The following is a 283880-nucleotide window of genomic DNA, read 5'->3' on the forward strand; positions in this document are numbered from 1 at the left end:
CGGACGGACAGACAGACTAACAGATCGATCAGAGATAGACGGTTCGAAGAATTATGCATCTTTGTTATCTTCAGTAAAATATGTTGTGGTCACATTATGTTTAGTTTGTTGTTTTTTTATTATTAAGCTCAGAAGAACAGTATGTAAGTGTGCTAACGCCTATATGCTACACAAGCTGTGACATGACACGTGATCACGTGATCGTCAGGCTGGCCTCAGCCAACTGCTATTCTCGCTAATTCAAGGCTGCATCAATAAAGTACAAAAACTCTTCAATTTTCTTCTCTATACCCTTTGTGTGCAGCGTGTGGGGACCGCTTATGGGGTCGATAGCTTTGTGATGAGGTCGGTACAGGTATTCACTCACCCTCCAAATCTCGCACTTTGCACGTGCCGGTCCCGTCACGCGAAGGTCCGCCACGTGGCTGGTCCACCACGTGACTGGTCCACCACGTGACTGACAGAGGGCAACGAGAATGGCCGACCCTTGCTTGGCTGTACTGTTTCATTCAAAATAGCTTCTTCTTAACTTCTTAGCAAATTATTAATTATCTTCTCTGCCGGACACAGCGAATGTTTGACCAATGTTTGCACGTGCGACCTGTACAACCTTGTCTTAGTCTCCCGTTCGACAGTCTGTCTATTTAAGACAGGTGTTTTTTTATTTCTTTTTTTTTTGGCCTTCTTCGTAAAATTGCACCAGTCTGGGATGTGTGTCATAAAAGATTTTCTATTTTATCTTTAGCAAAAATAGCGAGGCAAAGAAAGGCCAAGGTGACGACGAGTCTTGATGAGTTGTGGAATTGTGTCTCGTGCAACTTCTTATCCTGTTCTTGGACAATGTGTTTTTCATTTCTGCATGGATTTTACTTGCACTGGCTTTTGTTTTGCTGATAAATCCTTATTTAGAGTCCTCGTGTGCCACTTTGCATGCTTTTTTTTTTTTTTTTTTTGCAAATGCCGCCTTCTTTATACCTCTTGTATGGGACTGCGTGCTGCTTGCATACACAGCCTTATATAAACCGTGAATGCCGCGTTGCATGTTCTGTTTTGCAAATACAGCCTTATTTACTCCGCATGCAATTATCACGTGCCTCCTCCTGTAATCGTATCCTTATTTGCACCATCATTATGGTAATTGTATATGTCTCTTCCTGCAAAAGTATCCTCAAAAGACGGTGTAGCAGACAGTCGAGTAGTTATTTATACGGTCGAGGGATGAAGGCTCGCCATTGGCCCATTCAAATTCCACGTGACGCAGCGTGCTTTATTAGTGACAAAGATGGACTGTACTTGGCCTCTTACAAAGAATTGTGAAAGGAAACTGAGCAAAACAGATGAGACAAGCACCACCCTCAAAACTCTTATCGCGATATATCACCAACCCCATCACGGTACACAAACCATGGTCGTCAACACACCTCACTACCAAAGATCCTGAGACAACATATATATACATAGATATATGTTACACTGCCCTGTGGCTGTTATGTATGTTTGTTCCTGTAGACACATTCTTATTTACACTTCATGTTTCTTCCTGCAGGTAGCACATTATTTCCACTGTGAGCATGTCTTTCTTCCTTCTGTCTTTCTGTCCTTCTGTCTTTCTTCCTTCTGTCCTTGCTTCATTGTCTCCACTACAGCAGGGTGTGCCCGTCACGAAACCAAAATGTCACATTTCTTCCTGATTCGCTGTACAGCACTTTTTTAACTGTCTTTTGTTTTCTGTGTCTGTTAGCAAGAAAATCTGTTACCTGTTCTGGTGTTTCGCTGTTTTCTGTTCAGCAAATGTCTGACGATTATCACCTCACTGCTTATGGATTTATTTTGACACCCACGTGAGTTGTCTTCAGTCTCTACAAGCTTTTGTTCTTTCTACTTTCTCCTCTGTGTGATCTTCACATCTCAGAACTGTGTTCTATATATGTGATCTGGAGACAAGGGGAAACCATACATATTATCTCACATAGTGCCAATGAACTTTTCTGTAAAACTGTTTCAAAAATATGTTACTAGCGTTTTCATCCTAGCAGGACAGTTTCTATAGACTTCAATCTCTCTCTCTCTTTCTCTTTCTTTCTCTCTCAATATATTACAGAAATATCTAAAAATGCATATCATTATTTTTTTCCACATCTCACCATAATTCTTTCTCCTTTTTGTCTGTTTTCTGTTTTATCTGTCTTGTCTGTCTGATTGTGTGCATGTGTCATCATTGTTCTTTGTCAGAAGACTATTGTCTTTTTCTTTGGTTCTCCTATCATCTTTATCCATCTGCAGCTTTCTCCCGGCACAGTTTATATTTTCTTTATTTCCTCTCCTTCTCTTATCTTTTCTTTTTTGTAAACATTATTGTTTGTTCGTGCGCTGTTGTAGATGGCTTCCTTGTAAATGTGAGTGGAAACCTGTGACTGGAACATTCTAGCCTCGCACACAACATGTGAGTGTGTTTACTACTGAGTACACACAGACTGTCACAGAGGTGTAGATGTCCAATTGTCATCACAAGTAAACTGTGTTTCCATCAGTCAGTCAGTCTGCGACACAGGTGATCAGCCCTACACGACCTTGCCCTTGTGGCCGCTGGTCCTGGTGCCGGTTGCGACAGACAGACAGACAGGCAGGCAGACAGACAGACAGACAGACAGACAGGCAGGCAGGCAGGCATGGACGAGAGGGAGGCTGCCTGACCTACAGACGACTTCGTACTGAAGTCTCTCCTGTCAATCATGCCACCTACTTACCTGTACCAGCAACACGCACCTGTCGAGCTTTCGACTGACATTGAACAGAAATATTCACAGAATAGGAGGAGTTGTCTGCAGCAGTTCTTCTTTACAGAAGGTTACAGTCTTTACACGAGTATACAGTCAGCCTTTCCTTCACTCCAGTCCTACTATCTTCCCAGTCCCAACCATGTCCTCCCTGAAGTTTCATTCTCTCCATTCGTCCATTTTTCACTTCTTTTTATTCGTCCATTTTTTTCCATGACTACTTCACTAACTTCCTTTCTTCTTTTTTTATACTTCGTACAGTATCTTAATTTCATCTCTTCTCTAAGAATTCTCATCTGTCTTAATGTATGAGACAATAGTCTTAAGTTCTTCTTGATCTCAAACAAAAATAAATTATTTTCATGGACTGTTTAAAATGACAGACGTGTCATATATTAAGAGTGTCTGCACTTACGCATCATTCTTTGAATGTTCTCTTTTAAATTAAAACTTTGTTTTGAAAAATGATCCAAGTAATCTTATATTTTATTTTATGTTGATTTGTTTCATTTTTTCTTTTATTTTTGTATGTAATAAAAGATATTTTTTCATTGCTGATCTTGTTTTTTTACCGTGCCATCTTTTATCGATGATCTTGTTTTGTTTAAGTTGTCTTTCATTGAGAATGTTTTTTTATTTAACATGAGTCGTCTTTCGTTGCTGATGTTTTATTTAATATGTATTTTATTGATGATCGTGTGCTCAGTGTGTTTTCCAAGCACGCTTAAATAAATGTACAAATGTGTGATTGTGCGAGCATTGAGGGGTGGAAGGAAAGAGTTTAAACGATTCACCCACACATAGGTTCAAAAATAAACAAACCATTAGAAAGACAAGAATTCAGACACATGGAGGTATAGTCAAGCGCACACACACACACTTTGGTACAAACATTCATTTCACCGCTATCGTGGAAAAGTCTCTCCTCCCGGCAAGCACCGCGACATGTGAGTTTCGCCCGGAGCCTGTCTCTGCAGCCGTTAGTACATCTCACATCCTCCAGGAGTCAGAGACAGATGTGCAATAAGGGCAAGATGTCGGAGACAATGCAACATCGGGGTCCCAATCAATGTAGCGAGTATACTCTACAGTTAAAGTACAGTAACATGACGACGGGTGTTGGGGTGTGAGTGTCAGAGGTCACACTTTTTTAAAGCCAAATGTTGTGTAACAACCCTCTTAGACACCAGGAACCCGTTCAGCAGCTGGCTCGACTGGAGGAAAGTGCGTTGTGGGAAATGGGTATCGAACCAGGACTTTAAATCCCAGCATTCTAATAACCACACCTGATCCTACCAATAGGCAAACCTGGCAAGTGCTTAGGACGCAAGCACTTGACATAGTGCAGGAGTAGTCTGTGGTTGTAGTTTGTTTGTTTGTTTGTTTGTTTGTTTGTTTGTTTGTTTGTTTGTTTGTTTGTTTGTTTGTTTGTTTGTTTGTTTGTTTGTTTAATTAGTTCGTTGGGGTGGTTGGGTTGGGTTGGGGTGGTGGGTTGGTTGGGTTGAGTTGGGTTTGGGTTGGTTTGGTTTGGTTCATTTGTTTGTTTGTTTGTTTGGTTGTTTGTTTTAAGCGTCAAATAATCTTTGGACATTGAGCACATAATTGTTCAGGACGAGATAACCCAATGGTTAGAATTATGTCCGCACCTGGCGACGCGCGAATGCAATACCCTCGTTATGGACATGATGGACAGGATGAACAGGATGAACAGGATGAACAGGACTTTCCCTAATCAACTTGCTTGTCGGAAACGGGTACCTGGCTCCATAGAGGGGTTGGGGAAAGGTGAAGAAGCGAGAGAAAAGGAGAGGTTCACCACTCACTCACACAGAAGCTTGATCTTAGAAAGGTTGTGACCTCTGACACCTCATCCCACGAGGACCTAAACAAAGGTTTTATTAGGAGACGAGCCTAATGTTCCACAATGTCTGTTGTTAATTTTCACGCTTCTAAACAAAGATACTTTAATTAAATCATACTTTCAGACAGCCTACATCATGTCGGAAATATATCAGTCAACAGTACGGTACTGAAACACTTTCCTATCAATCTGCGATTTTTAATGAAAGCCTGTTCTTTATTTGAATGACTGCTGTAAAAAATAGTATCATGAAAGATGGAAGCTGCAGTCATCGTCTTTGCCCCTTAGAACCACTCGTGTACTGACATCTGGTGCCATCAAAACAAAAACAAGCCTGATCAAACATGGAGCAATAACCAATGCAGCTTTCGAAATCGTAACTAAAAAAAGAACAAACCAAAAACAGACGAGATCACTACCAAAACTGTCGTCCTTAAATGCCAAAACAAGTTCTTACCACAGACCTATGTAACCTTCAATCAAAGTCAGAGCCAACTGTCATACAGTCAGTCCCGTCCTATTGCAACACACCAGACAAAGAACAGCCATCAGACCAGCAAGAACAATTGAAGGGGAAATGATCACAATTCAAGAAAGGTCACGTGTGAGGAAGCAAAGACAAAAACTCTAATAAAAGGAAGACTAAAGTCAATAGGTCCAACAGTCTCCTGGTCTTGCAGCTGTGACAAGGAACTGACTGGAGACGAACAGGTCATCACAAGATATACTCGCATCCTAACAACATGCTGATGGTTCAAAAATTCCCTATTAGAGATTATTCAGTGTTTCTCATGTCACAACTAAGCATTAAGAGCATCCATCGCCATCGAGGAACAGAAGCCTGACCTGCCAACACCCGAGTCAGAAGAAAGCTCTTTGTCCTGCTGGATCTTTTGTCCGAGGCTTTTGGAGCCAACGTTTGAGGGATCGAAGAACTTTTCTAAATGTCTCCCTCCAAAGTCTAGGAACAGCCTCCATGACAAATGACATTTCCCACAAATTTCACTTGGTACCATCACCCAACACCGTGATGACAAATGTTATTTGATTTTCTACCTTCCCCACGATGACCTTTCAAGGCTCTCGGCTACATTTTGAGGCGTATACAACCTTCTCTCGCTCTTACCCACTCCTTCCCGGCTCTCCTCTTCCTGTCGACATTATCGGCGTCTGTGTCTTTCCTGCAAGTCGGAGGATAAGAAACGTTTGCTGCCAGACTCTCATTGATTTACATAATCAATCCTCTTTCGTGCTGGCATTTCCGTCTTTCTCTCAACGACCTGCGAATGATTACGTGACTTATAAGCTTCTAACCCTGACAAGGAATAATTTCAATTAACCAATCGTAATTCACCTGCACGGGATCTGTACCGCGGCCGAAATTAGGTTTGAGAATTTTTCTGAGCGAGGAACTAAGAGAGTAGAAAGGTTAATCTTTATTATTAGTATGGTGGAGAAGGTTAAAGAGTGATTCTGGTTGGTTGGTTGGTTGGTTGGTTGGTTGGTTGGTTGGTTGGTTGGTTGGTTGGTTAGTTGGTTGGTTGGTTAGTTGGTTGGTTCCTTTCTTCCTTCCTTCCTTGCTTCGTTTGTTTGTTTTCTTGCTTGCTTGTTTGTTTGTTTGTTTGTTTGTTTGTTTGAGTGAGTGACTGATTGTCACTATTTTTCTCTTTTGGAAACGTATTGCACAGAATAACCTTTAACCTTTATTTTAACGTCTGACATCGTTGAGGGCTGCATCTTATACGACAGCCTCGTGTACATGCTGATAAGGCGTTGCCATGACAGCGAGAGCCTACTGTGTGGTGTCGCGGAAACTGAATTCTGCCCGTTTTTCAAAAACCCATTCGGGAACTGCATCGTTTAAAACTTTGCATTTCTCGAACAAAATTTGTCATGATTTTCGTCTTGTAATGAATTACTGACTTATCAGCCATTTGCAAAAAAAGTTCTCGGGGTTAGACTTTAAATCAGCGGTTCTCAACCTGTGGGGCGCGACCCCCTGGGGGGTCGCGACGTGCCTACAAGGGGGTCGCGAAGGTGGTCATTTTTTTTTAAAAGTTTCTTATACCGGTATTAGTGAAATTAGTTTACATTGTGTAACCGAGTGGTGCGGGGGCTCAAACTCCAAATCTCTTCTCCCTATTCAAGTACACTGTCTCGGCATGCAGTGACTTCTCACTTCCAAAACTCAAAACACAATCCCCCTCTCAACAATAAGCCTCCAATCTCCCTCCTCTCGCCTTTTGCCCTCTCTCCACAATCTCTCATCGCTGACTCCCCTCTCCCTCTCCAGTCACACCTCTCTTTTTTTTTTAAACATCTAAAAGGCGCGCATTCAGGAAACGTCCATCATTCACACCCTTTCATTCGCACGTGCTCAGTCCTAGTACTCTATAGGTCCCTGACAGAAGGCCATGACCAGACAAGGGAAAGACACCACCATATTACAAACAACTGACAAGATGAATGCTTTCGTCCGAAAAATTTCGTTTTGGACGCAAAAGATACTCCAAGAAAATATTTTTGATATGTTTCCGTGCTTGTGTAAGTGCAAGGCTGACAACTTGAATCTTGATCAGGTGAAGAATGTAATTATTGCCCATCTAAACAGACTGCAAGAAAGGTTTCAGCATTATTTCGCTGAAATTGATGTGACTAAATACGATTGGATTCGTAATCCATTTCTGGCTGATCCTAGCACAAGCGGGTTGTCGACAGAAGAAGAGAAGCTCATCGACCTTTCGAGTGACCAATCCCTGAAAATGGTCTTCCAAACAACACCAGTGCCAACATTCTGGATTAGCATCAACGGTGAATATCCTCTCCTTTCTGAGAAAGCAATGAAAGTTCTGCTGCCATTTTCAACTTCGTATGTGTGTGAGCAAGGATTTTCAGCATTAGCAGCACTGAAGTCTCAATACAGAAATCGTGTGGACGCAGAGGCTGAGCTGCGAATAGCAGTGGGTACGAACATCGCACACAGGTTCGCTTCTCTATGCAACAGCAAGCAGGCTCAACCTTCTCATTAATCAAAGTGAGTGTCCAATAAAATAATATTTATTAGCACCACAGAATTTGCTTTAGTAAAATTTCATTAACAGTTATACTTCTTGCAGATACGAACTTTGTTCTTCCGTTGTTGATTTCCTCGACGCGGCGTTCGAGGTTAGCTAAGGCTCTTCCCCCCCCCCCCCCGCTCTTCCACCGACCTAGCTGGCTAAGGGGGTCGCGGACGTACCGGTGTTCGTCAGGGGGGTCGTCACATGTAAAAGGTTGAGAACCGCTGCTTTAAATGATTGGTAGGGTGTAAAATATTTTTCGTATGAATAGGTAAAGCTCATTGCATGATGCTTTCTCCTAAATCTGTGATAAAACACTCGTTTACAAACTAGGAACAGAAAGAAATGAACGACACATACGTAGGGACTGTATAAGGATACAGTTACACTGCAAAAACCCTCAGCTACTGGGAGAGGGGAGACCCGATGTTAATAAGGTGTATCTATTTCATACCTGTCCTCACAATTTACCCCTCTTTCTGTTCTTGGATGTGTTTGTATGTGTGTATCTCGAGGATGTAAGGAGGTATATTGTATGATTTCAATGAGGTTTACCCAGTCAGAAGAAAAATATTTTGCGCCCCTATTGTTTTGTATCTCCCCAGATATAAGAAAATAGCAACTTAGTCACCCAGTTATTAGAAAAATATTGTACCCTACTAGTCCTTTAACATATACTTGAGTCCAGCAGGTCGGCGTCAACGAAGACGTTAGTTCTCCGGCTCCGAGATAATGATCGTTGGTTCCTGGCTGATGGCAAGTCAGGGGTCAGACACACAGGGGTCGCCTGGCGCTAACCGCTCGGCTAACAGCAGCCAGCTAAACAGCTTTTATTTCTCAAGGATTGTAGCTGACTGCTTTGTTCTAACCTTCCAGCTTGCGCCTAGCGGGCTGCTGTGCATCTGGCTCCCTCCTCCCTGGCAGACCGACAGTTGGGCTTCGCAGACGAAATTACAGAGAAGCGGAAGACGTTAGCGACAGCGGCTGTAGGAAAACGGGAGGATAGGTAATCAGGCTTACTATCCAATATGGGGGATACATCAGGGAAATGAAAAGGGGAGAATGTTTTAAGGAGACACGCGTGTTGTGAGAGAGAGAGAAGCTGTAGACGAAAGCTTAACCAGGGTTTTGTTAGCCTGGCCAAGTTCTTAGATACATGTCGGGTGGTATCCTCGGTTTGCCAAATTATGTTTCTCAGAGTATCTTGATATTTATTCCCTCTCTCCAGGTAATAAGAATATTTTGTATATGGTCTCTCTCTCTCTCTCTCTCTCTCTCTCTCTCTCTCTCTCTCTCTCTCTCTCTCTCTCCCAGATAATCAGGTAACAGATGTTCCAAGTCTGTCGCACGAGAAAATCATCCATTATTGCAATCTCTGCATTGTCTCCGTTATCAATTAATTACAAACACCTTTCTCAGATGTACTGGGACCAATGTAGGATAATTGTGAAGTAGGGAATCAGTCGATTGGCATGACTTGTGCCAGACACTGACTGCTAGGAGCCGGGTGGATGTGTCGCCACGTGAGATCGAAGGCCCAGAGACCTACTGCCCTGTGCGCGATTTGGGACACGACAGATTAAATGTTCGATGGCACTTTCATTCTGATTACCTTTCCTGGGTGTCCCAGATTCCTCAGACAAAGTAAGCTTGGTGCACGTGTCTGCCTCCACACCAGTTCATCTGTCTGTGCGTTCATGGAGTAATCAACCGATTGTTGATGTTTGTATTAGTTTCCACTTGTATTGTTCACGCCTTACTAATAGCTAGCAACCCAGGGATATCAGGGTGGCATCATGACCAAGAATATCACGAGAAAAGCACAAAAAAAGAAACACATAGGCAGGTATTCATTTCTGTTAACTTTTCATAATACTGTAAAGTTTCTCTGAACTCGAACTAATACGATCAAGTTATTAATTGCTGTAAAATTAAGAACTGGGTAGGGGATGGTCTTCGTAGTCTTGAGTAGCTTTGCTCACCACTTTCATCAAATATCTCCTTTGGAACCCCGAGATGGGCTACACCTTCCAGACATCTATATATAATTATACATGAACACACATACAGACACACTTTAATATATACATACAGGAGAATACACACATCATGCCCTAGCCACAGTGAACCACTTACAATTCCCTGTCCTTGTAGCCTCTAGAATATAGAAACCTTTATCTTTAGCTTTAAGTAACATATATCTCTCCCAGAAGGACTTTCTTCACAGCCAGGAATCCGCTTCATCAGCAGTGACATTTCTTTGTCTTAAATGAAGTTACAGGTAATCGAAGTCACAGGCGGGCTTCGCCAAGCATCGCACGTGCGCGTGTACACACTCCCTACCACCACCAGCGCCACCCGGCGACAAAGGAGGAGATGGAGAAGGAATGTTATCGAGCCTGACCTTAAGAACACGCAGACCGCGAAAGTTCACGTGTCACGAGGCTAATGACAGAATTAGTTGCCCCTGTGTGTCAAGATCTTGGAGAAGAAAGTAAGTTTGGCTTCATCCTGTCTCTGGAGATGAACAATCAGGTCGGGTTCCTTCTCCGTCCTTTACTCCTTCTCTCCTTGTTTATCGCATATTTCTGTTGTATCGTGTTTACGGGTAGATTTTTTTTTCTCCTGTTTGAAAGTCAATTTCCCTATTTTTATCTTTGCTCATATAACTGGGGTTCTATATTTTGTATACAAATCTCGTCATTTAGAACTCGATGACTGAAAACAGACATCGAACAACAACTTAGGCATTGTGGTGGAGACATGGTGTCTGTGTGTGTGTGAGTGCGTGTGTGTCTGTGTGTGTGTGAGTATGTGGGTGTGTGTGCATGTGTGTGTTCACTCTAGTGTGTGCGTCTGTGCGCCTGCTTCCTTGTTGGACTGGACACATACTCCGTCATGCATCATTTCATGCATCAAATCGCCGCACGTGCCTCCAGGTGAGACAGGTGCCACCAGCTGCGGTAAGTACAATGTCTGCCATGTTTGTTTTTCACGCTGCAGAAAGTCTGGTGAAAAAAATACGGTAGTGCAAGACGATTATTTTTTTCTTTTCTATCCTTTCTTCTCTTCCTTCTCATCTTCTCATTTCGGAGACTCCACTCCACGGAAGCGAAACTATCGACACATTGCAGGCAAGACTCTTTTCCTCCTGGTGACATTACTCTTTCAGGGGACTTAATCACCCGCACGCGCTCCGATCACCGCGCTATAAAGGTCATCAACGAGTGAAAATAAGACCGACGACAGAAACCTAAACGAGAATAACGGCTCCCCGAGATGGAGCCGAGTGGGGGAGAGGACTCCACGAAGCATCCGCCAGCCGCTGCCTCGTCCGCGTCAAGAAAATAGTTCCACAAGTAAGGCTAGCAGAAGGCTCGTGTCTTTAGCAAGGAGCTGGGGATGAAGCTTGCAAGATTTTGGGTGAAGTGTATGTTTTTAAGGCATCAGGAAAAGAAGTTTCAAAGAAAAAACAAACAAACAAACAAAATCGTAATCGTGATAGAAGGTTCATAGAAAGACAAATAGACAAACTTGTAGATGTCATTTTCTAACTTGTTTTTTAGTTTGTTTGTTTTTTGTTTTGTTTTGTTTTTTGGGTTTTTTTGCGGTGGGAGCAAGGATGGTGCAGCCAGTTGGTGAGTTTCCCCACGGCAAAAAAAAAAAAAAAAAAAAAAAACAGTGAAAGAGATGGGCGATGAGATCAACGGTCTGAGCACCACCCTATCCGACCTAAGTACCAATTTTTTTCAAGTGACTGCACTTGGATGATCAAGCCCTCGGCAGAGAATCTCATAAAAGCGTCAGTTGAAATCAGATGGTTGTATTTACATTCAATCAGCATTCAACAGATGAAACATGCGCAAACAAACACAGGTGGGTGGATGCGCTAGTCTCGGGTGGTGGGGGGAAGTCAGTTGGTGGTTCTAGTCTCTCCCTCTCTCCCGCTCAGTGTCTTCATCTGAACTTCATCCGACTGACGGAGTCGGGTAGAAGGGATGACGCACTCAAGCTGCAGTCGCTGAGGGTCAAGTATGTACCCCTCACACTTGACACTAATGAAAATTTGTTGTACCGCTAGAAGTGTCCGTGCACACCTAGCGAACCAGTGAACCAGCGAACCACTCGGTAAACTACTTTGCCGTGTTCCGACCCTCGTCCACGGCTCTGAGAAGCTGTCCGCGTCACTCCTATTGGAGGGTAAGGGGGGTGAAAATGCACTTCATACATCCCCCCATCTTTTAGCCAGTCGCGGTGATTGACAAATAATTCAGTCTATCTATCCGAGCTCACACAAGAACGCTATGTGATTGGTTGCATAAAAGGCGTATGCATTATGCAACACCCAACGGCTTATATTTCGCGCCGGAAATTTGATTTTTAAGGAACCAACCCTTTACCCTCTCATCCACCCATTTGAGCAATCATAAATAAAATGTGGCGAAGTGTGTGTGTGAGAGAGAGAGAGAGAGTGTGTGTGTATGCGCACGTGTGTGCGTGTGTGTGTGTGTATCACCGGGGGGGGGGGTGGTTCCAGATTAATGCATTTGTGCAAATTCATTCTATTTGTCCTCTTCTAACCAACTTTTGCAAGACAAATCCTTTCGTCTACTTAAAGTTCATAAATTGTGTTAAGATCTGTGTATTTTTCTCCAAACATGCTTATTATATATTTGTTATTTTGTCGATTGTAAGATTTGTACCCTGACATCCAATTTTTTAAAATCCTGCTGAAGGTTTCGTATGTGTATATGACAGAAAATGAGAGAGTGAAACAATCTAGAGAAAGAGCCAAAGAACAGACACATAGCAGCAACACAGCTTAGTGTATCCCCTTCACTAAAAACGATTGGCAGCGTCACTACTGCCCTTTGGTCCGTCAGGCTAAAGACCCATTGGGGCTGTGTCCTTACCCTTCCATATTTCTATTTAATACTTATATCCATTATTTTATATATGATCAAGTTTTGGCATTTGATTAGCGATTTTGGTACCGATTCCTTACATTGTCTGCTCTGCTCTCTCGACACTTCATATTCCAAAGCATTTGACCGTAAATGGTCTCCCAGCAGCCAACTGCTGTACTGATGATTTTCCGTCACGTGACGGCTCATAAACAACGGTTCTTGTGCCAAATGAATTCTTCTCCGTCCTGTCTCTTTGTGTCCCACGAAATGTCAAGCAGTAGTTGGAAAAAAACAGACATTCGAATCACTTGTCATCTCCTCTAGCGGAGGAGAACGAGGCAGAAATTAAGTATGACGAATTATTGTCGGAAATTGGAATCAGACTGTAGTCCTGCTGCATATTCCTCCGCGGGTTTAACTTGCTAATGTGGGTGGTATGTGTGCTCGGGCTAAAGCAATGAACCTTCCGCCATTTAACTTCAGGCGCTGACGTCAGCCACAAGAGCGTTGCCCACCATATTCCAGACTGAATGGGCATTGCTTTGTAGGCCGCGGTGCCGGTGGTGATCAATGTCTTATCGACGGACACACTGGCACACTCCGGAAAAATGTTTTCGATCTACGTTGAATGATGAATCTGGAGGTTGTATTGTTTACCTTCATAAAATTACAGCTAGCGACTTCCAGAAAACTCTATGCGAGCTGGGGGAGATGGTCAATGCAGCCGAAGACAAGCACGTGCTTGATAAACTGGGGCCGGCAGCACGACGCCACGCTAACCGATTCCTAAACCTATCTGTCAACTACTCCCCTGATATTTTATATTACTTTTAGCTGGATGCTTACTCGTTATTCCTCCAGCGAAGTACTGTGCAACCAGTCCCAGGACCTTGTCACTGGTCTCGCGATGAAAATCTTTGTGTTCACGTGGAAGACTAGTGCCTCTCAAAGGGCAACCATTTTTAGAAGAAGAAAACTGAAGTCTGATTTACTTGAAGAGTGCAAGGTGAAAGGCTATTTTCAATGGAGGTCGGTTGTAGCTGGGTCATTGCACTGCTGATCCACGCAAGACGACACAGGGATGTCACGTGGCAAGCCATGAACAATGCCTTGTAGTGAATCACGTGATAAGTCACTTGGCTTTCCATAACGAGGCTGGCCTATCCTTATCAGGTGGGACAGACGTTGCGATTTTATATCAATAGGCAGGAAGATAATTCACATCAAAAGAAGAGAATATAAATAAAGGTTGGGGGTTTTGGGGGGTTTTTTGGGGGTTTTTTGTTGTTGTTGCTGTTGTTGTTTTGGGGGGTTTTTTTTTGGTTTTGTTTTGTTTTTGTTTTTTGTTTGTTGTTGTTTTTTGTTTTTTTGTTTTTTTTTGTTTTTTTTTTGAAATGTCAAGAGAAAATAAGATGTGGAAGGTCTTTGTTAACTTTGTGAGCAAAGAGAAGCTTCACTTGCTCTCTATGGGGTATGCCTGGCTCAGAAAATCTCCAGCGTAAACAGTTTAAAAATAGAATATTAAAATTAATTTACAAAGACTAAACTCTATAGATTTCAGTTTCCAGCTGCTTAACTTACTTCAGGCAGTGACAGTATATTCACAGCCGCACTCTCTCAGGGGGAAGGTAAAATACAATAAGATGTCAACTGTCATAGTGGAAAACGTTTTGAATATTTTCATCACGAAAGTAAAGACTGACCATAACTCTGTGCCACATACGTAATCAAACACATTAAGAAATAAATGGTGATGGGGAGTTGCTCTGAGTGCAAAGCACGCCAGTCTCTTCCCTAATTGGTGTACCACGCATGCGCAGTGAAGCTCACCATCACGCAACGCGAGGAGACTGGAGCCGCGGCACGAAGCGGGGAGCGATTAAAGGGAAGGAATCTCTACCGAAATTACAGTTTTCACGACACCGTCGTGGAATGGATTTATGTCCCTTGGAATGCCATTAATGAACCTGACTTGATGATCAGTCTCTGCAGGCGGCAATTGTGGCCCCTCTGGCTACAAGGATGGCAGTCGGTGAATGTTGATGTTGTTCATCTTGTGGAGACTTGTGGAGACTGCTCCACACAGAAAGCCAAGCGCAAAGATTTTTTTCTTTAATATAGCTTTGCTTCTGTCATTCCTGTAAGGTTATATGATACCCTAGAACGGTACCAATACCTTCTCGCAATCATCGTCGTCGTCGTCGTCGTCATCGTCATCACTGCATGATAATTTGTGGAAAGGAAGCCAGAATATATGTTTTAAACTACTCAGGGAGGATAAATTGCAGGAATTTCTTTACTAGAGATCAATATAGTTTTCAAGTAGAATTTCTTCAAGCCTGTTCACGTCTTAGCAGAAGGTTATTCCTGCTTAAAATCAGCATTGTAATAAAGAAAAAACAGAATAGTTCAGCGAGCATGTTTGTTATATCACTAATAGTTACTCCTTGTTACTACTGTGTATATATATATAATATGGAGTTACTTTCTACCAGCGTCTAGCATGCTTGCGTGCTTGAATTCGTTCGTTCTCCTAATTTTTATATTTTTGATTTTATTTATTTATTTATTTATTTATTTATTTATTTATTTATTTATTTATTTATTTATTTATTTCCTCCAGTGTTTAGCTCAGATCTTGCAGCAGCTCTTTTCTCTCTACTGCGCTCTGTACAACTGTCCATTGACACCAACTCCATACTCAACTATCAGACACTGGTTGGTAAGCCGATGTATTGACTGCCAATGTCCCCTGTGGAGATACTACTCCAGGCAGAAGTAGAAGAAAACATGGAACAGCATGTTTAGCTCTGTTTACACCTCGTAAGCTCTCTAAAGGTAAACACATGCAAACGGCTTTTGAATAGTAATACTCAGAACGGACACTGTAATGTGAAAACGGACATCGATAAAATAAACGCAATTTTCATGTTCTCGTCCGTTGTCGACTCCAGCTCGTTACTCACAACAGAAGAAAAGAGAGCTGTGAAAACAATGATGCTTCTTAAGGTCATTCACAATTGGCAAAACTGTTAAAGGCTTACCCAAGAACAATTTATTTTTAATTTTTGGGGTTTAATTCCTTATAAGGTATTAATTCCTAAAAATAAAAATTCCTAACAGATATTAATTTAAAAACCTCTTCGTAACAACACAATCCTTCAACCCACATAGTTATTACTTGGATCTTGAGACAGATTAAGACAACATTTTCTGTGAGTTTATTAGCAGTCAGTGACATTTTATGATGATGATGATGATGATGATGATGATAATCTTAAGAAATTTTTCTGATGCAAATTAAAAGTACAAAAGTGAGTTTGGTGTGTATCGTCCATTTAACTCTGAGCTTTATTTGAAACTGTTTGTGGCGGGTTGGCCTTTAATCGACAGACTTCGCTCACAAACAGCAGCGCACCCTTGTGTTGTTTTGCAAATGATGTCCATGAGGGGGACAGGAGTCGATTTGACAATTTCATCCCGGTATTGTGCAGCGAAATCGTGTAAACCATTTCCAGTTTTCCCAAATCAAAAAAATGTTTCTGTAAGTTTCCATTTAAATATTCTTCACATTCTTTCTTCTATACTTGTAATGTGTTTCCCCTTGCACCAGCCTGAAACGCTCTTAAAATTGACTTTACTAAGTTGACTATGCTAAACCTGATTCCATTGATCAATCCTTTTCAAACTGGAGCCAATGGGAAATGACGCGAGAGAGCAAGAGAGAGAGGTGATAATAAAGAGCAAAGAAAAAATGTAGATTAAAAAATGGATCGCGAGAAATGAATGTTCCAGTGGGAGCAATTCTTTATCAACGGTCGACATCCATTCCTCGCCTGACTTTTGCTGAAGCACCTGCAGACAGGAAACGGACCGCAGAGACATGCAAACTGAATCTTTTTCATCGCATGGTCCCGCAAACTGTCGATGGATCAGGAACCTTCCGAAGTATGGCCAAGGAAAAAAAATCCACCTCAATGGCAGTTTGATTTACTGCATATTTTCCTGCGTGTCTTCTAGTTCATTACACACTAGTACCACTATACGAGCTGTTTAATATTTAATCTCATAAATATTAAATATACCCACAAAGAAGGTCATCTTCTCAATATTCATTAATTATTCTATCACATTATTCCCAACTTACTACCTTAGTGTTGGTACTGCTCATCACTATCACGAATATAGGTTGGTGGGGGAGGCTAAGGAATTAATTTGTCAACTAATTGTAAACTCATAATTAACTCCCGCATACAAACGGAAGCTGTCTTTTGAACATTTGTCGTTCTTGTTCATTGTGGACTATACTGCTGTGAACAGTATTCAACTGGTATGGTCCACTGTGGTTCAGTATAGTCGAGTACAGTGGGTGCACCGTGCATAAAATTGTTAATGGATTTGTAACATTTTCTGCAAATGCTAATGTAATTCTTATCACGGTGGAATGTTCATGAATAAATTTGCCGAATGAATAATTTTGTTTTGTTACTGAATCGTTCACGGAGAGTGAATGAATAAAAGTCTCTAATGCGGACATGTCGAATTTCTCACAAATTTTCTGAAATAAATGTTAATGACTAAAAGACCGACGGGTAAATTTAACCCGACAAACTACATCCGAATCATGAGCCAGTAAGAAGGTAAAGTTAACTAACCAGCTTAATATTCACTTTGATCAAATGTTGTCCTTATACCAATATCAGATAGCACCAGTATTTGTCTCTATTCTTAAAAAAAATGACTGAAATATTCACACCCTAATTTGTTTTAATTGACGCCTGTTGGTCTTTAATTATGAATACAACAAAAACAATTCTGCTCCATCATATTTGTCCAGTTTATTTCTATTGTCGTGAATATCCTTTGCTCGGTTTTGCTGAATGACATCCAGCGCGATATTCTGATGCTATCTGGGGAAAAACCTTTTCAACAGGGGCCTACACCAATAAATTATGGGATAGACAAAATGTAGGTCTTTCCAAAGGTGACTAATAGGGAATTCTAATCTCTATCTGGTAGCAGATTTACCCAGCCAGGTAAGCTGACCCTCTGGGGAAAAGTTCTTTAGGTATATGAGTCGTGGTGCCAGACCTTCTGTGGTCACTATTTCCATGTTTTTTCTCAGTATTTGTTGACCCTGTATGATGGAGATGAGGCACGGAAATCTCCATGTCCGGGTGTCTAAATTTTACTGTTCATGGCTTTGTTCTGTTTGTCTTGAATGTTAATCAGGAAATCAAGTCGAACGCTTGGGAAATATCAGATTTCCAATTATAAAATGCTTCCTCCGCGTCTGATTACTTAGTGTGCGCCATTTTCTCTCTATCCAACACCACATTTCACTTATTTTTGAAAAAGAAAACTCTGACAGTAAAATTGGCATGTGTCAATAAAAATAAATTTTCACACACACACACAACTACACTGAGATAGGACATTATATTTCCTCTTCTTCTCCTTCATGTTTGTTGTATCCTTCACCTGCTTCACTCACTCGCTTTCATCGGCTAATTTTTAAAAACATTTCCTCCAAATCCGTCTTCATTATTCTTATCCTCTCCTGCACTCGCTGAAGAGAGGAAGTACAACAAAAAATGTTTTGTTTGTCGCCTTGACGACGCCAAACCTCAAGCCATTAAGCTTCTGTCCGTGGAGAAGGCAGAGGCTGTCTGGAGAGACACAAGGGTCAAACACTGAAGTTGTAAACAGCAGGCAATAAATAGGATGGCGATTTCCTGGACACGTCAAGAACATCAGAATCCAAAGTGAATGACAATCAATAGACGACTACGTGCTGAAATCATCCGTGTCGAGTTGGAAGAGAAAAGAAGACACTTCGACACACTCTTCTTTTAAGTCCTTTCTGGAGAACGTCGACCTGGACAAGTGACCTCTCAACCAGGCGCCATCCAATTCAGGGCTCTTCGACCTCTTGTCATCTTAAGAAGCTTCAATCATCTTTTTTCACGATTTTGCGGATTACAATCCACCCGGGGTTTTCTCGGGATGGTTACATACGATTTATGTTAGAGAACACTGATTCTAACTCCCAAACCTAGTTAGGATATTCTGAATTCGTTAACTATTTAACAGAGATTTAACTAATCACTCCATGATTCCACCCGACCTTCTCTCTCTCACACACACACACAGAGAAAACCTGGGAAATGTTTTAGCATTTGAAGACTCCAAACGTGCAGGTAGGTGACAAAGCGTGTGCCGGGTATTGTTATCCCGGGTATGTGGGTGGTAGGCGGGGCTTACATTTGGCGGGGTAGGATGTTGCTGGCGCTGCTACCCAGGGTACTGTACATTATGTCACGTCCAACGTGTGCCGACCAGCTGCGGGCTGACTTTCACCCTGGCAGGTAAGACACTCTTCGATGAAAGCAAGTTCAGGCATTAGTTTATTCTCCGCAGATTGATCGACTTGGAAACTTAAGAGTTGGGGATGAACGATAACAGTATTGACTACGATGAAAGAAGTGGCTGCTTTTAGGTTTTACTGCCTTTGTTTTCACATCGTCATCAGATCTTTCCCCCGTTCTCATTGTCTCCGTCGACATTTCCTTTATACTGAGTACTTTATTTATTTTTGGACATTTTTATAGCGAGATATTTTTATATACTGAGATATAATTTATACTGAGGTACTATGATGAGACATATTTTACTTATGCTGATATATATATATATTGATATATAGAAGTATTTTTATACTGATATATTCTTTAGACTGAGTATTTTATACTGGGGAATTTATTTTATACTGAAATAATTTTATACAGAGATATACTTTATAATGAGGTAGTGTACGTTGATATATATTTTACTTATATTAATACTATATACTTACACTAGTGAGGTATTTTAATACTGAGATATTCTGATATGAGATACTACTGCATTGTTTTTTATGCTGGTATAAACAGTATCCTGAGATATTTTTAAGTATTATAGGATATAGTAGTATTATAGGACTATCTGTATCATAGCATCTGTGTACAAGCGTGACGTAGTTTAGACCTTTTACTATGTATGGTGATGTTTGTAGGAATCGATCTCGAAACGGAAGAGATGTATTCAAGCAGATTTTAGAAATATGTTTTTGCACTGAGATATACCCAATCATTATCACAAAACGTGCACTCCACTAGTCCTTAAAAGCAATCGAAGTTGTTGAATGTAGGGTTCAATGTTGTCTGTTGAGTATACAAAACGTAGAGCGATGCAATGATTGTGCATTGATTTGTCTGAAAGTGTGCACTACCTGTAAATGAAGTATCAGCAACGCGAGGTCCTCACCGATGATGGCTGCACTTATCGTACATTGCTCCAAAAAAAAATTTTAAAAGGGTTTTCTATAGTCACGTGTGTATCACAGCTCACTAACACTGCTCCAGTCATAATCAAAAGACCGGAAGTTAAATTCTCCACGTGATTTATCACAGCAATACACTACATGAACAAAAAAGTAAATTATTTTCCATTCTTTTAAAGACATATTGCCTGAATCCACTTCAATTCTGAAATGTACTGCCGTGTTCACGTCCTGCATCGGAGATCGAAGCCTCGCATGTGATAAAGAAAGTGGAAGTGTTTCTCGAAAACAAATGCCAGCAGCTTAGTAACACACTGTCATGCGCGAGCTTTGGAACACAAACTTGTTCAGAGGCGACTGAACACACTGAACGCAGGACCACACTCAGTGCCGGGAATGAAAACAGTCTTCAGATGCTGATGCCTCGGGCGGGGAAGGTTTCCTGACTAGAATTTCTGTAAAGTATACTACACAGCTTATTCAGCTGGATGGTTGCTTGGATATATTGGGTCCTCATTGGTTCTTTTCTTTATCATCTCTCATCACATCTATGGTCTGCTTATGTCCTTCCCTGTCAATAGTGTGAACATGTCTGCTGGAAAGCTCGGATCTCATCGAAGTAACTCGCTGTCGGACGATTTTTCATTGATGCCTCTATCTGTTGTGAAACCAGTCGTTTTTCAACGGTTTATTTCAGTGGGATTCGAACTCAGTACTTCGAGTGCAGACGGAAGAAAGCGAAAAGTGTGGAATAGGCATGTCTGTGGAAATCGGGTATTTTCTTACAGATGGATTTCCGCAAACAAGCAGAACTATCTCACTGGCATTGACAAATGGTTTCTTTCCTGCAGGAAGATTGTGTGTCTCTCGATTTTTGGTGCATGGCTATGATCGTTTGTCTGGCCTTCATTTACGAGGATTACTCTACGCACATAAATACAGTCGCCACCTTTTGATGGTATTAACGGGTGTGACACCAATGGGTACGAACAAACCTTCGGGGGGTTTGCATAGATGGTTGACCAACTTCTTGACTGCTTGCAGAATCTTGTTACTCACGGCCGGTTGCCATCATGGACGATAGTTCTTTGACCCCGATCGTCTGCTGATATGTCGAAAAAACAAGGAATTGGACCTCACTTATGCCCTTTGCTCGCTCATCAGAAAATAAAGTTTCACCCTCTGAAGGAAATGTTGGTTCTGCTGAGTCATCTAACTCTTATTTCAGGTAAGTGTATTTGTCCTCCTTCCTATATCTTCCAAACATTACCATTATCATCATTATTATTGCCATCATAGTCGTTGTCATCAAAATTACCCTCATCCTCCTCGTTGTTATCATTGTCGTCACCAAAACTCCTTCATAACTTCCGCCGCAATTATTCGTGAAAAAATTAAGGAAATATCGCCATAATTATTTCACGTGGTTGGATTGCTCAGCGGAATGTTTTTGTTTAGTAAGCTCAGCGGGATTCCAGAACTCGGTATGCCTGGAACCTTTGCCGGTACCCCACGCCTTCCGAAAGTGGATTCCAGACGCAGACCCCAGGTACGGCAACGTGCGCTACGACTGTATGGATGGTTACCAGGCATCCACCAGATCCACCACGCGAACGTGTGAGATGCTGAGCCAAACCGTCTATGGATATTCGGATGTACACCCTGTGTGTGAATGTAAGTTGGTTGGGAATATTATGGGCTTACAGAAGTACAGCTGCAGACTTGTGCGAGTACTTATAGGGATCGAACACAGCAGGTGTGGAGCCATATACCTCATACAGTAGGTGTGGGGCCATATACCTTAAACAGCAAGTGTGGGGCCATATACCTTAAACAGCAGGTGTGGGGCCACATACCTCATACAGTAGGTGTGGGGCCATATATATCATACACAGGTGTGGGGCCATATACCTCATACACAGGTGTGGGGCCACATACCTCATACAGCAGGTGTGGGGCCATATACCTCATACACAGGTGTGGGGCCATATACCTCATACAGCAGGTGTGGGGCCATATATATCATACACAGGTGTGGGGCCATATACCTCATACACAGGTGTGGGGCCATATACCTCATACAGCAGGTGTGGGGCCATATATATCATACACAGGTGTGGGGCCATATACCTCATACACAGGTGTGGGGCCACATACCTCATACAGCAGGTGTGGGGAGATATACATGAGAAAGTTTTACGGACTTGTGGATACATGGAGCGCTGTACTTCGTCGGCTCGTCTTCCGTTTCGTCTGCTTGTTCAAATCTGGTGGAATTTTGAAGGGGTGCTGGGGCTTAATCCGACCCAAATCCAAAGTTTAATTTCTAAATTTATGTACAGTTAGAGGTACACCTAGAAGTACCATGTGTGTACACCTCCAACTCACGAAATGCACACGCACGCGCAATCTCTCTCTATCTCTATCTCTCTCTCTGTCATGCATAAATCAGGTGTAGAAAATCGATATATCAATACATACATATGGAATCAGGTAAAAGATGAGCAGTTTAAAAACTCCTTTGAAGGTCGAAGTGCACAAGCTTTACAACCAATTTATCAGGATTCTGAAAAGACTTTAAAATATTTAATGACTGTGTGAAATAAGCTGCGGTGTGTGTGTGGACAAAGAAGACAAGACTGACGGCGACACAAGGACTACATGAGACTAGTTCGTAAAACACTGCACCACACGTTGAATGTGACATAATGTACACTACCCTGGGTAGCAACGCCATCAACATCTCCCCTCCCGCCTCCCTACCCCGCCTCCCACCCACACACACCCTGTATAACCAAAGACTGTTCAAAAAGGATTAATGATGATTAACCTCGACTTTAAGGGCTAAGTTAATCTAGTCACAAATGATCGAATAGCAATATTGATTTGGGTTTGTTTGTCAGAAGCACAGTATGAGAACGAACGAATGTTTGCATGCTTTTAATGAGAGATGTTCAGATTGTAACTAACAAAATAATAATGAACACTTGAACAACAGCGAGCGTTTTATGGAATATTGAGTTTGTATGGAATATTCGGCAATTCTAATCATTTGTCATCATCTACCTGCAATTAGACAGGCAATTAAAAGTTGTGATGACAAAGTTTTGATTGGGCATCACGTGTGCAAATACAGGAAAGGATGGAATATGTTATCTGTCCATTATGTGTAAATGTTGGAGAAAATGAAATCCTCTTTGTACTTCTCTGCCCGTTCCTGGGTAGCCTGAGAATAAAATTTACTGATTGCAAATATTTTAGAAAAACAAATCTCTTTCGCTTTGTGTTGCTCTTGCTTATAAATAATGAAGAAAATTTCGTATTTTTCTTTATTGTGGATTTAAGAACAGATAAAAATCAGTATCCTAAATAGTAAGACTTGTATTGAGTAGGCTGTACAGATTGAAAGACCCCGACATTTTGCTTTGTCACGATCTTAAAATGTCCCGTTGTTACCTTACACACCCTTCCCAAGGTGACTAAAGACCTACTAAAGAAAGAAAGAAAGAAAGAAAGAAAGAAAGAAAGAAAGAAAGAAAGAAAGAAAAAAGACAAGAAAGACAAGAAAGAAAGACAGAAAAGAAAGACAGAAAGAAAGAAAGAAAAGAAAGAAAGAAAAGAAAGACAGACAGAAAGACAAGACAGAAAGACAAGAAAGAAAGAAAGAAAGAAAGAAAGAAAGAAGAAAGAAAGAAGAAAGAAAGAAAGAAAGAAAGAAAGAAAGAAAGAAAGAAAGAAAGAAAGAAAGAAAGAAAGAAAGATTTCCAGATCAAAGGATAAAATAAAAAGAAATACACATACATCAGTTACCAACGACCAAAAATTATAACTTCAACAAAACTAGAATATACGCCTTCCATGAAGAGCGCCACACTCTCTTAACTACTCGAAAGCGAACGGAAGACGAAAAGATGAATTTCAGCGCATGCGCGTGCAGATGTAATGTGCTCCGCGTGTTTCACGGTGTTACGCATTACTAATCATAAACATCATGGGTGCGATGTTCTCGGACTGTTTCCCATTTTCGGGAAATGTGTGTGTGTCTCAGTCCGAGAACACGACAGGGCCAGTTAGAAATATCACACGATGATCAGAGATGTAGTCTCGAGCCATTCCTTGCAGTGAACTGTATGGAGGCCAGAAATATTTCCGCCGCCAGCAAGGTCTGGAACACCACCCTCGAGGGCGGCCGCACGTCGTACGCGTGTCTGGAGGACTACGGAACTGATGCAGGAACTGTAGACTGCCTCCCGACTCTCTCTGGCTGGAGCCACATCTTGCTGTACTGTAAAGGTGAGACCACCTCACTTCTTTTGAAAAGATCAGTGTCAAATAACGGAATGATATCTGTTTATTTGCATGTGTTTCATTTTTCTTATAATTAGCATTCTTTGTTTTTATTTGTTTGTGAAACGACATTAGTTCTTTGCTTTACACTGTTGAGCTTTAGTGTGCTTTGTTTGGTTGATTTGCTGTTATTTTAATTATTATTTGATATTGGTTTATGTTTAGAGAACTTAAAAACTTTTTGTTTTGATTTTGGTTTATGTTTTTGTTTTTTGTTGTTGTTTTGTTTTGGTTTCGGTTTTTTGGTTTCTTTTGTTTTGTTTTGTTGTTTTTTTTTTGTTTTTTTTTTTTTGTTTTGTTTTTTTGTATTTTGTGTCTTGCTTTGGGGTCGTTTCAGTATTTGGTTAGTTCACCTCATGAACACCCACCGCAGTCTGAGTTCCGGGTATGTTTCTGGTTGAACAGCATCGCTGGACCTACGGACCGCATCTGCGGTGCAAGACGTTGGTGCGAAGGACACCGCCCCCGCCTCTTTGGCCATCGACGGTGACCCCGCGACCTGCAGCGCCACCAGAACCGCCTTCCGCCCGCAGCTTAACATTACACTGGCCGGCTATCAGGTGGACGTCATGGCCGTCAGGCTGACACTCAGGCTGGACGCCACAGGTCTGCCAATGTCATCAGCATTTTTATGATGTCGATGTGGAGAAGAGAGTCTGAATAGTCAAAGAGTCGATGTGGGGAAAAGACCATGCATACCCCGGGTGTCGATGACATAAAAAGACTTTGTAGTATGGCAACCAGCCTATGTCAAAGGCGATCCGGGTGATTTTATTATTATATTATCATCATCGTCGTTGTCGTCGTCATCATCATCATAAAGGTCATAGTGAAGGCACGCCTATGTCATAGCGTACGAAACTACAACCGATATTTGTGCTGGTATCTGTGAAAATGAATTAAATTTAATTATGCCGGAAATAACTCTCACAAATAAAAGATAAATGTGGGCAATAAAACGTTGTGACAGCCATTTTATTCAGTCTCATGGAAAAAAAAAACCACCTTCTCATACTTGCAGATCAGCAGATCTTAGTTCGAGCGGAGGTCAGTGGCGGAAAGTTAAGCAAGTGCGATGCGGTCAACGTCAGTCGAGCGGATGTCGTGAACGGTACGACGCAGGTAAGGTTGCAGTGCTCGCAGTTTCCCAACAAGCCATTCGGAAACCTCCTGGTCCTCACTGCCACCTTTGGGGACGCTCAAGGCCGCCTGCAGGTCTGTGACGTCGATGTCAAAGGTCGTCATCATTTAGGTAAACAAAAATCCTAAAGGAGTTTGTTTGATACTAAGATTTGGGGATTTTATAGTATTAAAGTATAGAAAGGAAAACAAATTTGTTAACAGTTACAATTCGCTCCATGCTGGGTTGATTAACCAACAGAACGTCATCAGCCAGGTCGTGAGCGATCTCTCGTGACTTGCTGGATCACGTGACTTTAGTCAGCAGTCCATTAGGCTCGTGCAAAGACAGAACGAAATAGTCTTTGTGGTTCAGAAAACAGTAGATAGTAGTCAGGTCTGTTATTGCTGTCTGTTATACCGCTTGTGTTAAATGTAATTATCATATGTGTGTGTCTGTGAGTAGTTGAGATTGCATGCATACTCACGCTTCAGTGGTGCATCTATTTTTAGGCACCTGTGACTTCCCATCACGCATTTATCCCCTCCGATTGGTCAGCAACAGTCTGACGTCATTCATGATCGACAACTTTGTCTCCTACGCGTGTCAAGATGGCTTCACGCCCATCAGCGGCTCCGGAAACATAAGCTGTGGCGTGGACTCACAATGGACTTCGCCCACGCTTCGATGCACAGGTGGTGGACCAATCTGTACACAGGACTGGCAGCTGAAGGATTGTTTGTCACGATGGATGACAGGATTGACAGAGTGATTGATGAACCGCAGGAGAAGGAGCGACAGAATATATTTGCCAAAGTCATTGCTTTTAAAATATTTTTTTTAAATAACCTCTATCGCCGAAAGTTTTTTACAGTGACGATGTCGTGAATGAATTCATTGCCTATTGACTTTTTTTTTAAGCGTTCGATTAACTGATTGATTTTGAATATCTGCAGACGAAATTGACAGAGCAAGCACGGCAATACTCAACATAACGAATACAAGCACTGGGTGGCGTGCGTTTCTTACCTTCGAGCCACAACTCGAAGTCTTCGGTGTGTACGTCACAAAGAAAGGTGGGGAGTTGTTTTTTTGTTTGTTTGGTTGTTGTTGGTTTTTTTTTTTTTTTTTTTGGTTTGTTTTGTTTTTTTTTTTTGTTTGTTTGGGGGTTGTTTTTTTTTTTTTTTTGTTGATTTTGTTTTTTGTCTTGTTTACTTCCTTTAAAATTTTCCGTTTGCTCACGTTGTCATACCATATCATATTTTGTTCCTTCACCTCCACCAGGTAACACGACAGTCACCGTGAAGTCACGTGAGGGCGCCACCAGGACCTGCACCGTGACCCAGGATAGTGACTACAGTAGCTACACTCAGTGCACCCAACGTCCACTTGCAATGACGGTGGAAGTGCTAGTAAAAGCTAACAGGTTTCAAAAATCAGACATCAAGGTCTTCGGCCGGCCTTTTCAAGGAGGCATGTCTCATTCAATCTAGGAAGAATGTTTTGTACGGGGCAATGCATCTAAAAATGGGATAGCTTGTCATAAACAAGTATTCACCTATCAAGGAATATCCTGACTCTGGCTTTCTTTTCTAAAATTTCTTATAAAGCAAATGCTGGCTTTTTACCAGGTTATAACTCCCTACTTCAACTGGCTTCTTAATTATAAAAATATAAATTAAAACCTTTGTCCTCATTTTTATTGGATTTGATTTTCGTGTTCGTTCATCAACGGTATATGGTAAATCAAGATATATATATATTCTACCTATTGATCCCAAAGTCAAATTATTTTCAGCAAAATAGTTTTATTGTAGAGTGTAATATTTTTGTGGCAATTGCAATCCTCTTTGTCCACCCTCCTTTCTGCTGCTTTGTGTTTCAGTACAGCCTCAATTATTTCTTCTGTTCACAATTGGGGATTGTTTCAGCCTTGGAGTGCCTACAAACACCAACTGGTACAGAGTACAAAGGACAGTTAAACGTGACTAAATCCGGGCTCAGCTGTCTCCCGTGGGCAGCAGTCGATGACTCGCCATACACAGAAAACATGTTCCCTGACGACATTTTCAGCAGACGAGACAACTTTTGCCGCAACCCTAGAGGCGACCGAGCTGCACCATGGTGCTATGTCAACCAGAAAAACCTCAGTTTGGAAGAGTGTGACCTACTTAGCTGCGGTAAGTCTGTGTGATGTGCTCATTACTTCCATCAGATGAAGCTGTGTGCTGATGTCTAGGTTCACCCCGAGAATCCAGCAGTCAAATAACTGGTATAACACTTCATCGTTGTTCTCTTCTTGCACTAGTAGTGGAAATCACGAGATACCTCTTAATCTTCTGTTCTTTCTTGGGCTTATATTCACGGATAGCAATATAACTATGGGTAACTACAACTAGCAGGTTGTTAACCTGACAGGCAAACGAACTTCATGAGCTACCCAGGAGATAAAGTTAAGTTACTGAACGGCATAGCAGGAGTTCTCGATACAGCTATTCCACGTGAGTTTTGGGGTCAGAGGGTGAGGCGTGAAACATTTAAAACGAGAAACATTTTTAAACAATCGAAAGCAGGCAAGAAAAGTCAAATTTATTCATTCTGATCAAATGGTGATCCTCGAGCAAGTATTAGACGACAGCTATTTATTTCTGTGAGCTTTGCCTTAGGGTAAGGGGAAGTCGCCGTACAAGCAACCTATTATTATTATTATTATTATTATTATTATTATTATTATTATTATTATTATTATTATTATTATTATTCAAAAACAAATGAACGGTGGACAAAATCGAAGGGTACAAAGTCGATTGTAAAGGTCGGTTTCATTTTCTATAGCATCTGCTACTGTTAGATTATGAAGTAAGTGAAAACGCGCATCAGTGAGCTCAGTATTTACCGTTTTCAGTACTGTCCCATTATATCTGTTCACTTTACTTGTTAGAATAATTCAGTGTTCGCTTTGGTTTCGGTTGAGCTGTATCAATCACGACCTCCGCCATATTTACCCTTGGTGGGGGAGAGTTTTTGCAGGTCCGATCACGGACGTGTGAAGCAAGTCCGTGCGTTTGATAAAATACAGACTGGTACAATGATCTGAGTATACTTACTCCGAGTTCATGAAGACAAAGTTTGAGCTACTATTTCCAGTTAGCCGGGTAGTTAGTTTGGATAGGATAACAGGCGGGGTAAATTAATGTGCTTCATGAATACGAGTCCTCTAAAAATAACATATGCGTGGCTATCGTTCCCTTTTTTCTTTTCTTTTTTTACCTGTTGTAAATGGTCACAAGAGGGGCATTCACTCAGATTTAGGAAAATAATATCATCCACTGAGTTTTACCCGATCATTAGGAGAAAAAAACCGCTAGCCTTTTTTTAACATTTCTGTTGCCAGATGAATTCTGCAAGGTGAGAGAAGACGGAACAGACTATAGCGGCAACCTGACTTTGATGTCCAGCGGCAAGACCTGCATGAACTGGTCGGACCCACAGTTACCCTTCCGCAGAGGGAACTACTTTCCCGATCTCGTCTTCAATCATCGATATTGTCGCAACCCGGCGGCGTCTCAGTCTGCTCCGTGGTGCTACACCACAAGCAGAGCTGGCATCGTCAGCGAGATCGAGGCTGTTAATACAACCGTGACCCTCCCTTACGACCATTGTGACATAGCTAGTTGTCGTAAGTGTCGTCAGTTTTAACAGTAAAAGAAGTCATAATTTAAATGTTCGCGGCCATCCTAGCTCGATTCGAATTCATGAATGTATTATTATATGATTGTATCTCATTCATGCTATAATGACCATAAGTCACTGACATGTAAGAGAGTGTGTCCTTTTGGTAACAGAAGTGTGTTCAGAAATGGAACACCTTAGTTTAGAGTGGATGTTGCTACTTTACCTTCACTCCGCGCTTGTTACCTGTACCTGTATTAACAAATGTGTGTCTTAATGACCAATAAAACGCCAACTCCAAACTTTTCAGCTACCAATGTCAGTTTTATCTACCTTGCCCAAGACAACGTTGACAACTCTCCATATGCTTCTGTTACTAAAGAATGTAACGGTGGAGACTTGCGTCACTTCCGGTCAAGCCTGGCCAGTTTTGTACGTCAAATATGTTTAAACGCCAGCAACAGGATTGCAACAACTTTATGCCTTTTCAAAGACAAAACAAAACATACGTTTTGGGCTTTCGTTCTCATTTCATGTCAAGGTATGCACCATATCTTTAACAAAAATTCTGTTTTGTTGTTGTTGATGGAATTGTAGCAGTGATGATGTTAATGATATTGGTTATAGTGGTCTTGGTCATGTAAAGATCGCAGATTACTGACAACAACAACAAAAAGTTCATGCTCTCCTGTACATCACTTCTCTACTTTTCGCAACAACAAACAAAAAAACAAAAAAAAAAACCCGCTCCGTAACTCGTCCCTTGAAAAAAATGATTTGCATGGTTGTCGTGAGGCGAAAGATCTGAAATAAAAAATAGACAAAATCAGTAAGTCATTATGCTATTACAATTCCACGCCTCACATTTTTGTTTTCAGATTCTCCGACTGTAACAATGTCTTCGCTGGAGTCTGAGCCGGAAGCTACGTTATTCCCGTCACAAGCTTTCAATTTCTCCCATCTCGAGCAAGGGACAACGTCATCCATGTCATCTAATGTGGATTTGCCTGCTTCACCTGTTATTCAAACCGGGATGACATCAATTCTAACTGTTAACCTGATTTCGCCACCTCCGTCTGTTGTGTTTAGCACAGAGAATGTGGAAGCAGGACAAACGCGTTCTATGCTCCCTTTCTCTGTCTTGACGTTGAGCGACAGCTTCGATCCAAATTCTTTTCTCGCCAACATGGCAACGTCACTCGCTACTCCTCCTCTGTCTCCACCCTCCGAACGCTCCCTCGCCGTGGGAAGTGATGTGGCGGCTAACCTTTACAGCGTGAAAGTGTTGCAAAGTCCTGACGACTTTCAAACATACATAACTAATACCCTTGAACCCTTCGTAACGGACACAGTTATCACAACCCTACCTGTGCCAACCACTGCATCGACTAGCAACTCTCGGACAAGTATCATCACCATTGTGCCGAGCACGACGTCGGTAGGTGGAGCATCAGTTGACTCTCCCGCCACCGTCTTGCCCACTCGTGCGTGCGATGGCACACAACCTTGCCGCTGCAGCTTTTTACACATCGCTTCATCGGAAAGATTGAGCGACCTCGAGTCCTTCACAAGATCGGTTCAGGAAAGTCTCAGACTGAACACGACGACTCTGTCAAAGAGAAGAAGAAAGCTAACGAGTGCTCAGGACTCGAGACTTTCGTCCATTGCAGTTGGTTCGTTCGCAGCCGGAGTGCTAGTTTTTACATGTCTCCTGGTCAGCGCCGGTGACATCATAATCTTAGCTGAATATATTCTCAATAAACCCCATCCAAAACAGGATGAGCATGAACTGGTAACTTTGGGTTCCAAACGAACTAAATGAGAGCTTATGTGTGTTTCTGAAATATATCGATAAGCCAAGTGTTCATTAATTTGCTGTTGCTTGTCTTGAATTGTGGTTTCGTTGTGTTAAAGAGACAGTAGTTCTGTGAGGACAGCCCATTAAACTCTCCTTTACACGGGGAAATGCTCTTTAAAAATTCGTTATTGTTTGCTACTGTGACTGCTGATTTCGTCCCAGCTCCAGAAAGTTGTGTTATCTCTCTCTCTCGGGCGGTCCAGAGGCGTAACGGTGATCTAATACAATGAGGATTGGCTGTCCTGGGTTCAGCTTTCGTCTCGGGCAGGCCGTCCAATCACTCTGCATGTGGCATCTGTTTACAGGGCTGGCTGCCTCGTAATATAGCCTTAGTTGCTGGCTCGGCGTAAAACACCAGTCCCAACTCTCTCTCTCACACACAATTATATACAGTGATACCTCGGTTCTCGAACATAATTCGTTCCGGGAAGACGGTCGAGAACCAAATTGTTCGAGAACCGAAGCAATGAAACCCATAGGAAATAATGGAAACTGGATTAATTCGTTCCAAGCCCCAGAAAATGCCTATTTACTGTCCTAATTTGTATATAATATGTAGAAAAACATGAGTCTCAACAAGAAATAAGAAATAAAAATGTATTTATTAAAAAAAATACTAAAATAAAATAAAATGTACAGTACAGTACAGTACATTGTGTTTCATTTACTGTACCTGTACCAAACTTTATGGCAGGAGGGAATGAATGTGGAGGGAGGAGGGAAGGGGGATGGTTATTGTTTTGAAGGGGAGTCCTCTTCAATAAAAACAGAGGATAACTGCTCTTCGGGTGTTTCTGTTCTCTGTATCTTCTGCTGAGGAGAATCAGAATCTTGCTCTGCAGTTGCTGGTCTGATTTCTTTACGGAAGAATTTATCAATTGTTTGCTGTTTTTTTTCTCTTTTGCAAAATTTTGAGGAAAGTGGACATAACATTGTCATTAAAAATGTTAACTGCTCTATTTGCTACCACTTTATCAGGGTGATGTTGTTCAACAAAATTTGCGATTTCTGCCCATTTTGCACACATTTCGTGACTCTTTCCACAAAAACGTGACTCTCTCTCTCTGCACTCACACTGATGACGCAAGCAAGGCGCGCTGGGCAGAATGAACGCCATTCGGCTCAACTCGACTCAACTCGGCTCATCTCGGACGTTCGGATGTTCGAGTTCCAAATATTTGTTCGGATTCCAAGACAAAATTTTCTCGAATTTCCTGGTCGAATACCGATTTGGTCGAAAGTCAAGGCGTTCGAGAACCGAGGTATCACTGTATATATAATCTTCAAACTAGCTTTGTAAGCGAAGCCTGAAAATAGAAGTATATCGATGCCATCCTGTAAACAGATTTCCTGTGCTGAGAAAGTATGCCCGAAATGAGACCTGAATGCAATGCACTAGATCCTGAGTTGGTGACAAGCGTTTTCACCGTTACTACAGTGGAAACCCTTCCCCCTGTCTCATTCTCTCTCTCTCACAGACAGAGGATAATTTCTGTTTTACGCAGAACCAGCAACTAAGGCTATATATCAAGGCAAGGCACAAATGCCACCTGCAGAGAAAGATTAGCGTGTCCGAGATGAGAGCAGAACCCAGGACAGCCAACCCTCACTGTATTGGTGACAATCGCCAAGCGGTACACTACCGGAAAGGGAAAGAAAGAGTTGGTGGATTTTACGAAATTCCTTTTCTGTGAGGTCCAGTGAAACCACATTCCTTGCCTCTTCAACAACCCTTCCCCGCGACTGAAGGAAAACGCTAGTCGTTGTAACCACCAAACAAAAGGCTAAAATTCTCTCTCTTACTCTGTAGCTAACGCCGTTTTTCATGACTTCATGCTAACTTATTCTCCAACTCGCGTATGAGAATGATACACGAAAGCGCATGTACAGATTCTCGCCAGAAAGAATCAATCTGCATCTCACTGCTTCGATTTCTCTCCAGAACCCCGCACTGTCACAAAAACATCTGGTTTTAGAGAAAACTGAAAGGGTCTTTATTGCATGCAGTCTCAAAAACGTTTTGCTGGGACTATGTTACATTGTTTATTTAATCTTGATGCTTTAAACCGGAAAAAAAGTTAAAACAACTAAAAATAAAAGTACTACGTTTACTATTTTAAATCTGAGTCTTAATTCCAAAACAATGCAACGGGAAATATACTGGGAGAACGATAAAAGTTGACACTAAAAAGAGTTGTGTAAAAGAAGAAATCGCAAAGAGAACTCTTATTTTCGTTGTCTTCAGCTCATTACCTTATTAGTAGCAAATAAGCACTACTTGTAATTAACCTTGTGGACTAATAAAGTTGTGTTGTATTGTATGACACTTGTAATTAGCGAATTTCTGCATGGTATTAATAAGTCTTTGAGATAGTTTGGCCTTGGTGTGAGTAACCACAGACTTCAAAGTCTGCCAAAGGGAGTTAACAAATAAGGACCGCAGCAAGCAATCATCTGCAGTTATTTCTTTCCGACGGCTCGCTCATAATTGTTTTCCTTACATATGCCCAAACAAATGCCCTATTGATATATATAAAGATTTTTGTCTCGAATTTTTAAGATTTTGATAAATTCTTCTAAAGCTGCATAAAAAGAATAGTAAATCTACAGAAACTAATTATTCGCCATTCTAGTGACTTTATCTGATCGCGAAAATGTAAATTTGATCTGATCGGATCATGCAAAACTAGTCAGTATGTATGAATATTCAGTTCAATACCTCTTCTGCATCAATATGACAATAGTATTGGTCATCACGAGCATCGTAGTGTTAATTCATCCATAAACACTGTATTTACATAGTCTACCTTCGTGGTGGTCGCAGACGACAGTTGACGCGCATGAGCAATAAGACGAATGACAACTTCCGGAAGTGTATCAGGCTCGCCGACATCCAAGTACCAAAACAAAAGACGTTTCTAATGCAGCCATCGGTTTGTTACTTTTTTTTCCCCATCTTAACTTTTCATTATTTTTTTCTGTTTTCAAGTCACGTGCATTTTTTGCCGTTTTTTATTGCATTTTTCTCGTGTCGCATAAATAACTTAATATTCGTGCTAGTACATTGTTCACTTGTGTGTGATTTCCTTCTGTAGTTTACTTATTAAGAGGCCTAAAGTGGGTGCAAGGAAAAAAAAATTCTTAGCGTTAGTGAAAAAAATCGTTTGTGAAGCGGTTTAAAAACAGAAAATACATTATCAACATTCATTCATTGCACTCTCAAATAGAAAACTCGATTGTTGTAATAGGTTATTGGTTACTCTGATTATTCTGTGTTGATATTTAGCGATAAACGCTTGTCCAACTGTGAACCCTGTGGTTTTTATTTTACTGCATGCGTTTCATAGTTCCAGTTTCAGTGATATTAACTAAATCACTTGGTTGGCTTTGTTTTCAGGCCACATTAGCAAGTAAAATGCCGACAACTCCAGAATTTCCGAAAATGCAGGTGAAACTTTCAAATGTCTGCTGTGTGTGTCTGACAAGCATCAAAATCAAACATAATGTGCCGAGGACATCTAAAGTAAAGCCTGCTGTTGTTTGTTCATCTCACTGTGTTCAATATTTTGAATGTGTACAGAGTTTTTTACAAGGTTTTATGCTGTGTGAACTCCTGCACATTCTTGAAGGAAGGCCTCTACCTTTCAGAATACAATCGACCCTTAACTCAAGAGACATACAAAAAGAGTACAGGGATAACTTGGGACCTGATCCAAAGCCTGATGAGAATCAATCAAAGGCAAATGATTTTGCAGCAGCATCTACATGTGATATAACAGACTCTAGCAGAAATTATTCAAAAAGCCATATGTTATTGAAGAAAAAAAGGCCATGGCCAAGTAACTTGAAGCATTCAGTAAAAACACTTCATGAAGCAGACCATTTGTCAAAAACGCATTTCAAACCTCCCTTAAAAAAGAGAAAAATAGATCAAACAAATGTGTCTAAAAACATAGGGGAACACAAACAAAAAAGAATGAAGATTGCCAGAAAGAACATGAGACAAAGAAAGTCAGTCAAAGAGAACCATAACAGGACAAAAAAAACGAGACAGAAAGATCTACCAGTTCCTGAAAGTGTTGTAGTTGAAAGCACAGACAGTGAAGGAAATCCTTGTACAAGGAAACTGTACAAGTGTCAAATGTGTCCCAAAACATTTATTCATAAATGCAACTTAAGGTATCACATCAAGAGAATGCATTCAGGAGAAGACCCTGTCAAATGTGAGAGCTGCGGGCTTATGCTACAAGGATCGTATGATTTACTTCAACATACAAGAAGAGTGCATGAAAGTTACTTGGTATGTGACATTTGTGGAGCTCAGTTTACAACAAGCTGTGGACTTAAAAGTCATCTGGAGGCCCATGCAGGTGTCAAAAGTAATTTTTGTGATATCTGTGGCAAAGGATTTGTGAGAAAAACTTCCCTCACCCAACACAGACTTCTTCACGTGGAAGGGAAGTCTTTTCTTTGTGATGTTTGCTCTCAGGCTTTCAAAACTCGATCCAGTCTGAGTGGTCACCTTTTGAATGTACATACTTGTGGGCCATACTTTGAAAACCGAGTCAAGAGTCTAGAGAAGATGGGTTTTGTAATTGATAGAAACATAGTTGCTAGACATACCAGGCAGCTGTGTCTTAACTGTGGAGAGAAGTTGGAAGATGGTAAATGCCAGATGCATCCTGAAGTCGTGCAAGATTCCCTGTTCAAGTGTAGCAAGTGTGGTCCAGCTGAAAGAGATTTCAAAGACATTGTTGCCTTTGACATTCACATGAAGTGGCATTATGAGAAGGTGTCCCATAGTGGAAGGAAGGCTGACTGTGGTTGGAAAACAGGTAGTGGTATGAAAGAAAAGCCTCTCGTATCTGGTGAGTTCAAATGTGATGTGTGCAGCAAGATCTTCAAGAGCAGGACATACCTTTGGGCTCACATGAACCAGCACAAAGACAAGAGATTCTCCTGTGATATTTGTGGGAGAAAGTTTACATACAAATGCAACCTTAAGTCACACCTTATCACACACCAAGAATCTCGACCGTTTGAATGTGATGTGTGCAACAAAGCTTTTAAAATGAAATCCCTCTTAGCATCTCATAAGATTCTCCATGGTGCACCTAGTCCTTTCAAGTGTGAAATCTGTGGCAAGGGTCTTACCAGAAAACAGAATTTAAAGAGTCACTACAAAATTATGCATCCTGAAACACAGCAGAGGGCTTTCTTAGTGACAGCACAAAGTCGTAGTGAGGTCGACAGTTAAGCTTTCAACAGATCAACTTTCCTTCTGACAGTTAATTTATGCAGAAAATTTATTCTTTTTATATGAGGACATAAAACAGTCCTACAGGACAACTGGTACTGGTACTTATTTTTAACATACAAAAAACATGCATTCTTCATGCTTTTCAAAACCACAAAATAAGTATATCGGTGCATCAATCATCATTGTGTAGAGTGCATGTAGGAAGTATGTAGCAGATCAGTTATGACCTTTATCACAACTGGGCACCTGGAGTGTCACAGTTGCGAACATTCCTTGTCAAAGATTTCATATTATTAAAATAGTACAATGGCATTGTTCTTCGCACTTTTGTGCTAGTTTTTATTAATTAGATCATGACTTTGTTAATAATACTGTGAGGGATACTGTTGATGTATAACCCCACTTATTAGCAGGTTCTATACACTTAGCAACTACTTTGCAATGCAAATTAAGGTTCAGCAAATGAATATCAAGAGAAGTTCTACTTGCTGTCAGCAAGCAGATTATCACTTTAAATTTAATGCTAGTTTTCTTTTGAGGAGAATCAACCAAATATTCTTACCTAAAATTTGATAAAGCAACTGCCCGACTGTAGTTACTCTGTTGATTTCCCTGATTGCCAACTTGACAAGCTCCAGAGAGCGTTGTATTCTGCAAGCATGTCTGATTGTGTCATACTACTTGTGCATGACCTGCACTGTCAGTTCAGGCTTGCATCTAATTCAAGATTGTCATACTCTGTTATCGTGGTATTCACAGCCTTAATCTACTTGTCTGGCAAGTCAGTTTGCCCTGCCAGTTTTTTCACTGTCCCACATATTGGACTGAAGAGCTTCGGCATTGCTTACTCTTTCTGGCCCCAGCATTTGGAATGCACTACCTCTGTCTCCCCATACAGTAGAGACATTACATTCTTTCTTACATCTCATTCGCAAACACTTTATCAGTATACCCTTTTATTTTCTCCTTCTCTTCCTCTCTTTTCTTTCGTGTTCCTGGCAATGTTTCTTCTTCTTCTTCTTGTTCCTATCCGCCCCCAGTGGAGCATAGGGCTGCAACCACACCCCACAATCGGACCCGATTCTGGGCGTCCTTTTCTAGTTGGTACCTTGTCATGCCAGCTGTCTCCATCTCTCTTTGGACTGATCTCCTCCATGTCTGTCTGGGTCTCCCAACCCTGTGCCTCCTGTGGGTTCCAGCCCAAAGCTTGTCTTGTTATATTGTTGGCTGGCTTTCACAAGGTGTGACCAGTCCAGACCCACTTCCGCTTCTTGATGTCTTGGCTGGCAGGTTTTTGGTTGGTTCTCTCCCACAGGACTGTATTGGAGATCTTCTTGGGCCATCTAATGTTGAGGATGTGGCGCAGACATCTGTTGACGAATGTCTGTATCTTGTTGGTGATGGCATTTGTCACACGCCATCTCAGATCCACGTTTACAGTGCATATCTATTCGTATCATTGCTGATTGTGATGCCCTTTGTCATACATCACTACTTACTGCACTTTATAGCTTGTAAAGTGCATCGAGCTTGCCTCCATGTGGGAAAATGTGCAATATAAATATTATTATTATATCTTGAACCAACAGAACTGTTCTTTATCCTCCAGTTTGCAAAATCACATCTACATGGATCTTATGCAAAGTCTGATGAAGACAAAATGTAGCTCTAGTATGGTTTAATATTTGTTTGGGTGTGTGTAGTGGGGAGAGGGGGAGTCAGAAGGGCATTTTCTCTCTCTCTTAGTAGATGTGTATCCAATGTAGCATCAGGAAAAAACAAGGTTTCTAGAACTTTACTTACACAGAATTTTCACTGAAAAGTTGTACTCAGTCAGACGTCTTCACTCATAAATTCCTTGGCAACTAATGAGAGTATGTTGAGTAAGAGGCATTAAACCATATGTAATTTAGCTTGTTTTGTATTTTGTCTAATATCTATTGTATTTATAAATGTACTTAAAGGCTTTCAGACTCTCCCTTTTTCACTCTTTTCAGTGACAATACATTCCTAACATTGCAGTGGAAATGATTGCATTTGTTTCATCTCAATAACATTTAAAGGCAAGTTCTATGCTAAAGATTAAATTCGTTGATCATTAATATCAAAAATATTTTTGATATGTTTTTCATTCAAACTTTAATGTATTCTTCACCTGCAACAAACATCCTAACATAAAGAAAAAGGAAAATCTTTCAAATTTATTGTTCATCAATTAAACTGCCATCAAAGGTCAATATGAAACTGTGGTAAATGGTGTTCACTGTCTTTTTGTCCTTGCTGACATGTAAAGAATACACATACAGTTTAGACCATAACGGATCATGAAATCAACTAATAGTGAGAACATCATTTTGAATCTCAATGCTGAGATTTGTTTGCAGATCACTCAATTTCTTTTTCAAGACACTAAGTGCTGAGAATATAATACTTTCAGGTTTAAGAGATCCACAAGATTCAATGTTGAAGAAAAATTTGTTTGGTTTCCCATTAGGATCATACGGCGCCTCATCTGCAACATACACCAAAAAGGGGTGGTTTTTTTTTTTGTTAATTATGCATAATGACACTGTCAAACAGACAAAAAATATTTTTTCGAGTGGTCCTTTATCTAAAATCAAAAACAACATAATCTTTACATTTTCCCATCTGTAACCAGAGGAATTTGTAACCCAAAACTTTCAAAGTAAAATAAATCTATAAGTGCCAAGATGTCTGTTAACATACATTGATCACTTTCCGGATCAAGCTCAGAGAATTCACTTCTTGGCCTGCAAAAAAAATAACATTAGACTTATTTAATGACATAAAAAATGCAGTTTTGCTTCAGAAAGTCTATAAAAAGTGCAAATCATACACCATTTTATATCTGTAGTAAAAATCTACTATTATATTAGAAATCACCACTCAAGGAAATTATACATTTTGTAATAATCAAAGTTTTAAAGTATCAACGGCATAAAGCTAAATTCCTACAAATCAAACTTTTCTTGCAAAGTCTAATTAATACACAACTGGCACTCACCACTCCTCTGGTTTGGGATATGTGGTGTGTCGAAAAGCATTGTCTGGATCATACTCAAATGGGACACCAGTTGTTGGATTCCATTTAGCATGCTCTTTAGCAAAACCTTTCCTGGCAAAAGCTCGAATTTTCAGCTCTTGACCTTTTCTCAATTTGCATATAAGGATATCTGTGCATGACAATTAAAAAACAGCAAGTGAATTTCCTTTGAATGTCAAAATACACTTACACCTAAATAAAGATGAAAAAAAGTTTATAAAAAGCGGGGAGGTGAGAATCCAAAAGCAAGGCATAACTGCTTCTTTATGTGAGTTCTGCATGTCATCTTGAATTCAGATCAGGTGCCACCACTTTTTGTTTAGACTGTTCCTGTACTCAAGCATTATCCTCAACAAAGTCCTCAGTATCTTCTGCTCAAAGCAGTAGAAAAAGGAAGTAGGGAGAAGTTCACACCACCAACTAAAATAAAATAATCCCAAAGTGGCAGTCAACTGTAACTGAGACTCACTATGTCTTAAGGCACAGAATATAAAAGACCCCAACCCTTACTTTCTGCCAATCCTTCACTCAGACTGCACTTACTAACCACATGCATGCAGAATTCATCTCTTACCACCAAACTATTAAAAAGCTTAGGACATGGCACCCATTTGAAAGACGATACATGTCAGCATATAAATTACACTACAATGTTCTTACCATCTGCATCTTCATATTCACTGGCTTCTTGGTGCCTTCGTGATGTAACCTGTTGTTGAACATCAGAATTTACTCACTGGATTAAAGGCTAAAATGGCATCTTTTACTATAGACCATCCCCGAAGATAATAGCATAAAATTACATACCCTTCTTTGAATGTATACTACACAATGTAAACATTTTATAACAAGAGTGTTAGCTCCTCCACACAAAACTACTATTTCCAATTCCTACATTATAACCAAACCTGATGAAGTGCAAACATAAAAAGAATAATTACTGGAATGACTTTGGGATTACTTGAGATGAGGTCTGCACTTGTGACATGACGGGTCTGGTCATCTGAGCATCTCACATCAAGTGTGAACTCAACTGAACACTCTGCACAGAACTCCTCACAAGTGCAATCCTAGAACAAAAACATGTTCAAACAATTTGCTACATTACCTGTAATGTACATAAATGATGAAAAGTGATTTTATATAGAAAGTAATATCATATGCAAGATGATTATATTGATCCTTCAAAAGTTAAATACAGCTTAAATGCCAAGACTTTTATTAACAATGAAAAGCACCAACAGTTTTCAAAGAATAATAGACATATTCTATATACTGAATGACTTGCTAAAGTGATTTTTAAAGCTTAAATGCTTTAAATGTTACTAATAAATCACAGATTAATTTTTCTCAGCAGGGAAGTACACATGTTTTCCATAAACACAAACATGAAAAATATCTCCATACTCTTGCATACTGCATTTTGTCAACAACTTCATCACTTGTCAATGGGATAAGTCCAAGTCGATGAGAAATAAACTCATCAAACAGCACAGAAGAGTTTGCTTCAAACTGTACCCAGTCAATAGCTGCACAATAAGGAATACTTGGAATGTTAAACCAATTCAAAGAAAATAACATCAATGTGAGGGATAATTGTTAAGTGTCAGTAATATACCAAACAGTTTGTTTGCAATGCCGACTCAAATCGCCATATAAAATAAGGATTAACTGAATCAGTCTATCTATCTATTCCTCTTCGTGCATCAGGTTGCACATAAGGCCTCAACCAGAGTCCGCCACCGATGTCGATCGGCTGAAACCCGCTCTAGGTGACCCCATGTCCAGCCCTTTCCCTTCATCTCCCTTTCCACTGTTCTTCTCCAAGTTTCCTTTGGGCGGCCTCGTTTTCTTCGGCCGTCTGGAGTCCATCGTAGGGCGACTCTGGAAAGGTCTGCTGTCTGCTGGCGGAGCACATGTCCAATCCATCGCCAACGCCTTCGTTGAACCTGCGTGGTGATGGACTCGGTTTCAGTTCTTCGGTGGAGTTCTTCGTTGGTGATGGTGTTTGGCCAAAAGATGTTAAGTATGCGCCTGAGGCATCTGTTTTGGAAGACGTCAAGCTTGTTACTGATGGTTTTGGTCATCTTCCAAGATTCTGATCCGTAAAGGAGGGTGCTGATCACATTTGACTTGAAGATTCTCAGCTTGATCTTCTGGCTGATGTTTTTTGCCTTCCATGTGCTCCTGAGTGAGGCGAAGGCCTGGCTGGCTTTCGCCAGTCGGGCTCGAATCTCCACCTCCGCATCCCCGGTGTTTGACATTTTGGACCCAAGATAGGTGAAACTGTCAACTTCCTCAATCTCTTCTCCATTTAGTTTGATGCTGTCTTGGATTCTGGCGTTCACTCTCATACTTTTCGTTTTCTTTGTGCTGACCTTCAAGCCAAGGTTTCCAGCTGTTTCTGAGAAGGCCTTTGTTTTTTCCTGCATGTCTTGGTGGCGGTGTGACAGCAGGGCAATGTCATCAGCAAAGTCTAAGTCTTCTAGCGCTGTTGTTGCTGTCATAGTCATGGTCCATCTGATCCCTCTCCTCTCACTGTCGGTGGAAGTCTTCATGATCCAGTCCATGGCCAGGATGAAGAGGAACGGCGACAGAATGCAGCCCTGCTTCACCCCGGTACCGACGTTGAAGGGGTCTGTGAGCTCCGTGTCACAGACAACCTGGGATTTGAAATCGCTGTACAGCATTGCAATGACCTGAACAAGTTTTGCAGGGACTCCGTAATGTCTCAGGATCTTCCATAAGGACTCGCGGTGGATGCTGTCAAAAGCCTTCTCCAGGTCGATGAAATTGATGTACAGCGGTGTGTTCCATTCGTTGCTCTGCTCCAGAATCTGTCGCAGAATGAAGATGTGTTCAGAGCAGGATCGCCCAGGGCGAAATCCTGCTTGCTGTGGTCGGAGGTCTTTCTCAAGAGTTGCCGTCAGTCTTGACAAAACAATCTTGCTGAAGACCTTGCTGGTGAGGGAAAGAAGTGTTATGCCCCTCCAATTATTGCAGTCTCCAAGATCTCCTTTCTTGGGTAACTTGAAGATGAGCCCTGTCTTCCACGCAACAGGGACCTGCCCTGATTCCCAAATTTGCCTGAAGATTTCAGTCAGCTTGGGAGCTGTCACATTTATATCTGCTTTCAACATCTCTGCTGTTATTCCATCTGCCCCTGGTGCTTTGCCGCTCTTCATTGTCTTGACTGCTGCTGTCACTTCTTCCAGGCTTGGTGGGTCTGTGCAGATGTCAAGGTCTATAGCTGCTGGCTGGATGTCTGCAAGCTGAGGGGGATCTGGTCTGTTCAGAACCGACTCAAAATGTTCCCTCCAGCGCTGTAGTTTTCCTGCCTCTCCCTCTATAACATTACCGCTCATGTCTTTCACTGGAACATCACTGTTCTTAAACCTGTTGTTTAGCTGTTTGTTTATCTTGTACAGTGTCTTCAGGTCATTTTTACTTGCTGCATTTTCTGCTTCATCTGCCAGTTTCTCTATATGGTCTCTTTTGTTGGTTCTTGCCATTCTCTTTACCTCTTTGTTTAGTTTTGTATACCTTTGTCTGAGTTGTTCCTTCAGGCGTTCAGATCTGGTGCTGTTGATTCTTTGTTTGGCTGACTTTCTCTCTTCTATCTTCTTCCATGTCTCTTCTCTGATCCACTGTTCTTTCTTTTTCCGTTGGAAGCCCAGTATTTTCTCTCCTGATTCCTGTAAGACTCGATTGAAGTCGTCTAAGGTCATCTCTTGTTGGTCTCCTAGTGCCTGGAACCTGTTCTTTACTTCCATAGCAAAGGCCCTTTCGGTGGCTGGACTTTTCAGTTTGCCAGAGTCCACTCTCTGCTGACGTGCCTGTTTTCCTCGTGATCGACGCAGCTTCAGAGAAACTGTGGCTATCACAAGAGTGTGGTCACTGGCAATGTCTGCTCCTCTGTAGGCTCTAACATCTTGAAGTGAGCTCCTCCATTTTCGGTTGATGATGACATGGTCTATCTGGTTCTTTGTGATCCCATCTGGTGATGTCCATGTTGCCTTGTGGATGTCTTTGTGTGGGAAGAGTGTGCCTCCAATCAGTAGGTTGTTTTCTTCACAAAAGTCTGCCAGTCTCTCTCCGTTGTCATTGATGGTTCCGATTCCATGTTTGCCCATGACATGCTCCCTGTAGGTGTTGTCACTTCCCACCTTGGCATTGAGATCACCGATGATGAGCAACATGTCATGGGCTGGAACGCTTTCTGAGGCTGCCTGGAGCTGATCGTAAAAAGCATCCTTGTCTTCTGCCTCAGAGTCATTTGTTGGTGCATAGCAGGCTAGCACTGTCAGCTTGGTGTACTTTGAATGGAATCTTGCTCTCAAAAGCCTGGGTCCATAAGGCTTCCATTCCAGCAGTGCCTTTTCCGTTTTCTTGTTGAGGAGTAGAGCTACTCCTTCAGAGTGCTGAGCGTCTGATCTTCCTGAGAACAAGATGGTATGTCCTGACGCTAGTCTCCTCTTTCCCGTGCCGGTCCATCTGACCTCACTGACTCCCAGGATGTCCAAGTTGTAGTTGTCAAACTCCTTAACTAATTGGAGCATCCTGCCAGTCTGGTACAAGGTCTGGACGTTCCAGCACCCCACCCTCAACTTTTGCCTCGGCTTCAGTAAATCCGCTGTCGGGGCGCCAGCTCCCTTTCGGGTTTGGCTGTCGTCCATCATTAGTCCAGTCTCCTGGTGTGCTTCATTACCTTCGCCATCTGTGACGAGTTCTCTGGTTTTAGTTTCTGTAACATGATTTTTTTTTACATGGTGGGGTTGTTAGCCCTACCACAACCTATTTTACCTCTAGGTGAGGTGTCCACCTTAGTCGCCTCTTACGACATGCCTGGCTGGATGGCAGGGACCCTATTCTTACAATGCTTGCTAGGCAAGCATACCCCGGGGTCCCACAGGGGAACTGAATCAGTAGAGCAGCAAAATTTTTCATTTCCATTTGCATGACAATAATTGTAACAATAATAGAAAAATGTAATCTCTATCATTAATCACTTTGCATTTCTCATAAAGCATATGCTAAAAAAGTATCATGTAGTTGTTTAGAACTCTAAACAGCTATTACAGCTAGACTTGTTTGTCAGCCCTTTATAATTATTATTTTGCAAAATTATTAGTTTTGTATTTAATAAGAGTGAATAGCAGATAATCAAATTTTTATTCTAATTATGCACATTTTTATAATTATTATTCCAAACACCCTTTACCATATCACAAAATCATTATTTGTTCAATTTTAATAAGTATATATAGCACAGGATCAAATTTTTATCCAAGTGCTCAGGCAAACAGAAGAATATAAAGACATATGTGAACAAGAATCAGGAAATATAAGAAACAGGACTTACATAGCATTTATGCATTATAAATGGTGCTAATTAATTCAGTCTTTAATTTAAATGTTTAATAGCCTATATTATTTAAATATGTGAACTTTCCAAACTGCAAAAAACACACACACACACTGACATAGAGTTGTCATTAACTGCACATTTCTCTTAAGTACCAAATAAATGAGAGTTGCATAAAATGTCTCATTACACACCTATTGTAGGGACTTCTGCAATGCATACTCTTCGTACAGCATTTGCAACACTGAAATGATCAACAAATAAATAGTACAAGTTTTTTTCATCGACTCAGCTTATTGAAACGGTGACTATTGATACTGTATGAGCTATCACCGTAGCTTTAAGTGCATGCCTAATGAACTTAACTTGCTTTCCTATAATAACAATAATAATAAATGCAAAATTTGTAAAGCGTGTACTCACACTCCTAAAGAGTATGCTCTTAACGAAACATAGCATAAGAGGAACAGGAAAACAAACAAATAACATATAAGCTATGAAAGAATAAATAAATGAAGAATAAAATCAAATACAGAAAAACACAAAGAGCAACCAAATAACAAGAACAATAGCTGAGAGTAACATGATATTACAAAAGGAAAGTGTGTGAAAAACTACTAGCATTATGGGAAAGGTTGTTAGGAGTAATGTTTACTGAAGAGGTGCATTTTCAGTGCACGTTTAAAGGATTCAATAGTAGGTAGGTGGCTGATATGGAAAGGGAGAGAGTTCCATTGTTTTGCTGCACAATAACTAGAAATCCTGTGGCCATATGTTGCTATTTTGGTGACAGGTAGAGTAAGAAGACGACGTGCGGAGTTGTCTAGCTGGGACGTAAGGGAAGAGCAGTTCAGAGAAATAATCAGTGCAGGTGCCAGCAAAGAAATTAAAACACAGTACGGACAGTTTGTACTGGATGCGAGAACGGATGGGAAACCAGTCTAGAAAACGAATGAGAGGGGTGGCGTGGTCCCGCTTCCTAGCTCTAACCACCAGACGTGCAGCAGAGTTCGGTACTTTCTGTAATTTGTGAAAGAAGGTATTGCAAGGAGTTGCAGTAATCAAGTCTGGATAAGCAATTGGTTGCATATTACATTACAAAACTAGTACACTGAAACTATGCATAACAATATCACATCACTTCAAAAGTACCAAGATCACTGCATCTTAAGCAAGTCTTTATCCCCATCAGTTATATACCTTTAGACCTCCTCAGAGCAATACCAACATTAATGGACAGAACGCATTTTATATAACACATAAGAAGCAACTGCAGACTTACCTAAGATCTGTATCTTCAATAATATACTTTATATTTTCTTCTGTAAGCTCAGTAATAGTTACAGTAGGCTGATTTGCATACGGCATTTTACCAGTGTAGGTTTTGAAAAATGTAAATAAAGTGCGATGTGTACAAGTTCGCGTTCTTCTGCCGGAAGTAAGGGGATCACCTCTTAATCGGAAATCAGTTTTGTGATACAAAATGGTTATGTTTGTAATTTAAACTCTTAAATTAAGTTTTATATATCATAACATAATTTTCAACTGTAAAATGCTTAGATATGGGAATAACAATAGAATTTATAAACTATTTTCCTTTCGTTGCATCAAGCGCCTAATTTTTTTTTAAGGGAGAAATCATTAATCTAACACAACACAAAATGTCTTCGTTTTCGGATCCAAACCTTGTGAAAAAGCTGGGAGAATTGAACAATACACAGCAAAGCATCCAGACTTTGTCATTGTGGTTGATTCATCACCGAAAGCATGCTCCATCAATCGTTAAAATATGGCACCGTGAACTGATCAAAGGTGAGTGCATCGGCTGTTTTGGGTTTCTATGCCAACTTTGCGATGCATCTTTCTACAGCGGGCACACAAGCATTGCAATTTAATTGTAATCACTTTATCATAAAAACACAATAGATGTATTGACAGATTAATGACCAGTATAAAGACTGGTAAAAATTCCAAATTTAGGGAGTTTGTAACTGAGCCGCTACGTTCCAGTTGTTTTTTTTTTTTTTTACATGCCAGTGTAATCAGCATAGCATGGTAGTTCTTGTTTAATTCTATACTTTTTCACCAGTATTAATTGTATAGTGATAATGAGAAATTTTCTTCACATTGTAAGAAAATATAACTACTCAGCTTCAACATTATTATTCAAAATAAGCACTATATCATTAAACACATGTTTATTAACATTAGTGAAGTTATCCAGTTGCACAAAAATCTGGATCTTCGGGATTAAGAAGTTGCTGGAAAAGTTTCCCTACTTTCAAAAGAGGGTTTTTGTTTGTTTGATTGTTGGAAATGTCTAAAGGGAACAAGACTAAAAGTTTGTTGGTAAGAGCTGGGAAATATGCATCTGTGATATCTAATTAAAACATTTTTTTTCAAGGTTGTTCTTGCCATATTTGACTAGGCTTTCTCCAGTACAAGAGTGGAACCTTTTATTATTGACCAGTGTTGTTTGTCATTTCCAGTGGCCCACATTCAGTGCCATTTACAGATTAATAAAGTTATACAGTGCTGTAGTAACATTCACTTAAGGTCTGTAGCCGGACTGACCCTCGCCAAAGGCTAACACCGCACGACCCTACATTAGCACCTAATCAGTCTGTTCCTCTTTGGTGTTCCAGGGAAGAGGATGGAAGTTCCCAAGGAGAATTTTCCACTAAAAATTCTAGCTCTCTGGTACATCGGGTGCGTTGTCTAGTCTCTACCTCACGTTGTGTTCTTTTTTCCTATCCACCCACTACGCATCCGCACTCAGCCGACCTTGGAGTCCACAAAAGACCCTGCTTTACTTGCTCAGACTAAAGTGTCTTTTCTATCGGTGCATCAGTTCCCATGATCTTCAGGTGTGTTCTCTCTGCTGTTGGGTCACGACTACACGGACAACATCAATCTCACTCGCACTAGTGATACACATTCATCTCATTCACACGACGAGGACACATGTACAACACACTAGCATTTGTTCAGACTAACGCTCACACTGATAAATAGGTTCAAAGACATATATTTAATTGCATAATTTACACATACAACTACTATATCTATTCTAATCTACCTAGCCTACCAAAACCTAGCACCTAACTCCCTGGGGTGGGGAAAGAGGTGGTTGAGTGAGGTGAGCCGCTTCTCAGCGGACTAAAACACCTTGCAGCAAAATGGTACTTCTCGCTCGCTCAGGACCCAATGTTTTACTGCTTTTCCAAGTAGGAACGGTTCCCATGCCGGGAAAACAGGTGCAAGCGCTTTTCCCCACCATTAAAGGCAGGCTCAAAGTGCTTTACTAAAAAGAAAAACTCACAAAGATAATAATAATGAATGCTGGTCTGAAAAACAGTAATGTTCAGTGTTCTTATCATTATTTACGCTTGCTCCCTTCCTGCCAGCACCAGAATTTGAAGTTGATCTTCACAAAGCAAGGATTGGTAAAAGCAGTGTCTTGAATTTCAAATGTAGACCAGTAAAAGAAAGATTTATCGAAATACTGAATTGGAAGTTTTAGGGCAAAAAAGTTGAGAACAGAGCACAGTCCTGGCACTGAAGAAGCAAAGGAGACAGCAGGCCAGTGACACACAGGGAACAAGATGGAGGATAAAACAAACACATCTTATCACCAGATGGCATTGCTGAAACACATACATCCAGAATTTAATCTACAAAACATGTAGCAATATACGTGGTCTGCAAATGTAAATGAGTACCTTTGAAAACCTCTAACTACTCATTGATAGAAGACAACAGCAAGAAAGCCAATCTCTGCTCCAGATTGGCTACCTGTGCTTGCTATATTTTGTCTCTATTTCATTGTTTGTTGAATGTCTTGTCAGTGACAATTTTGCTTTCTATCACCAAATTTGTTAATAACAGTCTATCAGGCAGCTTATTTCCACTCCTCTCCAGAATCTTAGAAAAAATGTTTCTCAAACACTTCAATGATCACTCTTTGCTTGCCTCTCAGCAATCAGCCAAATGTCCATCACACATCACTGAGACTGCAGTGCAAAGTTATACATTTCATCTTGCTAGATCTTGATCATGGAGATCTGTCTGTTTTGACTCTGCTTGATGTCAGTCAAGTTTTGACCACACCATAGTTGCACCATAGAGGCATTACGGAGTCCCTGCAAAACTTGTTCAGGTCATTGCAATGCTGTACAGCGATTTCAAATCCCAGGTTGTCTGTGACACAGAGCTCACAGACCCCTTCAACGTCAGTACTGGGGTGAAGCAGGGCTGCATTCTGTCCCCGTTCCTCTTCATCCTGGCCATGGACTGGATCATGAAGACTTCCACCGACAGCGAGAGGAGAGGGATCAGATGGACCATGACTATGACAGCAACAACAGCACTGGAAGACTTGGACTTTGCTGATGACATTGCCCTGCTGTCACACCGCCACCAAGACATGCAGGAAAAAACAAAGGCCTTCTCAGAAACAGCTGGAAACCTTGGCTTGAAGGTCAGCACAAAAAAGACTAACAGTATGAGAGTGAACGCCAGAGTCCAAGACAGCATCAAACTAAATGGAGAAGAGATTGAGGAAGTTGACAGTTTCACCTATCTTGGGTCCAAAATGTCAAACACCGGGGATGCGGAGGTGGAGATTCGAGCCCGACTGGCGAAAGCCAGTCAGGCCTTTGCCTCACTCAGGAGCACATGGAAGGCAAAAAACATCAGCCAGAAGATCAAGCTGAGAATCTTCAAGTCAAATGTGATCAGCACCCTCCTTTAGGGATCAGAATCTTGGAAGATGACCAAAACCATCAGTAACAAGCTTGACGTCTTCCAAAACAGATGCCTCAGGCGCATACTTAACATCTTTTGGCCAAACACCATCACCAACGAAGAACTCCACCGAAGAAGTGAAACCGAGTCCATCACCACGCAGGTTCAACGAAGGCGTTGGCGATGGATTGGACATGTGCTCCGCCAGCAGACAGCAGACCTTCCCAGAGTCGCCCTACGATGGACTCCAGACGGCCGAAGAAAACGAGGCCGCCCAAAGGAAACTTGGAGAAGAACAGTGGAAAGGGAGATGAAAGGAAAGGGCTGGACATGGGGTCACCTAGAACGTGTTTCAGCCGATCGACATCGGTGGCGGACTCTGGTTGAGGCCTTATGTGCAACCTGATGCACAAAGAGGGATAGATAGATAGATAGATAGTTGCGATTTCCTCAGTTGCCACTAGTCTCTGCTCTGGAACCATTCTTTGCTTGTCTGGTCGCTATGTGATTAGTCGAACTCAGTTTTTATCAGCAATGTTTTATCTGATCCATCTGTTCTTTCTTTTAAAAGGATCTGTTTCTTCAACTAGTCCTACTCATCGTGTGTACCTAATCACTCTGTTTCCTTCTTGACACTCATATCATTTTTTCCAGTCATTTACTGATGACACACAGCTTTGTACCTTATGACATAACTTTGACATTAACAACTATCAATAGACTGGAATGGTGTATCACAGACGTGAAGTCTTGAATAATCAGCAGCAAACTGAAATCAGATGACATGCCTCCACCATATCATTCATCTGTGTCATTTGGCTTATGCAGCTGTGCCTTCATCCTGTACCTTGATGTTTAAGCAACAAAGATACTGGTTTCTTCTGGTTCTTTCCTCTGCTTTCTGTCTGTCCATGCCACATGATTGACAAACTACAGAGTGCTCAAAACTGGATAGCATACCTTTTTTCGCAAGTCCAGAAAGTCTTATCACATCACATCTCTTCTCTTCATTATCCACTGGCTGCCTGTTCAAGCCCAAGTTGATGACAAGCTAGCTGTGATATGACATAACTTTATCTGTGGTTCCTCACCTCCATGTGCCACTTCCTCTGTTATATTCATTGTTTACTCTCCATCGAGGCACCTTTATTTCTCAGCAAACCACATTACTCTCCATCGAGACACCTTTATTTCTCAGCAAACCACATTATCTTACACCTGCCAAAAATTTCACCGTTTAGCGAACAATCCTTCTCTTACACTGTATGTAACTATGGAACTTGCTGGGACTAGCCTCTATTAGTTTTCTCAAATCATCTAAAGAGTTTATAGGCAGTCCTTATTATATGGGACATCCTAAATGTTTGTATCTCCTGACCCAAACGTTGTAAACCATTTTTACACTCTTTTTTTCTTCAGCGTACAGCATCACCAAAGATGTTTGTATATTGCAAGCTGCCTCCATTGCTCAATTGCACAAATTGAACAGTACTATATAAATATAATTCTGATGTAAACCACAATGCTGGTATTGCTTGCTGAAGTTCACATTTTTTTTTTTTTTTTTTTTTTGTTTCAGCACGACCGAGCAAGAAGTTGACATTTATTTACCTTGCCAATGATGTCATTCAAAACAGCAAAAAGAAGGGACCAGAGTTTGCCAAAAACTTTGAAACTGTCTTACCAGATGCTTTCACTAATGCCTCAAGGTATAAGTAGTAATAAATTGTTAGCATAAAAAATCAAATTATGAAAAGAAGAGAAATGTGACTAAATTTAGCTAAGCCACATGACAGAAATCAATTTTGAGAAAAAGATGGGTGTTTTTTAATCCTTTTTGGAACAAAGGGCTGCTTGCTATCTTAGGATCAACACTGTCAAGCAGTTATTGAACACATTTTGATGTATACCACCAAAAGCAACAGTGATAAAAAGAGGTGTCCTTCAAAAAGTCATTGGCTACTGTCCACCCAACTTTTCATCAGTACACCAGATTGTTCAGTGGTGTGTAAGAGCCTAATGATGACTCCATCTTATTTCACCCAGCCATTGTTGTTTAAACTTCATCCCCCCCCCCCTCCAATGAGGCAGGCATTTAAGACCTTGTAAGCTGGGACTTATTTTACAACACTGTTCCCTAAACACTGATATTAGCAGATAACTTTACATGTTAGTTTTGTATCTTTTCTCCTATTTTGTGTCCAGATTAGCATCTGGAAAGATAAAACATTTTGCTCATTAATTGATTGTATGTTTCTAGGTGTGTAAGAGGTCTCAGAAGTCCAAGCATATGAGATAAATATGAACGATATCTTGCTATTCCAGTACCATTATTTTATTTTCTTGTTACCTTGTCTAGGGGTTCAGAGGAGAAGACAAAGCAGTCTCTAGAGAGAGTGCTAAGTATCTGGCAAGAGCGTGGTGTCTACGACAAGCATTTTATCCAGAAGCTGAGACATTCATTAGGTAAATGGGAAACAGTTTTCTATCCATTATTTGTAATATGTAGCATAAAATAGTACGTTAAACTGAATGTTTTTGTGACATTCTTTGTACTCAAATAAAAATAAATTGATAAAACTGTTTATTATGTTTCAGATGGAAAACCAGATGTGCCTAAAGTTGAAAAATTTGAAGAAAAACCTATTTTGTCTGAAAAACCAGGCAAGAAGAGTAAAAGACAGATAGAGCCAGAATTATCTTTGCTTGAGGAGGTGGAATCCATGCAAGCACATATAAATGCTGAAGCTGTTGATGTAAGTCATTCTGTTAAAGTACTTTCATATTTACAGTGCCCTAGTTAGTAGTAAAAGGGGTGTTGTGTGATTTTTATTTGCTTTTATTTATAGTATAACTTGCATTTTGTTGATCTTGCTTTTTATTTCTGTCAGAAAATTAGCAAATAAAATCTCACCTTTTTTCCAATCCTTAAGCTTATCAAATATATATAGAAGAAAAATTGTGTAAAACTTCACTGTCGCTATTGAGTTTTCAGATGTTTCAATCCGTTTCCTACAGACAGAAGAACTGGTTAAGCGTCTCTCTGATCTTGAGCACTCAGCGTCTTGTGATGCAATTGTGCGTGAAAAAATTGCTGCCCTTCCCCCAGAAGTGTCTGATATCGGCCACGTAGACAAAATTCAAGGTAAATATTTTCATGTTGCTCATTGAGCATTTTGAAATATTAGATAATGTCATTGAAAAGTCTGATGATTGCAGCTCTTGCTGTCAATCTTGCCTGACTACCCAAAACAGCTTCGGAAACTAGCAGTTATTTAGGCTCTAGAGTTGGAACTATAAAATGTTAAACAAAGAACATGTACTGATGTTTACTGTGCCTTTAAAGAGCTTGAAATGAGATAAAACCTTTAGTTAAAACTGACTGACAGTTTAAGTAATATCTTTGTACGCAAATAAAATTGGGGTACCATACAAAATTTGAGAAAGCTCATGATTACTTCTGTATTTATATTCTAGTATATACTTTTATTACTTTTCATCATATTTTCGTAGGTGGGTAGCAGTAAAAGAAAGAGAACAGACTTATCATAGCTGAAAATGATTTATGTGTCTTGAAAGAATTAACATTAGGGAAAAATATGCTATCATGCATGTGTGCAGACAGAAAAGCAGCAGAGCATTTATCACGCCAGGTCGATGAGGCATGCGTTTTACTGGCAGAATACAATACACGGCTTTCAGCAGAGCTTGAAGAGCGGCGGAAAGTGGCATTGATGCTGAGGGGTTTTATAAACCAGGTCAAAGGTCAGATGCAAGATACAGAGAAACAGTTACTGGTATGATATTAAACACTGTTTTGTAGGTTGATTTTTTTTTTCGAGGGGAAAGAATGTTATTTTGGCCACTTTAGTCATTTCTTTCTACACTCGGCACAGTGTATGTGTACGTGCATGCATGTTGAAGAAGGGATGTATGTGTACAAAAAGAAAAATTGACTCTAAGAACAGAAAAAATGTTTTTAGAAAATTAGAACATTAGAATATCAAGTAACTTATTAGATGCTGATGGTCACTGTACTTGCATAAATTCTACCAGAACAGTTATCCACATTTACACACTGTATGCATTGCTGTCATAAAGTATTTCCATTGCAGCAGTATTTTTCATACTTTATGAATATGACATGGACAATAAAGTATTATGATCATTATTGAAATTGTTAATTTTTTATTTTTGAATTATCCACATATTATTTGTGCTCATTTCATCATTTGATGCCATCTTTTTTTTTTTCTCTTTTTTTTTAATATTGGACACTGTTATCTATAAATTTAGAAAAAGTCTGGTAAAATTTTAATATTTTCCCCCACCAGGACTACAGGTCAAAACTTGCTCGAGTATCTACTGTGAGGCAAGAGCTAATGTCTCACATACAGAATCTACCTGACCTTACCAAACTACCTGATGTGACAGGGGGGCTAGCACCACTTCCTTCAGCTGGTGACCTCTTCTCCTATTCCACGTAGATAGCATGGTGATTATATGAGTTTATGAGTGGAACAAGTACAAGCCAAGAACTATCTCAGATACTAGATGCCATAAGAAGTGATTATTATGGAAGTTTTTGTGCTTGTGTCACTGTCTAGAAGACTGCTATTTGAGAGCTGTAAGCTGGATGGAGTGTGATATCAGATGCAAATTCAGTCTTATAACTTCCACAAAATTGTTGTGCTTGCTTTTATGTTTTTATAGATAAGGTCTTGAAGATTCTCACATTTCCTCTCAGGCATAATTTTCTTTTGTGTGTATGTTTTCAAGTGTTTACTATTCTGTTAAAAGCTATTCTGACCCTAGTCCAATAGATGTATAAAACAAACACGCCTTTTTAATCAGATGGTGATTTTGGTCTTCGGGTAACATGTTTCTAAAACCTATTTTTGTATAAGTTTGTGGATGACTTAGTTTTTCATGCTATATTTTAAGGAATGGCTAATTCATGTTTTTCTCTAGACCTTGTAAACATAAACAACATTAAGCTGTATTCACAAGTATGGTCACTGCCAAAAATATATATACTTTTGAATACATCACAGTTATGCATTTTGAATAACCTTGTTAGATTACAAAAATCTGTACAGATTGTTCATCAAAATGCAATCTTTCTTCTTCGGTTTAAAGTTAAAAAAAATCTTCACATTATGCATTAGTAAATTTTAAGTGGTAAATTGGTAATAATTATGTGTAGTACACATAACTAGAGCAGACAGGAACTCTCAAGTCTCAGAATAAGTAGCATCTTGACATTGAATTGTCATGTGCAGGAAAAACAAGCAGAAACTTGTTTCCTAATCATTTTTAGCTTTGGAGAATATATGCACATTGAAAGTGTCCCACATAACATAAAATACCTGTTTTACACTAATCCTGAAATCATTTTGGTTTGCCAGCGAATTACTTGGTTATTTAATTAAATGCATTTAAAAGGCATGGAGCAAACAAAAAGTTTATCCTCTATTTCTCTCATTTACCTTCTCTATTCCTTGCTGTCTAGACGGAAGTTTTTATACTGTCAAGTTACTAAATGATTCTCAGTCCATGCAAACTCACAATTTTGTATATATGTGTGTGTGTGCATAGGTGCATGTCAGAGACAGTGGATGGGTTGTATTCATGAGTCTTTGTACATTTCTTTTAATCATTAGTTGATATTGGACAATGAAGGAATTTTCTCCCTTCCACCCAGTAAAACAAAAAAACTGGCAAGAATTATAAATAACTAGATGGATTTGAGATTTCACACCTAATTTTTTTTTTTTTCACTTTAGAAAGTTAAACATTTGACAGTTTGCCGTAAATTTCAGACTATAAGCCACAGTTTTTTTCCCCACCTTTAAACCCTGCAGTTTAAACAGTGATGCAGCTTGAGTATCTTTCAGATTCTGATTAATTTTTCTATGAGCTCCATGTTAAAGTGTCAACTGTTAACGTTGTTACAGTGTTAACTATGCATTTTAATTGAAGCATTCAGATCAGTTGCACCCTCATCATGCCAAAAACAAGACTAAATGCCTACAATGCAGCTTTTAAGTTGTATTTATTTATGGAAAAAAGCAGGATTTTTTTATTATTATTTATTGAGTGTAGCTTGTATACAGGTGCACTTAATAGACCAAAATTTACGGTAATGCAGTTTGCTTCTCTGCCCACCTAGTTTCTTGCCTGGGGTCGGGTATCTGTCATTTTGTGAAAATGAAGAGTACAAGAAAATGGGTTTTCAGAAAAAAATTTCTTTCATTATAGATGCTTTGGGATAGTTATGTTTTAGCACTAACCACCAGTATCATTTTGACATAAACTTTGATTCATGCATGCACTTTGCATCCATGCATGTGTGCAGACTGGTGTGAGAGATTTTTGTGTGCATGCGTTGTATTGTATTGTTTTGTGTTAACAGTCCTGTCACTTAAAAATTACTCGAAAATATATATAAATGCAAAAATAATTATGTTGATCACCATAAAGAGAATTCACACCTTATCAAGTGAACAACTTGCTTTCCATTACTGATTGTTGTGAGTTTGCTTGGGTGTGTTTATAATGCAGTTAATCAGAAAAGTTAGAAAGTTACAATGTTGGAAGCACTGAACATAAAAAAGGTGCTGGACTAAGAAATAAAAACAAGTGACGTGCTGTCCATTTTAAATAGGAGTCAATGCAGTAGAGCAGAAAGGAATGCAAAGAGTCTTATAGATGTGCTCTTCCCCCAACAGCTGAACATCAGTGAAATACAAAGATTCCTTCCTGCTTGTCTGAACCTTGGTTACCACACATGTATTGTTAGACAGCATGAGGAAGTTATTCCGGAGAGGTGCAAACTTTCACCTTTATGGGATGATTTGTTCTATGGTGCTCCCTATACCTTTTGCAGCTGGATACAGTGCTAAGGCAAATAATAACACTCTTCATTCTTTGAATAATTTTGTCTGTTTTTCTGCTGATGCCATTTATTCCAAACCTCTTCACGATTATTTATACACAGCAGTTGGTCTTTCAATATGACTTTGTTCATTTCTTCTGTACAGGCAAAGACTATGGGAAAATCCCATAACCAACAAAAGAAATTTCCTAATACAAGTTTTATATTTATATAGCAGTACAACAATTACTGTTGCTAAATGTCTGTATGTCACAAGTGAGAAACAAAAAGCATAAATGTTATTTAAAAACTGTACATGTATTTGATTTACAGCAATTATTCAGAAACAACAGTATCAAAATATGTTGGGATGGTCAAATTATTTGTACATATAAATAATGCTAAAATTATAATATCAGTTTTGTATCAGCACATTTCTGAGAAACATGAGCTAGCTACTCTGTCACAATATAATATTCTCATGCCTAAATAACAAAAGAGGAAGGATATGGGTGAGAGTCAACAGTATGCTGTGACCACACAAACTTGTATTTAATATACAGATTTGTGGTGACCATGATTCTTACTAGTCATGTTGGTAACCTTAGCAACCATTTTTCCCTCTCCCCTTATTATTTAACACCGGCTTACAAAGACAACAGCAAGTGAAGCATGAATGCTGTACTATCATACAGCTGGTGATCCTCAAATACAAAATGGATTTAACTGGCGTCTTAAGGGAGATAACCACTGGTAGCCAGAACGCCTATACCTACATTCTACACAAGTGAACTGAAATCTATCAAGTTCTCCCTGCCTTAGACTCCAAGAAATAATCTGATCAGAATGTAAATATCTTCAATGACCCCACAAAACATGTAAATGCTTCAATTTCTTGAAGTTAGCTCAAATGCTTTTCAGCGGGGGTCCTAATCAATCCAGCATGAAAGATCTTGAATAAAAACTATATTGATTTGATGCAATTTTAACCCATACTGCCATAAGTCAACATTTTACCATTTTCTTTCTTTAAGATTAACTCCTTTAACTCAAACCAATTGTCACATTATTTTATCAAGCATTTACAACCACTATTAAAGTGACAACACAGCAACCACCTGTTTCATTTCTTCAGCAGTCTGCAATCTCCACCCAGTCATCACAAGTACCCACAGTGTATTTTGCACTAGACATTTCTTAAAATTATAAATATTGACAAATCCGTACATACTGTTTTAAAGGAAAAGCTTGCATTGGTGAGAGTAACAAAAACAATACAATGCTGGTGCTGCACAAGATTATGGGTAGCATAAAGACTCCATTTGTATATTTTAAAATAAATATTTTACAAACTCAGCACCACCTTTTCCACACATATCTGGCACTCAAGAGTTCCTGATCAACCTCCCATTCAAAACAAACTCCAAGCAGCCAAGTCTATTTGGAAAAAACAAATCTCAAATTCAAACCATTAGTAAACTAGAGATTGGCAGGATGTACTAGCAGGTGCCAACAAAGCAAAACCACTCAGAACCAAGTGAAAACTTAAGCAGAAACTTTACAAGCAAAATCAAAACAAGAAACTGACCATCAAGATCTGCTTTTAATTAAATCACTGTAAAATGAATGACAATTTGCATGGTTTATATCTTCATGAATCGTTAATAAGGATCAAGCAGTAAAAGCAGCACAAAAAATATAGCAGATGATGTGGACAATGGGACAACCTCGTGATGCTCACATCATACATGGGGCTACTTTCTTCTGATGAATGGTAACAGGACAAACATTTTGACACAGTGAAACCTGTCTCCAGCAGAAAAGTGAATGTCATTCCTACTGAATTGGATGAAACTTACAAATGTCAAGCAGCATTACCTGATGCATCATACAAAGTATTGTACTGCAAAGTCTACAAAAACAAGTTGCCAGCATTTGTAAAGTATGCTTCCCTGTGAACTGAGGAAAAAGCGCAAGTGCAATCAATAGGAATTTCTGAGAGTAAAAGCTTTACTATTAACTTCTAACAAATAAATGACATGAAGAACTATCAAGGGATCACTTCCTCGACTATGGCCAAGATACTTTACATCCCCTTTCCTCCCCTAATAAAGGACTCTGATATTTAAAATCTGTATAATTATACTGGGGAAAATAATAAAGACAAAACACAAGCCAAATATTTGTGTCTGAAATTAGGCATCTAAAGATATCTTAACAGATCTTTCCCCAAAACATGTTAGCTAGAAATGATCTTGGGAAAGAAACAACAGCAAAAATACCTGCTAGCAATCTTAAAGGACAAAGTTTATTGACCAAGAAAATGAAATGAGGAGAGGGGCCTGCATATTGTGAGTGGTGAGGCTTGGCTCTGAGCCTGCTTAAAGTGATGGATCCACATTGCTAGGCGTGGATGCTTGGTACTTGATACCAATATACATTCCAAACACCCATAACAAGTCACTCAAAAACCATTCACTTTTACATTTCTTTCATGACAAGCACCTCGGTATTTAAAATAGCAGATCCTGAGTGACAAATTTAAAGTGGGAAATGTGTGAGCATGCATGCACAGATGCTTGCATGTGCTGACTATACACATTAGAGCTTTGCTTAGAAAAATATCTGTTCCAAGCTCATGTAATGTGGGCACTTTCTTCGTCATCCTAGAAACTTTTATTCTTCTGTTGAATCTTCAAAAATTCCATAATAGCTTTCCTTGATCTAATTTTCTCCCATACTAATGTCCTATACATAAAGAGACCAAACAAAGACAAAAAAAAAAAAAAAAACTCAAAAATTTCTCCTGCTGCCTCAAAAATCATGAAAGAAGTTTTTATGAATCTTGGCCAAGGTTTACTAATTCTTCTTTTTCACACTACAAACCCTGGAATTTTTTTTAATGAAAATATATAGATCAGTTCAAAACAAAAAATTAGAAGCCTGTTGTAGACAGGTTTCATCGCGAACACTTAAATGCTGATGATGCTATTTTAAAACTGCTACTGGTGAGCGCACTGCACTCGGGGGCCTGCTCCACTGCCATCATCTTCGTCTTCATGGTATGCCTCAAATGGACGTCCTCCTGTAGCAGACCGAGTCTCCTCATAATCCACTAGATTCACCTCCTCTACATGCTCTCCCTCAGGAATCTCCACAACTGGACGGTCCGGCAGAATAGTCTCCAGAGTCTGGACACAGATTGTAAAGGTTAATAAACTCTGCAAATAAGCTGTTATGCATTTTTTAGTTGAGAGAGTAGAGAGTAGAGTTACAGGGGGAAAAAAAGTTCAGTTACTCATACTTCTCTACTTAGAGAATTGAGAAAGGTTATTTGTTTACTGTCTGGAAAATCTCCCTGGCCACCCAAAAGTAAATGACACCTGCTCTTCCTAAGATCATTAAATGTAAGAAAAATTTGGGCTCTTCGGCAAGCTATACTTCAGATACGGTGAACCATTTACAGTTCACTATCTATTCCCACTAAGCTAACGGTATCTTTATTCTCACTTTAAGCAAAACTTAGCTTACTCTGCTGTAACTACGTGCTTCTATAACGTTAACCCATTTGTCACAATACCAACCTTAAGGTGTGCTTCATCTACAAAATTGTTGGGAGGAAAAGCGACCTCAAATTTGATGTAAAGGTTACCCCTTTCAAAGGGGTTTCTGTATATTGGCATGCCTTCTCCCAGGACTGTCTTCATCATGCCTGCAATTAAACCATACAGCAATTGTTACTAACAGAAAATTTCATGTAGTGAAAGAACAAGACACTGTGGACTTATTAAACCCCTGGCAAACAGCTGCTTTATAATAACAAGATCTCTGTGACTTTTTTCAATTGTAAAACTAAACTTGTTGTCTACAAAATGGCAGACCAAGAGAAAGCTCTGATACACTGATGTGTGGGACTGAAAAAGGCGGAAGAACATCTATTGACTTGCAGACTTGAACTCTTCCTCAGCTTGTAGGATGGTCTAAGGTGTACATTTAAGTCAGGAAAACAGCACATGATCTATTTACCTGGATGAACCACTTCACCAGGAGGGTTGGAAACCACAAGGTCACGACCATCAAGGTGCTTGATAACGAACTGGAAGCCACAAAGGGCCTCAGCCAGACCAATGGAGTGGGTCATGTACAGGTCATTATGGCTGCGTGTAAACAGGTCATGTTCTTTTTGCTGTAGTACTATTATGACATCACCAGGCTCCATGTCAGGCTGCAATGGAAGGTCACATGTATTAGACAACAAGTGCACAACCCATAGGTAGAACACAAAATACATCTTCCTCCATGCCAGGCGTTGGGGGTTTTTCTCTGGTTTCTTCACCCTCCCTCCCAGTGCGAAATCACCTCAAGGTTGAAGCACTTTTCCTGCTAAATAAACCAACCAACCCCCCCACCCATGCTGGGCCCAATATAATGTAAAATCCTACAGCATGAACAAGTAACATTTATACAATAAACACTGTACCAAACAGAGCAACCAGCAATCAAGCTACCTTAAGATAATAAGACTATATTAAAGCAAAAAAAGATAGAGACATTCTCTTTCTGCCCAAATCCTCAGTTACATGTATAATTTGATTATGAGTAAGATCTATCTAGGATATTCACATTTTTCCTGCAAACTTACTAACTGATCTCCCTCGCCACGAAAAGGTATCTTCTGTTCATTTGTCATCCCTTTGTCCACATGTACTTCCAAGATTTTGGTTTCACTGACAGTCTTTTTCCCCTTGCATTCCTTGCACCTGTCTTTCTCATTGATAGTCTCACCTGTACACACAAAAAAACTTGACTATTAAGACTGTTGCCACTCATACTAGCTCCTGACCGATGAAGTATTCATGGTGTAGTATGTAATGTGCAGGTCTCTATCACAAAGATGCTCTTTGTGCACGGAGACAAACTGGATAAACCAAACTCGCATTGTGCAAAATGACTGGTGGATTTGACACCAGCTAATAAATAATGAGATATACGTTGAGTGCAATATCACACTTTTCTGCAGCCATCCAGTACTCTAACAGCCTACCCTCTCCATGGCAGTCAGGACATATAGACTGCATCTGCTGCACCATACCAGGTCCCAGCTGTCGTAGAGTGACTTTTACACCTCTGCCATTGCAGACCCGACATCTTACAGTTGCTCCTGGCCTACCGCCAGCTCTGTTTTGGAAAAATACCAAATGGCTGTATTATATACATCAGAAACTACCTTTCCACTATTTTGTTTTGCCTACATTTCTTGGAGTTATGCATTAGTCTTTTGAAACTTATTTTTTGCAATGAATTTCTAAAAACTGAAGCTTTGTATTCTTTGCATGGTTATTTCAAAATCTGCAAAAAGTTACATTTAAATCTATTTTTATTTTTAATGAATTGAAAGTCAAATTATTTCACTGTTAGAAGAAAAAATATGGTGGTCTAACTAAGTACCACAGTCACTGAAGTTTAACAAGGTTTTTTTTTAATTTTATATCCATCAAAAAGCTTTTTTATTTCATCAATAATGTAATGATACGGTAATTTATATATTTAACATTCTAAGGAAAAAATGCTGTCAAATATTTAGTTTCCTTACCCACTACATTTTTTGCAGATCACAGTTTTGCTCAGCTGAAGTTTCGAGGTTTTGCCATTGTATAAATCTTCCAAAGATACCCTGCAAAATATATATGGAGAAACATAAATAAAATTATGATATTACCAATACTTTACTACGGTATGTAAAATTTCAACCACGACTAGCTTTTCTACTTACCGTAAAGGATGAAAGGTGTCCTCTCCTCTTCGTCTACGATTGCGCCCACTGCCACCCATTCCAGGAAAACCAAAAAAGCCTCCAAATATATCCTCAAACATGCTAGCCCCGCCGAAACCCCCACCTGCACATTTTGAACAGATATTTAAAAAATTATTATACATACCACAATAAAGATTCTAGACATTACCTGACCTGTGAATCTGGAAAGCTACTGAATAATCCTTGCACAGAAACAAAACACACAAATCTCAAAACAAGTATAAAATGTTCTCAGAGCATACCATGGCTGCCTCCTTCTTTTATTCCTTCCAGACCATATCGGTCATAGAGATCTTTTTTTTCTGGGTCGGATAACACTTCATAAGCATAGCTTATCTCTTTAAACTGCAACAATAAAAAGTAGCACATATACATTATGATACATCAACACGTATTCCCATAATACAAAATAACCTCAAAATATAAAACAAGACCAAAAAAAGTGCCCTTTACCTTTTCTCCTGCTGCTGGATTCTTGTCTGGATGAAATTCCTTGGCAAGCTTTCGATAGGCCTTAAAATAAGAACCACAAAAGTATTAATTTCTTTGGTACATAAAAAGCACAGAGAAAAATATCATTCTGTTTGGATCTATTGGCTGGATTCTATCCCACCATATTTCACTCACTTCAGCATCAACAATGAGCTGCAGTGAATAAACTGATGTTATGATCACACATTTGCAGTTGAGGTAATCGCTGGACCAAGGGCTGGGGAATGTCCAGCCCATGGGCCATATAAAACCTGTGAAATCCTTTGGTTTGGCCCAGCCAAGGCAGCAGCAGCGGGACTTGAAAGTCAATAAATCTAGGAGGATTTATCCCCAAGCAACAAATTACAGTCAATCATAACAATGATGTTAATTTTTAAGCACAAGCAAGAAACATACATTATGGGAGAGGCAGGATAAACAGTACACGACAGGACAAGCATATGCTTCTGCCTTAAAGGAAAGTCAATGTCAGGCAGGCTGGAAGTGTACATGTTACAAAAGTGTTAACACATTATGATAAAATTATGGATTGACCAAATATAGGAGGCTAATTTTTCAGTGGATAATTTTGTATGTCCCTTGAATGATGTTATAAATATCCAATAAACAAATAAACTGCAAACAGGAAAACATATGGAGGGGATTGTAGAAAATGTATTTTCTACTTTTAGCAAAACTTAGTTCGAGTTTAGACCACCAACCGTGAAATGGTGGATTTGCCAACCCTCTGGCTAATGACCGAGCAGGATGCTCAAGGCAGGGCCCATAAAAACATGGCAGCTGGGTAAAATAGTTTTAGTACCTGCGAACTTCCCTGAATCAGTCCAAGATCAAAGAGTGACCAGGGATACCCACGTGTAAAAAGAGACAACAGCCTTGGACTACCAGAGAATCATCACTTTCCTAATCTGCGCGATAGAGACTGGAAGTCCGCCTCGAGGAGATGTAAGGAAGTTGTTTGCTGGACTTAGTATATGTATAGTTGGAAGTTTACGGCAGCGCAAAGTTAAAATTATAGTACCGAGGTAAGTAAAGAAATGAACTGTGAACACTGAACTGAATATTGGATTACGAACTGTAAACATTTATGAGACGAGCGAAATCGAGGAGAGATAAGTTTTAAAATTACGTTCGGGCCTAAATGTAAACTATTTCTGAATATATTCACGGTTTTATTACATTCTTTTGTTGCATATAAATATAGATCTATTTGGTTAATGTAATGAGTGTTGCAATTAGGTGTGGTCGAATGCTTGTCAAAAGAGTTATCCATTGCACAACAGAGCACTCCACCGTTACAACTGGCTAGCACACCCAACCTTTACAGGGATGCAGATTGAGCACTTTATCTTAATAACAAATAATTAAGTATTAAAAGAATTTTTTTATAAAGATGTAATATTACATTACAAAAGGATCTGACGTTGTATATCATGGCAGATTTTAAAAGGAGTATATTAATGGTGCTCTCAACAATTCATCATGCCAGAAAAATGTGGGGTAGTGGTGTGATCAATGTATCTGTTTAGAAATTACAAGTACTGTTTGATGATGACAGACGAAGAATACTGTCAAATACGGAAAGAGTTTGGCTTATGACGAAGCAACTTCCGCTATCGAATGAATAGAATTTGGGGACATGTCGCTTATGACACCAGTGAAACTGTTAAGTTTAAGATTTTACAGCTACGTCTAGTGTTCACAATAATTAAAAAACTATTACCCAACAGTCTAAGATTAATAGTATAGGTCAATTATAGGTGAAACACTGGCTGAATGAGGTTTATGCATCAGCATAACGAAAATATACCAAGGATTTCACACAAAATCTATCACACGGTTACTTCATCAATAGAGGTAAGCTAAAATGGTAAAACTGATACAACAAGAAGTTCTAAATTCTTTCCAAATAATTCTGATCCTAACTTCGATCAAAATTTCGGTTCAAGTTTCCTTTTGTCCAGCACTCTAATCGAGTGAAAGATTAATCGTGTATCAAAACTAGGAACGTTAGCTCCATATATTATATTTTACAATCATTCTATATCAATACAATAAGTTGTAATATTAAGTATTACCTTTTTGATTTCACCGTCAGAAGCCCCTCTGTTAACGCCTAGTAAATCGTATAATTTAGTGTCGGCCATCTTACACGAGGTTGTTCTGGATGTCTTATGACGTCAGCCTCAAGGGTTCGCAGCGCCAGGAGTTGCAAAGAGTTACCTCGCTTGTTTGCGGTCAATGCGCGAGCCACCCTTTTATATGAGCAAGGTGGACTGCTGTCTGTCTGCCGATACCAACTATTGTGAACTTCTCCACTGTCTCGGTGAGCCTAAAGAAAGAATGTTAGTAAACCGGAAGCATTGCACAAACATGCCTCGTTTTAGTAGTTAATCTGAAATGTGAAGAAAGAGGAATCTTTGTAGTCTCATGCCTCGTTTTAGTAGTTGACTGGAAAAAAAAAATCATCTGCCAGCAGTCTAGTAATAAAAGTTCCTGATGAGAGTGCGCAATTTACAGTTCAGAAAAAACCACGATTGCCACACAATCAATATTTGTCGCTCTAAGCACTGAAGTGTTAAAACCAAGGTACTTTTTTCCCCAAAATAGTGAACGAAAAAAATCCTCACCACACAAATGATAAGATTTCAGTTTGTCATATCTTCTTATCGACTTATGTGAGGTAGAAATGTTTTATGCGTCATGAGATGAATGCTAAAGACGATCGATCAGTCCACAGAACGAATCAGGAAAGGACAATTCATTGGCACGAAAGAATTAATAGATATTATAAAAGTTACAACAGAAAATAAGCAGCACCCAAACTTTTCAAGATTCGTGAAGCCATATTTGGCATAAAAAAAAAACTTCTATCTACATCAGGGGTGGGCAATTAATTTTCCCAAGGGGCCGCATGAGAAATTGGGATGGTTTTAGAGGGCCGGACTAATATAGTTAACTCAGTTTTACCCAATACTGTATATATATATACAGGCGGGCGGGCCAGCGGGCGGGCCGGTCAGAGACAGGAGCCGGGCCGGCCTTTGCCCAGGTCTGATCTACATGAAGCTCGATCTAGCCTATGTCTAGTTTGTTCCGCAGCGGCTTATCATATTTGTTTTACCCTTTAAAGGATTTAACCGGTGGCTCTAAACTTTTTTTTTTAACTGCGAGGTAGAGCAAATTTCAGAGAGTACTGAATGAGAACAACACAGAGATAAAAAAAAAAAAAAATCCGAGAGCGTCATCGCGGTTGACAACACACTACTGCAGTGTCCATCTCCCTTCACCTGGACTCGATAATCTCTTCCCCAATACCCTGACTGTTCGAGCGCACCTTTCAAACTATAGGTTCAAGTGCTAGTTGTTTATATATCTGATCAGTTATTAGAACTTCCATCAATCGCCGATCTTAATCTTAATTAAAATCCGTTTATCACAGACCAGCTGTAACGACAGGTTTTTTAAAATACTTATCCATATTACTAGCTGAGGTTACAAAAAGCAACTGTGGAATATATGGAGAAGCAGCAATATATCCGGTTCCTGACCAATCTAAAACTTCTTAAAAGTGCGTACGTTCACCTCCATTTCTTATTTCTGGAATGAAAACTTCCACAAGAATGAAACATATGTATAACGCGCGGGACCTCGATCGGCACTCGACCACAATTCCGTTCTGGAAGGCTGGTCCAGTGCCGAGCACTTTTATATAGCGTATAATAATAATAATGCAAAATTTGTAAGGAATATGCTCTTAGTGCTTAAGAACAAGAACAAGAACAAAACATGGACAGCATACGATGGACAGGAAAATAAACAAATAACATATAAGCTATAAAAGAACCAACAACTACACTAATCGAAGAATAAAATAAAATACAGAAAAAGCAAAGAGGAACCAAATAACAAGAGCTGAGAGTAACATAATATTGCAAACGGAAGGATATGAAAAAGGACTAGCATTATGGGAAAGGGTGTTAGATCGAGTAACGTTTACGAAAGAGATACGTTTTCAGTGCACGTGTTTAAAGGATTCAATAATGGGTATAGGTGGCTGATAAGGAAAGGAAGAGAGTTCCATTGTTTCCCTGCACAATAACTAAAAATCCTGTGGCCACATGTTGTTGTTTTGATGATATATATATATGTAATGTAAATGAATTTAACTGGCTCCGGCACCCACTGTTTAGTTCTTTTAACTGCTTGAAGTCGACGTGCAAAGTGACCTTTCTCCTTTGTTTCACCAGAATTGTCACGGGTATGCGAACGAGGCGCCTCATGCAGGTTTTAGCAGGATGGTCGAATGCCGAGCAAGTGGACGAGCACCAAAATAGAATTCTCTCGAAAATATTGACCGAGGACCAAATATTCGAGTTCCGAACAGTTCGAGTGCCGACCAATGCACACACACGTACACACTTTCATTTTCTTTCATTTTGTTAATACGAGAATCTCAAGGGAGAGATATTTGCTTTTCAAAAGTCAGCCAGCAAGTAATATATATATATACACCTTTGTGTGAGATTATCAGTTTTTCCTAAGCATTAAAAAAAAAATCGTCTTGAAATAATAGATCGAGAGGTGTTTCAATAGCATGTTCTCCTCGAGTGCTACTGATTGCCTTGTGCTCTAGTCATCAATTGTTGATTTCCTACAGGATTATACTATCACGCAGCAGATCATCGATCGTTTCTCTTGTTATCTGTTTCACGCATCTCGATCATTAAACAGAAGAATATACATTATGGCGTCCTGTTGGGATTTGTCTTCCAGTTCATTTTTATGCGGTGCAGTATCTTGGAAAACACAACTCAGTCGCTGTATACTTTCAATCAGTCTCGCAGCCGGTCGATTACTGTCTAATTATCCATAAGAACCGTCCGTTATCTCTTCGTCCTTCTTCCTATTCTTGCTCGCCAAATTATGTCCTCATTGGCGTCCAGACAGTACACCATCACTTACTGATGTTCTAATTAGAACCGGAAATTGGATACACAACAAAACACACACACAGGCCTCATCACGAATAAAAAAGCACCGCTAAGCAAACACACATTAAGAAAATTAATAATTAATGGTCTTTAATTTCGACAAACTTATATAGAAATATCTTGAAGTTTGGCACGTAATAATAACACACACACAAAACCTGAGACAGATGTCACCATTGTGATAAGGAGTGGCAGTTAATGAAATTACTCCCCTACCCTTCCCCAGATTTCACTGCAGTCACTGAACGAGTTCTAGTGAGCAAGGGGTCAATTGTTGGTTTGTATTAATAAATACACTCAAAGTGGGTTGTCAGCTAATATATGTCTATTTTGGTATTGACCAGTAGATTCCACTTGCAGGCAAGGGGACGAGGATCGAAAGACCCACGGGATTCCCCTTATCCGTCAGTAGGGAGACTGCTATGCCAGTACAATGACCCTTTTGGGGTCTCAGCAAACTTGTCCTTGGAGATTACATATGTCTTCCTTTTTTAGACTGCAGATAGGTTTATTATCATCATTGTTTGTTAATATGGTGGTAGAGTTCCATCTTGCAATCTACTATTTCTATGACCGTGTAAAAAGTAGTTTTTTTGTGCCGCAACCAAAGAGAAGGACGCCAACATGACTGTCACGCTATCCTGATCAAGCAGACAGCATTTGCATTCGATTTTGTTTCGTGTTAACCAATACTCACGTTGTCATAACGACTGACTTTGTGAGGTCCATATAAATATTTCACCCCCACGGGATAACTGCAACAATTAGATGGATCTCGAGTGCGTATTTGACTGCTTAATGGCGACTACAAAAAGCTTTAAAGATTAAAAAACAAATTAATCAGCAATTCCCACTTTCGAGGTTGATGCCTATATACAGTCTTTCTAACACCGTTCCTGAGCTCTGTGAACAAGCTTAATTTATATATAGTTAATGGCTTTGTATGTGTGTGTGTAAGAACTGCATGAGTTGTGACTGGTTCTGAATTGATGACGTACCATTGTCATTAAATTGAGCTGTAAGTTCACTTTACTGTTAACTCAAGTACCCATCAGTCGCTGACATGTATATGTGTATCCAACGCGAAATCAATCTTAACGCCTGAAGCTTGTATATAAGTGCCGAAGTGGCTGCCGAGCTGGGCGTGGCTCAGATCCCGCCGGCGGACACCGCCGCACCAGATTCCATCAGTCTATGAGTAGCAGAAACTGCTTTTCAAAGCCTTCCTCATCACCCATTTTCTCAACCATCTTATTAACTCCACCGCGAGTTACAAGTATTTATACTATTGTTTCCGAGACAATCAGATGTATCCTGATAACGTTTGTGTCATGTGACCGACGAAAAACGGCAATGGCAGATCTGGCTAAAGTGTGGCGAAGTATGCGGATGTTACACCCACGAAACATACGAAGTAAATAACCGAGGTCGGTAATAAAACGACAGTTGGGGATTACTGGTGAAGAGTTTTTTTGCGGAAACATCTGTTTTAGGGTCCATGCAACACGGTGAATGTGCACGTGTGACACAGACGCGTGGCAGTACAGTCAGCATCGGATTGCCTTCACTTCAGCCGCTTGTAGCGTAACCTATTTTTTTCGGTTACAAACATTTTCCGACATCAATGAAGGCTGATGCACCTAACCAGACACCAAAGTGACATTTTTTCAAATGAACATGTCAGCTAATAAGTGCACAAGCAGCTGTTTGTGAGGCAGTCCAACTTAAAGGAACAAAGGGGTAAACCTCATGAATATTGAATAGATTCGGTTGACTAACCCAGTTTTCCATCGCGCAGCGAGCCGATTACTGCGGCAGCGAAGGCGAGGACCCAAGGTCTAGACTGGTGAGTCTCGGTTGCCTTTTCCAAGGTGTACGCGATTTGTTTTTTCTACTTTATGACAACTGACATGATAGGTCCTTTACGTGGGTGGAATCTGAAGGAAATATAAGTTAGTTTTACGTGTTTTAGTGGCTGTTTGGCTTCTAAACGGTCTTGGGATGTTTTTGTAATGTCGTTGTGGGCAACTGGGAAGTACTTCACGAACAGCCGAACATGGCCACTGCCTTTCTTGGATAATCTTGTCGTACGTCCCATAACAGTACAACTCTTTTATGCAGCAATAAAATATAACCTTAAAAGCTCGTAGTCGTTTTAAGTTTAATACGAGATGTTCTTAAAACACTGTTAACCTTGGCTAAGTAATGTAAGATGAGCAGAGTACGCGATTGTGTCTCGCGTACCATCGAGCGCAGACGAGAAGGCGGCCATGCTTATATTCCGTGTGTGGAAGCCTTGATCTTTGTACAGTTAGGTTGTCGCATTTATAGTCAATACGCATTTTCAAGAGGATCGAATGAATCATGCATTTAAGATAGCCGATCGCGTTTATTTCTGAATATTTTTGACATACGTGGATGTGTTATATTGCCAAGCATAGACACAAACCCATTCACTGTCGAAAAGCGGTACTTCTTGAATAAGCGGTATTCCAAAACCCATCGTATAATAAACAATCGAGCAAACAAAATACAAAAACAGTCTAAGTTCACCAGTTGATGACATTAGAGATCATATAAAATAAGTAGACGTCTGTGCTTACCAAAAAAAAGTTATGGCTTCCTATATCAGCCAATGGCCAAAATGTTTAGAAGTCATTTCATTTGTAGATAATTTTGTTTTTGGAAACATTATTGAAATACGAAAATTTTGAGATTAGAATTGGTCAATAAAGTAGATACACAGTTCAAGAATAGGTGGTGTTATAACTGAACACCAATACTGGGGTAAGTTGTTGAGATAATATGAAATTAAAAGCTTGTTAAAATTAGATCCTCACTGGCTTGCAACATCATCAGAGCATGGTCATATTTATATCAAGCCACACCATAAAGAAATAATTATTTGAATACAAAATACTTACAGTTTTGCTTGTGTATATAAATATATTAAATTACTTTGCAAACAGAAAATATCATTTTGACCTAAGAAAGTTTTGCTTCTTTTACAGCATTTGTCCTTAATAAGCCAGACATTAAGGTTTAAAGTGGAAAGCATCACGAAAATATTTGTGGTTATGCGATTAATAGGATGCATGCATCTGACCAGCTGTAAAATAGATGCATTGGCTATCTTTGATTTGAACCTTTCTGTGATTGTTGCATAAGGATAAGATGATTTAACTGTGAGCAAGTAAACTAAGTAAACCTGTTGTTTTAATTTTATTTGTTGATGACAGTAATCTTCATTTTTTTTAAATTTCTCTTCGGGAATGACAGAGAGTCTTAAGTGACAAATTCACTTTACTAAATCATGACATAGCTATTTTGGCTATTATTGGCTTAACTTTATGCCTGCCAAGTATTTTAAAATTAAGTAGTTTTCCTCATTTAAGAGTTCAGAATACTCTATGAGGAAAAATTATCACTTAGACAGTCCATAATATTATTACAGAGGTATGATAATTGTTGATCACTTAATGAATCTGGGAATGGTGCCATGAGAGAAAAGTGTATTGTTATACTCATGGTTGGCTCATAACCCATTTTGGAAAAAAAAATGTCAAGATCTACAGTAAGGAGATACTTGTTTATATGCTTATTGTATTTTTTTCCCAACAGGTTTTATTTTCGAATACTGTGACAAGCCACTATGCCACAGAATCCTAATCTGCCACTTCTTAAGTGTGACATTTGTGGCTTTTCCACCAAAAATCACTTCATCTTCAGTCGTCATCGCATGAGATGTCTGCGTGTAAATGGAGGAGTAGAGACAGATCAGGCTTCTGACAAGTTTGCTGATACTCATGCTCTGGAGAAACACTTAGATCTTAAAGCAGTTCTTACCAGCAGCTCATCTGATGGAGAAACATCAACTTCCAAATCTGACTTGGCACTGGAATCAGCTGTTCTTATTGATTCCAAGGTGTCATCCAGAGGCAAAAGCATTTTAGCTAATAGCAAGAAAATGTCTGAAGAAAAATCATTTGATGTAATAAATCTCTCTTCAAGTAGTAAAGTTTCTTCTAAGGTTAAAAATGAAACTCAGTCTAAACAGGTCTTGAGATTAAAAACATCATTGGAAGAACATAGCTCACAAAAAACAAAATCCACAGGTGATAAAGCAAACTTAGAAGACGTTGAAGATGATGTCCCAATATCAGAACTTAAGAAATCACTAAAAGATACATCAGAAGGTGTAGAAAGAGAATCAGAACCCAGCGAATCCTCAACTACCAATCTTCCTCCACCTAATGTGAGCCGAAACTATCGATGTAACCAGTGCAGTTTTGCCACCACAAAATCCAAGGTTTACTTGTACCATCTAATTGAGCAGCATAGAGCTCGAATCAGTGTTTTCCCTTGCAATTTCTGTGAATATGCCTCGCGTTACAAGCACAAGTTAGCTCGTCACGTCACCTTTGCACACAAGCAGCATGTGGCCATGAACAAAATGGTTGCTGAAAATCTCCAGCCTGGGACTGCTTCATCAGCCTCCAAAAGAGTGGGAGTGGTCAGTCATAAACTTGTGAAAATGAGAAAGACTGCAAGTGGTCTTGGTTCGGGAAAATCAAGAACGCTTGATAGTTTTCTTGTCAAACTAAGAGGAAAAGCAAAGGTGAGTTAAGCTGAAATGCTGTACCTAAATCTCAATGCACTTTCAGAAAAAAAATGTTGGTCAGATTTTTTTTTTTTATTGCTCTTAAGATCTAGGTAGCAGTAGAAGTTCTACTAGATGCTGATGTTTTAAAATAGTTGCAGACAATCATCCAGGAATCCATCACTTTGTTTAAAGCAGTGTTTTGGTTTGCAAAAAAAGCTAGGACTGCAAGTCATCATTTTGTAAGTTAGGAGGAGAGCAAGGCCAGCTGGTTATAATGAGTTAGATGAATATAAATGTCAAGTTAATAAATATTGAGCCTTTCACTCATGAACAAATCTGTGATTGTTTCAGATTACAGATTCTTCACTTGCTGCTTTTTATACAGATTTCTCAATTCAGCAGAAACAAGATGGCTCATCGGAGGTCTTAGGAAACCAAAATGGAGACCTATTTAAATGTAACCTCTGCCTATTTACAGGCAAAAGTAAAAACCATGTGATTAGGCATATCTATGCTTGCCATATTAATGCAAGGCTCTTTAGGTGTAACCTTTGCAACTTTAAAACCTACAGTCAAGCTGAATTCTACACACATAAGAATAAACACTCAACTAAAAATGCCACAGTGCATAAGTGCACAGAATGCTTTTATGCCACAGATTTCAAGCCCAACTTTGAGCGGCATTGTGCCAACCATGGATCCAACAGACCCAACAAGTAAGAACAAGTAATGGTTACTGTGACTAAGACGTTTTTAATGAGATGGAGGAAGTGGCATATTACATGCATTGAAAAAAGGAGTGTCTTTAATATTAAAAAATCATTTTAGAATGTTATAGGTCTTTTGCATGCTAAATGTATAAAAGATCTGTTCATGATCTGATCCATTAAAAGTATATATTTTTGTTTGCAGGTGTTCACTGTGTAACTATGCAACAGACCATGAAGGTGCTTTGAAGCGACATTTATCATGCCACCATGCCAATACAACTGCGAACGTATCTATAGTGTCAGGTGACCATGATGCTGAAGAACATGAAGGATCTGGAGAGATAAAGAAAGAACCCGGTGATCCTGACATAGAAGAAGGACAAGATGAGCTTCAGAGTGATGGATTCAAGTGAGACTATTTGCATTGTATTAACTACAAGGTTTAATATAATGATTTTGCAGTGGCCTCTTGGAGATATTGCAGGGGAAGTTTTCATTTACTTGCAGAGTTATATTTAACAAGATGCTCCTCTTCATACTTAAGGCAGTACATAAGGCATCCATTAGAGACGTTCATTTTTGTCTATTAACAAGATACCTGTCCAAAATATTCCATAACTAAATTTATGAAAAGATTTATTGAAACAAAGGGTGTTTCCTTTTAAGTTGATCCATTACCTACCCACATTTATAGGAGAATATTTTTCAAGTTTGCATTGGTGCTTGTGTGTTGTCAGGTAGTAAAGGAATTTATAAAAAAGAAAAAAAAAACTTTGGGTGTATACAAATATACAAGGGACAGAACTATTATAAATAGGGGGATAACCTTTACTTGACGTCTTGTAAGAAGACATTAAAAATAATAAAATTCATCATATAATGTTAAAACAGTGTTTTGTCAGAAGTTTCATAATAGGTTGCTTTTTTTATATATATATTTTTTTGTCCTACCTCTGAATGCAGAGCAAGCTTTTATTTAATCACCTAAGGATGTTGATAAGGAGTTTTCTAAAAAGTCAGCTAGGTTACAATGGAGTAAGTGCTTCTTATTGCAGATGCCCCATTTGTGCCTTGGTGTATCGCAGGTGTGCAGATCTGAACAGACATATGAAATCAAAACACAATGTGAGGCGCAAGGACTTCTATGAGGATGAGGATGAAGAAGACAGTGAAGAGGAAGGACCTGTGGTTTTGAATGACCATGAAGGCATAGCATTTGAAGACCTTGCTGGTGGGAATGATGATGATGATGAAAGCCGACCATTGTCGGAATTATTAGGCAAGCAAAAAGTAAAAAGTTTGAAGTGCTCATACTGTTCCTACATTGCAAAATGGCCAAGTGATCTGCGACGACACTTAAGGGTTCACTCTGTAGAAAAACGGTTCAAATGCTCAATGTGTTGGAAGAAGTACAAGTATCTGGGTGACCTGAATGTCCACATGCGACGAGATCATGAGGTGAGCACGTTTAGAACCAAAATGCGGTGCAGGTTAATGGACGTTTATCACAGAAAGAGAAGTGATCATTATTTTTGGTGTAAGTAATTATACTTTTTAAACAAAAGTATTTAGCCGTTGATTGTGAAAGTTATGTCTTGTTGATGTGTTCCTATTTAGCTGTAGCGAAGAAGCATTACATATTTATTATTTTTTGCTTTGGTGATTTTTTTTGGGGGGAGGGTTGAGGTTTAACAGCATTACTGAATTATTATGTACAATATATTTCTAAGTAGAAGATCCTGCTTTATGTAGGTAGACCCAGAAAGCTGTAGTGTGGCACCAGAAAAAGTGGTGACAATACCTGTCAAGAAAAGTTCGCCATCTATCTTCCGCTGCCCTGCTTGTCCTTTCACCACAAGATGGAAAGCTCACATGGAACCCCACTCACAGCTACATAAAGACCACAAAGCATATGAATGTAAATTGTGTGACTACCAAACCTACTGGCGTGGAGATATGGGGCGCCACCTTTACCGCCATCATCCAGATTTTGTGTCAAAGGAAGTTGAACTTAGTAACTTTTTCAACTTCTACCCAGATCGTAAAGTGAAAGTCAATAAAGCTGTTTGCAAGGTCCCAGAAGAGATTCCTCTACCAGATAATATGGAATGTAAGTGGAGTTTCTTAATGTTTGTAATGTTATGATTGCTTCTCAACGTCTGCAAGTTTTGGTTTTTTTTATTCTCTTGCTTTGTTTATTTTTATTCTCTTGCTTTGTTTATTTTTACTCATTATGTTCATTATTAGCCACTGTCAAAGTTGCATGGAAACAATTTCTTTTTAGTTGAATAAGAACAGTTGTAAGCGTGACAAATAAGATTGATTTTTAAGAAAGTATTATCTCTTTCAGATACATTTCTGATTTGTCAATTATTTATTTTATATATTTTATGCCAATGTGCATATATATATATGTGTGTGCATTCCTTTAGCAACAGATACCAAGGATTCCAAGCAAAATGAGAATGAAAGCCAGGTTGATGACAGTGTGTCTGACACAATGAGTCTGCCAGATTCTGTTAGCTCATCTTCAGGAATCATTACCAGCAAAGATGGTGCCAAAATGTTCCAGTGTGATCATTGTGCATTCACACACATTGCTCCATCTAAAATGCGTGCTCACATTGAAACCCATCTGAATCTAAAACAGTATAAGTGTCCAGTATGTGGTCGACGAGCCAACTGGAAATATGATATTCGCAAACATATGAAAGTAGAACATTCAGAGTGTAAAGAAGATGTAATAACCCTGTCTTTGGAAGAAGCCAAGGCTACCATAAAAGAATACATGGACACGATGCCTAACATTCGTAGAGAGCATCACCTCAACCTTACTTCAGAAAAAGAGATAACTCTCAGAAAGGTCAGAAGGCCTTATAAATGCTCTTTGTGTGGATTTAGGTCACAGTTTCGGTGGAGTGTAAGCAAACACCAACGTACCACTCATCCTGGTCAAGCAGGGATCAGTATTGTGGTGTTATCAAGAGGGGAAGATGATTTAGCAGATGGAGAAAAAAAAAACCATGGGCCTAGTCACACGCATGAGACTCGACAATCAAATCAGTCCACAGAGCAGAAACTGCAGCAAGGCGATGTTGACATGAAGGAAATTTTAAAGGCTGGAGTTGAGGAAGAAAAGCGAGACATGATGTATCAGTGTGCAGAATGCGGCAAGCTGGGTTCATCAAAGGGATCAATCAAAAAGCACTACAACTATATCCACCCAACTTGTGAAGTGAGAATTGTTTATCTTGGAGATGGTGTAGAGTTTAACTACTACACTGGGATGCCTGTTGATAAATCACCAAAAATTTCAAGTCCGCCATCACCATCTTTGTCTGATACTTCTTCAGTAGGAGTGGTAGGATTACCAGACCCTAAAATACTTAACAACCCTAAAGAACATGGCTATGTCAAACCTTTCAAGTGTTCTGTCTGTGGCCAGCGCTCTAACTGGAAGTGGGATCTCAAAAAGCACCTACGTGTGAAACATCCAGGCACTGATGGATTTGTAATAGTGATGCGCCTTGATGAAGCTAGGGCTACATATATTAAGTACCAACGTTCGTTTGCAAAGACTGAAAAATCAGACCCCATGAACACTGAGTCACCTACCAAAGTCGAAGAGATTATTCGAGAAGTAAATGTTTCCACATCCACCCCTTCCAGTAAATTTGGCACTTCCATGCAGGATATGCCCTTCAAATCTCAGGAGATGATGCTTGGGCGGTATAGGCGCTACAAATGCTCAAACTGTGGCTACAGGTCAAATTGGCGTACAGACATAATGCGTCACATTGAACGTCGACACAAGAATGTTAGTGCAAGATGTATCTTCATGGATATAGAAACCGCGAAGGAAACATTCATGGATTATGACTATATTCCTGCCAATGCAAGTGTAAGGTTTGCGTCTAAAAAGAACCCTCATCCATTGCCCACGACATTCCAGTCAGACAAGTCCCATCTCAATGTTGCCAAGAAAGGAGGGCCAGGACACAACAAACTTTGGCAGTGTCATAAATGCAGTTTTCGATCTTCCACGCGATCTCACATTGTGCAGCATATGCAGGGCCATGGGTTAAAGCCATACCACTGTTCCCTGTGTGGTTATGTTGCTCGGTTTCGCAGTCCTTTGTACAGGCACATTCGCTCTCAGCACAAAACATCCAACTACTCGGCTTATGCTAAAGTTGTTATCAAGTACTCCAAGCAACCTCACGAACAGATTGTTCAGCAAGGACCACCTGCAGTTTACATTGATGCCTATCTTTGTCGCCTTTGCAACGAAGAGTCAGACTGCAAGGATAAGTTGCTGCAACATTTGCAAACAAAACATGGCTGTGAGGATTCTAATCAGGTAAGACTGTTTAAGTTTGCACGTTATTGTTTATGATTTATATATAGTTCACCACATAAATCTTGACAAAAGAGCAGTTCATCAATAAATGCAATGGTTTTGCAGGGTTTTAAAAAAATTTTTTGCTATTGTCATTGTTGCTATAGGCACTTGTTAGAAAGAAAGCTGAAACAGCATAGGTCTTTCAAAAACCATGATTGTAAAACTAAATGAAAAATATTCTAATTAGAAGTGAAAATATTTTACTTAATTTCTTACAACCCTTTATATATGTGTGTGTCTTATGGGGAGTTCACTTGCTATGCATTTTTTAATGCAGATTAAGAGAGAATTTGCTACTAGTCTATTTCTGTTGAGAAGAAATTAAAAGCAATTTTCCTTTTTCTTTTTCTTTTTTTTTTTTCCCAGGCACTGAAAGTTAGAAAACGTGTTGGGCTAGAGGAGGGCAACACAAGTAACAACACTAATATTGCAGCAGAGAATGGTAAAGCCCTTTCAAAAAATGGAAGGGAGAAGCAGTACTTCTGTTCCATTTGTCCATACCGGACAGACAAGCGTGGAATGCTGACTTTCCACCATACATATCACCAACCAAGTGCACAAAATAAATACAAGTGTAGGTTTTGTCCATATTTTGTGTGCGCTCCTCGTCTCCTGCACCAGCACATGAGATGGCATGCAGAGTATGTCGATGCAAAGGCTGCTCAGAATGACCTGACCAAAGAAACCAGCACCTGGCAGCAAAGTGAGCAAAATTTGTCCCTGATTTCTCCCAAGAAGCAAAAAAAAGTATTGGTGGAGAATTCAACAAAAAGACACAACTGCGAGAAGTGTCCATACACAACTAATAGCAATAATGATTTCATATACCATCAGCAGTTCCACAGGCCCAAAGCCGGTAATGGATACAACTGTCAGTACTGTGACTATTGGGTTGCTCATCGTAGGCTTTTGAAACAGCACTTACGACTCCATGATTGCGATTCTGTTACTGATACTGGAGAGGGAAATTCCATTGCTTCTTCCCCTGCAAAATCTTTAGCATCTGATGCCAGCTCAGTATATGATGCAGTAGAATTGGCAGCTCTCAAACAAAAGATGATATCCACAAGAATAACTGCTAGCCTTTCAACAAGCCCATCTGTTTCACCAATGAAAATTGCAACCCAGTGTTCTATTGGTAGTCGGCCAGGATTTGTATTACGGAATGGTTCATACCACAAGCTTCATCAGTGCCGCAAATGCCCCTATACCAACATAAGAGCTCGCAATCTTCGCCTGCATGAATTAATGCACGGTTATCGCAGATCTGAGCACCCATTGATGAAGTGTCCTTACTGTGATTATTATGTTGGATCAAAAGGTCTGCTTTCACATCACATGAAAGTTCACCTTCATCAGTATGTTCCTGACCCAACTGACTCCACTACCTTTGATCTAGAAAAACGAGAGGGTATAGGAAATCTCTGGACGGCTGATGATATAGAAGAAGACATGCCTGTCACAATAAATTCTTCTGATATTCCACAAAAGCAGAAGGTATGAGACATTTTTAAATTAAAATTTTTTATGTTTAATTAGTTGATCTGTTTTAGTGATGCTTAAACTGAAGGAACCTTATTGTCCAAATATCAAGAAAGTGGTTTTAGATTTAGCTATTATTATTGATAAATTTAGAAATGATACTTAATACTGATATGTAACTGATTTACTGACATGTTAATAGCACAATTTGTGCTCAACTATAGAAAAACTGGTTGGTATCAAACTCATTCGCAGTATTTCAACAACTATTTATAATTTGTATTTGTGATCTTATCTAATAGAGAGATGGTAAAATTATTTAATAGCAAAGAGTTACAGAAACTTCAAAACTTATAAACTGTTTTCCTATATCTTTTTATACATTCTACAAATTCTTTAATTTTATGAATAGTGCAGGTGGACCAGGGTAAAATAATAATATTTAGATTTAAATATCTAAAATGTAATTAATTTGGGGCAAAACTGCAGTTGTGAGAGTTTATAAACTTAAAAACTGATTACTATAAATTATTGAAGTGTGTGTTGAACAATATTTAAAGCACGTTTTATAGGTTTCTAATGTCAAAATTGATCTTGATTTCTTTAGGTAGATACCTTGCTAGAAATTTCAAGATTCAAGAAATACAGTTGTGAAAAGTGTCCTTATGCAAGCTCAAAGCGATCTCACTTCACACGGCACATGGAATTACATGGCAGCAGGCAGAGGCACACATGTGAATATTGTGACTATTCTGTGCCTTCAGCAAGCCTCTTGAGTCAGCATTACAAAATTCATCTCATGCCTAACCAGAACTTGCTAGCCACACAGACCTTCTCTAACCTCCAGTTCATGAAGGAAGTTAGTAATTTCCTGAATGACTTGATGATTTTCTCAGATATGCACTTTTGAGACATTTATGTTTTATGATAGTAAAGTAAGAGAACATTTAATAACAGAAAGAAATTGAATATTACTAAATTGTTGATATATCACTGGCTTTAAGCTTTAATATAATTGAGTATTTACAATGAAACAACTTATTAAATATCATTTTTAAATGCTTTTGTCATAGGTTCCAGCTGATGTGGCATTAGCCAGTGCTCTGCCACCCACTGATTCAGCAGAACCAGTGACTATCAGTGTTGTTCATGACCATCTAGAATTGTATGAGAATGATGAGACTGCCACCATAGACACAGAGCCTAGGAAGCTGTACCGCTGTGACCGTTGTCCATATGCTAATGTGAGACGAGATCATCTGCTTACCCATATGCGATTTCACCTACATCGCAGCAGTTTCCATTGTCCATACTGTGATTACAGGTCTGCCTTTATAAATCTTATATATTTCAATAAGAATATTGTGATAGTAGAGCCTTTTTTATTATTATCAGCCAGTGCAGTGTTTGCTAATAGGCAACAAAATGCATAAATGAAATTTAATTCTGATCCTAATGCTTAGTTCTATATTATGACTCATTTTCATAAGCATTGCTCCTTGTAAATCAACATAGTTGTCAATGTGTGATTATAGTCAGTTGACTTGTCCACCTGCTCGTCTTTCTCTTAAGATTTATGACTCTCCATCCTTATTGTTTTGTTCCCTAATTCCTCTTTGCTCCTTCTGTGTTTGTCTTTTATTATTTGCCTGTATGATTGTTTCTCCTTTTGTCTTTCATATTCTGTCCATGTCTCCTACTTGTTGTAAGCGCTGAAAGTATGCTGCGTCATGAGCATGAGTATGCGCTATATAAATTCTATTTGTTTGCTCATTAATCTCTAAATTGATTTAAACCAATTGTTGTTAGCTGCATGCTCATGCTTCTTTGTGTTTTTAAGTTGAAAAAAATCTAGCACCTCTAGAATTCAAACTTATTTTGAAAGAGTTATAGGTGAGCAATTAGAAATTTTAAAAATAAAGGATGGCTATTGAGGCTTCTTTCTATTTAGGTATTATTCTATTGCAGTAAATCAGTTTTTTTTAAATCAAATTTTGTTTTAATATGTATAATGTGCTTGTTTTTTCAGTGCCCCAAAACAGCAGTTGCTGACACAGCACATCCGTGTTCATTTCTGCCCCTTGCCAGAGCTCTCAGACTGGCTTGTAGAGAATGGTCAAGCTGAACGTGCTCAGGAAGCTAGTGATATTGATCTGACTCAGGCCTTGGAGATAGCAGAAAAATTTCAGTCTTCACCAAAACGAAAGTTTCATGATCTTAAATCAGTTGGTGAGGAGACACTTTATGATTGTTTGCAGGGTAAAATTTTTTTTAAATTCTGTTTATTTCCCTTCAAACACCTTTGTACACGAGCTGTATGCAGCACCATGCAATCCCTGGATCTAAATATATATATGACAGATATCTGGAATAATTTGGATAGAGCATTTTGTGTACGAAGAACAAGAAAGGTAGCCAGGACAATTTGGGTTTTTTTCTTAGGTCAAAAATACAAACAGTATGTCTTTTACTTTGTTAATTATGTAAGGTCATTAGAAAGTCAGGAGCAGAAAACAAGGTTATAGAAGATAATATTCATCCACTTTGGGGCTGAATATCCTAGAATAATGCTTTAGATATCTGGCAGTAGTACTTTCCATTTAACAGCTGTTTTCTTGCATTGTGGCTGTGAAAATGGGTTGGCTGTTGTGGATTGTTAGGTACCTGGCAGGAGGAAATGAACTAAAAAAATGTAAATCTCTTCTGTGCAGATAAACATGCTAGCAATGAGAGACCAGCAAAAAAGGCCAAGACATCTACAGAATTTAAGAATCCTGACAATAATGTTGAAGACATGCCTCAACCATCCAGTGGCAGAACTTCATCTAATTCAGCTCTTTCGGATAACACAGATTTGAAAGATGAAGCAGGTGCAAAGGCTAGCTCCTCCACAGCACCTGATAGAACTTCAGAAGACAGTGTGCAAGACAGCAGCGTATATATATGTCAGTACTGTGATAGAGAATTCATCACTTCCAAGCAGCTTATCGGTCATGAAATGCAACATCTCATCGGCAATCATTTTGAGGTAAGGATAGCTGAATCACTTCTGTAATTATAATGACAATGAGCAACTTTATTAATCCCAGTTATACCCAGGAAGCATGCTCAGTTACAAAAGTAAAGCAAGTATTTATTTAACAATAGCATTTGAGTGTGGAGGAATTGTGCTTCTTTCTTAATGCTAGGGCAGTTTGGTGGGGCAATGGTTAGCACCTGTCACCAATACAGTGAGGATTGGCTGTCCTGGGTTCAGCTCTTGTCTCGGGCATGCTGTTCTTTTTCTGCATGTGGCATCTTTACAGGGCTGGCTGCCTTGCCATGATATAGTTTTAGTTGCTGGCTCAGCTTAAAACACCATTTTCCCCCCATGTTGGTAGACCATGGTCATGAAACAGTACATAGCTCTGGCATTAAGATGAGCTGTAAATCATTTATTTAGAAAACTTATGAAGGATTATGAACTAGTTGTTCTAAGGTGAGAAAAACTATATACATTGTTTAAAATTTTCTGCAACAAATAGACCAATATTCGCAATTATCAATGTTATATAATTGTAAACCCAGTACAAAAGGGGACTGGAATGTTAATGTGTGATCACATGTATGATGCATATTAAAAAAGATTTTAAAAAAGCAATGAGAAATTTTAAAATGAATAATTTAAAATTTTGAAAATACATGTGTTCTTAAACTACATGGAGTTAACTGCATTAACAGTCATGCTGGCTGTGAATAGTAGAGTCGTTATATTTGGGGTTTTGTTCATACCCCTGCATGTCTCATTGTTGCATAATATTTTGGAAAACAGTCGTATCAGTAACTGCAAGGAATTGATCTGTTAAAAATCCTCTTTGAAAATGCAGCATTTTACATATCTCAAAAAGGTAAGGCATGTTTTTACTGCATTGTGATGGTGTTAGTGATAGTTTCTTAGCCCTTTTATACAACACAACATTGATGTAATCATTTTTATTTATTTGCACTTCATTATCAAACTGGACACAACTTTAAGAATCTTCTTTTCAAAATTACCATATGCTTTGCTGACTTTTTATTTGACATCTTATTGCTTGCTTAATATTTGGAAAGTGAGTTAAGAACAATGCCATTGCAGGAAAACATCAGTTTTGTATCGCATAAACTTTGATGGGAAAGGTGGGGGTAATAAGGGTATTGTCGTGATGTTTCAAAATCATATTTGTAAATGACAGCGATTTCTTTTGTTTCCATCTAAGAATGATAATATTTGACACTTATTCCGATGGAGGTGCTCATGGCATTTAGAAAAATGCACACACACACACACAAACAGAAAATACATATTACACCCAAACACTATAAACACCCATTCAACTTCTCAGCCGAATAAAAAAATTTGCCCCATACCATCAAATGTAAACAGATGGGAAGCTTTAATTATATTTAAAATATATTATTATATATATATTTAAAATATATTATTTAAAATAATGCTAAAACAGTAATGGAAAGTGCACATAGTATCTACTGAAAAGATTGTCATTGTACATTTGATTCAGTTATGATGAGGTACACAGAATGAGAATGATAAACACATTTAATCTTTACATGTGTCATTTGCTAAGCAAGGAGAGACGGGGAAAATTCTGAATTTATCTTCCAATCTCCTTGAAGCCCAAAGGAAACGTTTTCTTTTGCTTACCTTCTCTGTTGCCTGACATTTTGTGTGCTGCAGACTTTATCAGAAAGTCCCACAGATCCTCTGGTAACCTCTGCTGAGACTAACACTGTATCCATAGACAGGTGACTTGCCGTGGCCACGAAAGTGTGAATTCAGAGACAAAAGAAAGACTAGGTTGGGGGTATAACTAACAAATGTCCTTTAGAGCTTTTGCAGTATATCAGCGGCTACAAAATCAGCTAGAATTTACTGTTTTTCTCCACATTCACTTGGAAGAAGACTTAAATCAGTAGTGTGGGTCATTTTTTAGTTAAATGCAGTTTACTGTGGAGTCAGCCTCAGAGCATAAAACATAGTTTACTCAAGAGGCTGCCTTTTTTGATGTTACTTAGGTGTTCTCTGTTTAGATCTTCACCTGTTCATAATAAATTTCACAAATGCAAGATAAACCTAAGCATCAGCACAGCTTTTTTTCACCTCCTTGTCTCTGGATTCACTAATATTTATATTGTCAAGAGTTGCACCAAGAGATGTGTTGTTTGGTGATTTTGCAGTCATAATTGACCTTATGCTATTTCATAGGTTTCTGAGCAAAAAAACAAAATAAAAAGATTGCATGTTGGTTAAACATACTTTTTATTTCTTGTTTATTGATACACATGGAGTTACAATATAGCATGCTTAAATGTGATATGGTGCAGTGAGCAATTATTGTTGTAAAGGATTTATTGTTGCCATTTTGTTTTGTTGTGTTTTGAAACAAGCAAGCATTATTGCTGTATATTATTCCATCGCAGGGTCTCTAGTATCCTATTCCTTGTAGATGCACCCACATAGCTTTTTTTATTTGTTTCCAGTTCTTCCCCCCCCCCCTCCTATTTTTTTTTTTTAAAGAGGGGTGTGAAGGATTCCCTTAGCATGCAGTCTACAGGGGCAGTGAACACAATCCATCAGGTCGTGCTCACAATACATGGAAAATGGAGCCCAACTCTCTCCTGCCACTCTTCTTTACCCTCACGGTTATATCAGATACCCATTCATACAACTGTTGGAAATACAGGAAGGAGTTTTCCAGCTATGGGTCCATTGGCCTCAAACCAGCAACCTTCTGGTCCACAAACAAGTGCACTAAATACCACGTTACATGTTAGCCATCACAGGAAAGGGAGCAGAGAAAACAGCCTAAGGGCAGAACTTCCCTCATATATCAGATATACTTTTATTAATTCTTTTTTTTGTACAGAATAAGAATAAATTTCAGTGCATGTTTGCATTGGATGTAGTATATTGAAGCTGTTTGCAGCTAAAGTCAAGAACACAGACCTTCTGCATATTCTGTTTGTGAAAGATGTATATGAAGAAACAGAATCATCAAATAGTCTGCATGGCAATTGCACTGTTATTATTAGTACAGCGTGATATTAGAAAGGACTGAATTGTTTTGTTTAAGGTCTCAGGAAATGTGGCTTTCTGCAGAACATTCAGTCTTGCTTTCCAGTTTCTATTCTTTTTGTTTTTTGTTTTTGTTTGTTTGTTTGTTGTTGTTTTTTTTTTCTCTGACACCTCTGTGTTGTGGGGGTGAAAAAGACTACTTAATACCTGAAACTTATCATCCGATTTAGATATTCATTAGAAAAAGAACAGAAATATGCCTTCATGCTGTTTTTTTGTACTTGTTGTCTGTCCTGCTCCTATAAGAAGCCTTAGGGTTCTGGGGCTACTAGTCCAAAACTGCTTAAACCAGACTTTTGTTGCCATCAGCACGTTTTTCGGGTGCACTTGTGCAAGGCATCTAAACTTTTTTAACTTTGCTTCTTCAGAACAGTTTTAGTTTTAGAAATGTGCAACTAGCCCCAAGTGACCTAGTCCGTATCTATAATTGTTCCCCTTTCAATGCAGCCCAGTTTAATGATGTGTGTGTGCTCTAAACTGTTTCAGCTAAACTGCCAAGATTTATTACTTCTTGCCTTTAAAACTTATCACTGAATGAAGTTTTAACGTCATAAAAACAATTGAATTGAATGTGTATAAAGCCTATTACAGCCTAAGCTTAATTCATTTTTTGTATTTTTATGACTGAATCCTTGAAGCTGAATTTGCCTTATTGTCATTAAAAGTTGTTTAACGCTTTATTTGTTGTTTGGATCCTATGGGATTATTAATATGGCAATTCTAATGTGGTGAATAACAAGAATGTTATTGCAAACTATCAATCTTCAATCTAGAAAATACACTTTTCTTTAAATCTGCAAATATTATGACAAGTATATAATCCATTTGTTTTTTACTTGAAAGTTTTAATTACCGTATCAGGAGAAAGAAATGAATTTTGTTCTAAACTTGTGCATTAATAAAACATTTTTAAGACATAAATATTATTAGGATCTTTTCTCAGATTAGCCTGCTAGGTACTATAAGTGATATTTTTACAATTTAAAGAATGAATAAAGTGCTTTTAGAATGCTGATGACATGAAGAATGCTGCTGCATGAATCTGTGCATGTTGTATTGTAAATAGCATTTTGTTCATAATTTTTCTTGAAACATAATCTAGAGAGAGAAATCTTCCCATTCTGACAACCAGTTATCACTTGGCTCAAAGAACAGCAGCTGATGCAAAAGTGTTTTAAAGAAATAAGGTCCTGTTGTTTACCTTTTACTAAAAAAAAAAGTGAAAAAAATATGTGTACATAAGGCAGGGCTATTTTTATCATCGTCTTCTTTTGTTTAGTTTTCAGAAGGATCAACCCCAAAAGACAGATCGCCCCAAGAGACAGCCCAAGCTCAAGAAAATACTCAGTCTCTAGTCTCCAGTATGGACAAAGCTGTATTTCCAACCAAACTGGAAGTAGAGGAGGATTGTGTAAACCACCTTGGTATCACTGTAAGGGATAATGGGAGCATTGATGCTAATTTACCAGAAGCAGCAGCTGCTAAAGACAACGATGGGCAAATTAGTAAGGATATCAAGAAAGAGCCGAACGAGATAAATGTTGATTCAGAGTCCAAAGAAAATACTACCTCTGAAGAGGATGCTAAGGACAAAGTCATTGAAAACCATGAATAACACACTGTTGAAGATTTACTCAATTTATTTCCTTAGATGTAGCAAAAAAAGTTACAAAGAATATGAGTTTAATAAGGAGTTATAATTTGTTCTTGATTTAATGTAAAATGTTTTTAACCACACTGAAAAGTATAATCTGCACATCTACATAGAGAGGTGACTTTCTGACTCTTCATAGTCTCTTTGAGAGGGTGTTAATTTTTTTTTCTGTAGAAATGCATATAATAATCATAGAAATATTTTCTTTAGCTTCATTGCACATTATTTAAAGTTAATCACCATGGACCTGTAGTTCTCTATAATTTTTAATCAACACAGTACTTGGAAAACCTTTGGGTAAAATGTGAAACTCTTTCATTGAAATAAACACATCTCATCTGTGTTGATTTGAGAAAGTTATTTTCCATTTGAGGTTTATTGCCTTGATTTTCTCTCTTGCTGTCATTTTTTTTGGGGGGGAAGGAGGGGTTTCCACCTTATGAAGATTTTAAAAATTTTTCACTAATTTCATTTTTGGTGTAAGAAATGAAATAATGATCTTTGTTTTAAAATGGAAATTTTCACTCTTTGTCTTCTTGTTCATGTTTTCTTCTGTACAGTTTATATTGTTTGAGAATTTTCAAGCCAATGCTATGTCTATGCATAATACTATGCAATTTTTGTTTTAATATTTTTAATCTATCATTAATATAATTTATTGTTAATTTTGTTTCTTTTGAAAGTAACCCTGATGTATTTTCTAGTTAATTGGGTTGTGATTTTCACTTGTGCCTTGACAGAATCTTAAGTTCTATTACTATAAAAAGTTCGGAAGCCCATCATGATGAAAATTGGACGTTTTCATGATTATTATTAGTTGGGGTCGTTGCAGATATACACATTTATACAGACTTAGAATGCTTTGTAATTGTCCTAGTCAACAGCTAATTTTTTTTTAAGTTGATATTTTGCTATGTTGGGATGTACATAGTGAAAGAAATACAATTTTCTTTTTTTAATAATATTTGTTTGTTGTATTTTATGTTTTGCAGTATACTTGGAATCTCCAGTTTGCGATAGTGGGCAGCCTTATGCTCACAGCCCACTGAGGCTACAGCAGTCTAAGAAACAAACCATAAGCTCTAGTGTTGTTACTCTAATTCTTTATATATGCTACTATATGCTAAATATTACCTTGAGCTGCAATACGATGTAACTCGGAAAGCTCTTCTCATAATTTTGTTTAAGGAATATCTATATATTTTGCAGAAATGTTGATGTGGTCATGAAGATAAGCTTCCTCATTTTAATGTTAAATTTGCTATAAATATCAGTAGAGCGTGCTGTCCCTCTATCTCAAGTTGTCTTTGTTCTTAGAGTATAAGGAGTTAGATTTCTGTGCTGTCCATCATGTTTATTTGCTGTGTGCAATTAGTTGCATGTAGAGGCCCAATCTTTTCAGTATTATGCAGCAGATACCTACATGATATGACTCCCAATATATATTTTTGAGGGAGTGTTATCATGTTATTACCAAAGCAGTAGACAAGTTCTTGAATTACTATTCAATTGTACTTTAAATATTATCCTTGATTCATTTTTCGCAGTGGGCTATGGGAGAAAAACAAGAAAAATGCATCTAATTAAATTCAGCTTTAATATTTATCACTGTATTACAAGGAACAGATGACTAAGGTAAAATTAACAGTCATGACAATTTCCCTTATAATCTTGAGTTAAACATTTGTTTTTGCTGGCAATCATTTCGTCAAAAGACAACCATTTCTTAATTCAATCATTGTGCAGCTTAATCCAAGCCAGCAGCTTTCTCTTCCTTTTGCAATTAAACATGTGTACATTTTTTATGACTACACAAACTATGTTTGTATGAATTTTATACCTTAAATTTGTTGAAAGAGGTCAGGAGAGGACACTTGAAATTTTTTTAAGTAGTTATCAGTAAAATTTCTAACTGCTTATAAACTTTGCGTACATAGGCATCTCAACCATGTGACACAAAGTGTAAAATTTCTATTAAAAATGCTACAGGCACTGTTTAAGCAAAACAACCCAAACTCTGCACAGATATAAAAGAAAGTTTAAAATTTAACTTGGCTGCCACAGATACGGTTAAAAGAAGAAAGCTATTTATGCATTTGTCGACATATACTTTTTTCTAACAAATATATGCACATAATAGGCTCAGGTATCTGTGATCTTTGTTATCACTCTGAATTTATAAATGTGATGTTAAAAAAGATGTATGTCATCAATAATACTGGTCCCATTCTGTACTAAGTCACACCACATTGTCAATCTGCCACATAAAAGTATAAACAATTAAAAAAAAAAGTTGAATTTGTCTAAAGGTTGTCATAATGTACAAAAGTCTAGTTTCCTTACAAATTACATTTTAAACAGCATCAAACCCCTTTACATTTTATTGACCCAAAAGAATTTTGGTTCCTTTCAGAACTTGCCAACTCATAATTTATAACCACATGAATAAGTTTAAGCATAATTGATTACATTGTGCATTTGGCCTAATCATTATGCTTGTTGCTTTTCTTTTAATTTCCTGGAGCACGTCTGAAACAGCAGACCATTACTTGACCACCTCAGCCCTGTATGATCTGAGGTCCTGAAAAAAGGCTGTATGTTTGCATCATATCAGACTGAAAGAACAACATAAAAGGTTCTTCAAATTAATGAACATACATGTATGCAAAATAAAAACATTTCATTTTGTTTTGACCACATGCTGTGCAAGGTCTTTGCTTTAGACTTCTCATCATCTATCCATCCAAAACTGGAATTGAAATGGCCAGTCAATAAAGGAATCAGGAATCGCATGTGAGGAAACAAAACACTACCTTTCAGTCATACTGTGGCCAAATACTTCTTGCAGATTTAGCTCTGCTACACATCGTAGGCATGTGTTTCAAAATGTGGTCCACTGAAGCAACAGTACACTAAAGGGTCGGCAAATCTCTTTAACCCTCTTCTCTCAACTCTGTGTTAAAAAACTTTAAAAAATGGACTGTCATCAGCAGAGATTCTCTTATCACTCAAGTTGCTCTCCATAAAGGGTTATTCACAAGACATCCTATGGCACAGTTTTATCTTCTACAGTATTAGCTTCAACTTCCTTAATGTACAAGTTCCTGACAGTACAGGAGAAAATGTTTGCTTCTCTGGTCAGTTTAACACAAACCAAAGGCATTAACAATGTGGTACAATGCGCTAGACCTCACAAAGGTGGTAATTTGAAACAACTGTGCAAACCAGTCAAATATAAACATAACAAAGAATAACACAAGTATATTCATTTATGTGCATTTGTAAAGTTGTTCTAGAACTATTGCTTTCTATTGTCAAACTATTGTATATATTTGAAAAGTAGGAGGGATATTTTTATATCCCAGAGATACACATTTAACATTCTTCCAGCATGGGAATCTAGTGAAAGTTTTTACAACTTTGTAAAAGTTTTAACAAGCAAAAAAAAAAAAAATACAAAAATCAGTTAAAACAACATATTTGATCAAAAGATTTGAACAAACCAAAACATTTTATGGCCTAAGCCTTTAAATGTAGGTATATAATCCTAAAATTGATAAAAGCTGCATCCATAACAAGAGTTTAACACCACCCCCACCCCCCAAAAACAAATCTTGCAGTTCTTCAAACAAAACATATACTTCCATGTCTCATAATCAAATGCTCCTAGTCCATTTGCTACTTGCGGTAAAAGATATGAAAAAATAAGTATATTTCATAATCTTCTGGTCTGTTTCCACATGCAATGCTTGCTGGAACTTATGGTAACAATAGTCCTTTTCTAGGCTATGATGGACAGCAAGGCTTCTCTATAATTTTCCTTGACATCTATATCTTTGGAGAAAAGATTTTCTAGAGCTGTCATAAACTCATGTTTATGTTTCTCATGCTCATGCTCATGCTGTCATGTTTATAACCCCACAGTACAACATTACGAAACTTTTCTTTTTACGTAAATAAAACTTTTTCTGAAGATGTAGCTAGGTACTATGTACTGATAAACCAGATTCCCTAGCATCCCAACCTCCCATTCTGCGTAGGCAAAAATGTCTTGTGGTATTTCACATAGTATGGTGGTACTATTAGGTATAGTAAATGAGTGTACCTCAAACATGTGAGTAATTGAACATAAAAGCTGTATCCAAGTGAACTATGCTGATATGTAATTATAACCGAGCAAGGAATACAAATTAATAATAATGTGGATATGATGCTTCAGTAACCAATGACATCTCCTATCCTCTTTATCGTCTAAATATGGACTTTAACTTCTAATTGTAGCTTTTCATTTCTTTGTACTGTGAGAGATCAGCTCTATCTTATTAAATTATAAAATATAACCAAAAAAAAGACCCACCTAAATTTACCAACTCTATTTTCATGACAAAGAAAATCTTTTGATGACAGGTTTGAACATGTGAAGTTCATTATCTTTTTCTTGACTATTTCATAGCACGAAAGAATTCAAATCATGACACCTTTGTAACTGAAAGACAATAAGTGTGATCATTTCACATCTTAAAAACATGCATTTCTAAACTGGTAAAAAAAATCATTTCTTATCTTTAATTATTCTTAAGATGTTCATTATTAATTGACTGATATCAACAAAAACCAAAGCAATGTGAAAAACCAAAGAATAATGATAATTTGTTTCAACCTCTAACAATTAAATCAAAATAAACAGTACAGGGTCAAATCCAATGTATGCAAATTTTCTGATCATAAATAAGTATTAAAAAATTGAATATTTCAAAAGGCAACCTGCTACAACCATTTTTGTCAAAAAATGGATCAATACTCCCCCACCAAGGAGGATTTCAATCATTGCAAAATATTTTGTACAACCTTCTCAAAAACAAAGAGAAGGTGCTAATCAAAAATACTAAACATGTAGAAAATCAACTTCCATCACTTAAAAAATGGATTCTTCTTAAAGCAGACCCCAGTATCTGTAAAGTACTTATTATAACATACTTATTCACCACAACTTTTAATGGTCCAGATCAGAGTTTCTCTCTAGGAAAATAAGGATCTTTTCATCTGCAACTATACATGTATCTCAGTGTTAAACACAGTGCTGCTTAGCAGCAACTTCTCTTCTTGCCAGTGGAGCCTTCGTTTAGCTCTGGGGTTTCCCCTGGTCGTATCAAATCCCTTCGGATGGTCATTCGATTCAAGGAATCTGTGTGCAGCACTTTTGCCATGTCTTCAAACATTTCATCTAAGCCCAAGTTGTCTTTGCATGAGACACTGTACACTCCAGAAAGCACATCCTCACATTCTGTCATAAAGCTTTCAAGGTCACCATCGTCTACTTTCTCCTTGTCTTCGCTACCATCTGCCATATTGCCACACAGGAAGATTTTGGCACCCTCTGCATTCATGACAATGTCTAAGATGTACTGAGAAAGGATAGTGAAAGTTTCTTTGTTGTTAGAGTTGTAGCAAAGAAGAGCTGCATGAGCACCACGGTAGTAGGAGGACCCAATAAAGCTCATTCGCTCCATTCCACCTGTATCCCACAGGGTCAGCTGAAACAATCAAAAGTAAGGCTCAAACTTCTACACTCTACAGGTATAACTCATGTAAAGTCTGAACTATGACAGAACCAGAGCCTGTGGAAGAAAAACACTACTCCCACTACCCTCTGCCATTTGCTATGTGAAGCATCTATTCCACGGAACATCTAGTTTAATTTTTTGAAGCTGATACAGAGAGTTTCTAAAACTCAGGAATTACGATCCATATATAGATGTGTGTTCACGCTGATAAGCCATGCTTTGCACATTTAACTGAAACCTAAGAATAAGATGTGTAAATTTAGAAAAATGGTACTTAGAAAACATTGATATGCAGCTATTTAAGGACTGTAAAATGGTTATAAAGTACAATTACTATATTCCTCAGTTTTTGCAGTTGAAAGAAAAAAGAGAAGTTCTACCCTTTTGAAAAAAAAGCACCTACATATTGTTCCACTAATTGTGTAGACAAACAAAATGAAGTTCCAAACCAGTAGTGACTATTTTATGCCTTACTTATCAGAAAACACTTGAACAATCAAGGGTACTGGAACGTGACAACAAAGCACACCACAGAGGATTTGTTAATATCAGAGTTGTGGCCAACCAATAATGTATGAAGAGGAGGCATTTTAATTTTGTATTTCTAGGTAAACTTGCAACAGGCAACTGCCCAAGCATTCTGGGATGAACTCCATTAAAAATATGGCTCTGATTTCAGGCTGTATATTATTTACAATGATATAGAACTCCCAATACTATGATACAGCAGAGACTGCAAAAGAAATGGATGCCAGCATGACAGAAGACTGATCAATTAATATATGATTGGCCTAAGGAAGCGTTTTGGTGAGGGAGAAAAAAATATACAACACACATCTCAGTGCACAAGTGACATTTAGCAGTCCTGACAGCTACCAGAGACACTTGTTACAAGCCTCTTTGATTAGGCTGCATTTATGCATTTACACTAGCATGAACACAGGAAATCACGACACCGACCAGCATCCCTTATACCGCTCTCCACAAGGAAAATCTCAACAGCACACAATAGGGAGTTTGGTTCCTGGTCCACAGTTCTGTGTCAGAACCCTAAGTAGTTTTAAAATCCTACCAATATTTTATGATACTACATTAAATTAAAAGTGTTGTTACATCTTTACATACACATCTACAATGTATCTATATCTAAATATGTGTCTACAGCACTACATATACATGTGCAAGCACACTACAATTATATCTTGCATCTAGTACAAGCTGCCCGTGCTGTGTTTTAATTTCTTTGCAGTCTCCTGCCCTGACTATTTATCTGAACTTCTCTTTCCCTTCATCACAGCCAGTCCACTCTGCTCTTCGTTTGATGAATGTATCCAAACTATTCCTGTCACCATACAGTCACAGGATTTTTAGTGACTGTGCAGCACAACAATGGAACTTACTCCCTTTCCATGTCCGCCACCTACCCACCACTGAATCTTTTAAACATACACTCAAGACACACCTCTTTCTTCAGCATTACACCTTACACCAGTCCATAATCAACCTTCCCTTATCATCTTCCTCTGCAGAATCACCATATCCTCAGTCCTTGTTACCTGATTCCTCTTTGTTTTCTATATCTGTCTTTTAGTAGTCATCTTTAATTAGTCATCAGTACTATTGTTTATGCTTCCATTCTTTGTATGTTGTTCATGTCTTGTTCTTATCTCAGGCACTAAGAGCACGCTCCTTAATAGGGTATGTGCTCTATAAACCACAAATTTATTATTATAAAATCCAGGATTTTTGTGAATTTTCCTAATAAAGCAGAAAGATCTACTCCACAAATGAATTTGTCAAAGTACAAAGCTGTACAAAGCTCTCACTCTGAATAATGTATCTATACATTCTTCTCTTCAAAGCTAATGCGTATCAATGCAAGAGAAATTTATTGTCTCAAGAGAAAAGTTAATGTACATATTTTGCTGCCAAGAAAGAAAAATGTGAAAAATTAAAAATGCACATGACATAAAGAAAGCGTTCATGCTCATTTACTATGTATAACATTTAACTCCAACAAGCTCACAAAAATAGATCAATATAAACCATTGCCCACACTCACCTCTGCAAACCCTTACACACTAGACCAGTCTATCTCTCCCCCCCTCCTCACACACACACCTCCCCTAATTAAGCTTTCTTCAGCAAAATTATGGGCAAAAGAATGAAGTTATGGAAACCATAATATTGCTGCAATTATTTATAAAATAGGACGTAAACATTAATTCAACTCTATCATTTCTTCTCCAGTTTGTAGACAATGCACTTTAACAATTATTTACAACTTCATAAAAATGACTGTTCCCTCTGACAATAAGTGGTGAAGATGAAAATTTTCTCTGCCACTTAAACATTTACACCGGCAACTATTGTACTTCAAAATAGCCACACTTTTGGGTGATGCTGTACCACACTGATAACAGATACTTCTAACAGATGATCAAGGACAAGGGAATGTGAGGCATGTATATGGTGCTGCTACATCCAGTGATCAGGCTTTATCTCAAACAGGGTCAAGTTCATCTGAAATGGTGGATGCTTGCCCACAAAGTATGGACACTGGACATTAGATACCTGCCATCCCAACACAGTGGATGCTGGCTGTTGGTGATAGGCTTGTTTTCATAAACTCTTTGCATACTGTTTACCCTTCCTTTGCATTTCTTTTATACCAGTAAGAATATTGGCGTGTTATCTCTACCTTTATAGCTTATCAATTTTATTTTTTTTTTGGTCATAGGATAGGTGTGGGTATGAATATAAATATAATGGTAATGTACTATTTAAAGAAGCTAACAATGGTCATGACATTTTCAAGCAGATACAAATTTAAAAGCAGCTCAAGTTTTTAAATACATTTGATACATGGTTAAAAAGTAAAACTCACCTTAACTTCAGTACCCCCAATGTCAACAGAGCGAGTGCACTGATCCAAGCCAATTGTGGTCTTTTTGGTGTCCGCCACAACAAAAGTGTTGTTGAGAAATCGGCGGAAAATAGAACTTTTGCCCACACCATACTCCCCACAGAGAATTACTTTGTAGTTTGGTACTCCTGATGCCATCCTTAGTGATCTGTAATGAAAACATTTCTCTTTATATTTTCAACATGAGTCTCAAAGAATTGCTAATGAATTTTTTTTTCTGTCTCGAACAGATTGATGTCAGGATGTCACTGATGCACAATCTAATTAGTACAAATGTAATAATAATAATGTAATAGATGTCTGGAACAGTTTGGCCTCTCAGTATAACTCGTCAGAAAACTATGCTTCCCAGGAGTTACTGACTATTCGTGCTATCTTACCCTTTAAATAAATATGGACCCTATCTCTTGCAATGTCAGCCCTATTCAGTCTACACATCTACCGCTGTACCAGTCTGGGATCAATAATCGGTCTGTCAGTCATGCCTTGACTGATATGAGTCGTTGGGAGAGTACAAGGATAGACGTAGTAGCTGACCTGACCCGCCACTCACGTCTGTCTTGGGCGATAATCAGCAGGTCCTACACAAGACGACTAGTTCACTCCTTCACGTTCGTAAACCAGTTCTGGTCTCCGTGGTGTCGACCACCGTCCAAGGTACCTTGAAAGACAGTCTTCGACAAAGTGCCGTGCCGGATCACATGGCTCTACCAGACCAACTTTACCCCTTGACTGTTGTAAGTACAGGGTTTTCTGGTGTCATACGAGTGTAGAGTTCAAAGTGATTTGTTCCCTTAGGAAATGCGGAGCATCCTCCTCAGGCACTTGCTCTCGGATGCCTAGGTTCTCCTCTCCGTATTAACGAGTCGAGTCTACTTTCCATATCCGTAAAGCAGGGTCGGTACTACAAGATATTTGTACAGATTATACTACGTAATAAACCTGATGTTATGGCTGTGACTGACCCTGTCCAAGCTTGCCATTGCCGCTGTTACGATGCGGATGTCTGTCGTTTGCTTCCGTCTTTGGAGAGACAGGCTCCCAAGTACGTAAAGCTGTTTACCTCTTCGAGCCGTACTCCGCTCATGTAGACATCTGCTTTGCCGTTGCCAATGACCATGACTCTGTGTCAGTGCTGGTCTCCATTCTACATGCGTTCAAACTGTCAGACCGTTTGTAAGGTCTTGCAGTTCTGTCGGTTATCAGACCGATGCCGTTTGCAAAGCGTAGGTTGCAACTCAGCCTGTCACTGATGGACAAAGATGTGGGACATTCGTGGAGAGCTTCACGCATGATGTTCTCCAAAAATATGTTAAGCATGTAACAGGTAATAAGGGGCACCCTTGATAGATGCTTACTGTCGTATGAAATAAAGCTCCCATGACTGCATGACTGCTTACCTCTTTCTGTCACGCACACACACGTACATGGCCTAGCTCATGTAGGTCTTTCTCGCACACACATACCATGTCCTCCTACATTCTCTCTCTCACAAGCGTCCCCGTGCATGTAGGTTTCCCTCACACTAATTATATATGATGTCCTATAAGGTGTCTCATATATATATATTATGTTCAGTATATGTAGGTCTCTCTAATATTTTCCTTATCTACAAGCAGACACAGAAAAAGCAGCTATATGAAATTAATTTTAGCTACATTGCCAGGTTCAAGCCGGTTCTCATGCCACAGTCCGATTCGCAGGGTAGCGCCTGAGCAAAACTATTTCATCGTGTAGTTTTTCGATCGTCTTCAAATGAACCTAGTGCAGTTTAAGAAATGCCATGGCTCGTGGCAGTCGTCGGTACACGAGTCAATGCCATCTCCTGACAGGACTTTCCAAATCGTTACATTGTGCGCGCGCGCACACACACACTGACATCCTGATAAGAAGCAAAGAGGATCAACTTTGATAGGAAGTTGCAGAAAGGACTGGACAACCATGCACAGCACTGACAGTCCTGCAAGCTTGGCCGAATCCGTACACGCGCAGCTGACGGATGCTGCAGCTGGTGCTGTCGCGGCAACCACGCAACGTCCCAGCATGTCAGCACTGTCACCAGACTGGTGTTTTATCATTCATGTTCATACCAAACTTGACTCAGACAACTGGTTGCATTCGATATCACACACACACACGCACAGTTCAACTCTGGACAAATATGTTGCTTTATCTCGTCACAGACACAGCAGGTTGACCTGCCGACACATCCAAAGTAAAAGCCTTGTGAGCTATGTTCTGAAGTGGTAATCTAGGTTCAGGAAACTCGTTAACTGTGCTCCAGTCTGTTTTCTTTAATGTGTGTTTCTAACCCTGTCTTTTAACCTCTGCTCACGCACAACGTCCTCTTGACATCAACTGATAAGACAATAGGAAATAATTTATAAAATCTAAACGAAGCGTTCTTTGCATGCGTTTTTTTTTAAATTGTAGTTTTTAACTAGTGCTTCCTACTGCTATAAGCACTAATCAATGATTCGATATAAATACAATAAAATTGTTGTACTTTTAATAGATTTGCGCGAGGATCCAAATCTAAAAGGTCACAAAGTGCAAAGAAACTGCAGCAACTTTTTTTCAAGTTAAAGTGTCTTTGATGAATGATGTTGAAAACCCAGAAGAATGTCGGTTTTTTTCTAATTTTAAACACAATTCTATTTTTTTAAAATTAAATAGAAGTGTTTACACAGTAAACCCCGAATAGTATCTCCTCTCCCCTCCTTGCAGACAACAGATCTACAGTACTTCATACTTACGGCGCCATTAGTACTTCCCCCGAATCCTGGTTTTCAAGCTTGGCTGTTTTGGGCCTTTTCTTCAATTTCAGCTTAAACCTTGGCATGGTGATCTAGTATTTATAGGCTATTCGAGTCTTCGACTGCGTGTAAAGTTGTTCCTTTTGTCCTTGTTGACAGCTGACTAGTGCAGCACAAAGTGATTCAGGGACCAGGGCTGCAAAACATGGCCTTGTTGCCTAACCTTACGTACACCAACACCAGCAGTAGTGATGAGTCGCGGAAACCAACATAGTTTCACTTTTCGGGGACGGGAGTGGGTGTGAACTGTATGTTCACTGTTTACAACTACTCTGCTAGCGGAATGGGATGCGAAACCCCATTTCGCAGCAACAGATGCGATGACTGAAAATGCACAGCCCGTCTTAAAGCAGAATGATTCACGGCGAAGGCGACAGTCTGTACACATTACAGTGCTAAGAAGTTGCGGAAGTTAGGATGAACAAGTGGGATTCGGCATGTTCACACGCTGGTACACTCCCAATAAACAACACGACTGGCAACAAAAGACAGACTGTTGCGATGTGCAGACCCTACCCACCGCTAGCACTTGCGTGAAGGAAACATAAAGAAGGTCTCACGGGGCTTGTCGGTGTACATTTAGTCGCCAGTCCGTTCGGTCCTAGGCTCCTCCCTAGTTCACACTAAGCATGCAACGAAACCTGACACTTGTAACAAGCTAGTGCCCTCCTAAGTTCTTAGCTAAACGACTGTCACAGGTCACTTTACTTTTGTTAGGGGAGGTCAGAATGCCTTCCCTGTAAGCATACATTAGTTTTACTGCTACAGCTAGAAGGAATGTTTCCTTGGCAAAGCTGCCAGAACTATGACTACCTATAATATTCTCTGATGTGCAAAACACTGAATATGGTTTGTAGCTAAGTCATTGTCGTACTGTTGGTCATGTACCTGATAATTAATAAATTTTGTAAATCTAATGTAAAGTATTTTACAAAATAATATGCAACAATCTGATTAATTTCTAGAGTTGGATGTAGACATAAGCTATAGGTTTACCAGATCATTTTTTTCAAGCAGAAATTTTGATGGTCTATCAAACCTATCAAATTAAAAATGTGAAGTGCCTATTTGAGTTACTTATTAGTCTGCCTTTTTTTGTGACGTGTGGTGGGGGGAAGGGGAGATAGTGAATTGCTTAAATGCAAATGTCACCAAGAGTAGTTTTAATTTGAAACTACATTTTTCAAAGTAAATACTTAAATTTATTTTAAAATCAATAATGATAAATAAACAGTTGCATTTTTAAAATCACTTCAGTTGATCTACTAGGTGAATAGATCATGTATTCTCATTTAAACCTCCTGTCAACAGATTATCTAAAAAGGAAGCCCTCTTTCTTTAAATTTCATGACATGCAGAAAGCTTTGGGCAAAGTGTGATAAGGAAAAACCATGTCAGTTAATAATGTGTTTCAAGATTAACAGCCAACTGAGCACAGGGGATAGAGAAAAAGTGTGTGTGTGTGAGAGAGAGAGAGAAACAGACATGTTTGTAAAATAGTAAAATTCATGAAAATCTGTATGCACATTAACACTTATGCTATGTTTGCACACTGCATGTAAAATTTTCAAAACTATCTTTGGCATGCATGTATATGTATGCACATATAAGAAACTGGATTATCTGCGTGGTGCACTTCCAGTATTAAGGTATACAGTTTTAATGTTGATATTTCTTTGCATTTGCATTGTAACAGCCTCTCTGTAAATGCTAAAGGGCTGAAGTGCTAAAGGAATTTCAGTTTTACAATATCCAGATCGGCTACAAATCGTGATAAAATGCCTTTTGAAGTAGATCACATACCACAGATAACGATGTCATGGATGGTGACTGAGAGTACTCTTAATATACAGATAGTCTCGTATATAAAATCCTTACCCTTGTTGGTTCTGCCGCTGAATGCAGCCAAAAGTTGCAAATCATTTACGTGTACAAGGCTTCAATGGCAACTTAGTCCACACGTAACAAAAAGCTCCAGTAAGACTGGTGATTCGTCGTAGCCTCATTCAAGCGTTAAACCTCAACTGACACAAAAGACGTCGTCTGCTACATCGGCACCTTGACGTCGAAAAGAATCGGCACACCACGTCCGTGTCAACATACTAAGTGAAAGGTTTCTTAATTAATCCGAATGTGACATCTTCTAAAGAAAGACATGTGATCATATACTTAATGTCTTTAACTCCATTTACTTCTTGGTGCTGAGAACTTCTATCGACAGATTCTCAAGAGTTTGTGGCCTGAGGAAGTGAGAATAGCACGTGACAGCTAAACTTCCGGTACTTCTAGAGACTTGAGTTAAGCGGATTTACTCTAATTAAAATGAGGCAAGACTAGAATATCTACAATGTTAGAATAATGTTTCAGTTTGAAATTAGGTTTCATGCCATAAATTATAACAGACTTGTTTTTATTTGTCTACCTCATCCTGGCGTATCTCCCCTACAATGCCGTAAATATAGACGAGTAATCACCTATTATTAGACTAGAGTCATGACAAATAAAGATAACACCTGATGTTAGTGAGATAAACTAAAAAGTATTTTTATGTATGCATCACATGGTAGTCAGCATTGGCCTTGTTTAAAATCACATGGCCGCATAATCTGCAGATGTCAAGAATGTCCTAGAAAAGATAGATTTGTCATTGTCAACTAAGACAAGTGATAAAAGTATTTCGATTGATGTTGGATTCCAAACAGTTTTAAATCAAATCAAAAATCAAATCAAATCAAAACAGACTTTATTGTCTGTCCAGGAGACCCAGGACAGAAATTTGTCTTCGCTCACAAGGGCAGGCATACATTCTCATACAGACATTTAACACACAGTTAGGAGTAAACGTTAGGAGTAAAAAAGTGTAGATTGCACCAGTCCATCAAAGCAGTTTATGTTTATCTTAACAACAAACCTTGAGTGACCAAGGGCCTAAAAGCAGTGCGTAACAAAAAGAACCATGTGATCTTCACGGGTTCTGCCCACGACAGACATCTGCCTTCTAGGTGAGATGGTAGCAAAAATGGTAATGTGATCCTTTTTTTTCTGGTAAAGTGAGGTGGAGAATGATAGTATCTATTTGACATGCTCACATTGGAATACCATTTTAAAAAATCTATCCATTCATCCCTCATTTTCTCCAGAACTACAACTATTATGATTGCTTCCATGTTCTAAAATCTCTTAAATACTCTTTCAATTGACAATTCCACATCCTCTGTGTCATCTCATTATGCCATTTTCTGTTAAAGATGGTTCCTCTGAGACTGAAAAAATTGTGATACATTGGATACAAATAAATGATGTATTTTTTCTCATCTTTTTTGTCGATTTTGATGTCACCAGTTTTTATCTGTACATTTTACTTCCTCCTATTTATAATTGTTTTATGTCTGTGACAGCTTGTTTTCTTCTTTGTTGACTAATGATCTCTACAGCCATATCTGTGCCATCCTCTCCACTTCACTGCAAAGTTTACACTTTCTCATATCCAGACCACTTAGTTGCTTACTGCATTTTCTACCTCGTTAGAATCTGGATCTGTGTATCTCAACAGTGTAAACTGTAACCCTTTAATTTAGTTTTGAACTGATGTAATGTCTATACTAGCAATTTGTGCACAACCCAAAAATAAATAATTATATGCATAGATGTCTTCTTATCTCTGTCACCATTTGGACTTGCATTTTCACTTGCCCTAGGTGGTTTGATTTGCGTGCACTATAACTGTGTCTGCTAAAACATTAAATCATTTAACACATTGCTGTTAACTCTGCCTCACCACAAGTTGTTAACCTTTTGCTACTGTGTTTTGGTGATATGCTTATGCTGACGTTGATTTGCTCTTTAATTTTTTTTACTGTGATGTATTTTTTTATTAATTACTATTCACACAGATGCTGTGATATGTTAAGTACAGAGAGTTTGCCCAAAGGGCTAGGATATGGCACCAGATAGGTGAATTAAAATACTCCATCATTCATAAGTTATTTCAACCTATTAAAATTACTTGTGTTGACTTACGCTATTTCCCTTTAAGATTTTCAGACCACATTAAGAGTATTGAAATGCTTTAAGCAGGAAAATTTATTCTATATAACTGATTTCAAGCTAAGGAAAAAGGATGGGACAAAGTTTGGGAAATCCACAGTTTATTAGCAATGGTAGTAATTCTTTTTATTCCTCTCTTGGGCAGGAAACCACTGCTAAGATGATAGCCTGTTATCTCTCAAGTCTTAAGACAATTTGCTTCTGTCCAACACTTCATCAGTTTTCAATAGTCAAAGAATCTTACAGGTGTAGAAATCACTGATCTGTGGTTATTTATAGTCTTCAGAAGCTTATATCCAAGTTAATTTCTGTCCATCAAAAATCAAAATGCTTGCTCAAAATTGTGAGAAATGATGTGCTTAATGTATGTATACCATGGTTAGAAAAAAGTGTCATTTTAGATGTTTGACTTGCCATCACATTATTAGTAAAGGCTGTTTTTAAAAAAAAATGAAACTAATGAATTTAATTTTCCAATTTCAATACTAATTTGACACTTGTAACATGAAAAATTACTGCTAATTACTTACGGTTTTCTTCGTTCTTGACATATGCCATTTGTAAGAATAGTCACATGTCCCTCTGTGGAATCCATCACCAGCTCTCACTAGAGTTGAATGTGTTTTGAATCAATACGTTGTAATTGAAGAGATTATTCTGGAAAACAAAACAATTTTAAACACAATAAGTAAGAACCTTTCAGTGGCACCTTCTGAACAAATTTCCTGGTTAAGTGCAATTTCTTGACAATTAGTTGTCAAACTGAGATTTTTCAAATGTGACTACTTCACTTTTCCATGGCTTGCAGGTCATCACAATCAAAACGTATCTTGATTCATTAGTATCATTATGCTTGTGATCTTTCCATTTCTTGCTAGATAATTTGTTAAGCTTCTAGCAGCAATAAGTTCTGTTGCCATTTTTAAATGAGATACAATGCCTTACCCCATCACTTATGAAATGAAGTGTACACATTCTAATTGAACTGATTATCACATTCTTCGTATTTCTGTCATATCAATCATTACAGTATATTAACACAGATAATGTTTTATTCTAAAAAAAACAACTACCGTGTAATGACACATCTGTTTTTAGAAGGATGTGATGCAGAAGTGTGAATTATACATTTTCACGCCCTTCACAGAGCAGAACTGAGTCCAGATGCAGTGCTAATGGTATCGCTAATCTTTGGTATTAATAGCTTACAGCTTGCACATAAACATCCACACACAGTTCCGCTTGTATCTTCCTCCACAGCAATAGGCCTCAAGTTATCAGGTTTTTCACACATGTTCATATTCCTCAAACGATAAAAAAGGTAAATAATTTATGTGCTGTCTACATATTTCACTGCCAGCCTTTAATATATGGGTGTGGCTAAGCTGGTGATCTTCCTGCCTTAGTAAACTTTCTTTATCTACTCAAAGGTTTGAACCATAAAGATGTAAAAACATTAAGGGAATGAACACAAAGAATAAATAATTATTTTTAAAGTTTTGAAGATTGCTCCTCTTTATAGTCTGCTGACCAAATATTATCCCCACACAAAATAAGTATTTTTTTCAGAATAAAGAGATTAAAAAAAATGCCTGGAATGTGACATTCTAAATGTAAGGCTGTTTCAAAAGTTCGCACCGGGTTATAGCACGCTGCTGAACGCTGCAGTGAAATATGATCTACACACTTCTATTGTTTGGTAAAAGTCTCTCTCCCTCTCTCTTACACACACAGACAAATGTCATGTGTACACAATTATCCCCTCGCTTTTCAGCCGTAAATGTGATAAATTTGACACAGCAGGTGGTGTGCACATGGACCAGAACATGAGCAGAGAGTACTCTTAATACTATTATAATGAGGCATTTATGCGTGAAATAAGAACGCTTACCGCTCACATAAGGGTTCTTCCGTTTTCTCTCAAAAGACAAGGGATCACTACAGACAGAAAATACTGTTTACTGTAGACAGATGCGCCTCACCCAAAGCTCAACACTCCTCTGCAACAGTTTTCACCAACAATAATGTCCATGGTTCCCACTCCCAGCTATTAGCGCTAAAACGTTTTCTGCACTAGGGATGGGTAGAAAACGCAGAAAGAAATGTTGAACTTGCAGGCTGTCAAGCTCTTGTCAAAGCACTTAAACTAAACTGATGAGAAGCAACGGATGATTAACCGTAACTTCTCTGACATGCGACAATTGCTTACAGATGATGGTGTGCGCAAAGTGCTAGCAAATATTTTTTATGGTATAACCTTTTCAAGAAAGTAATCCTGAGTTTTAATCACCCACGGAAGCTTTAAATTCAGCTAGAATTTTTAAAAGTTTTCATACCAGTTATAAGCTTGCTGCCATCTCGCCAACCCATTTGAAAGGGTGGAGTGCACAGGTTCATAGGTCGTCATTAAGTGCACATTGCAGCTGTTCCACGGGACGGCGTACAGCTAAGAATCCTTTCAAGAATTTATAGCATTCTCTTAGATGGAGGGAATTACATACCTTCCTCCCTCTCTCTCTTTGTGAATGACTGGCTTAATTCCAGCAAGCACGGATGGGAGAACAAACACAATCTCAATCACTCCGTGTGGAGTAATCCACTTGTCGCTTGTAATATTGTTCATGAAATGCTTAGCTTTCCATCCGCTCTGATGTGGAGCTAAGATATTCACCAGCAGAATCAAGGAATGATCATGATTAGTCTGTGTCAACAAAACAGGTCAGAAACATTAAATTACTTCCTTTCGTCATTCCCTGCAAGCAGCATATATTATAGTCCCACCGACACAAACAGCCACACGGAAATCCAACTTCCTGTCTTCTACTGGAAGAATTTTAGTAGCTTGTACTTCCCTTCTTGTGTTATCCAGCGTTGGAACATAGTCCACTGGAAATCGTATCAGAGTCTGCAAGAGCGCCGAAGTTTCAAAGTCGATGCCAGATTTTTTTTGTTTTCAACCAAGTGTATCTTCACTAAGCATGGTGGCGTGCCCTGTGCTGAAGGTGCCATTCGTGGCTCAACACGAACCGCTGATAATATACGAGAAAGATGCATGCCACAAAGACGCTCACTTCCCCCGGCGTTCCCTTCAGCATCTGGCGAGCGCTTTGCAGTGCCTTTCAACTTCCCCTCCACCGCCCCTGCCTCCCACCATGGCATCACCACCCGCTTGGCGTCTTATCACTCTCCAGCTCCTGGCAGAGCCAGCTGATCACCGAATCTTCGCCACAAGCTCGTGATAAGCTTCGGTAGCACTCAGTAATCGGAGCAGCAATACAAATTTAGAGCGCATTTTCTGTATCTTGAAGCGAAAGATTGTTATTGTTAAATTTAGGCAGCGTCTTCATTTCGTGTCTTATGTCAATCAACGATAGCCAACACCAAGAGCATAACTTTTTTTTTCAAAGGTACCAAGTTGAGTAATCTCCGTCAAACACAGCTGGCGGGAATATTTTCTTTTCATGAGGAGAATGGGTGGATTGGGGAAATATTGAGAAAAAAAAAACAAACTTGCTCAACATGGTTATCCGAAAATTAACTGACGCGGTTAATGAACTCAAAGATGATCCATAATTACACACAAGCGCGCACACAATCTCTCTCTTCGATTCCCCCCTCCATTTCTCACCTCCGCCTCTTCCTTTCTAAAACAACCTTGCTATAATTAGACAGCGGATTAAATTTAGATGCCTCCAAATCAACTGTAGGTAGATTATCATTTCAACACATGAATGATGTCAAAAGGGCATAGTAATTGTAGAACTTTAACACTCTTTCTCCCCTCTCTCTCTCATCTTCAAAAAATTCATTCCAAGCATTTTAAATTACCAAACTACTGGTTTCATTACTGCCGTCACTAATTTAATGTGCGAGAGGCGGTCATACAACACTCAGTTCATGTACAGGTCAAGTAGCAGTGGACTGCCGTGAGAGATAAGGCTACGGAGCCGCCCGTTGCCTCCTTTCCCTGCGATGCCATTGTGGCGACCTCCGCTTTGCCATTTGTGCAACAATTGTGTAATGGGCAGGGATGGAGGAGTCAATCTCTCTTTGCCATTCACTCTTCCACAGCTCATGATCGTTTGTCGCGCACATTAAAAACCACTCGACGTCCACTAGTGTTTTAGACTCTTCAATGTAGACATGCACTTACTAATTTATTTTTGTGCCTTTTAGAAACTTTCATAGTAAATTTATTTTTAAATGAACTTTTATATTCATATAGTTGTAAAACAACGCGTAACCTAGATTTAAAATAAAGATAATAGGTGAAGAATCCTATGGTATATATATATCCAGTACGGGCAGTGAACGTAAATGGTTCACCGTGCCTAACACAATTTTCCAGTTTGCGGACATTTGAAACAGTCCGTTACCAAATCATTACTTTTAACCTCTTATCTTGCTTTAAAGTCAGTGAGCCGATAATCAAAAGCAAAATTAACCCTATGGATGTGGAAGACATTACCCAGAATGGATGTGATTCACCCGTGTGTAGGTCGCGGAGTGCGGAAAGCTGAGCCCAGCCATGTTTTTTCGCTGCCTTTACCATCCTCAATAAATCAGTTCCCATTTCTGCCTCGTTCGTCGGAGGTGGAGAAGCTTTCGTACGAAATATATAACAGCAAGATTAAGTGCATTTTTCGCATGTCTACGTCACAAAAAAAAAAAAAAAAAAACTACTCTTGAGAACAGCTCACCGAAAGGTGTTACACATATACTGTCACGGTCAGACAAAGGAACGGAATATCAGAGCTTATATATATATGTTAGGGACTTTTTTTATGCGTCTGCGTTTTCGTGGATTCACAGACCGTGAGCCAGAACCTGGACCCGCGTGTATGCTGGACCGTCTCTTTCGTTATTTGTTTTCTCTTCCTGCTATACGGGAAGTACAAATGGAACGGAAATATGAATGTCACACATGTGGGTCAATCAGCGGACAGGCGGGGTGGAAAGCCTGTTTAGTTATTCGAGAGGGGGCAAAAGTTTGAGAGAGGGTACGAAGGGCGTGGGGCATCTTTCCTGGCGTTAACACTCGCTCTTTAAACAGCATTTGTCTTTGTTAAAAGAATATTTAGGGGTGGGCCCATTAAACAAAGAAGACAGCTTTAATAGTTCTCTCGAGAACAGCTTCGTGCATTTCCCTGAAACAACGAACAATCCATTTCTCTTCCAGCATCCATTTATTCGTATGTTTGTTTTAGATTATTTGGAGAAGATCCATTGCCTGGTTGTTATAGAGGGGAAAGTCCAAGGTTCGGTACCTGCTCAGTCCTATCGTTCGCTACCCATTACCCGTGATTATTGCCTTATGGGTATCTCTGCCTCTTGATTTCTGACGACGCTCCGAGATAACGCACCATCCGTTGAGTCTGCACACCTCTTTATAACTATGGAGAGAAGATGCTTTCCTTTGTTTTGTCCGGGACGACGACTACTTTAATACAGCCCGGCAGTCCTGTTCCGAGCTGATGGTGGTTTTGCATTACTTTCCCATTTAATTATTCGCAGAAAAAAGGATTACTTTATGTAGCTTGAGACCCGCAAGTTCATCTATACTCAGACATGTGCGAGTATAGTTCCTTTGTCGTTATGAGCGAAATAATGAAATCCACAAAAGCTGCAGCCACGTGCAGTTGGGAGTATGTATGTGTGTATGTAAATGCTTAAATGAGTATCAGAAAATTAAAGAAACGCTTCATGAGACTGAGGAGACATAGGTATTATGTTAAAACTCAATCCATAGCGCAGAGTCGAGACCTTGTAGTCTATTCTAGCTTTAACTGGTAGCCAATGAAGAGAGCGAAGAGGTGGTGTGACATTCAGATTTGCGAGTCTGGAAAATGAGACGAGAAGCTGAGTTATGGACTTTCTGAAGCTTATCAATGAAGTACTTGTCTGTCCACCTCTGCTCGAAACCTTCGCTCTTCATCAGACTCCCGCATTCTATCCATCCCTCCCATAAGGCCACAAAGACAGTCGCATATATGAACAACAGACGTTCTCTGTAATGCTAAGCAGTGGAACTCTCTTCCACATCATATTCGCCACTCTGACTCCAAGGCTACATTCAAACGATCTCTGAAAACATATCTGTTTACTAATTACTATCCTGAAATACTATCTGTAACTCCCTTGTAATGGTGTCTGTCAGTACGTAGGGCTCCAACTGTTACAGTAGCCTTCATACTTTCATTCATTCTTTACGTTCTGTGCCTGTACGTATTTCATCGTCCACTCTGTTCATTTATCATTGCATGCTGGTCTGCTAATTGTGTACGATGACTACGATCTATCTTGGTCATGGTGCTGCACATTATAAATGCCCATTATTATTATTGCAGTAGAGTTTTTTCCTTTCTTTGGATCAATTATAAGGCAAGGGCTAGATGTAAAAAAAAAAAAAAGCATAACTTTTGCTTGTTCTGTTACCATCGTACATATTTTTCATTTCCTCTCTCTCTCTCGGCTCCTCAACCTTTTTCTACTTTATGAAGAATCACATCTCAAGCATTGGGCCGGGGGCAAGAATATCTTCTCGGTATCTTTTCGGAGGGTAGCAGCAACCCCCCCACCTCCACCACACACACACACCTCCTATACTATACATTGTAACTGACTTTTTGCACCTTCGATTCATATTAGAGCTCTCGCCTCTTCTGCTCTTACACCGTGTTGACCGTCTGCTGCTCTTTACGCTGATGTGATGAACTGCCATCCTGCGCAGCTCTTCTCGTGCGCGTTTATGGCTTCTTGCGGGGGTGGGGGTTAAAGTGTGTGTGGGAGGAAATCTAGGGAGGAAACAACACCGGGCGAAACCGATACGGTTCTATCTAGGACACTGCGACTTAAAAGCGAAACGACGTATAACGAAACCACTTTCACAATAAGTTAACTGATACACATGCATATTTCTGATCAGGAAATTATCATCAAATTTCTTAAATACCAAAAGCATGTGGGGAGGAAACCTAAGCAAGCGGAGAAAAGCTTCGCGCAGACATAGAACATGTAAACTGTCGTGTAGGTCCGTGTCAGCTCACACGGACAGTAGCTGGAGTCCTGAAGATAAGTTTTTTCTTCCGTCAACTTTATAACAAAACGACGTCAAATGAGGAAACTGAACATGTTTTACTATCTTTGATTCTCATGAAACGAAAGCTCTCGTATTTGTGTGTGCAATATAGAGAACGTTTAGTTCGCACATCTCTGCAGTCTGCAAGGGACGTAACTTTTATGCTTAATACCGAACTTGAGAGTAGTCCTTCGTTGGTTAATGGTGTGATGCTTTCTGCGCTGGACGGTTAGAAGGTTTTTGGGAGGATTGTATTTTTCCGTTGTATGCATTCTCGCATAAATATAGTAACTGCTTCAGTTCTAAGACTTTTGTGCACTATCAGTCAGCATTCCTCTACAAGTATTGTTTTGGACTGACATATCGGATGACCTTCACACTCCAACTATAATAGATCAGAAAATATTTAGCGCTCATCTTTTAACGATCGAGTAACTTTTTATCGCAGTTTACTTATGTCGTGTGCTAACTTTAGTGATTCGTGTTAAGTGAAAACATCGACACCTTAACCACGAAGGCTCCAGAAAGTAATGAAAATGTATCGATTAGTGAAACTAAGCTCCCTCGATGCAAAAGTTTTCGGAACATCGGTGACAAGCAGTCGTGGGATCTCATTTTCTCACCTCAAATGTACTCGAAGTGTTGTGAATCCTTTTCCTGTCAGATTACGGATTTCGCAGGCTCCCGATGCCGTACAGTCGCCACGACTTGCTCCTCAAATGGTTACCTCTATCCTCCGCCTGAACGAAGTCACATTGGAGGAATGTAACGGAGCGGTTAAAGGGCTCGAAGTTAACCAACTTCAGGTAACTTCGTTTATACGTTTTGTGTAATATATGGCAATTGACCATAAGAAATTTTAAGAAAAATCACTTCAGTTACAGTTTCCAACAGATTGATTGCAAAATGTGAAGTTGTCATTGTTATCATCACTTGTTATGAGAAATGGCAGGTTTAATTTAAAGAGTGACCACGGACGTGTATCATGATATGATGAAAACACAACTTCTCACCATTAAAGTAATGTGTCTCTTTCACTCAGCCTTTCTCTGAAAGTAACCCTAAACCCAAACCCTAAGCTCTGTTATCCGTGTCATTCAGGTTTATAACACCATTTAGTAACTTCATCCAGGGGTTCACAAATTTACCTGTTCTTTGGCTGAGAGAGTCATGGAATTAAGAATTTGTTTTAGTTATTCATCATAAGTGACAGAAGACATATTTTGTAAAGTGCATTGAGCTTTCCTCAGTGTGGAAAAATGTGCTATTTAAATTCCATTATTATTCATGTGCCTGCTGATTGAAGTGGTTAAGATAAGAGATACCTACATGACTTGAGCTGTTCTAAATGTCTACTGTATATAATACTTTCTATTACCTAAGAAAAATTTTGCATGCAGTTGTAAAATGTAATCTTTATATAAAGATAAAGATAAAGAGTAATAATTTTTTTCCAGGCAAACAAACCTATTGAAGATCGCTATGCCTATGGAAAGCTTGTTCATGGAAGAGGGATGCTGTTTGGAGTATTTGATGGTCATGCTGGTAGTGCGTGTGCTCAAGCTGTAAGTGATCGTCTCTTCAACTACATTGCTGTTGCGATGGCAGACCACGATGTGCTTCATAATATTCGGGAAGGCAAAATTGACCCTACCACAGACCTCCTGCAAAGAGGAAAGCAAGCATTTCTTTCAGTCAACTCACATTTGGCAGGTCTTCACAGAAAGAGACTAGTGCACTTTGCTGTTGAATCAATGGCCATTGATAGTTCTGATAATTTGAGCAAGGACAGCCTTGTGAGTGCTTTTCTAAGGCTTGATAAAGACATAATCACAGAAGCAATGCCAAGCATGCAAAAACAAGATGGGCTAGACAACATCTGTTACAATGAGGCTCTTTCCATTGCATTTTCTGGGGCTGTAGCATGTGTAGGATTTGTTGATGGTAAAGACTTATTTGTGGCCAATGTAGGAGATTCCCGTGCAGTGCTTGGTGTTCACAATGACAATCGCTGGGAAGCAGTTCCTCTTTCTAAAACTCATGATGCTGGTAACACTGCTGAGTTAGAGCGTTTGTTTAGGTCCCATCCAAATGAATCTTCCAACATCATACGTAACCATCGTTTGTTGGGTGAGCTGATCCCTCTGCGTTCTTTTGGAGACTGTAGATATAAATGGTCCAAATCAGACCTCAAACACCTTCTTAACACAAGACAGTTTAACAGTTCCATTTTTCAGATGTATGGGGATAATCTGATTCCCAAAAATTCCCAAACACCACCATATTTGGATGCTGAGCCTGAAGTAGTCCATCATCATCTTACACCTAAAGACAAGTTTCTGGTCCTTGCAACAGATGGACTGTGGGACTGTCTTAGTCCAGAAAAAGTTGTGCAACTTGTAGCTGGCCATATGGATGGCAAACAGGTGCTTGTCAACTACGACCCTCCAAAGAATGCCAAGTTAAAAGCAATAAACCAGGTCCTTGCTCAACGAAAGAGCAGCCTGCTAAATCGAACTCTTGATGCCAATGTAGCAACGCATTTGCTTCGTAGTGCCCTTGGGCCAGAACATGGATTAGTGTCAGCACAGCTGACACTGCCGGACTCTTTGGCACGATTCTACCGTGATGACATAACTGTTATAGTCGTCTACTTTGACTCTGATTATTTGAAAGATCATGCAGTGATGTGACTTGGGTTTTGCAGCAGGAAGAGTGATTTAAAATGAAATTCTAAAAGTTTACTTTTACTGGTACTACATTTGCAATCATTTTCGTTGCAAACCTAGACATTCTGAGGAATGCAAATTTATCAAGTACTTACTTCGACAGAAAGATGGAGGTTCTGCAGGTTTTCTTTTCCTTGCATACCTTTTTAATTTCAGTATGCAGAAAGCAGACATTCAGTAAAATTACTTAAATAGTCTACTATTTTCAGAGTTGTGGAAGTATTATTGCTTTATCAGCAGATAGAGAAAAAGAGAGATCTTGGCAGAAAGATCATGAACACTCAAAAGGCTAACCATTTTTTTTTTCAATTTTCAAGTTTTCAAATCTTCATGAACATTGGTTCTATTCATGAGAACAATGCAGTTCTCGCCTGAATTTTGAAAAGAGGTGGTAACATTTCAAAGGCAATCTTGTTTTATGCTTATACTTTCCACATTAGCTGCAGGCTTTAGTGATGTTAAAAATAGTAGTTTGGTGTGCTTTTCTCTAAAAAAGCAAAAAGTCACTACCCATTTTTTAAAAACAATTATCAATTACTGTTACGGTGTTAAATTCCCAGAGATTTTGAGCTTAATTTCATTTTTGACTCAGGCTAAAATTGTAAGATGTTAGCTTCAGATCAGTTTAGCTACAAGAAAGTTGTATGAAAGAGACTGGTAATAAAAAAATGCATATAGCTCATTGTAACATGGTTCCTACACTCCTACAGCTGGAGATCCTACAGGATAAAAAAAAGTCTATATGTATGAGAAGAGTTCTACATAAATCAACATGCATATACAAGAATGTGTGAAATGGCACTTTACCAAATCCAACATGCAAGAAAAAGTGATTAGTGATTAGTATTCAGTAAACTAATAAAATCTGTTTGATGCTGTCAGCAGAAGTAAGGTCATTGTCCCTGGTAAGCTATAGGATGATTGCAAAAGCACAATGGTACATTGGTATAGGCTGCAAAATGTAAGCAATCTAAAGTTATGTTGCTTAAATATTGTTATATTTGCTTTGGTCTGGTAAACTCAAATTGATGAAAAGTATAAAATAAAAAGTTTGTTCAAAGTTAAAATTGCAAAAAATGGTAATACCTTTATCTCACTCATTTGTAACTGCTGTTGTTCCTTGAATGTGTGGAGAATAGTAAAAAGATTGGAATGTACTTCCATGGTATAACTTGCATTTCCTAATTAATCCATTTTCCATAGATTTTTCAGTTTGCTCAACTTGCTTGGTTTTTTGTTTGGTTTCAGATATTGATTTTATACGTAAACATCCAGTTTCCCACTCTTATTTCCTTTTTCTTGATTCTAATGTTACATGCGGTGTGAGCACAGGGATATCACACTGTACAACAGACTGCTGCTAATATTACTGCTGTTACTATGGTTAGAGCTTGGTTAATAAAATTTAAATAATATAATAGATATCAAGAACATGAAAAGTAAATGTCAGACAAACAAGCAGGCAACTTGAGCAACAAAGCAGTGTGCGGCAGTATCAAACCACTCAGCCAAACATGGACAAATATAAGACAATTTTGGAGCTTATCAGAATATTGGGTCAATACATTTGTAATTCTGTAACAATATTTGAAAAATAAACTCAGACAAAAAAGGGTTTTTGTCTATTTTGCCTGATTACCTCAGAATCACCACATAAAATTGTAATCCAAAGGGATATATTTTGTGACAAGCAAAGCACAAACATTGGCATTGTTTTCTACAACCAACCAGGTATGGTGGGGGTGCTGGCATTATAAGAATATCAATAGGCCAACTAAAGTACTTTACATCTTTGTCACAAGATCTTGTAAAACTAATATATATTTCTTGGTGTTATTGTAAAATGCACATGGCCTAAAATTATTTTCTGGAACATTTTGAAATGAAAAAATGAAAAGCATACAATATCGTGCGTTTAGTAGCACCATTTATAAGAAGTGACTTTGGTCTTTATTTTGCATTGTTAAAGATGCCCTTTAAAAAAAAGATCAACAATGTCAATTCATGATCGCCTTTTTTGATAAAAATAATCCATAAATTATTACAGCTTTATGTTAGGGATGTAATTTTGTTCAATAGACAAATGCTACTCCCCTTGCCTTTCCTTAAACCTGTAACATTGCCAACATCTTATTGATGTTTAAATACAAATGCCACACCAGATATGAAGCTTATTTTTTAAAACTGTAGACACTGTGTATTGTATTTCTGAAAAGCAATGCATCTTTGAATTTAAGAGGAATAAGGAATATGTAGCTTTGTTATTAAAAGTTTTACCAAACGAAGATGGAAGTGAGCAATATAAATCATTATTTTTGAAAAATCAGAGCATTTTGGAGGCAATAAGACTAATACAGTGTTAATTAAAAATACATGTCCTAAATTATATGCAAATCACAATATGAACCTCTGATTTTTCATATGGAAAAAAAAAAATGTAAACATTGAAGTTATTGCAATATTTTTCTACATTTCTGTCTGAGCTAATGCTAACAATGAACCGTGTCTCAAAGGATGAAAAGCTGTTGTCTATTGACTATCGTAATCCAAATTTTTTGGGTCCAACTGAGGGGGTGGGGGCTGTCCAAAACTGGGTCTGCTGGCAAGATGTTGCGGCCCTATGGAATAAACAAAGCAAAGCAATCCAAATTTTGCCATGAAGAAATAAATTTAACTGCTCATTTGGTAACTATTTTATACACAGAAACTATTGATTATTTACTAGCCTCTCTCTCTCTCTCCTATTTCAAATAGTATCATCCTGACTAGTTATTATGAAAGTGTCATTTTTGTTTCCTCCATATAATTTGGTAGATGAGTGCTTGTGACCTAGAGTCCTACTTTCTTCTGTGCTAATAAATTATAATTTTTCTATGGTGCCATATCCTTTTTTAAATGTAAAATTGACCCCAAAACTAAGTGCTTAACTGGAACGCTTTAAGATGTTATTTCTAATATATGTGATAATATCAATAGATTTAAAAATGGTAATACAAATACTAATTTTTTTTAATACATGTATGTAAATAAAATCCTTTATTTGAAAATTGTATGTACTGACTTGTTTAAATTAAGTCACTGCATATAAATGTGTTATTTGCTTATCTGTGCAGTCTTTCGGGAAAACAACTTCAAATATCCCACTAATTACTACATAATTAATGGTAAGTACAACTTGTTTCTAATAAAAAATGGTATCTGCTCTATTTTTTTTTTTTTGTATTTTTGCGGTGAAGTGGCCCGCGACACGGCTGTCCCAAATCACAAATGGATATGGCCCGCAGGCCGAAAAAGGTTGGGCATCACTGATATAGAGTACCCCAACACCTTAAATAAATTGCCTCTTCTAGGTTTCTAGGACAATTAAACCATGCATGATAAGGAACCCTGAATAAGATATAATTTAAATGGCTCTGCTCATGACCACTTAATGTCTAAGGAAAGACACTGGACAATCGTATTTTGCCGATTGCTGATCTTGATTTTGCTGCTGAGTAGGATTGTTATTCGTTCATAGCTTTTTAAGAGGGTGAATCGAATTTACTGGGGATTCTTTTCAAAAGCTGTCTTGTATCAGTAAGTTGGTAAGTGTTAACACACGCATGGATAAATAGTGGGAGTTCAATGACCATTTCTTCTTTATTCAAGTTTTATGAATACTAGAATTTTCGCTTACGATAAGCCGAAGAATCGTTCGGAAAAAGCAACACAGCATAGCGTTTTTAAAGTCTAAATCTTCCACTATGTTAGGATAGACTGAGAATAGTGAAACTATGACGACACAGACTCATAAATTAGGTGTGATGATAAGTCGTTAGGGCAAAACTGACAGACTTTCAATCGAAAAGTTTGTACATTTCCTACCCATGAGAAAAAGGGCTAAGTTTGTGACACACACGACGTGTATTTTGACATTCCGTACCCCGATACTTAGTTCCCTTGCAGTGATCGCTGTAGTCCTCGGCGAGCCGTAACAAACAATGTAAACAAAGTGGAAGCTTACTGGTATGGAGCCTCGTTTTAGCAGTTAAGTGTGTGTGTGAGAGAGAAAGAGAAAAAAAAAAATCGTCTGCCTGCTGTCCAGGGGATTTAAGTTCGTGGTGCAAATCGGGAAAGCGGAGCATTAGGTCAAAGGAACTATATATATATAACATTTTTGACATGGTGATTTTAGATAGAAGTCTTAATAACCGATTTATAATATTTTTCCAGTACTATATGGTATTTGCAATATGGCGTTAATGGTATTATTGTTTTTAATTGCATGCCCCTTTTCTAACATCGATGTCTTTTTTACAGGTGTTGATTGATCATGGCCGAGGAGTTTGACATTGAAGCAAGGAGACTATATGTTGGTGCCCTACACTTCAACATCACAGAATTAGATCTGAAGGGGATTTTTGAACCATTTGGCAAGGTAAGATTGATTTAGGTAGAATAGGGAGAGACATATTATTTGTGTTTAAAATGTACCAAAATTGAATATACACCTGTAATTTGCAGGTCACGCCAGCAAATAGTCGCTGCATGCTTTGGGGATTTTTGCATTTTGTTTTTAATCTAAGATTATTTAAGCTCCGTTTGAAAATGTTTATGATGTATAAGTGGACTGATGCTGATTAGCTCCAGATGAATTGGCTTTTGATAGATTTGATTGACATTAAGACTGATTCGAGATCATGAAAGTGGAAGATCACAGGGATGTGGCTTTATCACAGTAAGTAAATAAAGGAAATAATTGCATCATGGAAAGTGGATTTTTTTTTTCTCGTCTTCTGTACATTGTTTTGTTATAATATTTGTTAAATAATAATTGGATGTCTTTTAACTTTTTCAGTTTCATAACACAGACGATGCTAAAACAGCTCTAGAACAGCTAAATAGATTTGACTAGCTGGAAGACCATCAAGAGGCCATAGTTACCCGAACGGCTGATGCTGAAGGTGGTGGTTCTTCAGCACTAGACACAGATGAAATGGACAGAGCTGGCCCCATATGCATGTAGACCGGAGAAGGGATTTAAACGGGTGTAGCACTTATCAGAGTGGATAGCAGCAAAAACATTTGTATGCACGGGAGACCAGAGAAACTCTCCAGCCTGGCGGCTCACTTTTAAAGTTATTGGTGGTCTTGGGGCTGAATAACTCGCTACTGGCCAGGAAATATGGCAGTCATCACCGTGTTCAATGACAACAACAAAATCGGGTGTTTGGTCACAGATCGCACCCGTCTGAAGTGTTGGATAACTTAAAACAGTATTGCAAAATTCATTTTAGACGAGAGAACATTCTAGCACTGACCACTGAAGCATGCGAGATCGCTGTCACCAGTCGGGCAGGTACACTAACATCTTTACTGCAAGTGCTCATCACTCTACAATATTTTGCCACATCAAACTTTACAGAAGTGTGTGGAGATTCACTTGATGTAGACAAAATCGACTGGTAGTAGTTACTGTGGTCGAGAGGTCACCGATGTTTTCGCATTGGGTGAGCAGCCTAACGAAATTTCATTGCCGGAATCAAGGTTGTTGCTGAGAGACAAAAGATATGCAGATACATCAGGCTTGTGAATTTCCAAAAGTAGTTTGATTTATTGACAGCAACATTGAGACTCCAATGGAAAATAAACTTATGTATAAAATATTAATAATTTAATTTGTAAGGCACTTGTACATGTGTAAGTGTTTCCTCAATGCACCACACACGAAAGGATTGCAAAACAAACCTACAGTCAAATACATATATACAAGAAACATGTTGACAAAATGAAACCCTAGAAATGAAAGGCTCTACATACTTTGTAATTTCATTATCTCTTCAACTCTAAAAAAATTTGTGACCAAACATACAAATTAATTTTATCACCCTACTTTACTCACAAGTTCCTAATGTCTAAAGTTCCATTCCTTTATGAGCATTCAAACAAAATAAAAAGGACCCTTATTAGATGAGCTACTTTGTTAATTACTTAGGATGGTATTCAGAAGAATTAAGAGAATGTGTATATGTGTGTGGAGGGGGGAGGTTTCCATATAATATTATAAGCAAATATGGGTATATGCCTGTGTAGGTGGGGATAGTATATCTATAAGCAAATATGTGTATGTGGGGAGAATTGCATATATAAGCAGGTATGTGTGTGTTGGGGCTATTAAAAATATATATAAGTAGATATGAGTGTTTGGGGGGAGGGGGCTACATGTGCACATAAGCAGATACGTGTGCATTATATATATGCAAAAATGAGTAGGGGTGTGAGTGTGTCAGGGGGTATTATATATACAGTGGAACCTCGGTTAGCGAACGCCTCGGATAGCGAATATTTCGGTTAACGAACAAAAATTTCGTGAAAAGTTTTGTCTCACGGATTAGCGAACAAAATTTCGGATAACGAACAGCCACGTGAACCACACGTGACCGACCAGCATGTCATCATCTATTCGCCTCGAGACCACAGTTACGATCAGTCCGTTCCTTATCTATGCGCATCTTCTTATTAGTGATTGTTGTGCTTTATTTAATAAGAATAATCTCATCATGGCTCCAAAGAAGATTAAGAGCAATCAATAGTAGTTGAGTAAATGACAAGAAGCGGCCAACAAATGAATTGAAAAAGGAAATGATTTCAAAGTATGAGGTGGCATGCGTCTGTCGGATATGTGATGTCGTATTACTAAAGAGTTTTATATAAAAAAAAAACGCAGAAGGAACAGACACTGGACAAGTTTTTTTTCCTTTAACCTCAAAGCTACAGAAAAAGGAAGTTACCCCCGATTTTATAATGTCACGTGTTCATGGAGGGGGAATCAAAGCAGTAATTCCACCCCTTCCTCCCCACACCCGCTTCCAACCACGCCGTCAAAATGGCGAGTTTTCTGATGTTTAAATGCTTTCGTTAATGTTTTTATGTTTATTTAACTCCATTTATACTGCATTATAACTGTTGTCATTAAAACAAATACCTATACATGTATAGCCTGTAACTTTCAAATATTAGCGAGTCAACAGGGGCTGGGAACCAATTAAATGTATTTCCTTTATTTCTTATGGAAAAAATTGTTTCGGATAACGAACATTTCGGATAACGAACAACTCCCCAGAACGGATTAAGTTCGTTAACCGAGGTTCCACTGTACAGGTAGTCCTCGACTTACGACGGGGATCCGTTCTTAACGCGGCGTCGTAAACCGAATTTCGACGCAAGTCGGATCCTACGTTCATACAGTACTGTACCATAATAACAGTACAGTACTGCAAACACTTAACTTATCCAAACACATATCCTAACACAGTACCCTACATAATTATCAATAAACATAAGTACAGTAAAATATTGTGCAGTACAGTACGCTTTGTTATCACTGTCGCTGTCATAGGAGCAGATCCTGTCACGTGTTCAAGGATGCGATCTTCATCCTTGATAATCATAGCGACAGTCGAACGACTAAGTCCTAATGACCTGCCAATTTCTGTTGCTGTTTTCCCCTTCTCAGATTGCCTTATGACTTCCACTTTCACAGTACTGTACTGGACTCTATTTCTTCCGCCGCACATGGAATGAGGCGCACGTACAGTTCGACTTACGCCGCTAAACCTCGCAACTCGGAATGAGCTTCATTTACAGCGTCGTAACCACGAAACGACGTAACTCGAGACCGTCGTAACCCGAGGACTACCTGTATATGACATTTATATCTTTCTCTTGCATTCTTTTGTTGTTGTTGATTTTTGGAAGGGAAAGTGCTTCCACCTGTAGCGGTGATTTCGCGCTTTTGTCTCTATGCATGCTGCGTAGCAACTGTGAGAATTACGCAACTCGAGTACACAACACGGGTGATAAGAGCTATCGGACTGCAAGCTCTAATTACGAACTTATTTACTTAGTGATGTAACGAAATGTATCCAATTTAATTTAATCTATAAATAAAAACACAATCATTATTTCAGTACCTGTAGGTTTTTGTTGCGGCCCTACGCTCCTCGAGGAGTAACAAGGACTTAATTAACTAGTAAGTTTAATAATAGGAAGAAAAACTTCGCTTGCTTTGGATTACGTACCTTGAAGATATTACGAATCCGACTGATACCCCTTGCCCGTGCAAGGGAAATTTAGACCCCGTAGAAGGACGACGCCATCTTAATTCGTTGAGAAACGTTGCTGCTGTGTAGGATAGTTGTTCGTTCATAGCCTTTTAAGAAGGTGAATCGAATTTATTGGTGATTCTTTTCAAAAGCTGCCTTGTGTCAGTAAGTTTGTAAGTTTGTTATTTGCTTTGCCCTTGATTTTTGTGTTTGTTTATTACATCGGAGTACCCCATGCTCACTAGCCGTGACGATGCACATTGACAAAAGGTATTCCTATACACATTTATCTTATGCAGTCGCAAGGACAACTTGTGTTAACACACGCATATATAAATAGTGGGAGTTCAAGACCATTTATTCTTTATTAAAGTTTGATGAATACTAGAATTTTCGCCTTACGAAAGCCGGAAGCAAAAGTTAGTTTCCGAAAGGCAACACACGGCATACAGGATCTAGAATCTTCCACGTATTGGTTGGGATGAGAGGATAATAGAGATTATAAGACACAAAGTTTTACAAAATTTAGGTGGTAATAAGAAATAAGTCCTTGATGGGGTATAATTGACAATCGAAAAGTTTGTATATTCCGTGCCCATGAGAAGAAAAGTGGGCTAAGGTTGTGTGCAAATCGGGAAATGGGAACATTAGGGCAAAGGAATTATATATTACATTGTTGACATGGCGATTTAAGATAGAAGTCTTAATAACCGATTGCTAAGATTTTTCCAGTACTATATTATATTCGCAAGATGGCATTAACGCTATTGAAATGTTTTTAATTGCATTCCTCTTTTCAAACATCGATGTCGTTTTTTCAGGTGTCGATTGATCATGGCCGAGGAATTTGACATCGAAGCTATGCTGGAAGCTCCTTATAAGAAAGAGGTTTGTGCTGAAAATTATTTTTTTTATTTGGATTATCTTAGGACAAGCTGTAAGGAAAATACAAGTGGAAACACAGAGTACTGCTCATAATTTATTTATATTGAAAACTAAACACAAGTATAATAGTGGTATAGCAATGAAAAGGCCTTTTTCGCGAAAAATGCAGGACTGGTTTTCCACTTGTATGTTCCTATTATTCTAAAGCTTCAAACCATCTTCTGCAAGTAGGTATTGACACTTCTTTCATTCAGTTTAGTAACATACCTTTTACCGACTGCAAACACCCCCCTTCCAAAAGAAAAAAAGTACTTTGGCCTTTGCATAAAAATCTTCAATTTTGGGTAAACTTGTGAAATCTGAAATGTCTTATGTCGATTTTGTTTTTGTCATAGATGTCCACTGTAACATGTACAGATAGTCTACAGCTGGGCACACGCCATCCTGGAAGGTACCTCATCAAACTGAATAAAACTTACCGGGAAAAACCCTGTGCTGTACCTGATTTTTCTTTTTAGCCTTTTTTGGGGGGGGAAACAGTTTGGAAAGTTTGCACAATTAAGATTATAACAAACAAAAATCAGTAAAACGAGGCAGTGTGTATTTAAAGCTTGTAAATTCGGTAACAGATGTGAAATGCATGGCTATACCTGTTTTCGTGGAAGAGCGTTGCATGGGTAGGACTTGAAAGCAAAAGCGAACATTGCAGAAATGAAAAACACATGCACACAAAATTCAGAAAGAAAAACAGACATGGGTTGTGGGAGGTGATTTCTGGTAAAGGATTTTTTTTTTTTTTTTTTTGATAAATCTCAGAGAAACATTTGGTGGAAGACTGAAATGTAGCCCTCCGTTTCATCTCAGGGTGACACAGCTTGGCTGGGCGAAGACTAAAGCACGAGGCTGTGACAGCTGCATCTGCGACTGGCCTGGATCCCATATGACTTGACATTGCTAATTCCGTTCTTGCCACAGGCACCTGTTCTCAGGGTGCTCTGTCTGCTCTTTATTGATTTGCTAGATTTTGAATTGTTGGCATTAATCATATTATTCTTTTTCAGGAAAGGTTGTCTTCAAATCGCCACTTAAGGTTATGCGAATCTGTCATTATAGACAGAACAGTTATTTTTTAATAATATTTGAAGCTGAAAAACAGCAGTTAAGCATGGATCTCATATGTTTTCTTTTAAGTGCTAAAGGATCGTCTTCAAGATGCAAGCCCTTTTTCATAAAACGTTACATAGCTCTTGTGGTATTTGCCAGAGATGCTTTGTTGCAGATAACAAGAAATTTGTTTGGTAAGTGGTAAATTTTTAAGCCAGTAAAACTGTCAACAGAAAGTGAATGTGGGTTTTTTGCTATAACATTATTCCCTGAATACTTGCAAGACCTGGCTATCACTGGTGTGTGTGCTTGTACACAAATTCTTTTCTTTGTTACAGTATTTCTAAAGTTTATCTGTAGGCTTTCTAAAGTGTTGAGCTCTTTCGGTGTTTTCAGAAGTATGTTATGAAACATAGTAGCTTTAAAGGTGGTAGAAGTTCTTTGCTGTGATCAGTATTTTTCCTCCTTGTAAATGATTTTTTTTTTAAAATATAAAGACGTCGGTTTCTTTAAAAATTTCATATCGTCACCTGAACAGCTAGATGTCTGTGCTTGTCAGTGTGGCAACCGTTCTATCAACTTAAATGCACATCAGGCATTAGCCTTTAGGATCGTAATATTGCTTGGAAAGTACAGAATTTTTTATTAGGCCCTTGCTAGTTTTGTTTTAAGAAAAAGGGCTAAACTATTCAGAAAAGTGATGACCGTTATATGCTCGTAACACATAAGCTACATAATTTTTTGGAAATGGTAAAAAACAACAGAACAAAGCCAAAAATAAAGAAAAGCCTGTGCTGCTTGATTACATCTTGAAGAGGATCCTGATGACTAATACTATCTATATTTAAATTAGTTTTGTTTTCTAGAATATGTTTTCTAACTGTAGCAATTTATGTTTTTTTTTTCTTTCCTTCCTAACCTGCTGTTCCTGATTTCACCATGTCCTGTTTTGGCTATAGGATGAGGGGCAAGTGGAACGAACATCTTCATCCAAAGACAAGAAAAAGTAAGTGGTTGGATTTTTTATAAGGATATTCATTAATATGTGAGCGTTTCAGTGGTTTAAAAATGCTTTATTAATTTGACTCGTGGTCTTTTTGTTGGAACACTAAGTGAATTCAAGCAGCTTTTTTATTCTTAAGGGGCCGAAGTTTCATCGCGCCACAAGGCCACCTAGGGGCAGCCCAGGCTTTATGAGCAGCAAAGGTCGAGTCGCGTGTCAGGCTTCAGCTGCTCTAGCTGGCCATTGCAAGTGTGTCTTGCCCTTCATTTTTATGCAATGGGTGCCTGTGAAACAGAATATTTTGCGATCAAGCTAATCCCATTATTCATAGGATGACAGAATTCTATCAACGATTAAGATTTCATCATAGTGACATACAAGTGAACTTACTAATTACATATCGAGAGATCAGTGTTACACTTACATTGCAAGTGTCTTGCCCTTCGTTTTTATGCTACGGGTGCCTTTCAGAATGTGTGTGTGCCTATCTAGCAAATGTCTCCCAAAGAACAGCTGGCTGCAGTACCAATGTTGTCATTTTCTGTACAGACCAGATTTACGACCATTTCTCACAAACACTTGGTTCTTTTGGTCAGTTTCAGACACTTGCTAGTAACTCTCATCAACACCTATTTTGCTGCTTTCTCAAATGCTATTTGCCAAAACACTGAAATACTTTTTAATAGAACATAATACTTTATATACCAAACACCCAAAATGCAGCGTATTTTGGCTTTTCTTTAAGAGTGCGATGTAGATGTTAAATTGTCCTACTCCGATTCTTGGGGAAAACCAGCACGTACTACAAGTTGGTTTGCACATGCATGGATTTTCCTATGTGTTACACCAGTGTCGTATGCCACATATGCAAATTTCGACGGCCCAGGAGCTGCCTTGCAGTGAAACAGGTTACAGCTCTCACGCATAGCACTTACTTCGTTGACCGGTCACTCTCAGGAGGTTAGATGCTTAACGACGTGGAAAATGCTCGCGGGATGAAGCAATGAAACTTCGGCCTCTTATGAGCAAATCCTGTACATATCAAAAGGAGAACAGCTGGTGGTGAGGGGGAGGGAACAAATATCTAACAGTCATTGGTGAGCTACACATATCCTTCCCTGAGGGAGGGGGTCCATCTTAACATGCTACTGTTAAAAGAGTATTACTAATAAAGAGGAGAACTAGTTAGAAGTGCACAACTTACTGGTCTCATCCATTCTATTCTGGATTCTTTAAATTGTAAAACACGTAAATCATCGACTGCATGTTTGGCAGCTAATAAATTTTGTTATGTTCAGGATAGCAGCCAAACGCTTTATAAAAAGTAATAAGGCTTCCTTGTGTGCTGGAATCTGCAATTTATGTATAGCATGCTGACTTATTAGCCCTGTTAAACTAGTGGCAAGCCTTAAAGGTTAATAGAGTCAGCTGTATGCTAATAGTAGTGACAAACACCATCTACAGATTGATCAAATACAGTTATGTTTAACGTACTTTTGACCTTAGAATGCGTTAAACTCTAAAAGGTGAAGAAGAATCCAGCCAATTCCATTTCTTTTTTATTCCAGTGGCCTGTCGCCTTCATTTTTTAAAGTGTCTTCAACCATTGTGTCGTGAATTTCACAACCTTTCGGTTTTCTCTTCAGGCGCAGTCTGTGACTAGAGACACAAAGGGGATGTAAAAGAAATAATTATTTAAAATTTTCTAATGGTTTCTATTTTGTTAAATTGTAGGTTTCAATAATCGGTGTCATAAAGGGACAGAACAATGAAATATGTCCAAACCACATTCTCTTGGGAGGCAGGTATGTGCTTGAAATCTCAAAAGTCTGATTATTTGAGATGGTTCATATACTCTGCTTTAAAGGCTGCTGTTCATGGACAATCATTTTGGGTCCAGCAGGCGTACCTGGAAGAAAAGGTGTAATTATGGTAATCTAGATTTATGCCAAATGCACTTTCATTTTCAGGGGCACACTATAGAGATTTTTTTAAACACGCAAAGTTAATAGCTCTTTGTTGCTTCCTAAAGTCCTGAATTGGGGTTTTCAAGAGGGCAATCTATGTCCTACTTTGCCATAAAGATGTGAAACTGGTATTCAGTATTTAAGCTTTGGAATAGTTACATATGGACACTGCTGTATATTGGATGTTGATATACGCAGAAACCAGGACAGTGCTTTTTCTTTAGATACACATCTTATTAAGATTGACTTTTGGAGATGTCACCATGCCTTATGCCATTCTGCTGGTGGTATATCACTATTCCTATTCAAAAGGAAAACTTTAGATGTATAAACAAGTAATTTTTTTTATTTTTCTTGAGGTTTTCTTTAAGTTAACTTAATGCATTGTTAGATTTAGGGTCATGCATGGCAATTAATATTTGTGTCAAATGATTTTTTTTACAGGAAAAAGAGAAGTCGAAGCAGAAGCCGTGACAGAAGGTAATTCTTTTTCTTTTTGGAAGAATAGCTGTGGTTGTAAAGATCTGATTTCAGTGTTCTAAGTTGATACTAATATCGGTAGCTGATTTCAAATACACCAATATTTAGGTCAGTGGTGCTTTGGTTTTTATATTTCAATTTACATTTTTGTAACAGTCGCCATGAGAATGGGAGGGACAAACGGTCCAAAAGCAGAGATCGTGACAGGCGCTCAAAAAGCAAAGATAAAGAACACGACAGGCATTCTAAAAACCATGATAGGGAAAGGCGCTCCAGAAGCCGTGATCGTGACAGACGAGACAGGGATAGGAGACGTAGCAGAAGTGGTGATCGAAGAAGACGAGATGATAGAGAACGACCCGTCTTTCGCCCTCGGTCACCTGCAGGACCACCACGAAGACGCAGTCGTTCCAAAGAAAAATTTGGAGCCAGGCGTGGTTTTAGCAAAAGCCCCTTAAGGTAAGAAAAACCCGTTTAGTGTGTAATGCCTTAGCTCTGCTAGAGTTCTAACAAAACTTGAGGTAATTTAGCATTTGAATATGTTAAGATCAAGCATATGCTCCAAAAATTATAAGCAATATTTTAAATATCTTTAAGGGTGTTTTAAAATACAGATTAACAAGAAAAAAAATATAAATCCCACTTGAAAACTGATTTTGAGTACCTAGAATTAAAACTGTTACTTAAACCAACGTTTTTATTCCAAAACCATATACCAAATCTTTTGTAAACTACATAAACTACAGACAGTAATGTTAATGATGATGGTCTATCGTTTTGATATCTTCTAGGAGATATAAGAAATAAAACATACCCCCCCCCCCCCTTCAGTGTGAATGTGGCAGTTAAAGATTTTGAAAAGTGTTAGTTTCATCAAAAGCCATGTTTATACCATAATCTCTATCCATCATCATATAGCTTATGTATTTCTAAATAAAAATTCCAAATTTTAAGCCCTCACATTGAAAATGTTGATGTGAGAAATTCAAGTTAAGAGATTTAAAATGAATATTTCTTGCATCAGATTATTTTTGAAAAAATATACATCATTGTTTATATGCTTCACTTGACATCCTACTTTATAATTTAATTCCATCCTAGTATGCCTAGAGTATACAGCTTTCTTGCTTGGAAACCATTAGCTTTTATTTTTCCTCAGTGTCTGTGTTTTAAAAAATGCCTTATGAATAGCTTGCCAGCATTAGATTAAGCAGTTTTATTTACATTCCATGCAAACTCACTTATTTTAATTATCTGTTGTTCGTCGTCACAGTATTAATAAAAGGTTGGCATTTTTCATCACTGCATCATTTCTGTGTAATCTGAAACAAATAGTTATAGAAACAAATGTCCCATCGGAAAACTTTTATGGCATAAAATGTTTTTGAAACTGCCCTACTTGCATGAAGTAAAGTGGTATTCAGTGAAAAGTTGTCTATATCAAGCATCGTATTGTCTCATCTTAGGCAGTCAATGCCTGAGATTACACCTGAGGAACGTGATGCTAGAACAGTGATCTGTATGCAGCTTTCAGCACGAATAAGAGCAAGGGATCTAGAAGAATTTTTCTCTTCTGTTGGAAAGGTATGGGCTTCTTAGTGCAGAAAAATTGTTTTGTTTATAAGGATGTACTTTATTAAGTATTTTCCTCTATTACTGGTTGGGAAAAAAGTCTTTTTGGGTGGAGAAAAGTGATAAAAATTGAGTAAACCATCGTAAAACAGCACTTTCTTGTGAATGCAGAGGAAATTAAGCTAATCCTTGTGCACTTTTAAAAATTATTTGGATACTGTTTTACATAGTATAATCACAACTTTATTGGCAGTGAATGTTAACAGTCACATTTCTTGTTTTCGATTGCACAGCATATAATTTTTGGTTCCTTTCTTAGAAATATTGACAATATCCTTTAATAGTATTTAATTCTTTCTGTTTATCTGAAAGACTCTTCATGTTTCATTAAACGACGTCTGCATTCAGTCTTAGTTTGTTAACCTTGTTTTCCAGGTCAGCGATGTTCGTCTTATCACAGACAACAAAACACGTAGATCCAAAGGAATTGCTTACGTTGAGTTTACAGACATGCAGTGTGTTCCCTTAGCCATGGGGCTTTCTGGGCAAAAACTCCTGGGAGTGCCAATCCTTGTGCAACATTCCCAGGCTGAGAAAAATCGTCTGTCTTCTGCTCCAGCCTTGATGCATAGTAAAGGACCTACTAGTTCAGGTCCAATGAGACTATATGTTGGTTCCCTACACTTCAACATCACAGAAGACATGCTGAAGGGGATTTTTGAACCATTTGGCAAGGTAAGATTGATTTGGTAGAAAAGGGAGAGAGATTATTTGTAGATTTATTTGTATTTAAAATATGCCAAATTTGAATATACACCAGTAATTTGCAGGTCACGCCAGCAAATAGTTGCTGGCTGCATGCTTTGGGGATTTTTGCATTTTCTTTTTAATCTAAGATTATTTAAGCTACATTTGAAAATGTTTAGAATGTATAAGTGGACTGGTGCTATTAACTCCAGATGAATTGCTTTTGCAGATTGATGACATTAAACTGATTCGAGATCATGAAACTGGAAGATCACAGGGATATGGCTTTATCACAGTAAGTAAATAATTGCATCTGAATTAAGTTTGTGTATGGAAAGTGGATTATTTTTCTCGTTTTCTAACCATTATTTTGTTAAACATATGTTAAATAATAATTGGATATCTTTTAACTTTTCAGTTTCATAACACAGACGATGCTAAAAAAGCTCTGGAACAGCTAAATGGATTTGAACTAGCTGGAAGACCAATGAAGGTTGGCCATGTTACCGAACGCACTGGTGCTGAAGGTGGTGGTTCTTCAGCGCTAGACACAGATGAAATGGACAGAGCTGGAATAGACCTTGGTGCAACTGGCAGACTGCAGCTTATGGCCAAATTGGCAGAAGGTTTGTTTTTTTTTTTTTTTGTATTTTTTTTTTTTATTTTCAAACTATGAATATATAATGAAGTTTTTTCCTTGCATGCTAATAAACTTGAAGTTGCAACGCCTTTTTAATGGAATTAGCACATACACATGCTTTATTTGCTCTTTTAAGATGAGGAGCGACATGAAAAAACAGTTTTTCTTTTATGTACACAATTAAGCTTTATATGTATTATTTTTCACTATTATAAAAAGATGTTCAAAACTCTACCAGTACTTGCATTTATTTTTAATAGGAGACGATTTTTCAGGTACCGGTTTCCAGATCCCACACTATGCAGCCACTGCTTTGTCACAAGCTGGAACCCATGCACTGATGGGAGGCATTCCTGGCACTTTGCCCAATGGGCAGATGGTTCCTGCAAATCCATTGGCATCAACCACAGCACCACCAATTGCAACTCAGTGTTTTATGCTGTCCAACATGTTTGATTCCTCAAGGTAAATATTTTGTAGGTGGTTTCGTTCTTTAAAATGTGGTTTTAGGGGTTTTGTTTTTGAAAAAAAAAACAACTACCGAACCACTAAAGTATGAATTTATTATCCTTAATGAAAGTAACAGATAGTGAAGGCAATGAAAGGTAAATGTTTTTTCTTGTTACAGATTTAGTTTTGAAACAATTCATTTGTGGGCCTAAGTCACTGATGTATGGATTGTTTGTGTTACAGTGAGTCTCGAGCAAACTGGGATCAGGAGATAAGAGATGATGTAATAGATGAATGCAACAAACATGGTGGTGTGCTTCACATCTATGTGGACAAAAGTTCTCCTCAGGGCAATGTGTATGTTAAATGCCCAAGCATAGCTGCTGCTGTTGCCTCTGTCAACTCCTTACATGGCAGATACTTTGCTGGTAAGTAAAATATGGATTAAATAGAGAAAGACATCAGTTTGTTAATAGTAGTTCTGTGGTTTTCATAGTAATACTATAACCCCACTACACATGATTATATTGACAGCCACCTGTTAGTTTAAAAAGAAGTAGGTGCATACCCATCAAAGGTTAGCATTTTTATCTCTGTAACATTGATATGGCAGGTGTCCTGAGATTGACGATATTGAGACGGTTGTGGGTGCATCAGTCTTTATTCATTCTTTGCATGTGATGGTTTAATCTGTTTCAGGTCGAGTTATCACAGCTGCTTATGTGCCCTTGCCCAATTACTCCACCTTATTCCCAGATTCTGTTAGAGCAAGTCAGCCTCTTATGTCCTCTCATGCTTTACAAGTTGGCTTCAGTAACTTCCTTCCAGTGACAGCACCAATTAGATGATTGACAAACCCATGTTTTGGTTTTTTCCACTACTTGAATCGCTGTTGAAATTAATGAAAGCAGTGCATCTACATTAAATGCCATCTGCCAAGAATGGACTTTTTTTTTTACTGTGCAGATTACTTTGTTTTAACTTGTTCAGCTTTTTTTTTAAAACATCACTCAATATATGTGGTACTAAATTTATAGACTAAAAATGTTTAGACATGGTTTACACATTTGTCCAGTTACAAATAGTTCCAACTAAAGTACACACCACTGTTTAAAAACATTTTCGTAAAAACCAAGTTTCTAAAAGAAATACTATAAAAATAACGACTGATTTCTATCAGTTTTTGATAAACACATTCTTGAACCTTATTTGCACATTTATGAATTGATTGTTTGTGCTTCTGTATGACATTTATGTGTATGGTCACTGGGCACAGAAGTGTCTTTTGCAGTGAATGTACATAACTCGCTGTCGGGTTCAGCTTATGTAATTTCTTGTTCATACTTCAGGCTTTTTAAATGCGATAATTTGAATGAAAGTTTTATGCAAGTAAGCCAGGTCCTGAATGTAAGTGTGCAAGGTTTTTGTTTTTCACTTGTTAATTAAAAAGTCATGGGTATTTAGGTACTTTGTATGTTGACATTGTACAATGTATTAAAAAAAAGGATTTTTATAAAGTGGTGCTTGTTTTTGATCCGGTTCTTCGCTTACCATTGCTTGTGCACAAGAAAGATCCTACATTTGTTCCCCACTTGCTGCCTTCTAGAAAGGAAATGAATAGCTTAACGTTATGTCCAGTGAGTTTTCTCTCAATATACTTTACAATTTAGACCGATTCCATACTTTAAAAATGGGATGATTTTGTTGTCCTGGCTGATGATGATACGAATTCATGCTGGTGTAGTTTTTGTTTGTTTATTAAAATGCAGGCCTCACCTTAGCTGCCTTGAACAGGTGTCATTCTATCACCTACACATCCTGTAACAGAAAAACTTTTGTCATTATAAGAGTTTTTATATCGTCACTTGTATGTTAAAACAGCAGATAAATGCACTAACCCAGAAAAGTATTCAAGGTTGGGCCGTTGATGCAGTCACTGGTATCTGAATCTTCAAGGTATACTGGACCATCATCCCAGAACAGGTCAAACAAGCCTACATGTTTCTCTTTACCTGTTAACCTTAAAAAAATAAAATCACTGTTAATCTTTCTGTACACTCCACAAAAATGGCAGAACTCATCACAGGTATACTATATGTATACCTAAGCATGAAGCCCTGAATTTCTTTCAGCCTTTAATGAAAAAGCTTTTTTCAGATTCTATAAAATCTCCTTTTTAGATGCAGTGCAGTACGGCTTTAGTTTCAGGGCTTCTGAATGGTTATTTTTTACTTGAGTCTCTTACAAATTTAGTGAACAATCTGCATGCACACTTGCCTATTTTCCATGTCTACAATGTTGAGGACATCATCGAGAAGACCAAACTTGAGCTTATAATCTGCATAATTGGTGGCTTTCAACGATGGTGAAAGATTGATCTCGATCAACCATCTGCAACAAAACTTATTAAGCAGTCGATAAAAACGAGATGTAGAGTGTACTTTGCAACTCTACAAATTTACATGAAAAAGACATAGGCATATGGGGGAAATGGTAGGTAGACGTTTGATAACTGAGTAATGCAGCAAATTTTCCCTAATCTACCCAGCAGGAGGTAATGAGTCTCTGACTCCATATATGGAGTATACTGTGCCCCACAGGTGCAGAACCATATTGTATGGGATTGAGCACTACTGCTGTGACCAATAGGCTATCTACTTTCCCATAGAGAATCAGAGTTAATACATTTTTTTAAGTTAACTATAATGACTTACGGTTTAAAGTTAGCATCAATGAGAATGTCATATCCATAAAGGGCAAAGCAACGTTTGTCATGGATGATGATATTCTGGCAGCTCTGAAGGCTGTAGGTGAAGATATCATTAATCTGCCTAAACAGCTCCTCAACCTTGCAACAAAAGGAAGGGAAAACAATTTCATTAGAAGTACAGTGAATAAACAATTTAAAAATAGATGAATGCATATAATGTCTGCTATTTCAACATGGAAATAAGCCAACCTCTAATATTACACAATAAAAATGAATCTCAAGACTTAAGGTACTTTCATTTCCATGCTACACGCAACTTAAATTTTAGCATATTTTTCATTTAACAAACACATGACGTGAAGATGTAGAAAGATTGCAGATTTTCTAAGCAAACATCTACCATGTTTCCTCGAAAATAAAGCCTAACTCGAAAATAAGCCCTAGAATGAATTTTTGAGATGCTCATGATATAATAAACCCTACCCCAAATATAAACCCTAGCCCTAGTAGCATTGAAAGAGGAACCCATATGGGACTCACATGGGACCCATATGGGATTTACCCGGTTACCCGGGATTCATCTGCCAAAACCCATATGGGTCCCAGGCCGAAAATGAAAGCTGGCAAAGCATGGGACCCATATGTGTTTTTCCGTGTAAAAACCGGGTAGATCCCAGATAAATCCCAGTTGAATTCTTGAGGATATTATTGGTATTTTTAGGTATTTTGACATATCCTGATTGACAACAATGTAAATCATGATATGCCAAAATTCCTAAAAATACCAATAATATCAAATACATCAAAATAACCTTATAAATGCCAAACAAATGGATTAATAAGGAGTGTTTTGACATGATTACATTAATTAAGCAGCAAAAAAGTGCACAAAAAATGCAAAATGTTACACACAAAAAAACAAAAACATGATTTGTCTTTTACTGACGTTTATTGAAGTTAAAATGTCTGTGAAAATAAGGATAAAAAGCAAGGTCATTAAAAAAATAATTTTAAATATACAACAATTGTGAAGCATTGTCCCATTTAAATGCATAAAAAAATGTTTCCTCATGACATGTTAATGCAACACTCGTTATTTGATTATGAGTTGTAGAAGAAGCAAAAACAAGAATCCACTGACAAAACCATTAAAATTAAATTGCAGTTTTACATTAATTAGATTTTTCCCAAAGAAAAGGTTCAAAGATCTATTACAATATATCAAATGATGAGCATGAACTGAATTGCTTTCAAAAGGGAGTGATTAAAGCTTCAACAGACATTTCTTATAATAAATAAAATCCACGAGATTAAATATAAACGGTTCCAGGCTGGATTGCAGCTTCTGGTATTAACTACAACCATTTAAAAAAAATATGCAAATTTAAAACTTGTACTTTTATAAATAGCTGATAAAAAAAAATCTCGTTAAAAACCTAACAGTCTTTTTTTCTGCAGGTAAAGTTGTACAGCTTTACTCGTCGTCCACCCCATAACAATTTACTGACTTGTACAGGCTGTGCTCAGGCCCTTCCCTTCTGCTATTTTCTCGATCCCGAGCACCAGCTAACCAAATTGATGTATACACATGCAGGTCAGCATCTGTAGCTTCAGGATAACTTTTTCTTGCAGCATCTAAAAATAGAACAAATATAAGAATATGAGGTTCGCATAAAAAGTAATCACTTAATTGCAGGTCACCGACCCTAAAATCCAGAATATAATGAGAAAAAATAGGAAGGTACAAGCAAATCATATAGATATGTAAAGTGCCATAACAATTTTAAGTGTTATAATCAGAAAGATACAAGTGGAACTGCATTAGAATTTCTTTAGGCACACAAACTCTGGACATATACTGATTTTTTTAAAATCCCAATACATGCGAAACGTAAAGATGTCTATCAATTATTGTGTTCATTCCTTTCTACACAGCGTTAACCAGCTGATTAAAGGACTAGACACTGCATAAACATGTGTCCATATTTTTAATTTTCCAATGTAATTGGATCACAATGAAATGAGGTAGGAAAAGTTCGCCAGGCTAGAGTTGTTTCCCTGTAATGTTTTTTTTTAATCTCATGAAAATACAGTCAAATATTTAAATCCTTACCCTGAACTGTTTGTAAAATAAAGGAGTGGTTCTTGAGTCCCTTCTTCTCTTTCAGACCATTGAAGTTGTAACACCGGGCTGAGTCAGTTGACAATAGCACAGATAGTATGCTCCTCACCACATGCTTTAAAGTGAATATTCCACCCATCGTCAAATGGCATTCCTGGAAACAGACAATAAGCATACATCATTTTTTAAAATAAAAGTTGCTGTGGGCAGTATCATGATACATGTTATGAGAACTAGTATTATAAAACCAAAATATGGATGAAAACCATTAAGGAAATTTCCCATTTTTCTCTGTAACCAAGCTGAAGTTGTTACAGAAAATTTATTATCAGCTGTAATCCATGCCAACATAACAATGCCTTTGTTACTTTTTAGTACTGCAGACATGTCATTTGTTCTATAAAATAAAATGCTATAAAAACCTTCAAAAGCAGAAATAGATTTGACTCCTCCTACTAACAAATCAGAATACAGCACATACCAAGTGTGTCCATTTTCCAGGGTCAGTCTTCCAATCCCACTCCAGATGGTCAACATCCTCTGAAGATTGTAAGGGAAACTGGAACCCCTCTGGCAGTTTTCCTCCTGTCACCTCCTTTTCCTGGTGTTGTTTCTCCATCCTTGAAGCCTCCTTTTCACATCTTTTATATCATCTCTCATCTCTTCCAGAAAAGACAGTTGCTGCTGTCCCAAGTTTCTCTAGTTGAGCTGAAACTAACGAACACAATAGCAGAAAACATATAAGATGTCATCTTTGCTGGCTTCGCTATAATTCACAATGCTTGGAAAATATAACTACTCTTGGTTGCTTTTCCTATTTGTCATATATCTATTTGATATCTGATCCATATTTATTTCCATTTTTTTTTCACTATGCCAAAAGAAGGCTGGGATTTTCCACTTCTGGCTATATTTCACAAAAACACTTAATAAGTCTTGGCCGAGAGTAAGAAAAAACAAACTTTTAAAATGATTATAAACAAAATGACTTCAAATTACCTTCCAAGGGGTTGGGTCCCTATGCTGGCAGGATGAAAACCTGAGAATGAGTGTTGGAGATGTGAAGGCAAAGGTGAAATAGTACTTTGGCGATAGCTGCTACTTGGGGACACCCTAGGGCTGACAACTACTGGCGGCAGAGAGTATGGAAATGGTAGTGGACACTGCTGCATTGAATGGTCATCACATAGTGATTCCTCGGCATTCTTTTCTCCTTCGCTGTCTGTTAGCTGTGCATCCCTGTGTCAAATGAATATATTTGCATAAACTTATTTAGCTCACTAAATTTAAAACTATAAGCTGTTGATATGTTGTTTAAAAACTTTATTACATTTCACCAATCCAGACCAAAAGTATATCATAAATTTCCCTTTAACAATACTACACTTTTATAGTGCAGCATAATAACCAAAGTTACAGTACCTGTTACTTGTTCCAACAGTCCAGATATCATCTTTTTATCTCCTTCCTTTGTCCTGCAGTACATAATGGTATAGCAGTCATTTTGACAATTAATGCTCACATGCTTCATAAATTTTCTTTCTGGTATAAATTAATTATGAATTAAAAAATTGCACTTACTTAATGACTTGTGCAAGCGAACTGGATGTATGGGCCATGAGGAATCTGGTGTTTAATAATGAAGCTTGAAGATTTTGATGGCCAGTTGCACATCCTGCGACCACTGGAATCTTTAAAAATGCTAGCAGCCAGCTGTCTGGAATTACAGCTACTGGCCCCTTTAAACCTTCTGCTTCTTCCAAAAACTCACCATGGAATAGGCCATCTGCTGAAACAACATGCAGTTTGTAGGCATTTTATCCTAAATATGCAAAGCCTATCTCTTTGTAAACATCACTGTTAAATGTGTAAAGCAAGCATAAATAAAATATGTATGTATACAGCATATTTGCACTGATAGTTCAAATGCAGGTGTTAAACACAACACAGCCCAGTACATTTCTTTCCCTCCTAAAGGCCCCCCCCCCCCCTGTACCCATGAATTTACCCCCTTTTCAAGAAATTATTAAAAAGTAACTAAACAAGACAGAAGAACAATTCAAATTGATAATGACAGATCAAAATGTGTTGAAGTGGAACAGTCTTACCTTAATCTTTCTTAAGAACGTACTTTTCTGATAATCCAACCAGACTAGATTTAGACAGAGATTCTTTAAGTCCAAAGTGAAAATAATATTCAGAACTATTTTCTACAGATCTAATGTTTAACGTTTGGGGGGTTTTCAACAGTGTTCTGGGATGCTTGGGGAGAGATGGATGGTAATTACGTAGAATACTCAGTAAACGAGACAAAGAACTAAGTGTAATGTTACATTGGCTTGCCCAGTGCTAAATCCTGATACAAATCGTTTTCTGATATGCGCTTGGTATTCTGTAATAATTCAGTGTCGCTGTCTGTTTCACTTTGATCTTCCTGATCTAAATAATCAAGAAAAGAATCCCTTTCCATTACATCTGTTTCGTTTTGATCCTGATCTAGGTATTGCGAAGCTGAAACCGATCGCGAGTGGATGCTATAACAGCTGATGAAATATCGCCAGATAAATCGTTATCACAAGTTATTGGAGGAAATTCTGACAGCTCCGAATTCTCTGCATCATTAATTACGACTAAATAATTATCAAATTGCTAGGGTTCAGAACTGCTGAGCCTGCCTTTACTTCTTTCTGGAAAACTTCTGCATTTATTGCTTTCGTGTATTTCTGAACGTGTGCTCTAATTCTTCTTCTCTGAGCGTGGTATTCTGCATTGAATTTGGACATTATTGGAATGAATAAATAGCTAATATATTTACCTTAGAGTATGTATAAGTTAGAAAAACGTACTGTATTGTCGAACAGTCGAATGCTGCTTGCAATTGATCCTGGAGAACACTTAAATTTCCGCTCAGCTGCTGGAGAACAAAATGGCGAATTGAAACAAAAATTTAAAAATGGCGGCCGCGGTGGCTGTGCACGTCTGCCATTGGCTAAAAGTAGTTGCTTGTATTAGGAGATCCAGTCAGAACCGCATTTTCGAGATCATATGGGACAATCTTTATGGGACCCATATGGGACCTATTTGCCATGCTGCTAGGGAGTTAAGATCATACATCGATGTATAAAGTGATGATATAAGTAAACATTATTATATAATGTATAAAATAAATAATATGAATCATTTATAAATGCCTAAGCAGGCACCTTTGGACGAGAAGTATATGCATATTTATATGCAGGTACAAGAAATCAGGGCTTGGGAAAGGTATGATGATCCAGAAGAGACATTACTGTTTGAAAATATAGATTTTTGTACCTGAATAAATATAGATTTCTGTACTAGAATGAATGTAGATTTTTGTATCTAAAAAAATAACACATCCCTTGAAAAGAAGCCATAATACCTCTTTTGGAGAAAAAAAAAAATTCATGTAAGACCCAGTCTTATTTTCAGGGAAATATGGTATATGTCACAGCTAGATGGCTATCCACCGTTGCACTCACATTACTCAGATCTGTGATTAGAGCTATCCTTTTCATACCCTGATTGTTATTCCAGGCTTAGAGGCTACTATGTTGTGTTTGCCAAAAAAAGATGATCATAGAAGAACTACTACTTAATCACCATTCCTCTACTGTGCAGAGAATTCAGTATGCATGACACACGCAAAACAGTCATATAAACATATAAAATACACAATGATTTTGCAACGGGCCCATAAATTGACTAAGAATGTGTAGCATAGTGTACAAATAATTCACATTAGAAAATTGTGGATTAAAGATATGACCTATCACATTCATTTTGCTCTATCTTTAAAAAAACCCACAATCCCCATCCCCAAACTCTTTACAGATATCATCATACTACCGCAAAGACAAATAAATGTTAGAGAAAAAAGTTGTAAAGACTTAATATGAATTTCAAAAAGTACAATAAATACAACAAACAGCTTCGATTCCATGTTTGGCTGTGAGGTACTTCCTCAATTGTTGTAATGACCATTTGCATCCTTTTTCTGGATCATAGTCTGGCGCTGTCCTTTGGATAGCAACATTTGTCAGATGAACATATTGACAATGTCAAGGTCAGATACTCCAAGAACAACAGTTGTTCTGCTTCATTACTGTAGAATGCAATTAACTGGTGCTTGAATATTATAACATCTTCAATGCCTGTTGAACAATAAGTACGTTACATACAAAGTAAGCAATAGTATTAAGTAGTACTAGTAAGCAATTCAAAAGAATTTCCACTTCCAGATTAATGTAAAAAATAAACAGCTATTAACAGAAATTATGGTTGTTTCAGAGTTTCCTGATGTAATTTTTGATGAATAACGTGCCAGTGTACACACTAGCCTTATGCTGAACATTATTATCATATGCTCAAAATAGTAAGCGACCATGCATAAAAATGGTAGCCTTGCAAGGGAACTGTGATGTGACAAAAATAGGCCATATTCTAACCTTGCCAAGTAATAAAAAAAGTGACTCTCCATAACATAAAAATGGGATAAAACTAATGCATACATATATGTAATAACTAAACATAAACACAATTTAAGGATACAGCTGTCATGTATAGATTTCATTGAAAACCTGGTATTGGAAAATCGAGCAAATCCACTGCGATAAAGCCATGCTTTTAAAGGGATATACTGTAAAAAGGAAAGTATTTTGTGATAAGATTTAGACTGCGATTGAGATATGTTGTCTCAAATGAATCTGAACCTAATTCTCTTTCATTTAATGACTTAAATTGTGGCTGTACAGCATACACATTAAGGTATGCTAGCTTAAGCATCAGACACAAAACTCCTTGTGAGAGATAAATAACTCTAGTAAACAGCCACTGACGGAAAATTTTCACTGTCAAATACTGAACACTAATAACATAATGACAGTTTAATATTATGAAAATTAAATATATCAGTATCACACAACATCCAATTAATGTTGCTATCCCATTATCATGCCTGATTTAAAAGAATACAAAAAAGACTGTCCAATGACTAAAGCTTGTACATGAAACTTTCAGTTTGATGGCAGCAAACATTAAACATCAAGATTTGAATTATTGCAAAATCTTATATTTCTGTAAGTTTAGTAACCCTCATGTAGTTCAGTAACTTGAGATAAGCCAAAAAACTATTGAGATATCACTTACAGAGGTAACAAGAACATATATCCTGAGATCAAACTTCCTTCCCCCAATGAGATAAGGATTTTCAATGTAGCGTTGTACAACATAAGTTTCAGGAGTCTCCTTTGTTTGATCACTAAGGCGCTGAGAATCTGTGCCCTAAAGAAAAGAATATGGAGATACGCAACAGTTTCAGGTGCCAGGTCCTCTTTCAATAGGCATGCTAACAAATTTATTTCCTAGGACATAAAGAACCAGCAAAACTAAGCATGGTCGGAATTTTCAAGTCATAAAGAAACTATCACTATATCTGGACTGGACTGATGAATGGATAGCAAACCTTTAGATATAAACATCTATTCAGCTAAAAAAATATAGCCACTGAACATCATTAAAAGAAAAAAGTGTTAAAAACTAATACAAAATCTTGACTTAATCCTACATTAAATCTTTAAAATCTGGAGAAAAGAAAATATTGAAAGGTTTGGTAAGAACTGTATGAACTGATTTGTGGAATATATACTTGTTTCATTTTTGTTTTCTTTTTACAGCAGATTCACCTTTCTCCAGACTGTGATGTCCTTAAGACGCTTAAAGAGAAAAATACCTTTGCCTTGTGATTTAGCTACAGGTTTCATAATCCAGAACCCGGGGTTGCATTTTTTATATGTTTCCACAAAGATGTGATATTCAGACTGCAAGATGATCTCAGAAAAAAAGCCAATACTTTAAACAAGTTTAGTTGCATTTACTGGTAAAATGATTAAATAGGCCTGCCATTTCCTTTATTAACTTTTTTTGTTAAAAGTAATCTATATTTTAATCTGAATTTTTATAAATGTTACAAATGAGAACTAGCTGTAAAAAATATACTGTAGTCTGATATGCAAAAAAGGTTTGCATTTATTGTAAAGTATTTACCTGTATTCCCATACAGTCAGAATAAGTCTATACATTTAACAAACTTAAATTGCTAAATGTAGTACAAGGGGAAAAACAAGAGATAACAGTAATTATCAGAATATCAACAGAATTCATTTATAAAGGAATAAGTGCTATAAAAAAAAAGAGATTTAATCTGTAAATAAATATAAAAGTACCAATAGAACAGTTTTGATTTAATTTAACCTGCAAAGGTAATGCAGAAAATGGTTGAAAGAAAATGTGTCAATATTTTTTTTAAAATGCAAAACTGCAAGGTGCTTCCTAATGCTAAAGCAATATTTTCCTGTGAAAAATAATGCTTTTCTAGGCTTAGTTTAAATTTGTGTTCACTCCTCAGAATGTTCATTCATTCAAAATCAGCACAAATGGAGAAAATATAGCTTTGTAAAATGAAGATTTTTTGTTTAAAACTTACAGGTAGTTCATATGTTGATGGAAAGAAGTTGCATCTTTGGACAGTTCAGGAACTTTCAAAAACAATCATTGCTCTCATCACATTTTATTAATTAGTAAATTAAGAAAAACATATCACAAGAAGGATACTTTTGAGCTTCAGTTTTTCCATACTTTTGTGCGATGCTTCGTCGAAGACGTTTTAAGTTTCTTGCCATCAGATTCTTCCGTGTAAGCTGAAAGTATAAAGATGATAAAAAAAGCAGAGTTTGTTTGAAAAAAGTATGAGAATCATATGATGTTTCAAAAAAATGAAAATCGTGTACTTGCATGCACACACACACATTCTGTGTGATGAAGAACAAATATTGATTCAGATAGAACCATTACTATATGGTGACCAGACGTCCCGCTTTCTTTAGGCGGGACAGTCCCGCTTTTGACTTCGTGTCCCGCCTGCTCATCAGGCGGGACGCCCAATGTCCCGCTTTCTGGCTTTCTGGCAAGTCCATCAAATGTCCCAGTTGTCTTTAAAAATCACTTTTTTCGGCGTTCTTTGACGGTGACGACACCATCATCGGCACGTGTCCCGCTTTCGCCCCCGAAACGTCTGGTCACTTTAATTACTACGAAGATAACTTTAGCATTTGCAGATGCAACAAATAGAAGGAATAAAAGAGATGCATTTACCTCACAATGATTTCTAAAATGGTTAACACGGACATGCTCTTCTAAATAGGTATGGTCAAATAGCTCCTTCCAATAACTGACTTCAAACCAGTAGAAATCCCAATCTAAATCACTGAAAAAGACAGAATGTAATATTTTAAAGACTAAGGACAAGCTGTAAATGAATCTTAAAAGCACTCTTAGAAATATAGATGGTGATAATGGCACTATAATCTGAACTCAAATTTTGCTGTAAAAATTATCATTCATTTTATGTACTATACCTTTCATCATCATATTTTTAAGTTAATCATAAAATATAATATTCACATTTTTATTGGGTTTTTAATAAATCTACTTTTAATTCTTATTTCCATCAGTTATTGCCTGACTTACAATGCATGTATTATCATTCCTTGTTACTCCATGAGGAGCATACAGCGCCACATTACATTGTATACAATTTTTAAAAATCCAGTAGGTGTAACACATTCCTCCACACAAAATGTTTGGACACTTAAATGCATGCTTAAAATTACTTAAACACCAACATATGGACATTCAAAAGAAAAATGCAAATGCATCAACACATCTCACCCACTATATGTCGATACAATAGCAAAAAATAATTTATTCGAAATAAGCATTTGTATCACAATGGATCAAAGCAGTGGACTGCATGGTAGCATGCATGCACAGACGCAATATCTTTAGTTACATGTCAAAACAAACCCAAAGCATCAAGCCCCTTTCACTTTCTCTCTTTCACACACACGTTTACTTGCTTTTTACAGGTGGGAAAAAAAACAACACACAAAACATGGATATGGACAACACATGAAGAGATGTACTTATGAACATCTGCAGAAACATCTGTTAAAATTGATCACCATTCTAAGAGGCAGTTTTGACAAAACAAACCCTGATGCTTCTTTCCATCCAGGACGAGCTTTTAGGACATCTAAAATAGTATTTTGCAATGTGCACTTGAAACGGATTACCTGATTCCTGTGGAAAGATATAAAAGTTGTCCAGAGCAGACATTAATATTTGTATTTTTTTACAACCAGTTCAAAGATTTTTTTGCAAAACAATCTTGTCTATATTTTGCATTTTATATTTTGGAAAGTACTGAATTGATAAAAGAAAATGTTTCTCTTTCTGCATGAAAAAAATTAGCTTAGCTTACATTATCAAAGCAATTTTGAAGATGACAGTCAATTGCAATAATTCATCACTATTTCTAACCCTGATATTTATTGTTATATCTATTTTTAAAATTTACAAACAAAATAAATTAATGCCAAAAAAAATTAACAAATATTTTTGTGGGCTTAGCCTATATAAATCCTCTTTCTGCTTACCCCGTTCCTTTACTGTTTCTTGCAATAGGTGTTCTTGACATTTTCAACTGAAACTAAAATTTTACAAATAATAATAAAATGTATGTAGCGCAATACTTTAACTATTACAATACCTTTAGGGAACTTTAACTTGCATTAATATTTTCTTTTCTAACTGCTGATTTAAACGCTGTAGTGAATCGCTATTTAATATACTTGAAAAAAAATTATCGGACTGTAAACTATTCTTTTTCACATGCCTGCCAGTATGTCTGGTAGTCTACAAAAAAAAAAAATAAAAAAAAAATACTGATGGGTAAAGGTGTCTTACGGATCTCTGAAATGAGTCTGCCACGCTGTTTAATTTCCTCTCTTAATCAACAAGTACCACAATGGGAGGGAGCTGTAGCAGTCGACAGTCGGTTGGTCTCCCTACAAAACATCAACCTGGCCTACCTCAGAAACAATTTCTGTTATTTTTTCTTGGGCTATATCATTCATAGAGCGAGCAAACATCTGTAATTGGACGTGCTTTAAAAGATTGTGCACATTCTGTTAGTCTGCATTTTAATTTTTTTTTCTTCCACAGTATTTCTTTTTGCCTTGAATCATTTTTTAGCCGGACCATTCCGCTTTTTATATATATGGCTAAACACTATGGCGGGACCATCGGCTAATCGCGGTTTATAGATCCCCAGAGCTTTGTTGTTCCAGGGTATAGGATGGATGTTCATCAGAAGAATTTTCCACTAAAATTGTAGCGTTTACTTGTCGGGTGCGCTACTTAATCTAGTCCCTCGAGTTGTGTTCTTTTTGCCGTCTACTTCACAATCGCACCTATCCAGCCGACTTTGGATCCCACGTAACACTATTTTTTTTTTCTTCTTCTTCAAGCCTGCATTCTATACGATGCGTCGATCGTTTAGTTTAGAACAGAGTGCCTGAGATGAGATCTGAACTCAGGTCAGCCCATCCTCGTAGTATTAGTGACAGGCGGTAACCGTTGTGCCACAAAACTGCTATAGTTCTTTGTGATTATTACCACTTTGCCAAGCAGGACCTCGCTAGCTGTCACCTTTGGAGAAAAGAGATGGGGAAAAAACCCAGTCACCTTGAGACAACCCAGCTTTCTACTGCTGGTAGGATGTCACGTGTAAGCAGGTTGCTTTGGTGTGAAAGTGCTTCCACTAAGTGGTGATTCTTCGCATTAGGAGGGGAGATGGCGGAAACCGGACTACAGTACCTGGAGAAAACTCCCGACACGACCCTGCAAACAGGTATATAAGATCCCGACATATAAAGATCTGAGATCCCAGGGCCTCTTTCTGCAGTGGTGAATATGCGGCTGTTTTAACTACTTCACTTTTGTTGTTGTTTTGAAAAGTTTGATTTCTGTCCGCTATTTATTCTTAATTTTGGACTTTATGTCACCTGCTCGGTGGCTATATATATGCCTCACGCTGCGCCGCTCGCGCGACCAGCAGATCGAGGTACCTAACAAAGGACACGCGCCCCTGCTACAATATTAAAGACTAACCTGATCCAATGGCTTGCGTTTTTTGCAGATATAGGCGATATAAACGTAACCTGTAAATTTCAACCTCTAAAACCGATCAATTAATTATCCGCAACCAAAGTACGCGATTCGCACCTGCGATCAACAAGCGCCGCTAACGGTGTATTACGTCACGTTGCCGACGTTGGGACAACATTCACAACGTTGCCAATCGTCAACACCAAACAGAGAGACAGTTCGGTTCTTCGGACGTTGAAAGTCTGCATTTCTCGTGCTAAAGTAGTAGTTTTTAAAAATCAGTATAAATACAGACTGCCAGCGTCAAAATAATCCGAACTGTCGCTCATTCTCACTCTGAGTGGTGTCGACTGCTGGCAGCCTTGTGAATGGTGCACTAGCGTGACGATTGCAGGTGCGGATCGTAGCGGATAATTAACGGATGGATTTTGGAGGATAAAATTTACATGTTAGTTTTATATCGCATATATCTACTGATATCTGAAAACAATTGACCAAGTCCATTGAACTGTAGCCCTCAGAAGTCAACAACCATTGATCACAGAGTTATAGTCACTATTCAAATTATTTGTCTGCAGACACGCAAGCTCAAAATGAAACTGTAGAAGACAGAGAGGGTCGCGAGCAGAGTATTATATACAATATGTCTCTCCACAATCAAAGATACTAACCACAATTGCATTCAGTATATTTGCCACAATGTTGAATTATCTTGAAAGCGATAAAGAGAGGTCCGCAGACCAACAAAAGGTGTTCGAAATTTTTATCGAGTTCGGGTCAACGACTGATCATAGACGTCTATACAAGTTTGTGACCTGATAACACTGGTGTCACATTGCGCTTCAGCCTATACTTTCTGATGGCACGCTTTCAAATTTAAACTTGGAACAATCTTCAGATATCCGTATTTTTTTAAATAAAAAAGTCAAGCAAATATTTGAAAATAAAACAACTCAACACTTAAAAAAAATTAAGCTGCAAACATTTGAAAAAGTGAGCTGCAAAGAACCGTGGTTTGTGAATGGATCCACATGCACACGATAAATTAACCTGCTACCTTTATGGAGTGTGGATGGAGGAGGGTCAAATGGTGTTTCTGCTTCGCTTGTGTACCAGCCTAAACACAAACCTATAGTGCGTTGTTCACATCTTACACAAATAATAGGCATACCGTTTATTGATCTTACAATATAATTTTTAATCAAAATGACTTGTAAAATCTTAAAAATTAAAAACGACAAACCCCCGAAGAAACAGCGAAAGCGTTAAAGATTGACGTGTGAAAAGCCGAAGTCGATAAAGAAGAATCAAGATTCATTTATTACGTTGTCAAAACCGGTAAAAGTAAAGGTCATATCCTAACCTTTTCAGGTCGCTGGGGAGTAAGGTGTTATAGAAACCCAACTTTTCTCGAGAGGTCTCCTCTCTCTCCCGCTGCCTTACCTTCTTCCCCAACCCTCTGTGGTATCGGTAGCCATTCCCGCCAGTTGGGTCGACTGGGGGAAGTTTGCTGCGCGTTAATCGGGAATCGAACCAGCGCTCTGTCTGTTCGGAAGCAATTGGCTATCGATCCGTTTCTCCCTAACACCGGTGTTCCCACGGAAATACACGTCCGTCGGCGTTCCCATTCCTTCCCCCCACCCTGGGTACTCCCCGTTGATAACGTACTAAGCATGCGCAGAAAGGTAGGTTTTTTTTTTTTGCTCCATGAAGTCACATGACAGTTCTGTCACATGATTTACAGTGCGAGAATAGCAGCAAACAGAAGCATGGAGGCACCTCGGTCTGTTTGGTTTAAGGTACTCCTGCTGTGCACACTAATAAAATGTGCGATTTCACAGTCAAAACCAAACTTTATCATCATGCTGATGGATGACGTAAGTAAATAATATATCTTCGAGTTTGCCGCTGCCTCCTTTTTACTTGTATTCCTTATAGTTATTTCTCGACCAAATGTATATCGTACTGTAACCGAACTGATCGATTCGCTTTCCCGCTTAGGCGAGCGCTAAATATATATATACTTTGTCCGCCCAGACTTTTTTGTTTTAAAAGTGTTTTCAGAGATATTTGCTTATTTGTCTTGTCTGAACTAGCAGACTGTTGCAACTCTCTTTATTCTTGCAGCCCATATACATGTCCACAACATCGATTGATCAGTCATTCACAAACTTCAGGAAGTCCAGAACTCATAAAGCTGCTATCGCCTCGCTTTCTCGCAAATCTGAACATGTCACACAACTTCTTCACTCTCTTCATTGGCTACCAGTTAAAGCTAGAATATATAAACTACAATTAAAGTTCTCAACTCGATCTATATGCTGTAGACTCCTCTCCTCTCTATACTTTACTGAAATCTTATTGTCTGTCCTCATTCCTTAATTCGCTCCTCATCAGATTCCCGAATTGTATTCCACCCTCCCACAAAGACAGTCACATACGGACAACGGACGTTCACCATCTGTGATTCTAATTGCAGGTGGAACTCGATCTCTTCCACATTACATTTGCCACTCGGACTATATAAGGCTACATTATTTCATTCTCTTAAAGCATATTTGTTCACTATAAGTACTATCCATGAATTATTATTGCAGTATTCTGTGTTTTGTATCATTATATAATGACTCCATCTCTACACTGTTATACAATCCCTATATATCCCTTATACTTTTATCTATTCTAGCAAGCAGTCACCATGGATCAAAAACAAATCATCAGTTTGAAGATCTAAGTGGAGGTTGTCCACTATTTGAAAATCTTGGCTTGCATTTTAATGTTTATTCAATTTGTTTGTCTGCATATAATCTTTATTCCTGGTAAATGATGATACCATCTATTTATTTAAGCTATGATCAAGTTCTTCATTACAGATGGGATGGGGTGACCTAGGCATCTATGGACAACCGAGCAAAGAAACCCCCAATTTGGACTGGATGGCATCAAAAGGCATGCTGTTACCCGACTTCTACTCAGCAAATCCTTTGTGCTCTCCATGTGAGTAGAATATGTTGTTGTAGCATTTTTTCCTAATTTATATATATTTAAAAGCTTAACAAGACTTTTATCTTACATGTACATCAGTTGATATGCATAAATGAAATTCAATACATTCTTATTGCCTCTTTTTCTGATTATAGGATATTATATAAGCAACTACTAAATAGAAAACTTGTTTTGCTGATTAAAAATGCATGAAGTCCTTACTTGATGACCTAGATGTATTAAAAACAATAAAATTAAAAGAATGTAAATATTATCTTGATTTCATCTGTTATAAAAATGGTATGCTCTTCACAAATATAAATGTTATATTCAAACCTTTTTTTATTTAAACAGCAAGAGCAGCTCTTCTATCAGGTCGCCTGCCTATAAGAAATGGTTTCTACACAACCAATGAACATGCTCGCAATGGTAAATATTAAAAGTGGCTACACACATCAAAGAGATCTGTCACAATTTTAATTTGGTACTGTCACTTTAAAATCTTCCTCCAATAATTTTTTTCTTGCTATTGAACATTTTATAATTTGCGTTTTTGATGTGAAATGTGCAAGTCTGTTTAAATTTTCATTATAGCTACTATAGTGATACATCAGACCAAAAGAAGATCAGCACCACAGACCAAGTATCCTGCTTATTTCTTTGTGCAACCATATTATAGTCAGCTTCACTCATTATTGTTATTATTATCACCTGATAAAAAAAGTTCTGGATCACTTTTCCAAGTTAAGAGAGCTTTTTTGTTTTTTTGCACTAGTCGACAAGTTATTGATTTTGGCTCTTTAAATATACTGTAGCATACACGCCACAAGACATTGTGGGTGGTATTCCAGACACAGAGATTCTTCTTCCAGAAATTCTTCAAAGGTTGGGTTACAGAAGCAAAATAATTGGTAAATGGTAAGTAAACATTGCATCACTTTGAGGAAGATCTTAAATAAGCACCAGAGAGGGAAATAATATTTGTTTATAAAAATGAGTGCTTGCCTAAAGGGACCACCTATTTTTTATTTTTAAAGGAAATGTTTATTTTTTTTTAAGAGTGTGGGTATTTTTGTTTGACTTCTGAATGTCAATGAACATGCTTTAATTATTTTGTGTATTTACATATGTACATATAAACATATTTGACATGTTAGATATTCTTTCTTGATTTGAGTCCTGTTTAGTCAGTTCTTTATGTTGAAGGCATCTTGGCCAACAGCCAAAGTATCACCCTCTAATTCACGGCTTTGATGAGTGGTTTGGTTCACCAAACTGCCATTTTGGACCATATGATAATAAAGAGACTCCAAACATTCCTGTTTATCGAGACACAGATATGATAGGAAGGTAGGGGGAAAATCGACAAAAAGCAGTGTTTTATTTAGGCATGTTTTCACCTGCACAGGTGTGTGTGTGTGTGCAAGTGTGCCTGTTCATATGCATATAGTCTTTTGCATTTATTTGCACCCTGAATATACCATATAATCATTTATTTCAAACAATACCAGAAAAAATTGTTCAGCTGAATTTATTCTGCACCTTCTAACATTGACATTGACCCCTTCCATCTTTGTCAGTAAGGTAGAAGAGAAATAAAAAACCTATATTGCAGTGTGTTCGTGTGTTCATAACCTGAAACAAGATTTAGTGAGAGCTTAAAAATAATGGTTAGTGATTTTTATCAGGATTTTATTTTATGGTTCTTTTCAGATACTTTGAAGATTTCCTTATAGATACGAAAACTGGAGAATCCAATCTGACACAGATATATATACAGGTAATACAAAAGGAAATTTTTAATTATGATAGTTTTAATGGCATTAATGGTGGCAAATATTCAAAATATGGGACATTATGTTGCAGAATGTAAAATAGTGTCATATATAGGTATGGATGAATAAATTTATGCATACAAATAATCACTTCACAGTTAATATTAACATTCTCGTACTTTTTAATTTATGTACCAAATTATTTTCCGTTCGCCTATCTCTTTGCATGTTCATTTGCTAAGTTTCATGTGCCACTCAAATAGTTATATTGTTTAGTTCCTCAAAAGTGCTATTTGTAAATTAATTCCTTTTATTAGTGTTCCTACCCTTCATGGGGGTCGCATTCCAAAAAAAAAAAGTCTCATGAAGCAAAATGGCACTTTTAATCTATGGCAATAAAAAAAATAGCCTAGGGTAAACAGTATGGGGTTTTTAAAGTTTTCATATTAACCTCTGAAGAGCTATTGGTTGTATTTTTGTCACCTATGAAAGCAGTTTCATCAGCAGCTGTAATTAGAGATGTGTTTAAGTGTTGCTGTTTAAAGTTTCCCAGTTACTTTTACTTCAACTTGCAGGAAGCCCTTTCATTTATTGATACTCAAAGCAAGAAGAACCAGTCATTTTTCCTTTACTGGGCTGTAGATGCCACACATGAGCCTGTGTATGCCTCCAAAGCTTTTCTCGGGACAAGTGCACGTGGTCTGTAAGTGGCTTATTAATACTGAAATGAATGTCAATCATAAAAAATGTGAACCCATATTATGTCAAAACAAGTGTTTCATGCATTTTTATGCAAAACTATTTAAATTGTGCAAAGTTTAATTGATTTCGTGTTTATCTTTGATTTTTTTTCAATTCATTACCTTTTCTTCATTCTTGTTTACCTTTTTCTTATTGCCCCCATCTTTTTATCTGTCAATATTTTAAAGTTAGTACATTATTCTCATTAGCCTTTTTACGCAGATCATGGTGACAGTAGATCAATGACAGTCCCCTGTAGACAGTACATGCTAAGTACATGTTTTTCAAAGATGAGCACTAAGGAAATAGTGAACTGTTTTATACAAAGCTGAAAATAGAATTTGAATATCACTCATAATAATGAGAACCATGAAAATTACAAATGCAGCATCACAGTTCTTGATCAAGCTCACATGATTCTTTTTACAAGATGGCATCTTACAATAATTACTTTAAACTTTATTCAAGGGGTGTACTCTATAAAGAACAGTGTGAAAACATATGAGTACTTTTAAAAAACAGTGCTCTAGCCCCATGTATGTTAAAAGCACTCAAAAATTCCAACATTTCTGAAATGAGGCATTATAGAGGTGTACTGGTTCAGGTGTTTGTCACTGATACAGAGAAGATCAGGCGTGTTTTGGGTTCAAATCTCATCTTGGCTCTGCATGTGGCTCTTGTTTGTGGGCCTGGCTAAAATTGCTGTAATGTAGCCTTAGTTGCTGGCTTGGTGTAAAACACTTAGTAAACAAAATTATTCCTGAAATGAAGCATAATGTTAATCACACCATGCTGAAACTTTGGAAAGAAATGATTGAGGAATGTAAATGATTGAATAATATGCAGAATTTTAAAAGTGCAAAACTTTAACGATATTTTTACGGTAGATATGGTGATGCTGTGAGAGAGCTTGACTCAGGTGTGGGACAGATTTTACAGAAGTTAAATGATATGGGAGTTGCCAACAACACGCTTGTCATTTTCTCATCTGACAATGGTGCAGCCACCTATGCACAAGAAATGGGTAAGTAGAACTGTTTTCATTGATCTACAAAACTAGATTATTATTGTAGATGTGCTTTCAGATAATCATTTACTGAAAGATAAGTTTGTCTAATTTATCCATGGTCTGGTAAGATTGATACTGCAAGTGAGAAAACTGGTTTGACACATTTTGCATTACTTTAAACATAGCTGTGGAAGTTATTGTAAGATTAAAAAAATTAAGAGAGAAGTTGCTAAAAAAATTATTGTATACAATATTGTTTATTCCTTGTTACTCCTTGAGGAGTATAGGGCCACAACAATACCTCGCCAGTGGACGTCGTTTTAGGCAGTCCAATTCAGTTGGGCTCATGTGGTTCTGTGGTTCTTTGCCTTGCTCTCTGCTGTTCTTTTCCAAGTCTGCTTTGGCCTTCCAACTCTTCTCTGTCCCTGAGGGTTCCAGTCAAGTGCCTGCCTGGCAATGGTGTCTGCTGGTTTGCACAGGGTGTGTCTTATCCAGCCCCATTTGCGCTTTTTGATGGCTAGTGACATTCTGGTTGGTTCTTTTCCACAGGCTGCTGTTGGAAATCTTTTCAGGCCATCTTATTTCCAGAATATGGCATAGGCATTGGTTGGTAAAGGTCTGGAGCTTGTTGTTGATGGTGTTTGTCACTCTCCAAGTTTCAGAACTATTCAGTAGGAATGCCTTCACACTGGTGTTGAAGATGCAGGTCTTACTTTTGAAGGATAATGTTCAGGAGTTCCAGCTGTTGAAAGCATGCCTGACCTTGTTGATGCTGCTTTTGATGTCATCATCAACTCCACTGCCCTTGTTGACAATGCTCCCCAGCTACACGAAGCGATCTGTTTCCAGGATGTTCTCTCCTAGAAGTGGGAGTTCCTGCTTGTTGTTGAATCTCGTCACTTTAGTCTTCTTTCTGTTGACCTTTAAGCCAGTCTTCTCTGCTTCCTCTGTTAGCTTACTCAGTTGACTTCACAGTTATAAATTTCCCTTGTTTCCTTGTTCCTGAGATAAAAAATATAGCTCCTGTCTATTTGTTTCTTAGGAAATGTATGAGATAGAAGACCTTAAAATGTTCATATTTTGAAGTATATGACATGAAAGGGTAGGAAAACACATGAACCGCATAAAAATAAGGAAATACAAATAATAATAATGGTTCATAGCACTTTACACAAAAAATAGCTAGGACACACAGTCTCCACAGAAACATGAAAGAGGCTTGCCTGACATGCACTTTGCCAACATGTTCTTCATAACAATTGTAATGCCACCACCAGGCAATGCAACATGAGGAAAGGAGGGAAAGACATAACCAGCAGGCCTCAGTTCAGCAATGCATGCATCATCACCATGAGCATATAGTCAGGTCTCCATCATCACTGGAATAATATCTATGGCATGATCTAAAATCAGTTCATAAATGTCATAGACTTTCTGATTACAAAGGGTGGTCTGGTGGCACAACAGTTAGCTCATGTTACCAATACAGTGAAGATAAGCTGTCCTAGGTTCAGATCTTGTCTCGAGTATGCTATTCTTTCTCTGCATGTGGCAGCTGTTTACAGGGATGGCTGCTTTGCCTTAGTTGTAGGCTTGGCATTAAACACCAATTCTGAAGACAAGACTGAATGTTGAAGTACAGAATCTTAACATGCATTGACAAACTGGTGATGATATGTCAGCATGGTTGAAATAAAGAACTATTTGTACAAAGTTAGCAAAATTGCCCCCTTCCCCCCACCCACCCCAAAAAAAAAGCCAATCCCTCCCCCTGAAGACGATGTAACTGAGTCTGTAACATACAGGAGGGAACCACAACATACCACACAAATCCTCCACTACATGCGTTGATTTCCCCTGCATAATCAGATTTTTGAGTCGTGATATTTAATACTCAGGTGCTGAAGGTGGGTAATGATCATGGGACGAAGGATTTCTGGTTGACACAGGAGCAGTTCACTCCTTGAGCAGTGTCAGTCACATGGAGCAGGTGATGTGCAGATAGACCCCCACCACTGGACACAGGTATTAATACACACACTAGCAGTGGTTCAGCAGTCAACAGAAGTTGGAGTTATCATCAGCACAAGCAAGAGGAATTGAGGATGCCACAGTAGTGGATATTCAGCGAAAGAATTCAGTCAGAGAAAACAGTCAAAAATGTCATGATGCCCCATAACCACACATCACTAAAAAATAATGTATCGGTCTAGGATTTTCAAAAGTAAATGGTGGGCATGGTCCATACTTGATTAGATTACTTCTGTATTTGGTGGTGTGTTCACATGAAGCAAAGGGGAGCACAGCCTAGTGGTTAGTGTGCTCAGCTGTGGAACAGGTTGGAGGCCTGCTTGGACTTATGACTGGATCAACTCCCTCTGCCCACTCAGCAGCTGCTTTGCAAGAATTCTATCTATTCCTCTTCGTGCATCAGGTTGCACATAAGGCCTCAGCCAGAGTCCGCTCCAAGTGACCCCATGTCCAGTCCTTTCCTTTCATCTCCCTTTCTTTCAGTAACTCCACTGTCGGGGCACCAGCTCCCTTTTTGATTTGGCTGTCGTCGTCATAAGTCCAGTCTCCTAGTGTGTTTCATTACCTATGTCATCCGGGACAAATACTCTGATGTTGGTTTCTGTATTGGGCTTTTTTTTTACATGGTGGGGTTGTTAGCCCTACCACAACCTACTTTACCTAAGGTGACGAGACGTTTCGGGAGCGAAAGCGGGACACGTGCCGAAGATGGTGTCGTCACCGAAAAAAAAACGCCGAAAAAAAGTTGGGGGGAAGGGGCGTATCAGCGTACGGTATTCAGATTTTTAAAGACAACCGGAACATTTGATGGACTTCCAGAAAGCCAGAAAGCGGGACATTGGGCGTCCCGCCCGATATTCAGGTGGGACACGAGGTCAAAAGCGGGACTGTCCCGCCTAATGCGGGACGTCTGGTCACCTTACTTTACCTCTAGGTGAGTTGTCCACCTTAGTTACCTCATACGACATGCCTGGCTGGATGGCAGGGACCCTATTCTTACAATGCTTGCTAGGCAAGCATACCCCGGGGTCCCACAGGGGTCTGCAGGAATTTGGAACCTGATTTAACAGGGTAGGTAAAGAAAGCAGAAGAAGGGAGTTGGGCTCCACGTTCCACATACTATGTCCTAAATATAGTGAACCCATTTTACTGCCTCTGTTGCCTGTAGGCTGTGGGACGCTTTATCTTCAAATAAAAATGTTGCTTGTCCCCATTTCAGGCTCTAAATACTTGTGACTTCCAGTTTTGTTCCCAAGTTTCAGTTTCACTGTATTTTGTAATTTGTTTGAATGTCTCACTTCAGGTGGTAGTAATGGTCCTTTCTTATGCGGAAAACAGACAACATTTGAAGGTGGTATGAGGGAACCCACAATTGCCTTTTGGCCAGGAAAAATTCAAGCAGGAGTGGTAATAAACTTGTTTACAGATTGCAGGAAAACTCTTGAACAAATGGCAAATTTATGCATAAGATTGTTATGTGCATATGTGTGTGTGTGTGCATGCGTGTACATGTGCATGCATGAGATACATCTTTCAATAAGTTAATTTTCACATTAAAAATGTTTTGGGATTTCATATATACAGGTATCTGTAATTTAATCTGTGGATTTTTGTATAAGTTCATACTTCTCTGTGTTTCTATCACGGGACAGTCACTCATTCATTTATTCCTTTGAGTTGTACTAGCAGACTGGTCATCTGGGGTAGAGGATATCAATAGACACAGCTGCTACTAAGGCTCGTCAGGTTTATTTGAGAGGTAGTAAGCAAGTCTTGCATGGTGTAGTCCATCCATTCCTTTGTGTTGGCCAGCCAGGTTTTATTTTTCTGTCCACCTCAGCATTGGCCTTTCACCTAGGTATCCTGGAAGACAGTTTTAGGAGTGTTGCACTGGGTCACAAAGCCAAACCAAGCAAACTTGTACCATCTTAGCATTGATGTGGCAAATATGACAGTGCTGACAGACATGTGCTTGCAATGAAGCTTTTGTGATTTGAAAATTCTTAAGGTATGTTAATAGGACAAAGTTCTTCATCTCCACTTGGCTTATTTATATGTCTCTGCCTTCAGGCATTGATTGGTTACTGCATAAACATTTGCAGGTGTCTTATCAGGTGGGCAGTTTGATGGACCTGTTTACAACTTTTGTGAATCTTGCCGGTGGTAGTATACCAGATGACCGTGTCATTGATGGCATTGACCTAACCTCCTCTTTCTTTTCAAACACTGTCCAGGAAAGGTATGTATATTTGAATATAAACTCCCTAAAAGGGTCTATTTTAATAGGTTTACCATGTGCTATGCATCATTAGCTTTTGTGGTTTTACCTACAACAGTATCAGCTAACCTAGCAGGCAGCCTCAGTTGTTTTAATGCAAGTTTATATTGTTTTGAAAAATGTGCACAGACTGCTTGTAAAGTTTGGAAATCTGTAAACTTTATGCAAATGTGCTTGGTATGTGAGGAAGGAATCTATTCTTAAAATCCAGTATACTTGGTATATTCAAGAGATAAAGCAATTTAGCACAAATTTTTATTGGATGATGGTATTTGTTGCGGTATTTGAGATTAGTTGTTGATCAGGCTGCTTAACATAAGTTATATAAGATATGAATTTGCTTTGTCAATATATAAAACAAAAGCTACATAATAAAACAAATTATTCCTTGTTAGAGTATTATATAATGTCTTTTATATTACATCCAGACCCATATTTTATTACCGTGGTAATGAGATGATGGCAGTGCGATGGGAGCAGTACAAAGCACATTACTGGACATGGACAAACAGCATCAAAGAGTTTGAAGAAGTGAGTGTGCAAGACATTAACTTCAATTCACTTCACCATGTCAAGCAACAATTTTGTCTTTGAAGACAAAAATAAAAAAATAGAAAAATAATAGTCACTACAGATACAGCATATGTACACAGGTATGTACAGGCATGTTCATGCACACCCACACATCTAACTCTCCTTCCCATCCTCTTACCCACACCAAGACAGACATCACAACTTGTTGAAAGAATGCTTCAGAGATGACAAATGACTTGCTTATGAAATATACAAAATATCCCCTTAATAGTTATTTTCTTTTCATGAATTTAATGGTTTAAGGGTTTAAACCCAAATAGTTTTTTGTCTATAGGAGGATGGAGCACACTGCCTTGTTCAGATTTCCAGTATTATTCAGCACAGACAATGAGGCACTGAAGGGTTCTGAATATTCAACCAATGGCTACATACTATATCCTTTCTTTTTTTCCCTCTCTCTCTCTCTCTCTCTCACACACACACACACAGTTTTTAAGATATTGATGGGAAGATCTGTAGGCACTGTTGGGAAATAATATTCATCAAGGTAGGTTTTTAGTTAAATGAGTGAGATCACTGTAACATCTTAAAAGCAAACTGCTCATGTTGCTTAATTCCATAAAGAATCTGATTTTTATTTTTTAATTGTGGGTTCTAATGTACTTACATATTTTAATGCTGTTTATTTTTTACCCTACAAGGGAATAAATTTTTGTCCTGGTGAGGAAATTTCTGGAGTTACCACCCATGAACAAGTGAATCACACATCAAACCCTCTTTTATTTCATCTTGGACGAGATCCCGGTGAAAAATATCCTATTGGGTGAGTGATTTGTTTGTATTTTGGGGAATATTCCTGCCTCAAATTGTGTATGTGTGTCTGTAGAAGTGCAGACTTCATGCAGCCACATGCATGTACACAAAAATCTGAATTAATGAAATTCCAAAATGAAACTTTTCATTATTGATTGCACTTATTGATTCTAAACAAAATATACTCATAAAGTGCATAGATGTGTTGCTGTATATTCACTTGATTTAGTTGATTTCTGCTTCAGACTGAATTCTGAAGAATACATAACAGTGATGCCTATAATTCAGAAGCTTGTGGACACACACAAGAATAATCTGATGCCTGGAGAACCCCAGTTAAATGTTTGTGACAGAAGTGTCATGAACTGGGCGCCACCTGGGTGTGAAAAGCTTGGAAGATGCTTACCTGTACCCAGCCCTGCACCACATAATTGTACTTGGCCACACTAATGTTGAGTGTTCCAAGTTGGCAGATTTACTTAGGGATTATATATATACACTAACGCACAAAAGGTATAAATTTATTCATATGAACTCTTGTCAATCAGATGGTTATGGGACAATCTTGTACACAGTCATGCACATGTGTGTGTGTGAGAAAGAAACTGAGTGAAAGTTTGTGTACCAGCATGCACAGACATTTATACATGCATATATTCATTTGTTATTTTTTCAGTGTTAATAATAGATAGGAATTGATTTTGAAACCAAAATTTTTACAAAATTTCAGCCTTAATTTGATGACAAAAATATAATGAAAGCAACTTTCTTAAGTTCTGTTTTTCAGACAAGGTGTTACAAATTGTGTTTCATTGACTTCAGTCTTTCAGACAACATATATTGGCATTTATCCTTCCTGAGAAAATGAACAAATCTTACTTCATTTAATGAAGTCCTTCAGTCTTTGGTATGCTAATAGCCATTTTTTCATTTCTATTCATGAATTACGCGTATTTTTATATGTCTCATCAGTGAAGCAATGTATTGAATTACAAATATACAGCAGATAAGTTTAATAAAGACATATTGTGTGTATAAATGTTCAAGTGATGTGCAATGCATGCAGCAGTATTATCAATAAGGTAGTGCTTGTATTCAGTAGATATTCTGGTCAAATTGTGTTGACTGCTATCATTTTTGTTTGTTGCCTCCTGTCTCCCACAATTTTTTGTTTCTTGCAGAAGTTTTAGTTGAGTTTCACTTTAAGTCTTCTATCATCTTTGGTCATGGTCTTACAAAGCAAATAAATGTTTAAGAAAACACTGGTACAAGTTATTATACTCTGCGGGTGATAAATTATGCACAATATTGATAGAAAGTTTTGATATTCCAGTTGGTTGCTTGGTTGTTGAGTTTTTTTTAATGCATAATCTGAGATTGAAGCAGAAAGCCTATGTGTTGATTAATATTATCATAAATGCATTAAAATGAATAATAGCTACTTTCAGTTCTGTTTTCTTGGGTGCGTGTCTCTGTACGCGGTTTACAGCTAAAGACAGTGTATATGTATGCGTGTGTGTTTATGATAAAATTGACAAATAGAAGTATACAAACAGGAAAAAAAACAAAAAACGAAAATGGTCCAAAATCATTGTTTTCATTGCCATACTTGCCTTGATATATGTCCACATAGGTTTATTTTCTGTGAAGATTGCCTTGGAAGTGAGTAAATTTTGCTGCAAGTTTTACAAGTAAACCAGGCAATACACCACCAGTTTTTTGCTCAGCCTAGGCTGGTTTGCCAAAATTCTCTGCTACCTTTTGTTATGCCCGGTGGCGCAACGGTTAGCGCCGTTCACAGTGAAGGTTGGCTTCAGCTCTCTTCGTCTTGGGCATGATGTTCATTCTCTGCATGTGGCATCTGTTTACAGGTCTGGCTGTCTTGCTGTGATAGTCTTAGTTACTGGCTCTGAATAAAACACCAATTCCTTCCCCCTCTACCCTTGACCATACTACACCACTCTTGTTGTCAGTAAGTGGCACCTTGACTATAAGACGCCAGGCTGTGCTATCTTTGACATCATGGTGTAGCCCCTTGATACTTGTGTGAATTTGATGTCCAACTATACTACAAAGTTGATCGAAGTTTACCATTAAAATTGTTCATTTATTAAGAGATGAAAATTAACATGTCTTGCTATTTTGAACATACATATATAAATATTCAATTATATTTGTAATGTTGGGACAATGCATGTTCACAACTATACACAAAGTATTTTTCTCCATCCACATGATAATACAACTATACTGCTCTCTTTGGTTCCCTAAGTCTTTCTCTTAAATGATCTCATCTTTTTTCATATTAAAAAAATGAGTGTAAGAAACGACAGGCGACGCTTTGGACAGACACCAGAGGCAAAGATGAAGGTGACAACATTAATTCCTATGGATTATTACCAAGGGTGCCCGGTATTGCCAAAGGAACGTCTCCTCTCCTGACAGGCCGTCAGAATCTCGAGTAAAGGAGAGAGAAAAATTGCGGTGCCAGCCACCTAACTCCCTCTCTCTCCCCCTCCAAGTGTCAGTTTGTCTTTCTCTCTCAACCAGTGAAATGACACATTGTGAAAATTTGTTTTAATTAGTCATTTAAAAAAATTAAGAACTAGGTTAGTTTTTGGTTTGATATTGAGAGGGAGGGGATGTCATACGGACATATATGTGTGCAAGCGTGTGAGTGTAGAGAAATAAGAGAAATATGTGCTGTGATTGGTCCTGTTGGTGGAGCATCCACTGTCCATTCAGTCATTACCTGATCTCTGATACTCGCTCTCTTTTCCGTCTTCAGCTAACTCGGTAATGGTAGTGTAACAGTCATTCCGTTAAGATGTATGATTGAATGTGACACTTAGTTCGGCTATCTGAGACCTTGTGAGAGTACTTAGACCATGTACTTATCCAGCATCTTATCTCCAACTCTTTTTCATTTAATATGGTTTTTGTCTTCATATTGAGGCACACACACATATATACACACACACTTCAACATATACCCATGACGTTTTGTCAAAGACTGCACAGGCAGGAACCTCGGACATAACTGCCATTCGTGCTGGTTCTACGCAAGTTGGTTAAGGGTAATTGTGGGTGAATTCCCCCCACTTCCATGTTCTCGAGATCCACGCCGACAAACATCACTATGCACACAACACCGGATTGTAGAAGGATGCAATTGGACCGTATACCAAACGTGTTTGTAGGCGTGTTTCTTGAAAACAAAAGCGTGGGGGTGGGCAATTAATCCAGATTTTGAGAAATAATACTGTGCACGGAGCTTTATACTGCCATTAAAAGCAGAAAATTGCTCCTCACTAAATGTTTAATATCCCAAACATCAAGAAACGCTTGCCCTCAACTTGCGCGACTTTTTGCTAGCAGTTCTTTCTGACGAGTTCATTTTATAGTCAATGCCGAGCAAACAGAACAGCTGCTTAGACTACCTACTATTCTTATTCTTCTGTGTTGTATGTACAGGTGGACGCATTAGCTCAGCATCTATGGATCGTTCTAGCATGGCATAGGCTTTTCCTGACAGGTGCACAGGTGCCTCGCCCTTCTAGAGCCATCCTGGTACTCACGAGATAGAGTGTCAACAGGGAGTGTTGCCACGGACACTGACGGCACTCAGGTGTGCTGATTCTCTTCCAGCATTTGCTCATCAATGACAATAGAAGATGGCCATGTAGATATGTTTGTAAAAAAACAGAAACCAGTCATTACTTTAAATATATGCTGCTTATCTACACTCCACCCCTTGCTTTTTATGGAAAATTTCTTCTCAGAAAGTTGTCCTTTTGTTAAATTTCAGTTCACTGAAGGACGATTTCTGGAAAATAAAAACCATGGTGTGGACGACACTTAAACAATTCCTTTCTTGTTCAGCTTTCCGTTCTTTGAAGGCGCAGACGTGGCATTGTCGAGGTCTCAAGTACATTAACGTCGTCTGCTAAGTCAGCAGCGTAGTTGCAAGAGGTTCAGAGGCGCTCCCTTCAGGTTTTAGGGTTTGTTTAGCTAGGGCTGAACCACCTCAGAGACCTCAACAAAGGGAAGATTAGAAAGGACAGAAAGAGGAAGAAATCGATGAGGCGCAAGAGAGGGAGGGTGTAAATGAAGTTAGAGGAAGGAAGAGTTACAGTGTACTCAATACCGAGCGTGCTGATTATTTGATCCATACAACTCACGAGACGGTTTGCACCCGCCATATAAAAACAGTGCTCTTCACCCTCTGTTTTCAGTGCTAAATGTAGGAGTTTAAAGACCCACTGAAGTGCATGTTTTCCAAATGATTGCATTTAGCTAATCCCTGAACGTAGGTCCTCCCTTTTTTTTTTTTTTCGGTCGTTGGGGAGTTAGGTGCTAGAGACGTCTTGCTGATGTCTTACCATGCAACAACTTGCCAAGTAAATTTTTTGTAAGAAACACACTTTGAAGAAAACGTTTTGTGTCCGATCAGCTTTTGCACTGACCTTCTCACAGACAAATTCAAGAAAGTTTTCGACAAAAAGAACATGCAAATCGAAATCGGTTAGAAAAAAAAAAAAGCAAAACTACCAGACGTTTAAAGCTGCCAGCTCAATGGCAACACTTGAAAGGATGTGTAGATGCATTTGCGCCACAACAGTGTCTGCACTGGTGAGCTACAACTATACTGTCTGGCCAGCAAACACGAGCAGACAAAATATATACTTATCTTTTTCCGTTATCTCACTCTTCTAATTTTCATGCATGTCTGTCAGTTTGTCTGCTTGGCTGTCTACCTTTCTCTTTTTTTATTTATTCCTCCCCTTCCCCGTGACTGAAAAGAACCACGTTCGGGGAGTAAGTTTTATAGTTTGTTTTTGCTCTTTGTTGTTATTGTTTTGCTATTTTAACAAACGCTTTTAATGCTCTACACTATGTTCTGAAATAGCACAAACCTTCTCGTCTTTGGCTTTGGAAAGAAGTGCTTGTCTGAGGTTGTTAGTAGCTTTATTTTTATTTCTTATGCTGTCTCAGAAATGTAACACATTACACCTTGTCCAGTGTAATGAAATGTAATACCGGCCGGTGCCTTAAGTCTTATTTAAAAGTATTTACTTACTTATTTACTAGCGGGGGTACCCTTCTTTGCCCAGGTTGATTTCAGTTGTGGTTGTACTGTCAGCTTTTGATCTTTCGCTTCACTGGGGTCAAGATAATTCATGTGCAGGATAGTGTAATGAAACTTATATTGTTGATGTCCCTTCTTTAACCTGACTGCTCATGTTTCAGGTGCACAACGTTTCAAGTGAAACCACCATGAGAAGCTCTATCATAGGTTTCGTCTCAAATTCCGTTATCCATATTTGTTCTGAATCGTAAAGGTATGTTGCAATTTCTTATGCATAGTATTGTCATATTTTAAGCCACAGGTAACATCTTATAATGGTGAACATAGACATGAAAAACCAGCACGCTCCAGCAAACAGCGCCTTCTGACCGAGCCCTAATTAAAAGGAGTATTCCTGCCAAATTTGGTGAAGATCTGACAAAGGATGTCGGTTTGATGGCTTCAACAACCACGCCAACCGCACACACACCGTCTCACTCTACCTTATTTACGAGAGCTCTTAAGAACTTATAAAAAGAATGCATACAAAGCGCAGAGCTAATATTTATCTTCCACAACAACCGATTTTCCAGCTTTAGTGTCACTGCGCAGGAAAGGAATATCCTGTGTACAGTATCTGGTTACATCGCGTCGATAAAAACAGATGTTATTGTTAAAAAGCGACTGAGATACATATGCCTATTCAGTTTCACTGTTGACACGGAAAATATTCGGGTTACAGAAATCACGTAACTATCATAAGCACGGACATAACATCTGGCTTCTCAATCAAGCTTCTCACTGTTATCATTATCTCTGTGGGACATTCGTGCAGCTCCGAGGAACACCCTTCCATATAAAGCGATTACTGGAAGAAGCGGTTTAGTCTGTGACAGGCAAACGGCAGCAGCAACCATGTTTCGTCTCGCAGTGTTGGCGGCCATGTTGTCGCTGGTCTACGGTAAGCATTTGGTCATGTTACCTGTTATACCACGAACTAATATCCCCGATATACCTCCATGATTATACGTACTTTTCCTCCCCGTGAAAACTACGTCCTTGTGCCGAAGCTGTCACACAGACATGTATATACCAGTTTCAATACTACTCAAAACTGCAGAGAAATCGATCACTACAGACGGTAGAGATCAAAATATGTTGAAATGTTCAAACCTGTGGATTTCTGGAAAACTTCGATATTAAAGTGTCGTATGTGACTCAGTGGGCTTGTAGTTTAGTACATTCAATTATAGGAATTAAACAGGTCACGGGTTTGAGACTTACTTTGATCACGAACTTGTATTATTGGACTGCTGGCAGACGATTTTTTTTTTCCAGTTTACTAAAACGAGGCAGTTGTGTACAAAGCTTCCGGTTTATTCACATTTCAAATTAATAAAACGAGGCATGTTTGTAAAAAGCTTCCGGTTTAGTCACATTCTTTGTTTAGGTTCGCCGAGACTAACAGCAGAGAACTGCGCAATAGGCTAAGCCTTGGTCTCGGCAGACAGACAGCAGTCCACCTAGACACATCCATACAGGGAAGGATCGATACCGGCTTTACCCGTAAAAAGTAAAAGGGATGGGCAGGAAAATATTAGGCTGCACCCGTCAAATTTTACACCTGCTAAATCAAGAATACCAGTTTACTTCTACAGTCATCCACTAAGTTATTGAACCTTTTCCTGAAGTGTTCTTGTTTTAGCTTTACTCGATCACTAACGGTCCAAAAACCAGATCCACTAAGTGCATCAATTCAAGCCAACTCGATCGGAACTGGAAAGAGTTTTAATATAATTATTTACTTTCATTTATTGTCGTCATCTTCTCCTCATCTGCTCTCTTTTCTGTCTCTGCTTTTGTGACCTCGTTCACTCAACCCTCGTAGCAAACTGTCCACAGTTAAATGAAGATCTGGGGAAACATTTACTTTTTAATTTTACATTTTTTTCCTCTAACTGTTATCGGTTGAAACCTCAGCAAGGTTGAAACCGTGATCGTGTAGGTGACCTCCCTTGTATTACTACATGTAGGTCCGTGGTTCGCCCCTCACCGTCATAATAAAAAAAATTATTTTTTTGCGAGCCCACGATTAAATAATAATCAGTCACTCAGAGTCTTGACGACTTTTCTTATCTTTCGTTGTGAGATATACACCTAACAGCTCTTCATTTGACAACCAGACCTACGTATATCACTTGACTAATTTGCATAGAAAAAGGTATTTTCCTTTTCTATACTTCCCTTTTCTATACCTGCAACGAGTAACAAATGTGTCATTACACTGGCTAGTTACTTTTGTCCTCGGTGGTCGAATCAACTGAGGGCTGCGGTCGAACTATGGCAACGACCGAATCGATTCAGCGTCGTGGTCGAATTGGTAAATGGTCGAATCGATTGATAGCCTGCTGGGCTGGGCTGTAAAATATATCTCTTGTGGTCTGAAATGATAAGTAGTCTATACTGATTCGAGTATCTGTGTGGTTAAAAATATTTAAACAATCACAGGAAGCACATGTGATCAAGAAGAAAATAAACACTAATAAAATTGTTTACAGTATCTAAACGTTTCACCTATCGTATAGGAGCGTAATAATCACTAAAGGTAAAATTAATAGCCCCATTACCTGCTGGTCTCTAGGATAATGACTGAAATAGCTTTAATGGTTTGAGGGCACAGTGGGTGAAAATTCCGCTGCTTTGCTTTCTCTGAATACCCATTTCTGCTGGGTGGGTAGGAGGTCCTCGCCACAGAAGCTGCCCTAGCCACAAGCCTGAGCAAGAATCGATTCCTTCTGCTCCACAGTCGAGCAAACTGACCATCACACTAGCACCCATGTCATATCATGGATTCCTTTAGTTGAAACTACCGTCACTAAAATACATGTAGTTCCATTGACATGATTTTGTTGGTGAATAATCACTGATTGAACATTATTCCAGTATCAGAAACAATCAGAAAAATAACAGGCCTGAAAATCATGTCATGGCACCACAGAAAAAAAAAAAAAAACCGCAGGGAACAAGATGGAGGATGTCGCAAACACATGTCATCACCAGACGACAGCGTGAATAAAGGAGGCGCAGAATCCTGTACAGTCGAAAATCGAAAGCAAGATAGCAAAGACGAAGAACGGGAGACGGAAGCTGTTAGTGGCAGATGTCTATTTTAAGAACTGACTCAGCGCAAGCAGTGAAAAACAATCCACAACAGGGGTGAACGGCGTAATAAACAAATTGTATTAATGGACTGCTTGCAGATGATTTTTTTTTCAGCTTAACTACTAGAAATAGGTTGATATGTACAAAGCTTCCGGTTTAGTTAGATGAATGTGACTAAACCGGAAGCGTTTTACACATCAGCCTCGCTTTAAGCTCGCAGAGACTAACTTCTGAGAACTTTGCAAGAGGATAAACATTGGTCTCGGCAGACAGACACCAGTCCATCTATACACGTCCGTGAAGAAACCAAAACTCGACATAGATCCATGGAGGAGACAAAACGACAGAGAGCTATATATAGTCCACTCCAGCCTGTTAGGGGAAATGACATCACTCTTCTGGTCTAACAGGACTTCTTTAGTGCTGTGCTAAACGATCATTCCTTTATTGACGATATACGATAGGGGAGTGTAGAGGGTTGAAGAATGTTATCCACAAGGTCCTGTGTTCATGAGAACTTGAAAAACCTTTTATCTGAGGAGAGGACAAAAGGTAAACTGCTTCCTGGTTGTAATTTTATCAACATTCTTTCCATGTAGTCACTACATGCACGCGCGCACTCACACACATATGCGTTTGCATTTTTATACTCATATACTCGCATTTCACGCAGTTGCAGACTGAAGTTGTTGTGAGTGGGAAAATGTGTTAAGTGGAATTAAAATGTCTGGCAATGCTGTTCATCTATAAAGGCTGGGGGAGGGGGAGCAGTGATTTTAGCTGGTTTATTATGTTCGTCATGACGACCGCCTGTCCCTTGTCGTTGCAGGTCAGTGCCCACACATCGTGTCGCGTGCGGAATGGGGTGCGCGTGCGGCGCACAGTGGTATCGGCACCATGCCGGGCCCCGCCCAATATGTCTTCATCCACCACGGAGCCAGCGCCGCCTGCCACGACGAGGCCGCCTGCAAGGCTACGGTCAGGTCCTACCAGAACTACCACATGGATGGGCACGGTGAGTGGCGGATATGGTGAATGCCTTGACGGGTGTGGTTAGTGGCGGACCGAGTGCATGAGGGCAAGGTGAGTGATGGGCTGAGAGTTTTGTTTATGTGAGTGGCGTACACGGTGAGAGTATGACGGACATTGTGAGTAACGGGCTCAGGGGTAACTGGTGTGAGTGGTGGATATGGTGAAGTCTCGGGCATGGTGAGTGACGGGTCCCAGGGTCATCAATTAGTTCACAGCACAATTGTTTTTTTACTGCTTCATTTGCTTTGTGGAATACATAAGTATTCTTCAAATGAAGAGGATTAAAAGGTTCCTTTTTCACTCGTTCTCTCTTCACTTGTTTGTTGCATTCAATTGTATTAATAAAACATTAAATTAAAAAGTGTAAAAAAACAGGATAACTTATTGCTAGCAATTTGGGATAATGTGTGGGGATTGGTTGATGGTGCACTATCTGATCGAGAATAGTGTATATTAAATGAGCAGAACTGTCATTATTTTCATTTGTAAGTATCCGTCATACCTTCAGGATGACTGCCTGTCCGTTCGCCTGCGAAGTGACGAAACTTTTGTTGTCATCTGTGTGCAGGCTGGTCTGACATCGGCTACAGCTTCATCGTCGGTGAGGACGGCAACGTGTACATGGGAAGGGGGTGGACGGAGATCGGAGCTCATACACTCAACTTCAACTCCGTCGGCATTGGTAAGTCTGACCATCTCGTAATTTCACGCTGTGAACCACTTTGCAAAAAGAGATCAAGGTCTCCCTGTAAGAAAGGTAGATAAGTAGGTGCGGGAACTAATAGATAAGCCAGAGGCCTAAATACCACCTCTCTGTTCTTTGTATTGAGATTATTACTCAGGTCAGGTGGGCTGAGGACATTTAAGTGAATCTTCATCATCAGTCAGCCAGTCGTCCCTTGACTGGTACATGTCATTCGGGAATCACATTAAGAGATTTTGCAGTTGACAGGACCCTCCACTCCCCGCCTATTTTTAGCGATAATGAGCAGGTCATGCACAGGACGACTAATCCGGTCTTTGACGTTTGTAAACCAGTTCTTCCTTTGACCACAACGACTACTCTCCAAGGTACCTTGAAGGAGAGTCTTCGACAATGTGTCCTGCAGGATCATGTGGCCAGACCAGACCAGCTTATGTCAGCAGAGGTTTCTGTTGTTTTACGAGTGTGGCAACCGTGCTTCGTACAAAGCCATTGGTTTTATATTCTCCCTATGAGATCCGAGCACTTGCTTTCGAATGTCTGTTACAACCGTAGCGGTAACTTGGCTCGTTTAAAGATCTGAAAATCTGCGGTGTCACACTTTCCTGTACAAAGTCACTTCAGTCATCCGTTGAACAGAAGATAGAACACGTATACAGCGGCTCACACTGTAATATTTCTCAGTATTATTTCAATGTTCAACAACTCAACGTTATAACCACATAATCAGCGGACTGCCACACAGGCTACTTATCCTCTTATTTTCAACTCACACAGAGTACTACTTCCAACTCACACAGAGTACTACTAACAACTCAGAAAAATCGAATACCGACACCTAGGTCTACCCCAGCCCTTTTTATAGATCCCTTCAAAAATGCTAAAAATGCAAAATAAAAAAAAAAATATTAAAAAATTAAGACGCAGTACGCCCTGGCCTTGACATCGCCACTTCCGCCAAGGCCTCGTCAAACTAAAAATACTCAATTTCGTAACATACCCTCCCACTTCAAGAAGAAACTCCGCAGGACTTTCTTCTACAAACATACGAAATGAAACAAACTTTTTTTAAGGTATCATCCATCTTCTCAACCAAAAACCAAATTAAAGCATGATCTCTCCTCACATCAAAACTAACCAGTCTCTTAACAATAAAGCTACTTAACAAAACTTCACACATGTAATTGCTAATCACAGTATCCTTCATCGGATTGTAGTTATATTCAGCTCAGTTCAGTTCTTTGAGCCAACCCGGCTCAAGAAATCAGCACCAACATTGTCCGATCCCTTTACAGAGTCAAAATGCACGTCAAAGTTCTGCAAAAACAGGGTCCACCTCATCACCCTATTGTTCTCAAATCGTGCAGTGTTCAAATAGGTGAGAGGGTTGTGGTCTGTCCGTATGGTAAACCTAACTCCTTCTAGGTATAACCGGAATTTCCTCACCGCCCATACGATGGCTAAACACTCTTTCTCGATAGTAGAGTATCTTCTCTCAGCCCCATTCAGCTTTCTGCTTGCGTAGCAAACAGGGAATAACTTTCCTTCGTGTTCCTGCATCAGAACCGCCCCAATCCCTGTATCTGATGCATCTGTGCTTAAAACGTACATCTTAGAAGGATCTGGGAGCTGCAGCACCGGGTCACTGGTCAGGAATGTTTTGACTGTAACAAATGCCCGCTCTTGCGCTTCACCCCACTCGAGTGAATTTGGCTGTCCTTTCTTTAGAAGATCCGTGAGAGGTGCCGTCACGGCTGCGAAGTGAGGCATGTACTCCCGATAAAAGGATGCCAGGCCAAGGAAAGAACGTAACTGCTTCTTATTTTGTGGCCTTGGTGCATCTCTCACCTTCTTGACATTGTCCTCGTGCACTCCTTTCACTCCGCTCTTAAGACGATGCCCTATGAAGTCTACGTCCTCAGTGCCGAGTATACACTTACTAGGCCTGGCAGTCAGGTTGTTCTCGACGATGCGATCAAGCAGCACGCGGATCACGCGGAGATGATCTTCCCAAGTCTGAGTGTGAACCAGTATATCGTCGGAGTAGTGCACGATACCCTCCAAGTCGTCTAATATCTTCTTTAAACCTCTCCTCAATGTTGCACCTGAATTTTTCATTCCAAACGGCATTCTCAAAAATTCGTATACACCATCGGGTGTCACGAACGCTGTTTTCTGGATGTCCTCTTCGGGTATGGTCACTTGCCAATAACCCTTGCTCAAATCGATTTTCGTAAAGAATCTGTCACCGCTCAGCTGTCGGAACAGATCAGCCGGCGTCGGCATGGGCTCTGGGTCCAAGTGGGTAAGTTTATTAAGTTTCCTGAAGTCGACGCACACCCTGTTGCTTCCATCTTTCTTTCTCACTACCACAACTGGCGACGCGTAGGGTGACTTGGACTCCCGAATAATTCCCAAACGCAGCATTTCCTCGATATCCTTCTTCAAAGACTCCCTGGTAGCATATGGTATCGGGTAAGGCTTACATCTGACCGGCACGTCTGACGTTAATCGTATCTCGTGCTGGATGAGGTTAGTTTTTCCCGGTACGTCCGTAAAGATACAGCTATGTTGTCTCACTAGTTCTTGTAGCTCTGCCCGTTGTTGGTTGGACAGATTGAGCCCGTAAACCAGGTTGTCCACCGACTCACCATGGTGTATGTCTCCCAGTTCGAGGAGGTCCTCACCCCGTCCTCGACACACCCATCTTCATCACTCGTGATGGTGGCCACTTGACATGATGCCGAGTTGCTCAAGCTTGGCGGCCCATTAGCAATCGAAGCAATTGCTATCTCGGTAATGTTTTCAGCCGCTCTATCTGGATCTCTCTCTATGTACCGCTTGAGCAGATTGGCGTGGAACACCTTCTCCTTTCCTTTTATAAACACGACATAGTCGTTCAGACCCTTGACGTCTCGCACTGCAAACGGACCTTTCCAGTGCATTAACAGTTTATTGTGGTCTGAAGGTAGTAGCACTAGGACTCTGTCGCCGGGCTTGAACGTTCTGTTCTTCGTCTTCCGATCATAGAAATGCTTGGCCTTTCCTTGAGCCTTCTCTAGTTCAGTCATTGCAAGCTGTAAGGTTTCTTCCAACCTTTCCCGCAGCTCGAATACATACTGATAGCTGTTCCGAATTTCGGGTTCGTTGACCTCCTTGGTCCATAGCTCCTTCAAAATGTGCATAGGACCTCGTATGGTTCGTCCAAATAACAGTTCAAAAGGTGAAAAACCTGTAGCCTCTTGGGTGACCTCCCGATAAGCGAACAGCAGTGCGTTGACGTATCGGTCCCACTGTCTAGGCTGGTCGCGGCACAGTTTTCTTAGCATGGCCTTAAGGGTACCGTTGAATCTCTCGACAAGTCCATTACACATCGGGTGGTATGGGGTAGTGGTAATCTGGCGAATGCTGAGGAGCCTGGAGACCTCTTTCATGCATTCAGACACAAACTGCGGTCCCAAATCGCTAAGTATTTCTTCTGGCACTCCAAGGCGGCTGAATATTCCAATCAAGGCTTCAGCGACGGTCTCAGTATCGATCTTCTTCAGAGGGACCGCTTCTGGGTACCTGGTTGCGTAGTCAACTAGCGTCAGGATATACCTATGTCCTGACTCGCTGGCGGGCTTAATCTCACCTATGAGGTCTACCGCTACCCGCTTAAAAGGCACATCAATCAGCGGCATCTTCTGTAAAGGTACCTTAGCCACCTTGCCTTTATGCACCGTTTTCTGACAGGCATCGCAAGACTGGCAAAAGCGGGTTACATCCCCGGAGATGCCAGGCCAGTAAAAGGCTGCAGTGACTTTGTCCAAAGTCTTCCTGACACCTAAATGACCACCCATGATGGATGAATGTGCGACGTCCATCACTGACCGCCGTAAGGGAGCTGGGACTAGCACTTGGCGGACCGGCTGCCCATTATGGAAGTTTCGCTGGCGGAATATGCGGTACAACACCCCTCCTTTCTCCTCAAACCTGATCTTTTCGTCATCTTCTGTGTACTTGGCGACCTGCTTGCGACATTGGTCCAGTGTCGGGTCATCTCGCTGCATCCGAATGAGTTCTTCTTTATCAATGTCAGGCATTCTCACGTTCGGTATGACAGCTAAAGCTTGGGTTTTTACTTTTTCTTGGGCCGCCTGTGCTCTAGTCATTACAGCACATGTGTGTTCCCACTCTGGGTCGGGGTCATCAGCGGCTCTAGCGCCTTCAATGTTGCCGATGATCAGATCATATGGCGGGTTATCGAGGCATACTGCATTCACCTGGCCACTGAAATACGGCGATGATATTTCAACATCAGCAGTCGGCACATCCTGACTATGCCCGTGGCAGCATCTGAGCCTCGAGCTGTTACCCGTGAACTGGCCTTCTAACACAAGGTCTTTCCGGATGACGACTCCAGAACACCCAGTGTCCCTCAGCACGGTGACGTTGTTACCTCCCACCTGTCCGCGTGACACCGGCATATTACCAATGTCGCCGGTCGTTCTCATGGTAAACGCGCAGTCTACCACTGGAGTGTGCCGCTCGTTCTGGGTCGTGCTGTCAGTAGCGATCGTGTGTTGTCGTCGGCCTTCATAGCTTGGCCCTTGGCTATCTCGCTCACAAATGGCCACGTTTGCTGACATTACAGGACGACGATTCGACGGTTGCGGAGTCCGTCGTGTGTTTCCCTCCAATGTTTGGCGGCTGGTTGAATGTCTCATCGAGTTGCTCGGGCACGCCATGGCTTTGTGACCCTTTCCACCGCAGGAATAACACCGCAGCTCGTTGCCTTGATGCCGATCGTAACCTTGGCTGCGCTGGGCAGATGTGGTGTTCTGGGCCGTGTCGGCTGCAGACAGGGACCCTCTTAACCTGGCTGTGAACTCTCTGCCTTGCGACTGCAGGTATCTTGTCGCAGCATTCGACAATGCTTTCAGGCTTTGGTCTTCTTGCTGCTGTAAGAAGACTGCCAAGTCTTTGGGGCAGGCTTCGATGAACTGCTCTTTGAGTACTATATACAACAGACCGTCGAAGTCCGTCTTTTGCCCCGCTGCCTCAATCCATCTATAAAGGTATGCTCTTAACCTTTCTGTAAACTGCTCGGGGCTCTCCCCTTTCTCTGGTTTACTTGCACGGAAACGTCGCCTAAAGCCGTTCTCCGTGAAGTCATATCCACTCAACAACGCTTGCTTCAACTGATAATAGTCTTGAACTGCTTCTGTCGGCATGCGTGAATAAATGTCCAGTGCATGCCCCGACAGTAACGCACTGAGCGACACCGCCCACTCACCTCGTGGCCAACTAGACAGCTCAGCATGGCGCTCGAACCTTTGTAAATAACTGTCCATACTGTCTTTACCGTCTACAAATTTCGGCAACTTTGGCCTCTCACACTTCACAGACACCTCCGACATGGTGACTGCTGGCCTCAGACGCGCCATCTCTAATTCATGCACGCGTTGTCTTTCTCTCTCTTCATGTTCTAGTTGTAATTTCCGCAGTTCTCGCTCTGCAGCTCTTTCTTCTCTCTCCCTCTCTCTTTGTTCTCTCTCCATCTGTTTTACAAACACTTTTAACTCTTCTCTCTCCAGGCCTAATTCTTTGCCTAACTTCACTAGCTCCTTCGTAACTTCCATGGCTGTACACTCAACTCAAAAAGATTCACTCACAGTTCTCTTGTCCTTTCTACAGCAGCTTCTTTGCAACGGAAACGATGACGGTGCAGATCCCGGACAGGCCCCCAGATGTTACAACCGTAGCGGTAACTTGGCTCGTTTAAAGATCTGAAAATCTGCGGTGTCACACTTTCCTGTACAAAGTCACTTCAGTCATCCGTTGAACAGAAGATAGAACACGTATACAGCGGCTCACACTGTAATATTTCTCAGTATTATTTCAATGTTCAACAACTCAACGTTATAACCACATAATCAGCGGACTGACACACAGGCTACTTATCCTCTTATTTTCAACTCACACAGAGTACTACTTCCAACTCACACAGAGTACTACTAACAACTCAGAAAAATCGAATACCGACACCTAGGTCTACCCCAGCCCTTTTTATAGATCCCTTCAAAAATGCTAAAAATGCAAAATAAAAAAAAAAATATTAAAAAATTAAGACGCAGTACGCCCTGGCCTTGACATCGCCACTTCCGCCAAGGCCTCGTCAAACTAAAAATACTCAATTTCGTAACAATGTCTGGATTCTCATTTCGATGTATCCGAGAAGAGTCGTTGAGCTATTGTACAGCGCTTCGATTACTTCAACTAGGCCTTCTTCGATGTCAAATTTTCGCATTACTTACCATTTTCCCTCGTGCCAGACTGTCGAATGCCTCTTTAAAGTCTTCTGAAGTTCTGATAAAGGTCCCGCTGATGTGACAGATGATCTGCTCTACTGTGCTTCTATCTGGTCTGAAGCCAGACTTTTTTTAAAATTTCACTAACAGTACCTCCGCGTTGATGCCGATGCGGTTCTGTGCATGACTTGGGTGGCTAAGGCTTGTGGTTCTGTAGTTCTGGCACTGTTTGCTGTTTCCTTTTTCCCTTTATTTTCTCTGATAAACACTCTGGAAATGAAATTGTTCAGTATATTAGTTTTCTCCTCATCTGCTACAGTGTCTTGAATATACTAATGCCCAGTATGGTTCCTGTCTTATTTTAAACATATTTTTCAAACATTTTAGGGTTTGATTTAATTTCATATATTCTTTTTGGCTTGTTGATTGCTCTTGTAGTTATTCATCCAGTGGTGTGGGAGGAAAAAGTGTTTTGCGAAAAGGAAACAGGTTCTGTCTTACCTTTTCTCCACAAACAACTGCAAGCTTATTCTTCAATATCATAAATAATTTGTAGCAGTTTTTTGTCGAGGATCCATATATATAAATTTCGGAAGACTGGAATCTTCGATCTGCATGAAAGATGTCTAAAGATTTGAGACAAGGTGATGATAACACGAGTAAATGTCTAATTTGTAGCTTGTAGGGTGTTTCCTGAAATAACACAAAATGTCATCAACTATGTATACTGATAATACATTTGGCTTTTAACCGCTCGAGTTGCAACATCAGAATCAGCTTGTCCTTGCTGTGTTCAAATCGTGATTTTGTGCGGAACAGAATTGATTTATGCATTAAATTTGGAAGAGACGCCGTGAAAACATATGTTGTATAACTCGTCGATCGATTACCCTACAATCTCACCAGCGGTATGGTTCATAATAACAAATTCAGAGCATTCCAAAACAAAAATTAATAAAGAAAAACTGAGACAAACAATACACAAAACACAACCAAACTAACAAAGATAATGCTACGATCCATTTTAATAAATGATAACGCCTTCCATCTCGAAGGTCTGGCATAGACCGCGGTCTTCAGTGACTAGAAATAAGAACTAAAGCTCACTAGTTCTACCCCACCCTCCACCTCCTCTCTAAAAATCGGAAAATATTGGGAGTTTTTTTTTTTTTTTTGCAGCTCAACGCTCTGTCAATAATGCGGCCCTATGCTTCTCGATGAGTAACAAGGAATAAACGAACTAAACTAAAACTTAACGTTTCCCTCCAGGATGAAGTTTTTCATTTTTGTCTTGTCTTTACCGTCTTATGTACGCAGGCATCTGCATCATCGGCGATTTCACCAGCCGCGTGCCAAATGACGCGGCTCTGAACGCAGTCAAGCATCTCATCTCGTGTGGCCTGAGCAACGGTCACATCCGCGCCTCCTACACCCTCAAGGGGCACCGCGACGTGGGGCAGACGGAGTGCCCGGGCACAAAACTCTACGAGCTCATCCATTCCTGGCCGCACTACGCGTCGGGAACCGCGCACTATTCCGGCTGATCGCCCTGTGGGTAGTGAAGCAGTTAGCTTGCTGCTAATTTCATATTGTTCTTATGAATAAAACAAACGTTCTGAAAGTTCCAAGGCTGTCTTGTTCGTATATTCCATCAATGTACATTTCTTCCTAGCAATCTTTTAAACAAATTTTCTATATATATATATACACACACCCCGCTCTCTCTATATATATAGATATAAATTTAGTTATCAAATATAACTTTTATTTTATAAATTGCACAATTAAAGTAAAATGTTTGCTCTCGGTGCTGGCACTGAAAACATCATATATATATATACACACAGAGGAAGATGCAATGCAAATGTACAGTTTTCATCTAAGTAGAGGTACTAAATGTTGAATACTATATGACTTCTGGTCACTAGTGCAGACACTGAGGTTAAAAAGTTGAAAATCTGATTCAGACTTCTTTTGTTCTCATGTATTTTCATTCATAACAATCTTCGCATAACCTGAGCGAGCATTCAGAACACGAAGTTTGCTATAGGCAGGGCCGAGAGCCCACGTTTGTCTCAACACGCATAAGCAATATGATGTATTAAATACTTACGTGTATAATTATATTTGCCATGTTATCTACACTGTCGTGTATGAAGAAGACAACTGCCCACAAGTAGTCTGACAGCAGATTAAAAACGATCAGCGAACAAAAGCTCCAAACTCTGGCACTGGCCTTCGCTTTAAGAAAATATCTAAAGTAAAGTAAAGGTCGTCCCATAACCTTTGAAGGTCGTTTTGGGGAGTGAGGTGTTAGAGACCCCACTTTTCTCGGGGCCAGCTTTTTACATGAGGGTGGTGCCCATCTCCTCTCCCTCGCTGCCTTACCTTCCCCGACCCTCTATGGAGTCAGGTACCCATTCCCTTCAGCTGGGTCGACTGGGGAAAGTTTGCTGCGCTTATCGGGAATTGAACCAGCGCGCTCTCGGTTCGGACGCCAGCGCTCTAACCACTCGGCCGTCCGCTTAGAACATATCTACATTTCACAATAATGTCACTAATTTGTCTCCTAATTATCGGAGTTATATATATCGATATTAGATAATATATCTCTCAACAACATAAACGGGTTCTTTCCTCAGTTGTAACAGCGATTGAAACACTTTTACTAGCGAAAAACGTTTTATTTACATTTAAAATCCACGCTTCTTAATTTCTGAGAAATGTCCTCGGGTGGGGAAGTGATAGGGAAACTTGTGAACTAAATGCACGGAAAGTTATTTCCTTTATGATCTCCATCTAATGTATTTTTATTACGGAATTAAGGAATATTTGTAGCTCATTTTGTCATTATATCTTCGTCATCAAGAAAAGAAGCACACACCTTAGGGTGGGGCTGACATCAATATATCTTCACGCAGTCTCTGGTAGCAGGTGCAATAACTTATATGGAAATGAAAATAGCGCGCATCGTGCTGTGGAAGTCACTTAATGACAGTACAAATAAAAAGTTATTCTTGTTTCCTGTCGAAATTTCACCGATTACCTTTTACTAATTCCTACATTTTTATTTCCCTGCAGACTGTTTAATAGTTTATGTCTATATTTCTAGTCAGAATTCTCTGCACGTATATACTATAAAGCCATTGAAATTTAAATGATTCTTCTTATCCCTGTATCGTCTACCTTTCTGCTTACTGACTTAAAAGAAAATGTGATGTAGTAGCTGCTCTTTCGTCCTGCCTGGCAAGTAAGCTGTGACGGGGCAACAGCTTTAATGGGACGGCATAGTTTCCTTTGATGTTTGTTATAACCAGGGAAGAATTCCTGTTGCACCATCCCAACACACACATGGTTGGTGAACACATACTTTCATTTTTTGCTGTTGTTTATCGTCTTAAGTAATCGTTCCTTCCCTCATCTTGCTGGCTTCATTTTTCCTTTCATTGTGCCACATGCTTTACTTTTATGTAAATTTGGGGGGGGGTGGGGGTGGGAACGTGTTAGAAGATCGCACACAAATGCTGCATAGGTGTTTATATATTTTCTACTGTTGGAATTTTTTGCTATTTCTGCAAGATATGCAATGAGTGCGTGTTATCACATTATCGAAGGATCCGTACCAGGTACCAAAGCAAATCGATCATAATGGGAACAACATATAGACGCGAAATTCCGATATTTGTATCTAATATAATAATAGAGTGATTTATATAGCAAATCAGGCTCACGAAGGAGCATAATTATGCTCTCAGCGGTTAGGAGACATGGACAAAATGCGAATGACGGAAGAAGCAATTATGCAGACAAGTAATAAAGATATATATATATAGAAGACACGATTAATAATAATAATGGGAACTTATAATGCGCACCATCACGACCAAGATATATCGATAAAAGATAACAGCCAGTGGCCAGTGAAGTACTTATAGGCACACCGAAAAACATAAAGTTTAGCTACAAGAGTAGAACATAAAGCAACGGATGAAGGGGATGTATAGATACTGTAAACAGTGTAAGATGGGGGTCGTTACATGATGGTTAGCATGACAGTATTTTGCCAGGGAGTTAAGAATAGTGATTCAGTTATAGTACTTTGTGAACAGATATGTTTTCAGAGAGCGACTGAATGTAGCCTTGGAATCAGAGTGGCGAATGTGGAGCATGTAGTCTATTCTAGCTTTAACTGGTAGCTAGCGAAGAAAGAGAAGAGGTGGTGTGACATGTTCAGAATTGCGAGTCTGGAAAATGAGACGAGTAGCTGTAGAGTTCTGGACTTTCTAAAGCTTATCAATGAGATACTGTGGACAGCCAGCAAGAAGAGAGTTGCAGTAGTCTAGTTTAGACAGAACAAATAAGCAGATAAGAATTTTGGTGGTTGAGGTGGGCAGAGTATGACGAATGGAGCTGATCTCCCGAAGTTCACAGTATTCAGAACGATCAGGGAATAAACAGTAAATATTTGCAGAGCGACTGTTGCGGCCCTATTCTCCTCAAAAGAGCAACAAGGAATAAACTACGATCGAGAGCGACATGCATGTGTAGCAAATAATGTATTAAAAAATTGACTTAAAATTGCTAATTGTGCGTGGAGGATAAATGTAACAGAATTATCTACGCTTGATTGATTTAAGGAAATTTTTCCACCAACGATGATTCAGCAGAGAGGCGGTAAACATATTCCTGCACGATTGCTTAAAATGTGCTGTGGATCAAACAGTTTTTCGAGTAACTGAATAATTTTAGACAATAAATACCTACTTAAAACTGCTTGCTTGCAAACATTGTCTCGTCATCGTAACCCCCGACCCTTACATTCATTTTGAGCCATTTTCGTGTGACAGTCACGGTCATATAGTTGCTGAACCTGTATCGACCGCAATGCAATCTGCTTAATTATTTTTATATTCAAGTAGATCCACCCTCTTAAAGCAACTTAAACATTTTTGTTAGAGTTGTGAATGTTGAAAGATTTACTTAATAACGTTGTGACTCAAGGTCACATTCCCTTCGTTGTTAAAAGGCAAAACGCACCAATGAACGAAATCATCCAATCACAAGCATGCCTTGTATTATCTGCGTACCAGATGCAGTAGGTCGCCATTGTTGAAGCCGAAATCAAGCTCACAGAACATTCGATATCGTAAGTATCGTCGATTACATAAATGTATTACTTGTGATATTTATGTGTACCTTAATCAATATTCTTTCACGCATTTTTTGTACTAGCAGGTTGTAAGCTATCTCATTGACGGTATTCACATTTGTATTTATAGTTTTCCTCCGTCGCTCGACACAGTTGGCGATTACAGTTAAAGCTTAGCACTGGTGTCAGTTTTCATCTTTGGGAAGAGTATTGAATGCCATTTCAAAAATTACAAATTCTTAGTGAATGGACCTTTGTTGCACTCATGCTTCCGTTCTTTATTTAGGATTTCGATAATAATACGCATTTTTTCCCGTTTCTCCCATAAAAGATCTACAGAAATGTTAAAAATAAGTTGTTTTGTTGCTGCTACAATTGGCCTCATTCATCACATTGTAAACGCCGACGAATATTGCCCTGACACAAAGACATGAAAGTAAAAGTAGGATATTAATTGTAGAGAGGAGTTTTAACCATTGTCTTTTCTTTTCAGAACCATATTTTGTGGAAGACTGATGCGAGAAACAGGTATGTAACGTTCCATTTTTTAGTTCATAAGCAGGACACCATTAAAACAGCGAATCAGCTTTGGCTAGGCTTCTATTTTCTATTTTAATGCTCAGCTGAGCTTTGTGCTCAATCACGTTTTTGCTTTTTTTTTTTTTTTTTTTTTTTGGCTTGAAATTTCCAGATTCTTATGAAAGAAAAGCTTCAATTCTTGAAGTTGACATTCAAGTCAGTGTTGGGAAAACAAACCCCAAGTAAATGCAGTGATGTTGATGTAGGAAGTTATCAAAAAGGTTTAACAGTATGATGGGCGTGGGAACCACTAACTCAGTATAAAATGTTAAAGAGAATGGAGCTTGAATCTGACACGTGAATGTATTGATTCCATTGCCGATTGTTGCCTGTTTGGTGAGAATGTAACAGCAAATACAGCAACATTTGATGTGTTCCAGTGTCTACATTTTACAGAAATTTATCCCACAAGCCACTAGGATTTTTTGTAATGTATTCAATGCTTGATAGAGTTATTAAGTAAACGTAGCATTTTTATCTATTGTCAACAAAGAGTGAAAACATGATTGTAAATATGTAGGTAAGAATAACAACTAAATATTCTGTGCACTGTAAGTGGCTCACTATGTCTAAAACCTAACTTGAGGAAGGCATCATCTAATTTTCCCCATTTGCCACATTTTATCTTACCTGGTTAATCAGCATTTTCTGCTTTGTAGACGTTGTCTAGGGACTGATCCAAGCAAAACTTAATTAATTTAATACATTTTTGCTCTTCACCCAAACACTCTTAACCACAATGATTTTCAGCAAGAGAGTTAAACACAACTTTTAAGTAACATATGCAGGGCCATCACTGTAATGCAATTATATATATAAAGGTCATACTTTCCCCTTTAGTTATGTCATATTCGGGCAATATTTTTATAATTATATTGTTCATGTATGTTGTGCACCGCAAATGAAAATTTGGTACCTTATGCAATCAGTCTGTTGATATAGTGTTAGATATTTAAATCCTTGTGATAAACAGGTAATTTAGTCATATAGCTTTAATTTTCAGTATTTCTATAAGCAAAAAAGAAACCTTTTACATTTTGCGATGCATTGATACCCAAGGCAAGATGGGTCTATTTAGTCTTTTGATTTCATAAAATCTTTTGTTTAAACATGTAATCATCATCATTGAATTACACGATTAAATGTTTCATTGGTAGCATTAGAGATTTTATGAAATATGCATATAAATAAATTATGTACAGAAAATTGTGTGAATACTGAAAATTTTGTTTAATAATGGTGTTGGTATAGTGTGGAAGTAATTTATGCCTACTTGTTATAACCACATTCATTATCTTTTGACAAGCATGCCATTATGATTAATAAACCAAAGCTTTTTTAAAAAGAACCTTTTTAAACAGCACATTAAGCTTGCTGTTAAACAGGGTGATATATCAAATGTTTATTATTTTTATTAAATTACCACATCCTACAAAGGACATGATTTTTGACACAATAATGCTATAGGGACCATTGTTTCAGAGTATTTTGTGATCATTATAATCCATATAATTCTAATTAAAGATAGCAGTAGTGAAGGGAAAAAAGTCTTCTGTCATTATAATAGAAGACTAATCATTATTTTCATTGGAACAAACCAAAGTATATGCTTTATCATTGACTGTGACCTGCACCACACGGGCATACTCTGTTGATGCAGTGATTTTCACCTTTTTTAGTGCACAGGGGAAAATTGATATTCATAAACTTGTATTATAAGAAAGAAATGGGAGTTTTCTTCTAAGCTTAGAGATGTAAGATCATGCTGAAGACTAACTAAAGATGTCTGAAAGAAAATTGTACTTCAGTAATTCTTTGTGACATTGCTGTTTTAACCACAAAGGAAGTAGCAACATAGAAGATCAAGGACAGTGACAGTTTCAATATTCCATTTGGAAATAACAGCACCAAAAGCCAGCAGAGAGTTGCTTTATATTATTTTAAAATGTTGAGTCTTTTGGACTAGACCTAGGATGTTAAGACATGAAATTTGACATGTATTTTGTTAGAAGAACGCTTTCATCGGGGAATTAAAGGACTGTTCAGTAGTCTATAATTCCTTCACTTAATATATTTTAAACAGCATGAGGTCATTATGCTTAATAGGTGAATGTTAATTACCTTCTCTTCAAAAGGAAGATCACAAAAATGTCACATGTTTGGCTCATTTTTATGATTGTGGCCAGAGGCCACAATACACCACCTCTGCTGCTTAACTGTTTTTTTTTTTTTTTGGTTTTTTTTTACAGATGATTTGCAAAGACTAGTGTTGATTCAGAATTTGCAGATGATCAGATTAGTTGTAAAATATCTTTGGGGAGGGAAGGGAAAGCCAACTGATTAAATTTTTAAGCACAAGCAGTTGGCATTAGTTTTCAAAGTGATTTTTTTTGTTTTAGATAAAAGTAATAATAAAGATGTCTTCTAAGGGATATTTCTCCATCCATGAACAGGCTTAAGTATATAACTTCAAACTATATAAACACAAGTACATAATATACTCCTGTGCTTATACAGCATTTTCCGTTCTAAAACACGGTAAAAGCATACATTAATGGTCGATGTAGTGGGGTTTTTGTTTTGTTTTGTTTTGTTTTTTGTTTTTTGGGTTTTTTTTTTTTTTTGGTTAGACCTGCAACTGCTATTTCATTGTTTTGCAAATTTAAAGCAACTGCTATTGAATGAAATCTCCATGTGGCTTTAATGTTGAGACGTTCATTACAGACAACACAATGAGGCCAGTAAAGTTTACTTTGGTCACTTTTCAAATAATTTATGATATACTCATTTTTTTAAAAAAAAGAAAGCAAGGACCAGTCAGATTATGTAGGACTGCTTTATCTACATTAACATTTATTTCATTTGTGCCTGATTAGACTCCTAACAAAAATGTCTCTTTCTTTCAGGTTGATAGAGAATTTTTTCCCATCAGCACCAGCAGGTATGAACAGAAAGCAGATGACAGGTAACCTAAGCATGCATTTGTGTAACAGTATATATGATCACACATTCGTCTGACCTTTGGCATACTGACACCTGGTAGCTTTTGAGCTGAGTGTAAAAATCTTAGTTTTTTGTGTGGTTACTTTGTTGCTTGGATCCTTGTAATCACTGCACATAGGAATACTTTTCTTGAAGGAATTTGAGTGCCATAAGATCCCAGTCTTAGAGTACTTATATCTACTCATATGTCTAAATAAGAGTGGGGTGCATTTTGTTCTACCAAACTCACATCATACAGGGCATCAAAGAAATTTCTTCGTTGTAATTTGGAATAAAAAAGAAGAAACATAAATAGAGCTAGGTCACTGATAAATAACAAATATCAACTGCTGGATGTGCAATGCAGTCCATAGATGTAAAATAAATCATTTTATAATCATTTAATCTGAATTTGTGCATTTAAATACTTAATTTTATTAAGCATTTGGTTTGGTTTGTTTTTTTTTGTTTTTTTTAGCATCTCGTATTTTAAAACCTGCTGATACTTCCATAGAATGTTCAGCTCCTGATATCAGTTGGCTATTTCTTATTGATGTCTGCTCAGTTTCGGCTGCAAAATGCTTTAAAGTTGCCATCTCTTCTGCATGCAGGAAGCAAACATTTGTGGCTTTTCTGTAAATTGAGCAGAAAATCATTTTGATTAGAAACTAAACTATGTACAACTTTAAAATCTGTCACTCAGTAATTACCATTGTGGAAATTGCTGTTAGGACCAAAGAAAGAACATTAATTTTTTGCCAGAGAAAGCTAAGATTGTCCTAGAAAAAGTGAAATGCATTTATTTTGTGAAGACAAAAACTTATTTACTCTTAGAATTTATGACCCTGGCAGGTCAGGTAGGTAAAAGGGGGAAAATATTTCAGCAACTGCGAGCTCATTTCAAAGTTTAGAAAAATTATAATGTAGGCAGAGTCAAGGCCTTTGTGTTTGGCAATATTTTTCCCTCCCTGCATTAATGCTAATGACGCTTTACTGTTTTCGTTTTCTCAGAAAATTTGGCCAGCCAAGACTTCAAGTTTGGCACATATGTAAATGTCAGTGAAGGGCTTTCTGAAGAGTCGGAGTTGTTGACCTTAATTCAAGGTCAGATTCGCTTGCTTTCTCATTACTTTTTATTAACCGCCGTAGCAAGCCTTAATTTGGGGAGGTGCCAATGTTGTATTCAGACCTATCTGATAGGCTGGAGCATATATTTTGGTTATCATTTTAAGATTTGTGTGCAAGTTCGTTGCTGATGAATGTCCGTAAGGATTCCGTGTAAATGTAAGAGGATGTCGGGGTCATTTAGTGCTTTTGTTTTGTGAAAATTTTGTCGACATCTTCACATTAACTGCAGCTTAGACCTCCCATCATTGATTGTCAAATGTATAGACAGGGAGGATAGATTTCTGTTGTTTTCTCAAAGTTAACAAAAACCTATGTCTAAACTTCACACTACTTCATAAAATTGAGTTTATGTTGAAATTTGTTTCTGTTTTGTTAAGAAACAGTGTACAAAACAAATGCAAAGATCCTTTGCTTAAAATATTAATTTAGAGTTAAAAGTCTTAAAAGAAAAGGACTGGTGTGAAAGCGGTGGGTTATTCTTTCTCAGCAATGACAGATCAACTGTTAAAGGTGTTTCTTTTTTGTGTCGCTGTAAAAAATCATAACATGGTACATCGCCATAACTAATTTATTATCTTGTATCACATCAACTTTTCATGGAACTCAAGGGTTGTTTTTTTTTTACAGAACAGAATGTTTATAGTTTAAAGTGATGTTAGTTATGTAATTATGTAACATTCTGTGGTGAGTATATTTTGCATTTAAAGCTTTTTGTGAAGTTTAACTGCTTTATTCATTAAATTGTGATGTGCAGCATTACTATACATCGTTCTAATGCAGCTGTAGATAATGGCGTCATGGTTGTTGTAAATTGGTACATACTAATAACTTCAATTGTTCAGTCTTTGGAAAACGTAAAGAGATCTATATATAACTTATGGTTTATACTTGCATCAAGGGTTTACTAATGCTGTACTTTTATCTGTATAATTTTATCTGTTTGGATGTCCTGGCTTTAATTTGTTGTATTTAATATATTAATAAGATTATTAAAATCGGAAAGCTACAACTAATGGGTGGTTAAGTTGGGTTAGATCTCTTTAATTCCTGGGTAATTTATATAAGGGTAGATAGTATAGTTCTATAAACTGGGTAAATATAGCATAATTTTCTTACTATTTGAACAAATAAATGAAAAATTGTACATTTATTCATCATTGGATCTAATGTTGAAATGAAGTTAATTTTATGGTGGGGAAAGCCTTAGGACTAGGAAATAATTCTGGAAGTTTTTTTGCTTCCACCATTTCTTGATAGGTTTAGTGCTGTATAATCTGGGTACTGATTGTGATTCTTATAAACCATTAGTAAGTTAAATTATTATGAGGTAATAGTTTGGTTTTTTCTTTTAATGGCAAACATATTCAAGAAAGAAAATGTAAATACAAAACATGCTAGTGTTCTGCTACTGACCGAAGCAGATAACATTCTTAACCTGCTTGTGCTTGGTAATGGGTGGGATAGAAGTGAGTTGTAGAGTGTTCTTGTAAAATATTTACCACAAAAAAAAAAAAGGATGTTAGTTGGTCACACTTAGAACCATTTTTGCTTTGTTGTAAATGCTACTAGTTACTCCTGCTGTTTGTTCTTTTTCCTGATAGGTAGTTGTGGCTTACAAAAATTGTTGTCATTGTTACTGTGTTTAAAACACAGTTTCCACCTGAATATCATCAGCAAATTGCCTTTTGTTATGATATATGTAGTAAGGCAGTTTTTGTTTGGATAACAGAAAGCCTATAATCAGTGATTATCATGGTTTCATTTTGTTATAGGGAGGAAGGGGTTATATTGTTTTTGTTTTCGCTAGGAGAATTTAGCCTCTTAGTGCAATAAAGAGTGGCAAAAAGTAAAATTTTTTAAGCTTTGGCTTGCAGGATGTTAGTGACAATTTTACAGAACAAGTAGCTGCTAAATTTGAGATTTTTTTTTTCTACCATTCCCTTGTGCATGTGTGTAGGGGTATAGAAAAGGTGCTGGTGTATTTGAAGAGTCTTTTGGCATTTCAAGTGCTTGCTTTTGGGAGTTAAGTTAAATAGCTATAGTTTTGACTACATTTTTCTCAGCCTTGCATGTTCATACTTTCTTTTTGCGTCTGTTTTTGTTTAATAACACTTATATGCGAGATTTCTGGACCTAATGCTACCAGACTTGACAAGAAACCTGGATCTTGTGGTAAACTTCACCTTAATAACCATGAAAACTTGGTGTTCAAATAAGCATTATCTTCCAGCTTGTGCACGGCTCTTTTTTTCTCCATCCTGTTACATAAGAATAGAAAGATTTGTTAGCTGTTAATTCGTGTCAATTTTTGGCAAAGAAAGACTGCACCAGTGTCAGAAGTTGTGCCTTCTTGAAGTTGGACACAAAACTTCCCTGATTTTAATAAGAAAATTTAACATTTTTTAGGTTTTATAATCACGCTGCCCTTTAACCCTTTGGATGGGCTTTGTTAAAATGTCTTTGAATGTGCTGCTATCTGTTGGAATGCATGTCCATATTGCCCGAGTTATTGGTCTGTTGGATTTTTTTTTTGTGCAATGGTGTTTCTTTTCACTTGAAGTAAATGAGCTCACCATGCTCTTAATGGATTGAATTAAGTGAAAAGAAACAGAAATTTCTTGATAGTTAATCAGTCTTGGTGTAGCGGTCAGTGTCTGGCAGATTGTGTGGTAACTGTTTTGCTGTATATATATATACAGAAAACAATGTCCTGTTTCGTTGACCATTAGCGCATGTCGTGTGACTAAGTTCCTGTGAAAATAGACTGGCCTCAGATTGGGTGGTTGGAGCATTTATGCCACAATGTAAAATGAAGGAATGGGAGATATGAAGAACACAGAGGTGTTTTTCGTACTTTGTGTTGCGGGTGTGCATGTGTGTTTCTTTCTTGAGCAATTGCACCTCTTTTCCTGTCTTGCCATCATCTGTGTTTGGATTCATGATGCCAGTACATGCAATGTAATGTATGTACATAAACATTTGACTACTGCTTATCAGGTGCTTGAATGAGTGTTGTTGACTATTGCTATGAAAGAACATAATAATCTTCTAGTGCAAATTTACTTGCTTTCTTTGACTTTTGGTTCTGTCTGCTTATAAAGCACACAAGAAGATATTGTTTTAAGAAAAAGTTCTTCTATTCTTTATAATCTTTTTTGAAAACTTAAAAAAAAACCCCCAAAAATCACAGAATTTTGGTTTGTAGACCATAAATTATCAATACTGGCATTAGGTGGAAGTTAGTTTAAATTAGCCTTTCTGTCTATTTAGGTTTAAAGTTGTGCTCCAAAAACTTTTGTTAGCGTTGTATATAGGCAGTATATCTTGTGTTTCCTTCTTGCTGAATGATATCAGGTCATTGGAATCTTGCAAATTTTATAAAACAGGAAAATTGATGAGAGTGAGCTGTCTCGAATCTTTTTATTGTTTTCATTGATGTTTTGCTGAAACACAACTATGTATGGGTGTTGCAGATCAGCAGCAGCAACAGTACAGGATGAATTACTACCCAGGAGGCCTGGCGCCTACTGGCTATGTAGCAGCTACAGACAAGCCAGGATTGTATGCAGCCTCCCCGTATGCCACTATGCCAACAGCCTATGCAGCTGCCCAGCCTGGCATCCCAGCAGGCATGCAACGTTATGCTTCCACACAGCACTATGCCATGGTGTCACAGCCCTCACCCTACACCTCCCCACAAGCTGCTGCTGCTTACTATGCTTCCGCCGGCGCCTATCCCACGATGCCACTGTCTTCGCTACAAACGATATCGTCATCTTCAGCCCAAGGAGCGTATCTGTCGGGCCAGTACCCCACAGCCGTGAGTTTCCAGGCCGGCCAGCTGTGCCCGACGTCAGTGGCAGCGGCAGGCTATGGGGGCAGTCCTCTGTATGCTGCTAGCACCTACACAGGACTGCCTGCCATGCCTGGCCAGCCAAGCAGAGCATATGGAGTGGCTCCAATGGGATACACAACCACTAATATTCCCTCAGCTTCCTCCCCAACCTACCCAGGCGTCACCTCTTTTGGGCCGCCTTACTGAGCTGGCTTGTACATGTCTTTTGCACTTCTAGCCCATCCCCTCCTTTCCCCCAAACTCCCCACCCCACCCCCCAAAAAAAAAATTGTTGTTACCAAGTTTTGAGGATGGTTAGTGGTGTGTGTTTGGTTAGCACATTATTGTCAGGATGTGTAAGGGAAGGGTACAGTTGATTCAGTTTTGAAGATTTCTTTTAAAAGGGGGACAGAAACCACTGGGGTGTCATTGAAATTATGGTGAGCCAAGTGACCATTCTGTATGTACCTGAGTATTTGGTAGTTGGTTGCTTCCTCCTCACAGCCTTAGCTGTGAATGTGAGAGAGAAAAAAAGCAAAACTATGACACTTGATACGTCCCCTCCCACCCCCAGCCATTTGCCACCATCCTCCTAACTATGAGATGACAACGTTTGTATACATTTGCTTTGTGGTGGAAAAGGAATATTGTATCATACTTATGCAAACAGTCTGTTAGCCCAATTCCTTTTTATTGTATTACAGATGCTGGTTTATTTTTATTTGTATTTTTTCCTGTTTACTATTGAGCAATGCCGTGTTCATTGATCTGAGACTGTTTGCATAGGATATCGACACTGTGACACTCGACATACATGTATGCATAATTTTGTATTGTCTCCCACTTCTTTCCACTTCCACCCTTCTTTAAATCTGCTAATCCCTCATTTTATTTTTCTCTCAAGATAGAGGGCAGAGTAGATATTACATATATTTTTCTATTTTATTCCCCTTTCTCTATTGCATTCAGATCAGACTATTCATATTGCAGACATTTTGAGTTTCTAAGTGAATTTTTTTTCCAGCAAGTTTTTTTTTTTTAAATCGAGACTTTACACAAATGGGAGATCTGTATTTTGCGAGTGTAGATTCTGTATTTTTGTTTGTAAATGCTGAAGTGTTTTTGAGTCAAGGTTTAAGTGGTAAGAGAAAAATCACAAATGAATCAAGCTTTGTACACTATTGTGGTGCCTTTGTCAGCCTGTGAACTAGGAGCTGATGGGAGCAGAAGTTCAGTGTGGCTCAGTAACATTTTTGTTTGCTTGCAAGGGCGAATCTGAAAAATGTTCAGACAGAACGTGTGTAGAAAGATGGAATTGTTTGATTGATTCAAAAAGAGGTTTTAAGATTATCTTGACAAGGAGTCTGGAAGGCTTGGTAGCATCTCCTTGTTCTGCCTTAGCCGATGTTTTCCAGTACCCCTTCTGCCACTTCCAAACTTTAAAAGTATAAATCAATCCAAGGGTGAAGTGAACTGTGACATGAACATGAATTTAGCTAAACTTTTTTTTTTTTAACTAAGTGCTTAAAACATCCATAAGGTGAGAGACAGGTACAGTATGTTTTGGGCTTGTATTCAAGATAGCGTATTGCATTCAGTTTTGTTCTTCGGTTTATAATTATCCTAGTGTTAGATGCTTCACTAACTAATAATTTAATCTGTATATTCTTTTTTTAGGTCACTTTTAACTGAATTTTTAAGATGGATGATAACTTTTGTACTTCAGTAGGCTAGGTTTGTTAAATTGATTGGCTGAATACATTTTCAACAAACACCGGCTTGAGTACCAAGGGAGGTCATAGCTAATTTCGGTAGTGATTTGGTGAAGGATACGTGGTGCAATGCTTTAAAGGCTGTGTGACATCGACAAGTACATAGTTTTGTGCATAAATATTTCCTTTTGTGACAAACCTAGCCATGCTGGGGAATATGCGTTTCATCCAGATAGCAGGGTCGTACACATTTTGAGGTTGATAAAAACATAAAGAAATATTGAATCAGGGGCAGTTTTCAAGAATTTTTTTCAATTGTGATATTTAGATCATGTCTGACTTCCTGTGCTAGCAAACAGTGTCTGCAAAGTTCTCTTTTAACCCAAGGTTGCAAGGGTAGAGCTGCTATTCTGTAGATGTTTGTATTTGTGTGTTAAAGTGAGTTTCCAAGGGTTACTTCTATGCTAGCTAATAATTTCTTAATTTTTGTGCAAAGAAAAAAATCCATTTGTAATTAAATGAATCAAAGCTAGATACAGCTTTTGAGGGATCTGCAAAAGTAAATCATTTGATAACTACAATCATTCAGCATGGGGAGGGGTAAATTATCGACAGCCCTTTAAATTTCCTTTGTCTTAGAGTCCAAATTTAGTAGGCAACATCAGCCCACTCTGACCAAGACATGATCTTTCCATTTAAGGAAATTTGTAGCATTTTTCATGCAAGTACATTTTGGATTGTGCACAAGGATATTTTTTACTTTGGGTTCTTTTCAAATTGGATGAATTGCCAAGAATTGCTCCAGAAAAAAAGTTTTTATGGTTGCTCAGATGCATTGGCATCACAGTGCAAATGATCTTTGTCAGAAACTATTTTGGATAAAATTTCTGACCATTTACAATGTTTGAAGACAGTGATGTAAGGCTACAAAATTGGCAACAGGTTTACAAATCAATGTAACATAGTTGAATATTCTATAAGAGCATTTGCGTCACAAAAATGAATAGTGGTGGTCTGTAAAAGTTTTAAAATGTGGATATATGGGTGTATGCTTGAGAAGGGGAGCCTGATTTGCTAATTTCTTGTTAAATACTTGCTGGCAAAGTAATGGGGATGAAGAAAGAATATTGTTGCTTTTCTGATGGACCGCTCTGGTACTTGACAACAATGCACTGCCTTAGCTTGCAGTACCTCATTCCTCTTCATTTAGAGCATCCATTGAGCTGGCAAGATTGCTCACTTGATCTTAGTTGCAAAGCAAGAGGGGAATACATTCTCTTCCAAAAGAACGTAAAATATGGCAGTGTGTTCATTTGGGTAGAAGCCCAACTTGACATATCTGATTTTTAAAATTTTTGTCCCCATGAATGTCTGCTGTTCTTGACCATGTCTTATGCAATCCCTCTGGCTAGAATCCTTTGAAAATGGTATTTGGGAGATGAAGTGTGAAATGTGTGCCCTCGATCTATTTTTTTTTTCTTTTTTTAAAAGAACCCTCATTTGCTTGACAGGAATGCCTGTTCCCATGGCCAGGGTGTTACCAATGAACGAGCCAACTTTTGTTACTGTTCTTTTAAAACTTACTATTGTTTCAACTTGGGAACAAGAAGTTTTGTCTCTTGCTTTTTGTCATTTGAAAGAGGGGGAATGGAATTTGTTAGAGCTTCTTGTAGAACTGAAATCTGCAGAAATAAATGCCCTTGCATACAGAAAAATGTGTTTGAATTGTCTGTTCACAAAGTTAACAGCACTGGAAGCAGTTTTTATTGCACAAAACATTGTGTCCTTCAAGATTTCACAATTTCCTTATTCATCCCCATTTCCCCATACTTTTAGATGCATTTTATATATATAATCTGCATTTTTTTCTAGATTTCTTCAGATCTTAAGCCTAAAAGAGAAAGCAACTTCACCACACAAACTTAGTCCCTACAAGCAATGAGACTGTATGTCAGCTTATTGTAACCTTGTGCTGCATACCTCTTTAGTGCTGCCTAAGGAGTAAGAAAATCCTGAGGCACAGCTGGATGGTCTTGCATGTCACCACAGAAATGAATGGGTATTTGCTTCTAAAATTCTATCCACATTCCCACCTCTGCACCATCTCATGAAGTTGTATTTCCATGTCTTTAGTGTGCTCTTGCACTTCCTGTACAGCAAACGTTTTCACAACTACTGCTCAGTTGCACCAATTTCATTGAACAAGGAAAAAAAAAGCCCTACTTATAGGAAACAAAAATTGTGCCTGCAAACTTAGAAATGTTATGGGTTTACCAGAGCAGCACAAAAGTATCAGCAAACCTGCATACTGCACAGAACTTCTGCAACTTGGTTGTTATTTTGTGAAACTGATGTATTCTTATAACGAAAACCAAGGAATGTACAAATGAAGTTATCCTCACTACCAGTAAAGGTATTAAAAATTACATGGATAACACTATAGATACACTGCACAAGAAATAATGTCAGAAGGGTTATACAAAAGGGCACTCTGGAAGTATGAACATTAATGTGGACTGGCATGAACAGTTGCATTGACAAAGAAAGTATTATCTACATTAACACAGCAACACTGATGAAATATAAATATTATTACAATTATTTTACCGTGTTAATTTTACAGTAATGGGATTAAAAAGTGTCCTCTTCTTCCTCAAAACGCCTCTTGCATAATGTAGCAAAAATATGATCTAACATTTTAGGTATGTGGGAAGGAAATAAAAAGCACCCAAAATATAACCTCCATGGGAACAAAACCTGGGGAGTTTCTGAAAGGAAAGGGGGGCAGGGTTGACTGTTAAAGCATTGTTTCTGCTGTAAGCTGCACCAGACATTTGACAGTTCTCTTAACAGCCACTGGAAGACTGCTGTCTCATGGTGTGAGTTTAGAGTACACTGGAGGAGAAAACTTCTTGCGAAGATACTTCAGAATGTACAGTGGGATGCAGCTGATGGATGTTATAACCAGCACCTTCCAGTAGAAATCCCATGTCTGTAGAAATGCTGAATCTGGAAATAAAGCAAGTACCCATGAACTCAGCAATATTCTTAATGACAGAAGCAAGAACATATGTGTGTGTATAAGTGAGAACATGCTCATAAAAATGAATATACCTAAAGATGGGTAAAAATGTGATTGGTGACCACACATCAAGCTTTGAAATGATCTGGTTTGTTTATGAGTGAATCATTTCATCAAAACCTTTAACCTTATTATACAAAAACCACCATTTTTTTGGTCTGCATATTGTAAAAGAACAAGGACTTTTTACAAATACGTCTAAACTGAAAGATAAAAAATGAGGGAAATTTGTGTAGGTGGGTTTTTCCATCTTTTCTTCAGGCAGTGAATACTTAACATTTGGACAAAAAAACCATATAAATGATAGCATTGGCATTCTCACCAAAGTAGTCCTTAAAAAATGCAAGTGAAACAATGTAGATGGACAATGAGAGGAGCATGGAGAAGACCATCAACCAGTGCCAGGTGCGCACAGTCAGCCCCACCATCAGCAGTTCGGTCAATATCAGCGCCGTGAATGTGATGGACACTACATGGATAAACTCCTCCTCAAACAGCAGGAGTGCTCCATACATAATGATACCACCTGTAGAATACATGAAAGTTTTCCAGTGGTCTTTGGAGATCATACAACTACTGTAGTTTAATTATAGTCAAATTCCAAGGATGAGGCTGGTTATAGGAAAATATAATTAATAAGTCATTGACACAGCTATTAAAATAATTTAGTTATAGTTCCGTTGATTGACTAACCAGCGCAGTTTATTCCAAAGGTTGTCGCAAAAATGACAAAGTTCTGGCTTTCAAAACTCTATAATGCCTGATTCATCTTACAACCAGTTGGGGTAATGAGACAAGTTCCATATAATCATTGCAGATTTCTTGTCTGAAAGTATCCTGAAGAACAAGATGGATCCAGACAGCATCTGACAGTCCTTTTTAACATTATCTATATAGTATGGCACTGTGTTCCCAGTATTAAAAAAGAATGTTTGCCATCTTACCTTGGTATATGCTGATGAGAACCCAGATGAAGAAAGTTTTAAAAGACAGGGAGCGACCCTAAAACAACAAAACCATCAATCGTTAGAATTTCCAGTCATGAATCTGGCTTGAAGTGAGGTTTCTGATCTTTTAGCAACATTGCAATAAAGGTCTTCTCTCACACATGCTGAGCAAACAATTTACCTTCACCACTCACCTACGAACATTTAACAGTTATAAAGTTTGTTAAAACCTGCAAATTATTTACTAAATATGGCAATGCAGGAAAGTGTGTCTTCTCACAGACATCTTATGTTTTGAGAATTATGTTTGATTAATTCTCCTGTGTTCAGGAAGTTTTATTCCTTTCAGCTCAACTTGTAGCAAACTAGCAGTAAAATTAAAAAAAAAACAGGCCTAAAGAGGTGTGAATTTATAGAAAATCTATTGTTCTGCACTCTGGAAGAAAAAAAAGATGTGTTCCAGACAAGAGTATTTTGTAATCATTATAATGCTATTTATACAGCACATTTGCAGCTAAGATTAAAGTGCTTAAACTATAACCTGGGGGAGGGTGGATTGTAGCATATGTAGCACATGTGCGTGCACACATACAGTTAACAAAGACAAGACAACTGATCTGTTAAAGCACACGAAGTATTTTTAAAATTAGATTGAAACTGCAAGAGATCTTTACCTTTGTGAGGTCCTTGTATAGTTCTGGATAAGTCATGGCAATGTCTGCAGACACATCCTTGTCCAGCACCAGGGAGAACACCGGAAACATGTGTACACTGTGGCGTAGCCCACCACAAGGAAGCCCGGAAAGATATTGATGGAAGCAAAGTAGAAGACAGAACAAAAAACTACCTGCATGGTAGTGATGATAAGGCCACGATGGATGACAAACTGACTCAAGGCAGCAGACCTCTTGTAGCTAGTAACAGAGGAAATACCAAATTATACTTTGCTTCTGACTTAAAAAAGACATGCAAACTACAGTACTCTATTCTGGTTGACTCGATGGACTACATCGAATTTTCCTTAACCTCCACATCTTATTCTGTCAGGACATTTATGATAGTCTGTGTAGAGAAAACTGCTATGAAAATCCATGTCGGTTTGTTGCTATCTTCAATAAGGAAAAGCCTTAAATGAAACTCTGAGAGGAAAGACAACATGGCACAAATGACACACCTGTTTCTGCCATGAACCAGCAGCAGACGTCCAATGTGGCTGAACTGTGTGATGGAGAAATCTGCAGCCAGAGAAGCTTGTTTCCCCTCCTGTATCATCATAACATTAACATTAAATTAAATTCAACAACAGCCAAAGAGATCAACAGGAATCATCATGCTACCATGAACAGTTATGTCAAATACAATCATAGATTAAAACAAAATTAAACATAAATAAGCTTCCAGCTCAAATAACCAACCAAACATCAGAAGGACAATTAGACCAGTTAAATACAAGCTAGGATGCATCTTACCTTGCCTACAATACCAACGCCTGCATCAGCAGCCTGGATCATGCTCACATCATTGCCACCATCGCCTGGCACAGAGTACAAAAACAACTTTGACATTTTAAAATGCTCCTGTACAAATATTGTGCCTGCTTCAACATACAGGAGCAGCTTAACTCAACTTCTCAGATGACAACTTATTGTCCATTAAAATTCAACCATCTTTCTTGTGCACATTCACAGGTAATAATTATAATAATTTATAAAGCCTTGTTACAGCAGTTCATGACACACACATAAAAAAGAACTCATAAACACATGCACATATATATCTACACACACAGACACACACTATGGGAGGAAAAAAGGTAAGTTTTAAGAGAATTCTGATGGAAGAGAGAGTAGGTTTCCAGCAAAGATGGAGTGACAGTTTACTCCAGATAAGAGGAGCAGATGAGCAGTGCATAAAGAAGAAGAGTGGTGTGATCACTTTTATTTTTAGGGAAAATGAGACAACAGCATTATTTTGAACATGCTGGAGAATTTACACCGTACAGTGAAGAAGATCAACAAATAGAGCATTATAATAGATGGCGTTGGAAATGATAGTGACATGACTTAGCAGTAATAACCCTAATCCAAACTGATGCATGGACAGAGTGTTGTTGAATACAACACCAGATCATCAGGCAGAAGATGAAAGGATTTGAAATAAGAACATAATAAGAATAGGGCACTTTTATCATGCAAGACTGGTTGCATTCTCTGCACTGATGAGCAATAATAAAGAAATGATGTTAAAAACACTGGAACATGGAGATAAAGAGAAAACAGCTAAATACTGGAAATTAATTCTGAGAAACGTACAAAAATAACAGGTAACAAGGAAAAAAAAAACAACTGAACAAGCAAATAGGCTTTTGGTTTGAAAGCTAATAGCATATATTTGTTTAAAAAACAACGAAGCTGCCAGTCATTTGAATTGTGGATGAAACAAATGTTACTGAAGTGGTCAATAATAATGAGGTAATAATCGCTCTATTATCATTCATGCAAATTAAATACTAGACAAGCCCATTATGGCAAGGAGAAGAGAGCACTAGAAACAGATTGATATGAAATACAGTGTTGATATGGGGTATAGTTACTGAAGCAAAACTGTGGTACCTATTGCACAGGTTCGCTTCCCTGTGTGGATTTTAAGAAGTTTGACAATGTCAGCCTTCTGTGTCGGAGAACAACGACAGACCACAACCGCTGGGCAGTGGCAGGCCAGCTCCACAAACTCATGTTCATAGTATTTCAGACATACCTGCACATGACAGTGTAAAATCCCCCATATATCCATTTAAAATGCATTCAGATTTTGTCTGTTGACAAACTTTAGCACACGAATCTCACCACAGCATCAAGACTGCTTGAATCCCTCTGTCATAAGGCCACATGATGGCATGTGTTCACCATCTCTGAACTTGTTCTACAGTTATTTTAAGATTCATAGAAATTTTAAGCTTTAAAAACTGGGAGTTTCCAAGGTCTATGTCTCACAGTCTTTAACTCCAACTAAATTGATCTTTCTATTTTTCAGGAAGTTAGCAGCCATAGGGCAGATTATCTTGTGTAACTATCACTATTAATGTCTTTCAAGATCTTCATCACATACCTGTAGCGAATCCCCTGATATCACCAATGCTGCATCATTCTTGCGTCTCAGTGCATTTAATTCCAAATGGGCCTGCCCTCTGTCAGTGACACGATTCAAAATATGGATGTCCTGTGTGCGTGAGACCAGCTTGGAGCTTTTGGCAATACACACAGCTGTCTCTAGCTTGTCTCCTGTCAGCATCCATACCTGTTACAAAAAAAATTTCATGGCTGTGCAGCCATACATTCTGTCATGACTGAATAGAGATGTTTCAACACATTTGTGATGGTTTTTTAATTTTAAGCTTGGAATTTTCTTCTGTTTTTGACATTATGTCTTTTCTCATGTCATGGTTTGATTCAATAGCCCTGCAGAATAAAAATATGTATGATCCTATATTCCATACAAGGGATGGGTTTATTAAGGTGGTCTTACCTGTATGAACTACTCATAGTTCACTCTTTAATGGTCACTAGATGGTCAGAAATTTAGATTTTTCTTTCTAAAAGAAATCTATACATAATTTTCAGACAACAATATGCCTTGCATGGCTACAATCTATTTTTTCAAAGTCAGTTTAGAATCAACCTTTAGCTGTATTAGCCAAACAGTTTCATTATCAAGGTAGGTATTACCCCTATTTTCTCAAATCTCAAAGATCAGAATCATACAAGAGTCATAACGTGTCTTCAGTAGCGTAGTTCAACTGAACTCTCATGTGCATCAGGCTGGTAAGAGAGAAACAGAGAGGCAAGATGCTGTATGCAGAGTCCAACCCTACACACTGCTCATCTATGTATCTAATTTTTCAAAATTCACCAATCAGTTTAGCTTACAGAAATGCAAATGCCAAGAAAGTAACTGTGCAGTCTGCCTGTTAAGTTCCTCCTCACCTTGATGCCTGCATTACGCAATGTCTCTAGTGTTGGCCGTACGCCATCCTGCAGTCTGTCCTCCACACCAGTTAAACACAACAGCTCCATGTCGCGCTCCAGTGACTCCACCACACCCTGAACCCGCGCACTCCTTTCTTGCAAACTAAGTTTTGCTGTCTGGTACCTTGACTGCAGGCAAAACAGTGGCCAAAGTCTTTGAAGTGGAAATGTAATAGTGTCTACATGAGCCACAGAAATCATAAGGTGTTTCAGAATCCATGCATACACATTTCAAAACCCATCAGGACACGTGTAAATTTAAATTAAATGTAATTAAAAATAAACGAACGACTGGAAAAAAATACTGACTTCTGATAGTTTAATAGTGATTTACTTAGCTGATTCTATTGTTGTTTTTAGGTTAGAAGATTCTAAATTAATGTTCATACAATCTTACCATGATGTTGTAGGTGTATAATGGTGTTGTTACTGTACAAATGGTTTTATATCTGATAACATGTTTTGTGGTTTTGCTATGATGCAAAACTTGCCTTATTTTTGTCTTACAACTACTTTTTTTATGAGTACACATCACACCTCCCAAGTTATGCTTTGCCTGATTTAGAGCTTAACCTACATGTGAAATTCTGATTTTATGGTCCGCCCCATAATATAAAATCAGTCACTACATTAATCACCATAACAAGATGAATAATATATATGTATCAAAATATATAAATCACTGTATATGACACATAATTAAATATGAGTACGAGCTTAATGAAGGATAATAGTACAAAGGCTTTGTTAAAGAACTGACTGAGTGACATAGGTACAGGCGGTTTATCCATTACTAGTTGTAAACTGATGAAGTTTTAGATTTCGTTGACTAAGAGGATTAGCACAAAGAGACTTTTAAAAAAATTGATGTGGTTAACATATATTACTTTACATAGAGCACAGGACTCATTCAGATTTTTGAACACTAGCTAAAAAAATGTCTTGACCTTAGTTTTCGATTCTCATGAAACTGGTGGTTTGTTTACCCCCAGCTAATGAAAGCAACTTGCAGGCGATAACGTCAATCTTTCAAGTTTTCTATAAAGCATATAATATTATTGTTATTTTTTTTCACATTGCTTTCAGAGTTTCATAAACACAGAACATTAACGAAAGTTTTTTTCCTCTTATGGCAAATGATTTAGCCCTGGTTTAGCCCTTAAACAAGATTTTCTTCTTCATCTTGTTCCTAGTTGCCCCAGTGAAGCATAGGGCCGCAATAAAGATTTTACACACAGAAAATAAGGAACTAACCTCAAAATCCTGATACTGCTCATCTGACAGCACTTTCTTCGCCACAACAGTGTGCGAAAGCCTTCTCTGGCCATGTTGCCACACTGTTTGATAAAAGATAATATGTGGTGACAATCTGACTACATGGCCAAACTGATGTATGATAGATAACACCAGAGATAGCTAAGCGAAATGTCTTCCTGCAGAGTTCTATAAACACTTGTCTTTCTATAGTGTCCTGACAAACATAAGCCCTAACCCAGCGGTTCTCAACCTTTTACTTGTGACGACCCCCTTAGCCAGCAATGTAAGCTAATTTCACTAATACCGGTATAAGAAACTTTAAAAAAATGACCACCTTCGCGCCCCCCTTGTAAGCACGTGGGGGCGCATCCCCACAGGTTGAGAACCGCTGCCCTAACCTGTTGCTTCTGATGGCACTACCCACTTCAAAGATCTTAATACCCAATATTCAATGCATGAGATTTTAAAGACCCTTAACTGCCCATGTTAGCAAAAAAGAAATTGAACAATTGTTTTAAAAATCCAGGCTTAGTTCACACTCCCTTAAAGTCATGCCCCATAGCACATAGTTTACTATTTTGTGTAGACCTGTTTACTGTTAAGATGACAAACGTATGATACTTCTGGAAAAAGCATGCAACATCTGGGAAAATGAAAAATCTTGATCTAGTGCATTTAATAAAACAATGTAATTCATCACATTTTCTGTATTTCATGATTTCCCACAATTGAGAAACCCATAAACAGATCTGTTTTGTGCCTTTGCTAATTTTCCATACCTCTTCCTCCAGCCAATCATTGTATTGGACAATAGACTGCATCACAGTGTCTGCTCCTTTCAAATAAAAAATAATTTCTCCACTTTCCTCCTCCTGCAATACAGGGACATGTACTATAAAATATGGATTCATAGGTGTATGTGCACATGTGCATACATACATGCACACATACACAGACCCCCCTTTACACAAAGATGAAGTTATTAAAATCAGCAAAAGGTGAGAATTAGGATATGCAAGCAAAATTTACTTCCAAAACTGTGCTACAAGTGAAGCTCTAGTGCACAAAGAACATAGTTTCAAAGACAGACAACACTTGCTGTTTCATAATCATTGGAATACGTATCAATTTTTCAGTGACAATTTTTCAATTTAACAGTGACCATGTGAAGAAGTGCAATTAAAATGCAGCCAGCTCAACTATCTATTGCTTTCGAAGCTAACTCCCTCTTGCCGCAAAAACTCTCTCTCTGACCTTGACAATGATGCCCATTCGTTTGGATTCTGAGGTAAAGGGAAAGATGTGCAGAATGTTGTAGCTAACTGGCATGCCCGTAGGAGTGCGCAGCTGCATGCTGGTCAGGTCCCGCCGGATCAGCGTCAAGCCGACACTTTCTGTCCATGACACAAGTGCCACCTGCAGTGATGGAAAGCATATTGGTGTTGTTATATTATTATTAAGTATATTATTACATTATATACAATTATATATTGTATTGGTGTATTTGCACTGATCCCCTTTTGATGGATTGTGAACTTTTTACAGCTTTTTCAAAAAATAAGCTTTTTGCAGACTACCCGGTGATCAGCAAAAAAAACCACCTGAAATTGTGGTGTGGATAGGAGCATTTGCAGCCTGGATTACAAATTTTCAAATAACTGAACAAGCTGGTAGCAGCTACTAGCTATGTATCATTCATCATCCCATATGGCAACACATTTGTAAGTTATGTTGTGTGCATCCATGTGTGTGTATGTCATTCTTTGTAAAGTACCACGAGCTTGCCCATAGGGCAAAAATATGGCGCAATACATGTTACCTTTATTGTAATGGAGAACACTAAATATACTAAACTACTTCTTGGATTTAATAAATAATGGAAGATGTTCCAAGCTGACCTCATCAGGACTGGAGGCCTGGTACGAGACTGTCTGATGGATGTGCTGGTCTGCCTCTGGTGCCATGGCTGCTTCGCTGTTCTGTGTGGCACCCTGCTCATACACAGGTGTGACATTGTGGCACAGAGCAATAGCCGCACAGCTTCAAAGACACGTGTCACCACAGTGCGCGAACTGGTCCTGATGTACGTGTAGGTGTGGCAGACCCTGCTGAGGACTGCTGCTGTATCTGTGTGTAGGCTGTTTTCAAGTGAGAGGCCACCTATCAATAACCCAAAATTATTCTTTCAGGAACTAGACAGCTCTGCTTAATATGGATCATAACCAGCATTGAATTGTGTTTTAGATGTCTTCTTTCTAAAATGGTGTAAAATAATTAAACGTTTTCTCAAATGAAAATTTTTCCTGCTAAGGGGTGGGATGTAATTATTCTGTTTAGTAGGTAGTTGTAAACAATGCATACCATTCAGCATGCAATTGCAGTTTCAAAATATGATGTATATCTATATATATATGATTGTTATCATATTCTGGTTTGTATCTATCATTGTTTGTATCATGGCTAAAAATACTCCTGTGGGCTTATAACCGAATAAAGAAGAGAAAAAGCCCTTAATTAGGCAGGGTAGATACCCTGTCTTTAGTTGACAATAAGAGAAATGAAATCAGAGATGATAGTACAAGCAATCTTTAAGCAGGTAACTTGGTAAGCAAAATGTCACCTGGTTAGCACAGAGGAACTTTTAATATGTCACCGTTAAGTTTTATAGGGATGGGGAGGTAGGGAGGGGGAATTCAGGGCTGCATAAAAGTTGTCACCTCATCAGCTGTATCCGAAGAAAAAGCCACGGTTCCAGGTGAAGTTTCTTGAAAATCTACAACAGAACAACAGACGACAACTGAAAGAAAACCAAAAACATTATAAACCTAAGATGTGCTAAGACTAGATAAACTATCAAAAGCAGATTTCCTGGCTGTGAAGATATTCTGAATAAACAAATTTGTGCAAAAATGTAAACTGGTAGAAAATCGTGGTGGAAACGAGAAAAACTGATAAAATGCCATTTCTGCAGCTGTTAATTTATAGAATCATATGGGGTCTGCACTGGGTGCAGCCTTGCTCACCATTTCATTCTGTGTAAGAGTGCCTGTTTTATCCGACATGAGGTAAGTAATACGACCTAGTTCCTCTGGAATAGTGGTGCTGCGCACAGCAGTCCCAGGCATGGCTTTGTCACGCTGTATCACCCAAGAATACCATGCCTTGCCCATGTCTAGGTTGACACGCAGACTGCAGATAGATAAGAAAAGAACAGTCACTTTCGGTCATTTTCTCACGCATTCTTCAGCAACCATACAACCAAGAATAATGTGTTCGCACAAATACACACAAACATGCACATGCATGCAGAAAATAAAGACACTTGTAATCAAGCAGCCAAGCAATTAGCAACGATTACAATAGTCTCACCTGATAGGAATAATGTACGAGAAAAGAAGAATGAATCTGAAGAGGTACCTATACCAAGGCCCACCAAAGCCCTGAAACGAAATCAAAGCATTTGGGAATGAGGAATTTGAGTTGGACATAAAACCATGTATCAACGTCATTAATTTCATCGTACTCTGGATAAGAAAGCTGAAGGTCTGAGGTGCTTGTTTGGTAATGAATGAGTGATAGCTGATAGTTTTCTGCACTTTTGTTTTATAGCACTAAGGGATGTATTTGCTTTTAAGCATTGTCCATAAACTTACAAATCAAATCCAAAGGACTTTTTAAAATTGTTGTAGTACAAATTAAAGCTGCCTTGCCTACAACCATTACTTATTAGAAGTCCCTGCAAAAACTCTGTAAGTAAATCGGTCAAGTCTACACAATATACCTCTTTTAAACATCTGCTTTTTATTTTCATTTCCTACTCTGAAAACAGACTGCAACTTACCTTTAAAATCATCATAAGAAGGGACAGAATCATGACAGCAAGGAAGAGCAACTTTGTCAGTGTGTTGATCTCTAGGTCTACAAGTCCAAGCTGGAGAGAAAGAAAACAACAGTTACTTCTGTAACTGCCACTATTAATTCTCCTTTTATCACTAACTTGATCCTGTAAAAATATTTAGATCAAGGGACTAGAAACTAAGCTTGTAATTAATTTGCAAACTTATATACAGTAGGTAAGGAAAATAATAAACTTTAATTACATATTTACTCTAGAACAGCAGAACCCAAAGTTGTTTAAATAGATTTTGCCATTCAATGAACTTCAACTACAATAAATGGATAAGAATGACAACTCCTCTAAATTACCTTACTGCTGGGCTGAGAAGTGTTCATTACACTGCGCGTTTCTCTTCCAGTGTAAATGACAACACCAAGAGCTGTGCCAGAAGCCACTACTGTGTTGGCCCAAAGTGTGTTTTCAACTGACAGAGAATCCTCAGCAGTCCTGCCATCACTCTGACACAATATACATATACCAAAACATATATCAGCAAGCTTCTGTTTCTACATCTCTCCTATGGTGAGTTGCTATGTCTCAGTGCAAAGAAGTCTTGACCACTAAACAAGCGTAAAAAAAATAAAGAAAAAAGTAATGTCTTCACTCCATTTAGCCTTTAGAGTTCAGAATACCTAAAGAATGTCACTCCTCTTCCCTCTTAATCTTTCTGGTGTGGTGTGACTAAGCTCGAGTATAGCTATTGAGAACTTTGCATGCAGACCATCACTATGGTAATGAGGATACATTGCAAAGTTTAGGTGCAAATTACCCAGAATGCTGCTCACTAAATCATTTTCTGAAACATTGCCTTCCTAACAGACCATAGTTGAAATGTGATTAGCAAAGACATTAAGAAAGTAAGTCATTAAGTTTGCATACCTTGAAACATATCTTTATATGATGCAAACTATTAACTCATTATTATGGACTATCAGCTAAATCTTCCAGGAGTCAGACTCACTCTTGTAAATGTCCCAACAAAACTGTGGATGTCCTTCTGTGGTTTTTCTGCATAAACACTTGCAGTGATGTCTAAAATGTCCTGTTAAAAGACATTCCCATGTAAAGACCATAAATATCTCAATGCATTAGTAACACAGGCTTTGTCTTTATGTGCACCTACTTCAAATAAGTTGTACATGTATGTTCAGAGTCACAAAAATAGACCTCTCACTTTTCAAGACACACTTCAGAGAAAACTTCTTCAGATGACTGAGATTGGTTAGTTTACTAGAAATTATTTATTGTGATCTATGTTTTATAATAATAAATGCACAATGTGTACAGCGAATAGTCACACTCACAAAGGAGCATGCTGTCAGTGCTTAAGACAAGTAGTAGACGTGGACAGGATAAAAAAGATGGAATTAGAAACAACTATGCAGACAAGTAATAAAAGACTAAGAATACACAAAGTATGTGTAATGGTAATAATTCTTACACTTTACCAGGTTTTAGTAAGAAGTTTATCACTATCCAGGCAGTTCAGAATTTGTAGGAAAAAAAATTGGATAAGGTACATATAGCAGATAAAGCATGTAAGTCTCCTAAGCAAGTACTCACAACATTGCTAGGAAGAGACTGGGTTGTCTGCACAGCTAGGCGAAGTTTCCAATCTGTCTCACCATCCATCTGGTCTGTGCGGATGAAACATGCACCATCCTGTTCTGTTGTTCTCAAGAAAACCATGTCAGCTGGTACTCGTTGGTTCTAGACAGTAAAATTAATTCCATGGAATGTGACAAACCTGTATGTGTCACATCTTTGATTTCATGTGGCAATATTTATTTTTCTGAGTTAAAGGATAACTCGTAATAAAACTCAGAAAAATAAACATTCAAATTGATAATAAACTGGCTCAAGAGGAGTGCTCTATTTTGTCTCATCTGTGGATTTACATTTACTTTGATATCTCTTGATTTTTTTTTTTTTTTTTTTGTACCTCTGTTTTGTCCCAGTCTCTATGCCTTTGCAAGTCATTTTAACATACAGCTAGCCATCTTCATCCATTAACAGTCTATGCGGCTTATTCTTCATCTTGTCTGAGGTTTTTGGCCTCATAGGATTAATTGTTGCTATTTCAAAGCAAATTTAACTTTTTCTGATCTACAGTCCATGTGATTGGATTTTTTGCTGATTAGATTTATTACTAGTTGTTGACCACGATGTTGACCAAACTCCTGATGATAATATGTGCTTTGTACCATCTTATTTTATGAAATTTCTACCCCTATTTGTGCTTTGAGCCTAGTTTAAATTGATGAAATGCACTAGAAGTCAAACTACTTATGTCTTACAATCTTAATAAAGATAATATTACATTTGAGTCAAGTGCATTTCACAATAAGTAATATGCTCCATAAGAAACACTTTAAAGGATACAAACCATGTGATTTTATTTTCTGAAACAACTTTCAGTTTGGCTGGAGACTATTAAGTGCTAATATGGACAAGCAAAAGCAAGAGAAACGATGAGGATACCTTATCAACAACAATGAGATCTCCAACTTGGATGTCAGAACTGGGCACATTAGCAAACCCATCTCGTGTAAGCTTGCGGTACTTTTGGGAGTTAGCTTCTTTGTCTCGACGATATCGCCGCCAATCATCAATTGCTTCTCGACACATTGTGACAAAAAGCACAAAGCCCTGAAATAAACAGAAGAGGAACTAAATTAAGCTTTTTAAACTGAGAAAGTGAACAGAGATAAAAAAACAACAACCATTTTACATTACTTTAATCAAAGGAAACCAGGTGACCATAAAATGCTGATAACAACAGGTTTTACATTTGCATCATACATGCAATCAGTCTGCTGTACAAGTAAATAGTAATGTGCACCAAAAGTAAACAAGCTTCCATGTACCTGTATTCACCTGCACTCCATTATTCAATATTCATACAATTACATCTTGTCCATCTTGCACCTATCACACCTATAATATCTTAAACAAAAACGGTTCAACAATTTTGCTTTGAATTCCAATATTTTAAAAGCAAACACCAGTCTTATCACATTTATGAATAACATGTTTGGCAAGACAAATTTGCCATTGGTATCTTTGGTTTTCCAAGGTTGAAAATCTGCTCACCTTCATCTTATCACAGGAACCTAGAGTATGAAAATGACTTCACAGAAAGCATATTAAAAAGCTCGTCTATCATGTCTATCAGCTTACCAAAGGAGCCCAATAGGTGTAGATATAGCCTATGCGCACTGCAGGAATTAGCTGGGACAGCGCCATGATAAGGAAATACAGATTGAGAAAAATCCGGAACTGCTCAAAAAGAACCTGGCAAAAAAAGGACCAAAAAAAAGAGAAAAAAATTAAAAACTGCAAAACTAGCTCAAATGTTCACTCATAAATCTGGAAATGGTGGAAATGAATGGAAGTTTAAGACATGACAGTTTAAACTTTACATTAATAGCATTTCTCATCGTTTCTTAAGGGGAAAAAATGGAAATAATAAGAAATATATCCCAGATGACTGTACTGCTGCATCCTATGCACCTTAGCCAACCAACTTAACTCTTTACAGCTTCTTAGAACTGAACCAGTGAAAGCACATGGTTTTTCTGTGAAGAGTTGAGGGACTCCCAGTATTAGGACCAAAGTGAAGGACGGAGAAAGGGAATAGATGAAGGGAGGGGGAGGAAAGAAAGAAGATAAAAAAGAAGTTAAGAAAACCAACTGCTGTTTCCAACCCTTTGCTTTACCCTTACACTACCTTTGGTATAAAGGTGATAATACTGTATTTCTGGTTCCGTATGACATTCTGTGGGTATCTTTCTGAAGGACCTGTTGCAAGTCCAATATAGACTGTGCGAGGTTTGAGCTCCCTCGGCTGCCGACATTTTGCACAGAGTTTGCTCAAGCAGCTGTAACACCAGAGGATGCCAACCAATGAAATGATTTTAACATGTTTATATCCTTTTGTATTCCATGTTTATTTCAAGTGTTTTATTCCTCCACCTAAAATAGCTCTTTTTTGATATATCAAGAAATACAGAGGTTCTATTGATATGTCATTTTACTAGTTGATAGTATACACACGTATCTCCTCAAAAGTTCGTTCCAAGCTTAAGTGCAGTTTGCATTCAGGTATTTCAAATTGTTTCATAGTTCACAGCAGAAATCTTTAAAGTTTTTATTAAATGTTGCTTTCTAATGTTTGTTTAGAAAGCTAATAAAGCTAGCAAAAATCAGGAAGAGAGTCTGAATAAGACAGAAGTTTCTAGACAAGATGAATCCGCAGTTTTTGATGGTGTTAAGCCTGGACCACAAGCAATGCAGGTTAACAACAGTTTATAAGTTATCATTTTAATATGGAAAGAAGCAGTGGAATAGATGCACACCATCTCCTCCATCACTAATTTACACATCCACACATGTACATGCATGCAAGCAAGCACATACACACTCTCTCTCTCCCCCATCCTCCCTTGTATGCAAATTTTCCTGCTCACATAATATTAGGGATTGAAGTGACTTGAGTGGGGGGACCACTGACAACATGCAACACATAAGTAGCTTTCCCTTTTTTTCTGTGTGTCTCTTATCTTTACAGAACTGATCAATACATTAAGCTGCCACAGCAGTTCTTTTCAGTCTGACTTTTTTTTTATAATTTACCCTCCAGGTGTTGTGTCCAAAAAACACACTCACCTTAAAAAAAAAACCAAAAAAAAAAACTGAGGCCTAATACTTGACTGTGAAGGAGGGGGTTATCTGCAGCTGTTTCAGGCAACAAATCAATATCCCTGATCCAAAACTAAGCAATCAACAGGTGTGCACCCCTTACACAGGGAAACGGTACAGCTGAACCTGCTATTAGAGTACATTTTCCTCAATTTCGTCACTCAAATATAAACTAATCATCAAAGTAAACAAAAAAATCCCCCTGAAGTATTACTCTCAAAATAATGTAAAACTACCATTATCAACTTCAGCCATCTTAAAAGAAAACATTTTTTAAGTCTTATACTTAAACCAGATTATTTGGCCTTTCAATGGTTGCATGACAAACATGAAAATAAGTGTTATGCTGCTATCTGCACTTTATCACACACTTCATTTTTATTTGCCACTGTACTAGAAGGACCCTGCTCATGCATTTTTGTTTCCAAATAGCTATTGCTCTGATATAAAGAAACCACAGTTTAAAGCTGAAAATGTAATCATTTCAATAAATCAGTTGTTTTTTTGTATAGCTCAAGTGTTTTCCTTTCAGTCCATTCATAAATACTAACACGGGTTAGTATAGTTGCAGTGCATTAAAAAACATTTATCAGGCAAAGTTCTTTATCTGAGATATCTAAACCCTAGTTATACCATGATTCTAGATCTCCTAATAGCATATAAATGCATTACTGATAAACATGCATTCTAACTTGCTCCTGCAGTTGTACTGACAGCTCTAGTTCCATTAGGAAGCAGTATGACCCATGAACATGACCCAGATGCAACAATAACAAACCAGATGCAGTTTCTGACCTTGCACATAAATTGAACCATCCTTCGGACAAAAAATATCCAATAGAATTGATACGAGACCGCCTGCGCCTGCGTTCTTTGACCAAGCGGTCACTCTCGTCCATTTCAAAACTGTCGCCACACATCAGTGGAATTGAGTCCAGACACTCTTCTTCAGAATCATCATCATCAGTACTAGCTGCAAAAGGTCTGCAAGAAACATTATTCATATTAGACTCTCATCAATTATATGAAAAGAAACAGAACACTTAAAATCATTCTCTTCCTGTTTATAATGTCACACAATGTTTTCAGTGGTGTTCATTAAACACTTTTCTTTTGTGTCATTAATTTGGAGGAACTAAAAGTAATAATATATGATTATCTCTGAACTGACTTTTTTATATCTAGTTTGATTTGAAAGTAAAACTATATTAGATCTTATAATTTACACAGCAGACACAACAAATTTACACTTGGATTGCAACACAAACACACGATGTGCAAGCAAGACAGAGATGAGGCAAACTTTAAAAGCTTAGTGACAGGTACACATCTGACTTATTAATATAGTGCAGCACTGTGTGAGGAACAAAAATAACATGAGGGGATAGAAAAGCAGGACAAATCAAACTTTCTCCAAAGAGAGCTCAGAGACTGTTTAAAAACAGGCAAAATCAAGTCACTTATAACAGTTTTCACAAAAAAATGATTTAGGTATTTTTCTCCACTTTCAAGTGACAAAGCAGGACATGTGCTTACATAAAGAAAATTCTACCATTAGCAAGGTTACTGAAATTTTGAAGGTATAAACATCAATATTAATAAGCTGAATAATAATAAATGAAACATTACTGCTGAAAATCACTAAGGCAAGATAGAAAAAGGCTTTAACTTTAAACTTCTGACTCTTATTAAACGTTTATAGTACTACAAAAATCATGATCAAATAAAATTAAAGGAGACATTCTCAAGTTTAACATCTTATTGATTTCTTTTTCATAATTTTCTCAATGTACAGAAATATCACATCTGTTAAGCATCTTCCCCATCTAAGATTTTATGGTTTTGGGGTTTTTTTTCCACATTAAATGGTATCTTTGGCAACAGCTGTTCCCACTATTACTACCTGCTGTCTCTCCCTTGATGTTCCCACAAAAGAACAGCTCTCTAGCTTACACTTGTAAGAGATGACACCACCATTTTCACAATGCATTTTTTCATAACAGCAGTCTCTCTTCAAAATACTACCCCTTTATTCTATAACTTGTATTTAAAAAGCAAGATTAATTTGAAGGCTTGACCAAAAGACAAAACCCCACAAATGAACAAACAAGTAAGGGGAAGTATGTTAATAAAAATACAGACTTTTCACTGGACCCTCTCCATGATGTGTTATGACAATGGCAACAGACAAAGTGTTAAGTCTCCGAAAGGCAAAAACATCCAAATAATTGTTATATGCAGTTCACATGAAGCAACGAAACACTCAAAATTGCAAAGCCATCTCAACACTTGCCAATATGGCTGTGTGTAGTGCACTTGCAGCCTAACATTAATTTTGTCACCATGACCAGCATCGTAGTACGCTTTGCACATGGCCTGCCAGTGCATGCAATGAACTTTCTAACATCCAATTACACGGGTTATGGCTGACCTACAAATGTAAGCCACTAATTGCACACCACTAAGACCTCAATAAGTTGAAACCAACTCAGTTAAGTCACAAACACTGTAAGCAATAATATCTGTGACAAAAAAAGCTGTGGTCTGACTGCTGATCACCTAAAAATAAACAGCAGACAATTAATTCAGAATCACCTGTGCTTACAACCAGCTATCCTGGCCACAATGACAAGGCCTCAGTCTGCACACACAGAACACAAGTTCATGACTAACAAGTAAGAGGCTGTTTCAGAAGATGCTGATGTCAACATGGATTCTTTGCAAACCCTTTATGTAAAAATGTCAAGTAAAAGAAGACTGAAAGAAAACAAGGAGTATTCTAATATTTACAAAAATTGCACCTGAAAGTGTGTCGTGTCCTAAAGAAATGAATGATTCATTATATATATTTTATGTCTCATGTCAAGGAAAACAAATCCACTTTAGCACTTTTTCCTTTTATCTTATAATGGCACATATAATGGTCGTATGTTCCTGTTGTTTAAAGTAACTCAAGAGTGGCTTTAATCTCTGAGACATTGCTGATACTCCAATCACACCATGCACCCTTTCTGGTTGCATAGTTCACGTTCTAGATTAGAAAATGGTTATTGCAAAGCAATGCCTCATTGCTTTAATTTCAGTATAAACATCGAATGCCCAAGATTGCCATCTAGTCAGACTAACTTCAAGCCACCAGAGGCCAGGTGCACAGTCATAGTAGCTGCATGCTTGCACCTAGAATTAGTTGATACAAATAAAATACTAGCAGTTCAGCTGACTTGTTAGATGTTAACACATCTTTTGGGCTAAGCCCTTCAATGTCAGACATTCTCCATGCCAGGCTCTACATAACTGCGCTAACCAGAGTGACTGGTGCTGGTAGTCAAATGGTAACATTATAGCTATGCACAAAACAATGCTCTATACGACCAAAAATAAAAAAAACTAGATTGAATAATCGGGACTGTATCACCATTTGAAGTCTACATTCCTCAATGTATTGACTACATAAGTATTTCAAATGCCTGATCAAGTATATTCTATAAATTACTCAACATTAAACCTGCGTAAGTTCTTGTTTTCTTATTTTTAGAAAATAACTAGCAAATGTTTTCTAATCAAGCACATGTATCAAAGGTAGCACCTATGTGGCATGCATGACACATATTTGATTTTCTTCCAATGCATGGTTTAAATAATAGATGCTACTTTATTTAGTTTTGAGATTATCTCATAATCAGGCACACATTCACACACCAACACAAACACACACTTTCACAAACCTACCCAACTACTAACCTCCAACCCATCTACCATTACCTATTCTTTATATCTATTAAAGTAGATGAGACTGAAAACACATAATTGGGCTTTAAAATATTTAAGGAGGGTATTAATCAATAATAATCATAAACATTTTTATAGTGCTTTTCCAAAGATTTTCTCACAGCATTTTACAGAAGTGATAGACAGACCTGTCTACATAAACGGAATCATAAACACCATGTACCCATATTTGCATGTAAGGGATACACTCATGGTCAGGAGAGGGTCATAGTGGTCTCTGTTCTGAAAAAAATGTGCCTTAACTTTGGACTTGGATGGTAAGAAAGTCAGAGTGATAAGGGCTGACAGGCAATCTGTTCCAAATTGATGGGGCTTGGTAGCAGAAAGACCTCTGGCCATATCTCTTAGTCTTAGGCAATGTTTAAAAAAAAAAACGATTGCTAAAGAACAGTCTAAATAGAAGTCTCCATTGATCCCCACTGAAATGGAATCTGTGCAACCTCTGAGTACATGCAAATTACTAAAGCAGTGTCAAGGGACCAATGAGTACAGTAGCACAATAAAATAATGGTGCCTGATAAAGTATCTCAAGGAAGAAAAAAACATGAGAAAAATACTCCAGGCCTTTTCCAAAAAAGCATCAACAAAAATGAAATACCTAGCAGTTGCATCTGCACTGGGAGAAAGGCAGGGACAATTTAATGAATTTAACTGAGCTGATGTATTTTATTAAATCCTTCTTTGCTACCATAGGACACCCAACTGAGATAGCTTCAAATGACAATCTTATATTGGATTCTACTCACAAATAATTTTCTCTTTAAATGTAAGCTGAACACAACTCTTTTTTCCTAGCTCTGGTAAAAGAAAAAGATAATTAAACACCTCACTGTACATTAATTAAGGACTTTTGGGTACAACTATACTTACTATAGGATACACTGGTAAAGCACAATTTTCAAACCACAAAGTGGGGGCAGGGCAGTGAAAAGGTGGAGAAATTGAAGTTTTATGTCAAGCCAGCAATTAAAGCTGTCATGGCAAAGCAGCAAGCCTTGTCAGGTACCATATGCAAAGAGTGTGCATGGTGAGAGTTGAGCCCAGGATAGCTAGTCTTCACTGTATTGGTGAAAGGCACTGATCACTCTGAAGGGAAGAGGAGAGGGATGAAAACGCAGAAAAGATAGGAGACCACCAGCTGAAGGATGGCATGTTTAAGTCAGCCCATGAAAGCTTCAAAGCTGGTCACTGTGGAAAGACACTAAGGCCACTGAAAGAAAAGAAGCGCCTCAAATTTGTCTCATGTGATGTGAGGCCCAAAATTTTTCATATGATGTGAAGCACATACTGGAGGTCTGCATGAGTAGACAGGAGCATCCAACTTCGCTGGTAGGGTATCACCATCTCTTGTTAGCCTAAGGGCCAGACCAAAAATGCAATAATACCACAGCAAAGTCACTTTGCAACCAAGGCAAGCCTGAACTTGCAATCAAAGCAGCTCACAGAGGACTGGTATAGTATGGTCAACTTTACACTAACAGAAGAAAATGTGAGCAGTGCTTTAAAAGTGGTGGAGCATCTGTTGATGACAAACATTAAACTAAATTACAGACTGGATGCAATCTATCAGGTAGGACTTACACCATTTCAGAGAGGCTGATACTCAATAAAGTCGCTGAAGAAGCAATAAGTCAAAAGCAATCAACAAATTAAGCATAGCTAGCACTGAAGTATCATGTCGCAGGTGGACAGCAAATCACAGAGTACTCAGAGCAGTGCAGAGTGCAGTCTTTGTGGGATGGTGATGACAATAAGCTCTAGTAGATTGTGGTCAGCTAAATGCTTTTCTAATTAGTGAATAACAATGTTTTAAAGTATTTTGGATAGAAAAAAGTTTGAAACAGGATGATAATTCTTTAGGACTGGACTTTAATGGTGGAATGATAATGGTTTATCTAATGTAAGACACAATATCAGTTGACAAGGAATGGTTTATAATGGATGAGATGACTGGACAGCCAATCAGGTCACTCAAGTAAGAGAGAGCAAAACTAACTCCATGAAAGATGCTCCTGAGAAGATAGAGAAGTTGGGACTGTCAAAAGTGATTTATTTGAATTATTTCTGGTTTCAATGTGTTCAAAAACTTAAAAATTTTATTTCTCTGAAACTTTTATGTTGCTACAAAACTGATCAATGAAGAATGTGAAGCACATCAGTAAATTCAACAAGTGTTGCTACTAAACTGCAGGATGACAGACTTGAATGCTTGAGAAATTCACTTAGATTCAGCAGACAACATTTCTTAAAGACTTAAACTATATAGCAAGTGATAAGGATATTCTTGAGGAGCAAACTGCATTGCTCTTTTTACATTTAAGATTGCTGTTATGACTAAAGGAATCACTAACAGATGAAAGCACATTTCTCATTTTAAGCACATAATTTTCTCAGAACTCTTTTGGTGACAAAAAACGTAAAGACCCTTATTAAGAATATGAACTTTTATGATAACAGTGCAAGAAGATGCTAAAGTATAATTAAGCAACTTAGTACAAAGAAGAAAAAACTTTTGTAACAGTAGCATGCAATGTGCTCATGGACACAACCTGCATGGCAGCATGAATTTTCTTCCTTAATAAATGTGTCTGGTAAGTTTTGGATGCAAAACTGCAAATGCAATGCAAAGGAGTCTGGGAATTTTCGAGCTGTCACTTCTTACCCACTCTCATCTGCATTAACCTTAACATGCAGACGTCTTGATATCCCCATGTTGAACTGACGAGGAATAAAGAGAGCATTGGCAATGACAATTCTTTATTACATTTAGAACACTACATTATCATTCTGTTTTATTCTTCCGTCACTTAATATACGAGAAAACCAATGTAAAATGACTGATTTTGTGATGGTGGTATAGAGTAACAAAGCGCAGACAACGTTCCCTCCCCCTCCCCGACCACCTCACCTACATACACCTGAGGGTCCGATGACGACAATTCCAGAAAATTTAAACAAAATCCTTTGAGCACTGCATTTTAGCGTAAGATTTCTCTATATTTACTGAAAAACTACTGTGTATAACTATTAAACTGTTGCCAAAATATCTTGACTTTACTTCCTGTAGTGTTTCGAGCTATTTCTTTGCAGATCAAGCATGCACAAATTATTCGATCACTAAATTAAACAAATAGATACTGAGTATCAACGCCTAAGACCATTTAGATTTTACTCGCTGTTTATTTCTTCAGTATCATTAGTACGGTGTAGCGCAGTGGCGAATTAAACGCATCCGTGATAACCAATATCACAGTAAGAATTTCGGTAGCGAAACTAAAAACGCAGCATTTTCTACGATAACTTTACATTTAACAGATTTTTTGGACACTAAAAAGAAAGAAAATGTTTAAAAAATGTATAATTATTACCTTGATCTCCGTGTTACCCGCAGACTCTGGCGTGGTGCTTTAAAACGTTTAGTGTAAGGCATGTGTGGACGAAAACATTTCGTCTGTCTGATTCATTATCACGATTATAGCCGCTTCTATCATCAAACACGTAAACGGCATCTCGTGCTAACAAAACTTCTTGTGAATAAAAGTAAAATAAAGTAAAAAAGTTATTTCCAATTTTTATTTTTCAGATTTATTAATTTTACTTTACAAATCAAAACCATTGTTAATGTTGTACGCAAAAGCAAGATAAGAGTGAAAAAGGAAGTGAAAGTTGCTGTCATGGAAGCGATGACGCGCAAGGGAGCAGCAGTGTGACGCTTTTGTGGTCTTCAAATTATTCTTAGTTAAAATACTTAATGACATCGAACAATCCTTCCTTTCGGAAAATGGCCGTAAATATAAAAAAGGTATTTTTATTGCTGATTGTGCCTTACATTTCAAATGCATAATCTATATCTAGATATATGCTGTGTCGAGGCACACAAACACACTATATAGGGGGTCGATGTGCTATACCCTTGTCAAACCCAACTGTGTTTAGCGCTAAATCAGTCGATCTGTGTTGGGCATATTTTATATTTGTCAGTAGATATATTTGATACGTCACATATTTTTTCCGGCAATGTATCCCTTTCCAAGGTTTTTATATATTTTGTGTGAGAGAGTATCGAGCCGCTGTATTATTTTTCCATCTTTTCAATTACATTTTATTTTAGTGTTTTATACGTGTTAAGCCTTTCATGAGCAATATATACTTAAATGAGAATCCTAGTGTGAAAATTCTGCATTTTTCGGACACCGAATGGTACAAATCATATGTGCAGTATCATTCTGAGCCCTTCTTGTGTAACTGCGGTCCGTGCAAGAGGTTTTGGCGTTCTACTCTCTTCAACAACAGTGACACTCTTTTAAACGAACAGCGTGGTGAAACTTTGTCTGCTTCTGACAATCCCAAATCCGTTGCTGTTGGAGACAGAGTTAGATCAGCGGAAAGCCAGGTGGGGCAAAAAAATGCTCTTTTTAGTGTTGTGTTTAGATATCATATAAATATCTTACATTTAATATAATGATTTTGTGGGTGCGAGGGGTGCTTACCAACACGATTTTTTTTACAACGAAGAAGACATGGGTGGGTGGTGGTCCTCTTAGTTGACTTGACCATATAACCACTTTAAATCACCGCTACAATTGAACAAGACTGTATAATACAAGTTTATTTACTCAACCGCTGATGACAGAAATTGCTAGTTATAACACAGCTAAGCATTGGTTGGGCCAATGTACATTTCAAAAGGACATTGAGACTTTCTTATTCTGGAATTATCTCTTGCTAAAACACCATTCATATTGCAATTTTGAGTTGTCCATGTTTAAGATGTGTGTAAAGTGTTTTGAGAAAAGAGAGAAAAATTTTTTAAAACAGTCTTTTCCCATCAATACCCTTGGTTTTATGTTTAGCCAGTAAATGCCAAGAATGGAATCCAGCATATAATGGGCCAAGGCTCTCCACATTATACAAGCATTCATGATGATTTCTTATGTATACACAAAAACAAACTTGTCCAGTGATATACATTGTCCATGTGCCATTTTTATTTTTTGAAAAAAATAGATCCTTATGTGTAGAATGAATCTAAATGATTTTACATCAGAATCCGATGTATGTAAGGATAACACAGAAAATATGATTATATTAAAAGTAGAAAGAAAGGACAAGATGTAGACAAGGTTTACCTCTTGAAACTGTTCATCCTCATACATCTTGTTAAAAGCAACATACATTTATATTTGAATCTAGAAAAAGAACCCAGAATGCATATTTTTCTTGAGTGCTTATTATATCTGATGATGGTAAAATAACTCTTGGTAGTGACAAGCATCAAGCTGACAAAGGTTAAGTTGATTGGTGACCTTATCAAATGCACATTAGTGATTGTATTACTTTGTATATCTTTCTTTATAAAATTGTACATATTGAGCAAACTGCATGTGGATTACTCCTAACAACAGTCCACAGAATGCTACTCCTTTATCCCCTTTTCTGTTTATTGCTACTTCCCTAGTCATCTTCCTCAGCTGAATCAGGACACTCTTAGTTCTTATTACCTGGTTCCTCTTTGCATTTTCTATATTTGTCTTTTATTAGTCATCCTTTTGTTCCTTCATATGTTGTCCATGTCTTGTTCTTACCTCAAGTGCTAAAAGCACACTCTTTACAAGCATGAGAATGCCCTATACAAATCACACATTTATCTTTTTTATACTTATCTGTAAATGATGAATAAAGATGTAGTCATAGGCTTTTGCTTTTAGATCATTATTATTAAATTCAATAAGCAATATAGCATATTCATGGTCATGAAAATGTGACTGAAATCAGACTTGAAAACAATTATAGCAACAAAGAAATAACAATAATTATTGCTTTTTGTTTCCTTAGGTGTTGTCAAATTTGTTGGATTTGTGGATGAAAATGCTGTTCCTCCAACACTGAGAATTGGCATAAAGCTGGATGAGAGTGGTAAAATGATTTTCTTACCATTTGTTAATGAAAGTTCCTGAACAAAAAAAAAAAAATGTACACACCATCTGAACTTTTTTGACCATACACACATGCAGATAAGCCCATGCACATGAATACTGTGTACACCACTCATTATTAGTATTTGTTCTGCTGCATGACAATCCTGTCTTGCTACTGTTCATATTCCACATTCAAGTAGCATGCATGTTTTGGATCTGCACATTGATTTCTGGTTCAAAAGTTATGCACCTGCATTTAATGATTAATGACAGCCTGAACATAAAAATATAAGTCTTTTAACAATGTAAGGAATGTATGCAAGCTTCAAGACATGTCTTTTCTTGTAATAGTAATAAGATTTCTTTTTAAAAAAATGTTTGTTAACAGTGCTTTTGGGGCATGATGGTGTGTACAATGGCAAACGGTATTTTAACTGCACCAATGGACATGGAATATTTGTCAAATACACCGAGATAACTCAGCTGCAGCCTCCAAATAAACGGCCACCAGTCCAAGGAAATACTATGTTTCCTAGCTGGCCAGAAATTTGTAAGATGAGGAAACAACGAGAAAAAATGTAAGAAATTAGAATCTTGTATACAGAAACAGAGATACAAATAGGGATTTTAGCCACAATAAGCTATTGTTACACTTGAACAAATAATTTCTTTCCTTTGGTTTATACATTAACACTGAAGCAATATTTATAATTTAAGCACTTTTTTTTCCCTCCTGTTGACCTATTCAAATTGTACTCAAGGTTTTGCAGACCAGGAGTGTGTTTCATGCTTTCAGGATTGAAGAAATGCGTAAAGAAACTCAGAAGACTGTTACACCTGGTATTTCCATTAAAATGCCTGCCACCTCCTTTAATTCATCCTCGAGAGACAAAAACCCAGAAACTCAGACGAACAATAAAACCCTATCCATTCATCCATGACACATTTGACAATATAATAAAGGTAATATTATATATATATATGAAAAGATGGGAAGGGCAAATTTTTTAATTGTACATTAATAATAGTCCAAAATTTGCAAGAAAACAAAAACCTAACACTCAAAGGAAATTTGAATGCTGCTTACATAAATGCAGATAATAAAATCCTGTTTACTCATACTGGCCAAGTTTATCTGCAGAGATTTATAAGTAGTGTTAACTGTTCTAAGACATTCCAAAATACTGCAGCTATGACCTGCATTTTTTTTTTAAATGTTGCCAAAAGAGTGTAAATGTAAATCCTTCAAATGTTAAACTGAAATAAAGTAACAGCAATCAAAATATCACTGAGAGATGTACAATTTATGCTGTCCATCTGCATATATCAGGATCAAGAACTGCTACAGCAGAAAGAAAAGCTCACAGCATACATGCGAGTCTCAGAAGGCAGCCAAATAAAGTGGGAGGACAAGCAAATTCGACAATGGCGCCAAAAGTATGCTGATCCTGAAAAGGTCAAGAGAATGGGAGAAACATTGAAGAAGTTGAGCTCAGCGTATCAAGAAGGGCTGAAGCTTCGCGACACAATTACTCCTGAACTAGAATAGGAATCCAGAGTGTGCCAACAAATTGTTGTTCAAATTACTAGAAATGCTTCCATTGCAAGCTGTAAAGTATTCAGAAAGACATTGTTAACTGAACTGTGTACATATGTTAATCTACTTGTCTTTCAGCCCATTTTTTAAAACTGAAGATCAATATCTAGTGTTGCAGAGAGTGCATTTTTAAAACTCAGTATTGTTTTATCACAATTACTTCCCCCAAAAATTCAACATACTTATATGCCCTGAAATCTCATGTCTTCCACAGCTAATGGTTTTGATGCATGAACATCAAGTCACCAATTATATTTTCTAAGCTTGCAGACTTGACCATGCATCATTATCTTTTCCTGAAATGTTATTGCTGCTCTCTACCCACTTTTTGCCCAGCATCCTGTTGCTTACATTCACCTTGTTTAGCTTCTCCCAGTTCTTTACTCATTTTTTATCACTAAGATACTCTTCCTAGGTACCACCACCTACTTAGACAATCCAAGATTTTGATGCACTTTTCTGAGCTATCAATCTGTCCACATTTATTTTCAAGACTTTTACGGCTCACATTGTGCTGAGCATGATTTTGACATGAGTTGAGAACTGTATAGAAATTATGTGATGCTTCCAAATCATACTAGTTACTTTACTTAAAAAAGCTTGTTCTTTATTCAGAAAATAGTATGTCAGCTTAGGACTTCAGCTTTTTTGTTGGATGATTGTATGATTTGCAAGATACTGTTGGAAATCACATGGGCTGATTCTGTTTAATTTTGGGGTAATCTTCATGCATTTCAGTGTATGGAACTTGCAAACTAACCCACATCAAAAGGTAATCCCAGAAAAAGACAACCAGAAAAAAATAACCTATAACTGAAAGAAACCACAAGAAGATTCAAAAAGCAAGACAAGAGAAGCCATAACTTTGCAGTTTTGCAGTCTAACTAATTAGCCAGCTTCGTGATTTTCTCAGATAACAATATGAATGTGATAATCTGCCTAGTTTCTTTACCAAAGACCACTAAAATTTATTAAATCATTAACAAAATCCAAGTGTTTAGTGTTAAAAAAATAAATTTAACATGACATGTAACAGCATTTGTATTTTGTGTATGATAGAATGATCTACATTCAGTTCTCATAAAAATAGCTGTCAACCTCGCCCTTCTAATACTAATTATATTATCAGATATGATGTTGATTCCATTTCCAAGGTATGACTATGCAAGGAGAGAGGCAGAATAAGAGACAGGCATGCAGTCACATAATTTCATCCTTTTTAAAATGTTAAATATAAGGCATTTGTTTTACAGAAAGTTCAGCAACCTCCCATTAGCTTATACTCAGCAGGATCTAATGGATGTTAAAATGCAATCTTAGTGAGTCTTTTAGATTATCAATGTATAGTTTTCAAACCCTGTTTATCTTGCTTATTGGGAATGTACTAATATTGCATGCCTTGGCATTAGCACAAGCACAGATTGGGGCAGAAACATAAAAGCTTATTATCACTATTTATATGAAGTAAACAAACAGAAAGTGAAAAGGAACACCAGAGAATATAACAATCATTATTTTCTTTCCGAGTGAAAAAGCCATTCTGGAAATACCCTTTCAGAAGATGCTGATTTTACTTTTTCTTCCAGTCTAAAGTACTACATAGTTCCAGTATTTTTTTTCTCCATAGATGAGTATTGTTTTGATTAAAACAGAAAACAAGCACAACTTATAATTATTCTTTATTTCAACTGGCTCATTTAATTGCATCAGGACAAATAACAGAAAATATTTTGTTAAAAATAACTCCCTTTGCAGTTCGAACTGTAATATTCTACACATCAATTTCTCCTCAAACAATGTGCATTCATCTACATGCACCCAAGCACACTGCTACAAATATGACTTAACAGCAAAATTGCACTCATAATTCTTGCTCAAGGAGTGTCTGCAGGTTTTTTGGAAAAAAAATTATGAAGACCATTTGATTTATAAATCTTCTTCCACAAACAGCTTCACAAAGAAAAGATGATCTGCAACATTCACCAAAATATAAAAAATAAATTAATATCAAATCACATATGAGCAAACAAATTACTCACCATACACTAGTAAATCCCAATGACTGCAGCCTAAGTCTTCAACTGTCTCCTTATTTTTATAATTATCCTTCTAGGTTTTTTAAAGTTTACGATGAATGAGGCATATACATGCAATGAAATATATACTAAATTTTGCTCTACCTTGTGAGATACCATACTAACACTTGATGAATACCTTTTGGCTTTGTAACAATCACTTTCACTGTATTTTGAGTGAATAAAGTGAAAAATGAACAGCTATATAATCAAAAAAAGTATTCCAGTGTAAAAGGTAAAGACTGTCCCCTAACTTTTTCCAGTCATTTGGGGGTGAGGATGACATGTTAGAGACATCTCTTTTCCTGGGACCAGCTTTACATGAGTGCGGTACCCATCTCTCCCTCCACAGCCTTACCTTCACCAACCCTCTATGGAGTTAGGTACCCATTCCCACCAGCTGGGTCAAATGGGAGGAGTTTGCTGTGCTAACCAGATACTGAACCAGCACACCTCTTAATAATTCGGACACCAGTGCTCTAACCAATCAGCTATCTGCTTCCCCATTCCAGTGTAAGATTAACAAACCTTTAATTTTCTTTATTATTTCTTGGTCTTGATCTGTCCATTTTTGGACCAGATTACTCGAGTTCACCTTTTTGTTTACAATATCTTCCAGTAAATGCAATTTGTAGTAATAACTGACTATAGTTAAGGACAGAAAAAAAATTATTGTGTTTATAATTTTACTTTAAGGTGCAGTGATTTTTCTAATCAAGTATGGTTAAAATCTTACAACTATAGTAGATGTTTCTGCAAATATTTCCATTGTTGAAAGATCCATACAAACCTATTTCATAAATTGTCTTCTAATTTCTTAACAAAATGAGTAATTTGTCGTCTGCAGTCAACAGATTGGCATAAAACAACACAAGTAGTCATTTTGTCAGTCATAACAGCAGGGATTTATCCACCATGAAGTGCCCAGAAAATGAAGCAATGGTGGAAATACATGACAAATATGCATTGCAATATGCTTTGTGCTACAAGTTTTAACGCTTATTATCAATATGTGATCCAGTCAGTAAATACCCAACTCCAGGCACACATTAAATAAAGCAGATAATAGTTTAGTTTAGTCCTTGTTACTCCTCGAAGGAACACAGGGCAGCAACAAGACCTCGCCCATGCAGTGGATCCGGTTTTAGGCAGCCCCCTTCAATTGTTTTGCCCATGTGGTTTTGATGTCCTTTGCCTCGCTTTCTACTGTTGATAATATCTAACTATGAATGCAATACTCAATAATTGTATTTGTTCAAACAAGGTTTTTTTCAGTATCATAAAATCTGAAGGATACTGTTCATACAGCTGAGCATCTGCATCTTCCAGCCATTCCATCATGTCTGCTATTGATGGTGTCATGGGAGATACAGCAGTCATGGTGTGGAAATCAACAGATGTAAGACATTTGTGATATAGTCTCATAGCCACATCATGGTATTTGGAGAACTTTTCCTGTGTTTCTTTGATAACGATACTGTAATTAGTAGGCATAACAATTTATTGTAAAGTTGAACTTCATAAACGCTTACAAAACTCTTAAGTTCTAAAAGATGCAGTATGATGCAAAGCATAGGAAAACACCAAAGGTTTTACAGTGTCAGAAAATGCAATCTGTACCTTTAATAACTTAAATATTTAACTGGCTGCTAGTTTCTGAATTTATCAGCAACTGTTATTGACTGGCGTTACAAGAAAGTTAAATACCCAAGTAGCTATATATATATAGCCTCATTAAAACTGTTGAGTTTAGAGGGATAGTGGTTCCACCTATAGGCTATTCGCACTGGGGAAAATGAGAGGAGCAGAGGAAAAAAATGGAGTTCTCATTAAAATTGAATTTAGCTAGCATATCTAGAAAAAGGAATCATTATAGTAATTTAAATATTGTTTCTATATTCTTCCATGGGAGGGGTTGTGGTCCACAGGTATTGAGGTAATGTGCTCCCTAACCATGTAACGTGACTTTCTGATTCCTAATTTCTGATAGTTAAAAAGTCTTTTAAAATACTTACATGGCTTTTGTTAGATCTTGTGTTATTTGTAAAATTTCTTCTGCTATCTTGGCTAACAATCGCGGTACTAAATCTGGAAATGTCGTGCAGACTGGTTCCACATTGCTTTTTATCGCACTGCAGCATTCAAACTGGTCCATCAAATTGGCGAGGGATTCCACTTTCGGTAATGTCTGTTTCAGTGCGGACTCTAATGGGTCTATTAACAAGAAAACATTTCTGAACGACTTTTGAAGACATTTTTGCAGTGTTAATTTCTTACTAGCTAATTCTGTAGTTTCTATACCTGCCATTGAATTAAAAAGTTTAAGATATGGCGTAAATTATGTGCCCTAAACCATAAAATAGAAATGCAGGTGCAACTTTGCACGCGACAGCCATAGAAAATAAAAATGTGTAGCTGTAGGCGGAGCTATGCAAAACAGTCATTATGACGTCACTCGGCTCTGCCGTCTGCTCACTGAACTCGACCACTGTCGTCTGCTCACTCCATAACTGAAATATCTCGATCTATCACGCGGTTCATTAAAGGCAGTTCACTAATGACACATAAAGACCCCACCCTTCCGAAAGCTAATCTTAAATACCAACCCTAACACTAAACCTAACCATATCCCTATCGTGGGGGCTCCCCTCTGCGTAAATAGCATCGACCAGCCGGTCGCAGGTGAAAGTTCACAAGAATAACCCCTCCAGCTGTTAGTTATCTCCCTTATTTGTGAACGTAAGTCGTTATAATCACTTTTCAGCAAACAAATTTTATTAATAACAACTACCTAAATTTGAAAATATTAAACTCGACTACTAGATTATACTTGATCTTTCTATTGACAAAATTACTAGTCTATATGAATTAACTATAGCGGATATCGCGACAGCCGCTTAACGTTAATGCGCAAACGTTTCATTGGCCGTTCTTTCCGGCGGAATTTGTTCAAACTATCAATTGACTTTGTTATGTAAGTTGTTTCACCAAGTGACAAAGATAGCAAAACTGTAAATTGTATGAATCTGTGTTGTGATATTATTGTCTCTGTAATGAGTATATTATTCGAGTCGATCGTCGTTACAGAAACACCAAAGCACTAAACAGTAATTTCAATGTAAATACATGTATTTGGTATGTTCAGTAAATGTTCTACATAATAATTTGAAGTATATCACGCAAGATTCATCACGCAAAGATAAACTATGTCCTTTAAAAATGTAAACTGCATCAGTGCTGTATTATCAAATGTTGCTAGTATAATGTGTTTGTGTGTGAGCGAGAGAGAGAGAGACGGGCGCGCATGTATGTGTTTGTGTCGCAGGTTTTGTGCTTTCATCAGTATTAATAGTGATCTAACTTTCCTGATTAATCTCATGTCTTATCTGGTTGACAGCACGATCATGCCGAAAAAAAGAACAACCCGAGTGAATAGACGGGCGAAGCCTAAAGCTCCAGGTGGAGATTTACCAGATAATCTTGAACTTGAAGACAAACGAAGAAAGCTAAATGTATTTCTTCAAGATTTCGAAATAGAAGGTACAGTTAAAAATGTTCGTCTATAAAACTGTTTCAATTTTTTCTCTTTGTAAGAAAATCAAGCGGCTGTTTGGTTACTACAGTTACAAACTTCCGAAAATGTAACTAAGCAAGAGAAAGTAAGAAAATCTTAAAACTATATCATAAGGTACTCATTAATAAATCTCAGTTGAACTGTTTACTTGGGAGTCATTTTCATCCACTTGAATTGTCAGTTACTCAGATATAAAATATTTTCAACTTGGCTTATGGTAATTTTCATCACTCTACAAAATTAATACTTAAGTTTAATTTTCATCACTGTAAAGAATTAGCATTAAAGATATCAACAAAAGTGAACAAATCTAAAGCCTTAGAAATTATGAAGTGTTTATGTATAGTTTATTATAGTAGGTGTATGAAAGTGTTCTAAAATAACACTTTAAACATCTTTTAACCTGTTAGTGAAGAACAGACTACAAGCATATGAAAAGGAAAAGGGAAGATTACAGAAAATAATAGAAAAGGAGATTGAGCTACAGCTGAGTGCACTGCCACAGGTGAGCACCTGTTTCCCCCAACATCAAATGTATTTTGTGCTCTTTCTATTTGACTGATATTTATATAGAGTGACTAAATATAATATATGGTGTTTTCCACTAACTCTTATTTTTTAACTTTTATTCTTAGTTGTATTGGATTTTTTGTTTTGTTTTAGTAATTCTAAAATTTGCATATATCTTCATAAAAAGAATTATGTACACATATGGGTAGCATATGAATCCCAGGGGAAAAAATTAAACAGGAAAAAGGGCTAGAGTTTGCAAAGAAGTGGTGTTAGGAAGTTAAAAATATCTACTGATCCCAAACCCTAGTCATTTTTTTTTCTGTTTCTGGTTGTATGTCATGGCATCCATAAGCTACTCTAAGCACATTTATACAACTATTATTATTATTAAAAACACTTATATTTATGTTGCATTTTCTTACATCACAGCAAGCTCAATGTGCTTTACAAAGAGTACTACACAAAGATATAAGATGTGATCATCTTATGGAGTGAATGCCTTGAATTGTTGTTACACACACCAAGATTTCAGATTTATGCTTATAGTTCAGATCTGCATTCTATGACAACAATGATGTCACTGGATAATGACATGCCACATTTATGTATGCATTCAGCAAACTGTGTACTTCAAAGAATTATAGAGTTCATGAATAATTGACAGTGCAACTCAAAAGATTTAAGTTTTGAATTTATTTGTTCTTTTCTTCATTGCAGGAAATAAGGAATATGAATATCATGGATTTTGTTGGTAATATTTCGTTCTTGGAATGGATTTCTTTTCCTTCTTTTTAACAGCGATATTACAGAGAGAATGGTTAAAACCAGTATCTGTGAAGAGTGGACTTTAAAGGTCAATATTATAATGGCGCGGAGCTTAATATTATTAAAAGTATATGAAAAGAGAACATTAAATGATCTGTTGATCAGCCAGAAACATAAAATGCTAAACATGTTGGTAATCAGATCATTGGAGAGTATCTGGTAAAACTTATCTCTATGCCCGTAAAGCTGCTGGTGGCACAGTGAAAGATGCCTGGATGAAACTTGAAGAGAAGAAAGATCTGGTGACACAGATGGAGGCAGACATCCACAGAGAACATCTCACCCAAGTAAGTAATTCTGCCAGATTCCCTTGTTTTTAAGTTTTGAAACTAGTGTATTGCAAGAACATGCCCTAGAAATGAAAAATGCTATAGTTTAGAGAACTGATGGAGTGGGCAGGAATTTTAAAAAATAATTTACTTCTGAAGAAGTGATGTACTTGTAATGTGTAGGAGAGTGAAAGTATTTCTAGTGACTGGAGTGATGAAAAATGATCATCAATCTCTTTTTCTAGTGGCAGTATAGAGAATTTTGATTACATCGTTATACTTTCTTTATGCCTTGACTCCTGTTTTATTACCCTCTTTGTTAAACAGGCAAATGAAAAAGGGAGTAGAGCAAAAGCTCACCACCATTATAGAGTCTTTTATTTTTCTTAATTTTTCCAAAGGAATATTTTTAGTTACAATCCCTGAAAGATGTGATTTTTTTTTTGTTTTTTTCTTTTTTTTTTTTTTTTTGGTACTGGTCGTCAGCATAATTTCACTGAAATCCATTAGCAGTTTACTAGTTAAGCTGCAACATTTCTCAGGATTATTACTTTGTGCATGAAAAGGGTTTTACTTCAAGTAAAAAGTTTGCGGGCAAGAATTCACAAAGAGGTAGAGGTCCTGTGGAAAGAACCAACATGCCTCCTCCTTCTGCAACACTGTCTTCCCTGAAACAATCCAGGTGAGCTCCCAAATGAAAAAGCAAAACCTAGCATACTTTTTTTTAACAACTTGTCTTTTGCAATTACAAAATTAATTAGCTGTAGGGATATGTTTGAAATCTATATAGAAATTTTAAAGTTTGTGAGCAAAATAGATTTAACCTATGATTTGTGTTTTCTTAAAATAAAGCTGCGAAATCTTATTAGTGACAGGATCCTTTTACAGTATTATCTAAAGTGGATATGTTACACAATTGTCAAGGTTCCGGACTCCATTGAATAAAAATCTGCAGCATACTGCCTGGGAAACACTGGCAGTCACACCAAAGTTTGACATCAAGTAAGGGTTTATTATATTTTTGTAAACATGTCTTTTAATGCATGTTTCCAAGAGGGAAGTTTAAATAAGGCGAACTTTATAGTTGCTGTTGTGCCATGATTAAAGGATAAGCCATGTAACATTTTTTCTTTATGATTGGTTTAAGTTCATTTTAAAATAATCATTCCCAAATTATGAGTCCATAATTATGCTTAATTTAAAGATGTAAACCTTGAAACATCAGCATTCTCACCTGCCACTAGGAAAGCAGAAGAAAATCAATCTCATATGCTGAAGAGTACCGTTACTTGCCAGTAGTATTTGTAACTGTGAGTGTAGCTCATTTCAGCAAATCCATGCATGTCTTCAAGTCAAAAAAAAAAAAAAAAAAAAAAAAGAAACATTGCTCAGGTTGTCATGTTCAAGAAGCGATTTTTTAAAAAAAAGCCCAGAAAATAAAACGGCTAATTTTGGAATGGTCCTACAGTTTTGAACTTTATTTAGAAACTTTAACTGAAGTTTAAAAAAAAAATTAAAGTTCCAAGCCCAATTCACTCAACAGATTGGTAAGTAAATCTTCTCCAGATCAAAATTTAATGGGCAACAATCACAGACATTGCAGTCTATGTTGTAAAACACATTTATATGTGCGTTTTTCTAAGATAAACTCCTGTAATTTTTTTTGTTTATCATATGGTTAATATCCAGCATTGCATTTTTATTTTCTGGTTTCAGTCTGGTAAATATTACTCCCAACAACCTTTCCCATAATGCTAATCCTTTTTTACACCCTTCCTTTTGCAATATCATGTTACTCTCAGCTTTTGGTCTTGTTATTTGGTTCCTCTTTGTGATTTCTGTATTTGATTTTATTCTCCGTTTAGTCCGGTTTATTCTTTTATAGGTCATATGTTATTGGTATTTTCCTGTCCCTCGTATGCTGTCCATGTTTCGTTCTTGTTCTTAAGCTATATGAGCATGCTCCTTAAGAGTGTGAGTATGCGCTTAACAAATTTTGCATTTATGATTATTGTTACTATTACAGCTGACTTTTTTGCTGAGCGCTCACAATATCCTTTAAGACTGAAAATATATTCTATTTGCTAAGCTGGAGCAAATAACTTAAAGATGCGCTATAAAATCTATGAAGATGTGAATGTACAGTCTTGTTAGCTGGTAATAAGATCTATGGCCATTACTTTTTTGTGTGGTCAGTCATCTAAAAATGATAAGACCTTGACAGCTGAGTTATTAATATTTGTATTTTGGGATTTTTGTTTTCAGTTTACCATTTACACCAGGCACAGCACGAGCACCACGCAATGGAGAGAGATTCATGTCTTTAGCAGGCAGTCCAATAGAAATCAGCACTAACCAAAGAACAGTCAGAGCACAAGTAGGTGTTGAGATGTTGCTGAAAAGTGGGATGTGTCAAAGAGTGTGAATGCAAAGCAAGAACGTTACAATACTAGGAAGTATCAATTTCTACGATGATATAGTACTGTGTGACACAGGTGAAAAGATGTAAAATTAAGAGAAAACTAAAATTGAATAAATCTCTCAACTGACACTTCATGTTAATGAAACAACCCAAAGGGATACTGTTAACAAATTATTGTTTTTATGTGCTTTACACTTTAATATAGATATATCTGAGATTTGAAACAACAGCTTTAATGATCTTGTGAAATATGCTTGATCTCATGTACATAGTTTTTGTGGTTGGGGGGAACATCTGGAGTACACTTTAGCAAACGTGTGTTGCAGAAATACAGCAAAATCGAGGAAGAAGACAACATTGAAAGTGCTGTTAGTAAACTAGCAGTTGAAGTACCAGACTTGGCGAAAGCTGACATCCGCAGGGTTCTAACTCTTTACACAGCTGCTAAGATGGCTTCTGAATGAAAAAGATTTTTGCACACTATTGAGACAAATTCTGTGACGTACTAAACCCTCCTTCAGTTCAGTTTAATACCTCACAACAATGAACAAATGTACCCGAGAGATGACACCTCTGGATTTACAACACACAGGAGAAAGTGCTTAGGTTCCTGCTGCCTCGGAGTAATTCTGAAAATCTACTTTTGCTATCATAGTGAGGAATACTATAAAAAAGCATGTCCACTTATTTCTATGGGTAGCAAGTCCATCACATGGTGTAGCATTTAATTCATTTCTGTACAGACTGTATTCTCTGAAAACTGGTTTATTGGTTGTTCTTGTATCTATATTAGATCACAACAGAGTTGATTGCATATGCCTGAATGGCACCATGAATGAGGTAGAACCAACACTTGTATTGAAGCCAGCAAAAGTCTGAAAAACATGATCGGTGATCATATTTTTCAAGATAAAATTTATTCTCTTAAGATGTTGGATTCTTGTTTGCATGTGAAACTACTGTTCAGGGTGCATTTTGATAGATTGGAAAAACAGTTATGGAGAAGTAAATTCAAAACATCCAATGCTTTGCATACATAAGTATTCAGCTTACTTTAGTGACTTCAAAAGCTTGTGTTCCTAACATGGTTCCTATAGTGAGGGAATAATTAGCTGCATGATGAAACACCATGTAAATATCTCTTTAAGGACCAGTCATTTGATTCATGTACATAACATTTAAACAGGAAAAAAGTTAATAAATGGACAAATTAAAAGGACTGGATGGATTTGTTTACTTACTCTATGGTATTTAAATATGAATAAAATAGACAATATTTTGTTGAAATTGTTGGGGTTAAAGCAGTGTGTATTATGTGAATTCTCTCGAAAGTGGAAAAAGGCAACAAACGGAGAACAGAGATGGGATGTAAGTACTTGTGTGGCAAGTAATTACCTCTAATAATGAAAGCACTAAGTGCAACACCAAAGAAAATATGGTAAATGAAAAATGAACACTACACATACAGGACAAGGAAAATGCACCAGCGCACCTGTTATTAGGTGAAACTGGTTGAAGAAAGGATTTGTTTTTTTAACTTGTATGCTAAAAAATCTCTAAATTTAGTTCTAAATCTAAATAAAGCAGTACAAAACCCACGTCAGCAAGTAAAACTTTCAATCACTTTATATATGTAAATACGGAGAATTTACGTCTGAAGATATTCTTGTAAATTACTTTCAAAAATACCCAGTTTAGTTTTGCGTGTAAAATAAAATTTATTTAAAAACAAAACCTTAAAGCAAACACATTCAGATCAAATGAAAGTAAACATGTTTGGTAATAAAATCCTTTACAGAATTTCATAACACATTTCTGTAAGAGGCTGAACAATGATAACTTGTGAACATCCTTACAACTTACCCACTTGATGAGTAGAGCTCTGTGAACACAAATACTTAGAAAGTAGATAAAAGCAATATCATCCGATGGAAAGGTTTATCACTGAAAGAACTCCAGGTACTCAGTTCACAACACGAAATAAATGATAAAGCACATTTTGAAATTTGATTTGAATGGGTTTACTGGGATGGTTTATAATAAAAATAAAGTTGATTTGTATCGCGCTTTTCCTTCACCATTAAAGGCAGGCTTAAAGCGCTTTACTAAAGAGAAAAACATACAAATATAATAATAATGGATGTTGGTCTGAAGCTGATTTTTGTAGAGCAAAGATTGGTATAAGCAACGTCTTGAATGTCAGCTGTAGGCCAGCAAACAGAAAAATTTGTCAAAATAATAAATCTGAAGTTTGAGGGCAACAGTTGAGAAGAGAGCACAGTCTTGGAATTGAAGAAGTGAAGGCAACAGCAGTCAGTGACACACAGGGAGGAAGATGGAAGATGACACAAACACATCTTATCACCAGATGACAGCATGAAGCGCACATATCCAGAATCTAATCTACAAAACATGTAGCAACGTACAGGGTTCATCAATCAAAAATGGAAAACGGCATGGTCTACAATGTCAGAACAGTTAGAAGTATCAGTAAAGGAGGCGAAGAATCCTATACAGTCAAGAATCAGCCAGATGTCAAAAAAAGATGAGACAGAAGTCGTAAGTGGCAGATGTCTGGTGTAAGAAATGACGCAGCACAAACACAGAAGAACAATTCACAAGTGGTAAATGACGCATCAAACATCACAGATGAGTAGAAGAAACCAAAACTCAACGTACATCCACAGACGAGACAAAACAACAGGGCTGGTCCCATCCAGTCTCTTTATAAAGTAAAGAGCAATAATAATAATATTTTTGATACTTAGATACAGGATGTGGTTATGATTCAGGTACTACATAGGTTTTTTGAGGCATATACATGAGAAAATTCATGTTCTCCACAGCAAATGGAATGAATCATCATAAGACAAAAGCAGATTTGAGGAATCACACATTTTGTGCGGACATAAATTTCTGTCTTGAGTTTAATAGGTCACTAAGTAAGTAGTATAAGTAGGCTTCACAACAATTTGCTAAACAAGCTTCGAAGAAAATATTAATAACCATTCCTGATCTTGAAGAATTATATTAAATTATTGATACATATATATAACTCTGAATACAATGAAACTACTCCTAAACTTGTATATTCTCTATTCTGTCGAAAAGTTTTAGATGACATTTGAAGTCTGCTGATGTTGATTCACATAATTCTTTTTTTCAGGCACTCACTTGTATATTCCCAATTTGAAATACCTGGTGAATCTCTTCCATGAAAGGCACACTCATACATATCATTACCCATACTAGTTACAAGTCAGAGAGCTGGGATTGTAACACAAGATGGTGTAAGGGCTGTCAAAGATGACCTTCACTCAACTTAAGTCCTGTATCACCCAAAGGCAGGTCGTCACTGTGGATTGGCGTTACTCTGATTCCACTACTTAAGTCAACTGTTCGTCCCTCTTTTTCCTGTCATAAATAGAATACTTATGAATATAATAGAAATCAGCATACATCCTAATACAAAATGAAGAATATGTTAAAAACATTAACATAACATTAACATAAACATGTTAACAATTCACATAAATCCTTTGTTGCAGACAATCCCTTAAAGCAGGGCTTCTGCTAAGGCTAAATTCTTTGGGGTCCCAGGGACCACTTCTTCAGATTTTTAAGGGGTCCCTGTTCTTTGCCCAAATTTGAAGGGGACCCCATTGACGAAAATTGAAGGGGTCCTCTGAACTTTTAATGCGTACTGTACGCAATTTTTTGCATAAGCAGAAGCCCTGCCTTAAAGTTAATTTCCACAAAAACAAAAATCCATCTCATGTATGAATATTACAGAACAAGGACACAACAAAATACTCACAGCCTTGAAGTCCAAAACCATTTCCTTGAAAGCAAGAAAGTCACTAAAAGTTAAGAGAAGTTCAAAGATCTCTCCTTCCAACTCCGCTCTTCGCTCTCTGTGGGAGGAAATAATATCTTAAAGAAAACTGTTGCACAATATAGATAATACTAGTGAGCTAAACAATTTTAAAACATACACTAGCTTCTAATGATTTAAGATGTTCATCTTGTTAGGTTGTGCCCTTTGCTTCTGAATGGATTCTTTGTAATCATGACATGTCTTGAGTAAAACATGTTTATTACTAGATAATCATCAAGTTTACAACAAAAATAATTTAAATGAAACAAAAAAATGAAGTACTTCTAAAAGTGAAAACTACAAAGGTTTATAACACAGCATATACAGATATATCTCTCATTTAAAAGAAATAAGTATTAGTGATACATGCAATAATTCTTCTGCTTACATAAGAGTCCTTGTGAATTCTTCCATTGAAAATTCTGGTACACGCTTTACTATTTCATCTTCCAAGAATTTTTCAACCAGCTGGACCTGTTAGCAAAAAATAAATAATGAGAGACGCAGCGCACAAACAAAGGAACAATATCTACAAATGCAAAAGAAATCTAAAATATGGCTGATTTATAGAGATGCAGCTTTATGTAACTTTAAAATCTGACACTGTAGTCGAGCGTTTTCTCTTAATTTTCTCAATCTATTTTTTCTATATCTAACATGTCCATTTCTGGTTGATTTCATAAATTTGAACAAGTTTGTTGACCTATTCTTAATTATTGAATATTAACTCAAAAACCCATCAAATTAACTCCTGTTGTGTTCCTCTCTGAGTGGCAATGTGAATACAAATTCATGAAAACTGTATAACTGGGATTAACATCTCTCTATCCCAGACCATCCGTAATCTTGGTTTTACCACTGACACATTATTATGTCTTGACTGTCATAACAATGCAGTCTGTAAGTCAATTTTTCTTGAACTTAGCAGGATCACTCACATTCAACCATTCCTGTCAATGTCTGCCACCAACAAGCTCATGTCTGCTTTTGATATGTCCTGGCTGGATTACTCTCTATTCATTGATATTCCTAACTAGGTTATTTCTTTTTATTAGGCTGCAAAACATAATTGTACAAATTTTGCCAGCAATATTTTTAGAGCTAGTACATTGTTTGGTACTGTCTTTTTCACCTTTGTATGCTGTCCCTATTGTTTACCTCCCTTCATTCAGCTGTCTATATCCATATACTTAGTTACTCTTTTTGGAGGTTAGATTATGAAATGTAACTGTTTGCACACATCCACTGTCTACCTCCTTTTTGTTGTGGGCACGAGCTATACTGAACAAAGAAGTTTGGTATGATCTTCCCGACTGCCTACTGGGCAAACTCATATTGTCTTCCATCAGACCATGGAACATCCCTCCTCTGTGAGCTTTAGTCTGAACTCACAATGATGACAAATTCACCACATTGTGCTATCTTCATGACGTTGCCCCAATATACCTGTCTGAGATATAGATGCCTTAGTTGGTTTCCTAAATCTGCTTGTGTCACCTCCACTATGTGCCATGAATCTGATAGGAAAAATTTGGCAAATGCTCTTTTCCCTTCCCAGGTCCCACTGTTGAATTTTTTTTTTTTTCTGTTCGAACTGTATCTATGTTCAAAGCCTCCAAAGGGCCAAGAGGTCAATGCCATATACTGCAGGTCATGATAAATTGTGGAAAGTTCCGCAAAAATGCCTGGACAGATCAGCTGGTGGAGTGCTTTTGTTTTGCAAGAAATGTTTTTGCCAACACTGTCAACCAGCCCAGGTTAAAAAAACAAAACCCAAAGGATTTAGGATTTAAACAGAGGCCCACCCAGCCTATTCATTGTTACCCATCCTCTTGTACTATTGTCTCTTCTCAGCATTGAAGAAAAACCTCAAAGGAACAAGATTTGAGTTTAACAAAATTTTTAAAAAAAGGTCATGAGTGCAACATGAGCCTGGTTTAGAGACCAGCATAAGGAGTTTTTTTCTGTTAGAGGAAGAAGGGAATGCCTTTTAAAAGAACATTATAATGAGAATGTGCACTTGAGAAATGACTATGTTGAACAATACGGATTTAGTTTTCCGAATTTTCTTTTCCTTCCTCAAAAATGAAATATTTTTAGCCCCCATCCCTCCTTCTTGTTGGAGTTATGCAAGTCTTTTAGAGGGTAAAGGAAAATTGAAAAATTTCTCACATATTCTCTGTGAATGTCTGTATAGCAAAACTTGTTCTCTTCTGTCTCATCAAATTCTTGATAGTACCTATCAAGAAAACTTTTCTGCAGTCTCTGGAAGCCACTCTCTGCATAAACACCAAAAATGCCATAAAAATACATTCTTCATAAATAATATACACGATAAAAGTATGTGAATATATATATATAAATGCTTTGTAAGGACATACATTAATTTTTACATGTATTCAATTCACATTTACTAGCACCTCTACCTTTTTAGTTTATATCATGCAGTTAACTTAAAATGGATATTGTTGGATAATATTTTTTAAAAAGATAACCTCTCATCGATGTATAAGTATAAAGGTGTATACATTTACTAATTTGACATTCCCTGGCTTTTCTTTCTTCTATTTTCAGTACAAAATTTTAGCTTTCCAACCAATAGAACACAAACACAGTTATAAACTCCCAGAATATACTTTAAAGTGAAAATAAATGCAGTTTAAACATTAGTGCACAATTACTGCATAAAGATCTTCAAATAATTTTGTACCCACCTTCAATTTTGTTTTATAAAGTGCGTAGTTCGTTGTCTGATTATAATATTTATGATAATATATAACTTTTTCAAAGTTTCAGGGTCTTGAAAAAAAAGAGGCAGGAAGTATGATCTGCTTGGGCATTTTTGTTCCGTGTGATACACGTAATAATAATATAGCAGCAATTGCTCTGATGGAATAACATGCAATGTCATATCAGGAGTTTGTTCAGAGGGCTGAAAATCTGGATATCAAGTTTTCTGTAGACTGTACTGTAAAAATTAATTTATTTTTGCGAAGCACCTTGAACTTGCCTTTAGAGTAGGGATAAGGCAATATACAAGGGACCTTTATTATTATTATACGAACAACCTAGCCAAAGTGCCTCCCACACCATGTATGATTAAAGAAAATTTTGAAAATTCTCATGTTAGTATAATTCTTTAGATGTTATCGTACCCATCACAATTTCTTCTATGTGGCCAATGACTGCATCAAATCCAGCATCAGTACTATTTGAGCTGATAAAGAAAAAGGATTTGATTCATAGAATATAATACATCTAAAAATTATATTGCTTTTCAATATAAAAAAATTTTAATTTACAAAAAACATAAGTGTTTCCCCTTTCTTTGGTTCATATAATACACTTTAAACATAATAATGACTTACTGTTACAATTTTCTATAAAAGGTAGAAACTTTTACTCCATACATTTTACAACATAGTTTTACTTTTATTATCTTTATGCCTTAATGAATGGCTAAGTGCTGGATTCCAAACTGATATTGATCTACCACATTTCTGTGCTAAGAAATGAATCTCTATTAAGAAAATAAGGAATTGGAAAAAGGAAATGTTTACCACCCTGCAGTAAGATCATCTTCTTCTACAAAATCTCCTTGGTCAAAATCCATCAAATCCGGACTGTCAGAATCTGGAGGGGAAGCATAATCATGTTACATCTCTTCTCTATGCACTCCACTGATTGCCTGTACAAGCCCTAGTTCATAAAAGCCTGGCTGTGAATGTCATAACATTATATGTGGTTCCTTCCCTGAATACATAAATAATACACTCACTATCTACTCTCCATCTGGACAGATTTGCTCCTTGGCAGGTAACAGTCCTACTTCCACCAAAATTTGCATCATTCAGCCTGTTCTACCTTGTTAAAAGCTTACTTGTTGGGAAATACATCTTACAAAAGTCTATGTGTATAATAAGTGAATATATGTTGTGAGAAAGAGAGGGGAGAAAAAGAGTACTAAATTTTAAAAGAGCCCTCTTCTGTTAATTTCTTTGCTAGTAATTACGCCTTATATTCTGCATCATAATGTCATCCTTCTAATCATCTTCTTATTATTATTACTTGTGTGTGTGTGTGCACGCGCATGCATGCCTGAATGCCTCTATGTGGATAAACGTGAGAAAGGATAAGAGAGAGAATAAAATATCACTGGTCATTTCATCCCAGTCATATCACCCCACAGTCTTAGTGCGCCCCACAGTCTGAGTGAAAGTGCCCCATTTATGTAAATTATTTCCAATTGTCTTGGAGTGAAATGACCGGTTCCTAAATAAAACTGATTTAGCATCAAAGCCAAGAGTCAAGAAACTCTTTTTGTCTTCGACAGATATGTAGTACCTTTAATGAACTGGATATGGAAATTTTAGTATTTTTTGGTTAAAATTATGCCTGGACCTTGCCAGTTTTGGTGTGGTACACTGGTTGAATAAAGCGTCGACCGACCACATTAAATTTGTTCTTGAATTATCCCACTATCTTTTGTCTCACCAAATCTCTGTTTATATGCGAGGTCTCTAAGATCATATATAATTTCGCCTACCATAAATTGAAAATCTAGCCTACATAAAGTGACAGAGACGACAAAACTCAGCTACAAACCCACTGTTACCTCTATATCTAATTTTTAACTTATATATTGCGTATATGCCTCTAAACTGTGTACACCATTGTCGAGGATTACTGTACAGCATTTGGTCAAATAGTTGTCTTTAAAACTTTATAATTCTTTAAAAATGATTCTTTCAAGCAGTATCAACTTCCAGCCAATGTGTTGCTATCTACTTTTGAAAAAATGTTATAAAGCTCCACACAATCACGCTAGCAAACGGAACGTTAGCGTACCTATCAACGACAGCTATTTTAGCAGCAGACAACTAAAAAATTGAAAGGATAAGTAAGAAGTACGATAAATATGACTGAATTACGATTAATGCAATATAATATGTATTTTCAAATGTTTCAGAAAAATGTGAAAAATAACCCGTGAGCAAAGACGGTTTAAGAAATGAACTTACCCATGTTGTCACCTATGCAGGTGATAACCGGAAATTATGTATGTAAGAATAGCTTCCCTTTCCCCTCATGTTTAAACTATTATTCAAAATTTTTTAAAGCTAGCACTAAATTTCGATTAGAGTATATATAAATATTTTTAAAAAATCAAGAAAAATAACAATTTCTACGAATGCAGAGAAAATGAATTACAAATAAATTAAGATATATAACATTTTTGCAATTACTTTAGCGTGATGCGTCGGTGGTGTAACGGTCAGCATGGCTGCCTTCCAAGCAGTCGACCCGGGTTCGACTCCCGGCCAACGCATGTGTTTTTGTCCTTTCTTTTAATTTTATTTTCGCTGTATTTCAATAAACAGCACTTGTGCATTTTTGTTACTTCAGTGATTTAGAAACAGCTTACGTACGTTTACCTGTTTTATTTTAAATGACCTCTTTTTTTTTTCTACAGCTTTTTTTTTGTAATATTTCAGTATTTCCTGCTGAATCATGTCCGATTCAGAATTTTAAATTGAGCTTTCGAAATATTACTACATCTGTCTGATTTCTTACCAAATAATACCCCACCATCCCCCACCTTAAAAACAAAAAATCAAAAAATCAGAACACTCAGAAAGTTAGGTGACTTTTTATTTTGTCGACAAACTTATGGAACTGCAAGTTCTTTAGTTTCTTTCAAAACAGCACGAAGCGGAGTCATCTCGAAGCATCGTATGAAGCAGGAGGGCCAACCCTCATCAGCAGCTGTATGAATATCACTAGGCCATCTGTGCAGAGAGAAATAAAGGAAGAAAAAACAAATATAGTGACCATCCCTGAAAGGCCAACAGTACATAAGGTGTAAAAATATATTGTGTATTATGTATTAATGTATTATAAATGTATTCTGACTTTATCAGTATAGATGTTTACAAATTTATTGGCGATTTTTTTTTCTCTTTTATATACAAGGAGCCCGAAGGAGGCAACATTCAGTGCATTCTGCAGGACCAGCGAGAGGAAGTGCAAAAAGAAAGAAAAACAAACAATTGGCAAGGTAGGGAATATCTCGTTTAGAGAGAAAGAAACACTTGTTTTGAAAGCAGAAGACATACTGTAGTGTGTCATCCTGTAACATCCACGTCCTCTGGGGGTAACTTACCGCAGATGTGACTTCTGTTCTTGAAGAAACGGAACATCAGGTACAAGCCGACCCCCACCATCAAGAGAACGAAGGAGAAGAGCAAGTCCAGGGTCAGGCCGTCCAGCTGCGGCACCACCACTAGGTACAGGCACACCACCATGAACAGCACCGGCACCAGCACAGGTTGCTGTGGTTCAAGTGAAACGGGAGGCAGTCAGACAGATCCTCTTGGTGTAATGAGATCAGATTAGTAACACGATGAACATTACAGACATTGTAATTAATACAGTAAGACTAGTCAAACTCTTCAACATGGCTATGACAGAAGTTAGGTTTTATCAAAAACAAGGCAGTATAGTCGTTGTCATCAATAGATGTCAGTATCTCAAAAATCAGGAACATATAATTCCTTGGTGGTGTTTGTCGACAGGATGTAGATCGTGTCGACATCTCGATAAACAAGAACACAAAATACCTTGTACGCGACATCATCGTCTTTGCCTCTCTGCCTAAATCGAATGACGAGGAGAGCAACGGCACAGAGGAAGTAAAAGAACCAGTCGAGAAGGGAAGAGAAGCTGATAAGTGTGACGATGTCCGCCACGAGGCAACACAGGATCCCAAGAATGACCTGACAAAAAAAAAAGGCTGAGAACGTGTGCTGACTTGAAACCAGTAACGGCTACTGAACTGTTATTTAGTTTCGTTGTTGCATAATATTGCCACAAAATTTGTAGAAGTACAAAGAAGTACAAAATTGTAGAAGTACAAAGTAAATCGCTTGGACACATAATTCAACATACCATAAAAAGAATGGCTGCTATCGGCGTACGCCTGGTCACGTGTATGTACGACAGAACATCCGGCAAGTTGCCGTCGCGTGCAGCAGAGAACATTATTCTGCAATTATAAATCGCCACGTTCAATTCCCGCTAGGGGGAAAATGCTAATCGCATGTAGGCACAGACTACTACCCATGTCCTCATGCTAGTTTGTTGGCTTAATTTTAGTTATTCTTAAGCATTTGAAAGCGTCCTATAACGAGTTTCACAGACACTGCCTGGTCAAGAGAACTAATCCTTGGATTTATTCCACCCATCCACCACTGGAGCAATTTGCGAAGACTAAATCTTAGCAAAATACTAGCTATCAAAACTCTAAAACTTCGAAAATAAAATAAAAAAAAACGGGCAAACACAACCCCACAGTTCGTTCTGGTGACGACTGTTTGGAATAGGGAGGGTAGGAAGGGATACTGCAACAACTACTACAACAGCTGCTTCCCTGCAGCAAAAGGATAAACTAATGATGCTTTTATCGATGTCCCTTACAACACCATGCACTCACCTGGGAGAGGTAAAAATTCCTGCGTTGCCGCTGCCGGCCGTGGAAGCCATCACTGACAGAGAGATGAGCAAAGACGCCACCCCGCCACCCAAGACTTTGGTTCCCCATGTCTGCAGACAAAGAGGGCAGATGTCGGAGGTCAAATCCAAACGCTTAATGAATGGAATTTAAAGATTTTTGCATCTCGAATCAAGAGCATTCACTCTGAAATATGTTACCTGATAACTATGACGATTTTTTTTTCTTTTGTCAGAGACAAAACCACATCGCCGAAATAAAATGTTTCGGTTCTATGCTCCAACCGGCGGTTATCATGCAATATACAGGTGTTGTTACACACGATACCTATGCTACATATTTCGCACTAATGGACTGTGAGCTCACCATAGCAACCGTGCTACTTGCTAGCATGTCTTGGCGGGACATAACAGCCAGGTATGACACGATGGTGAGGAGGTAGATGATGGTCACAGCAAAGACACTGAACACGCTGGCCAACGGGATGTTTCTGACAGACACTGTGACAGAACAGTCAGCAAGTCTACAAGAGCGATCATTCTAGTACTTCAGCAAATCCCTTACACACAGGTGTAAACATTAAAAAGAAAAAATGTGTTAAATAATCTGGCTTTGAACTGCTTGGTGTCGGTTCAGACACCTTACAGAGAAACTGAACGCTGTATGGAGATAAATGACAATTAACAGGATGTTTTATTGTCTTTTTTCAAATTATGCCTTTTTTCAAATAACTGGGTTTTTACTTCTCGTTGTATTGGCATAAAGACGATTAAAATTGTATATTTGCATGGTACGAACATAATAATAATATTATTATAGGAGAATATACATGAAATTAAAACAGTTAAGACCAGCAATAATGCAATTTACCTTTGAGTATCGATGAAATTTGTTAATGTGCATGCTATAATTTGATTATATTTTAGCTCTTTTTACTTTTACAAATTTCTAGCATTCACCTGCTGGATGTAGACAATTTGTAAACTTTACATCGATTTCAGATTTATAAATGAGATTAATAAGCCTTGCTTTAAAAAAATAACTTACCACAGATGACTCGCCGACAAGAACCCTACCTTTTTGGATTTTTGACTTCTTCTGTAATATTGTTGATGTTATTCCTGTTGACACAAACAAATACATGAGAGAAAACAAGCCTTTGGCTTAATGAGTGTGTTTTGTTAAGATAAGATAAGATAAGATAAGATAAGATAAGACTTTATTGATCCCTAGAGGGCAATTCAGTTATGAACACTGAGAATCATTGACAGTTGGAAAACTTCCGCCCAAATCTGTTGGGCGTCTTCTTATCTTCTGCTTACTCTTTCTGGAACTTGAAGGATGCGGGCTGAGAACATTACCTGAGCAGATTAGCAGGCCGTTACTGGGAAAAGTCAAAACAGTATACACTCAGACAACACTCTATTGATTGGGTACCTGCAGGCGGGTACGACTTTCAGTGGAGAGAAGAGGTTATGTCTGTGAGATTATGTCTCTCTATCTGTGAACAAGTAGCTCAGATGACTCCGTTGCTTCTTCCACAAATCGTTGACCACCCTGCTGTCTAAAGGTCTGCCAATTCCGAGCACATTATAGTCGTTGTTTTTGTCTGACATTAACTACAACATTCATTTTATCTTCCCTCCCCAGAACAAAACACAATGATCTTTATCAGACTTTTTATGTGCATGTAAAATACTATTAAAAAAATCAAAACCTGTTTACCATCCTCCATAGGCCCACATGACAAAGTAGAAGGACTTTGCAATGGATGCTGCCGACGTCTCCGTCCCATGAAACCCAGTGGACAGGTCTGAGGTTTCATCTTGCCCTGACAGACACAGTGACCACAGAGAATTGATTCACTGCTACTTGTCATTAACTTAAGCTTCTTTCCTCTAATAAATAATTAAATAAATAAAAGCTAACCTGAGGCCAACCGGTACACGCCCCAACGATGATGACGCCCAGTGCCAGCAGCTTGGCATAGAGGAAGACGATGCTGACGACAGCTGATGTCCTCGCGCTGGCAAGGTTCAATGCGCATAAGGTCACTGGCACACGAGATGGTCATCACAAAGGATTTCTATTAGTCGTATGTAATCAACCATGTCTACAATTCTAAGCGCCTGCATATCAGGGTCCGTTAAAATAAGACTGTCTTGCCTGGGTATAAATTTTCTTTCAATGACTGCAATGGACATCATAATAAATAAGCCACATCCCCCTATACTTCTAAAGGTATAAAACTACCAAAACACCTTTATAAACAGAAAGAAGCCGAAACCATGACCAATTGGACGGTCCCTCGTAAAAACAGGTCCTTACCTATCAAAGTGACGGAGGTGACTGTGACTAGAGGTCCCGGGGTGCCGCACAGCTGGACAGAGTTGACAAGATACTCCGAGAACGTCATGGCCTGCACCGCTATGCCTGCCGGGAAGTCAAGTAGTATCAGCTTAAAGGTGAACAGGAAGCCAACCCACGACCCCAGCCCCTCCTTCAAGTAGGCGTACTGTCCACCATGTTTAGGCACTCGGCAGGCCAGCTCAGAAAAAGTCAGGGACCCTGCAACAGGTGATACCAGTCGGGATGCGGTACTTAGATGGTCAGCGAGAAGAACTTGCACGAAAAGTGCCAAAGATTCTTTTTGTATACATGTCCATTACTTATCATTATAAAAGGGTCAATAAAAATAGTACAACCTGCATTGATGTGTTTGAGCATTATTTTTGACAGTATCCAAACAAAGACATGTAATTCAATAAATCAGTTTAAAAGAAAAGGAAACTGCAATCTCAAATTCGAGGTTTAAATATTCTTCAAACCAGATTTTTTAAAAAGAGCACAAAAAATCCACACAAACAAACAAACAACAACAACAACAACAACAACAACAACAAAAAACCGGGTGGAGAAGGAAAAGGAATAGAAACATTTGTGAATACCTAACAGAGACATAACTCCACCTAGTGACCAGACGATGAGGGCGAGGCCAACAGAACCGGTGTGTTGTAACACTGATGTCGGTGTGATGAAGATTCCGGAACCTGTCAAAGACACATATACACAGGTACACGTTAGATGGTTAGCTTTTACCTCGTCTAATGATGTAAATACAGGGTTTCAGCAAACCATTCTATGTCCAGGTCTTCGTTATTTCGGTACAAACTTCTAGCTGATTGATGATTAAAAAAAAACACACAATTTCGATCTGATGAGTAAAAAGCATCGGATATGTAGTGTAGTGATGAAGTGATGCACTGAAGCACACACTCTTTTTAATACACGTATACAAATGTCCATGTTTGTTAAAAAGCCGATGTCAGATGTACATCACTAGGTCCCAGCAGCATGGTGGCCATCAACTGGAAGAGGTGTTACTTACTGGTTCGTGACTAATCCTGTCTCGTGACCTGGTCCTAGGAGGCTGTCTTGCACTAGGACATTAACTCACACGAGCAACACACACACATACACACACACAGACTGTGTACAATAACAGACTACACACCAATAATCATTCCCATGTTGAAGCTGATCGCGCCCAGGAGGGTCACAGTTCGCCGCAGCGTCAGTCCTGTTGACGTCACCTGGACGCCATTCGCCACGTGACCCTGTGTGACGTCGGCTTTGTATCGCTTGGGGCCTCCATCTGCACAGAGCAAAGTTGTCTTGATGGGTGTGACAGTCATCAGGTAAGACTGCTAACAGGTGTGAAAATTGTTATACTCTGATTACGGATCTGATTAACACGAGTACAGTGACGGCATGACAGTTGTACTACAAGTGGTGTCATGGTGAATATTGAAACTTTCTACGTACAACGTGCAGGATGTGTTCATTATGAGAATTTTCACATATATGATTTTAAGTAAAATATAGGTTTAGAATTAAAAAATCTATTTTTAAATGACATCTTACTAATACAAGATACAACACAAGAAGGAGAACAAAAACCACTGATAACTTATACGGTTTTATTTATGTGTTCAGGGAGTGCTTCGATGCACTGTTTCGTGAAGAAAGGGTGTTTAGGTATAACTTTTTGAAAACTCGGAATCGACATTTTCGAGGCTCAGCTACACAATTTGAAATAATAAATAGTGATTTCAAAGGTATCTGTTAATTAGTTGAGAGTATTACATATATATGCTAATATGACTTCTACATCATTGTTCGAACAATTCAGTGAAGCCTTACTTTTCATTTTTCGGTGACAGGCAGACTGTACGATGAACTGTGTACACAGTGATTTCTGAAAAAGAACATTTACAGTCCATTTGTGAAATAAAGTTGTCTGAAGTCTATAGTATCACTTATTTAGTTATCAGTAAATGCAAAGAGCAAGAGAAACACGGAGGAATTGCTGTAAATGACATCCACGTGAGCAATCAAAAATATATCAAGAATAATAAAAAAGTGTTATTTTAAACAGTTTAGTGCATGATAACCACATTTTCAGACTTCCATCATAACGCTATGTTTATTATCAAGAAAACCGAGAAATTTTTTTAATGTTATATTGAAAAAGTGAAAATGCTTAGGTTATATTTCAAGATCCTTTTTCGGCTTTTTAAAAAAATTTCTTTATTTTTCTTCCTTGCTACAATCTGAGGATTTACAAAGTGTGCGAAGGTCTTACCTGAAATAGAGATCAAGTTTGTACTGCTGATGTAGCTGTCCACGAGAGGATCCTGGGTGTCAATATTATACAAGTTTTGCCTTATATTTGCATATTGCCTGTGCTGAATCCGAGGGCCTCATTGTCTGTTTCTTCTGCGTCACACCTGTACACTTTTTTTCAACTTTTCACCTTCTCTCTCTCTCTTGTCGCCTGGCGCCCACATACAAATGTCCTTTACTCAATGTTTACCACACATTAAAACTTATCTGGTATCTGGTGCGTGGAATGAACGTCAAGGAAACTCATTAATGTCTACTTTCTGAATAGAAGAAACAAGTTCAAGATTATTTAAATACAAAATTTATTTATTTAAAAATATTCTGCAAAGGACTGGCTAAATGGGAAAAAGCATTTTCTTGCTTATTTTACCTCTCGTTAATAAAGAATTGTCATTGTCATTAGTCTGTTATTGTTTTTAAACAGTTAAAGGGTATAAAAGACATGATTTGAATTGGACATTAGGTTTTAAAGTCAAAATATATGTAGCTTAAAACACTAAATGGAAGGAACAGGAAAAAACTGAAACTGTGACATGATTCCAGTCTCAAACCTTTGAGTACTGGTACATGGTAATGTATATTTTCTCTCTCTCTCACTCACATGCACAGGTGCAGCCAGGAAAAACGCAGAAAGGAAGACAAATACATACTGTAAATGTAAGCTAAAAGGTCGCAAACAGCTCCTACATTTTCAGATGTTTTACTTATTATTGGTGCTATTCCTGTTGACAGAAGAAAATGGTCTAACCATCGGTCTAACCAGCTAAGAAGCCACAAAAGTTCGGAGACCCACCGACACCTGCTGAGTCGTTTCCTGTCGGTTTTGTTTTCTTACTTCCTCTCACGGACCTTCATTCAATAGATATGAAGGCCCTGCTTCTTCTGAAACCAGAAGGATAAGTGATGTGACCTTTAGAAAATGAAGTTCCAGAGTTGAGTGGGGACAGAAAACAATCTCTCGACAGAAAGCCCTCAGAGAAAATAAAAATCTACTTTATGGTTGTGCACCTAATGGTGGACACGAGTTTTAGTGGACAGGTAAACATGTTTGTTTCCTTTAATACGATGTCATATAGTGAAAGAAAAACAGTTTTGCAAATCTATCAAACCAGAAGAGCCACATATATGCTGTAGTGTAACTGTCACCGGCAATTATAAACATGGCAGATGACTTGTCCAGATCCTAACCCTAAGCCCCACTATCCTAAGTTATGTGATTTTAAAGGCAAATGCTTAATTTTAACCAGGGCACAAACAAACAAACAAACAAACAAACAAACAAACAAACAAACAAAAAAAAAACGACTTCCCTTAGGAGAAACGTTGTCTTTGCGGAAGTGACCCGTCACACGGCGGAAATGACCCGCTGACTCCTGCACGTGCGAACTGTGGGGCAAAGGTTCAGATGCTAACAGGTGTCATGAAGGTTTAAATCTTAACACCGGCACCCACCAAAACATAATTGCCTTGCATCGTTCGTTATACATGTCACTCACACCGTGAGGATTTGATGTTCCAGGTTCAGATCTCGTCTCCGGCACGTTTTTCTTTCTCTGCATGTGGCATCTGTTTACAAGGCTGGCTGCCTTGCCATGATATAGTTTTAGCTGCTGGCTCGGAGTAAAAGACTTTTTCTTCCCCCTTATTTCGCAGCCTTGTGTTTTGTTGTTACATTTTCCGCCACATGGTTAGATGTTGGAACTGAGTGTGCAGGACGTCGTCTGCATTGCCGAGGAGAAGTGTGTTTATTCTGCTCCTGCTTCATTGATTTTTTTTTTTACTTCTTCGTTATAACTCATATTTTCTTGGTACAGAGATCTTTATAGAGAGACCTTTGCTGGCTACCAGAGTTGATGACACTGTGCCCGTAACAGTTATTATTTCATCTTTCTGCTTTTGTAAAGCCCTTTGAGCTTACCTTGATGGTGGGGAAAGGTGCTATAAAAATATCATCATCATCATCATCATCCATCATCCATCATCATCTTGTTTTTTTGTGTAGTTGTAGACAGATGTACTAAAGCGATGTGTAATGTACCTCACAGTTACACTATAAGTGAGCTCTTCGATTGTGTATTCCAACATTATAAAGTATGCAAGTCCTCCATGTTCCTCGGATTAGTGGTGAAAATCCGATACAAATTAATTTTCTCAGTTCTTTCGATTGTGGAATGAAACACAACAACGTATGAAGCCTGATCGATGGCAACTGTTACAAGAGGACTTGCAGTTTGTTCTTCAATGAAACTGGAAACTGATTGCCCAGGGTCTCGTTGGACATAAAGGTAATGAGGAAAATTGATCTGTCAGTCTTTTATTTTCTAAGCTGTTCTTGTGCTGCTTTCCTCAAACGGCGGTCCTGTGGTGCAACGGTTACCTGTCACAAATACAGTGAGGGTTGGCTGTCCTGGGTTCAGTTCTCGTTTTGGCACGCTGTTCTTTTTCTGCATGTGACATCTGTTTACAGGGCTGGCTGTCATAGCATGATATAGTCTTAGTTGCTGGCTCGGTGTAAAACACCTATTTCTCCCTCCCCCCTGCTTTTCTTAAAATAATTTACAATTCATTCTTCTGATAAACTGAAGACAGCAGCTTGTTAACTTCCTTCAACTTTTATTTCATGCTTAACTCGGGCTAGCTTGTAATGTCACACACACACACACACGTGGTTATAAGGGTCATGAATGTACTAACATACAAAATAAGTGAAGGTGTAGCAAGGTGTACAATGCAGTGTATTGTAAGGTTCCCCGAGACTAGAGAGAGGCACTTTGAAAATAGATGCTGACCCTCTTCTTCTTCAGGTTCTTTTTTGCCAATAGAACACCAGATGGATGGACAGTTGGGGTTTGCCAACCTCTGGTTCAAAAAATCATTGAATCCATGGCCTTTTGGTCCTAGCTAACCACACCAACCCAACGAACTAACCACAAAGTTACAAATCCCTGATAAATACTTCTTGTTGACAAACCTGGGATGAAGGGCGAATGTAGATCATAGATGTGTCACCTTGCTCACACCTGCATTATTCAGTATCATGCGTTGAATGTTGACACAGAATTACAAAGAAGTTCACACCTTATCAAGTAGGACATTGGAGGTTTTCTCCCAACTCCCAGGTGTAGTATCAAGAAATACTTAATACAATGGGTCTCTCATGTAAGTGTGGTTTGTGTGTGGTGAGTAGACTGGTCCATTAATAATCGTTATGATGGTAACGAACATAACAGCGTTTTAAACAGCTTGTAATAATATTAATAATCATGAAAGGTTTATTGTTATCGCCATTATTATTAATGCAACTGAAGATCAACCAGAAGCCACGTAAGGAGGAGGAGGGACGATTTTTAGCAGCTGCTGTAGAAATATCATTGGTCCATCTGTAGACAAATAAAAAAAAATTAAACTATCAACTCCATAAAAAATTGTTTATGTTTTATTTTGAAAAGTCGCGGATACGCACACGTGCTAACATGAAGGTGAACATAGTTTCCTCACTTCTCTGTAGAGCTCGGTTAGAAAGACAAGCAAGTGAGGACATCTTTGTCTTTATTCATGTCACGTGGCCCAGAGGTGGAGAAGAATGAAGCAAACTCTGGAGTGTGGCAGAGGTCCTGTGCACAGGCACAAGTCCAAAACAAAGGAATAAAACCATTTTAAAGGTGAACCCAGCGGAAGCCCTTGACTACTGTCAAAAGAATATTTTTCTTTTGGTCTCCGGTGTGTATATTCTCACTCACCGCAAATATTGGTTCTGTTTTTCAGCTTCTTGAAAAGCACGTAGAGGACGAGGCCGAGGGCGAACACTACACACATGTAGAGCAGGTCCTTGGTGACTCCCCCCACCTGAGGCATCACCGTCAGGTACAACGACAACAACAGAAACAGCACTGGCACTAGCAGAGGTTGCTGGGGAAGAACAAATGCACGTGAGGAGCTTCCTATTTAAAGGGTGGTAGGTATCTTTGTGTCTGTGCTACCACCAGAGCAAATCTTATTTTTGTCCGAAACATAAATCTGGTCTTCATTGTAATTAAGAATGAGCAAGAAACACAGAGCCAATAATAAGAAGAGGTGAGGCAGTTGAGGAAAACTTATTTTTTGTGTTCTTCTTTCGTACACATGCCTTGAGGATGAAATGAATAGAAAACTTCCATTAAGAAGTAGAAACAATTTTTGATAATATTCCTTCTATACGTACCTTGAAAGGAATGTCTTCATCTTTCCCTCTTTGTCGGAATCTAATAATTATGAGGGAGGCAGCGCACAAGAAATAGAAGAACCAGTTGGCCAGACCGACAAACCTGATGAGAGTCACAATATCCGACTGACAGACGAAGAGGATTGCAATAGAAACCTACAAGGAAACAAATGGGCGAGGGTAAAAGTCAAAACAAAGTAACAATTCGCTAACTTGTTTATGAATTCAAAGCACGTTGAATAGAATCTTTGCAATCGGGAGTGGACGAAGGAAGTAAGCACAACTGTGGTTATCATGCCTGTAAATGAATACAAGAAAATGACCAGAGCAGCTTTACCAGGTTTCCGATGGAAAAATCTCATCATGTCAGACTCGTAGTTCGAGAATTAACTTGAAGTTAAGAGAATTATCAAAAACTGAGAATGACAGAACACTGAGCAAAAAAAAAAAAAATCGTGATATTGAGCTTTGTATAACATTAACAACCCTTTGTGTCATGTAGAATGTAATATTTAGTACTTACCACCAAGAAAGTAGCAGGGATTGGTGTGTATCTGGTCACGTGAACATACGACAGTACTTCCGGCAGATTGCCGTCACGTGCAGCAGAGAAGATCTGTCTGTGATTGAAAGAAATGAAAGATCTGATCAAAACAAGCAAGCAAACAAACAAACAAAAAATCTTTAGTTTTCAAGGCCTTTCTTAACCGGATAAGCTTTATATAACAATCACATCCACACTTTGCCAAACTTTGTCCAACGTTCAACGTTCAACGGCCTTTAATGTCTGTCTTGACAGTAATCGTCAAATATTGTCTGAATACAAAACTTCGACAAAAGACCTTTGGACAAAAAATTACAACAGTAAGGACAGCAAACTGAATCTGGACTAAAAATATGATTGCTAATGTGCGTGCATCGAGTATGGCAGGGTCAATGTATTTACTTTGGTAGAAATTTCTGATTGGAAAACGCTCTAGATATCATTTGAGAAATATTTAAACTTGAAAGTATTTAAAGACCCCCTTAAAACCCCCTTACAATGAACATTTTTATTTCAAAGCCTGCTATACAAGAGCCTGCATGATACATTCTGTACCTTGGCCCAGAGAAGATTCCAGAGTTGGAACTGCCGGATGTAGAAATCATGACACATATTGGAATGATCAGAGAGGCGATGCCTCCACCCAGAACCTTTTCCCCCCACGTCTGTTGAATAGAAACAAACACACAAAGACAGACATGCTCGCGATGAATGTTGTCCATTATCATGTGATCGGCAAACCTGAGAACTAATCCAGTAATACCCATCATCTCAACATGGACAAACAATTTCTGCTTTGGCTGTCAGTTTTACAGAGAACAGCCAGCTCATAAAAATCCTTAATGGATGCAGTAACACATGAGGCTCACTGGGAGTGTTATAAAACCCAAAAATAATGCTTTCTTTGATAAGTTACCAAGCAGATAAAAAATGTACAATTTCCTTTATGATGATCATACACCAGACCATACAACACAACTTGTGATTTTAAAAGCTATGTATATTAGTCAAAGTCTGGCTGGAAACTGTGACACAGGGATGCTGGGGTAGGAGACATTGCAGCAGCTTTGCCCTTTATGTCAAATAAGTTATCGTCTCCCGACTCTCACCATGGCAACCGTGTCGCTGGACAGCATCTCCTGGCGAGACATAACGGCCAGGTAAGAGACGTTGGTCAAGACATAAATACAGGTAACAATGGCGACACTCAGCAGGCTGGCAAGGGGTACGTTCCTATGACAACAGAAGACATTTACAGCACATAATCAATGTTAGACATCACAAATTCACAGTACAGAGTCCAAAATTTCCTTGAACAATTTGTACAATAATATCCAGAGGTAAAAAAGTTTTTTAAAAAGTCTATAACATGCTGGATGGTCGGCAAGCAGTTATCACCAAAGAAAGTCGGGTATCCTAATATCTAACTTCTGGTTACAAGGAAAAGTTAAGCAAGAAAAGTCATTTAGGTTAAAAAAAATAGGTGCTTTTGATTTTGAAAGTAGACGATACTGATCAACACCTCCCTCCTTTCCTGCTTAATTAGCTAAATAAAGTCTCACCTCTTTGGATTCTTCACTTCTTCTACAATATTGTTGGCCCCATCCCTGATGACAAATTTAGCTATTAATGACAGTTTATACATCCAACTCTCTGTTGCATGTTTATTAATGACAGTGTGAGCAGGTTGTAATGTTGTCAGTGTGGTTACTTCCGTGTTGTTTCTTCCTTTATGTTACACTTCGTTATATGGAGGCATATAGAGTAGCTTCATATGTTTGGACACGAATGTCTTTAACACTGATGACTTTCCTGGTGAGGCGATGTTGGGACAGAGGCACCGGAAATTCATTCACTAGAGACAAGTTGAAGAATAAACAGTGTAAGCCCCAAAAACTCCTGACCATCTGAGACCATTTGAGCTCTGATGCTACTGTGTGGTTTGATGGATTCTGTGGGTTGAGATGGAAGTTTGTGTTTCGATATCCCTAACAAATGCCAACTTGAATCGAAATGCTAATCTCACCATCCGCTGTAGGAAAACATCACGAAGTAGAAGGATATCGCGATGGAAGCAGGGTTCTGTACTGTCCCCTCAAAACTCTTAGACAGGTCCGAGGTCCCCACTTTACCTGTAATTCGTAATGTGTCATTCATGTGTCATCTGCGAGCAACCAAATTATGAAGTCTGAACTGACTAGTGAAACTGCTCTGGTCTGGACCACCAATGCTCTGGCCCCTTGGCGATACACCTACCCTACCCCAAACCCCGAACAATGGATATGGAAAAATGTAGAAACGGGAGACAAATCTGACAGAGGGACGAATTCTCACCTGTCGCCAGCCAGTATAATCCCCCACAGATGATAATCAAGAGGGCCAGCACCTTCGCACACAGGAAAGCGATGTTGACAAGCACCGAGGCCCTGTTGCTCGTAATGTTCAGCACGCAAAGGGTTACTGCAGGACACCGTGAGGTCAGAGGTTGTCACCATGGCGAGTGATAATGACCATAATACTAATGCTCATATTAAATGAAAGAAGAAAGATGATGATGAGGAGGAGGAGGAGGAGGATGAAGATGATGATGAAGTGAGAAAAGAACGCGAAAAAAGCAAGAAGCAAATGGCGAAAGAAAAAGAATTGAGAAGGTAAAAGAGAGAGAGAAGAGGAGGTGGAAGAAGAAGTTAACAGCATACAACACCAATGATGATGCTTATTAATTATTAGTAGTATAACTATTATTAGTATTATTATTAGTAATAATGAATATGTCTCACCAATCAAGGTCACTGCAACCAATGAGACAAGAGTCTGCGGAGTTCCACACAGGTCAAAGGTTTTGACAAAGTATCGCGAGAATGTCAGAGATTTGACCGCAAGGCCAGATGGATTGTCAAAGAGTACCTCCTTGTATGCCAACAAAAATGCCAGCCACGACCCGAAGCCCTCCCTGATGTAGGCGTAGAGTCCTCCATGCTTGGGTACTCGGCAGGCCAGTTCTGACACCGTCAGCGAGCCTTACACACAGCCCACAGAGTGTCAACAATCACTTGATCAGTATTGACACATCCAGATCACAATATGACACAAGAATAACATCATAAAAACAAGTGTTAAAAATTATTCAATTTTTAATGACTGAAATTTCAGAGTTCTTCTACCGAAAATCCAACTGCTTTTTATTACACTTTTATATTTCTGACTGTCCTTGTCTGTTCAAAAGTCTGGGAATTTAGTCACCGACTTTTCACCCACTTTCAATCGTCTTAGAGGTTTGGAATTTTCGCCATTTACTCATTTATAATGACAATTCAATATTAAATCATTTCCTGCAGTCCACAGGTCATACAACTTTTTTATAATTTTAATTTTGTATGAGAACTTATAGGCCAAATTAGAGAAGACAGGTCCTCCTGCTCGAAGACTATTAAACTATTTTTATCTCCCCCGATTCGGTCTATAAGAAGAAAATAAAGTCAAACGAAAAAACTCCATAACTGAAAAAGTCTTAAAAGTTAAAAATAAAATAAGTAAAAAAATTTAAGAGCACACTTTTATTTGCAATGCACTAAAAAGGGTCTAAGAAGGACACTCTTAGAAATATTTTCGTTCATTAATATCTTTATCAATAAATAGATAATTTTGAAATTTGTTATGATAAGATTTTAATAACTTGAGAGAGTGCCCCTCACACTTTCATATTTTAAGTTACAAGTATCAAAGAAAATCTCGAGCCCTACGTAAAAAATTATTTTCCTCTTTTTTTTAAATAAAAAGTTTTTACATATTTTATTAAGAGGTCTAAACTATACAATATGAAAGTATACAATACAAAATATACAAATCATACTTTAAACATAGGTATTGAGAATGGCTGTTGCAACCTACCTAACAGAGACAAAACGCCACCTAGTGACCAGACGATGAGGTCCAGACCAACTGATCCAGTGTTCCGGAGGACTGAGGTTGGTGTGATAAAGATTCCAGAGCCTGTAGACATTAGACATATACACGCATGCGAGTAAAACTTGACTAAAGGACACAGTCCATGTGTGTGTGTGTCCGTGTGTGTGTCCGTGGGTGTGTGTGTCCGTGGGTGTGTGTGTGTGTGTGTGTCCGTGTGTGTGTGTGTCTCAGTTCCCTCACACACGCTCAGACACGTAGAACGCAGTGGTGCAGTGGCCTAGAAACCATGGGGGAGGCAAGAATGTGAATGTTGTTCATTGTCAGCATGGAGTTTGCCCTTTCGATCAACCCGTGCTGCTCTCTATAGAGCAGGGGTGGACAATTAATTTTCCCAAGGGGCCGCATGAGAAATTGGGATGGTTTTAGAGGGCAGTACTAATATAGTTAACTCCGTTTTACCCAATACTGTATATATAGTATATATGCTGGCGAGCGGGCCGGTCAGAGACAGGAGGCGGGCCGGATGCGGCCCGGGGGCCGCCCCTTGCCCAGGTCTGCTATAGAGTATACTTACCGATCATTGTGCCAACATTGAAGCTGATGGCGCCTAGCAGTGTGACTGTCCGCCGCAAGCTCAGGACCTCTGTCTCCACTGTGAGGCCAGACTCTCCATCTTTCCGTGGAGGGTCCTCTTCAGCTCTGTCCACCTCTTCTGAGCCCGAGGTGCCTTCAGCTGCAGACACACAGTGTGGATCCGCCGTATGTCATTTTATTTTCATCCATGTACTTCTTACCAAACTTGCATGCAGCAAAATAGAACAATCGGACTCTCAGTTAATGATAAGAGTATCTATAAAAACCTTCATCGCCAGCTAAATATGGTTACCTACAAGGCACATAAGTATTTGCATATGAGTACAGAATTTAGACATTGAATTCAGTAACCTAGACGACAAACAAAACTGTCACATAGACTGTGCATTGGTCCTCTGTACTTTCTCTACATATGTCATTTACTTAAGAAAACATCAGTCAAGCCACCTAACTACACCTTTATTTCCTTACCTTTCATTTTCTCAGACATGGAGTCTTCCTACAATACAGTCGCTTCTCATAAACTGTACTGAAACAAAGCCTACAGTGAAATCATTATCTACGCACTAACTCACCTCTAGAGATCATCATCAACACACTCACACACACACAGGTGACTACTGGACTCTGACAGACACACAAAACTGTAAAGTGATCCGACTTCTAATTATAATTGCAAATAGTGTTTATGACAAGGGACAGTGAGGGACATCACATTTGTACTTTACTATCTCTATGAAACATGTGATCCCAGTACTCTGTAGTTTATCTTAGACAACATAATGTATTTATTATCATGTTAACGGTTGTATGTTTACCTCATCTGATGTTTCTATGTCTGTACAGTGGGTGGTGAATTGATGTTTTACGCCGATCCAGCAACTTGGAGAGAGGGAAGGGGGATCTGGCGAAATAATAATTTGAACTGAAATTACCCCAAAGCAGCATCACATTATTCTTTTAATTGACTCCTAGACAAATAGCAAGAAACTGGATGCAAAGACGATGATATAGTGTTAGAAACACTGTTACTATCACACATTTCTAGAGAGTTTCAGTGGGAGGGTCCAGGGTCAGTCAATGTAGCAGATGATTGGGTTACAGCAAGCGATGGGTTTGTACAAATTCAAGATTATTTCTAATCAGGTTATTTCCGCGACAAAATGAAATAAAAATGAGAACATGATCTAGAAAAATTCATCAGAGTAACAAGGATTCACAATGTGATGTTGCATAGCTTCAGAGTGTTAGCCCCGAAACCACATGACAACATTAATTGCAGCTTCACACTTCTCTCGTCTATCCTGTTTGAAACAAGTTCCGAACTCAAGCACAGGTAACACTGCAGGTGAATTGAGGGACAGCAACACGGACTTCATTTTGTTACGCATGTTTCTTGGATTGTGACAACTGTTGTATGCTCAATATTTGTTACACTTATGAACTTTGAACCCGAGGGAACGTAGCTAATGTCACAGTCGCAGTTATTTACATTATTAAAGCCTTTAAGAAACAAATATCAAGATATAGTCAGCTGAAGTTAATATATCTATTTTTCTTGTCCTTAATTTATTTAATTCTCTGTCAGAAACCTGTTCTCTCGTAAGGGTTGTTGTGTACAGCGGTGACACTACTGTGGATGGACATTTGACAACCGATAGTTTGTACTTCCTGTTGTGACTCATGGTCGTGAATATTTAACTTTCTTATTTAATTATTAAATTTTTTATTATTATTCTCGGTTCAACGGGTGAGTTACATTTAATTTAGTTGTCAGATTGTAATGTTTATTTTGATTTTTTTTTTCAAAATCTTATTTTTTAAGCGTGCATCTATACAGTGTGAACGGATAGCTCTTTGTTTTGCTGTATTGACAGACTATTTGAAATTGGTTATTAAGGGATGATGCGTATTAAGACTTATCTACCTCTCTAGTTTTCAACAAACTTTATCTCGTGCACATCAGGCTGGACACTGACTATTGCACCTGGACACCGGGGTTTACAACTTCACGACTTTGTGTTGTTGGTGTCTGGAAGTCTCCCTCGTACCGTCCGCCCACCTGTCAGGTAAAACTCTGGTAATGGGAAACTGCAGGAGGGGAAGTGATTGTGATACATAAAGCTAACTTGATCATGATACCCAATAAAACTTTGATGACATGATCTTGTTGGTTCCTCAGAGCGATGAAAGCATCGTTTACTTTAGCTTTTCTCCAGAAAGCGATACACAGGGAACATCTATTGACATCGTCAACATTGTTATCACAGCATTACAGCACACACACACACACACACGCATTTTAGTTTCAGGGACTAGAGGGATACAACTTATTTTTCGAAAGGTTGGGTAAAGTTAAATGCAAGATTTTATTTTATTTTTTTTTTTTTTTTTTTTTTTTTTTTTTTTTGTATCGTTTCGTCCTTTTCATTCTTTCTTCCTCTGTCCATTAATTGTTTCATCTTGCTTTCAAGGTTCCCGACATACCCCTCCAGTTAACGGCCTCGGAGAAGCAGAAATGAAGTTGGTGGGACGAGTCCGTTGGGACAAACGTGTCGCACGTTACGTTCTGACGTCACGCCGACGTCACTGAGGTAGACACTTATGGCGTTGCCATGGGTACCGGATGCCAGGTGTGAGTGGCGCCGTGCCACAGCGTTCAGCGAGCAGTGTACACGCAAGTCTATCGATCAGGTCTCGCGGTCCACAGCACATCTTCTGTCCGCAACAGTCGCCTCCTGCCGCCGCAAGGTGGTCACGGCTTGTTGCGCAAGAACGATGTTGTCGTCGATGCTCGTCTCAATCGGGTCACCAACCGGACATTTTGCTTGACAAAGCTGCGTGGCTCGTGCTTGAGACCATTGTTAACAAGAGTGGAAGGAGGGCCACAATTCGAGTTCTCTCAGATCGGTCCTTCCTTCTTGTGGACTCGAACCGCACGACTGCTGAGCAACTTGGAATGGTACGCAGACGAGGCAATGGGCAACCACGGTACCCACGACCTGCAGGCGGAGTTCACGACGAAGCGACACCAACCACTGCGACCTAACCGTGTTCCGACACCAGCTTGCACCCCACCCGGGTACCCGACCAAATGGCGATGAAAGGTTCTCCTGAGTACAAACATGCCGAGGGAATCAGTGTGAAATAAGAATGTTGCAGGTTGGCTGACTGATTCGCTAATATACAAACTTTCCGCTGCTCGGGTTCTCGTGAACTTTGTTTTTAAGGCGGGAGTCTTGAGTTGAGACTAGACAGCCAGGATGGAAACTTCAATTAGCATGTGAACTGTCAATCATTTAGCACGTGCTCTGCCCACCGCGTGAAGCAAGAGGAAGGTGCGAGGTGCACGGACTTCGGTCATCTCCTACTCACCAGCTGCCCCCTCTCATGACGAGGGCAGACGAGACACTGGACTACTGACACGGAAGGTAACGAACCTCAGGTTAGCCGTCTTTTAGGTTCAAGAGGCCGTTATACAGTCTGCATAAAGATGGGTTGCTCTGCCATTTGCAAATGTGGGTGCCATACAGCCCATACATAAACATATATTCGATTTTATCAGATACATTGATGTTGGTGTGCAGAATGGACTCCAAATGTTTCGGTGTGAGTCATGAATGAGATTACATATTCCAAATTTGCATCCAGCACTTGATGGCTATACACATTCTGTTGTTAACACGTATATTCTTATAGAAAAAACTTTGTCTACATAGATCCTTTCATGGATAATATCATGTATAATAAAATAGCATAACAGACCCTCTTACAGATGTAAATTTAGTATCGCATAAATGGAAACGAACCGACAACAGTTTTCTTGAATACTTGCCACTTAAGGCAGTGCAGTCGTATTCAGGGGCAAGAACAAGCAAAATGTAATAATAAAAGACAAAGCAACAAATTCAGCATCTGGAAATGTAGGAATTAAGGGAAGTGATAAAGCGGAAATGGCCAAAGCCAAGAATGAAGTGGAACGTGTTCCGTGTGAGTGAGAGAGAGAGGAATGAGTGGAGAAGAAAAACATTTTAATGACATAAAGCCATTTTATCCATTATCACATTTACACGGTGAACTAATAAGCCTCATACTCACCTGCCTATCCACACCGAACCTTGGAAAAAAAAAAATCTACAAAAGCACTCCAATGTTTTGTTTGTAAATTGTGAGTCAAGCAGCATTTGCTTGTTAATGTGACAAAAACTCAGTGTAGTCCTCGAGGTTATGAAGTTTTGCAAGTTTATTTTAAATCTTATTATTGAAAAAAAAAAAAAGGTCAGAGGATGTTTAATTGACAATCAGATTCAAAAATTGTTCTCTGAGCTATATAAGAGCGATAGATGTTGGAATTATAGAATAAATAAGGTATTTTCCTGTAATGAAAAATGTTACTTATATTCTACAAAATTGTGCTTAAACAACAACTTTGCAATTTAGACTGAGCAGTTTTGCGATGCAACAAGATGTCAGTGTATTAAATGTGAAGCACGCGATATTGGTGAGGAAATTTCCTATTGTCTAGTCTTTAATAATAATAATAATAATAATAATAATAATAATAATAATAATAATAATAATAATAATAATAATAATACAAATTTTGTAAGGCTCATACTCACATTCCTAAGAAGCATGCTGTTAGCGCTTAAGAACAAGAACGAAACATGGACAGCATACGACGGACAGGAAAACAAACAAAATAATATGAACTATTAAAAAAAATAAACAAGAATACTAATGAAGAATGAAATCCAATAAAAAAAAACGCAAAGAGGAACTAAACAAGAAGAAGAACTAAGGCTAGCATGATATTGCAAAAGGAAGGGTGTGGAAAAGCACTAGCATTGTGTGCAAGGGTGTTAGAAGTAATGTTAATTGAGAAATTAAATTAAGTTAATTAATTAAGAAAATAAACAGAACCGAAATTGCATTTTGAGCATGATAATGCAGTTAAATGCAAAATCCTCAGCTGCTCCAGAACACCAAAACCGTAAACTTACTCAATTTATTTTTAAAATAGTGTTGATTAGTGTTGATTAGTAATTTAAGCCATTATCCTACGCTGTATTTATGATGTACTAATATTAATTGCATTGCCATGCTTGTCATTAACATTAGCTGGTTGTTGTTTATATCATCTTTAACCTTCACTCTGTTTATTTTCTGCACAATTTCTACCGTTTATAATGTTCGTGTACCATAAAGCATTTGACCAGACGAATACCATCCATGTTCCCCACACATCATATTTGGCAATGCACGGACTGCGGCATTCAGGTATTTCTGACATGCCTAGTGATGTGCTTTTTTTGACAGGACTATCATAATGAAGAAGTCACCATACTTTAAATGCATATAAAAGGCTTGGTTGCAACTCGATTAAAAAATTTTTGTCTTCTTATACTGTCGACTCTTTTCAGTGATTTATCAAACACGGGATTTTTTCTTTGCCCGCCAACTGATTGGCCCTTCGAAACGAACTCGAGGTTTCAGTAAATGTTAAACCAAAGCAGCGTTTGACCACACCTAGGGCCGTTTTTTATGTTGACCATTTTGTCTTTCTTTCCAGAAATCCCCCCAATGCAATCTGACTTCGACAACCAGAAGGTGTGCTTGCACAAGCCCCAGATCCTCAGCAGATACAGGGATGAATAATTCGACCTGTTCATGGCAAAGATGGATACCATCACCACCCTCGACAGACACCTTATCGCATTTCTTTCATGATAACAGAGAATAATGTTGGACAATCTACACATCCTTGTTGGAGGGCGCAAAGCAACGGAAAGGTTGTGCAAATTCTGTTCTGTCTGAATATGTGCTTTTAGGAAGCCATACATTGCTCTTTTAACTCTAATAAAAAGGTCCATGTCCCTGATCTGATTAATGCTCTTAGTATATTTATTCCACAGTCGTATGCCATCTTTCAATCCATAAAACACACATACAGTTTAGCGGGTTTACTAATATATTTATATATTGTATTACTGCTTCGTAACTAGACACTAAACTGTCTTCTGGTTGAGGGAGATGGTGGTAATGTATGTAGAATTAAAAGTTTGAAAAATAGAAGTATCATAGACAAGGATGGACCAAGTAGAAACCATCTGAGGCTCGTAGGTAAAAGTGTAGCGCTGTGGTAAAGTGTGTCCGGTAAACGGTCCGCACATTATGGTCACAAGACAAACTTTGCCAAAGTTACTCAACCGTTAACCTAAGGCCGCTCTTGACTGGACCAAATGCCGAGAGTCAAACCTTCAAAGTATCTTAAAGTCCAGCTGTACTGGCAAATGTTTTGGCAATGTATTGGCAAGCAAGTTTGACAAGTTGATCGATCTATGATACCAGCGATCTATGAAACGATCGATACCATTTTTTCCAGAGACCTTCTCACAGCTCAACTAAGCTTGGTCAAAGGTTTGATAGAAGGACTCCTTACCCATACATATTGTGAATGCCTCGACAACACCGCCTTTTCAACTGGTCGTCATTACTTCAAGAAATGTTTATAATGACAGTTTATGCCCTATTTAGCGTGTGCTCAATTTCTAGAACTTGCATAGCTAGTTGCTGTGTTTGTCAGATCGATCAGCACCAGTAGAATGGGGTTTGTGGCGCGCGGGGCCGCAGATGGCTGAGCAAGTCCAGACCTTCTCCATTTCTCCACACTCCGTCTGTCCTACACCTTGTCTACTTGTCTAGAGGTTGTCTACTTTCCTTCTGGCAGTTTGGGACAACAGCTTGGCGAGGGCCGCCCACTGATTGCAGCAGACTGCGGTGATGGTGTTGTCGTGCACTGTAACCACTTGCACGAGATCGCAAACAACAACCGGTAGAGTAGGCTGGAATACAAACATTTTCTTTCCGACACGCCAATGCCAGGGCTTGCCCACCCCCGCACACACACACACACAAAGAGCTTTTTCAGTAAATATCAATATATTATTCATAAGACCCGAACTGTATTGAGTAAACCTGTTCATGATTCACGTTTATATGACATTACCATCCACCTAGCCGTGTAAGACTAGCAGGATTCATCCCTCCCCCTTTCCTAATATAGAAATATTCTTTTCACCTCCCTAAAGGCCTTGTAAGTTTAAAAGTTTAATCAAGATTTGGGTTAATATAACTGTTACATAAAAACTTCACCTAACTCAGTCAAACAACCATCCATATTTGTCCGGTGAAATGAGTCTTTATCCAGGGCTGACCAGAAAAAGGTTCCTTCGAATTTCCTAAGTCTTTTCTAATGTTTCTTCTAATCCAAAGTCAGCAGAAAGCTTATTATCACCAGGCTCGCAGTGTGCTTTGTGTTTGATCATGGACCAGAAGGTGTCCAACTAATCCAGTGATGGTAAAAGTCTGCCAAGTACTGCATTATATCATTATACTGATAATGGTCACTATCAATCTCTATTTTTGTCAACATTTCTCGTTCCAGACCTTGAGGAATTTTCTGCCTACAATATTCTCTCTGATCAGAGCTGTGGGCGCCATTGTCAAATTTGCTATCAGAAAAATGGTGACAGTTCACATGGCAGGCACGACCAGCCACATATTTGAAGAGCCGTGGCATGGACTTGTATAAGAATGGGATCCAGCTGTTCCTCCACTAACAGCCGCTTTGAGCTAACCATTAAATCAAGGTAAGCACAATGTACATATCTGTCGTCTGCTTACCCCAGTCGGACACTCACTGTAAACGATGCAAACAACTCAAAGATCTTTCTCACCCGGCTCATCAAAGACTGTTCATTAACGGCACACAACTGCACACCCACCAATCCAAGCAAACTAAATTATCCCTAACATCTGGTTAATTACAGTCCATTCATTAAGGTTCAGAACTCCACGCCCACATTGTACTCACATGTGAACACTGGACTGTACCCACACCTCTGTTCACTAGATTCACCTTGGACGCACTCTGTACGAAGGTTCCTAAATATTTTCTAGTTTTTCCCAAGATATTTTGAATATAAAGAATAATTTGCGTTACCTGTGCAGCCTGAAGTCCACCTCCAGCAAGCGGTGTCTTGGAGGAGACATGCAGTGTAGGCGTAGCCGAGCTTTCAGCATGACATCATCCAGCGAGGTCGAAGTGCAAGTTTCTAAGCCGCCAGAAGTTCAAAATGAACAACCGACACCCGACAGTACCCCGGGACCCAGCGACGGGTTAATGGAGGAGACTAACTCGCTGATACCAGTATTATCTATGGACATGATGACTGTCTCGAATACAGGTTCCAGCACTACACTTACCAACCTACCCTCCCAACACGGGTCCCCGACAGCAGACGACAAGTCCGTGCGCAAGGATCCGCAATGGCGCATGCCGTCGCACGTGGCTAGCCTCGCGCCGGAAATGCAAAATTTGTTGATGGGGTTCGATCCAGGACCTCTCCCGCTCAGTCCTCGTGTCATCAAACTGTACATTGCTGCAGATGATACAGGTGAGGACAGTTTACATAGTGGACATTTCTCGGAGCTCGTGGAGTTATTTTTGTGGGCAAATTTCTACGCGAAGGATCGGGATACATGCGCAAGAGCGTGAAGAAGGCAAGAGAGGGAGAGGACATGGGGAAGAGGGGTGGAAAGAACAATGTGTGCATGTGTGACAATGACAATTCTTTATTAACTATGTGAGAGAGACACTTAAGCCTACAATTTCCACATTAAAAAGTTCATTCTCTGCCCCGACCACCGTAAAAGAATACCAGCAGTCAACACTCGACGCTCAACTCTTCTATAAATAAATTTTACAAATAAAAAAATTACACGATATACCTCATTTGACTATTTACTTTTTCCTGTCTTCTTCTTCGACCTCAGGCAGCCCAGATTACCATTAATATAAGGGTGGTTTGAACTCTCGTATTTGCTTCGCTGCAGACACCCTGGCCGAGAGAATGGTGTTGACCAAGACTGTCTTTCCACGACTGCGGGTGTTTTGTGAAGAACACGGGTATCACCTGCAGATCGTGGACCTCCACTGGCCACTGCCATCAGGCATCGACCAGCAGATACAGATTGGCCACATGGCGAAGTCTGCTATGTGCAATGATGTCACTTTGTGGTTGGTCAGTACTGCTGGGACATTGAAACTGTGTGCGCACCACATGGAATTTTAATGTTTTTAAATTTTGTCCTACTTCACACACACACACACACACACACACACACACACATTCACACAAGATATGCCCACACACATATATATATATAAACACATATACATATAAGTTCATAATTAATCACTTGATAATTTTGTCGCCCTCCCAAAGCCGGCAATGTTACTTGGCTTGGAACCTGACTTGGAATACCTGAAGCAATACTCTCAGGCTGAGACAACAAATTAAATGTATTGTCCATTCTTTCAGTAAATCATTTGCCTTGGAGCCTATCCATCGAGAAACTTTCGTAATGTATGTGTATCGCTTTAGGGGGACATTTTTTAAACTTGTAAAACAACATTTTTCTATTAAGGCATGATAAATGTCAACAAACTGCTCTAAAGTGATAAGCACTGATGTGAATTTTTAAAATTATTTCAAGGTGATTTTAAGCAACAAGCTGGGATGGACCCTCCCGTTGTCAATACCTGCTGCACAGTTTGATGATATCTACTCTCGACTTCCTGGCGAAGATATGAAAAAAGTGTTTCACGAATGTTATTTTCTGGACGAAAACAGCCTCCCTCCTGCTTACATCAGTGTTCAGACACCCACCATGGACAGGAAGCTGCTGCAGGAGCTGTGTGATGTTCTATGTGATATCATGACAGACGAAGAGAAGGAGTTGTACATGGCGCCGTGTGAGTCTGTTGTTTGTGAGTTCTGGGAACTGTACTAGGATTGATGTGCGAGCATCCGAGCCCAGAATTCTGGGGGATGGTTTGTGAGAGAAGAAAGACTGATTAACAAAAAAATAAGACTAAGACTAGCTAAGTTTCACCTTTACAGATAATGATTAAAAGATAATCCAGACTAAGGATCTGAATTGAATCGATGTGTGTGTGTGTGTGTGTGAAAGCAGTTAAGAAATGAAATTAACAGATGGCATTGATAAGATGTTCTTGATATATTCTTTATTAGCATTTTTTTAATTCCAGGCCTCCATGAGGAGATAATCAAAGCTCTAAACTCCCGAAACCGCATGTCTGACAATATAGTGGTTGTCCTCCGCGATTTTCACCATCTTCCAGAAGGTGCTACCAGCAAGGATAACATCGAAAGTTCGGATCCACTGCTTTCCACAGACAACAACATCAACGAAGTCGAGAGAAACCACAGATCCGCGAAACTACTAAGTGGGCTGAAATCACGAATAGAGCAAGAAGTCCACGTGGACTACATTTTAAAGTGTACAGCATCCGTTGAGGCCAAGGACTCCGTGGGACTGGCTACGATGGAGTGTGAAAATGACTTCCAGTGCAGTTTGTCTGAGCGGCTAGAGATGAAGCTGCAGACAGCATTGAAGACTGTCTTTGATGACAAAAGACAACAGGATATTTTTACGGCAGCAGGTAGGTAACACTTTTTGTATTAATAATTCAACTAGAAACAGTACTAAAAATCTGTACAGATGGAAAAATTAAAAATACAAGACATCTTTATTGTCTATGGTCTCAAGAGACATAGAAATTTTTCTTCGTTGGGAGCTCTGAAAAAAAAAAGGTGAAAATCGACACCTTCTTGACATGAAAGGCAACTCGTTTTTCTCCTTAATGCAGACTGAAATCAGCCCTCTGGACCTAGGACCAATATTTACCACAGAAACACTAATTTGATCATGAATGATATTACCTTCCCTCACAGTCATATTGAAACAGTTTGAGCCTGAATTTGATCACGTGACAAATGTTTGTCGTACACTAACCTCTTTAACAAGCTAATTTGATGATGGGTGACAAATGTCTGCTGGCGATCCCCAGGCATGCCTACAGCCCTGTCCCACGAGCTTTGCCTGCACGCCCACAAACGGTACCAACTGTGCTCCCGGGTAGACCAGGTCTCCCCAACAGTCTCCATGGCCATCAGCCACATCCAGTCTTTGCCTCGCTCTCCTCTCATCCTTCACGGGTGCCTGGGATGTGGTCTTGACACTGTGGCGGCTCAACTGGCCAGTGAAATGGCAGTGTCAAGATCAGCAGTTGTGGCACTCCGGTTCCTGGGGCTGACACCAGATGGCCAGAACCTGTCCGCTGCGATGTTCAGCATCCTTGAACAGACCTCGATAGCTCTTGGAGGACCGGGCATGAAGCAGTTGAAGGTAACGAAACATTGAAAGGAATGAACATGCTTTATTTGGACACTTCCTTGTTGCTACATCTAATCTAATACACAAAAGAGTTTTTAATGTATAAATGTACAATTACTTGCGATTTACTTTATTCTATCATGGTGTGCCTAATCTTTTCTTGAAAGGGGCCAATAATGCTTGAGATGATTTGGTCTGTTATCAAAGAACTTGAATGATGCTCGATTTACTTTATTCAGTAATATCGTGACCATCCTGTTTAAATGGTCACTGTTTACAAACATAATGAAATGTTGGCCTTATATTGTGTGTTGTATTCTCGTTACAGAGTCTGTCATTCGATGCACTACTGTCCAGCATTGCGCGGTGTGCAGCTGACCATCCTGTTGCCATAATACTCAGTGGTCTCCAGCTGACTATGCTAGATGAGCAGGGCTGGCAACCACCCAAGAATCTTCCAGAAAATCTCCATTTGGTGATGCTTACAAGTGACAACAGCTTGTTGGATACTTGGTCTAATGGGGTGAGCTCTTAAAGTCTTTCTTATCTACGGGGGCAAACTATATTCCTTCAATACTGTGTACGGCCCGGACAACCTTGGTTTAAGATTTTGGATTGTATAAGCCTTCCATCATCAAAGTAATAATGATGGATTAATAATCGACAAAATGACTGCATTAAAAAAAATTGCTGTCTCTTTTCAGTCTAGTTGAAGTTGTGTGATAATCAGTCTCAGGCATGGAGACAAAATCGCAAATCGAACAGTTTCAGAAAGACAAGTATTTTAATTTTCTAATAATCTGTAACATTTATGAATGATTGCTGCTTTGAACTTTTTTTAATCCTTCATTAGCTTGACTCCAAGTGCTTCATGGAACTACAATCAGTGGGTCTGGCCGAGCTGAAAACCATTTTCCACAGAGAGCTGCAGGTCAGCAGACGCTGTGTCACTCCGCAACAAGAAGCAGCTGTTGTTGCTGCTATGGAAAAGTGTCCTCGCCCATTCTTTGCTGTCGCCTTAGCAACCATGGCCAAAGGCTGGACCTCAAGGACTTGCATCACTGAAAATGAACTCCCTTCGAGTGTTGAAGATGCCGTGCAGCAGGTCTTGTTAGAGCTGGAGAGCAGTATAGGGAAAGAGTGTGTTGCTCGAATTCTAACTTACCTGACAATCGCCCGGTAAGTGTCTTCAGTAAACTAACCCTGCCGTATAAACTTTCCAGATATATGTATGATTTGCTGTTGTTGAATTTAATTGTATTTGTATATGTCTGGTATGCAGAAGAACCGCCAAAAAAGTTTTAGAGTTTTGTCCTGTAGATATTATGTCCAAAGGTTACTAACTGCACTCGTCGCATAATCTGTTGTTGCCCCTGTCTTCAACAATTTGTTTTTTCTTACAGAAGCTTAATCTGATGTTAGATTTCAGTCGTCTGTCTGCTTTGCCATGGCCTTGTGCAATTATGAAGTAAAGGTTTAAAAAATTGGAGGAAGAGCAACACACACACACACTATTCCTCTATTAACATTCTCCGTATCGTTCTCTTAATATAAATACACAAGAACCAAATAACTGAAATGAAACTGCCAGAGCTGTTTGTAATATTTCGTATAAACGAAAGAAAGGAAAGAAGCAAATAAACAGCAGGAAATGGGAAAGGGGATCTTAAAAGAAAAATCCAAATTCGTAAAGAAAAACTCCTAAATTCTAGTTCTCGTCATGTCTCCTAGTACAGCGTTGACGAGAATAACTTGTTGTCGCTGTTTGTTTACTGCAAGGTGTGGCTTGAGTGACAGCGAGATGGACGACCTTCTAGCCATTGACGACTCGGTGGTCCTGTCCATGTACCCCCAGGAGGTCCCCGCTGTGTGTCGCTGTCCGCAGGCAGTCTGGTTCCACCTCAAGACCACTCTGGCCCCCTGGCTGGATGACATCTGCCTGCAGGGTCACAGTGTCAGCCGGTGGAGCCAGCAGACTGTGGCAACTGCTGTCATACTTCGCTATCTGGATCACACAGGTCCTCCGGCACTGGCGGCCCTTCACGCCACTCTGGCGGACTTCTTCCAGGGTCGATGGGCAAATAAACCCAAACTGTTTCCTGATCCTAACGCAGAGGTGAGAGTTCCAGTTTCGATGGCGACGCCATAGACGAAATGCTGCTTTCTTCCGCTTTTTGAAAGTTTCCTTTACTTCTCTTCCTTCAAAGGAAGGACCTACCTTAACACTAATTCGCTAATCCAAAGAAAAAATTCTTTTTTTACAACAAAAAGACAAAAAGCAAAAATTTGCTTTGCAGCCTCTGATAAAGGAGACTACCCTGAACAGACATTATTTCCACTTTTATTCAAGCTGTGTATTTATCAAATAATTACTGTTAGTGTTAATTTAATTTTTTTGTGTCTCTGGCATGATTTGGTAGAATTTTTTGTAACGGATTGGGAATACTCAAAATGTTGTTCCTGTATAATCATAAATGCTTCTTTGCTTGATGCCATTTTTGGCATAAATAGGATTCATGGGAATGCTTTGCTGTCGGATAGCTTGGGAAACCTGTACATTTCAAGATGGATAACACTATAATGAATTTATTCCGGGTTTTTTTTTGTTTTGTTTTGTTGTTGTTGTGGTTTGTTTTTTGTTTTTGAATGCAGTGGTTCCTTTCCTAGAATAATAGCTGCGCAGCAATAACTGCAAAAAAAAATCTTTAAAAATAACTGTCCAGATTGTAAAATCAGCAGCAAACATTCAGAACTACTGGAACTGCCACTTCAGCACATCAGGACTGAGCATCCTTTATTACCTTCTACCTCAGAGATGCAAAGCAAGCTGTCATAATCGCAGATATGTACAAAAAGTTGTGCTTGTGACTACATATAAAAATGATATTTGTGATAAAAATCGCTAGTCTTTCACTTCTTTGACAATGCAGGTTGAAGTGCTACACCATCGCTATGTCTTGCCCCAACCAGATGAGTACACCGCTAACCACTCCAACAACCGCAAGTTTCTGTGTTTGTTGTACCATCTCTTGCACAGCCAGAAACAGGAGCAGCTCGACACCATTGCTGAGCACCATATTCTCAATGTGGACCGGTTGGTGAAGAAACTGGAAGCCACTTCAACCGGTCAGGTGCTGCAAGACCTGCATATCGCCGCTGTCAAAATACCATCACTGGCAGAGGACATAAAATGGTTGATGATGGTTTTGGCTCAAAATGCGAAAGAACTATCTGTCAGCGTGAAGCAGCTGTACAACTATCTTAACAAAGAAATAGAGAAAAACGAGGGAACTGGCACACAGAAACTGAATATTGCAGAGAAAATTAAGGCGGCATGTGCCTGCCCTCCAAGTCTTGTTCTGTCTCTGCAGGACTCCCCCGCGTCTCTCATTAACACACTGGAGGGAAACTATTCCGCAGAATGTGGCATCGACGGTCTTTATCTTCTAGCAGCTGACTCTCCCTTTTTGGTCAGCATTTCAGAACTTGCGGGGGAAGTAGTGGTGTGGGACACACGTCATCACGAGCCAATCAGAATTCTCCGAGGACTCGACAAGCCTCGGGACCTGGCCCTTGTTGACGCCCACCATGTACTGGTTCTGTGCAACCGCGAGCTTCGCCTGCTGAACCTCAACACAGGGGCCCAGGTGACCAGACTTCCGGGTTTGCTGAACCTGAACATGCCCTTCTTCTGCATGGGCGATGCCTCCACCGTCATCGTCCTGTCGAGGAACCGGATGTCCGTTAACGTCCTTGACCTTTTTACCGGCCAAATTCGGGCCACGTTCAAGGCCGGAGAGGACCGCTTCCTGAACTCGCTGCTGGTGAGCGCGGACGGAGGGACACTGGTATGCGGCGACGAGACGCAGAAGCCCTCGCCGCTGCTGGTCTGGGACCTGCGCGAGTGCAAACTGCGGCACGACTTGAGGCTTCCGCAGCACGAGTTCGCCACCAACATCGCCGACATCACCGACGACGGGGCGTATGCAGCGTGTGCCTGCAAGGTGACACATTTCCGTTCTTCTTCTCTCTCTCCACACACATGGATATGGATAAGTGGGTAGTTAATTCGTGACAGTTCTGTCAGATATACTCGGGGAAGTAGATGGGTTAGGGAAAAGAAAATGTTCATTAAACCGATGAGGAAAAAAAATATGCAAACCGTAAAGTTATGAGTGCCCGATAGCGCAGTGGTCAAACGCTTGTTACCACTGCAGAACCTTCAGGTTCACATCTCGTTTCGGAGGTCAATATATATATATATATTTTTTTTGCATGTGGGATTTTTTCAACAGGGCTGGGTTTTTGCCGGTGCTTCAGTTTCATTCCTATCAACCTTGCATCCCTGAAATAGTGCGAAATCACCTTCAGGTGAAACCATTTTTTTGATGAAACCATCCGAACGATGTTACCCAACACCAGTCGATGCGTTACACAACATCCAATTGATATATTCTTACTTTAAAATAAAAATCCTATGTTAAAACAACATTAGTATTTCGTTTGTGTCGTGACCTAGGAACTGTCCAGCCCTAGCCCCACGTTCGTGGTGGTCTATGAACTCAGCAGTGGACAGCTGTTCAAGCGTTTCAAGATGGCTGCTAGCGTGACGTGCATCAAGATGGCCTCCCCCACCTTGAGTCTCATCATGCTGCTGGATGACAGCTCTCTGGCGTCATTCAGCCTTACTTCCGGAAACTGCAAGTAAGTGTCAGCACACAGCTCCTACCTCGACTGGGTTCGGCTCTCGACTTGGGCACTGCACGTGACATCTGTTTACAGGGCTGGGAGCTATTCCGTGATATAGCTTTAGTTACTGGCTCGGCCTAAAACACCAATTTGCCTCCCTCCCCCAAGTCGACCCAGCTGTCGGGAATGGGGAGAGCAGCGATAGAAAGGGACAGACACCACTTTGACAAAAATATGAACACGAGAAAAGTGTGGTCTCCCCAATGACAAAGAAATCACATAGAAATGGGAAGAATAAGAAGCACCAGAGCTGAAAGAAACTTGTTTCTTAAACCCTTATGACAAACTGACTAATAAACTTGTGCACTGGGTTAAATCTTTCTTGATCTATACATCTGTAATAAAATAGGATTTACAGATGACCATTAGTGTCATCTGCATGTTCTGAAAACATCCTTGTTTTGTGACTGATCCTTTTTAAAAATTTACAGGTTCCTATTTTCAGTGTCATCAGATCTGTTTGAACATGGTTAGTGATAACCGTATGTTGTATTTCCAGTTTCCATGTGTGTGGTGTGAAAGCTATCTACAACCAGGTGAAGCTCTCACCAGATGCAGCTATGGCTGTCACATATTCATCCAAGACATGCATTACTCCGACCACATCTACTGTTGCCCTATGGAATATAATGGAGGGTGAGAATACTGTTGCCAGATTGCACCTTAAATTATCTCACCTTAACAGTAGCTGTTGCTATGTTGAGAAAATCATACTTGTAGTAGATTGTTATAAACAATACAGCTTGCAAACTAACATTAGTCGGAAAAAAAAGGTACAAGTTACATATAAAGTTGGGAATAAGTTTACCGCATGTTCCACCTTTGTTCAAGTGTTTGAAACCAAATAAATAGAACTATTATTTGTTAATAAAATGTTAAATAAAAAAAGTGTATTGAAATGCATTTAGTGTTTTTGTCTCTACAGGAAAATTTCTGGGATCCTACACATTTGACACTGGAGTACTGTGCTGTCAACTCATGCCCCATAGTAACTCAGTTATGGTGGGGCTAGCATCACATCAAGGTTATGTAGCCCTCACGTTCCAGTCATCTCCACAAAATACGGAAAAGATAAATGTAACTGAAGACGCGTTTGGTGATCCATTTATGAAAGGCAAAGTTTTTGATCTCTCATCACCATAGAATCCCTCTATATTTTCATAACATGTAAAAACCCTTGTGATGAATCACCATAAGTGCAATAAACGTATTGTGTCTGATCTTGCAACAATGCTAAACACCACTTTTGTTTTAACAGCGTCAGTCATTAGCACTATTTTTAATACAATCTTCACTTGACTGCGAGCTGTTTGAGATGCTTTCTGGTTTTAGTATTAGGCAGAACGCTATTCTGGAACATTCCACTATGATACTGCTGGCACCATGTCTAAGTTCTGCTCAATTATTGTTGAATAAATGCCAGATCATGATTGCTTCAGCTTGCAATTTTCATGCATCCACAAATCAAAGTATTATGTAAAAGACTTGAGGAAACATCTGCGTACAAACTCAGCTGCTCATCTTTGAAATGGCTTGTACAATCTTTTTGCCATATTTTGACATCATTTACCACTTGAAAGGAACACATTTTTTAGCTTTTTATAAGCCAAAGATGCTAATTGCAAAAACTTGGAAAAAAGTGATTAACAATGCAAGCAACTGCTTAAGCCAGTACATCTGGTGCCAGTGTGCATTTCCCACCTTTTTTGCCAATAACATCTAGTCTTCAGTTGTTGTTTTTTTCTACAGTACTTTATAGGCACAAAAAGTATTCCCTTTGGAGTAAGTGAATTGTAAAGCACATTTCCCCATGTAGATGCAAGATAAATGTGCTGCACGAGACTAAAGACAATCCAATAGATAAGGACCATCCATCTGATGAGTAGCACAAAAGGCAAAACAAGCACCCAAGCACATTGTCTTGCATGGTAAGGCATCAGAGCTCAGGCAGCTATGCTGGTGCCAGGTTATAAAGAGTAAGGACAACCCATTGAAACAGAGCATTTTCTTCACCGTTCTTTTTATCTGATTGATTACATCAATACTTTAATATCACAGAAATTAACAATGTAGATGAGATTAATCCAATAGCCTTTTTTTAAAATTTTATTTACTGATGAGCCATCTTCCCCAATAAATCTGAGCTGGCAATATAAATCTGTTAATTTTTGGTTCCATGTCATTTCATTCTCACTATAGCCAAAGCTGCTTCAGAATCCATGCAAGCAGATGTCATTTTAAGCTCTGGTGGGAAGGTGATTATTGTCTGTTGACATTTGTTTATTGCTCCATCAGATTTGCATTTGTCCACATTTTTGTATACAAGTACTGCAGCATGCATTTAAAATGAAACTTTTCGTCATACATTTGTTGTAATAGAAGGCATCCGATTGTTTTTTAATTGACGCTAAAACAGGATTGTTGATATCAATGGTAGGAGGAATTACTTTTCCTTAAATATGTTTAAACCCTCAGTTTTCCATTTTTTCTAGCACCTGAACTGCACAAATTTTTAGTAACTTAACATCATTGACCAGTTATAATTTTTACTAACATAATTAAAATACTGCCCTTAGGTCTAGAATAATCTACATGACACTCTGTATAAACTTTTTAGATTATGTCATGATCAATCTGGTTAATAGATTGATGTTTTAGTCAAGGAAATCAAACTATAATAAAGTAACGCATTTAGAATTACATCTAGATTATTGGTTTATACAATTTAATCCTTTATCAGATATGACAGATTCTTCATAATATAGATGTCCGCTGCCAGAACTTCATTAGTACAAGTGGTAAATGCAACATCCCTGCGCAGTTGTAGCACTTTATCATCACTTTTGCTGTTAACCTCCAGGGGCTATAGTTTTAAGTTCTTCTCAGGGCAAAATCAGAACCTCAAGAACATGTCTCTAAAGCTATAAATCAGTGTCGAGTTTACAGTTACTTTATTTCTTTGCCCCAGGACACATTTTGAAAAGTTACTGCTCAAGGAGTAAAACACCATAATTGTTCAGATAAAGCATTTTAACTTCAAAAACCAGACACTTGCCCTAAAGTTCTCCTAGAGCAACAACTTGCCCCTTGCTTAATAACCACAGCACCAGCCGGGTCACTTGCTAGTGAAACATGCTTTATAGGTCATACACACTGCCTTGTAATTTAGATGACTGCCTGAATTCAGATGTGGAGATTTTTTTATTTGCCATACCACTTTTTCAAAAGCATATCAAATGTGGTAATTTTCCAGGCAATGCTAACCTTTCAGCAAGACTGAATTATTAGGCTGCACATTTAACAATCATGCTGGGCATGTAGTGCAGCAAGTGTTAACCATATTGCTTTCTAGATTTGCCAATAGGGAATATACAGATATTCATCCACCACCAAGATTTCTTTAAAAATATTAAAATGCAGAACTGCATATCTTTTTAAACAATTCATTCTATGATCCCAAAATAGGCAACTAGTAATAGCATTTCATATTAACAAAATCTTTTCATGTCAGCTCACTTAAAATATAATGCAAGTTAATTAAGATTTATAACTTTATTATGAAAATCAACAAATTACATGCAGAGTGACAACTGCACTGCTCCAGACAATGCAGTGTCAAGGCAACATGTGAAAATCTTTTCCCAAGCTAGTTTTCCCAATTTAAAAAAAAAAAAGTAATCAGACATACACTTTATCTCAACAGTTTGTTCTACATGACAACAATAGTGTGATGGTCATTAGAAATTTTGCATAATACCACTGGTTTACATAAGTTTTTGCCCTTGATATTAAATTTGTGATGAGGAATTTTAAAACTTTTATTATAAAACTACTAGCGTTATTTTAAAAAATCCCCTTATTTAAAGTAGGAAAATATAGCAACAAAGCCTCCATGAATTAATGACATACACCCTTTCTTAGCATTACATTGAAAGAATGGAAAGTGTAACCTGTAAAATGCAGCAGTTTGGTTACATTTGGCTCTCATTTAAACCAACATACTAAATCGCACTAAAAAAAAATGGTCATTGATGATCTTAGAACTAGCTATTAAACACAGCATTTTAATCCAGCCATTTCCATGAAATCATTTTTAACTTTAACTGTGGACCAGACTAGGGATAAAAATACATGCCTAACCAGATGATGAAGTTTTCACCTAAAAAGCATGTAGTTCTTTTCCACTGCTAATGAACGGCTGCCCCTTAAATCAAGTCATGAACATTATTTGCAGACTTCCATCTTTGTAAGCAACAGGTCCAGTCTTACCCCCCTCCCCTAAGCTGACGACACGCATTTGTGGTAAATTGCATATTTTGAGTATCACAGTAGCTATTGATTTGTTTTTCATTATGTACAATTTTTGAGTTTTTTCCACAACTCATTCACAGCAGTTCTGTTCATGCAGCATATACTACAATTTTTGAAAAATACTCAACTGTGACATGAAAAGGGGACTATAACAAAAGTAACAGGTCTTCAATCCCAGAGCAGCCCTCCATAATGCTGAAAGTTTAGCCACATCTCAATTTCACCGAGAAGAAATGACCACATCACAGCTTTTTAATTTAACCTTGAGTTTAGGCCATTTAAATTCTTATTCAATCCCTGAAAGATGTCCATGTTTTCATGCATTTTAAAAAAAAAATGCCTGATTTACATGGAACTAGGAAAACTGCACATAATAGTCAAAATTAGGAATGATCTTAACATCCAACTATTAGTTATTTAGTTCAAAAGTTTGCATACTGAAATGCATGCACATATCAGCAGGCAGGAAAGCAACTTACTGTACAAATTTGTTTTTAGTCTTCAACAATATTTGAACTGCTGAATATATTCCTTGTGACTTTTAAAAGCTTTAACTTAAGAAAACACCTTTATTCAATTCATATCTACTTAAAAATAAAAAATACAAATAAAAGTCAAATCTGAGGCATGTTTTTCCTTGCACCACACCATGATTTTTATGCAATATCACTTACAGCCTGCTAATGTAACAGACTGATACAAGCTGAGGTGGAGCATAAAATTAAAGTTACATCAACCGAAAGTTCATGTAGCAAAGGACTTAAAACAATCCCAAACACCTCAGTCTTCCCTACGAGTAATGAATTACTATCCTGGTATTATGCAAGTGTAACTAGGACACTGCTGCATTAAGACTACCTCTGCCAATATGTGATACACTTTTTTTATGCCACCTTTCAACAGGTGAACTCATAAATAAAATCACAATAATGACAGGTTTAAATCATTCAAAAAATAGTTTATGCTGTAAACACCCCAAGGCGACCACATGGCTTGTGCAGCAATGAAACTCTTCCTGTTTTCAAACGGGCATCTGAAAAAAAAAAAAATTAAAAAAAATTACAGTGATACTATAAACTCATCACTAAACACTTTTTCAAAATCAATTTACATCAAATAACCAAATAACTGTTAAATTTGCCCATAATAAATGTCTATTGGTTTTGACTGTTTTCATATAAAATGTACTTACTGTGTCTGAATGCAGACTGGTGAAGGAACCGCTATCACTGTTCACGTTTGCAAAAAAACGGACATCACGATCATGGTCTGACTGAAGATTGTGCAGGGTATCAATCAATTCATCTTTGTGCAAGTTTGCTGAGGACATGAAATAGTCTGCGGGGAAAAAAAAGAAAGAAAATATAAATCACAATTCATTTAAATTTTAAAAATGATCTAAAAAAAAAAATAGAACATGCCTACCGACAAAGTAGAGGTGAAAACTTTACAATTCCTTTTTTACATCTTCAATTTTTAGACAAATTTACATGGCCTGTGCACAATTAAAAAAAAAGCTTATATAAAAACGTTTCCCAAGTCAGCTACATGAGAAAATAATGTAAAGCATTCATGAAAGGATATTTCACCTATCAGCAGCAGGCGGTTTGCCAATACTTTGGCCACAGTCAAACGCACGTTAGGGATAGGGTCTCGTCCTAAGGCCAACAATGGTGGCAAAAGGTGTGTTGCAAACACGGTTGAAGGGAGAGCATTTTCTTCCAAGACAACATAGCAAAGTTGACAAAATCTGCATGGGAAAAATAAAATCAATTTGAAACAAAAGAAAATCAAAAGTTTCAAGAGGAAAAATACAGCATCAGCCAGACTTAAAATTTATGAAAAACCCGTGCACACTTCTTTTTCAATCAAATGCATCTCCATGAAGAAACATTTAAACTGCACAGCATAGACATGCATACACTATTTTGACAAAAAAGGGTTTTTTGGCAAATGAGACTATAAAAACTACTTTAAAGCATGTTTAAAATAAACACTTTGAATTAATGTTAGGTGCAATCCAACAACCCATGATCCTTCCTGCCCTGGTGACATGTGCTTTACCTTCAAATTACTTAAGAAGCCTGAACAAAAAGGGTTCACCGTCTTTATATAAAAAGTGCGCCTATGGCGCAAGCACAAGAACAAAGTCAAAGATACACTTACATTTGACGCCCAAGCCACTTGTTGTTATGAGCAAATTTTTCAATAAGTTCATTAATAAAAAAGATTAGCAGCCTCTCATTATCTTCCATGTAGATTTGCCGCAAAATGGCACAAACCTGTTAACATATTTAAAGGTCTAATGCATTATCCTAGTTTCCAATTAAAACTAGTAATCACTTATTAAAGACACATAGCAACAACTTATCCAGCAAAATCCAGCATATCTCAACGAAATAAGCAGTATAATGCCCCGTGATCAGTATTATTGCAGAAGAACTGGTAATCCATTAGCTAAAACTTGTCAGCACATTTCTGCTGAATTATAATGGAGAGAAAAAATTCACGTACTTACTGCATTTTGATAGGAGAGTGGGGTATCAATTACAGGTATTCATGCTTGTGCAACTGCAAATGTATCCTATATTAACTAAAATGTTTTACTTTTGTTTCATAAATGCATTATACCCACCAAGCTAAAAGACACAATCCTGACTTCACACACTTTGTCCATGCACAGGTTTACAGCTAAGGGAGCTAAATAGCGCATGATGTCTGCTGGAGTGTAGAGTTCACAAAGCAGAACCAGCTGCCTGAAACCAATTTATCATCAATATGTGAATACTGAAAAAAAATCTTTAAATAAGCAACTTCTTATGCTATCAGCATAATTTCTGAGATCAAAGGTTAATTTTATTTAATAAACCTACTTACTCAGCAAGCTCCTGTCGAAATCTCCAGTTACGATGGTTGTCCGTCTTCATAAAGTCAGAAACTTTAATAAGATACTTTTGTCGAACTTCTGTGCGCAGCAACTGTTTTAAATATATATAAAAAAAATCAAGTCGAAATTGTGTAAATATTTTTAGTCTTCTTGATTAGTCACTTCTAAGACAGGAGCATCTTTAAGGTGGGACGCGGCTCGGTAAAATATCGATTTTTGGGTGCCGTGGTCTATTTTCAGCTAACACCAGATTTGCGTACTTTGACATATAATAAAACAGATTCCGAGGTGTTTTTGTTTAAAAATGTGTGTTTTGATGCTTAATAAAATAGTTTTTAACACCTACCCTTACCGATTTTGTTTCCAAACCTCGTGCTGATACCGAAAATTGCTCTTTTTTGAGCCTTGGTTACGCATATTTCGATCCCGCGAAAGCCGACATGTTGTATACCGTTTGAACCGGCATTCTCTCCCCTAGCTCACTATACAAGTAAAAGGCCTATGGTAAAAATAGTTTTTAAGCTATTTTTAACTAAATGATGTCACTCTTTTTCGTATTGTTCACTGCCATTGGCTTACATTGTAGTTTCCGGTACAAAATTTGAAACGACGTGATCCGATTGGTTCTTGGTCCTAGCAATGAAAACTTCCGTCGTCAACAAAATGGCTGACATTTTTGATTCAGTCCAGTTCAGTTGGGATTGACGCACAATTTTAATAAATGTCATTTAATTTATGAGTGAGAAAAAGAAATCTTGGCGTGAGAAACATTCTTTGGAGTTGAACAAGCGAAATACAGCGACTACACAGCAAAATAACACAAGTTTCGGGAAATAGCACGTGCCGAAATGACATCGCGATGATGTGCAAGTAACGACCGTCCCTGACAATTTAACAAAATTCCGATAGTAACATCTTTTATATGTAGGAAATTTTTTAGATTTTCAAAGGTTTTGATTAGAAATGCGGCATCCTGTAAATTTTATTTAGCGAGTCTACAAATGCTTTTATTTGTTCCTGCGTTACCCCCCCCCCCACACACACACACACACTTCCTCGCACAATGAGTGCACTTGTTATGCGATATAATAAACATTTCTGGAGCTTTTTCCCGCAAACTGTTTTAGTGAAAGAACGAACTATTAAAGTTTTCCGATGGACATTTGCTGCCTATAACCATTTGGCCACGATTACATAGAACTGAAAACAGTAGCGTCCCTATCAGGTAAATGGTGGAAGTTTCAATAAATTTTACTATGCGGTAAAGACAAATATTAACCTCATATTAATATTGTAATGATGAACGACAAACCACTAAAATAAATAAGCAAATGTGCATGGACTCTTAAGTATAATGGTGCTTAATCTAACACAGACAAGCAGATTATAAGGCTATACCTGAAACCCAGACAGTGAGAAAGCAATAAGAGGAACAAAAAAGCTTATGGTTTCTGAACAAGAAAGCTGTTAAAGATTAATATATAGTCCTGGGATACTAGGATAGACTTAAATTACATAGTAGGATGCCAAGTGTAGCATATAAACTCAGAAATATATTTTTCAAAAATAATCTTATATTAGATATATTCATTTTCAATCTTTAAACCGGAATTTTTCTTATTTCCGTTTTGATGCAGCGGCTTAAATAAAAAATAAACTATATCTCAAGATAGGCTTGTGCTACAACATCCAAATTTTGCAGTTTTATTTAGAAATGTATAAACTCAAGGATAGCTTATGGATTTCCTGGTAGAAACATTACTTTGACTGAAATTAGCATTTGAAGAGGAAAAAAAATCCAATGGCCGAGTCTACTGGTGGGTACCATGTTTGACTGGTTGTATCTCCTAAACCTCTTGAGATAACAAAAAGTTAATTGGATATCCTTTAGATCACTGTTTCTAGTTTATAAAAACACCTAAAGTTTTGGTATATGACATATGGTATTGTGTGTATGCAATTTTGAAATACTTGTACGTTTTTAACGAAAAATGTTGATTAAAATCAAAATTTTCATTGTAGCTTCCAAAAACACTATCCATGTACTACAAATATGGTATTTTAACACTCTGGGATATAAAGCATTTAAATATATATTCAAAACAAATATTTCACTCATTGGAGTAGGTGTCCCACCTTAAATTGCAGGAGTTTTTGCATAAAAATTCCTCTTACCACTCAAAAGATCTGATAAATAAGTCTCTCTCACCCTTAGAAAATCAGCAAGATGCTTAAGGACACCAATCCTAACTTCATCCAAGTCTTTCAAAAAACCATCAAAAACGGGCAAAAGATCTCGGTGTGTGATTTCCTCGCCCAGGATTTGTGCCAGCTCATGAATGGAAAAGGCAAGAGTTCTGCGTACCTTCCACTGGAAAATTGAAAATAGAATAACAAGCTACTGAATGTACAAATTAAATTACAATGCTTTTAAAACAGAAATGGAACAATGAACCAAAACTTTTTTAAACAAATTACAATCTTGCATTAAATTTAAATTTTTTAGGACTTGCAGTCTTTACAAATATTTTTCTGACACTCAGCAAAGGTTTTTTTTTTATTAACAGTAAGGGTGGATGCTTAATTTAGGAGCATCATGGTTACGCATTTATTACCTTCATAAGACCATTTGTAAAAATTTTGTTTTTTGTGTTGATTGTATGCTTACAAATAAGCAAAAGAATACCTGCATAGCTTGTGTAAGGGTCTCATACAAATGTCGAATACAGTGCCAGTTACGACGACCCAAGGTGTATGCAACAGCAGGAAGGTTGAAAGCACAATGCCGGGTAATGTCTGTATCGACAGTTTGTGCACGTGATGGATCAACCATTCCAAGGTAATTTTCCAGTAGTGACTGTGGCACTATGTCCTTAAAAAAAGTTTAATGCACAAAATGGTTTGTTAGGTTACATGGGTAACTGCATGTCTGTTCTCACAGACCAAGCACAGAAAAGCTTTAAAATCTGTGCACTCTACAGAAACTGTTGCCACTATTAATGAGGAAAATGGACTGTCAAGTAATCAGAGTACCAGAACCTGAGCCAAGAAGTGCAAATAATAGGTAGTTTGGCAATTAAATGTTACACAGAAGTTTTCCCCAGTTAGATATGAAAAAGCAAAGCAGTAAGTCATCCCCAGGTTAAATAATGCGACCCACATACCACTCTTCAATGATCTTAAAGTCAGGACTTTTACTCAGCATTTCGAAAAGACAAAAATAACATACCAAACATGCCAAGCAATTTTTACATTAAAAAAGAAACTCATGATATCTAGATATTTACAAACCATTTGTTAAGGCTGTAACAACTTAACTTTGACAATAATAATTACCTGCTGCTGTGCTAAAACAGCATCATCAAGGTAAATCTTTGAAGCAAAATCATCCATGTAGCTTAAGCTGCTGCTACTTAAATCTGCAAAATATTGAAACCTTAAGTTTAGAAGATGCTTTGAAGTTGTCTAATTGTTTTATACATTTCCAAATATATAAAATTCCTTAAAAATGTATTTGTTTTAATAGTTCAAGGTGTTAAAACCACAAACCTTGAACCACTCCATCAACAACAGCAAGGGTAGGTTCCCCCATGTTCTGGCCAAGCACATGTGTACTGCCTATGTTGCTTACTGTTTCTTCATCTGCATCACTCACTGTACTGACACTAGCAGTATGAATCTTAACACCTGACAGTTCAATCTCTTTGCGTTGAACACTGCCCACATCGTGTGGCAGCTGTGACAGTGGAGATCCAGCAACAGTGTTGGATGTCATGATCACATCTACATGTGTCGAGTAGACTTTGTGTTTGTCCTCATCTTTGACCTATCAAAATTGACAATCCCTTTCAATAGACATATTGCACAAATTAACAAATACATTCGGAATGACAATCATCTAAGGCAAAACCTTTGCACAAGTAATAAAATATACCTAGTTGATTTATAAAAGATTGTGTAGGCTTTTTTGTAATTGGGGAGTGGAGAGTGGTTGGTAAAATCTTAATGCTAGTTTTTCTAACATCGGTAACCACTTCAAAGCTGACCTTTAATAATCATTGTGAAAAATTGACATATTGAAAGGCATTCTGAACCCAAATAGTTTCTCCAGCAGTTTAACATCTAAAATGACACCATAGTCAGCAAAGTTAACTGTCAAGGTTTTTAAAAAGACTTCCCCATGGTAAAACATTGCTAGCATCTCTGTATGTAAGTAATAAAACAGATATGTCTCTTTTACCTTTGCAACAACATGAATATTTGCAGGTGCACCATTAATAAGATCAAAATCAATGTCCACCTCTGGAAGGGGTTGTCTCCAATACTGGAATGTGTTGAAGTTGTCCAAGTGTACATGAACTCTATGCTCAGAATTTTGTCGACCTTCTGGTGTTGACAATTCTGATGTGTTTGAAAGCACAGAAGGTTGAAAGATGATCTCGGCAGAAGGCACAGCCTGCCCAGTTTCAGAAATCACAGATGTCTCGGGTATATTAGGTTCACAGCTTGGACAGAGGTTAATGTTATCACAGTTTAGTTTGTCATTTTCATTAACTATCTCCTGCCCAGTAAGATCTAATTCACACTTTTTCAACAGCTCAGACTCAATGTCTTCTGAAATAAGTTGCGCGTTGTCAACATTCAACCTAGACATGCCTTCTGCTAAACATTGGTCTAAACTATTAACACATTCTACAGAATTCACATTTTCAGTTGTTTTTAAGTTTTCACAATGTGTACTTGTCATTTTTTCTACACGATGCTCCTCGAAAGATTTATCTTCTGTCCATGGTATAACTAGGTGGCCATCACTGAAGCCATTGCCTGCACCATCATCTGCTTCCGATAAAACAATGTCCATCTCATCATCTTCATTTATGAAAATTGTTCTGCTTTCCATCATTCCAGTGCCAGTCATTTCACTGTCACTGAAAGAAAAATATTCCTGCAGTAAGAACACTTCTAACATACATAAGATCTATTACTCAAAATATTTCAAAGTTGTTCCTGCATGACATTATTGGACACATGTATTACTGGGCCAGCCCAAAAAAAAAAAAAAAGGTTTCAACTAACAAATATGTTACTTTAGTCAAGAAAACGGTATCTGTAATTATACTCATTTAAAAGAAATGCCTCATGGCAAGATGCTTTTGCAAGAATTCTGTTTTTTTTGGTGGTTAGCTTAAATTCTAATAAACCTCTTAGAAGCTGCAAAGGGACACCCATATGAAAGGTTCTAAGTACCACCTTTTTAAATATTTGTTTTGTAATGGCAAGCAATCCCAAAGGTCAGTCTTTCATACCACATTTAAATAAGTGTAACTTTAAATTTCAGCACAAGCTGGCCTTTACAAGTTTTTCAAGACTATACCACCTTGTGGGTACAGCTGCCAAAAAACAGCAAGAACAGACCCTTTACTGGGTTATTTTAACAAATGAGCCTCACAATCTGCAGCTGATATATATATAAACACCTATAAAAAGACTTAAGGTGGGACACCTACTCCAATGTGTAAAATATTTGTTTTGAATATATTTTAAATGTTTTATATCAGAGAGTGTTAAAATACCATATTTGTAGCACATGGAAAGGTTTTTTTTCCAAAACAGTGAAAATTTTGATTTTAATCAACATTTTTCGTTAAAAACGTACAAGTATTTCAAAAATAAATATACACAATACCATATGTCATATAGCAAAACTTTTGGTGTTTTCATAAACTAGAAACAGTGATCTAAAGGATGTCATTGTAATTTTTTTTTATCTCAAGAGGTCTAGGAGAAACAACCAGTCAAAAATGGTACCCGCCTGTAGACTCGGCCATTGGAATTTTTTTCTCTTCAAATGCCAATTTCAGCCAAAGTAATGTTTCTACCAGGATATCCCAATGACATCCTTGAGTTTATACATTTCTAAATAAAACTGCAAAATTTGGATGTTGTAGCACAAGCCTATCTTAAGATAAATCATTTTGTAAATAGGCCCCGACGTCAAAAACGGAAATTGGACAAATTCAGGTTTAAAGATTGAAAATGAATATATCTAGCATAAGATTATTTTTGAAAAATATATTTCTGAGTTTATATGCTTCACTTGGCATCCTACTATGTAATTTAAGTCTATCCTAGTATCCCAGGACTATATATTAACCTGTAACATTTTTCTTGTTCGGAAACCATAAGCTGTTTTGTTCTTTTTGTTGCTTTCTCGCTGTCTGGGTTTCAGGAATAGCCTTATAATCTGCTTGTCTGCATTAGATTAAGCACCATTTGACTTAAGAGTCCATGCACATTTGCTTATTTATTTTAGGGGTTTGTCGTTCATCATTACAATATTAATATGAGGTTAACATTTGTCTTTACCGCATAGCCAAATTTATTGAAACTTCTACCATTTACCTGATAGGGACGCTACTGTTTTCAGTTCTATGTAATCGTGACCAAATGGGTATAGGCAGGAAATGTCCATCGGAAAACTTTAATAGTTCGTTCTGTCACTAAAACAGTTTGCGGGAAAAAGCTCCAGAAATGTTTATTATATCGCATAACAAGTGCACTCATTGTGCGAGTAAGTGGGGGGGGGGTGTAACGCAGGAACAAACAAGAGCATTTACAGGGTGCCGCATCGTTGAGTTAAAATTATAATCAAAACCTTTGAAGATCTAAAAATTTCCTACATATAAAAAAGATTTTACTATTAGAATTGTCAGGGACGGTTGTTACTTGCACACCATCGCGATGTCATTTCAGCACGTGCTATTTCCCAAAACTTGCGTTATTTTGCTGTGTAGTCGCTGTATTTTGCTTGTTTAACCCCAAAGAATGTTTCTCACGCCAAGATTCCTTTTTCTCACTCATAAATTAAATATTTAGCAAACTATGCATCAATCCCAACTGAACTGAACTGGACTGAATAAAAAATGTCAGCCATTTTGTTGACGACGGAAGTTTCCATTGCTAGGACCAAGAACCAATCGGATCACGTCGTTTCAAATTTTGTACCGGAAACTACAATGTAAGCCAATGGCAGTGAACAATACGAAAAAGAGTGACCTCATTTAGTTAAAAATAGCTTAGAAACTATTTTTACCATAGGCCTTTTACTTGTATAGTGAGCTAGGGGAGAGAATTCCGGTTCAAACGGTATACAACATGTCGGCTTTCGCGCGATCGAAATATGCGTAACCAAGGCTCAAAAAAGAGCAATTTTCGGTATCAGTACGAGGTTTGGAGACAAAATCGGTGAGGGTAGGTGTTAAAAATTATTTTATTAAGCATCAAAACACACATTTTTAAATAAAAACACCTCGGAATCTGTTTTATTATATATCAAAGTGCGCAAATCTGGTGTTAGCTCAAAATAGACCACGGCACCCAAAAATCAATATTTTACCAGAGCCGCGTCCCACCTTAATTTGAAGCTCAGTCCTAAATGTGTTATGTTAGAATATACCTCTGGAGGTCTCTCATGACAATTGTTCCATCTTCATTAACGAAGAGACCTGTTAAGGCAGGATCAGCAAAGGTTGAAATGAATGGACCGAGCTGCTGAAACGCCGACATCCGAACCTAGGAAAGTTGTCAGTTAAAAATGAGACTAAATAAAACGAATGCAACCAAAACATGTTAAACAAAAATGTTAAAACACTAGTATAAACTAGTAAAAGCACTAGTATAAATCTTAATTTAAAAAAAATCAGGGGGTGCTTCAATTAAATTGGCATCTTCCCTAATCCAAAAACAATGTGCTAAGAGGTAACCTCAAACATGTGAAAAACTCCTTCCTAGCATGTTGCATTTTCAGAAGCGAACCTTTTCGCAACCAGTGTTCTTTTTGCACACAGGGTAGAATCACAAAATGGCACACAATGAGTAAATGAATACCTTGTAACAATGCCTTTGGAAAAAAGTTTTTTGACTAGCTTTTTTCTCAGCAAACTAAAATAGTCAGATATTTTGTTATACCTGAACCTTAGCGAGTACAATAAAACTATCGTTCTGATCCTATTGCTTGAATATTTTTTTTTAAAAATTGAGACAATGTCAACACTTCCTGTTTACTGCAAGTAAAAAGGTGTAACTATTGAAAAACATACTTCGTGCCCACCATTCCTGATCAATACAATCCGTCTATGCATTACAGGTTAGTAAAATAATTATATTTCAAGTGGGGGTGGTTTGAAGGATGTATCTTGGCAAAGCAGCCACTTGTATCTACTGGTTTTTGTTAAGTATCCACCAGTTACATTTAAATGAATCAGAAAAACTTGATAAATCGAATCTTTAGCTGTGGTGTTTATTTAAAAAGCCAATTAAAACTTGAAATTACAATAATGAAATTTGGTAGCCTTATTCAGATCAACAAAAGCGCTTGCTTATTGATCTAAGAATTTTCAAAATTTGTTTGGCATTTTTTTTAATACCCACATTTTCAGAATTACACTGTTGTGGTCCTATGATTTCTTAACGAGTAACAAGCATTGTATTTACAAAAAAAACAAAACATGGCATTTTAGATTAGCACAGACCTTATTTAAAAGTAACAACCAAATTAATTTATACCCATCGTGATTGATCACTAAGGAGATTGACAAAAAGGTTGGCCAGAAGTCGCCGTCGAGTTTCCAACGAACATGCACATGAAATTGTCATAAAACACTCAGCACAAGCTTTGCGTACTCCCCACACTCCATCTTCACACAGGTAGAGGAACTTCGGAAGCTGAAAAACAAAGCATTTTTTTAAAGAGATATGTACACTAAGATATACAGCATTATTTGCAGCAGAAAAAAAAATTATTGAGTGTGAAGACATTTTCTCAGAAAAAAATGTGTGAAAAGATAGTGGGGGTAAAAAGTCTGTTTTGAAATTAAGACAAAAATTATCTTAGAAAGATTGCCTTTACATTTTCACTAAGATCTCATTTTATTTTTTTGGTGTTGAAATAGCAATTTTCCATTAGCTGTGCCATTAGCTGTCCATTTGCAGCAAACAATTTGTGCAAATGAGTTTCACTTACCAAAACTTCTTCACTGTTTTCAACTCCGACAACATTACACACCTCACCAAAGTTAGAAGCACAGACCTGTAAATACCAGGTTTAAGATGCCAGGTTTTCACAATATCTTGTTTGTAAGATTCTCTAATACACTTTGTTAAAGAAAAAAATATCATAATTTGAAGCATATA

The 283880-nt window shown here is 38.2% G+C and overlaps 23 protein-coding genes, 2 long non-coding RNA genes and 1 other non-coding gene across 65 annotated transcripts in view; 13 read left to right on the forward strand and 13 right to left on the reverse strand.

Annotated features, from left to right (window-relative positions):
• Positions 1-18818: 18818 nt before the first annotated feature.
• LOC112577292 lies at positions 18819-31300 on the forward strand. 2 transcript variants are annotated; one of them, XM_025260344.1, is made up of 13 exons: positions 18819-18972; positions 20970-21153; positions 21384-21599; positions 24048-24218; positions 24678-24878; positions 25294-25524; positions 25905-26087; positions 26349-26468; positions 26677-26865; positions 27324-27572; positions 28787-29071; positions 29375-29605; positions 29943-31300. In XM_025260344.1, the coding sequence occupies exons 2-13, from the start codon at positions 21036-21038 to the stop codon at positions 30884-30886; spliced, it is 3138 nt and encodes a 1045-aa protein (XP_025116129.1). In that variant the 5' UTR covers positions 18819-18972; positions 20970-21035; the 3' UTR covers positions 30887-31300. The 2 variants fall into 2 exon arrangements, with proteins under 2 accessions (XP_025116129.1, XP_025116128.1); XM_025260343.1 differs by lacking the exon at positions 18819-18972 and having other exon boundaries at positions 20110-21153.
• A 1768-nt stretch (positions 31301-33068) lies between these two features.
• Positions 33069-38094, forward strand: LOC112577293 (zinc finger protein 708-like). Its single transcript, XM_025260345.1, has 2 exons — positions 33069-33855; positions 34320-38094. Exons 1-2 carry the CDS (start codon positions 33763-33765, stop codon positions 36177-36179), a joined length of 1953 nt encoding a protein of 650 aa, XP_025116130.1. The 5' UTR covers positions 33069-33762; the 3' UTR covers positions 36180-38094.
• A 275-nt stretch (positions 38095-38369) lies between these two features.
• LOC112577294 (DNA-directed RNA polymerase II subunit RPB3-like) lies at positions 38370-46057 on the reverse strand. Its single transcript, XM_025260346.1, has 8 exons — positions 45894-46057; positions 44806-44855; positions 40654-40775; positions 40188-40316; positions 39907-39955; positions 39208-39376; positions 38910-38953; positions 38370-38694 (listed from the first exon to the last, which is right to left on the reverse strand). Exons 1-8 carry the CDS (start codon positions 45977-45979, stop codon positions 38513-38515), a joined length of 831 nt encoding a protein of 276 aa, XP_025116131.1. The 5' UTR covers positions 45980-46057; the 3' UTR covers positions 38370-38512.
• A 192-nt stretch (positions 46058-46249) lies between these two features.
• Positions 46250-55859, forward strand: LOC112576732 (regulation of nuclear pre-mRNA domain-containing protein 1B-like). The gene is made up of 7 exons (XM_025259403.1): positions 46250-46423; positions 50937-51066; positions 51717-51823; positions 51956-52113; positions 52376-52502; positions 52979-53154; positions 53692-55859. The coding sequence occupies exons 1-7, from the start codon at positions 46273-46275 to the stop codon at positions 53842-53844; spliced, it is 1002 nt and encodes a 333-aa protein (XP_025115188.1). The 5' UTR covers positions 46250-46272; the 3' UTR covers positions 53845-55859.
• A 1961-nt stretch (positions 55860-57820) lies between these two features.
• Positions 57821-64775, reverse strand: LOC112576731 (dnaJ homolog subfamily A member 2-like). The gene is made up of 10 exons (XM_025259402.1): positions 64620-64775; positions 62503-62562; positions 62292-62394; positions 62008-62131; positions 61828-61908; positions 61279-61412; positions 60877-61019; positions 60261-60459; positions 59819-59946; positions 57821-59425 (listed from the first exon to the last, which is right to left on the reverse strand). The coding sequence occupies exons 1-10, from the start codon at positions 64686-64688 to the stop codon at positions 59237-59239; spliced, it is 1230 nt and encodes a 409-aa protein (XP_025115187.1). The 5' UTR covers positions 64689-64775; the 3' UTR covers positions 57821-59236.
• A 4089-nt stretch (positions 64776-68864) lies between these two features.
• Positions 68865-88302, forward strand: LOC112576499 (zinc finger protein 208-like). Of its 11 annotated transcripts, XM_025258982.1 has the most exons (15): positions 68865-69381; positions 71157-72153; positions 72490-72854; positions 73051-73257; positions 73904-74385; positions 74605-74958; positions 75281-77208; positions 77617-78747; positions 79340-79591; positions 79806-80056; positions 80762-80991; positions 81444-81760; positions 82599-82619; positions 83450-83517; positions 86127-86351. In XM_025258982.1, exons 2-15 carry the CDS (start codon positions 71188-71190, stop codon positions 86200-86202), a joined length of 6648 nt encoding a protein of 2215 aa, XP_025114767.1. In that variant the 5' UTR covers positions 68865-69381; positions 71157-71187; the 3' UTR covers positions 86203-86351. The 11 variants fall into 11 exon arrangements, with proteins under 11 accessions (XP_025114767.1, XP_025114760.1, XP_025114765.1 ...); XM_025258975.1 differs by lacking the exon at positions 83450-83517 and having other exon boundaries at positions 86127-88302; XM_025258980.1 differs by lacking the exon at positions 83450-83517 and having other exon boundaries at positions 73934-74385; positions 86127-88302.
• Positions 88080-106504, reverse strand: LOC112576506 (ras-related protein Rab-35-like). Of its 7 annotated transcripts, none has more exons than XM_025259004.1 (4): positions 106323-106504; positions 102385-102511; positions 94953-95139; positions 88080-92035 (listed from the first exon to the last, which is right to left on the reverse strand). In XM_025259004.1, the coding sequence occupies exons 2-4, from the start codon at positions 102447-102449 to the stop codon at positions 91586-91588; spliced, it is 702 nt and encodes a 233-aa protein (XP_025114789.1). In that variant the 5' UTR covers positions 102450-102511; positions 106323-106504; the 3' UTR covers positions 88080-91585. The 7 variants fall into 7 exon arrangements, with proteins under 7 accessions (XP_025114789.1, XP_025114787.1, XP_025114790.1 ...); XM_025259002.1 differs by lacking the exon at positions 106323-106504 and adding an exon at positions 104191-104945; XM_025259005.1 differs by lacking the exon at positions 106323-106504 and adding an exon at positions 102928-102945.
• Positions 106505-109090: 2586 nt separating this feature from the next.
• Positions 109091-113273, forward strand: LOC112576503 (pyruvate dehydrogenase [acetyl-transferring]-phosphatase 2, mitochondrial-like). Its single transcript, XM_025258995.1, has 2 exons — positions 109091-109738; positions 110390-113273. Exons 1-2 carry the CDS (start codon positions 109463-109465, stop codon positions 111623-111625), a joined length of 1512 nt encoding a protein of 503 aa, XP_025114780.1. The 5' UTR covers positions 109091-109462; the 3' UTR covers positions 111626-113273.
• LOC112576509 lies at positions 113265-117122 on the reverse strand. Its single transcript, XR_003101857.1, has 2 exons — positions 116962-117122; positions 113265-114279 (listed from the first exon to the last, which is right to left on the reverse strand). It is a non-coding gene; the product is annotated as an uncharacterized LOC112576509 (long non-coding RNA).
• LOC112576508 lies at positions 115684-116967 on the forward strand. The gene is made up of 3 exons (XR_003101856.1): positions 115684-115788; positions 115961-116078; positions 116499-116967. It is a non-coding gene; the product is annotated as an uncharacterized LOC112576508 (long non-coding RNA).
• A 2633-nt stretch (positions 117123-119755) lies between the features above and the next one.
• LOC112576501 (RNA-binding protein 39-like) lies at positions 119756-130106 on the forward strand. Of its 4 annotated transcripts, none has more exons than XM_025258987.1 (12): positions 119756-119910; positions 120567-120633; positions 122694-122740; positions 125149-125184; positions 125341-125643; positions 126651-126768; positions 127192-127491; positions 127733-127798; positions 127922-128129; positions 128404-128608; positions 128837-129021; positions 129293-130106. In XM_025258987.1, exons 2-12 carry the CDS (start codon positions 120580-120582, stop codon positions 129439-129441), a joined length of 1671 nt encoding a protein of 556 aa, XP_025114772.1. In that variant the 5' UTR covers positions 119756-119910; positions 120567-120579; the 3' UTR covers positions 129442-130106. The 4 variants fall into 4 exon arrangements, with proteins under 4 accessions (XP_025114772.1, XP_025114775.1, XP_025114773.1 ...); XM_025258990.1 differs by having other exon boundaries at positions 128419-128608; XM_025258988.1 differs by having other exon boundaries at positions 119773-119918.
• LOC112576504 (probable tubulin polyglutamylase TTLL9) lies at positions 129857-145087 on the reverse strand. 5 transcript variants are annotated; one of them, XM_025258997.1, is made up of 15 exons: positions 144898-145087; positions 141942-141994; positions 141499-141585; positions 140599-140710; positions 140059-140144; positions 139931-139964; positions 139131-139277; positions 138595-138729; positions 137998-138085; positions 137376-137497; positions 131308-131441; positions 130871-130984; positions 130492-130613; positions 130370-130411; positions 129857-130195 (listed from the first exon to the last, which is right to left on the reverse strand). In XM_025258997.1, the coding sequence occupies exons 2-14, from the start codon at positions 141980-141982 to the stop codon at positions 130371-130373; spliced, it is 1263 nt and encodes a 420-aa protein (XP_025114782.1). In that variant the 5' UTR covers positions 141983-141994; positions 144898-145087; the 3' UTR covers positions 129857-130195; position 130370. The 5 variants fall into 5 exon arrangements, with proteins under 5 accessions (XP_025114782.1, XP_025114785.1, XP_025114783.1 ...); XM_025259000.1 differs by lacking the exon at positions 144898-145087 and adding an exon at positions 142252-142435 and having other exon boundaries at positions 141579-141585; XM_025258998.1 differs by lacking the exon at positions 144898-145087 and adding an exon at positions 142252-142435 and having other exon boundaries at positions 139131-139265.
• LOC112576507 lies at positions 132223-136528 on the reverse strand. 6 transcript variants are annotated; one of them, XR_003101855.1, is made up of 7 exons: positions 136241-136528; positions 135007-135214; positions 134848-134900; positions 134425-134664; positions 133907-134139; positions 133417-133579; positions 132223-132938 (listed from the first exon to the last, which is right to left on the reverse strand). XR_003101855.1 is itself a non-coding variant. In XM_025259009.1 (5 exons), the coding sequence occupies exons 3-5, from the start codon at positions 134042-134044 to the stop codon at positions 132778-132780; spliced, it is 462 nt and encodes a 153-aa protein (XP_025114794.1). In that variant the 5' UTR covers positions 134045-134139; positions 134425-134664; positions 134848-135000; the 3' UTR covers positions 132223-132777. The 6 variants fall into 6 exon arrangements, 1 of the variants encoding a protein (XP_025114794.1); XR_003101852.1 differs by having other exon boundaries at positions 135007-135211; positions 136272-136527; XR_003101853.1 differs by having other exon boundaries at positions 136272-136527.
• Positions 143059-157061, forward strand: LOC112576502 (N-acetylgalactosamine-6-sulfatase-like). 3 transcript variants are annotated; one of them, XM_025258992.1, is made up of 13 exons: positions 143059-143197; positions 146328-146451; positions 146794-146868; positions 147255-147357; positions 147646-147789; positions 148153-148219; positions 148790-148917; positions 149843-149979; positions 153299-153402; positions 154098-154234; positions 154702-154804; positions 155509-155630; positions 155866-157061. In XM_025258992.1, the coding sequence occupies exons 2-13, from the start codon at positions 146328-146330 to the stop codon at positions 156068-156070; spliced, it is 1449 nt and encodes a 482-aa protein (XP_025114777.1). In that variant the 5' UTR covers positions 143059-143197; the 3' UTR covers positions 156071-157061. The 3 variants fall into 3 exon arrangements, with proteins under 3 accessions (XP_025114777.1, XP_025114776.1, XP_025114779.1); XM_025258991.1 differs by lacking the exon at positions 143059-143197 and adding an exon at positions 145174-145331; XM_025258994.1 differs by lacking the exons at positions 143059-143197; positions 155509-155630; positions 155866-157061 and adding exons at positions 145174-145331; positions 155142-155483.
• Positions 157062-166818: 9757 nt separating this feature from the next.
• LOC112577326 lies at positions 166819-171014 on the reverse strand. The gene is made up of 2 exons (XM_025260382.1): positions 168289-171014; positions 166819-168040 (listed from the first exon to the last, which is right to left on the reverse strand). Exons 1-2 carry the CDS (start codon positions 171012-171014, stop codon positions 166819-166821), a joined length of 3948 nt encoding a protein of 1315 aa, XP_025116167.1.
• Positions 171015-177525: 6511 nt separating this feature from the next.
• Positions 177526-188978, forward strand: LOC112553243. Its single transcript, XM_025220339.1, has 4 exons — positions 177526-177555; positions 180513-180547; positions 181600-181692; positions 185190-188978. The coding sequence occupies exon 4, from the start codon at positions 185213-185215 to the stop codon at positions 185756-185758; it is 546 nt and encodes a 181-aa protein (XP_025076124.1). The 5' UTR covers positions 177526-177555; positions 180513-180547; positions 181600-181692; positions 185190-185212; the 3' UTR covers positions 185759-188978.
• A 32-nt stretch (positions 188979-189010) lies between these two features.
• LOC112553239 (probable phospholipid-transporting ATPase IIB) lies at positions 189011-212425 on the reverse strand. Its single transcript, XM_025220332.1, is given in 31 exon segments — positions 189011-190272; positions 190668-190871; positions 191290-191347; positions 191967-192058; positions 192061-192206; positions 192467-192555; positions 192762-192826; positions 193905-194049; positions 194401-194589; positions 195276-195446; positions 196572-196621; positions 196624-196654; positions 197354-197446; positions 197829-197990; positions 198473-198606; positions 198609-198644; positions 198647-198734; positions 199292-199329; positions 199332-199347; positions 199598-199763; positions 199944-200014; positions 200416-200505; positions 200781-200930; positions 201434-201514; positions 202036-202182; positions 202954-203121; positions 203653-203766; positions 204203-204353; positions 205969-206157; positions 211625-211680; positions 212331-212425. Coding segments are annotated over 30 exon segments (3321 nt in total). The 5' UTR covers positions 211675-211680; positions 212331-212425; the 3' UTR covers positions 189011-190135.
• A 191-nt stretch (positions 212426-212616) lies between these two features.
• LOC112577327 lies at positions 212617-217882 on the forward strand. The gene is made up of 7 exons (XM_025260383.1): positions 212617-212764; positions 213182-213355; positions 213816-213897; positions 214798-214878; positions 215269-215458; positions 215651-215843; positions 216211-217882. Exons 1-7 carry the CDS (start codon positions 212714-212716, stop codon positions 216427-216429), a joined length of 990 nt encoding a protein of 329 aa, XP_025116168.1. The 5' UTR covers positions 212617-212713; the 3' UTR covers positions 216430-217882.
• A 259-nt stretch (positions 217883-218141) lies between these two features.
• LOC112553241 (uncharacterized protein C1orf109 homolog) lies at positions 218142-221125 on the reverse strand. Its single transcript, XM_025220335.1, has 4 exons — positions 220568-221125; positions 219850-220029; positions 219081-219193; positions 218142-218447 (listed from the first exon to the last, which is right to left on the reverse strand). Exons 1-4 carry the CDS (start codon positions 220858-220860, stop codon positions 218404-218406), a joined length of 630 nt encoding a protein of 209 aa, XP_025076120.1. The 5' UTR covers positions 220861-221125; the 3' UTR covers positions 218142-218403.
• A 249-nt stretch (positions 221126-221374) lies between these two features.
• LOC112553240 lies at positions 221375-227437 on the forward strand. Of its 2 annotated transcripts, none has more exons than XM_025220333.1 (9): positions 221375-221526; positions 221950-222092; positions 222537-222631; positions 223357-223390; positions 223651-223751; positions 224300-224415; positions 224658-224735; positions 225999-226110; positions 226482-227437. In XM_025220333.1, the coding sequence occupies exons 1-9, from the start codon at positions 221459-221461 to the stop codon at positions 226617-226619; spliced, it is 885 nt and encodes a 294-aa protein (XP_025076118.1). In that variant the 5' UTR covers positions 221375-221458; the 3' UTR covers positions 226620-227437. The 2 variants fall into 2 exon arrangements, with proteins under 2 accessions (XP_025076118.1, XP_025076119.1); XM_025220334.1 differs by lacking the exon at positions 221375-221526 and adding an exon at positions 221557-221670.
• Positions 227438-227853: 416 nt separating this feature from the next.
• LOC112553242 (ADP-ribosylation factor-like protein 2-binding protein) lies at positions 227854-235117 on the reverse strand. Of its 2 annotated transcripts, none has more exons than XM_025220336.1 (7): positions 235054-235117; positions 233593-233665; positions 233188-233249; positions 232205-232311; positions 230421-230506; positions 229973-230069; positions 227854-229569 (listed from the first exon to the last, which is right to left on the reverse strand). In XM_025220336.1, exons 1-7 carry the CDS (start codon positions 235055-235057, stop codon positions 229456-229458), a joined length of 543 nt encoding a protein of 180 aa, XP_025076121.1. In that variant the 5' UTR covers positions 235058-235117; the 3' UTR covers positions 227854-229455. The 2 variants fall into 2 exon arrangements, with proteins under 2 accessions (XP_025076121.1, XP_025076122.1); XM_025220337.1 differs by having other exon boundaries at positions 233596-233665; positions 235054-235110.
• A 172-nt stretch (positions 235118-235289) lies between these two features.
• Positions 235290-235361, forward strand: Trnag-ucc. The gene has a single exon. It is a non-coding gene; the product is annotated as a tRNA-Gly (tRNA).
• A 307-nt stretch (positions 235362-235668) lies between these two features.
• Positions 235669-242348, reverse strand: LOC112553345 (b(0,+)-type amino acid transporter 1-like). Of its 2 annotated transcripts, none has more exons than XM_025220495.1 (10): positions 239871-240012; positions 239472-239596; positions 239268-239373; positions 238619-238663; positions 237909-238032; positions 237525-237634; positions 236981-237077; positions 236653-236808; positions 236196-236364; positions 235669-235821 (listed from the first exon to the last, which is right to left on the reverse strand). In XM_025220495.1, the coding sequence occupies exons 2-10, from the start codon at positions 239587-239589 to the stop codon at positions 235751-235753; spliced, it is 996 nt and encodes a 331-aa protein (XP_025076280.1). In that variant the 5' UTR covers positions 239590-239596; positions 239871-240012; the 3' UTR covers positions 235669-235750. The 2 variants fall into 2 exon arrangements, 1 of the variants encoding a protein (XP_025076280.1); XR_003097033.1 differs by lacking the exons at positions 235669-235821; positions 236196-236364; positions 236653-236808; positions 236981-237077 and adding exons at positions 240491-240592; positions 241057-241197; positions 241746-241800; positions 242188-242348 and having other exon boundaries at positions 239871-240110.
• A 2476-nt stretch (positions 242349-244824) lies between these two features.
• On the reverse strand, positions 244825-252113 carry LOC112576532 (b(0,+)-type amino acid transporter 1-like). 2 transcript variants are annotated; one of them, XM_025259069.1, is made up of 13 exons: positions 251948-252113; positions 251457-251615; positions 250865-250966; positions 249754-249993; positions 249308-249433; positions 249000-249105; positions 248536-248580; positions 248083-248206; positions 247529-247638; positions 246953-247049; positions 246430-246585; positions 245969-246137; positions 244825-245608 (listed from the first exon to the last, which is right to left on the reverse strand). In XM_025259069.1, exons 1-13 carry the CDS (start codon positions 251964-251966, stop codon positions 245538-245540), a joined length of 1524 nt encoding a protein of 507 aa, XP_025114854.1. In that variant the 5' UTR covers positions 251967-252113; the 3' UTR covers positions 244825-245537. The 2 variants fall into 2 exon arrangements, with proteins under 2 accessions (XP_025114854.1, XP_025114855.1); XM_025259070.1 differs by having other exon boundaries at positions 252052-252102.
• Positions 252114-253408: 1295 nt separating this feature from the next.
• LOC112576529 (NACHT and WD repeat domain-containing protein 2-like) lies at positions 253409-270535 on the forward strand. 3 transcript variants are annotated; one of them, XM_025259064.1, is made up of 17 exons: positions 253409-253545; positions 253951-254907; positions 257049-257268; positions 258207-258311; positions 258924-259128; positions 259490-259935; positions 260375-260562; positions 261038-261296; positions 261594-262007; positions 262416-262753; positions 263070-263264; positions 263595-263920; positions 264521-264857; positions 265672-266745; positions 267261-267445; positions 267990-268126; positions 268416-270535. In XM_025259064.1, the coding sequence occupies exons 5-17, from the start codon at positions 259073-259075 to the stop codon at positions 268631-268633; spliced, it is 4173 nt and encodes a 1390-aa protein (XP_025114849.1). In that variant the 5' UTR covers positions 253409-253545; positions 253951-254907; positions 257049-257268; positions 258207-258311; positions 258924-259072; the 3' UTR covers positions 268634-270535. The 3 variants fall into 3 exon arrangements, with proteins under 3 accessions (XP_025114849.1, XP_025114848.1, XP_025114847.1); XM_025259062.1 differs by having other exon boundaries at positions 253443-253545; positions 258063-258311; XM_025259063.1 differs by lacking the exon at positions 258207-258311.
• Positions 270536-271027: 492 nt separating this feature from the next.
• LOC112576531 (serine/threonine-protein phosphatase 4 regulatory subunit 1-like) overlaps positions 271028-283880 on the reverse strand; it is a 20417-nt gene continuing 7564 nt past the window's right edge. For all 3 annotated transcript variants that reach the window (XM_025259065.1, XM_025259066.1, XM_025259068.1), the window contains 14 exons: positions 283711-283776; positions 283254-283412; positions 282145-282260; positions 278929-279616; positions 278238-278514; positions 278025-278107; positions 277375-277560; positions 276898-277059; positions 274679-274779; positions 274437-274557; positions 273968-274083; positions 273391-273551; positions 272994-273139; positions 271028-272834 (listed from right to left, as the gene is read on the reverse strand). In XM_025259065.1, the coding sequence (XP_025114850.1) occupies positions 272823-272834; positions 272994-273139; positions 273391-273551; positions 273968-274083; positions 274437-274557; positions 274679-274779; positions 276898-277059; positions 277375-277560; positions 278025-278107; positions 278238-278514; positions 278929-279616; positions 282145-282260; positions 283254-283412; positions 283711-283776 (2394 nt within the window). In that variant the 3' untranslated portion in view covers positions 271028-272822. The remainder of the gene's footprint in view (positions 272835-272993; positions 273140-273390; positions 273552-273967; positions 274084-274436; positions 274558-274678; positions 274780-276897; positions 277060-277374; positions 277561-278024; positions 278108-278237; positions 278515-278928; positions 279617-282144; positions 282261-283253; positions 283413-283710; positions 283777-283880) is intronic.

The sequence above is a fragment of the Pomacea canaliculata genome, linkage group LG12, assembly GCF_003073045.1.
Source record: "Pomacea canaliculata isolate SZHN2017 linkage group LG12, ASM307304v1, whole genome shotgun sequence".
NCBI lineage: Eukaryota > Metazoa > Mollusca > Gastropoda > Architaenioglossa > Ampullariidae > Pomacea > Pomacea canaliculata.

Bases quoted from the DNA above. Each gene is read 5' to 3' on its own strand.
- LOC112553345 (XM_025220495.1), bottom strand. From the start codon at position 239,589: ATGCGCATTGAACCTTGCCAGCGCGAGGACATCAGCTGTCGTCAGCAT. The intron at 236,365-236,652 runs GTATTTTGTGTT...CTTGAACCACAG, and splicing joins ACGATGATGTCGCGTACAAG to CAACCTGTGCTGGTGCCGGT. The intron at 235,822-236,195 runs GTAAGTTACCCC...CTCTCTGCACAG, and splicing joins GAACAGAAGTCACATCTGCG to ATGGCCTAGTGATATTCATA.
- LOC112577327 (XM_025260383.1), top strand. From the start codon at position 212,714: ATGACATCGAACAATCCTTCCTTTCGGAAAATGGCCGTAAATATAAAA. The intron at 213,356-213,815 runs GTGGGGCAAAAA...TTTTATGTTTAG, and splicing joins TTAGATCAGCGGAAAGCCAG to CCAGTAAATGCCAAGAATGG. The intron at 215,459-215,650 runs GTAAGAAATTAG...AAGGTTTTGCAG, and splicing joins AGGAAACAACGAGAAAAAAT to ACCAGGAGTGTGTTTCATGC.
- LOC112576504 (XM_025258997.1), bottom strand. From the start codon at position 141,982: ATGTCAAGAACACCTATTGCAAGAAACAGTAAAGGAACGGG. The intron at 139,965-140,058 runs GTATCCTTCTTG...AACTGTCCAAAG, and splicing joins GGAAAAACTGAAGCTCAAAA to ATGCAACTTCTTTCCATCAA. The intron at 138,086-138,594 runs GTAAGTGATATC...TCCTTTTTACAG, and splicing joins TATATGTTCTTGTTACCTCT to TATATCCCTTTAAAAGCATG.
- LOC112577326 (XM_025260382.1), bottom strand. From the start codon at position 171,014: ATGGCGCGTCTGAGGCCAGCAGTCACCATGTCGGAGGTGTCTGTGAAG. The intron at 168,041-168,288 runs GTGTGTCGAGGA...ATATGCTACCAG, and splicing joins ATCACGAGTGATGAAGATGG to GGAGTCTTTGAAGAAGGATA.
- LOC112553243 (XM_025220339.1), top strand. From the start codon at position 185,213: ATGAATTACTACCCAGGAGGCCTGGCGCCTACTGGCTATGTAGCAGCT.
- LOC112576503 (XM_025258995.1), top strand. From the start codon at position 109,463: ATGAAAATGTATCGATTAGTGAAACTAAGCTCCCTCGATGCAAAAGTT. The intron at 109,739-110,389 runs GTAACTTCGTTT...ATTTTTTTCCAG, and splicing joins TCGAAGTTAACCAACTTCAG to GCAAACAAACCTATTGAAGA.
- LOC112553241 (XM_025220335.1), bottom strand. From the start codon at position 220,860: ATGGCAGGTATAGAAACTACAGAATTAGCTAGTAAGAAATTAACACTG. The intron at 220,030-220,567 runs GTAAGTATTTTA...TACTAATTACAG, and splicing joins CAAGATCTAACAAAAGCCAT to TATCGTTATCAAAGAAACAC. The intron at 219,194-219,849 runs GTATCCTTCAGA...AACTATAGTCAG, and splicing joins GATGCTCAGCTGTATGAACA to TTATTACTACAAATTGCATT.
- LOC112576532 (XM_025259069.1), bottom strand. The intron at 250,967-251,456 runs GTAAGTATACTC...TAATGTCTACAG, and splicing joins CAATGTTGGCACAATGATCG to GCTCTGGAATCTTTATCACA. The intron at 248,207-248,535 runs GTGAGACTTTAT...CTGTTGTCATAG, and splicing joins GAAGTGAAGAATCCAAAGAG to GAACGTACCCCTTGCCAGCC.
- LOC112576529 (XM_025259064.1), top strand. From the start codon at position 259,073: ATGGGATCCAGCTGTTCCTCCACTAACAGCCGCTTTGAGCTAACCATT. The intron at 259,129-259,489 runs GTAAGCACAATG...TTACCTGTGCAG, and splicing joins GAGCTAACCATTAAATCAAG to CCTGAAGTCCACCTCCAGCA. The intron at 260,563-261,037 runs GTCAGTACTGCT...AATTATTTCAAG, and splicing joins ATGATGTCACTTTGTGGTTG to GTGATTTTAAGCAACAAGCT.
- LOC112576732 (XM_025259403.1), top strand. From the start codon at position 46,273: ATGTCTTCGTTTTCGGATCCAAACCTTGTGAAAAAGCTGGGAGAATTG. The intron at 46,424-50,936 runs GTGAGTGCATCG...TTTTTGTTTCAG, and splicing joins GCACCGTGAACTGATCAAAG to CACGACCGAGCAAGAAGTTG. The intron at 51,824-51,955 runs GTAAATGGGAAA...ATTATGTTTCAG, and splicing joins GAAGCTGAGACATTCATTAG to ATGGAAAACCAGATGTGCCT.
- LOC112553240 (XM_025220333.1), top strand. From the start codon at position 221,459: ATGCGCAAACGTTTCATTGGCCGTTCTTTCCGGCGGAATTTGTTCAAA. The intron at 221,527-221,949 runs GTAAGTTGTTTC...TCTGGTTGACAG, and splicing joins CTATCAATTGACTTTGTTAT to CACGATCATGCCGAAAAAAA. The intron at 223,391-223,650 runs GTAATATTTCGT...ATGCCCGTAAAG, and splicing joins GAATATCATGGATTTTGTTG to CTGCTGGTGGCACAGTGAAA.
- LOC112577294 (XM_025260346.1), bottom strand. From the start codon at position 45,979: ATGCCGTATGCAAATCAGCCTACTGTAACTATTACTGAGCTTACAGAA. The intron at 39,956-40,187 runs GTAATTATTCTT...GTTCAACAACAG, and splicing joins GTAATCCCAAAGTCATTCCA to GTTACATCACGAAGGCACCA. The intron at 38,695-38,909 runs GTATGTTAACAG...TGTATGTTGCAG, and splicing joins TGATCCGGAAAGTGATCAAT to ATGAGGCGCCGTATGATCCT.
- LOC112576502 (XM_025258991.1), top strand. From the start codon at position 145,188: ATGATTTACAGTGCGAGAATAGCAGCAAACAGAAGCATGGAGGCACCT. The intron at 148,918-149,842 runs GTAAGTGGCTTA...TTTTTACGGTAG, and splicing joins GGGACAAGTGCACGTGGTCT to ATATGGTGATGCTGTGAGAG. The intron at 154,235-154,701 runs GTATGTATATTT...TATTACATCCAG, and splicing joins TCAAACACTGTCCAGGAAAG to ACCCATATTTTATTACCGTG.
- LOC112576731 (XM_025259402.1), bottom strand. From the start codon at position 64,688: ATGGCCGACACTAAATTATACGATTTACTAGGCGTTAACAGAGGGGCT. The intron at 62,563-64,619 runs GTAATACTTAAT...TCTTATTTTAAG, and splicing joins CTGACGGTGAAATCAAAAAG to GCCTATCGAAAGCTTGCCAA. The intron at 59,947-60,260 runs GTAAATAGATCA...GTTTAATTGCAG, and splicing joins TGGTGAAGTGGTTCATCCAG to GCATGATGAAGACAGTCCTG.
- LOC112576506 (XM_025259001.1), bottom strand. From the start codon at position 97,833: ATGCCAAGGTTTAAGCTGAAATTGAAGAAAAGGCCCAAAACAGCCAAG. The intron at 95,140-97,747 runs GTAAGTATGAAG...TTTTCATTACAG, and splicing joins GGGGAAGTACTAATGGCGCC to ATCACTAAGGATGGCATCAG. The intron at 92,036-94,952 runs GTGAGTTTTACT...TGATTGTTTCAG, and splicing joins TTGGGGGTACTGAAGTTAAG to CTGACCCTGTGGGATACAGG.
- LOC112576507 (XM_025259009.1), bottom strand. From the start codon at position 134,044: ATGGAGAAACAACACCAGGAAAAGGAGGTGACAGGAGGAAAACTGCCA. The intron at 133,580-133,906 runs GTATGTGCTGTA...GTCTGTTTCCAG, and splicing joins CTGGAAAATGGACACACTTG to GAATGCCATTTGACGATGGG. The intron at 132,939-133,416 runs GTAAGGATTTAA...TTCTATTTTTAG, and splicing joins TATTTTACAAACAGTTCAGG to ATGCTGCAAGAAAAAGTTAT.
- LOC112576499 (XM_025258975.1), top strand. From the start codon at position 71,188: ATGCCACAGAATCCTAATCTGCCACTTCTTAAGTGTGACATTTGTGGC. The intron at 80,992-81,443 runs GTAAAATTTTTT...TCTTCTGTGCAG, and splicing joins ACTTTATGATTGTTTGCAGG to ATAAACATGCTAGCAATGAG. The intron at 82,620-86,126 runs GTAAGGCATGTT...TCTTTTGTTTAG, and splicing joins ATTTTACATATCTCAAAAAG to TTTTCAGAAGGATCAACCCC.
- LOC112577293 (XM_025260345.1), top strand. From the start codon at position 33,763: ATGAGCAATAAGACGAATGACAACTTCCGGAAGTGTATCAGGCTCGCC. The intron at 33,856-34,319 runs GTTTGTTACTTT...CTTTGTTTTCAG, and splicing joins CGTTTCTAATGCAGCCATCG to GCCACATTAGCAAGTAAAAT.
- LOC112577292 (XM_025260344.1), top strand. From the start codon at position 21,036: ATGTCGAAAAAACAAGGAATTGGACCTCACTTATGCCCTTTGCTCGCT. The intron at 25,525-25,904 runs GTAAACAAAAAT...ATCTATTTTTAG, and splicing joins CAAAGGTCGTCATCATTTAG to GCACCTGTGACTTCCCATCA. The intron at 29,606-29,942 runs GTATGCACCATA...TTTTGTTTTCAG, and splicing joins CGTTCTCATTTCATGTCAAG to ATTCTCCGACTGTAACAATG.
- LOC112553242 (XM_025220336.1), bottom strand. The intron at 232,312-233,187 runs GTACGATAACAT...GTGTTTATGCAG, and splicing joins CATAGAAGAAATTGTGATGG to AGAGTGGCTTCCAGAGACTG. The intron at 230,070-230,420 runs GTAAGCAGAAGA...TTCCTCCCACAG, and splicing joins GAATTCACAAGGACTCTTAT to AGAGCGAAGAGCGGAGTTGG.
- LOC112576501 (XM_025258987.1), top strand. From the start codon at position 120,580: ATGGCCGAGGAATTTGACATCGAAGCTATGCTGGAAGCTCCTTATAAG. The intron at 126,769-127,191 runs GTATGGGCTTCT...CTTGTTTTCCAG, and splicing joins TTTTCTCTTCTGTTGGAAAG to GTCAGCGATGTTCGTCTTAT. The intron at 127,799-127,921 runs GTAAGTAAATAA...TTAACTTTTCAG, and splicing joins AGGGATATGGCTTTATCACA to TTTCATAACACAGACGATGC.